At 48.9% G+C, this 279,490-nt stretch overlaps 11 protein-coding genes, 4 non-coding genes and 2 pseudogenes across 66 annotated transcripts in view; 11 read left to right on the top strand and 6 right to left on the bottom strand.

Moving 5' to 3' along the window:
* Nucleotides 1–14,449, top strand: part of LOC113615630 (uncharacterized) — a 37,236-nt gene extending 22,787 nt beyond the window's left edge. The window contains exons 2-5 of one of the 4 annotated variants that reach the window (XR_003431067.1): nt 1,837–2,003; nt 4,744–4,923; nt 12,106–12,200; nt 12,872–14,449. Coding sequence is in view for 1 of the 4 variants with exons in the window: in XM_027098221.1 (XP_026954022.1) it covers nt 5,684–6,589 (906 nt within the window). In the remaining 3 variants the exon portion in view is untranslated. Of the gene's footprint in view, nt 1–1,836; nt 2,004–4,743; nt 7,875–12,105 lie in introns of those variants that run through there. The other 3 variants (XR_003431068.1, XR_003431066.1, XM_027098221.1) reach the window with 3 other exon arrangements.
* A 5,314-nt stretch (nt 14,450–19,763) lies between these two features.
* LOC113615655 (small nucleolar RNA SNORD58) lies at nt 19,764–19,828 on the bottom strand. Its single transcript, XR_003431073.1, has one exon. It is a non-coding gene; the product is annotated as a small nucleolar RNA SNORD58 (small nucleolar RNA).
* A 13,824-nt stretch (nt 19,829–33,652) lies between these two features.
* Nucleotides 33,653–43,255, bottom strand: B4GALT7 (beta-1,4-galactosyltransferase 7). 12 transcript variants are annotated; one of them, XM_027098243.1, is made up of 7 exons: nt 43,126–43,241; nt 40,924–40,974; nt 39,101–39,463; nt 36,004–36,229; nt 35,232–35,315; nt 34,861–34,965; nt 33,653–34,338 (listed from the first exon to the last, which is right to left on the bottom strand). In XM_027098243.1, the coding sequence occupies exons 1-7, from the start codon at nt 43,173–43,175 to the stop codon at nt 34,183–34,185; spliced, it is 1,035 nt and encodes a 344-aa protein (XP_026954044.1). In that variant the 5' UTR covers nt 43,176–43,241; the 3' UTR covers nt 33,653–34,182. The 12 variants fall into 12 exon arrangements, 11 of the variants coding, with proteins under 11 accessions (XP_026954044.1, XP_026954049.1, XP_026954039.1 ...); XM_027098238.1 differs by having other exon boundaries at nt 33,666–34,338; nt 36,004–36,247; nt 43,126–43,244; XM_027098241.1 differs by having other exon boundaries at nt 33,666–34,338; nt 36,004–36,247; nt 39,744–41,003; nt 43,126–43,229.
* A 2,566-nt stretch (nt 43,256–45,821) lies between these two features.
* TMED9 (transmembrane p24 trafficking protein 9) lies at nt 45,822–49,458 on the bottom strand. Of its 2 annotated transcripts, XM_027098249.1 has the most exons (5): nt 49,256–49,455; nt 48,988–49,088; nt 48,115–48,240; nt 47,610–47,756; nt 45,822–46,656 (listed from the first exon to the last, which is right to left on the bottom strand). In XM_027098249.1, the coding sequence occupies exons 1-5, from the start codon at nt 49,437–49,439 to the stop codon at nt 46,507–46,509; spliced, it is 708 nt and encodes a 235-aa protein (XP_026954050.1). In that variant the 5' UTR covers nt 49,440–49,455; the 3' UTR covers nt 45,822–46,506. The 2 variants fall into 2 exon arrangements, with proteins under 2 accessions (XP_026954050.1, XP_026954051.1); XM_027098250.1 differs by lacking the exon at nt 47,610–47,756 and having other exon boundaries at nt 49,256–49,458.
* Nucleotides 49,459–67,530: 18,072 nt separating this feature from the next.
* On the top strand, nt 67,531–70,843 carry LOC113615601 (transmembrane emp24 domain-containing protein 9-like). The gene is made up of 5 exons (XM_027098174.1): nt 67,531–68,509; nt 68,933–69,033; nt 69,367–69,492; nt 70,061–70,207; nt 70,333–70,843. Exons 2-5 carry the CDS (start codon nt 68,965–68,967, stop codon nt 70,480–70,482), a joined length of 492 nt encoding a protein of 163 aa, XP_026953975.1. The 5' UTR covers nt 67,531–68,509; nt 68,933–68,964; the 3' UTR covers nt 70,483–70,843.
* A 12,689-nt stretch (nt 70,844–83,532) lies between these two features.
* LOC113615623 (leucine-rich repeat-containing protein 75B pseudogene) lies at nt 83,533–99,648 on the top strand (annotated as a pseudogene).
* Nucleotides 97,259–97,330, top strand: TRNAK-UUU (transfer RNA lysine (anticodon UUU)). Its single transcript has one exon. It is a non-coding gene; the product is annotated as a tRNA-Lys (tRNA).
* Nucleotides 99,649–110,774: 11,126 nt separating the features above from the next.
* Nucleotides 110,775–134,210, bottom strand: LOC113615622 (40S ribosomal protein S8 pseudogene; annotated as a pseudogene).
* On the top strand, nt 134,192–165,696 carry FAM193B (family with sequence similarity 193 member B). 16 transcript variants are annotated; one of them, XR_003431059.1, is made up of 11 exons: nt 134,212–134,513; nt 148,198–148,440; nt 149,259–149,490; nt 150,696–151,077; nt 153,691–153,892; nt 154,804–155,043; nt 161,303–162,326; nt 162,477–162,552; nt 163,400–163,497; nt 164,374–164,427; nt 165,325–165,696. XR_003431059.1 is itself a non-coding variant. In XM_027098154.1 (11 exons), the coding sequence occupies exons 3-10, from the start codon at nt 148,327–148,329 to the stop codon at nt 163,494–163,496; spliced, it is 2,367 nt and encodes a 788-aa protein (XP_026953955.1). In that variant the 5' UTR covers nt 134,395–135,265; nt 135,403–135,594; nt 140,679–148,326; the 3' UTR covers nt 163,497; nt 165,325–165,696. The 16 variants fall into 16 exon arrangements, 15 of the variants coding, with proteins under 15 accessions (XP_026953950.1, XP_026953948.1, XP_026953946.1 ...); XM_027098154.1 differs by lacking the exon at nt 164,374–164,427 and adding an exon at nt 135,403–135,594 and having other exon boundaries at nt 134,395–135,265; nt 140,679–148,440; XM_027098151.1 differs by lacking the exon at nt 164,374–164,427 and adding an exon at nt 140,679–140,739 and having other exon boundaries at nt 134,395–135,594.
* TRNAA-UGC (transfer RNA alanine (anticodon UGC)) lies at nt 153,057–153,129 on the top strand. Its single transcript has one exon. It is a non-coding gene; the product is annotated as a tRNA-Ala (tRNA).
* DDX41 (DEAD-box helicase 41) lies at nt 165,325–173,584 on the top strand. 3 transcript variants are annotated; one of them, XM_027098162.1, is made up of 18 exons: nt 165,325–165,700; nt 168,244–168,314; nt 168,402–168,512; nt 168,790–168,949; nt 169,030–169,104; nt 169,233–169,293; nt 169,419–169,555; nt 169,986–170,058; nt 170,161–170,314; nt 170,392–170,528; nt 171,368–171,530; nt 171,692–171,823; nt 172,101–172,172; nt 172,277–172,373; nt 172,513–172,662; nt 172,747–172,818; nt 172,935–173,045; nt 173,225–173,584. In XM_027098162.1, exons 2-18 carry the CDS (start codon nt 168,288–168,290, stop codon nt 173,359–173,361), a joined length of 1,869 nt encoding a protein of 622 aa, XP_026953963.1. In that variant the 5' UTR covers nt 165,325–165,700; nt 168,244–168,287; the 3' UTR covers nt 173,362–173,584. The 3 variants fall into 3 exon arrangements, with proteins under 3 accessions (XP_026953963.1, XP_026953964.1, XP_026953965.1); XM_027098163.1 differs by lacking the exon at nt 165,325–165,700 and having other exon boundaries at nt 168,172–168,314; XM_027098164.1 differs by lacking the exons at nt 165,325–165,700; nt 168,244–168,314; nt 168,402–168,512; nt 168,790–168,949 and having other exon boundaries at nt 169,180–169,293.
* Nucleotides 173,585–174,839: 1,255 nt separating this feature from the next.
* On the top strand, nt 174,840–179,992 carry DOK3 (docking protein 3). Its single transcript, XM_027098165.1, has 6 exons — nt 174,840–174,857; nt 175,559–175,657; nt 176,616–176,921; nt 178,599–178,698; nt 178,811–178,983; nt 179,082–179,992. Exons 2-6 carry the CDS (start codon nt 175,586–175,588, stop codon nt 179,778–179,780), a joined length of 1,350 nt encoding a protein of 449 aa, XP_026953966.1. The 5' UTR covers nt 174,840–174,857; nt 175,559–175,585; the 3' UTR covers nt 179,781–179,992.
* An 11,764-nt stretch (nt 179,993–191,756) lies between these two features.
* PDLIM7 (PDZ and LIM domain 7) lies at nt 191,757–207,498 on the top strand. 5 transcript variants are annotated; one of them, XM_027098255.1, is made up of 13 exons: nt 191,757–191,828; nt 192,780–192,885; nt 196,628–196,779; nt 196,860–196,890; nt 197,877–197,893; nt 198,156–198,292; nt 198,454–198,490; nt 199,456–199,517; nt 199,664–199,901; nt 200,898–201,078; nt 206,668–206,788; nt 206,885–207,000; nt 207,156–207,498. In XM_027098255.1, the coding sequence occupies exons 2-13, from the start codon at nt 192,790–192,792 to the stop codon at nt 207,240–207,242; spliced, it is 1,275 nt and encodes a 424-aa protein (XP_026954056.1). In that variant the 5' UTR covers nt 191,757–191,828; nt 192,780–192,789; the 3' UTR covers nt 207,243–207,498. The 5 variants fall into 5 exon arrangements, with proteins under 5 accessions (XP_026954056.1, XP_026954055.1, XP_026954057.1 ...); XM_027098254.1 differs by lacking the exon at nt 197,877–197,893 and adding an exon at nt 197,355–197,473; XM_027098256.1 differs by lacking the exons at nt 197,877–197,893; nt 198,454–198,490.
* A 3,926-nt stretch (nt 207,499–211,424) lies between these two features.
* LOC113615656 (small nucleolar RNA SNORD97) lies at nt 211,425–211,544 on the top strand. Its single transcript, XR_003431074.1, has one exon. It is a non-coding gene; the product is annotated as a small nucleolar RNA SNORD97 (small nucleolar RNA).
* Nucleotides 211,545–213,068: 1,524 nt separating this feature from the next.
* DBN1 (drebrin 1) lies at nt 213,069–229,759 on the top strand. Of its 6 annotated transcripts, XM_027098228.1 has the most exons (15): nt 213,069–215,695; nt 220,239–220,294; nt 220,874–220,986; nt 221,166–221,240; nt 221,320–221,466; nt 221,606–221,683; nt 221,921–222,072; nt 222,158–222,221; nt 225,465–225,524; nt 225,613–225,736; nt 226,528–226,665; nt 227,009–227,179; nt 227,564–228,243; nt 228,556–228,658; nt 228,838–229,759. In XM_027098228.1, exons 1-15 carry the CDS (start codon nt 215,610–215,612, stop codon nt 228,906–228,908), a joined length of 2,118 nt encoding a protein of 705 aa, XP_026954029.1. In that variant the 5' UTR covers nt 213,069–215,609; the 3' UTR covers nt 228,909–229,759. The 6 variants fall into 6 exon arrangements, with proteins under 6 accessions (XP_026954029.1, XP_026954027.1, XP_026954028.1 ...); XM_027098226.1 differs by lacking the exon at nt 226,528–226,665 and having other exon boundaries at nt 213,076–215,695; XM_027098227.1 differs by lacking the exons at nt 213,069–215,695; nt 226,528–226,665 and adding an exon at nt 215,984–216,491.
* A 258-nt stretch (nt 229,760–230,017) lies between these two features.
* PRR7 (proline rich 7, synaptic) lies at nt 230,018–240,538 on the bottom strand. Of its 7 annotated transcripts, none has more exons than XM_027098229.1 (4): nt 238,932–240,538; nt 233,238–236,235; nt 230,815–231,468; nt 230,018–230,591 (listed from the first exon to the last, which is right to left on the bottom strand). In XM_027098229.1, the coding sequence occupies exons 3-4, from the start codon at nt 231,224–231,226 to the stop codon at nt 230,194–230,196; spliced, it is 810 nt and encodes a 269-aa protein (XP_026954030.1). In that variant the 5' UTR covers nt 231,227–231,468; nt 233,238–236,235; nt 238,932–240,538; the 3' UTR covers nt 230,018–230,193. The 7 variants fall into 7 exon arrangements, with proteins under 7 accessions (XP_026954030.1, XP_026954032.1, XP_026954033.1 ...); XM_027098231.1 differs by having other exon boundaries at nt 234,429–236,235; XM_027098232.1 differs by having other exon boundaries at nt 236,174–236,235.
* A 2,498-nt stretch (nt 240,539–243,036) lies between these two features.
* Nucleotides 243,037–259,084, bottom strand: GRK6 (G protein-coupled receptor kinase 6). Of its 5 annotated transcripts, XM_027098134.1 has the most exons (17): nt 258,556–258,738; nt 255,870–256,015; nt 254,796–254,891; nt 253,752–253,864; nt 253,556–253,633; nt 253,107–253,207; nt 252,679–252,771; nt 252,505–252,568; nt 252,225–252,365; nt 251,748–251,938; nt 250,920–250,957; nt 250,739–250,828; nt 249,530–249,738; nt 249,302–249,439; nt 245,042–245,179; nt 244,825–244,959; nt 243,037–244,174 (listed from the first exon to the last, which is right to left on the bottom strand). In XM_027098134.1, the coding sequence occupies exons 3-17, from the start codon at nt 254,845–254,847 to the stop codon at nt 244,064–244,066; spliced, it is 1,692 nt and encodes a 563-aa protein (XP_026953935.1). In that variant the 5' UTR covers nt 254,848–254,891; nt 255,870–256,015; nt 258,556–258,738; the 3' UTR covers nt 243,037–244,063. The 5 variants fall into 5 exon arrangements, with proteins under 5 accessions (XP_026953935.1, XP_026953936.1, XP_026953934.1 ...); XM_027098135.1 differs by lacking the exons at nt 255,870–256,015; nt 258,556–258,738 and adding an exon at nt 258,963–259,084; XM_027098133.1 differs by lacking the exon at nt 255,870–256,015 and having other exon boundaries at nt 243,037–244,172; nt 258,556–258,746.
* Nucleotides 259,085–279,490: the final 20,406 nt, after the last annotated feature.

The following is a 279,490-nucleotide window of genomic DNA, read 5'->3' as shown; positions in this document are numbered from 1 at the left end:
ATTCACAGTGGAACAGAACCAGAATTTCCCATTTCACAAGACAGGATGTGACTCATAACAAAGAAGAGGTCCCACCAGCATCGCCATTTGTTGCAGGAAGGGGCCTAGAGTGGCTCTTGTCTAACACTTGGAAATGAATTGTCTGAGGAGACACACGTGCTCACAAAGCAAGAGACTTTATTGGAAAGGGTCGCCAGGATACAGAGCAGCAGGGTATAAGGGAACCCAGGAGAACTGCTCTGCCACATTGCTCACAGTCTGGGTTTTATGGTAATGGGGTTAGTTTACAGGTTCTCTCTGGCCAATCATTCTGACTCAGGGTCCTTCCTGGTGGTGTGCGCATAGCTCAGCCAAGATGGATTCCAGCGAGAAGGATTCTGGGGGTTTAGTAGGACATATGGACTGGTGTCTCCTCTCTCCTTTTGACCTTTCCTGAATTCTTCCAGTTGGTGGTAACTTGTTAGTTTTGGGTTCCTTACCAGGACCTCCTGTTGTAAGATAACTCATGCAGTTGGTTACCATCGGGCCTGGCCAGGGCAGGTAGTTTGGGTCAGTGGCTCCCCTAACATTTTTATATAGTTTTAACTTCTGAATCATGAAAATGTTTTAGATATTCAAAAAGTAAAGTTAAACTGAAAAAGATTTTAAAAAAACAAACCTGAAACAATACGAATAAAAATTACACCCAATTATGTATCAAATGAATAACATAACCAACCACCACACACTTAAGCAACTTTGAAGCCAATAACAGGACATTTTCTAAGGCTAAAAAGAAGTGACCAGAAACTCTCACCTTTGCTTGGGAGGCTTGTTGAAGGAGTGATTTGGGGTGTATTTCTGAAAGGGTTCTGTGTGTGTGCAGGATACATGTATTATCTTGTGATTTTAAAGGAGTGTTATTTGCTTGAGCTCTCTGGGACTGTTTATAGCAAAGCAAACATTTTAATAAGTAGATACACACCAAATAACGCAGCACTTGGGTTGCCTCAGGCTGTGAAAACAACGCATACCCCACCCTCACCGCCAGCCCCCCACCGCCGGCCGCAAGGCGGTTGCATGTCCCTGAGTGGACAGCGCCTCCTGCAGGATGATGTTTGCTGAGCGCCTGCCTCCCCCACCCCCTCATACAGTTCTTGTGTTATTTATTACAAGTTACAGTTTTACTAACACCAAAACTCGGATCCTCCTCCTTCCCCCAGATTTTGTGGGAGAAAATATCTGTACTCATAAAGTCTTTGTCTTTCTCACGATTCAGTTATGGGCCAATGGAAAGGACAGTTTCCACAGTGGGACAGAATGAGGTTAGAGGGGTAGAGTTGCCTCTTAATAGTTTACAGACAGATGTCTTAACCTGGGAGAGTCCCACCTTCATCCTGTGGAGATAATGGAAAAGTAGCTCTCCAGATGGTGGTGAGGATGAAATCAGATATGGGAAGAGGCTGTCTCAACATGAGTTGGGTTATAAAACCAAGGTGAGAGGGCATGGGGGCCACAAATCTGGAGCAGCCAGGATGAGCCAGGTGGCAGCTCTTTGTTGGGTGTCCTGCTTAATCATTGGGTCAATGGCTGTGATAATCAGACAAGGTGTGTCTAATCCCCATGTGCCAGTGCAGACCTCCACGGCAGAGCGGTCAGTGACTGGCCTGGTCATGATGATGGGCAAGGCAGGGCCATGTGGGTACCCAGGTCTGCCTGACTCCAGATCTTGAGTTCCTTCACCTGCTGGATGCTGGGGGTTAGCAAAGAGGTGGCCCGCTCTCCAGGGACTTCTAACTGGATTGGGCAGAAGGGAGGTCTTCCTCTTCTCTGAACCTTTCTCTGCCTTTTCTTTAGATTTCAGCTTCCCACCTGGGAAGGAAGACTTGAGCAACCACCCAGGATGGCTGGCAGCCTCCCAGCCCACCCACCATGGACCTTCCACCTTTATGTCATAGAGCCTGAAGCCACAGTGATGTCCTTGAGCAGTTAGACGACAGAACAGGCATTGGGGCTGGCATGTGGTAGGTACACAGTTCATATCTGGGGAGAAAGGCTTTCCTTATGAGCCTTATTTTGTTAGCTCAGCAGCAGCAACTCTGCACCAAGTTCCTAAATGCCTGCAATAGCATTTGAACCTAGAGCCAGGCTTGGACTGAGGTGCATGCATGTGAGATGTGTCTGCTTGACGCTGTCCTTTATTTACTACTTTCTACTTGTCACTCACTGCAGGAAGCACTTTACAGGTGTAATGGGGACAAGAGTTTTGAATTGTATCATTGTGATTTTTTTTCTCTTGCATTCCCTTGAATATGAACTGCCAAAGACATTTTTTGCCTTGGTCCTGCTGCTGGAATGCAAAGCTTTAAGTCCAGCCCGGAGCTGAGAGCCAGCAGGTAGAAAGGAAAAAGGATTTTGTAAATTTCTTTAGTTCCCAGGCCAGGTCGACAAGTTCAGAGGTCTTCAAACAAGGTGCACAAAACTCCTGGGGTGCACAGAGTCTTTCCAGGAGGGAGTGTGGGCAGGGAAACCAGAAAATAGTTTTCACTACTTCAACTAATACGTGGAATCTGAAAAAACTCTTGTAAAAGATATATCCATGAGTTTTTAGTCATTGTATCTTGAAAATTTGGGTAGTGCCAGAAAATGTTCCAATCACATCATATTTTATGTACCTAAATTGTATCCCAGGTACATAGATAGTTTCAAGGGAGTCAGTATTCAGAATCTCAGCTTCCATATGACTTCTTTCCTAAAGTTGATCTGCCTGTAAAAGCCTCTGAGGTGACTACTCCTCTCACATGTGACACCCACCCCAGATCTCCCTCTGTGGGGTTGCTCCTCTGATGATTACTCAAGGGTTCTGCAGGGCTTCTTCTCTTACACATACCTCTCTTAAATATAAAGTAAGGAATTTTGGTCATATTGGGAAGTTCTGGAGAAAGATGTATGCGAGCTTGGGGTTCAGGGAGTTGTGGCGATTTTTAATCTCTTTGCTTTTTCCACCTCTCTCTCTCTCTCTTTTTTAAATAGATTTAATTAATTAATTAATTTATTTATTGGCTGCATTGGGTCTTCCGTTGCTGTGAGCAGGCTTTCTCTAGTTGCCGCGAGTGGGGGCTTCTCTTCGTTGCGGTATGAGGGCTTCTCATTGCGGTGGCTTCTCATTGCGGAACACAGGATCTAGGTGCACAGGCTTCAGTAGTTGTGGCACACGGGCTTCAGTAGTTGTGGCTCGTGGGCTCCAGAGCGCAGGCTCAGTAGTTGTGGTGCACAGGCTTAGTTGCTCCGTGGCATGTGGGATCTTCCTGGACCAGGGCTTCAAGCCGTGTCCCCTGCATTGGCAGGCGAATTCTTAACCACTGCGCCACCAGGGAAGCCCCTCTCTCTCTTTTTTTTAATTGAAATATGATTGACATAACATTATATTAGTTTCAGGTGTCAACATTTCAATATTTATATATATTACAAAATGATCACCACAAGTCTAGTTAACATCTGTCACCATACATAGTTACAATTTCTTTTTTCTTATGATGAGAACATTTAAGATCTCTCCATCTCTTATCCACCTCTCCTTTTGCCTAAAAATGCTTTGCACTTGAAGGAATCCCCCAGGAGCGAAGCAAAGAGAGCACAGTAGGAATTACGCCTCCCTGGGAAGCAGCTCCTGTGTTCTCAGTGCTCATCCTTAGAAGCGTCCTCAGCTGGTGGACAAGCCTGTGAACAGCGGGCACAGCAGGGGGCAGTGATGCTGAGCCATGCTCATGTTCTCCGGGAATACCAACATTTTCAGGACATATTGGCTGAAACTCATGGATGATATTTCTATGATATTTCTTTCAGATTCTTTGTGTTATTAAAAAATGGAGTCAACCTGTTTTATCAAATCATATAGAATAGCCTTATTACAGTCTTCATCTTATAAAATGTTTGGTATTTTCTATTTCTATTATAAGAAAGAATTTTAGCACTAGGTCAATTAGTTTTTTGCAGTGTAGTCAGCCCTTTGTATTCGAGGGTTGCACATCTGTAGATTCACCCAGCTACTGATCAAAAATATTCAGGGTAAAAAAAATTCCAGAAAGTTCCAGAAAGCAAAACTTGAATTTGCTGCATTGGCAACTATTTACATAGCCTTTACATTGTATTAGGTAATATAAGTAATCTAGAGATGATTTAAAGTATATGGGAGGGAGGATAGAGGGTGTGCGTAGGTTGTATGCAAATACATTTCATATAAGGGACTTGAGCACTCTCAGGTTTTGGTATCTGTGGGCATCCTAGAACCAATTTCCCACAGATACTGAGGGATGACTGTATATACATCAACAAAAGATGCTTTCTTTTTTTTTTAATAGAGGTATAGTTGATTTACAATATTATATAAGTTTCAGGTGTACAACATAGTGATTCAAAAATTTTAAAGATTATACTCCAAAAAAAAGATTATACTCCATTTATTATAAAATATTGGCTATATTCCCTGTGCTGTACCATATGTCCTTGTAGCTTATTTATTTTACACATAGTTTGTACCTCTTAATCCCCTCCATCTATCTTGCCCCTCCCTGCTAAAAGATGCTTTCTATGTTTAAGAATTATTCATCAAAACTTATATTTATATTGTTTTGGTCAATTTTGTATTAATTCTATTTGTAATAATAATTCAATTCAGAAGATATGTTTAACACTTAGGATTTATGGTTGACAGGGAGTAAAGTAAACTTCAAAATTTCAATTTACATGCCTTTTTTGTTATAGCTAAGTTTGATAAGGTGGTGGATAAAAGACTTTAAAGCCTAAAAATATATTGCCTTATGGTGAAGATATACAGAGGATGTGGAATGGAAACATGAATTCAAGGAGAAGAAGGAAAAAATGTAAAATTTCCAAATGTTGAAGAAGAGCTTGTTCATGGATTTAAACAACTGATGATAGTGGGTAAGAAAGTGTTTCAATATTTAGATTCCATTGGATATTTTAGAAGGCTGATGTAACAGTTTTTATTTAAAATATTAGTATTTACAATAAATGGAAATTATATCCCTTGCAGCCATTTAAATGTTTAGTGAAATTTTTAGATGTCATCTTAAAAGTGTGCAAGAGGGTACACACCGTTTTTAAAAGCTTCTTTTAGGAGCTATATAAGTGTATCAGTCAGGATCATCTAGGCTATGCTATAATAACAATCCCAATGACTTAGTGGCTTGTAACAAAGGTTTCTCACTCACACTTGACATCCATTATGGGTTGGTGGGTGGTTCTGAGTTGTGAGGGGAAGTGACACATGTTTGGTCTTGCTGCTGCCAGAATAGTCACATGGCCTACTCAGCACAGAGGGCAGGAAGTGTGCTCCTGGAAGGCAGAGGGCTGGGAATACTTAGTGAACAGTCTCAGTTTAGAAAACGGTGGGCCAGATCATAGAGGTTCTTCCATGGTGCACAGAGATTCCACTAAGACTCCTGGGCAGAAGGGCCTATAACCAGGGAGGTCCAGGATGTCCTTTCCTCCCGCCCCCACAGAATGAGGGACGAAGAGGGGCAGAGAGAGGCAAGGGACTTAAGAGGCATATGTTTTGTTTAATTCATTTTCAGGGTGAAACCACAATAGGGGAGCCTGATAGTCAGCAAAGTGGGTCAGCAAAGGTCTGGGGTGAGGACAGAAGGGCTGCAAGGCGCATGGCCTTCACTGTCACAGGCAAATGACTGGACACAGAGACTTCAGTAGTGGCCCAAAGATCAGATGGGACCAGTCACCCTATAGTGGTCACTTGTTCACGGCCAGACCAAACCAGATTGACTCTTTACTGCAGGAGTCAGCATGGATCCGGGGACCTCCAGTGGATCCCTGGCCCTTCTCCCACATTCATGTGTACCCAGGTACCATTTTGGAGAGGTGCACAAGGATGGGATACAGTATCGTTTCCATCCAAGTGACAGAAAATTCATTTGAAACAGACTGTTGTTCAAAAGAGACTGTTAAACAATTCCTGATTCAAAGTTGCACTTGGAAAACAAACAAACGAACAAACAAAAAAACCCAAAGTTGTACTTGGAAAGGAACTTGGAAGAGAAGGTTTGGACCAGAGGAGATTGAGATGCCAAACTATAGTCTTGGCACCCCAACCCCCATGACTTGTGTAGAAGATGTACTTGACCACATTCTCTGCATGTCTAAGCAGTGGTGTGAGCAGATCTCAACCATCCTCACGTGTATCACCCCAGCACTCCTTGAGGTGGGTGCTGGTGTCCTGTCTCGTTTAGAGATGATGAAAGAGCCTTCTGAGGTTAAATTGGTTTCCCAAGGACATGGAGTTATGATATGGGACTCTCCAGCTGCCCAGCCTGAGTGTTTCCACTTTACTGGGCTCCCTCTTGAGACTCCAGTCTCTCTAGCTTGGTCTCTCCAAGATTGCTGTGGCAGCAAGAGTCAGAAAGGCAAGCTTTCCTCCAAGTCATGGATAAGCACGGCTTACACGCACACAGTGTTCATAGTGAATATCAGAAGCTTAGAGAGAAGTCACCTTTGGGCAAAGCTATTGTTTTGTGCAGGTCTCTGCTTTCTATCCTTAATGTGGCTGGACCAGCCCTTGTGGTTCTTATTATGAGTGCAAGACGCCCTCAGCCATAACCATCAAGAAACTATGAAACAAGTAAACCAAGTTTATTACTTACAAGTTCTGGAGGGTACACAGCATGCCTGAGGCCACAGAAGGTCGTTGGGGGAGAGAGAGAGAAAGAGAGAGAGAATGGGCTTGTTCTGCTTTTATTGGGGTTGAAGGTGGGGGCCTAGTAGTGACTGTAAAACGTAAGAGCAGGAATTAAAACTCAGGGAGAGAAAAGCAAGTGGCCAAACCAAAGATCTTTAAAACAGAGGAACTTAATGGGGTCAGCCTAGATCTTTATCTAATTGTGTGGCTGGCAATATGTTTGTTCACATGGCAGTCTTTGGAGTGGATGCAATCAAGAGCTTAAGTCAGGCACTTGCATTACAACTTAAAAAGAACCCAGCTGGGGGCCCCGCCCCCTCCAGCCGGGGGTGCTCTAGATGCTGTGCGGAGACCTTCTGCACCCCTGCGAACATGGCGCTGCGAGGGGCGCGGAGCGTGTGGACCGCGGTCTGCGGTCTGCAGCCCGCGCGCCATCTCTGTGCCCAACGCGCCCTGCCCGCCGCGGCCCTGGGGACTGCGGGCGGGCGCCGTCCGGGCGCTGCGCACCGGTCCCGTTCTGCTGTCGGGTCGTAAATTCACAGACAAACATGAATGGGTAACAACAGAAAACGGTGTTGGAACAGTGGGAATCAGCAGTTTTGCACAGGAAGCTTTGGGAGATGTCGTTTACTGTAGTCTGCCTGAAGTTGGGACAAAATTGAACAAACAAGAGGAATTTGGTGCTTTGGAAAGTGTGAAAGCTGCTAGTGAACTCTAGTCTCCTCTATCAGGAGAAGTAACTGAAATTAATGAAGCTCTAGCAGAAAATCCAGGACTTGTCAACAAATCTTGTTATGAAGATGGTTGGCTGATGAAGATGACACTCAGTAACCCTTCAGAACTAGATGAACTAATGAGTGAAAAAGCATGTGAGAAATACATAAAATCTATTGAGGAGTGAAAATGGAACCCCTAAATAAACTAGTTTGAAACAAAAAAATAAAATAAAATAAAAATAAAAAGAACCCAACTATCAGACACTTAAACTTACGGTTATGAAGAAGATGGATGTGTTTCTAGTTGAGGGCCTCTGGGTGTAAATTGGAATACTTCACAATGTTCTGGCACTATCTGCTCAGGCGTAAGACGTATGGAATGGTCGGGGATAGTCCTGCTCTTTGGTGTTCTGAGAACCAGCCCACACAGGACAGAAAGCAGCAAACCATAAACAGGTTTCATCAAATCATTTGTCTGTGTCCTCACCCTGGGGTCTAAAACTGAAACCATGTAACTCACTTTGGGACTTGAACCCACGGTCTTTTAACTGAGATCACACACCTGGTCTCAGGACTTAATGAAGCTCAGGTTCTTGATGTCTTGTCAGAAAGAATTCAGTGAGAGACAAAGTGATGGGTAAGAAGTGAATTTATTTAGAGAGAAACACACTCCACAGACAGAGTGTGGGCCGTCTCAGAAGGTGAGAGTGGCCCCAGGGTATGGGGTTGTCAGTTTTTATAAGGGTGGGTAACTTCATATGCTAATGAGTGGGAGGAGTATTCCAGTTATTTTGGGGAAGAGGTGGGGATTTCCAGAAATTAGGCCATTGCCTACTTTTTTTTTTTTAATTAATTTATTTTTGGCTGCATTGGGTCTTCGTTGCAGTGCATGGGCTTCTCATTGCGGTGGCTTCTCTCTTTGCAGAGCACGGGCTCTAGGCACGCGGGCTTCAGTAGTTGTGATTCGCAGGCTCTAGAGCGTAGGCTTAGTAGTTGTGGTGCACGGACGGCATGTGGGATCTTCCCGGACCAGGGCTCAAACCCGTGTCCCCTGCATTGGCAGGCGAATTCTTAATCACTGTGCCACCAGGGATGTCCCCACTGCCTACTTTTTGACCTTTATGGTTGGCCTTGGAACTGTCATGTTGCCTGTGTGTGTGTCATTTAGCTTGCTGATGTGTTACAATGAGCATATCCTGAGGCTTAAAGTCTAGTGGAAGTTGACTTGTCCGCCATCTTGGACCTATTTGGTTCTAATCAGTTTATGTCATGTCCTCTGGTAATGTCATTCTTTTAAAGGTTGTGTCCTGCCTCCTTCCCTCCTGTTTTAACCTGACATTCACCAAAGACAATCACCAACACCCGCTTGTAGTGAAGGAAAGTTCAGCATTTATTTGTAGGACACCAAGCAGGGAGAAGGGGCAGCTTGTGCTGAAAAGACCCAAACTCCCCAATGGCTTTCAGGGAAGGATTTTTAAAGGCAACATTTGGGGTGAGGGCTCTAGGGTGTATGACTTTCTTCTGATTGGTTGGTGATGAGGTAATAGGGTGATGTTTCTGGAATGTTAATCATCAACCTTCTGGTTCCAACCAGTCTGGAGTCTAGTGCTGGTGGTCAGCAAGTAGTCACTATCCTCCACCTGGGGGAGGGGTCTTAGTTTCTACAGAACAGCTCAAAGGTGTGTGTCAGATTGTTATGTATATCCCTTGAGAAGAAGCTAGGACTCTGCTTTATCACTGAACTATTGTTTCTTTACTGCTTTTCCTTTGTTTCTGCATTCCCTCACTTCCCTAATTAGTAACTGTTTGAGTCTGCTCTTTGGAACTCAGGGAAGGCGTAGGGGACTAAAGCCTTTTTCTACAAACAAGAAACGGGGGACACAGAGGGCCTTTTGTACCTGGGAGGGTCCTGCTGGGTCCTGCTCAGTTTCAGTCTCCCCTTTTCTTTGATACTCTTCAGTCCTGAGAGGAACAGGGGCAGGACAAGAAAGGGAATACTGTTTTGGATAGAGAGGTTAATCATAAACTTGACAGGGAAACTTGGTTTTAGGGGGACTCAGTTTAAGTTAGATCCAGCCACGACCCTGCCAGGAACAAGCACAGTGTCCAGAGGGGCATCATTTTTTTACAGGAATTACAGAGCTTCCTTCACCCATATGGAGGCAGGGAACATTTTCCTGATCCCCTTTCCCTATAGCCACCTCATGAGGTTTCTTTCTCCCCAAATTTTTGTTTTAAAAAATTTCAACTGTTGGGCTTCTCTGGTGGCGCAGTGGTTGAGAGTCCGCCTGTCGGTGCAGGGGACGCGGGTTCGTGCCCCGGTCCGGGAGGATCCCACATGCCGCGGAGCGGCTGGGCCCTTGAGCCATGGCCGCTGAGCCTGCGTGTCCGGAGCCTGTGCTCCGCAGCAGGAGAGGCCACAGCAGTGAGAGGCCCGCGTACCACCAAAAAAAAAAAAAAAAAAAAAAAAAATTTCAACCGTTAACGTTTTTAAAAAGCAAAGAGGGAATTCCCTGGCGGTCCAGTGGTTAAGACTCGGCGCCTTCATTGCCGTGGGCCCACGTTCGATCCCTGGTCAGGTAACAAAGATCCCAGAAGCTGCAGGGCATGGTCCCCCCCAAAAAAGAAGCAAAGAAATTGTCTGCAAGATACTCATGTACTTACTTTCTTTGGAAGAAAGTTTTCTCACTACTGAGCGAAATGTCTGATCTTTAATGAAGACTGCCCCAATGCAAGGTTTGCAGGGGACCAACCGACTTGGCTTTGTGGGTGGGAAATCTGTAATGCAGGATTGTCTATAAGAAGCAAATCACCACAAGGGGGCAGTAAAAGCCAGTGGCTGAGTGAGGAGCTCTTGTTGGGAGGGGGAATGAACAGCCCCCATTCAGCACCTGGAGTCTCCCTGAAAGTTTCCCTTTACTTATAACACAGGGACCCAAGGGCACTTAACTTTTATCCTGGCACGTCTATAGTGAGATGTCTCCTTGTCTGTATTGGTTGGGGGAAGTAGAATAGGGGAGGAACAGGAATTATCAGGAAAAATTATCCCCACCCAGAGTCCACACCATGTCTTTCCCCTTCCCAGGAGGAGGCAGAGGCCTGGGGTTGGGTGTGGGGCGGCCAGGCTCTTGTTCTTAGCTCCAAACTCCTTCTCAAGGGATGTCAGGCTGTGCCAGAAGGAGTGGAATGAAAATGTTTGGTGTTTTTCAAGAGGAGATAGATGGGCCCCAAGCTGAGCAGCTGGAGTTTGTCCCCTGTGGACAGATACTCCAAGATGAAGATAATAGCAGGAGTGAAAGAGGAGCTGAGCCCTGCCCAGAAAAAAGATAGAGAGACCACATATTTCTCATTCTCGAGGTTAAGGAGACCTTCCTGACTACACACGTACAGAAAGGCTCCTCAGGTGGCCAAAAGGGAGGGGGCGCCACCCCATAGTAGGTGATGTCAACCTACCCATAGCCCTCTTCGCTAGAATCCATCTTGGCTAAGGGATGCGCACGCACACAGGGGAGGACCCTGAGATAAACCAAATGTGGACTCAGAGCCAGGCAAAGCAAGGTGATTGGCCAGAGGAAACCCAGAAGAAATGCCCCCATATAAATAGTGATTCAAACTACCACGAGGGTGCGACTGTTTCTCTGAGCCTGCATGTGTGTCTATCCACACGTACCATTTTTCCTCCTAATAAACACTTTACTTGTTTCACTACTTTCCACCTCTTTGTGGGAATTCATTTCTACAAAGCTGACGGACCAGGGCCTTGTCTCTGGCCACTGGCCCTGGTGGTCTGTCCAGGGAACCAAAATCCTGCTTCAAGCCGCTGCAGGTCGAGGCTACCCAAGATCAGAACTGGTTTGATCTTTCAGGAGGTTTAAAAAGGAAAGTGGCCCCACTTCTGGCGCATGGTTTCCTGGGACTGAGAAAGGCCAGGGTTGTGAAATCCACGAGGGATGGATGCCTGGGCCTGCTCAGACCCTGCATTCTTATACAGCAGCCCTTTGGGTAGGTTTTGGCCCCAACAGAATGGTGAAATTGGCATAGTGTGTGAAACCACCCTCCTCTGAAGTTCTCGTTGGCCAGTGATGTTATCTCCTGCAGGAGGGCAGCAGAAACCACTCTCAGAGCTGGACCCTTGCTCTGAGAGATACGAGGCATTATTCCAAGGATCTTCCTTCCTTCCTGCTTCCCTCCCTCCATCCTCCTCTCCCATCTTTCCCTTCTCCCATGGAAAATTTCACACAGAATAAGAGTAGCGCAAAGAGAACAATGCACCCTTGTACCTACCAGTCAGCTATAGTGAGCATCTCAGGACTGCTCTTGTTCCATCTTTATCCCTCCCCTCCTCTCCCACCACTGGGTTATTTTAAAGCAACTTGTGGCTGTTATAACATTTATCCATACATTTTAGGCTTCATGTCTAAAGGATAAGAATTTTTTTAATCCAGTCACAATACCATTATCACACTTTGGCATCTTTTAATACCCAGTCCTTATTCATGTTTTCCTCATTTTCTCAAGAGTATATTTTTATAGTTGATTGGTTCAAATCAGGATCCACCTAAAATCCACACTTTACATTTGGTGGATATGTCTCTTAGGTCTCGCTCTCTCTTTTTTAAAAAACATTTTAGTATTTTAATGTTTGATGAGAACGATGTTTCCAAAGATGTGTTCTTCTTTTTTAAAAAATAAATTTAGCTGGACAATTCAGCCAACTGGCACATTTAGCACTCCAACTACCATGCAAGATACTTGGTTCAGGTCAAAGTGCAGATTTTCTTGATCATCTTTATGTAAGTATTTCCTGTCCATCTGGAGAGAAGGTGAATAAAGATTTATTTTGTTTACAATTAATCTGTGTTTTAATATTCACTCTTCAAATATTTGAATTCAATTGATTTTGAATTCAAATAGTTCAAATATCTTTATTCCCTTTAAGGAATAAAAAAATTGACTGATAGTGACCTATCTAAGCTTATCTTACATAGAACACATCATAATTTGAAGATACAGTTTACCACCACTTCTCCCATAATCCTCCCAACTTCCTATCCATCTTTCCTGCTTTTTCTTATCATTTTCACTATCTGACATACTATAGTATCGTATTTATTTTTCTCTTAGGTCTGTTTAAATCTCATTGCTCATAACTGTGTAAGCCTGGGACAGTCTTAGGATGATGTAGAAACAGGGTGGGGCTCCCCTCCTCCCAGGGTAATAGCAGATTCCCACCAAATGCTGGAGCTCTTCTAATGTAATTTGAAAAAGGAGATTTCCATTCCTTGCATCCTGAGCATAGATAATCTCATTTAATTCTCATGTCAACCTAACAAGGTAACATTTATGCCCATTTTACAGATGATGAAAATAAGTTTGAGGGAGGCTTTCCAAATAAGTAGAAGTGACTATTTAATCGGAAGGTTTTACCTACCTGATTCCACAGACCACGTTTGTTTCTCCTTAGCATTTCTGTTTATCTTGGGATAAGCAATGGTGACAGCAGCCATCACCAAGAGCACAGGGTCCTCTTGCTAGTATATCCCATCTGCAGAACTTCTGAGTGAAAAGCGGGTGCATGTGAGGATGCTGAGACCACAGGCATAAACTGCATGTGTGTTTGCCCTGGCTGTCATGGAGCACTGACAAAAACATCTTCATTGCTCATAACTACTACAGATATCAATAGTCTTCTTTCTGTTTCGATTAAAAATTTTTATTAGGAGATTTTATATTTTGTCAATACAAATCATATGTATGTATAAATGTGTATAAATGTATATATACACATTTATATATGTATAAATGTGTATATATGTATAAGTGTGTATTGTTATATGTATATAAAAATAATAAAATGAGCCCTTATGTGCCCAACATCCAGTCTTAAGAAATGGAACTCTAAGAATATCTTTGAAGCCTCTCCCTCCTCTCCATCCTCACCCTCCACGACAAACCTGCCCTGAATTTTTATCATTCCTTGCTTTCCTTTATATTTTACCACATATGTATGTATGTGTGTTGTTGAAGAATACATTGTTTAGTTTTGCTTGTTTTTGAACTTTATAAAAAGGTGTTATATTTTTTGTATTCTTCTGTGATTTGCCTTTTCACTCAACCTTATGTTTGCAGGATTCATTCATGTTGATGTATGCAGTACGTTTGCACTGCTTATGGCATTTCATTGTGTATCACAGTTTACTAATCCATTGCTCCATTGGACATTTGGCTTGTTTCCAGTTTTTGCTTTTGTTTTCTAAATTACAAACAACTTTACCTTAAGTCTTCTTACTCCCATGACCTGGTGCACACGTGTAAGAGTTTATACTTGGCTAAATGATGCCAAAACACAGTTGATGAATTTACACTCTTACAAGCAGTGCATGAGACTTAACAACACAGCGTATCATTGGCTTTTAATTTGTGTCAATCTGATGAAGATAAACTAGTATCTAATTGTGCTTTTGATTTGCATTTTTCTGATTACTATGAAGTTAGGAATTTTTTCAGGTTTTTTTGCCTTTATATTTCCTTTTCCGAGAAGCAGATTATTTGTCTATTGTTGACATAGAGGGATTTTTTTTCTTTATATATTATGGATTCTAATCCTACATCAGTTATACGCGTAGCACAATTCTTATACTGGTTTGTAGCTTATGTTTTCATTTTCATTATGGTGTGTGTGTGTTTACACTGAAAAAATGCTTATTATGGAGAATTTTGGACATAGGAAAACATAGACTAATACAGCCCATGTACCCATCATCCAGACTTACCAAACTGTAATCCTTGGCTGATCCTGCCTCTTCCACACACATCCTTCACTTCCTGTATTATTTTGAAACAAATCACAGACATCATATGTTTTCATATGTATATTTGAAAGGATGCACCCCCTGTCTGGATGCCTTCCCCACTTGCCTTGTACTCTAACTTGCCTTGTGCTTGCCCATTCCAGGCTTCTGCCCCTGTACAGTTCCCCTGCTTACGCTGTTCAGGCTCTGATACATCTCCTGTGCAGATGCCTCCATGCTGCTTGGACTCTGATGTCCCCTCTGTGCCACGATTGTTCTCCCTTCACCCTCCAATGGGATAAACTATCTGACTTGTCCTCACCTAACTTTTTAGTACTGAATGTTTTACGAAGGGAAGAAGAGGGAAAGGAAGTGGTAAGAAGGAGAAAAGGAATAAAACGAAGAACACATATGGAATCTTTGATGAATTAGATATTTCTAATTTTAATATAGCCAAAGTTATCAAACTTTTCATTTGCAGTTTTTACATTTTGTATCTTGTTTAGTGAATTATTTCCTACCCTAAGATCTTAAAGATATTTCTCCATATTGGCTTTTAAAGTTTTGCCTTTCACTTTAAATCTTTAAGCTATCTGTCATTTATTTTTTATATAGTATGTGAGATACAGATCCACTTTCATTTATTCCATATGAAAACCAGTTGTTCCAAGACTTTTTATTGAATTTTCTTTCTTCATTGAACTGCAGTGCCCTTTCTGTCATATATCATATTTCCATTTATGAGTCTGTTTCTGGGTTTTCTCTTTGGTTCCATCAGTCTGTCTGTCTATCCCTGTGCCAATACTACACTGTAATACCATGGCTTATAATAAATCTTGATATCTGGTAAGCAAACTCCCCACTCTGTACTTTCTCAGGAGTGCCTTGAATATTCTTTGCCTTGTTTTTACCATGTAAATTTTAGAATTAGCTTATCAAGTTCTGTGAAAAGCCCTTTTGGAAATTTGCCTGGAATTGCACTGAATTTATAGATGAGTTTGGGGAGAACCTAATTCATTATCCTGCTGAGTTGTTAACATGGTATTATTTGAGTCATTAACATAGTTTATCTCTCCATTGATTTAGGTTTTCTTAATATTTACAATGAAGTTATATAATTTTTGCTTGTTAGATTTATTTCTTTTTTAAAAAAAATATTTTATTTATTTATTTTTGGCTGAGTTGGGTCTTCACTGCTGCGTACGGGCTTTCTCTAAGTTGCGGTGAGTGGGGGCTACTCTCTGTTGCGGTGCGCAGTCTTCTCATTGCTGTGGCTTCTCTTGTTGCGGAGCACGGGCTCTAGGCGCGTGGGCTTCAGTAGTTGTGGCTCGCGGGCTCTAGAGCGCAGGCTCCGTAGTTGTGGCGAACGGGCTTAGTTGCTCTGCGGCATGTGGGATCTACCCGGACCAGGGATCGAACCCGTGTCCCCTGCATTGGCAGGCAGATTCTCAACCACTGCGCCACCAGGGAAGCCCAGTTTTTTTTAAAAAAAGAAAAGTTCCGTAACAAACTTTTGTCCAACGGTTTCATCCACTGATGGATTTACCTTAATGAACTACTTCATGAAGAGTTGCAAAATGATTTTCTGTCATTCTTTGTAAAGATCACCTCTCCCTCATCAATTAGCATTATTTGATTACTACGTAAGACTGATCATACAAGACACACAGAATAAATGCTTAAATATTTTCCTTTACTTGCCAATTTTTTAAAGATTCAGTGCCTTCTCTGGTTATCTCCAATGGTAACCAATGATCAACTTCTCCTTCTCTCTCTCCTCCCCACTCCTCCCCACCCCCTGCATTGGAGTATGAGTTCACATGTTATGTATACAGATCTTTGACTTACAATGGAGTTATGTTCTGATAAACCCATCACAAGTTGAAAATATCTTAAGTTGAAAATGCATTTAAAACACCTAACCTACTGAACATAATAGCTTAGCCTAGCCTACCTTAAATGTGCTCAGAACACGTACATTAGTCTACAATCAGCTAACACAAGGCCTATCTTATAATGAAGTGTTGAATAGCTCATGTAACTTATTGAACACTGTACTGAATGTGAAAACCAGAAGATCAAAATTCAAAACCTGAAGTACAGTTTCTACTGAATGTGTATCACTTTCACACCATCATAAAGTTGAAAAATCCTAAGTTGAACCATCCTAAGTGTCAGGGATTATCTACTTGATATGTTTTATGCTGTGCATTTTTTTTTTGGATGCTTAAATTGTGCTTTGTTTTCTAGTGGGATTTCCTGTGTCTTTTGGGGTTTTTGTTGTTTGTTTTTGTGTGGTTTTTTTTTTTTTTTTTGGCTGCATTGGGTCTTAGCTGCAGCACACGGGATCTTTGTAGCAGCATGCGGGATCTTTCATTGTGGTATGCGGGCTCCAGAGCATGTGGGCTTTGTAGTTGCAGCACGTGGGCTGTCTCGTTGTGGCTCATGTGCTCAGTAGTTGTGGTGCATGGGCTTAGTTGTTCCGCGGCATGTGGAATCTTCCCGGACCAGGGATCGGACCCGTGTCCCCTGCATTGGTAGGTGGATTCTTAACCACTGCGCCACCAGGGAAGTCCCAACACAAATATGTTTAAAAGAATAAAAGACAAGCTTGAGAATATCTGTAGGGGACAAAAAACTATTAAAATGTCCTGAGAGCCTCATAACAACACTGAGATGGTTATCATCCCAGTTTTAGATATGAGAAACTCAGGCTCAGAGGGGTTAAGTAACTTGCCCAAGGTTGTGCTCTAGTCAGGGGGTGGAGCCAGATTCAAACCCAGGTCTTTCTGACTTCCAAACCCTATTTTCTTTCTGCTGTACCACAGGTAAATAATTATTTTACTTAAGGAGTAGCTAATAATCCTATTAGAAAACACTAAGGGAGGATTTCATCTTCCTCATTGTTTTTTACCATGCTTAAGCTAATATACATCTTGTGATAATCATAAAGTTTATGAAAAATTTTACCCAAGTCAAGGTCAAAGTGAGCAGGTTATCAGTTATGGGAGGGTCTGGGCTTTATGCACAAGGGATTTGAGGTCACCACAGCAGAGATTTCAAAAGCATCCCACATAGCAACCTACATGCTCATCGACAGCTGGTGAATGGATAAAGAAGATGTGGTAGGATATATACACAATGGAATATTACTCAGCCATATAAAAGAGTAAAATCTTGCCATTCGCAGCAACATGGATGGGCCTGGAGTGTATTATACTAAGTGAAATAAGTCAGACAGAGAAAGACAAATACTGTATGTTTTTGCTTATTTGTGGAATCTAAAAAGCAAAACAAACAAATACAACAAAATAGAAACAGTCTCACAGATACAGAGAACAAACTAGTGGTTACCAGAGGGGAAGGGGGGAGGGGCAAAATAAGTGAAGAGGATTAAGAGGTACAAACTGCCAATTATAAAATAATTTAAAATAAGTTACAGGGCTGTGTTGTACAGCACAAGGAATATAGTCAATATTTTATAATAACATTGTATGGCATATAATCTACAAAAATATCAAATTACTATGTTGTACACCTGAAATTAATATAATATTGTAAGTCAACTATAGTTCAATTTTAAAAGAAAGCATCCCGGGACTTCCCTGGTGGTCCAGTGGTTAAGAATCCACCTTCCAATGCAGGGGACATGGGTTCGATCCCTGGGCAGGGAACTAAGATCCCACATGCCGCAGGACAACTAAGCCCTCGCACTCTAGAACCCGTGCGCCACAACTAGAGAGCCTGCGTGCTGCAACCATGAGCCCTCGCGTTCTGGAGCCCACGTGCCACAATGAAAGATCCCCCATGCTGCAACGAAGATCCCACGTGCCACAACTAAGACCTGATGCAGCTAAATAAATAAATAAACAAATATATATTTAAAAATAAAAGCATCCCAACATAAATTATCTAATACATAAATTCATCATCAGTTATTGATTATTGAACATGGACGACAGAGTGTGTTAGAGGCTTTCTCAAATACACTTTCACATTTAACCTCAAAGCAACACTGCCAGGTACATGTCATTAACCTCAATTCACAAATGAGGAAACTGAGGCTCAGAGGGCCAAAGTAACCTGCCTATCCAGGCCTCCTCACTTCCTTTCTGCTGTACCACAGTGTCACCTTTCAAAAAAACATCTCAGAGGACTAAAATCTGAATGAAAGCCACTTTCCCACACTAGGCACTTTTAGATTTCAGCCCCAGACTAATGAATTTAGGACAGAAAAGTTGAGATCAAATAAGAGCTGGGGAAAAAAATAAAAAAAAAAAAAAAAAATAAGAGCTGGGAAGGACACAGACAACCACCTGTCAAATTGTGGTTTGTGTCCTTTGTCCACCTACACTCAGGCCACTGACTTTGAGAAGTCAGTTGTGGTGGCTGCTTCTGGTGCTTCGGGACATACGCTTCCAGGGAGAGGTAAGACCCTCATGAGGAAGAGATGCGTCCCTGCATTGAGATAGGGCCTAAACATTATCTCAGCCGTGGTAGGTCCCCTCAAGCAAGAAAATGAGTCAGAGCTCCTTATCATTTATCAGGAGCTGACTCCCGGCCCAGCATGGCCTTGTCTTCCTCACAACAGCCCTCAGAAGGCGCTGCCATTACTGTCCCCATCTTACAGGCGAAGAAGTTGAGGTTGCTTGCTCCAGGTAACACAGACAGTACATGGAAGAGCCAGTGTGCAAATCCAGTGAGTCTAATCCCAGAGAATGTCATCCCTCACAAAGGAACCTGGCACAATGCCTGGCACTTACATGCTCAGTAAGCCCTTGTGGTGGTGGTGATGATGACAGTGATGACGACAGCATTAAACTTGCGAACAAGAAGATGGATTATGGGTCTTAGTGTAGACCTGTACTATCTAATATGGTAGCCACTAGCTGCAGGTGGCTATTGAGTACTTGAAATGTGACTAGTATGACTGAAGGACCGAATTTTTTTTTTAATTTTTATTTGCATTTATTTTTTGTGGAATTTATTACTGTGCTGTAAGTTTTTGTTTCTGCAGTTTCTTCTGGGATATCTTTTTCTTCTGTGCAACCTCCTCTCTGCTTTAGGAACAATCTGTTCTTTTTCAGTGAGGATCATCTCAACGTGGCAGGGAGAGCTCATGTATGGGTTGATCTGACTGTGAGCTCTCTAAGTCCTGTGGCACATCCTGGGGGCTTTGTTCACCTGGATGTGCTCAGTGACCAGAGGATCTTCATCTAAGCCCTTAAGTTCAGCATTACTCTCTGCATTTTTGAGCATTGTCCAGTAAAAATTCAGCACTTTTTTTGTGCCACCAACCCTGTGTCCAGCACCACTGTTTGGCCTGGGACCACTTACCAACTCTACCATTGTAACGGCGGAATGGCACACATTGCTTCTGTAAAGTGACATCCTTCAGATACTTGGTGGCTTTTTGGAGATGCATACCCTTAATGGCCTGGGCAGTTTCATGAGTGTTCTTGATTTGTATGCTAGGTTCTCAAGCAGTTCTGGTAGTTTTACCCAATTCCACAAATCCTAATGCAGAGTGTTCATTGTATACTGTTGATCACTGACCAAAATGTGGCTGCTCAGAATCGATTTATTTTCACAGAAGATCCAAAGGTGTCCTAAGAAACGCATCACTGCAGTGAATTTTTAATTTTAATATAAAAACTGAAGGAATGTACAGTTTTGGTCGGACTACATTTCACCTTAACATTACATCCTGTTAGGTACTGTTGTATTGTGGTGCATGTGCTGGGCACGTGTGTTATTTCCAATACTGCATTAATGAAATGTATATATTGATTGTATATTGAAATGCTGTATTTTGGGTATATTGAGTTATGTAAAACATATTATTAAAATGAACTTCAACTGTGCCTTTATATATTTTTCAATGTGACTACTAAATTTTTTTTTTAATTACATAAGTGGCTCACACTATATTTCTCTGAGAGCACACTGGCATACATTTTAAGAATTCAATTCAGAATGTTTGAGATTTTCTCAGCAATAGAAGCAATTTGTTACTTAAAAAAAAAAGAAGTGTAGTGATCATTGTAATGATCATTCTGTCCATAATCATTTCCCCCAGAATTGTTGATAACCTCAATAGAAGCTTCCATAGGAAGTAAACACAAACCAAACACTATGATGCAAATTTCTTCTCATAGAAGAAATTTCTTCTCATTGTTCTAGCCCACTCCTTGAATTTTTTTCCTTTTCTGTAGCCAATCAGCATCATTGGTCATAGAGGATTCTGAAAGAGATACTGGAACACCAGAGAAGAAGAGCTCCTTGGATTTCCAACACCCCAGCCAAGTGATATTCCAAGGTTTAAACCAACACCCCGACGACTTCTGCCAGACAACTTGGCTTTCAAAGTCCAACCCAACCTTCCCTCCTTCCCTTGCCCTGCCAACTCCCATGGAACCCCCAGACTTGGTGAGGGGAGTGATCCCATCCCCTACAAGGACCCTAAAGTGTCCAAGGGAGAGGGAAGCCCAGGATTGGAGTTTTTCTGAGACCAAGGCAAGAAGGCAGTCCAACAGAGCATGCTGCCCAGTGCCGCTCTGACCTATTCGCTTCCTCCCTGAGATTCCCTTCTCCAGGACACCCTCTGGGACGTACGGCAGGGCATGAAAGCCACTAAGCGAATGGCAGGGCCCTCCACAATTGCTACCAGTCTTGCCCTCGCTGTTTAGGCTTTTTGTCTAGAGCTGTGACTTTAACTGAACTTGGTCACTCACATTCCTGGTAAAGACTGGCTCTTACGACCACAACTAACTTCCTGTCTTCTGAAATGTGTACTATTTCCATAGAGGAGGAAGCTTGTTCTTTCCCTGTCCAACCTTCTGCAGTCCTTTGTAAATTTATTCCAGGGACAAAGAAATAGAGGCCAAGGACATTCTGGACCTGGGGTTCTCAACCATGGCTGCTCATTGGAATTGCCTGGGAAGCTTTTAAAAATTGGCGGCCCTAGCACTATGCCAAACCAACTCAGTCAGAACCTCTGGAGGTGGAACCAGGCACTATCATTTTTAGTGCTCCATAGGTGATTCTAGTGGGTGGCCAGGGTGAGAACCACTGCTGTAGTTCGGGAATCTAGAATTTGTCCCGCTAGGCCTCCAGCTCCCCTGTGATGATCTCTTTTGGACATTAGTCTCATGTGATTTCTCCACTTTGTGTGATTTTGACTCTAAGTTTTCATACTTCCCAGAAGAACCAACAGGGCCACTGACTAGGCCTTCAGAGCTCAGGCTCTGACAGGAGGAGCTGGGAAGCAGGTGGGCACACTGACCCTCCAGGAGCGGTAGTTCTCAACTTCTACAACATAAAGATGCTCAGAGTTTACCCCCGACTAATTTACCTGGCTGGGGAAGAGTGCATGAAATCACTATTTTTTAGAGTTCTCCAGTACATTCAGATGCACAGCCAAGGTTGAGAAACACTGGCTGGTGAACTGGTAAAGCCCAGGTCATAGTTGAATTAGTTCTCAGACAGAGCTTATTTTCTTAATGCATTATTTAATTCTAAGCCCTACATTCTGCTTTTGTTCAAATCTTGCCATCAACTTTCCTTTGCACCAGAAAGCCATCCCCATGTAGACTACCTAGGAGGAGACAGACCCTGGAATCTGTATGGTTGGAACACAGCCCCCATTCTCTGTGTCACACTTGCAGAGCCCAGAAAATACCCATTTCTTTTTTAGTTGTGGGTGGTTTGTTTTTGTTTTGCTTTTGAATCTAGACCACTACAAATGTTATACAATCTAGCTAATAGCAATTAGGTTTAAAAGTCAGTGAGTTCAAGGTCTGAGGCCAAGTCCCTCATGTGTAGTTGTGGAAATGGCCTGTATCTCTCTGCAAGGTATATCTGTGAGGCCCTCCAAATCCTCAGCAAGCTCCAGTGGACTTTTAGGTTAGAATTGTTGACATGATGAGGTAATGTGATGCTCTCTGAAATAAGATAAAGGTGGCCTCATTCATTGTTTTGAAGCCTTCCAGTGGTAATAAAAGCTACCATTTATTGGGTACTCCTTATGTATCAGATATCAATACCATATACTATACCAGATACTGACATTATCTTGTTTATTCTCAGCAGCTGTGTAAGGCAGGCAGGTATTAAAAGTTCTACCTTAGAGATGTGCAAACCAAGACTCAGAGAGTTCAGTGACTTGCCAGTGGTCACAGTGAATTATTAATGGTGGAGATGGGACTCACACCTCATGTGGCTGAGGCCAAAGTTCCAGTCCTGTCACCCTGGCCGACCTAGCCCCAGCAATTTCTCCTCTTCTGGGTGGAGAAAAAGGGCCGTCTCCTGGGCCCTTTTGTTTCTGCCTCCCCACTTCCCACCTTGGCTTCATTTCCATGAAATGCAAGGTGAATTAATTATATGCTAATGAGTCTTCTGCAGCAGAAAGTGAGAGGGGGATGTGACAATGTGCTAGGACAGTCTGGTCTCCCTGATCTTGGAGAGGCAGCAGTGAGAAGTGGCGTGAAGCGAGATCTTAATTCCCTGCCCAGGAATTGAACCTGGGTAGCCTGGATGAAAACCAGGAATCCTAGCCACCAGACCCCCTGGCTCTTGCCCCCATTGAAAAATACATTTCTCACAGAGGCAAAAACTGTAAAAACAGGTACAAACTTTATTATTAGAGACATAGCACAACAAGTGGGAGAGCACACAGAGAAACAGTTTGTTTAATGAAGATGGAAGCAAGGCAGAGATACCTTCTGCCTTGCAGAAGGCAGAAGGAAGCACCTTCCTTCTAATGAAGATGGAAGCACCTGCAGAGAAAGGGTGTGGGCATCCTCACTAGTGAGGGGGAGCGCAGTAAAGAGGCGGTGAAGTCATTTACATAGGGCAGTTCTTCCGGGTCTTTGTTTACCTTTGGCCAATTATCTCGTTCCTTTTCCACACCTGACCTGCCCTAGGGCCCTCCCCAACATGCATGCACAACTTTTTTCCAAGATGGATTCCAGCCCAGAGGCCTGCGGGGCAGCATCACATATTCTGGGGTGGTGCCCCCTCTTTTTGACCCTCAAGGAGGCTTTCTGCGCATGTGCAGTGTCTCCCTTTCCCCAAGGATGGGAAATATGTGACCTCTTGATCCTTTCCTCAAACAAGGGTTTAGCCCCTCTCTGTTCCTGCCATAAAAGTGTCCCATGTCCAGTTATCTACCCTATTACTGTTGTTTCTTATATCGAAGTGCAGATCCCAAAATATAGAAGTCCGGTCATAAATATGTAGTCCGGAGCCCATTTGTCTCTTGCCTCAGTAAATGTAAACAGGGGGCTGGTAATGAATGTCCGGCCTGGAGCCCATCTTCTCACCCCAAGAAGTGTGAACAGGAGGCCAGTTGTAGATGTCTAGCTTGGGGCCCACCCATCTCCTGCCTCATCCCATGCTGAGGTGAGATTCTAGAACACTACACAGAAAGGGTAGTTCTGGTTGGGCAAAAATTTATGTCAGTGAGGCCTTGTGGTTTTGCCAGCTGTCAGGGTGAAACAAAAATATTCCCTGGGACAGGGACGCTGTTCCCGAACCTCCTTCTCACTCCAATTTCCCGAGAGTAGAACTGACCCTCCTCCTGTGTTGTAGCCCCCAGGACTGTCTAAAGCCCCTGCAGTGAGTATATAGGGTGGGTCATAACTGTGAGGGAGGAAAAGTCACCTCAGGAGGCAGGTCAGCCCCCAAAGCACTTTGGACTTCCCGTCTCCTTACATTCAGAAGTTTCACAGAATGTTCCACCGACTGCAAGCCTCGTAGGAATTGAGCATCTCTGAGTCTCTCTAGGCTTCCTCCTGTCCTGGCAGAGAGGCTTCCCAGGAAATACCTGCTGTTGGGCCTGTGAACTGGGCTCTGCTCCAGCGATCTCCCAGAGGGGAGGGAACCGTCATTTCAGGAGAACCTTCTCTATGAGGCTCTGGGCTAATTAGGAAAAGGGAAATGGGCTGCCCAGAACAGGTGCTGCCCTTCAGGGGGCTGTGATGGTTGTTCTTAAAAAGGAAATTGGTACAAATGAGCTTAAATTAAGCAGAATTAAGGCTGGCAGGGAGCGTGGCAGCTGCTGGCAGACAGGTAAAGAGGGTGGAAAGGGCCAGTGAACAAAGATGGAGCCCAGGCATGGGGAAGGGGTGGTGCCAGTCTTCAGGGCAGGACAGAAGAGCAGGACATCAGCCTTTAGGGCAGAGGAGGCCTGAACAACAGTGGCTGAAGCTGGGGGCTGGAACCTGCACCAGAGAACTTAAATTCCATAAAAACTGAGAGCCTACAAGGCAGCAGGCACCGTCCTAGGCACTGAGGCTATAGCATTGATACCCCAGCTCTGAGCCTGGGGTATCCAATGTTCTAGAGGGATGGGGGAGGAGGGGGAGAGACAATAAATATGATTTCAGTTAATGGTAATAGCTGTGAGGGCAGTAAAACAGGGTGATGTGTATGTGTGTGCACATGTGTGAACTCTGGAATGGGTAGTCAGGGAGGCCCCTATGAAGTGGGGCACACTGGGGATGGTCATCAAGGACAAACTTCTTCCTCCCTTCCTAGGTGAGGAAATACTCAGTGCTGCACTTTCAGACAACAAAATACCTTTCTATTAAATAAAACAATACTTCTTTCTAATCCAGTATCACAGCCTGGGGAGTCCACAACTAAACCTTATTTGTGGGTGAGGGGGCATGGCTCATACAGATACAATAGCAGAGGCAGTTCTCATTTCTGTCAGCCTGAAGGGCAGGGGAGGATTCTATCACTTATTGAGGAACTACTACATTGTTCATTTGTAACTTATCTTTAATTTTTTTTCCTTTGGAAATATTTTAGATTTACAGGAAAATTATAAAGATATTGTAGAAAGTTCCTGTATACCCCTCACCCACCTTCCCCAAAGGTTAACATCTTACATAACCATGGTGCATTTATCAAAACTAAGAAGTTGACAGTAGTACAATACTCATAACTAAATGCTATAGACTGAATGTTTGTGCCCCTCTCCCCGCAAATTCATATATTGAAATCCTAACCCCCAATGTGATGGTATTAGGAGATGAGGGCTTTTGGGAGGTGAATAAGTCATGAGGGTGGAACCCTGAATAATGGGATTAGTGACCTTATAAAAGAGGCCCCAGAGAGCTCCCTTGCCCCTTCTGACATGTGAGGACACAGCAAGAAGATAGCCATCTATGAAACAGGAAGAGGGCCCTCACCAGACACCAAATCTGCTGGCACCTTGATCTTGATCTTCCAGCTTCTAGAACTGTGAGAAATAAATGTTTGTTGGTTAAGCTACCTAGTTTATGATGCTTTTGTTAAAGCAGCCCAAACAGACACTAAGATACTAAATTCCTGAAAGAAATTTGGATTTCATGTTACTTATCTTTTAATATGTTATCTAATCATCCAACAACTGGCCAAACTGAAGTTCAGAGACATTGTGACTTGAAGAAGATGATACAGCAAGTAAGTGGGGGAAATTCAGGTTGCAGTCCAGGTCTGTCTGACTCTGAAATGTGTGCTCTCTAGATGATGCTGTCTCTTTGAAGGAGGAGGTCAGTGTGTTAGTCTAGCTCCTTGGAGAAGTGGACGCCAAGACATGATTAACCATGTGATTAACCATGCAATTATTTTACTGGGGGAAATGCCTGAAATAGGGAGGGAGCCAGAAGAGGTAGGGAGAGTTGTCAGATTTCCATGAGAGTCTGACCCTGAGTGAGAGGGAGAAAGATGTTTGGGTGCCAGCAAAGGAGTCCTTTCTGAGTGGATGACTAGAGCAACCTGTGGGAGGTGGGCTCTCAGTAAACCATGTGATGGATTTTAAGTGTGGCAGCTGGAGCCCTCAGCCAGTTAAGGGTTCTGGTAGTAGGAGTTTGAGCAAAGTACAGTTTAATAGCTGCCACAGCCAGAAATGCAGAGAAATTTTGTATTTCCTTTCAGGTCTCCTCATGGAGGAGATTGCTGATCAGAAGGGTGAGATCCAAGGAGGTGAGTAAGTGAAGGATCCTTGCCCTACTGGATCTACCAGCTCCCTGGCAGAGCTGGTAGCTCAGGAATCCCAAAATGATGGTTAATTTTATGTGTCAACCTGACCTAGGCCACAGGGACCCTAGACATTCTGGTCAAACATTATTCTGGGTGTGTCTGTGAGAGTGTTTTTAGATGAGATTAACAGTTGTATTGGTAGACTGAATCAAGCAGATTGCCCTCCCTAATATGGGTGGGCCACATCCAATCAGTTGAAGGCCTGAATCTAACAAAAATTCTCCCCCTAGTAAGAGAGAATTCCTCCCGCTTGGTTGTTTTTGAATTGGGACACCTGCTTTTTCCTGCCTGCAGACTCGAACTGAAACATTGGTTCTTCCTGGGTCTTGAGTCTGCCAGCCTTTGGACTGGAACTCCAACATTGGCTTTGCTGGTTCTCAGGCCTTCAAACTCAGAATGAAACAAAAGAATTGAATCTCCTGTGTCTCCAACTTGCTGACTCACCCTTCAGATCTTGGGACTTGCCTGTTTCCATAATTACATGAGTCAATTCCACATATATATATCTCCTATTGGTTCTGCGTCTCTGGATTAACCCAGACATTACACCTGGTTATTACACCTGATTTACTCACTGTCAAGGCTGACCACAGTATCTCATAGGGTTCCTTTTCCTCTTCTGCCATCAAACTCCACACTTGAACTGTAGGCTGGATGGAGAAATGTACCCAGAAGAGCATGGGAAGGTCCAGAAGAACCAGTTCAGTCCAGAGCTAAGCCTCCAATTTACCTCTGGGTGTGTAGAAGAACTACTCTCACACAGCCACGGCATGAGGTGATGGGACCTGTGACATGGCATCAGGGAGTCCCTCCAACTGGCAGCTGGCTCTCTAGTGAAAGTAACAACCCCAACCAATACTCAAGAATAGACCCACCATCTCATCTCTGTATGGTTTGTGGGTTCTGGGGGATTCTGCCATCTCAAACTTGCCTGTCTGCTCTTCCTAAAGATTCCTTAACCTCTGGGAGGACTGGTACTGGCCCTGCTCCAGACCCAGTAACAAGATTTCTTCCCAAAGTGGAGTAGGCCTGTCCCGTAGCTGGGGAGCCCTTGGATAACCTGTCAGTGTCTGCAGGGCAGCCATTCCTGCTGGCCCCCAGTACTCCTTGCTTTGTATCTTGTCTGAAGCTTTTGGGCTCTCCTTCTGCAGCTTCTTTCTAGAAGCCTCCTGTGCTTGGTCCTGAAATTCTGGAACTAAACATTCACCCACATGAGTAATCCAATTAGATAGTTCTTGACTTAGCCACCTTCCCTTCCACCCTCAACCCAGGGAGGACCTCTCTGATTCAGAAGTTCCTGCACTGAGGGAGACCAGCATCCCCAGGCACCTGCTAAGGCCTCCTCACACTCATCTCTCCACTGCCTTGCCTGCATCCCAGCATCCTCAGAAGCCCTTTCCTCAACCCAGGGTTTTCAACAGTGGCATTATTGAACTTAAGGTTGGATAATTATTTGTTGTGGGGAGTTTCCTATGACAACATTGCTGGCCTCTTACCAACTAGATTCCAGTTGTAACCTCAGTTGTGATGACAAAAGAGGTCTTCAGACACTGCCAAACACCCCCTGCGCTAAAGTCTCTCTGCTTGAACTCTAGAGCCACAGTAAAACCTGGGCTGGGGCTGGGGGCTGGGCAGACACATAGAGGAAACCAGTGGGAGGAAAGCGTGTGCCTTTGAGACCACCCCTACCCCAACCTCCATGAAACAGGGCTACTTAGACTTTTCAAAAGCTGCCTCCTCTTGGTTCCCACCATACAGTTTTGTTTCCCCCTTTTAAAAAAATAGACTATTTTTGGGACTTCCCTGGTGGTCCAGTGGTTAAGACTCCACACTTTCAATGCAGGGGGACTGGGTTTGATTCCTGGTCAGGGAACTAGATCCCGCATACCGCAACTAAGAGCCCGCATGCTGCAACTAAAAAAGATCCTGCATGCTGCAACTAAAGATCCCGCATGCTGCAAAGAAGGTATTTCATGCAGCAACGAAGATCCCATGTGCTGTAACTAAGACCCGGTGCAGCCAAATAAATAAATAAATATTTTTTAAAAAATTGACTGTTTTTAAGAACATTTTTAGATTTAGAGAAAAATTGCAAAGATATTAATCAGAGTGCCCATCTACCTGCACCTATTATCAACAACTTCAATTAGTAAGGTACATTTACTACAAATAATGAACCAATGCTAACACAGTATTTTTAACTAAAACTATATTTTATTCAGATTTCCTTTGTTTTTAGCTAATGTCCTTTTTCTGCTCCCAGATCTCATTGAAGATACCGTATTATATTTATTGCAATGTCTCTAAGGCTCCCCTTGGCTGTGACAGTTTCTCTGACTTCCCGTGTATGTGATGACCTCAACAGTTTTGAGAAGCACTGGTCAGATGTTTTGTAAGATGCCCTCTATAGGAATTTGGCTGCTGTTTTTCATATGATTAGACTGGAGTTATGGATTTGGGGGAAGAAGACCACAGGCATAAAGTATCATTTTCATCACAACATGTCAAGCATACATACTATCAAGATGATTTATCACTGTTGATGTTGTCCTTGATCACCTGGCTGGGGTAGTGTTTGTCACGTTTTCCCATTGTACAGTTACTCTCCCCACCTCACCCCCTTTCCACACTGTCCTCTTTGGAAGGAAGTCACTATACGCAGTTGACAGGTAAGGAGTGGGGAGTTATGCTCCCCTTCCTTGAGGGCAGAGTATCGACATAAATTATCTGGAATAATTCTGCATAAGACATTTGTCTCTTCTCCTCCACTTATTTATTGATATTTATCAGTATGGATGCATGTATTTTTATTTTATGCATTGGGTTATAACCCAATATTACTTTCTTTTTTCTTTTTTTTTCCTCAAATTGTTCCAGTTTTAGCCATTGAGAGCTCTTTAATTTGGCTCCTGTGTTCCTTTGACAATACCCCCATCACCTTTTTTTTTTTTCTTTTTTGCGGTACGCGGGCCTCTCACTGTTGTGGCCTCTCCTGTCGCGGAGCACAGGCTCCGGATGTGCAGGCTCAGCGCCCATGGCTCACGGGCCCAGCCGCTCCGCGTCATGCAGGATCCTCCCAGACCGGGGCACGAACCCATGTCCCCTGCATCGGTAGGCGGACTCTTAACAACTGTGCCACTAGGGAAGCGCCCCCCATCAACTTTTAAAAAACATTTCCTTACTTTCTGGAACTAAAAGATGCTCCAGACTCATCTTGTATATTTTCCACCCCAGTCCTTGACTCAACCATTTGTCTAAGGAGCCGTGGTTCCTTTCATTGGAGGATGGTATTTGAAACCAAGATCTGGGCACTAGTTGTGCTCATTGCCCTGGAGTGTCATTGCTGCTAGGTCCTCTCAGCTGACAGAACAAGGAAATATATGTGTGTGTGATACGTGTGTATACACACATATGTAAATATTTCTCTGTATAATTAAGCTTAATGTAAACTCATACTGGTTTATCCAACTCTAATCCATCATCACATTCTTCATTCTAGCCTTCTGCCCTTTGCTTATTCATAAATTCCCACTCCAACAGTAAGAAACCTGGCTCCCACCATCCATTCACTTAATTGCTCAATCCTAATATACAGAACTGTTATACCACACCCCATATCCCCATGGGAAACAACTAGAGGATAGTGCATATGTGCACTTCCTTTTGACTTTAGTCTTACAGATTCCACTTGTTTCTAGTGTTACTTAGGTCAGCACCTAATCCCCCATCCCCTTCAGTGAGGTAGTTTTGTACATTGTAATGTAGTTAGATTTTCTTGTCATAGTCTGCATTCCTTCCTGGGATCCCCTTACCTACTAAATGACTTTTTAAAATTTGCATACATTGACTCACTTTTTTTTTTTTTTTTTTTTTTTTTTGGCTGCGCCGTGTGGCTTGCGGGATCTTAGTCCCCCCACTAGGGGTCAAACCTATGCCCTCTGCAGTGGAAGTGCAGAGTCCTAACCACTGGACAGCCAGCGAATTCCCAAGGCTGATTCTTTATGCTAAAAGTTCGGTGGGTTTTAACAAATGCATAATGTCATGCACATCAACTACCCTGTGTGCACCATTACACACAGAATAGTTTCACCACCCTAAATATCTCTTGTGCTTTATCTATTCAACATTCCTTCCCTCTCCCCAAACCTTTGGCAACCACCGTCTCTATAGTTTTACTATCTCTATAGTTTTGCCTTTTCCAGAATGTCCTATAATTGCAATCATATACTATACAGTTTTTAAAGTTTGTTTTAAATTTTCTTGGCCATGTCACACATCTTATGGGATTTAAGTTCCCTGACCAGGGATCGAACCCGGGCCCTTGGCAGTGAGAGCAGAATCCTAACCACTGGACCACCAGGGAATTCCCTATATAGCTTTTTTAGACTGGCGTCTTTCACTCAGCAACATGTATTTAAGGTTCTTCCATGTCTTTTTATGACTTGGTAGCTCATTTCTTCTTAGTGCTGAATAATGTTCCATTGTATAAATGTACCACTAGTTTGTTTATCCATTCACCTATTGAAGGTAATCTTGGTCACTTCTTGTACTTAGTGATTACGAATAAATCTGCTATAAACATTCACATGCAAGTTTTTGTGAGGACAAATTTTCAAATCGATTGGGTAAATACCTAGGAGTGAGATTGCTGAATCATATGTCATGATTATGTTCAGCCTTGTATGAAACTACCATACCATCTTCCAAAGTGGATGTATCATTTTGCATTCTCACTAATGGTGAGAATGCTTCCCTTTGCTCTATATCCTCACCAGCATTTGGTATTGTCATTTTTCAGATTTTAGCCATTCTAGCAGGTATGTAGTGGTGTGTCGTTGTTTTAATTTGCAATTCCCTAGTGACAAATCATGTTGCGCATCTTTTCATATGCTTATTTGCCATCTGTATATTTTCGTTGTTGAAGTGTCTGTTCAGATCTTTTGCGCATTTTTTCACTTGGATTTTTGTTGTCTTGTTGAATTTTAAGATTCTTTGTATATTTTGGGCACAAGTCCTTTATCAGATATATGTTTTACAAAGTTTTTTTTCCTAGTCTGTGGCTTGTCTTTTCATTCTCTTAACCGTTGCTTTCACAGAGTAGAAGTTTTAAGTTTTAATAAAGTCTAACATCAATTATTTCTTTCATGGATCTTATTTTTGGTATTGTATCTAAAAACTTACTGCCAAAGCAAACATCACCTAGATTTTCTCCTATGTTTTCTTCTGCTCAGAAGGCAGATTCTGGGGGTCCAAATCCCAAGCTCCACTACTTATCAGCTTTGTGTCCTTGGGCAAGTTTCTTACCTTTCTGTGCTTCACCGTCTTCATCTATAAAACAGGTTAATAGGACTTCCCTGGTGGTATAGTGGTTAAGAATCTGCCTGCCAATGCAGGGGACACGGGTGCGAGCCATGGTCCGGGAAGATCCCACATGCCGCGGAGCAACTAAGCCTGTGCGCCACAACTACTGTCTGTGCTCTAGAGCCCGCGAGCCACAACTACTGAGCCCACGTGCCTAGAGCCCATGCTCCGCAACAAGAGAAGCCACTTCAATGAGGACCATGCGCACCACAACGAAGAATAGCCCCTGCTCACCGCAGCTAGAGAAAGCCCGTGGGCAGCAACAAAGACCTAACGCAGCCAAAAATAATAAATAAATTTAAAAAACAGGTCAATAAATAAGGCCTAGCTCTTAGGTGAAGGCCTACATGAAATAAAGCAATATATTAAATTTTGTATATGTGAATGATCAACAAGTGCTGGTTGTTATCATTACAACCACATTGGCCAAGCGTGTGCCAGGTGCTTCTAGATCCTGGGTTCTGACCAGCAAGGCAGGGACATTTGTTCCATGCCACAGAGAAGCAGCCAGGGTGCTGAGGAGGCAGAAGGGCTGTCTGCTTCTTCCCATTACTGACCACCTCTCAGCCTTCTCCCACTCTCCCAGAGTGGCTTGGGGGAGGCCCGCGCTGGGGAGTGATGGGGGCTGAAGATTCAAGCTGCATCAGGCCTGGCCTGGGGTGCCTTCTGGTGTTTGGATGATGGAGGTGGTGGCAGCGGCCGTGGGGGAGTGTGAGAGCGTAGGGTTAGAAATGCACCCCAGCCCAGGCTGAGCTGGCTGATCCTGCTTTTCTCCTGCTCATCCCAATTCCCAGTGCACATGGAAAGGAAGGAATCCCCCATCTTTTTGGTCTTCATACCTACCAGGTGAGTACAGAGCTGGAGGCGTTGTCACATCTATTCCCACCATCTCCAAGACGCTTCATGTTTTCTAAGTCCAAGATGACAGTCAGGGTTGTTCAGGAGACCAGCAAACAGAAAGTACACCATTCCCCTCTCCTGGGCCTGAAGTTGAGAAAGTCCCTTGAATACCCTTGCACTGTAATCAAGGTCTGTTTGCCCTTCACCGTAGAGAGTAAAACTGAACTGCTGGGCGAGGTCAATTTAGGATCGCAAGGACCCTCTCTTATAAGTTTGAATAGTTACATGGAACCTGAAGCTCTTCACTCCCTCCACTCATCTTTGCTTAAACCTCTTGGTTTATGCTCAGGTTGTACAGTGCACAACCCACACAACTGCACGCAGCAGCCCTAAGATCATCCTTGGAGGAGTCTTTTTGGAGCAGAGCTGCTGAATTCTACCCTCCTGAAATCGGGGACCTCAGTCCTTCCTCTTGCACTTCAGGTGTCCTATTTATTGTTAAACACACTAACCGTAACTGGTCCCAGTCTCCTCTGACTTCTGCCCCAAATCTTTGGCAGTCAAATGCCCTGAAGGAGTGATTTACCTTTCAGGGCCCATCACTTCCCTCTCTCATTGGCCCTGGGCTTACCTCCAGATGGTTCCTCCAAGATGACTCCCCAGTTCCACCAGCTCCCTTGGCTCCCCTCCCTCACCTCTCTGTGGCATTTGGTGACCACTGGTAGTCTCCCCTCATGCTGTGGGAATACTCGAGGGGTTCTCCTACTTCTCATCTTCCTCCCGCCTCAGAAACATGGTCTTCCCTCCCTGAGCCATGACCCAGTGAGTCTTTGCAGATGCAGCCTGCCTACCGTAAGTCCAGTCCTGCAATCTATTTCTGTCCATCTCAGTGAGGCAGGATGAAGCACCCCTTCCAGTCGGAGCCCACCAGAGCCTGGCAGTGGTCAGACTGTCCAGAAGGGCAGCAAAAGCCTGGAGTGCTGAGGGAGGGAGTAGGGACCTTGTGCCTTGGGGTTCTCTCCCACCTGAGCTTCCCCTGGCCTCGTCTTCCCTAGCCCTGCCCCAACTCCTTGCCAGCTTATAACTAAGAGAAGTGTCATCTTTTGCCCCATCCCCTTCCCCTCAGCCACAGGTGACAAACTGGTGGTTCAAAACACATTTGGTTTGGCTTACCATACTTGTTACAAGTTTGAATTAGTTGCTATCATTTTTAAATTAACCAATTTCACTCAAGAATCCAGAATTCTACTTTCTTTTGAAAAATCAGAAGATCTGGCAACACCAGGCCCACACTCCTTCAGGGTGACAACCAGCTAGAGCTGGTCTCAGTTGCTCCCTTTCTGTGGGGCTTGCACACTGGTCTCTGCAGTTTTAACCCTCCTGATGGCCCTTGCCACCCACATCAGTGGCCTGGCAGTCCAGGAGAAGGAACAAGATCTTGCAGATCTCAGCACACAAAGGAGGGTAGGGCAGGGCAAGCAGGAAGGCAGAGTGGAGAGTCTCAGTTGGAAACCATGTCCCAGCCTCTCTCCATCATTGTTTACTGCTGGCAGCGTCCCAGGCACCCTGCGTGTGTCCTCTCCTGGCTCAAGCCTGCCTCTGGGGGCCGGGCTGCTGCAAACACGTGGCTTGCTGTCCACTGCTTCAGGCCACTCCACGTCCTATTGGAGCTGGGCCCAGGGCCTGAGGCTTTGTCCTGGGCTTGAGTAGCAGTATGGCCTGTAGGCACAGGCTTCCTTGCTGTCCAGCCAACTCAGCTGAATGTGCACCAGGGGGTGGCAGCCTTGTCACAGTCCAACATGATGTTGAGAACAGTGCAGGGGGCCCCGCCCACAGACAGGGCTGTACGGGAATCCACGCGGTACTTCACGGTGCTCAGGCCTCCCTCCCGGTCCACCCTGAACTGCTCCTGGGAAGGAAAGGGGGAGAGCATGTACTCAGGGCTTTGTGGGTGCCAGCTGTCCACTGATCCCCCACGACCTTGTCATCAGAGGTCCTGTGATCCCCACAGAAGAGAGGGAAAAGGGAAGCTCAGAGATGGGAAGTCTCTCGCCCATGGCTACACATCCTCGTCAGCAGGGGTTTTCCAGTTGAACTAATCTGGCTCCTAGAGAAGAGGCTATTGAGGGATGGGGACTCCTGTATCCCAGGTCTGCCTAGGATGCTGGCACCTTCAGCTGAGTCCCATCCCCACTCCCCCCGACACACACAGCCTGCGTGGACCCTGAGGTCTCGGCTGACCCACAGAGCCCAGGGGCCATGGCAGCCACCAGAGGAGGGCATGGTGCCCAAGCAGAATGCCAACGACTGACCTGGGCCAAGCAGGGGAGGATGGGGCCACTTGGGCCCAAGGAGAACTTGATGAAATGCTTGAGCCTGGTGGTTCCCCATATACCACCTATCCATCCCCGATCAAGGGACCAGCCAGTACCTGTTTTTGAGCCGCGATGCGCTTCTGGTCCCTCTTCCTCCAGGCTGGGTCATGCAGGTGGCGAAATGTCTTGTACCCAGTTGTGATTCCCGAGGGGCGGAAAAGCTAAAGAGACCAAAGGAAGTTGGATCAGGCTGCCTCTCCTGGAGCCCTGGCCCTCACCACTAGTCCTCTGGGGTCCCACTGCCTGCCATAGCCCACAGGCAGGGGCCTGCATTCCCATTCTTCAGGAGAGGTGTGCTAGTCGGGGGCAGGGCTGGGATCAGAACCAGGGGTGCCATCTCCCAGCCCCAGGAACTTCATCTGAGGGCAGAGAGGAACCTCAGGGCAGCCATGATGGCTGAAGAGGTGGGGCGGCGGGGGAGCATTACCTGGAGCCCGGCTCCTTTGATGCGCCGGTAGAACTCGTCGTCCTCACGGCCCCAGCCCCAGAAGCGGTTGGACATCCCGTTGCACTGACACAAAGACAAGCAATGTCACTTGCCCCATCCTCCCAGGGTGCTCTTTGGTCTCCTACCACTTGGGAGTCCCTAGCCCAAGCTGGGCCAGGCCAGACCCCCTTTCCTCCTCCTCCCCAGCTTCCCACCCCACCACCCACTCCCACCCCCTACCACAGTGACTGATTCAGGGATAGACCTGTGACTCAAGCCAGGCCAATCAAGAGCCAGCATGGGGCAGCTGCGGGTCTCCTGTCTGGGCTGTTGGAAACGGGCAGCTCCATTTTCCACTGGACTTGGGCCTAGACGGATGCAGGTTGCAGCTACAACCACCACCTTGCATCCTGAACGTCTGAAAATAAAGCCAGTCTAGAGAAGGCAGAGCTGAGAGATGGAAGGTGAAATGGTGTCCTGGTGACATCATCTGAGAGGCTGGGCAAGACAGCCCCACCCAGACTTTTCCATTTTGAGAGGCAACGAACCCCAGGGCTTCTGAAGCCAGTTTGCCCAGGGGTTCTGTTGCTGTGGCAGAACCCTCCCTAACTGGCTTGTTTGGTCCTGCTCCTCTCATGCCTCTGGCTGCTCCTGGGCTCCCCAAGCAGGACCCTCCATCTGCTGGGCCCTAGAAATGCTGCTCCTCTTGCCACTGCCCCCATCCAGGTGGGTGCTCCCTGGCTCTCAGCAGAGTAGGTGCGCCAGGCCTCACCAGCTGGTAGTGCTGCTTGGAAAGCAGCAGGATGCCACCGACGTAGGTCTTGTAGTGGTAGAGTGGGTGGAGCTCCGGGGAGGCCACGTGGAAGGGCCCGGTCTCTGGGAAGCCATAGTCCAGCTCCTCATTGAGAGGGAGCAGGTCCACGTCGTGCATGGCGATGTAGTCTGTGCTGTTGCTGCTCTCCAGAAAGCCCGCGTTGATGAGTGCTGCCCGGTTGAACCTGTGCAGGGCACCGAGGCTGGGCCAGGGGTAGTGAGCTTGCTCTCCCCCAATCTCTGCATGAGAGCCCATCCTTCACAGCACCCACCCCCAGTACCCATGCTGCCCTCCAGCCTGACACTGACTTCATTGTGGGTCTGCCCAGCTGCACATCTGCCCCTCCACTTATCTCACAAATGTTTACTGAGACCCTATTATGTGCCAGAAACTATTCAGAGCACTGGAGATACAGCAGTGAGAAATCAAAGCCCTCAAGGAGCTGACATTCTAATAAGAAGAGACAAAAATAAACAAGTAAGTAAATATGTAACAAGCCAGGGAGTGGTAAGTGCTGAGAAGAATAGTAAAGCAGGGTGACGAGGATAAAGCATGCTGTGGGGTGGGGGTTGTCCTTTTAGAGGAGGTCATCAGGGAGGGCCTGTGTAACAGGGTGACACGTGAGCAGAACCTGAAGGCCTGAGGGAATGAGCCCTATGGAAATCAGGGGAATAGGGCTCCGAGCAGAGAGAAGAGCAACTCCCAGGGCCCGAGGCAGGAGCAGATAGCAAGGTGGTGAAGCAGAGTGAGTGAGAGGTCTCAGGGAATGAGGTCAGAGGGTGACAGGCCCCTGAAGGACTTGAGCTTTGACCCTGGATGAGATGGGGAGCCACTGAAGGGCTTAGAGCAGAGGCATCATGTGCTGTGACTCAGCGTTTAATAGGCTCACTCTAGTTGGGGTGTTGAGAAGAGACTGGAAGGTGAGGGGTGGAAGCAGGGAGACAGGTTGGGAGGCTGTTACAATAATTTAGGCATGAGATGATGATGCCTTAACTCAGGGAGGTGGCCGTGGAGACGGTGAGAAGAGGGCAGATTCTAGATGCATTCTGCTGATGGACTAGACGTGTTGTGTGAGGGAAGAGGAGTTGAGGATGACCTGAAGGCTTTCTGGCCTGAGCAGCTGGGAGTGTGGAGTTTCCATTTCCTGAAATGAGGAAGGGGGCAGGAGAAGGTCAGGGACAGGTGGGAAATCAGGAATTCAGTTTTAATCATGTTAAGCTTGAGATGCCTCTTGAGACCACCAAACAGAGGGCTGCACAGGCAGCTGGCTGGATATATGGGTCTGGAGTTCAGGAGAGAGGTCTGGGCTGGGAATACAGACTTGGGAGTCATCAGGGTAGAAATGAGATTTGATGTCTTGAGACTAGATGAGATCCCCTGGGGAGCGACTGGAGCCAGAAAAGACGGTGCCCAAGCACTGACCCCCAAGGAACACCAAGGCTGAGAGATCAAGGGGATGAGGCAGAACCAGCAAAGGAGGTGGGGAGAGGTGGCCAGAGAGGAAAGAGAAGCAGAGCACTGTCCCAAAGGTCAAACTGAGGTGTTTTAAGAAGGAAGAAGTAATCCACTTGGCAAATGCTGCCAGGAAGTCGATAGGATGAAGATTGGGAACTGGGCTTTGGATTATCAAGGTGGGCTCATTGGTGATGTCAACAACAGCTGTTTCAATGTCATGATGAGGGTAAATGTCTGAGTGGAATAGGTTCAAGAGAGAGCGAGGGGGGAGAAAGGGAAGGAGTTTTGCTAGAAAGGGGAGCAAAGAAAAGAGGCAATAGATGTGGGCGATAGGGGATCAAGCGGGGTTCTCTTTTTTCTGTTTAGATGGGGGCTATTTCAGTATGTTTGTTGATTTGAATACTCCAGGAGGGGGGAAAATTGATCATGCAGGAGAGAAGAGAGCCAATGGCTGGAGTGATGTCCTTGAGTAGAAGAGCAGAAAAGGGACCCAGTGCCCGAGCAGGAGAGCTGGCCCTGGAGGGTCATCCTCGGGAAAGGCGGTGGGAAACTGAGGACACCTGCACAGAAGCTGTGAAAGGAGTCCGGGCGTGGGGACCTGGGTTAGTTCTCTTCCAATTGATTCTGTTTTCTCAAATATGAAGCAAAGTAATTGGCTGAAGGTGAAGATAGGGAGAAGTGAGGAGAGGAGCGGGTGTGCAAGGCTGCCGTGGAGGGGAGAGGCAGCAGACCAGAGGAATGAGAGCCCTCCTGGGCCAGAGCTCATTGTCAGGGAGATGAACAGTGTCTCCAGCTACATCCAGCTGCCAGGTGCAGGTGTGTAGCAGGCAGAGTCGAGTTTCATCCGGTGGGAGTTGTGCCAGGGAGAAAGTGGAAGGGAGTTAAGGTGCATGTGAGGGAGTGACTTTCACCAAGGACCATGGAATCCAAGTTAGATCAGGAGAAAGTAAGGACAAGGAGGATGGAGAACACTGGGAGGATCGTGGACTAAAGGGCCTGGCAGGGTCCAAGAATTGTTGGGTCCACGTCTCCCAGTGGGAGAGAGCTGGAGGGAAAGGAGGTGGGGGTGGAGTGTGAGATGCTTGGATTGTGATCATGGAGGGGAGCAGTTTTTGGTGAGGGCAAGGATTTTAGGTTAATGCCAGAACAAGTTAAGCCGTGGCTTTGACCCTCCCTTTCCCTAATCTCCGCAGCCAATCCACCAGCAAGCCCTGTCTGCGCTTCCTCCACATCACTTCTCTCCACCCCTTCTGCCACGCTGCCCGAGCCCCCATCAGCTCAGGTGACTGCAATGACTGCCCAACAGGTCTCCCTGCTTCCCCTCTTGTCCTGGTATGGCCCAGACACATACAGCAGCCATAGGGACCTTTGTGAAATGGAAACCAGATCAGGGGCCTCCCCAGCCCCAAACCCTCCCCCCAGATTCCTGTCACACCCAGTGAGAGGGGTCTAGCACCTCCCACCCTCTCACTGCTGCCCTGGCTGGCCTTTCATGGGCCTGGGCCACCTGGTACTGGATTGCTGTCGGGAAAGGGAGCAGGCCCCAAGAGACCAGGGCAGGCCCAGGTGAGTGGGTGCTGGCTCAGGAGGTGGTCCTTACCTGAAATGATCCACCTGGTTGAGCACATAGATGTGGTGCTGGATCTTCTTCCTGCTCAGGAAGCGGTGCATGTGGGGCACAAAGACCAGTAGCTCCTCGAAGCGTTCTCGAAAGGGCACCAGCACTGCCAGGCGGTGGGGACCCCATGATTCATCTTCTTCCCAGTGCTCAGGGGGTGGCTCTGGTGGGCAGGCCCGGGATGGGCCCAGGGTCTCCTGTCCTTGTCCCCTGGCTGCCCGGGCCACGTCCCCAGAGCAGCTGAGCTGCAGCCAGAGCAGGGAGAGGAGGCCCAGTAAGAGACAGGCAACAAAGAGGTGGAAGACGGAGCATTTCCGGGGGAGGCCGCTGGGGATCAGCCTGGACCTGGGACAAGAACAGGGAGCAGGTCAGAAGGGCAAGGCTGAGCCGAGGTCCTGCGACAGACCCCTTCTCTGGCTTCCCACAAGTAAGGCGCACGTGGCTGGTCTGCCCCAAGCGCCCGGGAATTAGTGCAGAAGCAACTTTAGTGCTTTTGTTCGTGCTGCCACCATGCATCAGAATTCTGCTTAGAGCCCTAGGCTCAGCCTGAGCCCCCCTACCTCCAGGAGGCCCTCCAAACACTCCCAGGTCTCGGAGCTGCCCCACTTCCTCGATGCTCTCTTACCTTCTGTGCCTGAGTCCCAGCCAGACCAAGAGCTGCTGAAGGGCAGAGACAAGACTCCTTGTCTTTTGCGCTTGCCCCTCCCCAAGACAATGGCTCATGTCCAGAGCTGATGGCAGAAGCCCGCCTTAGAGGCCCCACCCACTGCCTTCCACCTGCTCCCCTGCAGGTTCACCCTCATCAGAAAGCTTGGCTTCATCCTGTTTCTCAGACCAGAAAGCTCCCCAAACAGGGGCATGTGCCTGTTTCAGCCCCAGTGAAAAGACCACTCTTTACTCTGAGAAGATTAGGTCTGCCCCCAAACCAATGTGAGGCCCAAACCAACAAAGGCAGTTTACTGAATGCATGTCAAAGCTTCAGTCCAGGGCAGCCCATGTGACAAGGGATGAGAGACAGAGAGGGAAGGAAAGACGAGGGCTGGGAACAGCACCCAGGCTCACTTCAGAAGCTGGAAAAACAGCGGAATATCTTAGACTTTGAGGTAGTGCTGGGAGAGACTGCCTTTCAGGTTATGAAATACAAAGAAATGGTGGAATTCACTTGGTTTCTTTGCCCCTCTCTCTGGAAGTTCCTGAGGGCAGTGAAGGAGGAACTAAGGAATCCAAGAAAATGGAAGCTTCCTCTATTCTAGAATAATCAGCAAAGCAATCTACTTTATAACCTCTGAGAGTCACCAATTAGCTACAAGGTCATATAGATTCTACCTCCTAAGTGCCCTTTGATCCTTCCTCACCCACTGCCTGTCTTTTAGCCCAAGTCTCATCTGGTCCTTGCCCTGCTCAGACCCCTTCAATCTCATGGATGATCCTCCTGTTTATAAGATAATGGCCAAATTCCTTGGCCTGACAGTCAAACCCCTCTGTGACCTGGTCCCATCTCCAGTTGCTCCCTGCTACTCACCCAGTGCTACACATTGGGCAACTCAGAGTTTCTCCACTCACCATATTCCTTCCTGCTCTAGCCCTCACACAGTCCACTGCTTCTGCCTAAAATGCCTTTCCTTATTTTATCTGCCTGGAAGCACCCCACTGATCCTTCAAGGCCAAACGCCAATGTCATGGCTAGCACTGCCACACCCCACCCCCACGTGCACACAAACAGAGATACATACTCCCTCCCTCCTTTGTGTTCCTATGGTATCTGGTACTGCCCTTTTTGAAGCACTTAAGAGTTTTGTAATCACCTGTGTCCATGCTTGTCTCCTTCACAGGTCATCAGATTCACAGCTGTGGCTCTAGCACAAATCATACAGCAGAGGGCTTGCTAAATGAGTTAAAGGAAGGGTTCAAGCATTCAGGGCATGCTTGTCACACACTAAAGCCAGACCAACTCCTGCCTCTCTCTAGAGGAACAACTGCCAATCTGGTAGCCAGAAGGCCTGAAGCCAGGCTCAGGCCCCACACACAGCAGAGAGGGAGACTGATAGGACACCCTTGCAGGGCTTCTGACTTACCCCCCCTTGTCCTGTGGTGGGGGTTTCCGCGGGGGAGGAGCAGAGGCCAATACTCCTAGTGGCCTGGGAAGGCTGGAACCTCTACAGATTCTCCCTCTGGGTTCTTTCTTGGGGTAGGGTAGAGACTGGGGAGATGGACATGGGGAAACATCCCACCTTCAGGGGAAGAAGCAGTGACAATTATCCAGGGGTATGGCATGGATTGGGCACTCCATGCACTTTCACGTGCTGGTCCCTCGGTCCAGCTTTCCCTTCCTACCAGGATCACGTCCCCATGGGCACTCTCTTCCTGTGCTGCAAGGGCCCAATCACTGAACAACTGAATTCAGAGCTGAAATCCCAGTTCCTCAGGACAGCGGACACTGAGAAGTTGCTTCTGGTGCCACCTGCTGGCAAACTCCAGATCTGCAGTCTCATCTGCTACCAGGCCCAGGCCATCGTTGTTTCTGGGGTGGGGAGGCAGACCAGATGAGGTTTTCTCTCATTCATCAATCTGTGTCCAAGGCTAGTAAGATTCAAACCCAGACAGGCTGTTTCCAGAGCCAGCACTCTTTAATTGCTACATTATCTGCATCTGTTGCATGCATCTCTGTACCCCTGTGTCAAAAGCATGAAATGATACAAGTTTTGTGGGATCATGGTTGTGTTCCAAAAGTTTATGGAAAGGAATTAGGAAATGGAAATTCTCCTCCATAACCTTCCCCTTCTTCCCTCACACAAAGCTTAGTGATACAGGTTTGAATACTCAGCTGCTCTGGTTACAGCACCTCCAAACTGCAAAAGTAACTGGAAGAAAACTGGCACCTTCTTTATGCCAAGCACAGTGTCAACAGTTTTATATATGTGATCTCCTTTAATCCTCATACAGACCTGCAGAGTAGATATTATGATCCCTGTTTCAGAGATGGAAAAGCTGAGGAGAAAGATTAAGTATGCTCCTGGTCACATGGCTATTAAAGAGGATTCCTGTCCAGGCCTAAATCCACAGTCCAGGCTTTCTACTATATTTCTGTCTTCTTACTTCAGCACCAAGTCTGAAAAATTCCCAACGATAAAGAGTTGTGCCCACTATATTCCAAAGCCTTTTGGCACCTGGCAAACTTAACAGAGAAAAGGGAAAGAGGTTTCATTCACTAGGTGTAGATCCACTATCAAGTGTTCTGGGTGAGAAGAGTTTTGGGGGTACATCTCAAGACTGAAGTGTGGGAGCCCTTTCCAATCTAAACGGCCAACTAGCTCTCCCCCACCCCCCACCCCCATTCTGCTCTAGTGGTAATCACTAGCTAAGGTCTGGGTCAACCTCACACCTAACACATGGGGCAGGCCACATTCAAGTACAGCTGCACCGGAAATGAACTAATGTTACGCTGGGAGTACTTAGTCCCGGCGAGGCAGTGGCCAGCCAGGCAGAGCATAGAGCTTCTGTCTGGTGTATTCTTCTGGGCGATCTGCAGAGAAGGGGGAAGCACGAGGGAGGGAGGGAGGGTAGCGTCTGAGGCTACAGGGATGTGATGGGGGAGGCAGAGATCAGAGAGACGGAAGACAGACCCTCTGAAACCAGGGACAGACAGAAAGACAGAGATCCACTGAGAGAGGTCAACGGAGTCAGAGACCGGCATGAAAATAGAGGCCAGTGGAAAAACACAGAGACCCATAATGAGAGAGACTCGCATAGAGGGACAGAAACTCACAAAGGGAAGTCAACGGAGAAATACAGACCTGCTGAGTGACGGAGACTGGTAGAGACAGAGACCCACATAGAGACAAACAGAGACCCAAATACAGAGAGAGACCCACAAGGAGAACCACAGACCCTCAGAGAGCCCCGCAGAGACGAAGACGCGACGGCCTCGGGCTCCTAGATTCCGCGGGGCGGCCCGGAAAGGATCAGCACCCGGGAGGACGGGGCCCGGGCCGGCCGCCGCCGCTCACCTGCCGTCCTCCCAGGGCAGCTGTGCCGTTTTCCTCCGGGAGGGGAACATCGTCGGGGGAGGCGGCGGCTCATGGGGCTCGAGCTCCCAGCCGGGCCGGCCCGGCCTCCCCGGCCTACGCGGCGCCTCCGCCTCCCGCCCCGCCCAAGCCCGTCCGCCCCGCCCCTCGGTCCACAGGGTCCGCTGCTCCGGCCGCGCCGTCTGCTCCCCGGAGCTGCGGCGTCAAAGGTTCCGCATCCACAGGAACACGTGAGCGCTCCAAACGCCTGAAGTGCTAACTGCTTTCCGGGGGCCGCTGAACATCCCGAGAAATTGAGGCCCCGGAGAGGGCTCAAGTCAGTGGGCTTGGACTGGATTTATAGACTCCAGACTTCCAAACCAGCGCTCTGGGATAATCTGCATCTGCCTCCTCTTCCCAAGGGAAGGCGTCCAAGTAGTCCTGCCGTCAACCCAAGTGCATTCTTTCTCCGCAGCGAGCTTGGAGGGCGGCAGGGCCAAGCTCAGGGCTCAGTCTTGCGTTCAGCCTGATACCTCAAGTGACACCCCAAGTAGTAGTTAGGAGACAGGCACTAAAGGCAGATTGGCTGGATTTGAAACCTGACTCTGCCAGTTCGGCTGTGTTTTGGGGAACAGCCTGCTTCTGTTTCCTCATCTGAGTATATAAATGGTTCCTGATTTATATGGTTGCTGTGAGGATTTAAAGGAGAAAATGCAAAAACTTGGTACAGTGATGGGCACAATAGTCAACGCTATACAAATGGCAGCTATCATCCAGGAGAGGAGTACTTTGGTGGAGCTGAGAACTGAAGAAGGGAATAAGATTGACTTCCCATATCTGCCCTGTCACCGTGAGAACTTAGGCCCCAGCTGGGCCAGCTTCCTACCTGGGAAAAGAGAGTGGCAAAGTTATTAGACTTGATCTCCTGTTCTTCCAGGCACATTTTAAGTTTCCTAATAAATAACATCCATTGAGTTCTTACTATGTGCCAGTCATTTTTCTAAATTCTTTACTACTGTTATCTCGATCTGTCCTTATGAGTATTGTACTTATTATGCCCACTTTAAAGATGAGGGAACTGAAGCACAGAGAAGTAATTCAGAATGTAAGCCCAGGTAGTTTGGTTGCACAATCTATGGTCTCAACCACTCTGCTTCTGAGAGGACTTCACTATAGTAGGTAGGAAATTAATCATTCCCAGGAGCCCCCTTTCACCCATCGTACAACCCACCAGTCCCCTTACTGCTAAGCTCTCCCAGGGCAGCGTACCTTATACCAGAACCTCGAAAAATCCAGCCTAGATTTGGCTGATGACAAAGTCAAGGCTGACCCCTGCAGAGACAGTCAGGTAAGGCCAAAGATGGAAAATGGGAGATGGGCCTGACCTGGAAAGCACAAGCCCATCTTAAGGGCATAGCTCCCATTCAGTCCAGCTAATTGTTGTCGCATCAGGATGAAGCCCCACTAGTATCAGATCTAAGTCAGGTTTCATGTAAAAATCCAAATTAACTTATTTTAAACTGTGACATCCACAATCATGTTGATAATTAGTACCCTTAATATGATGGGATGAGAATGGCACTTTCCTTTTGTGGTCTTTCAAAAACCCAGGACCCCAGTCTAATCATGAGAAAAACATCAGACCAATTGCAATTGAGGGAAATCTACAAAATGCCTGACCAGTATCCCTGAAAACTGTCAAGGTAATAAAGGAGGAAAGTCTGAGAAACTGTCACAGCCAAGAGGAGCCCAAGGAGACAACTAAATGTAACAATGGTATCTTCTAGATGGGCTCCTGGAACAAAAAAGACACTATGTAACAACTAAGGAAATCTGCATAAAGCATGGACTATCACTATTGATTCATTCATTTTAACATTAACAAATATACCATACTACTGCATGATGTAAACTATCTTCACAATTTTTCTGCAATTCTAAAGCTGTTCTTAAAAGTTTTTTTTTTTTCCCCTAAATGTGGAGGTCTAAGTGGCAATATGAGCTCAGACTACATTCTCCTGACAGTTCAAGTAGTCCCCAAACTTGCCTCCCCACCCCGTCTCCTTCTCACACACTGTTGGATTAACCTTCCTCAGTTTATATTCAGGGTGTTCTAATACTCAAAACTTTGTTGAACACTGGGTAATATCCAAATCTCTTACCTGGCGTTCAAGGCTCTTCTAACTCTAACCAACTTTTCTTTCCAGCTTTCTCACAACCCCGCCCCCTCAACTCCAGCTGAAACAATGCCCATCTATCTGCATACCAGCTGTTTGCCTGTTTTCCTCAACCACCCCTGTCCTGCCTTCTTTCATCAAAATCCTTCCTCTCCTTCAAGGTCGCTGCTGAGATCCCATGCTATTGGTTAAGTCCATCAGTATCCCCCTCCTGCCCCCAACTCAGGGATTCCTGTCCTTTCCACACCTGCAGCATTCCTCTGTTCAATGTGCAGTACCTTCACTAACTAGGCACTTCCTTGAAGCACCACAACAATTCTGTCCACCTACTTTTCACTTGTTAGATGGTCTTGGGCAAAACCACCACCCACTGTCACTGGAGGGTATGGAGAGGATGAAAAGTATGAAGTTCACAGGTGGGTACACAGAATGTGAAGTGCTTTTCCCATTGGAAAAACTGACACTCCCTCAAGCACATTGCAGTGCTATGCCCACTGACAGTAGAGTAACTTTACACTGGACAAGAAGTTAATTTTTTTTTATTGGGAAACCAATGTAACAAACCTAAACTTATTGAAAATGAAATCAGTAACTAAGACTCTGCAGGCCCCATCCCCAACCAGCACCAAGGCCTCTATTTGGCCTAACCCCAGTTTCTCTAGTCCCCAAAAGAACAACCACGTGAAGAACCTGGGGTCCACCTCAGGGCTACCTTCCCACACTGCAACTCCCTCTACCCCACCCTCAATTGACACACACACCCCGGATCAGCAGGCTGGGTCTAGGCCCAAGGAGGGAATAGTGAGGTTTCCTGGGTGGCAGGGAATCATGCCCCAACTTGGTCAAAATTCCAAGTTAGGAAAGGAAGACAGAAGGAAGACTTGGCTTGCCCACCCACTCCCCTCCCCCCAGTCATCCCAGACAATAGGCTCACATCCCTGATAAGTAACACTGTGATTCTGAGGTGTCAGTAGGGCTCCCAGTGGCTTCAGATTACTGCAAAGGGCCCAGGGGAGGGGGCAGGCATTTACCCTACCACCTGCTCAGTATTAGCCAGCCAAGCTGCTACCCTCAGCTTGTGCTGTGGCCCCTCTCCCCTGCAGACACCCATGGCTGGGGACCAGGCCTCCTGCCGGAGAGAAGTCAGTCCAGGAGGCCCTTGCTTCCCCAGCCAGGGAGGAAGGATGGCCTGGGAAGCCTGGGACGGCTACACCAGCTTCTTGGCTTCAAAGAAGCTCTTGAGGTGTCGCATCTGCCAGACGCCGATGGCTACGAGAATGAGGGTCTGCAGGATAGACCACCACAGCACCCTCTGGTTGGTGCTCTCGCTGGTCTGCCGGAAGCGTTCCTCTCGCCACTGTGGGAGGGGAGAAAGGAAGACGAGCCTGAGTTGGCTGGGCCCCACCTGGGCCCACTAGAACTGCTGGGTTCCCTCCCCAGAGGATGTCCCAGGGCCAACTAACTTTGCCCAGGTTCCAGTCAAGTGCCCGAAAAAAGCCACCCCACCTGGGAACTGTCTTCACCCTCACCAGCCAGATGACCTCAGGCAACCCACTCATTTCTCCTAGGTCTATTTGCTCATCTGTAAGGTACAGCCTTACCTGGTCCTACCCTGATGCCTGTGGGAGTGGTAAAGTGGCTGTGGTATCACCCTATCAGACAGAGCTGTCCTGGAACGCTCAGAAGTGGACTTGCTCTGAGCCCTCTGCCTGGGTCTCCCAAACTGCTCCTTGAATATTGTGTGCACAGGTTGCAAACTGGTGGTCCAGGGGCTGGATGGAGCCCATACACGTTTTTGTTGGCTCACACAGTGTTCTGACAACATTTAAAACCCAGAATTTTTTACATAAAAAACCGAGACCTCTAAGTGCCTCTTAAAACCCTGGGCTAGCAATTCTGCAATGCTGCCCTCAGCTGACCACAGTAGCTGTTTCCATTTAGATAGGTCACTATTCTACCCGTCATTATGGTCACAGATCCATTCATAGTACCTGCCTGCCTCCTGGACACAGGAGAGATTAAAACCCTTGATCCCGGGAGCACTGAGAACCATGGAAATAACACCCAAGGTGTTGGTATCAATTCCTGCTCTGTCATTTTGTGTGTCTCCTAATAAGATAATGACGGCCCCTTAAGAGACTGCCTTCTCAATTAAAAGTAGTTAGTAATACCCATCCCACCTTTTAGACTTGCAATGCGGCACAGACATGTAAATCCCTTGGGTTCATAATAAATCTGACATGTGACTCCTGGCTAAGTCAGTGTGCAGCTTCTGGGAGGAAGCCCACTGCTCCTGGCTCAGCCACTCACCCGCTGGTAGTTCTGCTCTTTCTGGATCTGCTCTACTTGCTCCACCAGCTGTCGCACTCGTAGCTGCAACTCACTCAACTTGTCTTTCGCAGCAATTTCTGCATAGTCGTTGGCATGTTCACCTACCTGGATGTCCAGATGAACTCTCTGGAGACAGACAGACAGGAAGATAGGAGAATCAGGTAGCCCTGCTCTGTCTTCCTGCCAGGGCCTAACAGCTGGTCCTCCCACCTTTCTTCATTTGTTCATTTAGCCAACACTGACTGAGGCCTCCTTAGTGTCTGGCCCTGTGGGGCTCTAGGCCCAAGGGCAAGAATAAGCCTTGGCTGATACTCTAACCAAAGCACATACAAAGAGCTCCGTAACCACACCCTGAATGTTCACTGGAAACCCAGCTGTATTGAGACACAAAATCTGACATAGTCATCTCACACCTACAGTAGCACCAGTCCCCAGTCTTGACCAGGGGCTAGAGGCCGAAAGAGTCCAACATGGGTCCACTTACCAGCATGCCTCCAGCAAAAAGGGAGAACTTGGTGGAATTGGAGTGAAGACAGATCTGGTGCTCACCAGGGGTATGGGAAGTAAAGGTGAACCTGCCTTCAGAGCCATACTGCCGGGCCAGGATGACCTGGAGAGAAGGGACTTCAGTGAGTATTATGGTAGGAATAGGGCTGATGGTGCGTAAGGCTCTAAGTGCCTCAAAAGTTGACAAGCAGAGCCCTAGGCATCCCACAAAACTAAAAGCTCCAATGCTGCTTAGCAGCAGTTGCCAAAAACTTGCCTTCGAACTATCTGGAGAAGGGGCGAAGAGTCTGACATTAGGTTGGCATGTGACCACTCTTGGAAAGGGCTTTACTTTATTCATAGCTCATGCCCTTTCAACTCTTTTGCTGTCATTCTTTCAAATGAAAGGTGACAGTTGAACGGTTTTGAAGTTTTTTTGTTTGTTTTAATATCCTTATTTGTCAAATTAAAAGCTGCTCATTCTTTTTGGAAAGTACCCTGTTCCGTGAAATCCTAAAGTCTATATGTCATGGCTTTAGAGTCGACAAAACTCTTTGGTTTCTAGCACAATTAATCCACTCACCACATGTATAAGACAGATGAATTTCTATTTCACAGACCAAAGAAATGGCTTAGAGAAGGCAGCTGATTTGGCGGGTTCATGCAGCGGTCAGTAACAAGTTAAGAGAAGCAGCCAGCACTGGAAAAGCCCAAGGTTAGCCCGGAGTGAAAACCCAGGATCTTCCCACAACACCAACTGTTTTTACCAGTCTAGCAGATGCGCAAACTAGGAGGGGAAGTACCGGCGCCTGCTTGGTCTGGCGCTCAAGTTCAGAGCGGAGGGCTCAGCGGGGCTAAGGAGCCGACTCACCTTGTCCTCTGGGTCCTTAACCTCCACGAACATGCCAAGCCCGGGGGTGGCCGGTTGGTATTCCTCTCGCTGCTTGTCATACAGCTGCGTCCGGTAGTTTCCTGGAAGCAAGCAGGGCGAGCCCAGTCAAAGGAACGCGAGGTGGCGCTGAGTCCGCTGTCGCCAGGGCACGCCGACGCCGCCTGCTCCCAGCTCTGAGGAGATGACCCTCCCGCAACCCCGCCCCAAGACCGCGGTCTTGTTGAAAACTCTCTCCCTGCCCTCGTACCTATAACCATGGTCTCGTCCGGAATCTCCTCAATAAAGCACTTCTTTTCCGTCTCCCCGATGTGGAAGTAAAGCGCGCCTCCGCGGGCCGCAAACCACAGCAGTAGCAGGAGGGCCCTAACAACCCTACCCAACCGGGCTCCGGGGCAGAGCCCAACAACCCGCACGCCCCGCTGTGCAGCCATCTTACCCCACTTGCCCGCGCAGCAGCAGCCGGCCCTGCCACGTAGCCCTGCCGCCGCCGCGCAGCCTGCCGGGACAGCGAGTTCCGCCGGGCGGACTACAAGTCCCAGATGCCCCGAGGCCGTGGCGCGGCGGTACTTGATTGGGGCGCCGCTTCTACCTAGGAGCGAATTGGGGACGCAGAATTGAGAAATTCTTTCCGTTGACCCTCGTCGCGGCCCAGTGACTGGTGTTGATTATCAATTTTTTACAGATCATGAAACACGCAGTTTGAGTCGCGAAGCGAATTATGATCAGGGACAGGATTCGAACCTAGGATCCTTGACTTCCCTGGGCATAGCATCTGCCCCTCCGTTTGCTTCTGTTTTTAAAAATAGAATTTTGAAAGAAATGACACAAACAATTCATGAATTTATCTTCGAAAATGTTTCAAATACTGAAGAAGAAGAAAAAACAAGAAACAGCAGCGGTAGCAGCCGCCGCCGCCGCCACGGAACCCCTTTGCCATGTCTTTGTCCCCGAAACGCCGTCCACTTGTCTGTGTGCTTACAGGCATCCTACCTCCGCCCCTCGTCCCCCCTCCAACTCCCCCCCGCCGCTACTCATCCACGCCAGCTTTGCTGTCAGATACCAGCCTTGATGGCTCGTCTCTGAACCGGGGTTCAGTGCCCCATTGGCAGGCTGGTAAAGGAGTATTGGTGGGGGTCTTGGGGCGGAACTGCGCGTTTTGGAGAGCTCAGGGTCGGATCAGCAGAGATCTGCCTTTCGTGAATTGTATCCAAATTTCAGTGTATTTTGGCAGCTCTCCTTCGGAGTTAGCAGTTTATGATTGTGCTACCTCAAGACTTAATAGAAGCTTCCGTTTTCTCTTTATTTTGAGTTCTCTTTTGTTTCATTTGTCCCTAGGGAGGGGGGATTAGTGGGAATGTGTTTAGCTTTCTCCCTCATTGGAAAGTCTTTACCTTATTTTTCTTGACAGTAATAAAATTCCATAAAACGAATGTACCTTATTTTTTTAACCATAACTCTGATGAAAGTGGTTAAGATTTCTATCCCCCTAATTATTTGCTCTTACAAATAACGCTGCAGTAAAATTTCTTGTTCATTTTCTAAAAACCATTGCTGTAGGACATAGTTTTGTTGATAAGAGATCACAAAATTGTCCTCCCAAAAACTTTGTACCATATTACAACCTCACCAACAGTGTGTTGGAGTGCTTACTTCCTCACACCCTGGTCAAATGTTCTTAACCTTTTAAATATTTGCAATATCAGTGGATGAAAAATAGTATTTCACTATCCTTTAATTTCTATTTCCTTGAGGACTGAACATTTTTTTATTGGTCATTTGTTTTCTTCTATGAATTGCTGGTTGTGTTTTTCTTTGTGCTATTATAACTACATACTGTATTACTGCTGTTGTAACCACCACTCAGAATTAACAAATGATAACATTTTATGATAATACTTTCAGGTATTTTTAAAAGTAAACATTTTATACTGAGATAATTGTCGTGGTCCAAACGCGGGTTGGAAAAGAATTTCCAGACACAAGGCAGAATGTAAAGAACATAGAATTTATTAGAGGGAAGGGTCACTGCCAGAAGAGTGGGCCGACTTCCTAGTAGTCTGGGAGAGTTGAGCCCGAACATGCTATTGATCAGTTTTTATAGCCAGAAAACAAAGGAATGGTCCGAGGTGAAAATTTCATTTACTGATTGGTCGAGGCACATATACCTTCCATCTATAGAGTGGGAGTGGGACAGGGCATATGCCTTTCCTTATTTGGGACAGGTCCCATTGCCCAGGTGGGCGTCACCCAGGTGGGCTCAGGAATTTCGTAACCATAGCAACATAGTGGGGAGGGCGATTAAGAGTCCGGTAGGGGGTGTAACCCTGAAACTTTTTCAGGCAAGGTTGTCCTTTGTCCTTGAAGCACCATTGTCCTTGGAGCACCACAATAATTATAGATTAACATGAAGCTGTAAGAAATAACTAAAGGAGATCCACAGTGCCCATTATTCAGTTTCCCCCAATGGTACCATCTTGCCCAAGTATAATACAATATCACAACCAGAATATTGACATTGATACAGTTAAGACACAGAACACTTCCATCACCACAAGGATACTTCATGTTGTCCTATTATAGCCACAGCCACTTCCCTACTCCCTTACCCCCTCTGTAACCCCAGACAACCACTAATCTGTGTTTTCCATTTCTATAACTTTGTCATTTCAAGAATGTTATATAAACGGAATCATACAGTATGTAACCTTCTGCAATTGACTTTTTTCACTCAGCATAATTCTCTGGAGATTTATTCATTTTATTGCCTATTCCAACTGTTAGTTTCTTTTTGTAGTAAAAAAATAACCATTACACACAATGTATAAAGATATAATTTTGTAACATCAACAATTGAAAGGGGTGAGAACAAATCTGTGAAAGGAGCAGAGTTTTTATGTGTTATTGAAGGTAAACTGATATAAATTCAAATTAGAGTGTTTCAACTTTAGTATGTTAAATGTAATCTCCATGGTAACCACAAAAAAATTAGGTAAAGAATATACACAAGGGACTACCCTGGCCGTCCAGTGGTTAAGACTCTGTGCTGCCACTGTAGGGGGCACGGGTTCGATCCCTGGTCGGGTAACTAAGATCCTGCATGCCGTGAGGCATGGCTAAAAATAATAATAATATACACAAAAGGAAATGAGAAAGGAATTTAAATGTTTCACTACAAAAACTAATGCAAAAGAAATAAATGCAGGAAATTAGGGACAAAAACCTATAAGGGAAATGGAAAAAAATAGCAAAATGACAGAAGTAAGTTCCTCCTTATAAGTAATTATTTTAAATGTAATTTATTAAATGTAAATAGATTAAATTCTCCAGTCAAAAGACAAAGATTGGGGCTTCCCTGGTGGCGCAGTGGTTGAGAGTCTGCCTGCTGATGCAGGGGACACGGGTTCATGCCCCGGTCCGGGAAGATCCCACATGCCACGGAGTGGCTGGGCCCGTGAGCCATGGCCGTTGAGCCTGCGTGTCCAGAGCCTGTGTGTCCAGAGCCTGTGCTCTGCAACGGGAGAGGCAACAACAGTGAGAGGCCCGCATATCGCAAAAAACCCCAAAAAAGACAAAGATTGGAAAATTGGGTAAAACCCACAATCCAACTATATGCAATCTGCAAGAGACTCATTTTACTTTATTTTATTTTACTTTTTTATTTTATTGGAAACATATTATATTTTGGAAGAACTCACTACTTAAGGTGACAGAATTCCACAATCAAATTACATGAAAATATACGTCGCAATTTCTTTGTACAATAGATGAGAAAAATCTGCAGTATAGAAGAATAGAGGCAAAGAAATACGAAGGGCTAAGGAGAAGGCTATGAGGGTAAACAGCATTTTTAATAGCAAACCCAGAAGTTAAGTAGAAAGCCTGTAGTTGTGCATGCTTTATTCATCCAAACTTCACATTAGGTAACTGAAGGACAAAAATAAAACCAAATTTTGTATTGTTTGGGGTAAATTTCAATAATTTTAATCTGAATTGAATTCAGAACCAATTCTTTTTAGTTCTTGGGGATCATGACTGAATTCAAGAGCTCTCAACAATGAAAAAATGTTATTGCTACATCCAATCCAAGAGATGAATGCAAGTATAATACAAAAGAAACAAAGCACCTAGTGATGACCATTCCTCTGACGTCATCATTAAAAATCAAGTAGTTGCTTATTGAGTATTTTGGTATTTGAACTAAATGATTTGAAAACTTCCTGGCAGACAGAAGAGATAAAAGCAAAGGGGAGGGGACTTCTCTGGTGGCGCAGTGGTTAAGAATCCACCTGCTAATGCAGGAGACACGGGTTCAATCCCTGGTCCAGGAAGATCCCACATATCACAGAGCAACTAAGCCCCTGCACCACAACTACTGAGCCTGCGCTCTAGAGTCGGTGAGTCACAGCTACTGAGCCCACGTGCCACAACTACTGAGCCCATGTGCTGCAACTATTGAAGCCCTCACACCTAGAGTCTGTGCTCTGCAACAAGAGAAGACTGCACAATGAGAAGCCCACACACCACAACGAAGAGTAGCCCCGCTCACCACAACTAGACAAAGCCCATGCACAGCAATGAAGACCCAATGCAGGCAAAAACTAAATTAATTAATTAATAATAAATTCCATTTACAATAGTATTAAAAAAAAGCCTTAGGAATAAACTCAACCGCAGAGGTGAAAGACTTGTACTATGAAAACTGCAAAAAATTTCTGAAAGAAATTGTAGAAGACATAAATAAATAGAAAGACATCCTATGTTCATGGATTGGAAGAATAAATATTTTTATGATGTTGTTACTATGCAAAGCAAGCTACAGATTTAATGCAATTCCTATCAAAATCCCAATGATTTATTTTTGCACAAATAGAGAAACCCATCCTAAAATTCATATGGAATATCAAGGGACCCAAAATAGGCAAAACAATCTTGAAAAAGAAGAATCAAGTTCTTGATTTCAAAACTTAACTACAAAGCTACAGTAATCAAAACAGTGTGGTACTGGCATAAAGTACAGACATGTAGGTCAATGGAACCAAATAGAGAGTGCAGAAATAAACCCTCACATATATGGTCAAATGATTTTCAACAAGGGTGCCAAGACCATTCAGTCTTCAAAAAATGGTGGGAAAATTGGTTATCCACATACAAAAGAATGAAGTTTAACCCTTGCCACCATATACAAAATTAGCTCAAAATGGACTCATGACCTAAATATAAGGCCTAAAACTATAAAACCCTTAGAAGAAAACATAGGGCAAAAACTTCATGACATTAGATTTGGCAATGGTGTTTTGGATATGACACCAAAGGCACAAGAAACAAAAGAAAAAATAGACAAATTGGACTTTATGAATAAATTTTTTAAATGTGCATCAAAAGAAACGATCAGCAAAGTAAAAAGGCAACCCACGGAATGGGAGAAAATATTTGCAAATCATATATTAGACAGGGGATTAATATCTAGAATATATAGAGAACCCCTAAAACTTAACAACAACAAAAAAACAAACAACTCAATTCGAAAATAGTAAAGGACTTGAATAGACATTTCTCCAAAAAGATATACAAACAGTCAATAAGCATATGAAAAGATTCTCAACATAACTAATTAACAAGGAAATGCAAATCAAAACTACAGTGAGATAGTACCTCACATCCATTAGGATGACTAGTACCAAAAAGCAGAAAACGAATGTTGAAAGGATGTAGAGAAATTGGAACCCTTGTGCACTGCTGATGGGAATGTAAAATGGTACAGCTGTTGTGGAGAACAGTATGGTGGTTACTCAAAAAACTAAAAACCAGAACTACCATATGATCCAGCAATTCCACTTCTGGGTATATACTCAAAAGAATTGAAAGCAGGGTCTTAAAAAGATATTTTTTACACTCATATTCATAATAGCAATAGCTTTAATGTGGAAATTCAAGTATCCATTGACAGATGGATGGATAAGCAAAATGTGGTATATACATACAATGAAATAATCAGCCTTTAAGAGGAAGGAAATTCTGACATATGCTACAACATGGACAGACCTTGAGGATGTTATGCTAAGTGAAATAAACCAATCACAAAGACAAATACTGTATTATGTCATTAACATAAGATTCCTAGAGTAGTCAAATTCATAGAGACAGAAAGTAGAATGGAAACCCTGAAGGGTTATGGGGGGCAGGGAATGGAAAGCTGTTATTTAATGGGTATAGGGTTTCAGTTTTGCAAGATGAAAAGAGTTCTGGAGATAGTGGTTATAGTTTCATAACAATATGAATGTACTTAAACACTACTAAACTGTACACCTTGAAATGGGTGAGACTAACTTTTATGTTATGTGTATTTTACCATACTATATTGGGGGAAAAAAGGGGGGCTTCCACTGTCCCTTTCCTCACAGTGAGCCACAGCCACCCCTGGCCTCTGCAGGAGACCCTCCAACACTAGCAGAAGAAATAAATCTTGGATTTTAAAAATCAATGCTGAGCAGAAGCAAGAAAAACTACAATTCTGCAGCTGTGGAACAAAAACCACATTCACAGAAAGATAGACAAGATGAAAAGGCTATGTACCAAATGAAGGAACAAGATAAAACCTGAGTAAAACAACTAAACGAAGTGGAGATAGGCAACCTTCCAGAAAAAGAATTCAGAATAATAATAGTGAAGATGATCCAGGGCCTCGGAAAAAGAATGGAGGCAAAGATCGAGTAGACACAAGAAATGTTTAAAAAAGACCAAGAAGGGTTTCCTTGGTAGCGCAGTGGTTGAGAGTCCACCTGCCGATGCAGGGGACACGGGTTTGTGCCCTGGTCCAGGAAGATCCCACATGCCACGGAGCAGCTGGGCCCATGAGCTATGGCCGCTGAGCCTGCGCGTCCGGAACCTGCGTGTCTGGAGCCTGTGCTCCGCAAAGGGAGAAGGCACAACAGTGCGAGGCCCGCGTACTGCAAAAAAAAAAAAAAAAAAAAAAATTAAAAAAGACCGAGGAGAATTAAAGAACAAACAAACAGAGATGAACAATACAATAACTGAAATTAAAATTACACTAGAAGGAATCAATAGCAGAATAACTGAGGCAGAAGAATGGATAAGTGGCCTGGAAGACAGAATGGTGGAATTCACTGCTGTGAAACAGAATAAAGAAAAAAGAATGGAAAGAAATGAAGACAGCCTAAGAGACCTCTGGGACAACATTAAACACAACAACATTCACATTATAGGGGTCCCAGAAGGAGAAGAGAGAGAGCAAGGACCCAAGAAAATATTTGAAGAGATTATAATCGAAAATTTCCCTAACATGGGAAAGGAAATAGCCACCCAAGTCCAGGAAGCTCAGAGAGTCCCATACAGAATAAAGCCAAGGAGAAACATGCCGAGACACATAGTAATCAAACGGGCAAAAATTAAAGACAAAGAAAAATTATTGAAAGCAGCAAGGGAAAAATGACAAATAATATACAAGGGAACTCCCATAAGGTTAACAGGTTATTTCTCAGCAGAAACTCTACAAGCCAGAAGGGAGTGGCATGATATACTTAAAGTGCTGAAAGGGAAGAACCTACAACCAAGATTATTCTACCTGGCAAAGATCTCATTCAGATTCAGTGGAGAAATCAAAAGCTTTACAGACAAGCAAAAGCTAAGAGAATTCAGTACCACCAAACCAGCTCTACAACAAATGCTAAAGGAACTTCTGTAAGTGGGAAACACAAGAGAAGAAAATGACCTACAAAAACAAACCCCAAACAATTAAGAAAATGGTCATAGGAACATACATATCAATAATTACCTTAAACGTGAATGGATTAAATACTCCAACCAAAAGACACAGGCTTGCTGAATGGATACAAAACAAGACCCATATATATGCTGTCTACAAGAGACCCACTTCAGACCTAGGGACACATGCAGACTGAAAGTGAGGGGATGGAAAAAGATATTCCATGCAAATGGAAATCAAAAGAAATCTGGAGTAGCAATACTCATATCAGATAAAATAGACGTTAAAATAAAGTATGGTACAAGAGACAAGGAAGGACACAATAGAATGATCAAGGGATCAATCCAAGAAGAAGATATAACAATTATAAATATATATGCACCCAACATAGGAACACCTCAATACATAAGGCAACTGCTAACGGCTATAAAACAGGAAATCGACAGTAACACAATAATACTGGAAGAGGTTAACACCTCACTTACAGCAATGAACAGATTATCCAAAATGAAAATAAATAAGGAAACACAAGCTTTAAATGACACAATAGACCAGATAGATTTAACTGATATTTATAGGACATTCCATCCAAAAACTGCAGATTACACTCTCTTCTCAAGTGCGCACGGAACATTCTCCAGGATAGATCACATCTTGGGTCACAAATCAAGGCTCAGTAAATTTAAGAAAATTGAAATCATATCAACCATCTTTTCTGACCACAATGCTATGAGATTAGAAATGAATTAAAGGGAAAAAAATGTAAAATACACAAACACATGGAGGCTAAACAATACATTAGTAAATAACCAAGAGATCACTGAAGAAATCTAAGAGGAAATAAAAAAATACCTAGAGACAAATGACAAAGAAAGCACTACGATCCAAAACCTATGGGATGCAGCAAAAGCTGTTCTAAGAGGGAAGTTTATAGCTATACAAGCCTACCTCAAGAAACAAGAAAAATCTCAAAATAAACAATCTAACCTTACACCTAAAGGAACTAGAGGAAGAAGAACAAACAAAACCCAAAGTTAGCAGAAGGAAAGAAATCATAAAGATCAGAGCAGAAATAAATGAAATAGAAACAAAAAAAAAATAGCAAAGATGAATAAAACTAAAAGCTGGTTCTTTGAGAAGATAAACTAAATTGATAAATCATTAGCCAGACTCATCAAGAAAAAGAGGGAGAGGACTTAAATCAATAAAATTAGAAATGAAAAAGGGGAAGTTACAACAGACACCGCAGAAATACAAAGCATCCTAAGAGACTACTACACGCAGCTCTATGCCAATAAAATGGACAACCTGGAAGAAATGGACAAATTCTTAGAAAGGTATAACCTTCCAAGACTGAACCAGGAAGAAATAGAAAATATGAACAGACAAATCACAAGTAATGAAATTGAAACTGTGATTAAAAATCTTCCAGCAGGGTTTCCCTGGTGGTGCAGTGGTTGAGAGTCCACCTGCCAATGCAGAGGACACGGGTTTGTGCCCCAGTCCGGGAAGATCCCACATGCCGTGGAGTGGCTGGACCCGTAAGCCATGGCCGCTGAGCCTGCGCGTCCGGAGCCTGTGCTCCGCAACTGGAGAGGCCACAGCAGTGAGAGGCCCGCATACCGCTTAAAAAAAAAAAAATGGGCAGAAGACCTAAATAGACATTTCTCCAAAGAAGACATGCAGATGGCCAAAAAGCGCATGAAAAGCTGCTCAACATCACTAATTATTAGAGAAATGCAAATCAAAACTACAATGAGGTATCACCTCACACCAGTTAGAATGGGCATCATCAGAAAATCTACAAACAACAAATGCTGGAGAGGGTGTGGAGAAAAGGGAACCCTTTTGCACTGTTGGTGGGAATGTAAATTGATACAGCCACTATGGAGAACAGTATGGAGGTTCCTTAAAAAACTAAACATAGAATTACCATATGATCCAGCAATCCCACTACTGGGCATATACCCAGAGAAAACCATAATTCAAAAAGACACATGCACCCCAATGTTCATTGCAGCACTATTTACAATAGCCAGGTCACGGAAGCAACCTAAATGCCCATTGACAGATGAATGGATAAAGAAGATGTGGTACATATATAAAATAGAATATTACTCAGCCATAAAAAGGAACAAAATTGGGTCATTTGTTGAGACGTGGATGGATCTAGAGACTGTCATACAGAGTGAAGTAAGTCAGAAAGAGAAAAAAAAATACCATATATTAATGCATACATGTGGAACCTAGAAAAATGGTACAGATGAACCAGTTTGCAGGGCAGAAACTGAGACACAGATGTAGAGAACAAACATATGGACACCAAGGGGGCAAAGTAGCAGGGGCGTTGGTGTGGTGGTGTGATGAATTGGGTGATTGGGATTGACACGTATACACTGATGTGTATAAAATTGATGACTAATAAGAATCTGCTGTATAAAAAAAAAACAAAATAAAATTCAATTTTTTTTCCTAACTTTGATACACAATGTAGGTTGTCTCTCTCTTCTGGAATGTTCTTTTCCCAGATCCTGACATGATGAATTCTTCCTGATGTTCAAAGCTCAGCTTAAATGCCATCTCAGAGAGGCTTTCCCAACCCAGAGACCCCCCATGCCAGTCACTCTCAGTCACAACATTCTGTTTTATTTTTACTAAAGCAAGTATTGCCCCCTGATATTTTCTTATTTTATTCATGTACTTTTATCAGTTATCTTCCCCCACTCTAGCGGTAAAATATAAGTCCATGGAACAGAGTTTGTCTTCTTAGTGCTGTGTATCCTGGTATGAAACAATGTCTAGTACCTAATAGATGATCAATAAGTATTTATTACATGAATGTATGAAAAGTATTCTCATTTCATTATTTTAAAAATAGCATAATGTCATGTTATATGTCAATTATACCCCAATTTGACTTTTAATTAAAAATAATAAATTTTTTTAAAAAAGGGAAGGAAAAAGTAACCATTAAGTAGTAGCCATCCTATGATGTTCCACAGTTTAGCCACTGACGAACATTTGGGTTGTTTCCAGCTTACTTTTATTTCCATTACAAATAAAGACGCAATAAACATTTATGTACAGTTTTTTTTTCTAACTTTATTTATTTGTTTATATTTTATTTTTGGCTGTGTTGGAACTTCGTTGCTGCGGGCGGGTTTCTCTAGTTGGGCGAGCGGGAGCTGCTGTTTGTTGCGGTGAGTAGGCTACTCAGTGCAGCGGCTTCTCTTGTTGCAGAGCACAGGCTCTAGGCCACAAGGGCTTCAGTAGTTGCAGCACATGGCCTCAATAGTTGTGGCTCGTGGGCTCCAGAGCGCAGGCTCAGTAGTTGTGGCGCACTGGCTTAGTTTCTCCACGGCATGTGGGATCTTCCCAGACCTGGGTTCGAACCCGTGTCCCCTGCATTGGCAGGCAGATTCTTAACCACTGCACCACCACAGAAACCTGATGTACAGGTTTTTGTATGAACATAAGTCTTCATTTCTCTGGAACAAATGCCTAGGTGAGCAATTGCTGGGTCTTATGGTAGTTGAATGCTAAGTTTTTAAAGAAACTGATAAACTCTTTTCCAGAGTGACTACTATTTTACATTCCCACCAGCAATGTATAAGTGATCCAGTTTTTCCACATTGTCACCGACATTTGTTGTTGTCACTATTTTTTACTTTAGCCATTCTGATATGTTTGTAATGATACTTTGATAAGGATAGAGTAGGATAATTAAATAGTTTAGAAATTCCACTGGGGGATTAAAGACAGAAAAGGAATTTTAAGGGTGTTTGGGAGACTGTTGTAAGCTAATGAGCACTCAAAAAAAGAATCAAGTAACCCAGTAATAATCTACTCTACTTCAAAGGAAGACCAGATGCATTCAAGCCCCAGACCCACTCAAGCCACAAATACTCATAGTTAAAATACAAGACAATAGTTATGGAGTCTGAATCTTGTTCAATAGTTATGGAGTCTGAATCTTGTTACATGAAGTCAGGGAGTTAATGGTCCTTGAAGAGTAGCATTTCTGCACATAGCTACTACAGCAATATAGGTGAGAGGTGAAAAACTAGGGGAAAGGGAACGTTATGCAGAGACCTGAGATGAATTACCATATTTTAGTATGTCACCACCCTTTTGCTAATATACATAAGATTTAAATAGCACCATGACAGTCCCAGTTAGACGATAGAGGGTTAAAGGAAGAACTCATAATGTAAGCCTTGACGTCTACCCAAAAATGAGGAAGAAGGTGGTCTTCTCCCCTCCCCACTTTTTCTTTCATTATAAAAATGTAGCCCTCTTTGTTCTCAGGGCTGCCTTCCCTTGCCTGCCAGCTTGTAGCTCTCACAAGCATCCTATGCTAATAAACTCACTCTTTGCCTGTTTCTTTGCCTCCTGCTGAATTCTTTCTGTGCCGAGACAAAACAACATGAGCTTCAATAAGTCCTGAGACTAGATGTGTGGTTTCATTTAAAAGACAGTGGGTTTGAGTCCCCTCCTAAGTCAGTGATTGTGGGTTCAAGTCCCAATCTGAGGTGCAGCTGGGTTTGAGTCTCATCTTCATTGTGGTTTTAATTTGCATTTCTCTAATGGCTGATGTTGAAAACCTTTCCATGCATTCATTTGCATCTTTATATCCTCTTTAATTAGATGTCTCTTCATGTCTTTTGCCCATTTTCTTTTTGAATTTTTGCTTTTGTTTGTTTTTTGTTTGTTTGTTTTTTGCGGTACGCGGGCCTCTCACTGTTGTGGCCTCTCCTGTTGCAGAGCACAGGCTCCGGACACGCAGGCTCAGCGGCCATGGCTCACGGGCCTAGCCGCTCCATGGCATGTGGGATCCTTCCGGACCGGGGCACGAACCTGTGTCCCCTGCATTGGCAGGCGGACTCTAACCACTGCGCCACCAGGGAAGCCCAGTTAGATGTTTTTAAATGGTGTCATTGCCTTAAAATTTGGGTTTTGCTAAAGCCCTTTTACAGGAAGTTCTTTGCTTTCCTATATCTTGTGAGATGAGGAAAGGGATATCTCTACATCTCACACATGTCATATTTCCCAAGCTATGCTGACACCAGGCTGTGTGCTTTTTGTCTGACACACTGTCTTGTCTGTTCCATTCGTTTCCTCTGAGTTCTTTAAGTCAGAATCTCCACATTGAGAACTGGAATGGTAAGAAGTAGACAACTGTTGGCCCATTCTCTTTCTGTGGCAGTGGAGAAAAAGAGAATAATTTCTATCTAGACCTTTACCAGTCTTGTTGGAAATCTCCCCCACTGAGCATTGGACATAGTCAAAGCAGAAGATGGGTTCCATGTCCCAAACAGTTTTCCTAAATCCAGGGCCACAGCTTTGAGAACACTCAGAGATCGGAGTCTGAACAGTAATAGGGGAAAAGTTCATGAGGGATTAAATAATACAGGGAAAGGAAAGAAGGCAGCAGTAGGAGAATATGAATGTATACCCAATGTGTGTGTGTTTGTGTGTAATTTGGGACACAGGTATGGAGTTTATTCTTTTTTTAAAATTAATTTATTTATTTTTGTATATTTTTTTGGTTGTGTTGGGTCTTCGTTTCTGTGCGAGGGCTTTCTCTAGTTGCGGCAAGCGGGGGCCACTCTTCATCGCGGTGCGCAGGGCTCTCACTATCGCGGCCACTCTTGTTGCAGAGCACAGGCTCCAGACGCGCAGGATCAGTAGTTGCGGCTCACGGGCCTAGTTGCTCCGCAGCATGTGGGATCTTCCCAGACCAGGGCTCGAACCCGTGTCCCCTGCAATGGCAGGCAGATTCTCAACCACCGTGCCACCAGGGAAGCCCTGGAGTTTATTCTTGACATACATTCAGGGGAACAGGGAAATTGGAGATCAAATAACATCACAGTGTTGATGGTAACTGAAGAACTTACTTCACTTTGATTCCATCCACATATCCTTAAGTCAGAAGCTCCCTCATGAAGAGACTCCAATCTTAGGAAGCAAACACCAGCGCCACCTCTCCCACACTCAGGGAGCAGTCCTGGTGTTCTCTTCCTCCTCTCCAGTGGTGGCAGTGCCCATTCAACCAACAAGTATTCACACAGTTGGCACCTGTAAGCTGGAGTGATTGACACAACCCCCTGAGAGGCAGAGAGTTCAGCAACATGGACCAGGAGCAAGGGGGCTGAGCCCTCATCTGGAGCAGCTGTAGGGGCAGGAAAACATGAGGACCGGAGAAGGGAAGTAAGGTACAAGGTCATACAGTCAACTAATGACAGAGCCAGTACAGAATCCTGAATCTTAGTTTTGGTGATGGGGATGGGGAAGGATGCACATACCTTAGGTCATTTGAACCTGTTCTTCAAAGCCAGAAACATGGCTGGGACTTGCCAGATTGAGTGCAGCAGTATCCTGGCAGTGGCAGCAGTAGAAACCTAATTGTCTTACTTTCCTCTTAACCTTGGCCCCAATCTGCTCTGCCCCAGTCCAAGAGAAGGCAGGGCTGTGACCCACCTTTCTCCTCACCTGCTCCACCCTGTTCCCCAACTCCTGACTTGTAAAACCCTCAGTGTAGGTGGGATGAGAATGCTGCCATGATCTTTTGGAGACCCAGTGGTGCAGACTCTGGTTGAGGAGTGTATTAACTATATTTTCTTATATTCTGTGTTCCTGATGCTCTGGCATCTGGGGCCTCACTACCCCTCCCAGGGTTAGTTCTTAGAGATAGCAAAGGACTCACCTGAGAGGGTACCTTTCATATGTAAACCAACCAATCCAAAGCCCATACCCCCCTGCCCCCAACCACCATCTTTATTGAACTCTCACGCAACAAACCAATATTCCTCCTGCCCTAATCACCTCAGGGTCGGGTACCAGATAACCCATGACAGCCCCAACACCACAGAGCCTGCTGAAATTATTCAAACTAACCAATCACCCACTCCTTCCCATGAACACCATAATAAAGGCTTTTATCCATGCTTTCCCCTCACTCCTCTGCCTCCTGACCAACACTGGTGTTTCCCCATGTGGCCCTGCATGACTTGGTGTACCCAGTCTGCTTGGGAACTGTGAGTAAAAAACTATCTTTTCTTTCTTTCTTTTTCGGCCATGCCCTGCGGCATGTGGGATCTTAGTTCCCCAACCAGGGATCAAACTTGCACCCCCTGCAGTGGAAGTGCAGAGTATTAACCACTGGACCACCAGGGAAGTCCCCAAACTATCTTTTCAATAGTAATCATCTCCTGATCTGTTGGCCTCACCATGCCTGAATAATAGTAAAACTTACTTTTTAAAATCAGAGAGAAAAAAGGGAGGAGGGAGGCGCTATGGAAAAGAAGGGAGGAAATAGTGGAGAGGAAAGGGGAAGAAAGGGGAAGTAAGGAAGTGTCACTGTCTGGATTTGCCATCTTCCTCTTCTCTCTTCCCTCCACCTTGGTCTCCCCATCATGTCCCCTACCCTCCTTTTTCCCTGGGTTCTATCTCATTCTATACAATGAATGATCTTTGAACCAAAAGAATGAGGTTTCCCATTTGCATGGAAGACTGGAGAGAAAGTCTTCATTCAAGGGCAGAAGTGGTTACCAGTTCGGGAACTTGATAGAAAGGGTGATGATAAATAGAAGATGTCTGAGAAAGCTGCATCCCTTATCCAGGTTCATCTATACAACCTCAGGCATGAGGGGAGAGGATTCACCTTTGGTGAAAACTGAGCCCAGAGAGGAGTCCTGGTGCCTCAACCAAGTCTGTGCATTTCTTTACTCATCCAGAAAAGATGTTTGGAAGACAGTGGAGACCTTTGAGGATGCTGCAAACATTTTACTGTGGGAAAGTATAACGGTATTTTGGCTGGGGTAGAGCTGAGTCTTAAGTGCACTGGTATGTTGCATTTGGCCACATTACCCCTAGAGGTCCTCTGAGTCCTGGGATCAATGGCTTCCTGATTCTCAGGGACTGAGGAACAGCCCAGCCATTCCCTTTGATTTGCCCTCCTTATGGGAACCCCTGCAGTGAAGGAGGGTTGGAGGACCAAGCCAGGCACAGACCTGTGGGATGGACTGCCTGAAGCCCTGAAGAGAGATGGACTGGAAAGAGAGACAGTGAGAAAACTCTGAGAAAACTCACCAGGAGTGGAAGAATTCTGTCAGAGGGATAAGTGTGAGCCTGTATGGGGGGTGGGGGGTGGGGGTGGTGCATGAAGCAGGAACAGTGGTTGGTTCCAGGTCCAGCGTGATACTGTTCTTGATATCCCTGGATTCAGCACATACACACTCTTCAGTGCCTAGGTGTTCTGGGAAAGAAAGCACAGGGAAAAGAACTTTCATAGGAAATTCCTTTGTGGAGATGGTCACAAGGAATATTTTTCTACATGCCAGGGAGGAAGAAGAATGCAGAGACCAGTGGACCAGAGGAAGGAACACTGGCATGGTGGTGTCCTGGGGATGATGTGGAGGTCACCAGCACACCAACAGAATCCACCCAGCACCAGAGCAGAATTGCACATGGAAGCTCTGATTTTATGTGCAAGAACATTCTAACCATGAGGTATCTCCACCCCCACCATCCCTAGTTCGAGATGCCTAATGGGAATAATGAGGAGGGGACATCATAAGAAAGGCCAGGCACAAGGTATGGAGATTATGGCTTATGACTCATCATTACTCTTCTTCCTTCTTTCTCTCCAAACTCCTTCATCCTTGCTTTCTTCTTTCTCTCTCTTTTTTCTTCCAACTTCTCTTTCTTTTTCCTCTCTCTGTCCCCCCCTTTCCTTCCATACTCCCCTCTACTTTTTCTCCTTCCTCTCTCTTCCCTTTCTCTAACCAAACATCCACTGCACAATCATACTGTTCCTAGATTTTCGCTAGGCTTTGGGGAGCACAGAGATAAATATATGTGGCAGAAACCTGTCTTAATCTCTTCCAGCTATCAGCCCCAAGAGACTTGCATGTGAATGGACAATTATAATTCAACATGGTTAACGCCAGGTCCCAAGGAGCCCAGGGCAGGAAACACCTAAAAGAGGGATGCTGCACTTGAGTCTTGAGAGGGTGAATAGGAATTAGGCAAGTGGAAAAGAGGGCAGCAATGGGGGCTCAGGACATCCCTTAGAAAGGGAACAGCATGTAGTAGAGGCCTGACAGAGTCTTCGATCTTAGGGGAACCTCAGATAGGGCAAGTAGATGCAGTTCCCCAATGTCTTCTTTAAATCTCACAAATGGCACCCAGGTTCAGTGGTCTTGGCAGACAGTGTGGAATGAGATCACTGTCAAGTGGGAGAATCCCAGAATGATGGGCTCTCTGCTCTTATATTCTCAGCCCTGTCATCACTCAGAATCAGATTTTATCATCAACACAGTAGTTTTTCTACTTGGGAACCATCTCATCCTTCCCAACATCTGGGTTCTTGGCTTTGAAATCTTGCTGTAAAGTCACTGCTGCACTATCTCCTTACATGCATGTCACTGCAGGCCCTAATAATTTTCCACTTTTGTCCCTTTAGGGGATTTCTGTGGGCAGTCTGATCACTGGCTATGAAACAGTGCTACTCACTGTGGGCCGGTGCTTGTCCATGAGTGTTTGTTATAGGTCTGCAATGAGATAAGCACAGAAATTGAGCGCTTAGAAACTTTTATAGAAATTTAACATTGATGTGACATTCAAGCCCATAATCAGTTTCATATTTTATTCTTTTTTACAAAAGTATTAGTTCATGAGGAATTGGAAAATTTATATATAAAACAACAACAAGGGCTTCCCTGGTGGCGCAGTGGTTGAGAGTCCGCCTGCCGATGCAGGGGACGCGGGTTCGTGCCCCGGTCCAGGAAGATCCCACATGCCGCGGAGCGGCTGGGCCCGTGAGCCATGGCTGCTGAGCCTGTGCGTCCGGAGCCTGTGCTCCGCAACGGGAGAGGCCACAACAGTGAGAGGCCCGCGTACCGCAAAACAACAACAAAACCAGTCCCTTATTGCAGGCGGTGGTACAGGCAATCACGATTCAGGACCGTGGACAGCACCTCATCCTGCCTCCCAAACCCTGAGTCATCACCCCTGCTCCCAGCTCCTGGTGAATGCCCTTGATGAACAGCTAGTTCCCAAATCCAACAGATGCTTTTCAGCTGTTGTCTTAATTGACCTTTCTAAAGTGTCTGCCTTTGTTAACACCTGCATCTATCATTTTCGTTTAAAGATCATTCCCAGTGAAGGAATAAAAACGTTCCCCTAGAATTATCAATGGACCACACTGATAAAGTGAGGGGACAATTTCTGGTAGCTAAAACATATTATTAATCTTAAAACACTGTATTGACATTGCTCCTTTGCTTTTCAGTGGGCTCTTAGAGGACAGGAGACAGGTTTTACTCATATTCATGTCCAACATGTATCGTAAAGTCATGCCCAGAGTTTGTGTGAGCAAATGCCTGCCGCTTATCACTGGATGACCTTGGGCAAGTTATTACTCAACCTCTCTTTGCCACTGCTTCCCCAACTGTTTAACTGGAATCCTATTAGAGTCTACCTTATATAGTTTTTAAAATATTAATTTAGTTAATACATTTAAAAGTGCTTAGAACAGTGGCTGGCACAGAAGAATAAAAAGTATTATTATTTTCATCATCATTTTATATTACTGAATAAACCAATGAGCATCTATTATCATCAGGCTCTAGATGGTGGAGGACTTCATCCCACCATCTGGGAAGGGCTACTGCTTTATATTGACGTTTGAGTATACACTGCCCTACTCAGAGCACCGTGAGCTCCGGAATTCCTGAGATTTGCTATTCCTGGGTCCCTGTCTTGTCATGTTGGCCCCACCCTCCCACACCTTTCAGTTGTGTATTCCCTTTCCTTTTCCAGTTGCATTCCTGCCGACTTCTTTCACCCTCCAGGCTCACTCACAGTCTTTTCTTTTGGTCCCACTGGATGAAGAGTCCCACCTGTGCAAGTTGGTCTGGCAGCTCCTGCCCCCTCAGTGATTCGGCCCAACTTACCTCCTCCCTCCATGTGCCCATAAACTTTCTTCCCCTAGTCCCTTAACTGGCCTACTGCTGTTAGGCAATTCTAGGTCTCTCTACCTAATTTGGTCTTGCTCCGTCACTGCTCAGGGAGATTTTAACCATCCTTCAGAGCTTGAGTCAAACTTACCCCTTCCATAAAAGGGACATTTCTCCGTTCCTTTCCTGAATTACTACGTCAGCCTCTGAACCCCACAGGGCTTCTCTGCAGTTCTCATTCTGTCTCACCATCACTTCTAACCTCCTCGAGGTTCAGGTCCAGGTCATGCCTGGACATGCCCACACTCTCAACACCCATCTCAGGCAGCCGCTCCTGCAAGTTTCAGAGGGCTAGTCCCTTCCTTCTCTCTGAGGCTGTTACCACATCAGCAAGATGGGGCTAAGAGCAACCTCCTCCTTGGGTTTCTGCGCGCATTAAGCGAGGCGGGGCAAGGAAACCGCTGGGCAGCGCCTCGCTAGTGGGGTGGGAGCTCGCGTGGCCCCTCCGCAACGCGAGTCCGCGCGGGGACTCCTGGGATTTGTAGTCCGTGCCCGAGTTGCAGTCTCGCAGGCCCAGCAAAGACACCCTCGGGCTCGGCTGGGAAGGTGGCGGGGGCCTGCGGGACGCAAGGCGCTGGGCCCGGGGCCGGCCCCGGGCGGGGATGGGGCCGAGCGAGGGCAGCCGAACTGGCCCTGCCGCTGCTGCTGGGGCAGCTGCTGGCGCTCACAGGCGGCGGAGACGCGTTCTACCTCGAGGTCAGCGAGCTGGAGGAGAAGTGCTTCATCCAGGAGATCCCCGATGGCACAGTGGTCATAGGTGCGCCCGAGCCATGCCCTCCCCGCACCCAGAGTCCCGGCCTTGCCCTCCCCGCACCCAGAGTCCTGAGAGGGAATGGGGATGAGGCCCCGCGGGATCAGCTCAGGCCCATACCTCCCCTCTGCTGCCGGGGGTAGGCACGGGTGGGAAATGGGTGGACAGCAGTGTGGGCAAAGCATGCTCTCCGTTGCCTGTGCCGGAGTTGGGGGGCGCCGAGGAGGCAAGTCTGATCCAGACCCGGATGACAGCAGAAAAGCGGGGCAGGAGAGGGAAGGAGAGAGGCAGAGGGTTGTGGTCAAGCCCCGCAATCAGACACCCGGATCTTCCTGTTCCTCCCCCCGTCCCCCGTGACTCCTGGAGGTCCTGGGCGGGCTCTTGGTCGTGAGTGTGGATGGGGATGCATTCAGGCTGCCTCCCCATTAGGTAACTACAAGACCGAGCTATACGACCCTGCTATGGAAAAGTACCAGCCCTCCCCGCAGTGGATCAATTTGTTCGTGTTTGTGAAGGACCCCGAGAACAAGGTGAGGTAGGCCTTGACTCCCTGCAGCCCTCCCACCCCCACGTCTCCAGCGTCATTGTCTAGTCCTCCCTAGTCCTCCATTTCTCAGAGGAGGGCTCATCTCCTCACAGGCAAGAGGGCTCAAGAAAGGCCATGCTCTTTGCAGTCTGTAGAGTATTGTGTACTAGCAGTGCTGGGATCTGAGATTTTCAAGCCCAAACTGATGCCATTTTCCTCACACCCTCCCTACTGGTCTGGCCTGTGGGGATCAGAACCTGGGATACCCCCAGAGTTCCTCTCCTAGAAGCAGGTTTCTGGTCAGCTTCTCTGTGCTCACAGAGGCTGTTTCCTCTAGAATCTGCTGGCTCGTCAGTATGGCCCTCGGGGCAGCTTTACCTTCACTTCTCAGTCTCCCGGAGAGCACCAGATATGCCTTCACCTCGAGTCCATCCGGTTCGCCCTCTTCTATGATGGCAAGCTGGTGAGTATGGAGGGGAAAGTCACCAACCCTTAACATCTCAGTCCCTTGGGTGAAAAGGGTTCAGTAGGCGGTGCCTCTTGAGGAGGGCTGGGCTTTCCATGAAGTAAGCATACAGAAGACAGGTCCTGAAGAATGAGAGGGGACCCAGGAAGGAGTCACTCTGACTTAAAATCATCGCTCGGCTCCCTGCCATCCCTAGAATAAAGACCAAGCTTCATAATGTAAAATTCAGAGCTGTCCAGCAGCTGAACGCTCCCAGGCTCTTTATTACCACCTCCCACTGACATGGAACTCCTAGGAGCTGCTTGTCTCAAACACTGAGTCATACACATTTTGTTCTGCACATTTTGTTCTGTCCCTTCTGTCTTTTGGACATGGAACTCCATGCAAGCAGGGCCTTGATCTGGTGTTTTGGCACCTGGAGCAGAGCTAGTCCTCACATCAATGAGTGTGAGGCACTGAACTGCTCAGTTCAGTCAGGCCCAGACTGGTGTGTGGAAGCTGGGTTTCTGGCAGGTGCGTGGAGCTGAGCTCCCTGACCCCCACCCTTGGCTCCTCTGCTCCCCAGGCCATTCACTTGGACATGCAGTTGGGTGAACACACCAATGATTATACGGAACTTGCAGCCAATGACAAGCTGACCCTGCTGCATCTGCGCATACAGCAACTGGTGGAGCAAGTGGAGAAGATCCAGAAGGAGCAGGAGTACCAGAGGGTGAGGGGCTGGGCTGGGCCAGTTGGGACAGTGGATGTGTAACCTCCCAGGGAGTGGCTCTTTCAGCTCTTCCCCTGGGGGTCAATTCAGTTCTAGCCACACCTTCCTGTTCTCCCCTCCCACAGTGGCGAGAGGAGCGCTTCCGGCAGACCAGCGAGAGCACCAACCAACGGGTGCTGTGGTGGTTCATTCTGCAGACCTTCATCCTTGTGGCCACTGGCATCTGGCAGATGCAGCACCTCAAGAGCTTCTTTAAAGCCAAGAAGTTGGTGTAGATGAGCCCCAGAGACCAGAGGCTTAGCCCCCACTCATTCCCCTTCTGCTGAATAATGGGAAGTGGCCTGGCCTGGTCTGTCTCCTGGCTTCTCCCACCCCTCCCAACCCTGAGGGACTTCCTTGTTACTGGTGTGTGTGGGGTGGGGGACAGAGGACCTCTTTAAACTGGTTTCTGAGCCAGGACTTGGGAGAGGATGGGTTTCAAGCTGGAGACATATGGGTGGGAGGAGCTGTAGGCTCCTTTGCTGCTCTGTGAGACTGAGCAGGAGCGGGGTGAGTGTTACCCCAACCCCCACATTAAACAGGATGGGTGAACTAAGAGTGAATATAAATTATAACTGTCAAATTTTCTGACCTAAATATTTATTGCCTCCTACTCTGCAATTCATTATATGTGTCCAATCAGATGTTAATATTTGAGGCCCTGCATGCGTTAGTGGGGGACTGATCTCAAAATGGATGAGGTGAAGAATACTTTTACCCCAGAAGCAATATGTGGAACCTTTTCCAGAAAAGTCCAATTTGGGCCCATCTTTTGGGTAACCTGAATGCTGGTGGTGATCCTGTGCCCAACCCGCCTTCTCTCTCTCTGGGCTCTGGTCAGGCTCATGTGCTATCCTATTCCAATCACCTGGACTGCTGGGTTCTTCAAGGAGTCTGATGGGCACCTCTGTCGTCCTGCTATTTTTCAGTTGACCTCTTTCTCTTTTTATGATGCCATTGGCTAATCCTTTCAGGAGACGCCTAAAGATTCCAAGTCAATGTTTCCATTACATTCAGCATCTCCTGTAACTCAACCTTCACAAGTGCACACAGGGGTAGATACCCGCCATTGCTTCTGCCTGATCTAGTCCACATTTTACCAAGCCCTATGTTGGTTGCCCTGTTGGATTATAGCCATCTCTCACATGAATTTGACATTTTCTGTTATAAGGAAATTCACTGGTTGGCACCCTCAATAAAATCAAGTCCAAATCGTCAATGTCAGGAATATCAATGAGGGAGACTCCCCATAGGGTGGGGCAGCTGTGAAAGCCCTGGCCCCTGAGATAGATGCACCCTCCCCTAGGATACTCCTGAGGGATGACTGCAAGCCTCAGGGGTGCTGCTCACTGGTGTGTCTGGCCACAATTAGCCTCAGAAAGTATAAGTGAGACTTAACTGAAGGCTGGGGGCGGGGACCACTGGAGAGTAACCTCTAACCAGAGAATGTGACCTTAGGGTCACTTCCCTTATCTGAAGCTGGGGGTGGGGGTGGGGAGGGTGCTCTGCTCTCTGCTGCAGGAGAAGCACAAGACCCAGGTGGGCACATTCTTGCCCATGGAACCTGCGGTATGACACCAAATGAGGCAGAATGTTGAACAAGACGTAGGGTGATGTATACTTCTGAGGAGAAGGGCATGGGCTAAGGGCAATATGTCAGGAGTCCTGGCCTAATCTAGGTAGTAATGGAAGGCTGCTTTTTAGAACTGAGACAGAGGATAGGAGTTAGCTGGGGGAAGAATGTTCTGGCTAGAGGGAATAGCACATACAGAAGCCCTAAAACAAAAAAGCACATGGCTATTTGGGGAAGCTGAAGGAAGGCCACTATAGCAAAATCCCAACTCCAGAGAGGCTGCCTGCAGCCTGCTTTCTAATTTATGATTTCATGTCTAGGACTTGCCTCTTCCCCAGTGATTAACCCCAGAATGACCATCCTTTTCAGAGGAACCCTGTCCTCTACCCACAGAGGTGAGACCTTATCCTGACACTTCAATAGGGAAACAAGTCACAAAAGAGCAACAGTGAGTATATGGGAGAGCTGCACACACACAGTAGAAGAGAGTTCCCCATCCATTTCCACATGAAACCTTCACAGTCACTCTGTAGAGGAAATGGCATGTGTCCCTAATTTAGAAAAGAGAGCCAGCTAATAATGGATGGGCCATGCTGAAACCTGGTCAATTCAACTCAGTTCTTGGTGTTCTTTTCTCTGTTCTGGCTACTTTTCTCCAGGTAGGGGAAAGACCTCATACAAAGAGGTAAAACACACTGCCTCTGATTTTAAAGAACTGGCCATTTGAATTTCTAGTTTCTTGTGGCTACCATAACAAATTATCATAAAACATGGTAAATTAAAACAACTGAAGTTTATTCTCTCACAGTTCTGGAGGCCAGAAGTACAAAATCAAGGTGTCAGCAGGGCTGCACTCCTTCCAAAGGCTCTTGAAGAGAATCCTTCATCTTCTTCCAGCTACTGGTGGCTCCAGGTATTACTTGGCTTTTGTCTACAACACTCCAATCTCTGCCTCCATTTCCTCCTCTTGTGTCCCCTCTTCTGTGTCATATGACACTTGTCATTTGGATTTAGGACCTAACCAGGTAAGCCAGGATGACCTCATCTCAAGGTCCTTAAATTAATTATATCAACAAAGACCTTTTTTTCCATATAAGTTCATATTCACAGGGTCCAGGGGTTAGGGCATAGGCATGTCTTCTGTGGAGCCATCATTCAACCCACGACAAAGAGCAAGAAGTGTACGCCTGATAAGGTCCCATGTGATCTAACAAATGGGGTACTCAGAGCTCTCAGAATTCGGAATGGGGTGAGACCTGGGTGGATGGATGGATGGATGGATTGATGAATGGGAAAAGGGATGCCAAGGAGGTCTTTATAAAAGAGAGAGTACATGAGTAGAACATTGAAAGATGAAATGGTTTAAATATGAAGAATAGGGAATGAATTCCATTTTGGGGAAATGGAGCCTGTAGAGATGCAAATGTACAAAAGATTTCAATATAATTCAAAATATAATCCAATACCCATGAATATATAACACTGTAAGACAGAGACTTTGAAAAAGAAAGGAATCAGGAAAATAAGTGTAGCATGAGTAAGATGAAGACAGGAGGAAAGTTAGATCAAACAACGGATGGAAGTGAATATACCTACTGCAAGTTGGACAACTAGAAGTAGGCTGTTATCAGAGGCTGAAGACTGGTGACCTGCAAGTATATTGTTTGTCCTTTTTGTGTGTTATTTTTTTTCAAATTATTTGACAACAGTAACAGTGCCACAGTTTCTGTAGTTTAAATTTTGGGATATATTGGATAGGCAAACTGGTTGGATGAAAGAGCTTGGAGCTGTTTTGCAACACTCGACTTGACATAAATGTGAGAAAATGACAGTTGTGCATATCCAGGAGGCATGATAAAGATTATGAGGAAGGAGTGGGCCTCTCTCCCTGGAGAACACTGTCTTAGACAATCACTTATGAATAAGAGAGACTTTGTGGAAATCCAGGTTTCCAGAAGAGAAATTCCAGCACATAGTTGGAGCAGAAAAATACACATTTGGACACATTGGAGAGGGTAAGAGGAACAGTTTGACTTTACCTGCATTACCTGTCCCCCAAACTGGCACAGCTCAATGCTAAGAAATCATTTTCTTGGTCAGTGATTTCTCCTTCAGGGTAAAGTGAGAGTGTGTGAGTGAACACCCAGCTTCTCCAGCAGTGTGAGATCCTGTCAAAGAGGTCATTTCTCTCTTGCTCCATCCAGAGTACTGAGTTGTGAGCTACATGACATGGGGGTGGGAAGAGGCTGGGTGAGAGCACATAGGACCCTCAGAGGACATTAAAGGGACATGGGTCCTACGAACTGTCATGAGCTGCTGGGGACACTTTACCTTTGAATCCTTCCAAATGGCCCACAGGCACTGCCGATGCTCCATGTGCCTCATCTACACACCTCCCTGTGGCTTATCTCCCCGAATGCACTCCTGATGGTGGTGAGAGCAAGCTCTGGCAGACAGTAGTGAACATGTGTAGAAAGCTTGCCTAAATCTGCTGGCCAGGAAGAGACCACAAACTCGAGCTTTAGCTCTATCCTTGCAAAAGCAAAAGAGAGTCTGTCAGCCTCTGGCCTGGTGCATTGCAGGATGGAGAGAAGGCATATAAGCTTAAGAATTCTGTCACAAGAGACAACAAGGAATGTAGAGTAGGCATATCCAGAAACCTCAGAATCCCTAGCAGGGCTGACAGAAAGTATTTCTCTCCCAAAGTCAATGAGTAAAGACTGGAGGAGGTAACTGCTACTTCAAATGTGAAGACAGCATCACAAGACTTCAAGGAACATGAAAAATCAAGGAACTATCACACCACCAAAGGATCACAATAATCTTCTGGTAACCAATACCAAAGACATGAAGATCTATAGTTTTCCTGATAAAAAGTCAAAAGAGTTGGGTTTTTTTGTTTGTTTGTTTGTTTTGCGGTATGCGGGCCTCTCACTGTTGTGGCCTCTCCTGTTGCAGAGCATAGGCTCTGGACACGCAGGCTCAGCGGCCATGGCTCACCAGCCCAGATGCTCCGCGGCATGTGGGATCTTCCCGGACCGGGACACGAACCCGCGTCCCCTGCATCGGCAGGCAGACCCTCAACCACTGCGCCACCAGGGAAGCCCCAAAATAGTTGTTTTAAGGAAGCTCAATGAGCTGCAAGAAAACATAGAAAGACAATTGAACAAAATCAGGAAAATGTTACACAAATAAAATGAGAACGTTAACAAAGAGAAATCATATAAAAGAACCAAATCAAAATTCTGGAGCTGAAGAGTACAATGAGTGAACGAAAAGTGCAATAGAGAGCATCAACATCAGAATGGATCAAGCAGAAGAAGGAATCTGGAATTAGAAGACAGGACCTTTGAAATTATCCAGTCAGGGAGAACAAAGAAAAACTAATGAAAAAGAGTGAAGAAAGCCTATGTGATCCGTGGGATAATATCAAAAGAAACAATCTGCAAATTATTGGAATCTCCGAATGAAAAGGGGGGCGGGAAGCAGAAAACTTACTTAGAGAAATAATGGCTGAGAACTTCCCAAATCTGGGAAGAGATTTGGCTATCCAAGTTCATGAAGCTCATATGGTCACCAAACAATTTAAAGAGATCTTCTCCAGGACGTATTGTAGTAAAATTGTCAAAGGACAAAGACAAAGAGAAAATCTTATAAGGAGCAAGAAAAAAGAAACTTGTAACTTATAAAGGAACCCTCATAAGACTATCAGAGGATTTCTCAGTAGAAACCTAACAGGTCAGGAGAGAGGGGGATGTTATTTTCAAAGTGCTGAAAGGATGAAACTGCCAAGTAAGAATACTCTATATGGCAAAGTTGTCCTTCCGAGATGAAGGAGAGGTAAAGACTTTCCCAGACAAACAAAGCTGAGGGAGTTTATCTGAGGGAGTTTATCACCACTAGACCTGTCTTGAAAGAAATGCTGAAAGGAGTTCTTCAAGCTAAAATGAAAGGACGCTAATTAGCAACATGAAAATACACAACATACTGATAAAGGTAAGTATATAGTCAAACTCAGAATACTCTAATACTGTAATATGGTGGTATATTAACCACTTTACTATACAGGTTAAAGGACAAAAGTATTAAAATAACTGTAGCTATAATAAGTTGTTAATAAGTACACAACATAAAAACAGGTAAATTATGACATCAAAAACATAAAAGGAAGGGAGAAAAAAGAGTAAACTTGTTGTACATGATTTAAGTTGTTATCAGCATAAAACAGACTGTAATATCGATAAGATGTTTTATGTAAGGCTAACGGTAACCACAAAGCAAAACCTATAGTAGATATATGAAAGATAAGCAGAAGGGAATCAAAGCATACCAGCACAGAAATTTAACTCACAAAGGAAGGCAGCAAGAGAGGAATAAAGGAACAACAAAACATCTAGCAAACAATGAGCTGGCATTAGTATGTCCTTACCTATCAATAATTACTCTAAGTGTAAATGGATTAAGTTCTCCAATCAGAAGGCATAGAGTGGCTGGATGGATTAAAAAAACAAGACTCTAATACAGTGGTCCCCAACCTTTTTGGTGCCAGGGACTGATTTCGTGGAAGACAATTTTTCCATGGATGGAGGGGTTTGGTGGGGGAGAATGGTTTAGGCAGTATTGCGAGCGATGGTTCAGGTGGTAATGTGAGCAAGGGGAGTGATGATGAGTGGCAGGTGAAGCTTCGTTCGCTCGCCTGCCCCTCACCTCTTGCTGTGCAGCCTGGTTCCTAACAGGCCATGGACTGGTACCAGTCCATGGCCCAGGGGTTGGGGACCCCTGCTCTAATACAAGCCTCCTACAGGAGACTCATGTCAGCTTTAAGGACACACATAGGCCCAAAGTCAAGGAATGGAAAAAGATACTCCATGCAAGTGGAAATGAAAAGAGAGCAGAAGTAGCTGTACTTATATCAGACAAAATACACTTTAAACCAAAAACTGTACAAAAGACAAAGAAGGTCATTATACAGTGATAAAGGGGTCAGTTCATCAAGAACATATAACAATTGTAAATATATATGCATCCATCACTGAAGCACCTAAATATATTAAGCAAACACTAACAGATCTGAAGGGAGAGATAGACAACAATACAATAATAATAGGGGGCTTCAATACCCCACTTTCAACAATGGATAGATCATCCAGACAAAATCAATAAGGAGACATTGGACTTGAACTACACTTTAGATCATATGAACCTAACAGACATATACAGAACATTCCATCCAACAGAACAGAATACACATTCTTCTCAAGTGAACACAGAACCTTCTTCAAGATAGATCAGTACAGGTCACAAAACAAGTCTTAGCGATTTTAGAAAGAGTGAAATTATACCAAGTATCTTTTTGTACTACAATGGCATGAAACTAGAAATCAATAACAGGAGGAAAACTGGAAAATTCACAAGTATGTAAAAAGGAAACAACACACTCCTGAACAACCAATAGATCAAAGAAGAAATCAAGAGGGAAGGTTAAAAAATTTTTTGAAATAAGCAAAAATGGAAAAACAATATACAGAAACTTTGGGGATGCAGCAAAAGCAGTTCTAAGAGGAATGTCTATAGTGATAAACACCTATATTAAAAAAAAGAAAAATCTCAAATAAACCACCTAACTTTACACCTCAAGGATCTAGAAAAAGAAAAAACTAAGCCTAAAGTTAGCAGAAGTTAGAAATAACAGAGATCAGAGCAGAATTAAATGAAATAGAGACCATAACAACAATAAAAAAGATCAACAAAACTAAGAACTGGTTTTTAAAAGATGAACAAAATTAACAAACTTTAGCTAGACCAAGAAAAAAAGAGAAGATAAAAATAAATGAAATCAATAATGAAAGAGGAGACATTACAACTGATACCATAGAAATACAGAGGATCAAAGAGACTACTATGAACAATTATATGCCAAAAAATTGGACAACCTAGAAGAAATGGATAAACACCTAGAAGCATACAACCTACAAAGATTGAATCATGGAAAAATAGAAAATCTGAACAGACTTATAACAAGTAAGGAGATTGAATCAGTAATCAAAAACCTTCCAATGAAGAAAATCTCAGGACCAGATGGTTTCCCTGGTGAATTCTTCCATACATTTAGGGAAGAATTGACACCAATCCTTCTCAAACTCTTCCAAAAATTTGAAGAGGAAGGAGCATTCCCAAACTCATTTTATGAGGCCAGCATTACCCTCAAACCAAAACCAGATAAGGACACTACAAGAAAACTACAGGCCTATATCTCTGGTGAATATAGATGCAAAAATTACCAATAAAATATTAAAAAATTGAATTCAACAGCTCATTAAAAGGATCATGCATCAAGTTCAAGTGGGATTTATCCCTAGGATGCAAGGTTGGTTCATCATATGCAAATCAATAAATATGATACACCACATTAATAGAGTGAAAGATAAAAAAATCATATGATTACCTCAATAGATGCAGAAAAAATTTGACAAAATACAACATTCTTTCATGATAAAAACTCACAATAAATTGGGTACAGAAGGAACATATCTCAACATAATAAAGGCCATATAGGACAAGCCCATAGCTAACATCACACTCAGTGGTCAAACGCTGAAAGCTTTTCATCTAAGATCAGGAATAAGACAAAGGTGCCCCCCTCACGACTCCTATTCCACATAGTACTGGAAGTCGTAGCCAGAACAATTAGGCAGGAAAAAGAAATAAAAGGCATCCAAACTGAAAAGGAAGAAGTAAAATTGTCTTTGCAGGTGATATGATCGAATATATAGAAAATGCTAAAGATTTCACAAACACACACACACACACACACAAACTGTTAGAACTAATCAATGATTTCAGTGCAGTTGCAGGATACAAAGTCCACATATAGAAATCAGTTGTGTTTCTATACACTAACAATGAAATATATAAAAAGAAATAAAACAATCCCATTCACAATAAAATAAAACATTTAGGAATAAATTTAACCAAGAAGTTAAATATCTATACACTGAAAACTATAACACTTTGGTGAAAGAAATTGAAGAAGACACAAATAAATGGGAAAATGTCCCAAGTTCATTAATCAGAAAAATTAATTTTGTTAAAATTTCCATACTGGGGCTTCCCTGGTGGCGCAGTGGTTGAGAGTCCGCCTGCCAATGCAGGGGACACGGGTTTGTGCCCCGGTCCAGGAAGATCCCACATGCCGCGGAGCGGCTAGGACTGTGAGCCATGGCCACTGAGCCTGTGCGTCCGGAGCCTGTGTTCTGCAACGGGAGAGGCCACAACAGTGAGAGGCCTGCATACCGCAAAAACAAAAAAACAAAAAACCACAAAATTTCCATACTACCCAAAGCCATCTATAGATTCAATACAATGTCTATCAAAATTCCAAAGACATCACAGAAATGGGAAAAAAAATCCTAAAATTCATATGGAACCACACAAGACCCTGAATAATTAAAGCAATCCTAAGAAAGAAGAACAAAGCTAGAGGCATCACACTTCCTGATTTTAAACTATACTATGAAGCTATTGTAATCAAAATGGTATAGTACTGACATACACCAATGAAACATAATCAAGAGCTCAGAAATAAACCTTCACATATACATTCATCTAATATTTGACAAGAGAGCCAAGAATACTCAGTGGGAAAAGGATAGTCTTTTCAATAAATAGTTAGAGAAACTGGACAATCACAAGCAGAAGAATAAAATTGCAACACTGTTTTACACCACACACAAAAATTAAATTGAAATGGATTAAAGATTTAAACATAAGACATGAAACTCTAAAACTCCCAGAAGAAAACATAGGGAAAAACTTCTTGACATTGGTCTTAACAACAAGTTTTTTAAATATGACACCTAAAGCACATGCAACATAAACAAAAATGAATAAGTGGGAGTGTATAAAACTAAAAATCTCCTGCACAGCAAAAGAACCAATCAATAAAATGAAAAGGCAACTTGTGGAATGGGAGAAAGTATTTGTAAGCCATGTATCTGATAAGGAGTTAATATCCAAAATATATAAGGAACTCAAACAACTCAATAGAAAAAACTGGATTTTAAAATGGGCAGAGGACCTGAAAAGACACTTTTCCAAAGACATACAAATAACCAACAGGTACATGAAAAGATGCTCAACATCACTAATTATCATGGAAATGCAAATCAAAACCATGATGATTGGTACATGAAAGATGAAAAGGTACATGAAAAGATGCTCAACATCACTAATTATCATGGAAATGCAAATCAAAACCATGATGAGATATTATCTGATACCTGTTAGAATGACTATAATTAAAAAGATAAGAGATAACAAGTGTTGGAGAGGATGTGGAGAAAAGGGATCCTTATGCATAGTTGGGGGGAATGTAAACTGGCACAGTCACTATTTAAAACAGTATGGAGGGACCTCCCTGGTGGCGCAGTGGTTAAGAATCCTCCTGCCAATGCAGGAGACATGGGTTCCAGCCCTAGTCCAGGAAGATCCCACATGCCGCGGAGCAACTAAGCCTGTGCGCCACAACTACTGAGCCTGCGCCCTAGAGCCCGCAAGCCACAACTACTGAAGCCCGCGTGCCTAGAGCCCATGCTCCGCAAGAAGAGAAGCCACGGCAATGAGAAGCCCGTGCACCACAACAAAAAGTAGCTCCCACTCGCCAGAACTAGAAAAAGCCTGCGCTCAGCAACGAAGACCCAAAGCAGCCAAAAATAAATAATAAATAATTTTTTTTAAAAAAGAAAAACAGTATGGAGTTCCTCAAAAAAATTAAAAATAGAACTACCATATGATCAAGCAATTCCACTTCTGGATACATATTTAAAGGAAATAAAATTACTATCTTGAAAAGATATCTGCAACCCCATGTTCACTGTAGCATTATTCACAATAGCAAACATGTGGAAACAATCTAAGTGTCCGTCTAGAGATGAATGAATAAAGAAGATGATATGGACACACCCACACACACAAATATTATTTAGCCATAAAAAATAAGGGAATCCTGTCATTTGTGACAACATGGATGAACCTTGAGGTGTTATGCTAAGTGAAGTAAGTCAGAGAAAGAAATACTGTATGATCTTACTTATGTGTGGAATCTAAAAAAGCTGAACTTATTGAAACAGAGAGTAGCCAGGGATTTCGGAGTGGGGAGAATGGGGAGATTTGACATGTTGGTCAAATGATACAAATTTGCAATTAGAAGAAGTTCTGGGGACCTAATGTACAGCATGGTGACCATAGTTTACAATACTGTATTGTATACTTGAAATTTGCTAAGAGAATAGACCTTAAATGTTCTCACCAAACACACACACACACACACACACACACACACACACACACAAATGGTAGATATATGAGGTGATGGATGCGTTAACTAACTTTAATATGGTTATCATTTCACAAAATATATGTATATCAAATCACCACATTGTACACCTTAAACTTATACAATGTTACACAATGTTATTTGTCAATATATCTCAATAAATGGGGGGGTTTCAAACTTTTGTACATCAAAGGATAGCATCAAGACAGCAGAAAGCCTAGAGTCTAGTCTGGATAGAACTTATAAAGAATTCTTACAACTCCACAACAAAAGGAGAAACAATCCAATAAAAATTAAAACGGGCAAAGGATTCAAGTAGAAATTTCTCCAAAGATATATAATAGCCTATAAGCACATGAAAAGATGATCAACATTATTAGCATTAGGAACATGCAAGTCATAACCACATGAGATACCACTTGACACTCACCAGAGTGGACATAATTTTTTGTTTGTTTGTTTGTTTTGGTTTTTGCGGTATGCAGGCCTCTCACTGCTGTGGCCTCTTCCGTTGCGGAGCACAGGCTCCGGATGCGCAGGCTCAGTGGCCATGGCTCACGGGCCTAGCCGCTCTGCGGCATGTGGGATCTTCCTGGACCGGGGCACGAACCCGCATCCCCTGCGTCGGCAGGCGGACTCCCAACCACTGCGCCACCAGGGAAGCACTGGACATAAGTTTTTAAATGGTAAGTAATAAGTGTTGATGAAGATGTAGAGAAATTGGGACCCTCACACATAGCTGGTGGGAATGTAAACAGAACAGAGGCTGTGGAGAACAGTTTAGCAGTTCCTTAAAAAGGTAACATAGGGCTTCCCTGGTGGCGCAGTGGTTAAGAATCTGCTTGCCAATGCAGGGAACACAGGTTCAAGCCCTGGTCCGGGAAGATCCCACATGCTGCGGAGCAACTAAGCCTGTGCGCCACAACTACTGAGCCTGCGCTCTAGAACCCGCGAACCACAACTACTGAGCCCACATGCTGCAACTACTGAAGCCTGCACACCTAGAGCCTATGCTCCGAAACAAGAGAAGCCACCACAATGAGAAGCCTGTGCACCACAACAAAGAGTAGCCCCCACTCACCGCAACTAGAGAAAGCCTGCATGCAGCAACAAAGATGCAGCCAAAAAAAAAAAAAAAGGTAACATAGAGTTACCATATGACCAGCAATTCTACCTCTAGCTACTTTAAAAGATATGTTCACACAAAAACTTGTACCTCAATGTTCATAGTAGCATTATTCCTAATAGCCAAAAAATGGAAACAACCCAAATATCCATCAACCAATTAATGGATAAACAAAATGTGGAATATCAGTCAATAGTGAATGAATAATAATGAAGTACCGATACATGTTACAACACGGATGAAACTTGAAAACATTTAGCCAAGGGACAGAAGCCCGACACAAAAAGCCACATATTGTATGATTCCATTTATATGAAATGTTTAGAATAGGCAAAGCCATAGAGACAGGAAGTAGATTAATGGTTTCCAGGGGCTGGGGCTGGGGAGTAATGAGGAGTGACTGCTTAATGGGTGGGGTTGCCTTTTGGGTGATAAAATGTTCTGGAATTAGATAGTGATGATGGTTGCACAATATTGTGATTATACTAAAAACCACTGAATTGTACACTTTTAAAAGGTTAAAATGGTGAATTTTATGTTATATGAGTTTTATCTCAATTTTTATACACATATATTTTGATACTGAAATAAACGATGACATGAGTAATAATGGTAACAGAACCAGGAAGTGAAGGGCATCACCTCTTTACTGAGCATTGTCAATTAACAGGAAAGAAACTAACCTTTCCTGAATAAATTGCATTGCAGGACAACCAAATCGCTTTCATTGATCGGGGAAAATTCTTCCCTATGGAAATATTCCAGGTGATAAATGTGGAAGAAATGATGTTAGAAAAAGAATTAGAAAAATATCCTCCTTCCCACCCTTAGTGCAGTAACTGAGTCAGGGAATAATCAATGGGTGGAGTGTCTAGATGAGAGGTTGATAGAGAACTTCACAACAGAGAGATCAGACTGAATTCATTGATCCCCCATGCCTCCAGATGGCTTACAATATGATGAAGTAATCTTGCTATAAAGAGTTGAACCTGCTTCTGACTAGGCCTCCAGAGTTCATTTCCATTTGTAGGTATTCAAGAAATCAAAGTAAAAGTTAAGTGACACTCTGAGGAAGAAAATAGACTTAGGTCTCCTAGAAGCACAGTTTGATCCTAGGATTCTCATGCAAGTGCTCTCAAAAGAAACCTGCAAGGAACTGAGGGAGGCAGAGTAGGACAGGGGAAGAAGCTGAGGCAATGAGTGCTTTCAGTTGAAGTCTAGGCTCTGCCTAGTCCCCTGGAAAGCTCTGGAGCATGGGCACCACTACAGTATTGTCCCTCCTCAGCTCAAGGAAGCTAGGCTTTAGTACCCCTGTCAATCACTGGCTGCGGGCCATGAAGAGGGTGAGCTCGGGTAGGCTAAGAGCAACTTTCTACAAGCAATTGCCCTGAGTAGAGGGCAGCTGTGAGCCCTTACAGCCAACATTCACTGCAGACAAAAGTTGGGTGTGCCAGGGACTTCTCTGGTGGTCCAGTGGTAAAGAATCCACCTTACAGTGCAGGAGACATGGGTTTGATCTCTGTTCAGGGTATTAAGATCCCACATGCTGTGGGGCAACTAAACCTGTGGGCCACAACTACTGAGCTCGTGCGCCTCAACTAGAGCCTAGAGCCCACGTTCCGCAAAGTACAGAGCCCATGCGCTCTGGAACCTGTGTGCCACAACTAGAGAGAGAAAACCCGCAGGCCACAACTAGAGAGACGCCCACACACCACAACAAAGAGCCCGTATGCTGCAACAGAAGATCCCACATGCCTCAACGAAGATCCCGCATGCCCCAGCTAAGACCCGACGCAGCCAAAAATAAATAAAAATTAATTAATTAATTAATTAATTTTTAAAAAATGTTGGGTGTGCCAGTAAAGGGAATCTGGCAGGGCAGCAACACTATCTACTATACAGATAAACAGATTGAGAGTCTGAGAGCCATTATACAGGATGACCAGTGTCAGCAACATGTCATTGACCCAGAATAAAAGGGAGAATGCTGTCCATCAAAACAGACTTAAGAGCTATCACAACCAAATGTTGGGTCTTACATGACAAACAGTAGTAAAACTACACCAAAGAAATTCAACTATGAACTGATATTAGTTTATACCAAGGAACCATTGTTAATTTTGTTAAGTATGATAATGGCATTACGGTATGAAAGTAGCTGTCATATTTTTGAAAGATGCATAACAAAGTATTTAGAAGTGACATGGCAAAATGTCTGAGCTTTGCCTTAAAATACTTCAGCAAAGAAAAAGTAACAAAGTAAATACAGCACAATCTTGGTAATTATTCAATCTAGAGAATGGGTACATGTGAGTCCATTGTTGTATTTCTTTACTTCTGTATATTTGCAGGGATAAATGGGTGGAAGAATCAGACCTGGTGAAACACAACTCTTTGACTAACCACCCACTCTTTTCTAGTCCCAGGAAAGTTCCCAGACAATCTGCTCCCTCTACCTGTGACCTTGGGACTGGAAGAGCTGACAGCAGGCAACAATGAATACCTGCCTAGAGGGGATCCCAACCTGGGCTCCCAACTCTCCCTCTCGAGCTCTTCCCATGCCCCTGCTTGGCCTCCCTCCTCATTGGCCCCCAAGAGCCTCTCACCAAAGGAGAGGCAAGACACCTCACCACCTCAGGAGCCTCATCCCTTCCTGTCCGCGTGAGGCTTCCTCCGCATGGCAGGTACCCTACTTGAGTCAGTAGTCAAATCCTTCACTGGAGGCTGCGGAGCAGGGCTCAGGGCTCAGCACCAATGCACCCTTACTTAATCTCACCTGAGCCTCCAAAACCGGCGCCAGGCACGGAGGGGAGGCAGCAATCCCCTGCCAGCTGGGAGGGTGCCTGCCCACTACCGGCCACAGGCCGCGCAGGCCTCCAGTCTCCTTCCCTAAGCAGAAAGGAAAACTGGAAGCAGGGCCCCAGGACTTGTCCTGGAAGTTAAGGGCTATGGAGGGAGGAAGGAGGAGCAAGGAAGTGTCCCCTGAGGCTGCCAGATGGAGAAAAGCTTCCAGCCTGGGGAAGGGGCACGCTGAGCCACAGCAGAGGGAAGCAGAGCCTGTGCTTCTTTCTCTACATTCCTAACTTCCAGTCTTGTTTATTCTTAAAACAGATTGTGCTGGTCAATAGGCTGCCCCTAACTTTGACAATGGGATACAGATGACTAAGACTCTATCTTGGGAGAGGAGCTTCCAGGGGGCTTGTAGAGACAATCACATAAAGAGAACTATGCCCAGGAGTCAGGGCCATATTGGGGGTGACCGGTGTGCTGTGGGCAGCCAGGGGAGCCACAGAGGTAACCCTTCACAGCAGGGTGGGCCCTGGAAATCTCCCAGGCATAGAGCAGAAGCTAAGAGCCACAGCCCCAGAACTCCCAAAGTGGTGGTGAGTGGTGCGGAGGAGGGTGATGAGCCCAAACAGGATTTCAGAAGGACAGCAGAGCAGAATTGCAGGGAGGGGCAGCAGCATTTGGACCCTCCAATGCAAGCTCTGCACCAAGAGGCTCAGGGCAAGGGAGGATGAGGGTCAACGGGGGAGGGAAGCCAGATTTCAGTTAAGCTGGGGGGAAGACTGTGAAAAAGCTGCCGTGAGGACTCCAGTAGCCGTTTCAGGGGGTGGGCATAGGTGGAGAACACCAAGCAAAGTGGTGACAGAGTCCAGATGGCCTGGAGAACTGGCTTTAGAGGCTGAGCTGGAAAACACAAGGCTGAGAGCCCTGAGATTGTGACTTCAGGTATTACCAGTCTCTTATCAGCCCTGCAAAGAGCTCTGGGCCCCTCCAGGTCACAGTGCTCCAGAGAGAGAGGCCCAAGCCACAGGCAATTAGACACAGACCTGCTGGTGCCAAAAACAGCACCAGGTGGGAGATGGCTGTCCCAGTGACTGTCCTAAGGGCCCAATCCTGATGGAGAGCTCCATTTCCCTCCAAAACAGTATCTGCCCAGGACCTGGTCCAGCCTGGCCAGGTCCCCATTGTGACTGGGAAGGAGATGAGGCAAAGAGAAAAACCCAATGTTGATTTCAAATGGGAGCAACACTTTGCCAAGTGTTTTACACCCATTGCTCCTTTATATCAAGTAGTATTTCTGCCTTTCTGTAAGATAACTGTTTTCTACCATGTTATGGAGATGGCTGAATTTTCTCCAAATTCAGAAGCAATGTTTGGCATAGTTTGACTTAAAACATGAACTATATAATACAGTTGAAATTTGGTTTTAGAGACATTGGGGCATTTCGTTTATTTTTACTATCATAAACTGGAGTGTGTGGGTGGGGGATATCCCTGTAAAGATTTTTAACGGAATTCAGAAATTTACATGTATTTAATTTGCTTTTCCTCATTCTTTTTATTGGAATTACATGTGAGAAAGGATTCCTAATGACTTCCTGTCTGCCTCTTCTCCCAAACCCATCAAAAGCAGCAAAGAAAATGAGAAACACGTGCTTCCCTGGTGGTGCAGTGGTCAAGAATCCACCTGCCAATGCAGAAGACACGGGTTCGATCCCTGGTCCGGGAAGATCCCACATGCTTCGGAGCCACTCAGCCTGTGCGCCACAACTGCTGAGCCTGCACTCTAGAACCTGCAAGCCACAACTACTGAGCCCACACGCCACAACTACTGAGCCCGCCTGCTGCAATTTCTAAAGCCCTCACTCCTAGAGCCCATGCTCCACAACAAGAGAAGCCACCGCAATAATGAAGCCCACACACTGCAAGGAAGAGTAGCCCCTTCTCACCACAACTAGAGAAAGCCTGCGCACAGCAACGAAGACCCAATACAGCCAAAAATGAAAATAGTAAAAATTTTAAAAATTAAATTAAAAAAGATTTTTTAAGGCACCCATATCCATTAAAAAAGAAAAAGAAAAGAAAAGAAAATGTGAAACAGCAACTCTCTGTCTTTGATTAAATGAGGGAAAACCTCTAACTCCAAACTCTGAAATAAAATGAGAAAAACTGCCAGGGGCAGGAAACACTGGGCCATCCACAGAGACCTTCAAGGCAGGACCAGTGCAGGACAGACCCATGCAAGTGGGTGGCCAACCCGGGGTGGGGGTTGGGACAAAACAAGAACATTTGATACAGTAGAGTGGAAGGAGATAAGGTGCTCAGAGAGATAAGCGGTTACATGCAGGACCTGGCAAACTGCTGCCTGGCTAACATGGGGAGTAGAGAGGGGCTCCAGGGGAAGCAGCTGCCGCTCTTGGTTAGCTCAGCAGAGGAGAGATCAGCAGCCTCAATCACACACACCTGTCTTATGAGGCGTCTCCATGAAATAATGCAAATACCCTGGCTCCTCCCCACACCATCCTTGTGAAAACAGCTCATCCAAGAAGAATTCAACCACAAAATTAATAGGCAAAGAATCTATACTGCAGGAAAAAAAGAAAGAGGAAAAATCAACAAGTGAAGAACATCTCTCCAAAAGATTTTGTCGTAGAAAAGATGAGCATCATAAGCAAAGATACGCCCCCAAGAACTCATAGAGTATACTAAAACTATCACCTCCATCATGCAAGGTCTCAAAGCTGAATCGCAGGTGCTTGGTGAAGCAATGATAGGACAGCAGAAAGAAATGAAAACATTTTTTTTCTGCCAGAGCTCAGGAAAAAGAGGGAGAGGAGAATTTGACTATCCCTGAAATAAAGGCCACATATGAAGCCATGAAGAGGGGATGAGGTATTATGGATAACAATCAGGGACAGAGAGAAAAGGATAGAAAATATTAAGAAAGATGAATTGAAAACGAGCAAATCAGAAAAAAAGATTAGAGAAAAATGGCAGACATAGAACAAAAGAGATCCCACTAGACAAATAGTTGGAATCTCTGAAGAAGATAAGCAAGAGAAAAAAAGAAATATTCAAAAATGATTCAGATAGTGGCAGGAACCCTTGTCCATCAGCTGATAAACAGGTAAACAAAATGTGATCTATCCATACAACAGAACACTGTTCAGCCATAAAAAGGAATGAAATTCTGATATATGCTACAACATGGATGAACCTTGAAGACATTATGCAGACCATAGAAGCCAGACATGAAAGGTCACATCTTATATGATCCCAATTATGTGAAATGTGCAGAATAGGCAAATCCACAGAGACAGAAGTAGATTAGTGCTTGCCAGTGGTGGGGGTGGAGGGAATGGGGAGTGACCAATAAGGAGAATGGGGTTTTTTCTGGGGTGTTGAAAATGTTGTGGAATTAGGTAGTAGTGATGATTTTACAATTTTGTGACTATACTTTAAAACCATTGAATTGTATACTTTAAAAGGATAAATATACTAAAATAGTGTGCGAATTATATCTCAATTTTTTTAAATTTAAGTTTATTTATTTTTTGGTTGCGTTGGGTCTTCGTTGCTGTCCATGGGCTTTCTCTAGTTGCCATGAGCGGGGGTTACTCTTTGTTGAGGTGTGTGGGTTTCTCATTGCGGTGGCTTCTGTTATTGCGGAGCACGGGCTCCAGGTGCACAGGCTTCAGTAGTTGTGGTATGTGGGTTCAGTAGTTGTGGCTTGTGGAATCTAGAGCACAGGCTCAGTAGTTGTGGTACACGGGCTTAGTTGCTCCATGGCATGTGGGATCTTCCCGGATCAGGGCTCGAACTCGTGTCCCCTGCACTGGCAGGCAGGTTCTTAACCACTGTGCCACCAGGGAAGTCCTATATCTCAATTTTTTAAAAAATGATTTAGATGAAAATAAAACAAAAAGATTCAGGTAACTCTTGCAAAACAGAAGAAACTTTGAGTCCACAGATTTAAAAGAGCATCACACCACATCCCAGAAAAGATGCTCACCCATCAGTCAGCACTGAGACATCACCTGCAAAGACACTGAATTTCAAAGATAAAGCAAAGCAAAAATCTTGTGGCTTCCAGGCCAAAAAGAAACAAGCACACAAAAATCAAGCCACCTGCAAGGGGTAGATCAAGCTACCTTCAGAATCTCCAAAAAACTTTCACCATCATCAGATAGTGCAGCAATGTCTGCAAAGTCATTGAGGAAAAAAATGTGACCAAAAATGTCATGCCCAAATTTCACACAAGTATCAAGGCATCAGAGAGATGTTTTCAAAGTTTCAGAACTCATGAAGAGCCTGTTAGAATCTTGCCACTTGCAGTGTGATCTGCAGCATCAGCCTCACCTGGGAGATGTCAGTCAGACACTCAAGACTTTCAGACCCCGTCCCAGACCTACTGAACCAGAGTCTTAAGATCTCCAGGTGAACCTTAAGAACATAAAAGTTGGAAAATCACTGTCCTAGAAGACAATTTTCAGCCAAAATGAACAGAAAAACTAGCAACAACAGCAACAAAGTCAGTAGTGAGCACTGAATACATTCACATGTACAACTGAGCCAAAAATGACTGCAGTGACTTTGGTTCCAGGAAATAGACTTTGAAATAATCAAAGAAACCATCTTCAGTAAAGTCAGTAAAGGAGAGGCAGAAATGGTGGAAGATAGTATAAATATGTTGATTTTCTCATCTTTCCCAGCAGAATAGTAACTAGATACTGTCATTAGCTAATAAGTAATAAAAATATATTTAAAGGAATAAGACAGGGTGGAAATACCAAAAACATACTAAATGCTGAATGCAAGAGTCTGGAGGGCTCCTCACTGGGGAATCTGACCCCAAACAATTGGCCCACATCATTACCCACTGTGAAGCTCCCAGTTGACAAGGCCCACCATGTTTTCAAAAAGTCCCCAATTAGTATCTTAGGCCCCATTCTTAATCATGAGCAGGGAGCCAGGAATTGCTAGATATCTGAGAAAAATGTCGAACACATTTAAACAAAAGAGAAAAGAAGCAACCTGGAGGAAATAGACACTATGCAGGGAGAATATTTTATACATGGGTTAAAACTCTTCAAATTATACACCAAAAATAGTGAATACTACTGTATGTAAATTTTTAATTAAGATTTTAAAAAACTATCATTGAAATCTTTAAAAAATTAAATATTCTTGGGACTTCCCTGGTGGCGCAGTGGTTAAGAATCCCCCTACCAATGCAGGGGACATGGGTTCAAGCCCTCGTCTGGGAGGATCCCACATGCCAGGGGGCACCTGAGCCCGTGCGCCACAATTACTGAGCCTGCACTCTAGAGCCCGCAAGCCACAACTGTTGAAACCCGCACGTCTAGAGCCCGTGCTCCGCAACAAGAGAAGCCACCGCAATGAGAAGCCCTCGCACTGCAACGAAGAGTGGCCCCGGCTCACCGCAACTAGAGAAAGCCCATGCACAGCAACGAAGACCCAATACAGCCAAAAATAACTAACTAAATAAAAATTTTTAAATGTCATGCTTAAAAAAAATAAATATCCTTAAAACAATAACAATGCTATTTTTTTTTCTTGTTTTTGGCGGTACGCGGGCCTCTCACTGTTGTGACCTCTCCCGTTGCGGAGCACAGGCTTCGGACGCGCAGGCTCAGCGGCCATGGCTCACGGGCCCAGGCGCTCCGCGGCATGTGGGATCTTCCCGGACCAGGGTACGAACCCGTGTCCCATGCATCGGCCGGCAGACTCTCAACCACTGCGGCACCAGGGAAGACCAACAATGCTATTTTTAAAAAAAGAAAGGAGGATAGAAGGAAAAGAGGGAGAGAGGGATGGAGGGGGAAAGGAAGGAAGGAATGAAGATTCAGAAAAAGAAAAAAAGGTCTCGGAAATTCAAAATCTGAAAGCATAAATGGAAAATATGCAATGTAAAAGTTGGAAGATAATTTGAGAAACTCTCTCAATAAGGAGGGCAAAAAAAAAAAGGGCTGGAAAAGATGAGAAAAATGAGAGAAACTCTCCAGGAGCTCAACCACCTAAATGAGAAAATGGAGGGGAGAAGATAATCAACAACCACAAAAAATAATAATAATTTTAGAAATGTTGCCAGAACTGAAGATCTTGACTTGAAGGTTGGAAGAAAGCTTCAAAAACCTACAGACCCACACCAAGGAAAGTTACTGTGAAATTCCAGAACACTGGGGACAAATAGAAGATTCCAAAAACTTGAAAAGAGGAAAAAACCAAGTCATACACAAAAACATCAAGAATCACAATGGCTTTAGATTTATCAACAACAACTCTGGAGGGAAGAAGACAAAGGAGTAATCATTTCAAAATATTGAAAGAAAATTATTTCCATCCTAGAATTTCATATCCAAGACAAACCAGCAGTCAAGGGGGAAGGTTGAATAAGGATATTTTCAGGCATTCAAAGTCTAAAAATTGACCTCCCAAGCATCTTTTCTTGAAATGTTACTGTGATGTTCTCCACAAAAACAAAAGAGATAAACAAGAAAGGGGAAGAGATGGGTTAGAAGAACCAGAAGACCCAACATGGAAAGAAGTGATGAAAATCCCCAGGAGAACGTTGAAGGAGAATCTCTTGGTGCTGACTTTCATTGCACCGTCTTTATAACCGGAATACACACGGCCTACTGAGCCTGGTCCTGATTTTCATCTGTACTTGGTTATACAGGAAAAGTTCCTGCTCTGTTCCATGCCCTGCTGCCTGCATCAGCTGAGAACGCTCAGCCCACCACATAGAAATAGCCCCTTCCTCCTATCATAATGCTGCCAGATGTGCAGCACCTGGAAACTCCGGAACCCTGTGGGATTTCCCAACTGTGATGAGACCCTCCAAGACTCACTCACGATCTTGCCCACCACCTTCCCTGAGAGGGAAGTTCTGAGGTATGCCTCAGAACCTCTGTTCAGTGTAACCTCTGGAGCTTCATTTAACAGTGGCCATACTGCCCTTTCCTTACACAGATGGGTTTACTACTCGGGTTTTCAAAGCTATACAGTGCATTCTTTAGGAGTACATACATAGAAGTAAAACCACAAAGAAAAGCAAAGAAGACAAACATAAGTGAGGCTAGTGGTTATCTGGGGGAGGTTAGGGACATTGAGTGGTTTGTGGGGGAGGGACAAATAGATTAGTTATGGTTCTGGTAACAGTCTGTTTCCCAACCTGAGAGATGAGTATGCAGCTATTCACTTTATTATTTCCTCTTTCAACTGTAAATATACATTTTCTCTATGTATGCTATATTTCAGAATAAAGATTGTTTGATTTTTTACATACACGTATGCAGATATTCCATGCATATTTTTTTGCCCCAAAATTCTAACTGAAAAAAAAAGTCACCTGCGTTTCCCTGGTGGCGCAGTGGTTGAGAATCTGCCTGCTAATGCAGGGGACATGGGTTCGAGCCCTGGTCTGGGAGGATCCCACATGCTGCGGAGCAACTAGGCCTGTGAGCCACAACTACTGAGCCTGCACATCTGGAGCCTGTGCTCCGCAACGAGAGGCCACGATTGTGAGAGGCCCACGCAACACAATGAAGACTGGCCCCCGCTTGCCACAACTAGAGAAAGCCCTCGCACAGAAAAAAAGACCCAACACAGCAAAAATAAATAAATAAATTACTAAACTCCTACTCCCAACATCTTCTTTAAAAAACAAAGGTCACCTGGCAGATGGTAGTTGCTGTTTCTTTGCAAAATGCTATGCAAGTAAGCAAACAGACATCACTGTTAACTTTCAAATATAAGTGCCTGTCGCAGTTGATGGGGAGATTGGAGCTCAAAAAGAATAAGAGCCCAAGCCCCTGGATGTTGAGTTTGTATTCCCTGGTGAAATGGCAGCAAGAAACTGGGCCAGGATCAATTCTACCACAACACCTCCCAATACAGATTGGGCCCGTACTCTCATTCTACCTGCCAGCTAGACTCACAGCCCTCAGCTGCTCACCATAAACAATAGAAGAAAGTACACACCTCTCATTCAAAGCCACTCTCATCTCCACACTCAAATCTCATGGGGTTTCTCACTGTATTATTCAAGGAACATCAAATACCCTTTCACACTTTGAACTTTTCACTGGTGATTCCCTCTGACTGCAGAGTTATCCCGCCACGCGCCCCCCCGCCCCCAGCATAACAAAATCCTACACACCCTTGAAGGCTCACCTCAAAGTTCTCTCCCTTATAAAACCTTCCCAGAGCCTCTGGGCTCCCACACCACCGTGCGTCCCTAATGTGAGCCCCTATCACATTGCACTCAATGGCTTGTCACTCTGTGCTCCCTTTTCTAGATCAGGAGCTCCTCAGCCAAGAACAGTATCTTTTTCTTCTAAATGTTTACCCATCACCAAGCTGAGCTGTGACATGGAGGGAGTGCTAACAAAGGCCTACTGAATGAATAAATGGCATTCTTTTGCAATGGGACAAACTGGAAACACACAGACACTCTATCATCTGAATGATCTTTTTAAATCAAAGAAAATCAAGTGGGAGCTAGAAGTAACTTCATGGGAGACCTAAGATCCCTGGTGAAGCCAGTTCTATAGATGAGCCAGGCCCAGGAAGTGTCAAACACTCCTTATGTGATGGTTCTAGGGCTATGGCTTCCTAAAGGGCAATATTATGTTGCCAGGAAGAATATTCTTTCCTCCAGGGAGACAGTTTTGTCATCTGCAAGAAAATGAACGCTTCCTTGGCAAGGCGAGCTTCCTTATGAGGTACATTACTAAAGAAAATAAGGTTTTCTTCACTGGTAGGGGAACAAACACCACACACACACACACACACACACACACACACACAGAGACACACACACACAGTCCCATCTTAGAAAGCAATACATATGAAGGCAGAAAGGAGGAACAGTACCACACCTGGGGTTTTAACCTCATCAGGTCATATTGTCAACAAAAAAATTAATCAGTCAATCTAAGAAAAAAATGGAAAATTTAATTCAAGCTAAATTGACGATTATAATCCAGGAAAAACATCTCAGAAAGCTCTGAGAACTGTTCCTCCTGTTAGAAGTCAAGGCAGAATTATATAAGTTTTTTGAGACAGAGGGTTGTACATTAAATGACAGTTTACACAGTCCAGATCAAAGCATCATCGTGGCCCCTTACAAGATCAGGAAGGAATGTCATCTTTAAGGAGTTGTCTTGTTGATGCTAGGAGAATATTGTTCTTCATTGTTGAGCAGGTATTTCTGCCAATGGGGAAGCTTTGGTTGATGTATAATGCAGATACACAATGCACAGAGTAGGCCAAAGGGCAGATAAAATTTTTATATTTAAATTTTTCTTGTCTTGCCATAAAATATGAATTTTATTTCACAATATCAAGTGTACCCTGAAAACCCATCCTGAGATCAAGCCAGCCCAAGTCCATGGAAGAAACCCACACTACTATGCAAAAGGTGCCAGAAAAAATTTGCAGCCACCAATCCCTGTGCTGTAGAGCTGATCCATTTTACTTGGACTGAAGTTGTAACATCTTAGGCATAGCAGTGTCACTAAGTGGACATCAGCAATTGGACACATGAGCTGTCTTAACATAGCATGACACACAGTTCACTCTGAAAACAAGTGGGATCAATCTGAAGAAGGGAACTTTCATTTGCTTAATTGGGTGTCCTCCCTTGCTAGGGGCCAAGTTGATGTGAAGGCAAGCAAGGGTCCCAGGAAGGTGAACACTTTGATGTAAATGCTGTAGGAGGAAGGAAGAATGATATTGTTCCCCATCCTGGGAGCAGAACTGAAGTATGGGAGAGGGGACTGGCTTTGGGCCAGGCCTTGTTTTGAGTCTCCTTCCTGAGATGGAGGACCTAATGCCAAGCTCCAAAAGGAGTTGATGTCTTGAGATCCAAAAGGTCCCTTGTGGTCTGACAAGTCCTGAAGGAGGAATTCCTTCCGTGAGCCCTGCATAGCTGTGGCCTCCTGCTATTCCAGTAAGCTCCAAATGGCTGACTGGTAGACAGCCTGTCCCATTCTATCGGAAACTGAGAATCCTACATGTGTACGATGTGCAGGCTGACAGTGGGATAGGAAAAATCAAGGTGATCCACAAAAGAGATCTGATAGGTAAAGCCACCTCCAGCACATTCCAAGAAGACAGTTCGCCAAACAGAATCTGACTCCTCAAAGATCAGGGAAAGAGTGTGGAGGACCAACCAATAATGGAATAATGGAGCTGTTTGACACTTCACTCTGAAAGGTCTGTCAGGCCATATCCTTAGGTTGCAACCACTGTGCAATCCACCCAGGGAGATTCATGAAGTCATTCTTTTAACAAATATTTATGGGGCATATATCATGTGCCAGACACTTCTGGGCACTTGGGAAGGATCATGGAACCAAACAAAAATCCCTGTCCTCATGGGTTTACCTTCCAGTAGTACAAATAGACAATGAGCATAAAAAATAAATACATTATATGAGAGCTTGGAAGCGATAAGAAAGATTGAAAAATAAAAAGTAGACCAGAGTAAGGGCAACAAGAGTGCTAGAGGGTTGGCAGGGGTATGAGAAAGCAATTTTAAAAAAATTAAGTCTTGGATTCTTTAAAATGTTTCCTGGAATATTTTATTAACATTCTTGACTTTTATATAAACCATGAATATTATCTAAATTTGTGAGAAAGCAATTTCTAAATAGGGTGCGCCTCAGAACGAGGAAATGACTTTTGAACACATATTTGAAGGCAGTTGAAGGAGATCTCATTCCTTCAGTGAGGAACCTAGCATATTTCACACCTGGAATAGATAATATTTTAACACCCCTCTCCTCCATAAGAAAAATATTTTCAAGAACAATCATGATGAATAATTATGGTAGTTAGAAAAGAAATGCAGAAAGTGAAAACTTTCTTCTATTGAACATTATATATATAATAAAGTTAATAAACAAATGTCACAGTACCCAAAAAGGGTGGAAAACCATGGTTTTTATATCTACCTAAAAAGTGATTTAACTGGAAGACAGTTTGCAGTATCTTACAAACACTAAATGTATTCTTACCATTTCATTCAGCAATGACGCTCCTTGTTGTTTACTGAAATAAGTTGAAAACTTATGTCCACGCAGAAATTTACACATAGATGTTTATAGCAGCTTTATTCATAATAGCCCCAAATTTGGAGGAACATAAGATGTACTTTAATAGGCAAATGGGTAAATGAACTGTGATACTGCCATATAATGAAATATTATTCAGTAATAACAAGAAATGAAATGAAAATGGGGACATTGCTCTTGATAATCAACAAAAGAATTATGAGAATGCTATGAATAGTTGTACCAACAACTAGATAACCTAGATGAAATCTTAGAAACCAAAGATCTACCAAGACAGAATTACAAAGAAATAGAAAATCTGAATAGACTCATAACTAATGAAGAGATTGAATCAGTAATCAAAAATCTCCTGACAAATAAAGATGATAGGCCAGATGGCTTCACTGAAAACTTCTACTGAAAAATTCTATCAAACATTTAAAGAAGAACTAACACCAAAAAAGTGAAGAAGAGGGATTACTTCTTAACGCATAGAATGACAATATAAAGCCAAGACTGCCTTTATATCAAAGCCAGGCACAGATACTACAAGAAAAGAAAACTACAGACCAATATCCCTTATGAACATTAATGCAAAAGTTCTCAACACATACAGGCAGAACTGGAGATAAAGCAAGTTTGGTTCCAGACCACCACAATAAAGCAAATGTCACAATAAATGGAGTCACACAAATTTTTTGGTTTCTTGATACATATAAAAGTTATGTTTATACTATCCTGTAGTCTATTAAGTATGCAATAGCATTCTGTCTAAAAAAAATTGTACACAACTTAATTTTAAAATATGTCATTGCTAAACAATGCTAATCATCATCCAAGCCTTCAGCTGGTTGTAGTAGTAACATCAAATATCACTCATCGGGGCTTCCCTGGTGGCGCAGTGGTTGAGAGTCCGCCTGTTGATGCAGGGGACGCAGGTTCGTGCCCCGGTCCGGGAGGATCCCACATGCTGCAGAGCGGCTGGGCCCGTGAGCCATGGCCGCTGAGCCTGCACGTCCGGAGCCTGTGCTCCACAACGGGAGAGGCCACAGCAGTGAGAGGCCCGCGTACCACAAAAAAAAAAAAAAAAAGATCACTCATCATCAGGAATTCCCTGGCGGTCCAGTGGTTAGGACTCAGGACTTTTACTTCTGGGGCCCAGGTTCAATCCCTGGTTGGGGAACTAAGATCCCACAAGCTGCGCGGAGCAGCCAGAAAAAACAAAACAAAACCACTCCTATAGATCACCATAACAAATATAATAATAATGAAATTTTTGAAATATTGTGAGAATGAGCAAAATGTGACACAGAGACATGAAGTGAGCAAATGCTGTTGGAAAAATGGGGCCAACAGACTTGCCTGATGTAGGGTTGCCACAAACCTTCTATTTGTAAAAAGCACAATATCTGCAAAGCACAATAAAATGAAGCACAGTAAAACGAGGTATGCCTATACTAGCAAAATGAATTCAGCTGCATATTAAAAGATTATACACAATGGCCAAGTGGGATTTATTCCTGGAATAAAGGATAGCTCAACATATGAAAATCAATCAATGTAGAACACATATTAACAAAATGAAGGGGAAAAACACATGATCATCTCAATTGTTGCAGAAAAAGCATTTGACAAAATTCAACACCCTCTCATGATAAAAACACTATAGAAACTAGGAATAGAAAGAAACTCTCTCAACATAATAAAAGTCGTATATGAAAAACCCACAGCTAACATCCTATTCAGTGGTGAGAGACTTTTCCTCTAAGATGGGGAATAAGACAAGGATACCTGGTTTTGCCACTATTCAACATATAATTGGAAGTTCTAACCAGAGCAGTCAATCAAGAAAAAGAAATAAAAGGCATCCCAATTGGGAAAGAGAAAGTAAAATTATCTCCATTCACAGATGACATTATACTATATGTAGAAAACTCCACACACACACCAAAGCGGGGAGTGGGGGGGACCTCTTAGAACTAATAAATGAAATCAGCAAAATTGCAAGGTATAAAATCAACACTAAAAAATTAGTTGCATTTCTATACACTAACAATGAACAACCGCAAAAGGAAATTAATAAACAATTCCATTTACAATAACATCAAAAAGAATAAAATACCTAGGAATTAGCTTATTCAAGGGGGTAAAAGATTTCCACACTGAAAACTACAAAACATTGCTGAAATAAATGAAAGAAAACATAGATAAATGGAGAGACAACCCATGTTCATAGATTAGAAAACAGTATTGTTAAGATTTCCACAATACTCAGTGATCTACATTTTTAACCCAATCTCCATCAAAATCCCAATGGCATTTTATGCACGGCAGAAAAATCCATCCTAAAGTTCATATGGAAGTTCAAGGGAACTTCCAAAAAGACAAAACAATCTTGAAAAAGAAGAACAAGTTGGAGGACTCACTCTTTCTGGTTTCAAAACTTATTACAGGCCGGCTCGGCGCCCGCCGCGCGGCGGCCCTGGGGGCGCGGCTGGGCCGGCGGCCGGGGCCCGAAGCGGGCTCGGAGGCTGGGGCGGAGGCGGGGTGCGGGCCGGCGCCCTATGAGCGCCGGGTGCGCTGGCTCCGCGAGATCCAGTCGACGCTCCGCGAGCGGCGCCCGGCGCGCGCCCGGCAGCTGCTGCGCCTCCTGCGCCAGGACCTGGGCCTCGAGGGGACCCTCCTCACAGACATCCTCTACAGGAATGTGGCCTTCCTCAATCTGGTGGACCCCATCTCCCACGACCTGCTTGTGAACCTGGCCCGGGACCTGCAGTGCCCCAAGTCGCGCTGCCCCCGCAGGACTATGAGCTCTGGAAGTCCTCAGACAAGACCTGCCGGCAGCTCATCTACCACCTCACCCCTCACTCCAAGCGGCAGCAGGGGTCCAGCCTGCCCCGAAGGAAGACCCAGAGCTGCCTCAAGAGCAACCTCCAGAAGACTCTGCTGGCAAGGGAGACCGTGAACCTATCGGGGATACAACTGTCGGTGCGGGACGTGCAGCATATCATGCGCTACCTGGGCAGCCAGGGCGCCAGGCTGGCAGTGCTGGACCTGAGCTTCACGGGGCTGAGTGATGAGCTGCTGCACCGGCTGCTGCCCAGCCTCTGGACGCTGCCTCGCCTCACCCAGCTTCTGCTCAACAGCAACCGGCTGCCGCGGGCTACCGCCCGTGAGCTCACTGAGGCGATCAAGGACACCACCAAGTTCCCGGTGCTGGCCCGGGTGGGCCTGGGCAACAACGTGGATGTGGCCTCCCTGCCCCAGCCCCTGCTGGTTGGCCTTAGCCGTAGGCTAAGCCAGCGCACCTCGCTGCCCACCATCTACGAGAGCCTGGACCCAGAGCCTGAGGGTGGCATGGCCGGGGCCACGGCCCTTGCTTCCAGCTGGGGCTCTGCAGCTGCCGGGCCAGGGCCCGAGCCCCAGGCCTGCTGCACCAGGTGACCCGCCACCCGCCCTGGCTCCTGCTTCCTGACTAGCAACGCACCCGAGCACGTGGGAGGGGGTGATGGAGGCAGAGTTACCCCACAGGACCCAGATCCCCGTGCACAGGAGGATGGGCTCATTGGAGACTGGATGGTCGGTCCAGGCTGGAGTCTCAGCCTTCCCTCAGCAGAAGGGGCCTGGCACCTACTGTGCAGACCCCACAATAAAGGCTGATGCCACCTCCAAAAAACAAAACAAAACAAAAAACACCTTACTACAAAGCTAAACAATGTGGTACTGGCATAAACACAGACATATAGACCAATGGAATAGAATAGAGAGCTCAGAAATAAACTCATGCACATATGGTTAAATGAATTTCAGCTAGGGTGTCAAGACTATTCACTGGGGGAAAGATAGTCCTTAACAAATGGTGCTGGGAAAATTGGATATCCACATGCAAAAGAATAAAGTTGGACCCTTACCTTACACCATATACAAAAATTAACTCAAAATGGATCAAATCAAAGGCCCAAATATACAGTCTAATACTATAAAACTCCTAGAGGCATACATTGGGGAAAATATTCATGACTTTGAATTTGGCAATGATTTCTTGGATGTGACAAGACAGTAAAAGAAAAAATAGATAAATGAGACTATATGAAAATTAAAACTTCTGTACATCAAAAGACACAATCCACAGAGTGAAAAAGAAACTTAAGGAATGGGATAAAATATTTACAAATCTATATAAAATATATAGAATATATATACTCCTACAATTTAACAACAAAAACCCAAATAATCCAATTTTTTAATAGGCAAAGGACTTGAACGGACATTTTTTCAGAGATGATATACAAATGGTGCACAAGCACATGAATAGATGCTCAACACACTAATAATTAGGAAAATGCAAATGAAAATCACAGTGATTCCAGTCTGGCATGTAGGGAGCTTAGAAATCAACACTCCATTCTAAGAATAAGAAAGAAAGAAAAAAACACTGGAATATCAGCAACTTTTCTTAGATCTGTCAAAGAAGCAAGGTCACAGGGCAAACCACAGACCCCAAAATTGGAGAGACAGAAAAGTGGATACAAATAATCACAACTTACTGTAGCAGAAACCCACAAGCAGAAACCTCCTCAGGAACCAGTACCAGGGTAGGAAAGTCTGAACTGTAATTTACAAATTGCTAGATGCTCAGTGTGGATAAGTCTGAAAATTAAAAACTCCAGAGGGGGCCCTCACTTCTGTGAATTTAATCCACAGGAGCTCAACCAGGTTAAGTGTCTATGAATCCCCCTGAATATCAGGGAAAATCTCCTTGGGCTCCCATCAGGGGGAGTGGAAAAGTAACCATTTTGACATATGCCAAAGCATTCTTTTCTTCTTAACAAGGCCTGCCCTCAAGAAAAACTCTTTTACCAGAGCCTAACCTACTGAGATTTTATCAGTGTTTAACACTGGGAGAAGGAAAATACCTAACTTCAACCATTGGGGGGTGGGGGTGGGTGGGTACTAAGAGGCATTTGTAAACTTCACAGCCCAGGAGCACAGGCTCATTGAAAGACTGAGACCAAATCATAGGACTACAGAATGCTTCTCCTACTCTGACACCTTACCACCACATTCCTAAAAGACTATTCACCAGAGTTACTTTCACCCAGTACATTATGTCTGGTTTTCAACAACAAAAAAATTACAATGCATATTACAAGACAAAAAAATGCCATTTGAAGAGACAAAGCAAGCATCAGAGTCAGATATGGCAGGGATGCTGGAATTATCAAATCATGAATTTAAAATAACTATGACTAATATGCTAAGAACTCTAACGGAAAAAGTAGATGACATAAGAGAACACATGCATAAGGTAAGCAGACAGGTGGAAATTCTAAGAAAGAATCAAAGGGAAATACTAGAGATCCAAAACGCTGTAGCAGAATGAAGAATCCCTTTGATGGGTCATTAGTAGACTGGACACATCTGAGGAAAGAATCTCTGAGCTTGAGGATATGTCAATAGAAGCTTCCAAAACTGGAAAGAGAAGAGAGAAAAGACTGAAAAAAATGAAATAGACTATCCAAGAACTGTGGGATAACAACCAAAAGTATAATATAGGTGTAACAGGAATACCAGAAGGAAAAGACAGAAAAGAACAGAAGCAATATTTCAAACATTAATGAATGAGAATTTCCCCCAAATTAATGTCAGACACCAAACCACAGATCCAGGAAGTTCAGAGAACAGCAAGCAGAATAAATGCTGAAAACAAAAACAAAAGAAACAAAAACTATACTTTGTTATATCATAATCAAACTGCAGAATATCAAAGATAAAGAAAAATTTTGAAAAAACTGGGGGAAGGGGGACTTCTTACCTATAGAGAAGCAAAGATAAGAATTATACCCAACTATTCCTCAGAAACTATGTAAGTGAGAAGAGAGTGAAGTGAAATATTTAACGTATTGAGAGAAAATAAACACCAACCTAGAATTCTATATTATATTTTCATAATTCTGTGAAACTATCCTTCAAAAATGAAGCATAAATAGAGACTTCCTCAAACAAACAAAACTTGAAGGAATTTGTGGACAGTAGACCTGCCTTGCAAGAAATGTTAATTGGAACTTCCCTGGCGGTCCAGTAGTTAAGACTACGTGTTTCCATTGTATGGGGCATGGGTTCCATCCCTGGTCAGGGAACTAAGATCTTACACAGCCAAAAACAAACAAAAAAGAGTTAATAGAATTCTTCAGAAAGAGGGAAAGCAACATAGGTCAGAAACTTGGATCTACATAAAGAGATCTCCATTAGAGAAGAAATAAGTGAAGGTAAAATGAAAACCTTAAATTTTTTGTTCTTAATTGATTTAATAGATAACAGTTCATTCAAGATAATAAAGCAACAAGATACTCAATGATTATAGCTTAGAGGTAAGTTAACTGAATGATAGCAGTGATACAGGGATAGGAAAGAGGAATTAGAAATATTTTGTTGTTATAAGATACTTGCACTACCCATGAAGTGATATAGTATTGTTTCTTTGTTTTTTGTTTTTTTTAGAGTCATCAACATTAAGTATGATACTTTTATTGTGCCTAGGTTTAATATAAGCTAAATAAAATCTTGTTATATCTGTTACAAATTTGTCAGCAAGGAATATAACTCAATGTGAAGAAAGGTTTTTTAATTTTTAAATTTTATTTATTATTTTATACAGCAGGTTCTTATTAGTCATCAGTTTTGTTTTGTTTTGTTTTGTTTTTGCGGTACGCGGGCCTCTCACTGTTGTGGCCTCTCCCGTTGCGGAGCACAGGCTCGAGACGTGCAGGCTCAGCGGCCATGGCTCACGGGCCCAGCCGCTCCGCGGCACGTGGGATCTTCCCGGACCAGGGCACGAACTGATGTCCCCTGCATCAGCAGGCGGACTCTTCAACCACTGCGCCACCAGGGAAGCCCTAGTCATCAGTTTTATACACATCAGTGTATACATGTCAATCCCAATCGCCCAATTGATCACACCACCACCCCAACCCCCCCACCGCTTTCCCCCCTTGGTGTCCATACATTTGTTCTCTACATCTGTGTCTCAGTTTCTGCCCAGCAAACTGGTTCATCTGTACCATTTTTCTAGTTTCCACATATACACGTTAATATATGATATTTGTTTTTCTCTTTCTGACTTACTTCACTCTGTATGACAGTCTCTAGATCCATCCATGTCTCAATAAATGACCCAGTTTCGTTCCTTTTTATGGCTAATATTCTATTGTATATATGTACCACATCTTCTTTATCCATTCGTCTGTCAATGGGCATTTAGGCTGCTTCCATGACCTGGCTATTGTAAATAGTGCTGCAATGAACATTGGGGTGCATGTGTCTTTTTGAATTATGGTTTTCTCTGGGTATATGCCCAGTAGTGGGATTGCTGGATCATATGGTAATTCTATGTTTAGTTTTTTAAGGAACCTCCATACTGTTCTCCATAGTGGCTGTATCAATTTACATTCCCACCAACAGTGCAAAAGGGTTCCATTTTCTCCACACCCTCTCCAGCATTTGTTGTTTGTAGACTTTCTGATGATGCCCATTCTAACTGGTGTGAGGTGATACCTCACTGTACTTTTGATTTGCATTTCTCTAATAATTAGTGATGTTGAGCAGCTTCTCATGTGCTTCTTGGCCGTCTGTATGTTTTCTTTGGAGAAATGTCTATTTAGGTCTTCTGCCCATTTTTGGATTCAGTTGTTTGTTTTTTTAATATTGAGCTGCATTGGGGCTTCCCTGGTGGCGCAGTGGTTGAGAGTCCGCCTGCCGATGCAGGGGACATGGGTTTGTGCCCTGGTCCAGGAAGATCCCACATGCCACGGAGCAGCTGGGCCCATGAGCCATGGACGCTGAGCCGGTGTGTCCGGAGCCTGTGCTCCGCAATGGGAGAGGCCACAACAGTGAGAGGCCCATGTACCGTAAAAAACAAACAAATAAACAAACAAAAAATATTGAGCTGCATATATATTTTGAAGATTAATCCTTTGTCCATTGATTCATTTGCAAATATTTTCTCCCATTCTGAGGGTTGTCTTTTCGTCTTGTTTATGGTTTCCTTTGCTGTGCAAAAGCTTTGAAGTTTCATTAGGTCCCAGTTGTTTATTTTTGTTTTTATTTCCATTACTCTAGGAGGTGGATCAAAAAAGATCTTGCTGTGATTTATGTCAAAGAGTGTTCTTCCTATGCTTTCCTCTAAGAGTTTTATAATGTCCGGTCTTACATTTAGGTCTCTAATCCATTTTGAGTTTATTTTTGTATATGGTGTTAGGGAGTGTTATAATTTCATTCTTTTACATGTAGCTGTCCAGTTTTCCCAGCACCACTTATTGAAGAGACTGTCTTTTCTCCATTGTGTATCCTTGCCTCCTTTGTCATAGATTAGTTGACCATAGGTGCGTGGGTTTATCTCTGGGCTTTCTATCTTGTTCCATTGATCTGTGTTTCTGTTTTTGTGCCAGTACAATACTGCCTTGATTACTGTAGCTTTGTAGTATAGTCTGAAGTCAGGGAGGCTGATTCCTCCAGCTCCATTTTTTTCCCTCAAGACTGCTTTGGCTATTCGGGGTCTTTTGTGTTTCCATACAAATTTTAAGATTTTTTGTTCTAGTTCCGTAAAAAATGCCATTGGTAATTTGATAGGGATTGCATTGAATCTGTAGATTGCTTTGGGTAGTATAGTCATTTTCACAATATTGATTCTTCCAATCCAAGAATATGGTATATCTCTCCATCTGTTGGTATCATTTTTAATTTCTTTCATCAGTGTCTTATGGTTTTCTGCATACAGGCCTTTTTTTTCCCTAGGTAGGTTTATTCCTAGGCATTTTATTCTTTTTGTTGCAATGGTAAATGGAAGTGTTTCCTTAATTTCTCTTTCAGATTTTTCATCATTAGTGTATAGGAATGCAAGAGATTTCTGTGCATTAATTTTGTATCCTGCAACTTTACCAATTTCATTGATTAGCTCTAGTCATTTTCTGGTGGCATCTTTAGGCTTCTCTATGTATAGTATCATGTCATCTGCAAACAGTGACAGTTTTACTTCTTCTTTTTCAATTTGCATTCCTTTTATTTATTTTTCTTCTCTGATTGCCACAGCTAGGACTTCCAAAACTATGTTGAATAATAGTGGTGTGAGGGGACATCCATGTCTTGTTCCTGATCTTAGAGGAAGTGCTTTCAGTTTTTCACCATTGAGAATGTTTGCTGTGGGTTGTCATATATGGTCTTTATTATGTTGAGGTAGGTTCCCTCTATGCACAGTTTCTGGAGAGTTTTTATCATAAATGGGTGTTGAATTTTTTCAAAAGCTTTTTCTGGGGCTTCCCTGGTAGCGCAGTGGTTGAGAGTCCACCTGCCGATGCAGGGGACACGGGTTCGTGCCCTGGTCCAGGAAGATCCCACATGCCACAGAGAGGCTGGGCCCGTGAACCATGGCCGCTGAGCCTGCACGTCCGGACCCTGTGCTCCGCAATGAGAGAGGCCACAACAGTGAGAGGCCCGCGTAATGCAAAAAAAAAAAAAAAAAAAAGCTTTTTCTGCATCTATTGAGATGATCATATGGTTTTTCTTCTTCAATTTGTTAATATGGTGTATCATATTGATTGATTTGTGTATATTGAAGAATCCTTGCATCCCTGGGATAAATCCCACTTATTCATGGTGTATGATTCTTTTAATGTGTTGTTGGATTCTGTTTGCTAGTATTTTGTTGAGGATTTTTGCATCTATATTCATCAGTGATATCGGTCTGTAATTTTCTTTTTTTGTAGTATCTTTATCTGCTTTTGGTATCAGGGTGATAGTGGCCTCATAGAATGAGTTTCGGAGTGTTTCTTCCTCTGCAATATTTTGGAAGAGTGTGAGCAGGATGGGTGTTAGCTCTTCTCTAAATGTTTGATAGAATTCACCTGTGAAGCCATCTGGTCCTGGACTTCTGTTTGTTGGAAGATTTTTAATCACAGTTTCAATTTCATTACTTGTGATTTGTCTGTTCATATTTTCTATTTCTTCCTGGTTCAGTCTTGGAAGGTTATATCTTTCTAAGAATTTGTCCATTTCTTCCAGGTTGTCTATTTTATTGGCATAGAGTTGCTTGTAGTAGTCTCTTAGGATGCTTTGTATTTCTGCAGTGTCTGTTGTAACTTCCCCTTTTTCATTTCTAATTTTATTGATTTAAGTCCTCTCCCTCTTTTTCTTGATGCGTCTGGCTAATGGTTTATCAATTTTGTTTATCTTCTCAAAGAACCAGCTTTTAGTTTTATTGATCTTTGCTATTGTTTTCTTTGTTTCTATTTCATTTATTTCTGCTCTGATCTTTATGATTTCTTTCCTTCTGCTAACTTTGGGTTTTGTTTGTTCTTTCTCTAGTTCCTTTAGGTGTAAGGTTAGATTGTTTATTTGAGATTTTTCTTGTTTCTTGAGGTAGGCTTGTATAGCTATAAACTTCCCTCTTAGAACTGCTTTTGCTGCATCCCATAGGTTTTGGATCATGTGTTTTCATTGTCATTTGTCTCTAGGTTTTTTGAAATTTCCTCTTTGATTTCTTCAGTGATCTCTTGGTTATTTACTAACATATTGTTTAGCCTCCATGTGTTTGTGTTTTTACGTTTTTTTCCCTTTAATTCATTTCTAATCTCATAGCATTGTGGTCAGAAAAGACACTTGATACGATTTCAATTTTCTTAAATTTACTGAGGCTTGATTTGTGACCCAAGATGTGATCTATCCTGGAGAATGTTCCGTGCGCACTTGAGAAGAAAGTGTAATCTGCTATTTTTGGATGGAATATCCTATAAATATCAATTAAATCTATCTGGTCTTTTGTGTCATTTAAAGTTTCTGTTTCCTTATTTATTTTCATTTTGGATGATCTGTCCATTGGTGTAAGTGAGCTGTTAAAGTCCCCCAGTATTATTGTGTTACTGTCAATTTCCTGTTTTATAGCTGTTAGCAGTTGCCTTATGTATTGAGGTGCTCCTATGTTGGGTGCATACATATTTATAATTGTTATATCTTCTTCTTGGATTGATCCCTTGATCATTATGTCATTTCCTTCCTTGTCTCTTGTACCATTCTTTATTTTAATGTCTATTTTATCTGATATGAGTATTGCTACTCCAGATTTCTTTTGATTTCCATTTGCATGGAATATCTTTTTCCATCCCCTCACTTTCAGTCTGCATGTGTCCCTAGGTCTGAAGTGGGTCTCTTGTAGACAGCATATATATGGGTCTTGTTTTTGTATCCATTCAGCAAGCCTGTGTCTTTTGGTTGGAGCATATAATCCATTCACGTTTAAGGTAATTATCGATACGTGTGTTCCTATGACCATTTTCTTAATTGTTTGGGGTTTGTTTTTGTAGGTCTTTTTCTTCTCTTGTGTTTCCCACTTAGAGAAGTTCCTTTAGCATTTGTTGTAGAGCTGGTTTGGTGGTGCTGAATTCTCTTAGTTTTTGCTTGTCTGTAAACCTTTTGATTTCTCCATCAAATCTGAAGGAGATCCTTGCCGGGTAGAGTAATCTTGGTTGTAGGTTCTTCCCTTTCATCACTTTAAGTATATTATGACACTCCCTTCTGGCTTGTAGAGTTTCTGCTGAGAAATAACCTGTTAACCTTACGGTAGTTCCCTTGTAAGTTATTTGTTGTTTTTCCCTTGCTGCTTTCAATAACTTTTCTTTGTCTTTAATTTTTGCCAGTTTGATTACTATGTGTATCGGTGTGTTTCTCCTTGGGTTTATCCTGTATGGGACTCTCTGCACTTCCTGGACTTTGGTGGCTATTTCCTTTCCCATGTTAGGGAAGTTTTCGACTATAATCTCTTCAAATATTTTCTTGGGTCCTTGCTCTCTCTCTTCTCCTTCTGGGACCCCTATAATGCAAATGCTTTTGTGTTTAATGTGTTTAAGACCCAGAGGTCTCTTAGGCTGTCTTCATTTCTTTTCATTCTTTTTTCTTTATTCTGTTCCGCTGCAGTGAATTCCACCATTCTGTCTTCCAGGCCACTTATCCGTTCTTCTGCCTCAGTTATTCTGCTATTGATGCCTTCTAGTGTAGTTTTCATTTCAGTTATTGTATTGTTCATCTCTGTTTGTTTGTTCTTTAATTCTTCTAGGTCTTTGTTAAACATTTCTTGTGTCTTCTCCATCTTTGCCTCCATTCTTTTTCCGAGGTCCTGGATCATCTTCACTATCATTATTCTGAATTCTTTTTCTGGAAGGTTGCCTATCTCCATTTCATTTAGTTGTTTTTCTGGGGTTTTATCTTGTTCCTTCATCTGGTACGTAGCCTTTTCATCTTGTCTCTCTTTCTGTGAATGTGGTTTTTGTTCCACAGGCTGCAGGATTGTAGTTCTTCTTGCTTCTGCTGTCTGCCCTCTCTTGTTGATGAAGCTATGTACGAGCCTTGTGCAAGTTTCCTGATGGGAGGGACTGGTGGTGGGTAGAGCTGACTGTTGCTCTGGTGGGCAGAGCTCAGTAAAACTTTAATTCACTTGACTGCTGATGGGTGGAGCTGGGTTCCCTCCCTGTTGGTTGTTTTGCCTGAGGCAACCCAACACTGGAGACTACCTGGGCTCTTTGGTGGGGCTAATGGAGGACTCTGGGAGGGCTCACGCCAAGGAGTTCTTCCCAGAACTTCTGCTGTCAGTGTCCTTGTCCCCATGGTGAGCCACAGCCACCCCCCATCTCTGCAGGAGGCCCTCCAACACTAGCAGGTAGGTCTGGTTCAGTCTCCCCTGGGGTCACTGCTCCTTCCCCTGGGTCCCGATGCACACACTACTTTGTGTGTGACCTCCAAGAGTGGAGTCTCTGTTTCCCCCAGTCCTTTCAAAGTCCTGTAATCAAATCCCATTAACCTTCAAAGTCTGATTCTCTAGGGATTCCTCCTCCCATTGCCGGACCCCCAGGTTTGGAAGCCTGACGTGGGGCTCAGAGCATTCACCCCACTGGGTGGACTTCTGTGGTATAAGTGTTCTCCAGTCTGTGAGTCACCCACCCAGCAGTTATGGGATTTGATTTCACTGTGATTGTGCCCCTCCTACCATCTCATTGTGGCTTCTCCTTTGTCTTTGGATGTGGGGTATCTTTTTTGGTGAGTTCCAGTGTCTTCCTGTCGATGATTGTCCAGCAGCTAGTTGTGATTCTGGTGTTCTCACAAGAGGGAGTGACAGCACGTCCTTCTACTCCGCCATCTGGTTCAGGGCCAGGGAAATGGAGAAACTAGCTCTTCTCACCACTTTTCAGCCATTTTCACTCACTGCATGTGTAGAAAATGAAATAGTTTTCAGCACCCTGGGGTAAATGGATGAGGATGCTTGCTACTGAAGACCAGTGGCCCAGGGGTTCTGGCTGCCTCAGGCTCGACTTCGCCATGGGTGAGAGCTAAGGAGATCAGGATCTCATCAGTCCATAAGCCTTTTGTGGCTGACTGCTGGAGAAACTCAATGTGAGGAAACTTTTAAGGAAAGAAAATGCAAATGAGATAAGAGTTTTGGGTGAACTTTTTAGGAATAATTATGTTTTAGGAATGTCCATCTAAAAATAATCTCTCCAGGGACTTCCCTGGTGGTCCAGTGGTTAAGACTTCACACTTCCACTGCAGTGGTCACAGGCTCGATCCCTGGTCTGGGAACTAAGATCCTTCATGCCGCATGGGGTTGAAGCTAAAAAAAAAATTCTCTCCAGATATTCAACAACATGAAAATTTAGAGTTGTGCTAAATTAAGTTAAATGATGGAAGTTTATTAAATAACTAGGTCATTTCCAAATAAAATAAGATACTGAAACATTAATTACTGAACACTGGCTTCCTTTTACAGAGAAACAAAAGGTTTAGAACTATTAATAAATGTTTGGGGGCTTCCCTGGTGGCGCGGTGGTTGAGAGTCTGCCTGCCGATGCAGGGGACGCGGGTTCGTGCCCCAGTCCAGGAAGATCCCACATGCCGCGGAGCGGCTGGGCCCATGAGCCGTGGCCGCTGAGCCTGCGCGTCCGGAGCCTGTGCTCCACAATGGGAGAGGCCACAACAGTGAGAGGCCCGCGTACCGAAAAAATAAAAAAATAAATAAATGTTTGATGGGCTTCCCTGGTGACCCAGTGGTTAAGAATCTGCTTGCCAATGCAGGGGACATGGGTACGAGCCCTGGTCCAGGAAGATCCCACATGCCGTAGAGCAACTAAGCCTGTGCACCACAACCACAGAGCCCACGTGCCTAGAGCCCATGCTCTGCAACAAGAGAAGCCACCGCAATGAGAAGCCCGTGCATTGCAATGAAGAGTAGCCCCCACTCATCGCAACTAGAGAAAGCCCACGCACAGCAACAAAGACCCAACGCAGCCAAAAATAAATAAATAAATTTATTTTTTAAAAAAACTCTCAGCAAACTAGAATAGAGAGGAAATTTCTCATCTTGATAAAGACGATCTACAAAAAAACCTACAGCTAACATCATACCTAGTGGTGAGAAACTCGAAGATTTCCTGTTAAGATCAGAAATGAGGCAAGGATGTCCCCTCTCACCGCTGTTTTTCAACATCATACTGAAAGCCTAGCTAATATGATAAGACAAGAAAAGGAAATAAAAATATTCAGATTGAGAAGGAAGAAATAAAACTTTCTGTGATCAAACAGTTTTGGGGTTTTTTTTAGAACAATAAACACCTTTATTACATGAGCTAAGATAGGAGGGAAGAGGATTTATTTGCCTTTCCGGGCCTTGATTTTCCTCAGATAGAACTCCAGCTCCTTTCCCTCTAAAACATAACCATCTGCTCTGCCACACTGTCCTGGTCTTGAAGCAATGCATGCAAGAAACTTGCCCTGCTGGAACTGCTCCTCTAGAAGACTGCTGATTTGGGCATTCTTTTTCCTTTCATCATATTTCTTCTGAATTTCTTTTTTGAACGTTTTTTGTTTAAAATCACTTCCTCTTCAGGAGTCAGCCTGGCCCCCTTCTTGCGGCCCAGGGGCAGTGTATAGTGAGACTCGTACCACTGTTGGTACGTGTGCTGTCAATGAGCACGATGCAGTTCTTCACCAGGGTCTTAGTGTGGACCAGTTCATTGTTGGATGCATTATAGACAACATCAATGATCCTTGTCTTGCGTGTACAACACTCTGAGCCCCAGCAGAAGTTCCCAACGTCCAGCCTCAAGGTCCAGTACTTCTTGTCACCTCCTTACACACAGACTGTGTGTATGCGGCGGGGGCCACTCCTGGTGTTGGCAACAGGGTGTCCCAGCTCATACTTCCACTTCTTGTGGTAGGGCTTTCTCTTGCCCCCAGTCTTGCAGCACTTGTGCCAGTTGTCCTGAGAAATGCCTCCGTGTGGATGTGGGGTCAGGAGCCTGAGCCAGGGAGCCCGGGGCCAGCCCACCAGCCCAGCACCCTGCCTCACGCTCAGCTCTCCAAGGTTGGCTCCCCCATGATCAAACAAACTTTGATCATCTATGTAGAAAATCTGAAAGAATCAACAACAACAACAACAAAAAACTCCTGGAACTAATAAGTGATCCTCGTTGCAAGATACAAGTTTGCAGGACACAAGATGGATATTCAAAAGTCAACTGTTTTCTTACAATGAAAAAGTGGAATTTGAAATTAAAAATATAATATCATCGTGGAATCTAAAATATGGCACAAATAAACTTATCTATGAAACAGAAACAGATTCACAGACATAGAGAATAGACTCGTGGTTGCCAAGGGGAGAGGGGTGTGGGGGAGGGAGGGAGTGGAAGTTCCAGGTTAGCAGCTACAAACTAGTATTTATAGAATGGATAAACAACAACGTCTTACTTTATAGCACAGGGCACTATATTCAATATCCTGTGATAAACCATAATGAAAAAGAATATAAAAAAGAATGTATTTATATGTATAACTGAATCACTTTGCCATACAGCAGAAATTAACACAACATTGTAAATCAACTATAGTTCGATAAAAAGAAAAGAAAAAATCTAGTATCATTTACATTAGCACCCCCAAAAATGAAATAGGTATGAATCTAACAAAATATGTATGAGATTTATATGAGAAAAATCTACAAAACTCTGATGAAAGAAATCAAAGAAGAACTAAATAAATGGAAAGATATTCCATATTCATGGGTAGGAAGACACAATACTGTCACAATGTCAGTTCTTCCAAACTGGATTGTGATTCAACACAATCCCAATAAAAATCCCAACAAATTAATTTATGGACTTTAATAAACTGATTCTAAAGTTTCTATGGAAGGGTAAAAGACCCTGTTTGCACCTTGATTTGTCTGCTGAAAATGTGAACTAGTAAAAATGAAGTAACTGGAAGAAAAATAGCCAACACAATATTGAAGGAAGAGAATAAAGTTAGAGGATTGACACTACCCAACTTCAAGATTTACTACAAAGCTACAGTCATCAAGACAGTGTGGTATTGGTGGAAGAATAGACAAATAGAGTAACGGAAGAGAGTAGAAAGCCCAGAAATAGACCCACATAAATGTAGTCAACTGATCTTTGACAAAGGAGCAAAGACAATACAATGGAGAAAAGAGTCTTTTCAACAAATGGTGCTGGAACAGCTGGACATCATATGCAAAATAAATGAATCTAGGGACTTCCTTGGTGGTGCAGTGGTTAAGAATCCACCTGCCAGTGCAGGGTACACAGGTTCGATACCTGGTCCAGGAAGATCCCACATGCTGCGGAGCAACTAAGCCCGTGCGCCACAACTACTGAGTCTGTGCTCTAGACCCCGTGAGCCACAACTACTGAGCCCATGCACCACAACAACTGAAGCCCATGCACCTAGGACCCATGCTCCACAACAAGAGAAGCCACCACAATGAGAAGCCCATGCACTGCAACGAAGAGTAACCCCCGCTTGCTGCAACTAGAGAAAGTCTGCACACAGCAACGAAGACCCAACGCAACCAAAAGTAAAATTAAATTTTAAAAAAATGAATCTAGACACAGACTTTACACCCTCCACAAAAATTTACTCAAAATGGGGGGGGCTTCCCTGGTGGTGCAGTGGTTGAGAGTCCGCCTGCCGATGCAGGGGGCACGGGCTCGTGCCCTGGTCCGGGAAGATCCCACATGCCGTGGAACGGCTGGGCCCATGAGCCATGGCCTCTGAGCCTGAGCGTCCGGAGCCTGTGCTCCACAATGGGAGAGGCCACAACAGTGAGAGGCCCGTGTACTGCAAAAAAAAAAAAAAAAAAAAAAATTTACTCAAAATGGATCACAGACCTAAATGTAAAACAACAAAGCTATAAAACTCCTAGAGGGTAACACAGGAGACAAACTAGATGACCTTGGATATGGCAATGACTTATAAGAAACAACACTAAAGTCATGATCCATGAAATAAATAATAGATAATAATTTCATTTTAATTAATATTAAAAACCTCTGCTCTGCAAAAGACACTGTCAGAATGGAAAGACAGGCCACAGACAGGGAGAGAATATTTGCAAAAGACATATTGATAAAGGATTGTTATCCAAAATATACAAAGAATTCTTAAAAGTCAACAACAGAAGACTAACAATCCAACTTAAAAATGGGCCAAAGACCTGAATAGACAATTTGCCAAAGAAGATATACAGATGGTAAACACACATATGAAAAGATGTTCCACATCATGTCATAGGGAAATGCAAATTAAAGCAACAATGAGATACCACTACACACCTATTAGATTGGCCAAAATCCAGAACACTGACAACACCAAATGCTGGTGAGGATGTAGAGCAACAGGAGTTCTCATTCATTGGTGGTGAAAATTCAAAATGATGCAGTCACTTTGGAAGACTGGCAGCTTCTTACGAAACTAAACATACTCTTAGCATATAATTCAGCAATCATGCTCTTTAATATTTACACAAATGAATTGAAAACTTATGTCCACACAAAAACATGCACATGAATGTTTATAGCAGACTTATTCATAATTACCAAAACTTGGAAGCAATCAAGATGTCCTTCAGTAGGTGAATGAATAAAAAAAACTGCGGTATATCTAAACTATGGAATATTATTCAGCACTAAAAAAAAGAACTATCAAGCCGTGAAAAGACATGGAGGATCCTTAAAAGTATATTACTAAGAGACTTCCCTGGTGGTCCAGTGGGTAAGACTCCGCGCTCCCAATGCAGAGGGCCTGGGTTCAATCCCTGGTTGGGGAACTAGATCCCATGTGCATGCCACAACGAAGATCCTGCATGCCGCAACTAAGACCCAGAGCAACCAAAATAAATAAATAAAATTTTTTTTCTAAAAGTGTATTACTAAGTGAAAGAAGCCAATCTTAAAAGGCTGCATACTGTATTATTCTTTAGGGGAGGAAAACTTTTCCTTTCTTCCCTTCTAGGTTTCGTGGCTGGTTTAATAATTAGACGTAAGACATTAACAGGAGAAAAATTTAATTTGTACATATGAGTGCTTGAAGGAATGTGAGACTCAGAGAAGTTACCAAAGCAGACTGCTTCTTAACCTTTTAGACAAAGAAACAATTACTTGTGAAGATTTGACAAAACAAGGGGGTTTGGACTTGGGGTAGCAAATTAATGAAAAGAAACAAAATTTGTTTATAGAGCCTTCTCAGCCTTGAATTCCCTATCCCTGACAATAAGGATGATTTCTTGGGGTGGCCTAATCTGCTCTCCAATTCCAACTATATGACATTCTAAAAAAGGCAAAACTATGGAAACAGTAAAAAGATTAGTGGCTACAGGGGTTAGGAGGGGAGGGTAGGAGGGATGAATAGGCTGAGCATAGAGGATATTCAGGGCAGTGAAATTATTCTGTATGATAATATAATGATAGATACATGTCATTCTACATTTATCAAAACCCATACAATGTACAACACCAAGAATGAACACTAATGAAACTATAGACTTTGGGTGATAATTATGTAAGATTCATCGATTGTCACAAATGTACCACTTTGGTGCAGAGTGTTGAAAGTGGATGAGGCTGCTCTGTGTGGGGACAGAGGGTTTACAGGAACTCAGTGTATTTTCTGCTCAATTTTGGTGTGAACCTAAAACTCCTCTAAAAAATAAAGTCTGTTTAAAAGGAAAAAAACCCATAATGAGACATCATCTCACACCCACTGGAATGGCTACAATCAAAACAAAACAGAAAACAAGTGTTGACAAGGATGTGGAGAAATTAGAACTCTTGTGCATTGTTGGTGGGAATGTAAAACAGCACAACACTATGGAAAATGGTATGGCAGCTCCTCAAAAACTAAAAATAGAATTACCATATTGATTTGGCAATCCTACTGCTGTATATTAAAAATAATTGAAAGCAGAATCTCAAAGAGATATTTGCATACCCATGTTCAAAATAGCAGCATTATTCACTATAGCCAAGGGGTGGAAGCAACACAAGTGTTCATTGAATGGATGGATAAATAAAATACAATGTATACATACCATGGAATATTATTCAGCCTTAAAAAAGGAAGGAAATCATATCACATGCTACAACATGGGTGAAGCTTAAAGACATTGTGCTAAGTGAAATAAGCCAGTCGCAAAAAGACAAATACTGTGTGATGCCACTTGTGTGAGATATCTAGAGTAGTCAAATTCATAGGCGCAGAAAGTAGAATGGTAGTTGCCAGGGGCTGGTGGGGAGGAGAAAATGGGGAGTTACTGTTTAATGGGTATAGCGCTTCAGTTTTGCAAGATGAAAAATTCTAGAGATCAGTTGCACAGCAATGTGAATACACTGTACTTCACACTACTAAACAGTACACTTAAAAATCATCAAGAGGGACTTCCCTGGTGGTCCAGTGGTAAAGATTCTGCCTTACAATGCAGGGGACGCAGCTTCGATCCCTGGTCAGGGAACTAAGATCCCACATGCCGCTGGGCAGCGAAGCCCACGTGCCACGACTACTGAGCTTGTGCGCCTCAACTAGAAAGCCTGCGAGCCACAAACTACAGAGTCCACATGCCCTGGAGCCTGCGTGCCACAACTAGGGGAGAGAAAACCCACACGCCACAACTAAAGAGAAGCCCGCGCACCAAAACGAAATGCCCATGAGCTGCAACTAAGTCCTGACGCAGCCAAAACTAATAAATTAAATAAATAAATCTTTTTAAAAAAAAATCATTAAGATGGGGAATTCCCTGGCAGTCCCATAGTTAGGACTCCACGCTTTCACTGCTGAAGGCGTGGGTTCAATTCCTGGTGGGGGAACTAAGATCTCACAGCTGCACGGCATGGCCAAAAAAATAAAAAATAAAATAAAATGATATATTTAAAAAAATCATTAAGATGGTAAATTTTATGTTTTTTTATCATGACTAAAAACTAAATAAAGTAAAATTTTAATAACGTAAATTAACGAAGCTAATTATTTTTTAGTGGATCAAAGACCTAAATATAAGAGCTAAAACCATAAAACTCTTAGAACAAAACATTGGGGAAAAGCTTCACAACTTTGGATTTGGCAATGATTTCTTGATGTGACACCAAAAGCACAGTCAACAAAGGAAAAACTATATAAATAGAACTACTTGAAAATTAAAAATTTTTTTTTCATCAATAGACAAAATCAACAGAGTAAAGAGGCAAGTCATGGAATGGGAGAAAATATTTTAAAATTATATATATCTGATAATGGATTAACATCCAGAATATATAAGGAACTCCTACAAATAAATGACAAAAAAACAAACAACCTGATTTTTAAATATACAAAGAACTTGAATATACATTTCTCCAAAGAAGATATACAAATGGCCAATAAGCGGAGAAATTGGAACTATTGTGCTTTGCTGGTGGGAATGTATGCAACTGCTGTGGAAAATGGTATGGCAGTTCTTCAAAAAATTAAATGTAGAATTACCGTTATGACCCAACAATTCTGCTTCTGGGTATATACACAAAAGAAATGAAAGCAGGGACTTGAGCAGATATTTGTACACCAATGTTCATAGCAGCATTGCTCACAATAGCCAAAAGGTGGAAAAAACCCAAATGTCCATCAGTGGATGAATGAATATACAAACTGTAGCATATACATACAATGGAATATTATTCAGCCTCAAAAACAAGAAAATTCTGACATTCACTGCAACATGGATGAACCTTGAGGACATTATGCTCAGTGAAATAAGCCAGACACAAAAGGACAAATATTGTATAATTCCACTTACATGAGGTACCTAGAATAGCCAAATTCATAGAGACAGAAGGTAGGACAATGATTCCCAGGGGCTGGGGGAAGGGGAGAATGATGAGTTAGTGTTTAATGGGTACAGAATTTCAGTTTGGGATGAAGAAAAGTTCTGGAGATGGATGGTGGTGATGATTGCACAACAATGTGAATGTACTAAGTACCACGAAACTGTACACTTAAAAATGGTTACAGTGGTAAAATTTTATGTTATGTATATTTTACCACAATAAAAAAAAGACATCCAACATTATAATTTCATTTAGTGACATAAAACTATATACATATCTTTCATTTTAAACAGGTTATGGGAACAGTGGTAACTTATGTACCTCATAAAATGAATCAGGAAATTTAGAAAGTTTAAATCATGAGAAATTTAACCCTGGTCATGTACAAACCAGAATATTGTGTTGACATTATTTTTATATGGTAAACTACTTTTCCAAGACTCTCAACCATGCCCAAAGCTCTTTTATCTTGGAATTAAAGCTTCTTCTTGTCTTTTAACAAAGGCTATTATGCACATAGACTTTCGAGTGTCTACACACATAAAAAACACAGTTGAATAATTTTGTTTTAGACAACTTTTACTATTTATTTGGACTAGATAGTTCTAGAGTGTGCACATAACAACCGAATGTCTTGTTTTGTTTTCCATTTTAATGGTAATCTTTAAGTTTACTGAGAGCATAAGAGAGAGGAACAGAAAAAGTGAGAAGCAGCTGGCTTTAGACCAATCTGAAATTGTTATTTTAAAAGACTACTTATGTTTCCTCTGCAAGGGAAGGGAAGAACTTTAGAAACAGAAAAACAGAAGAAACCACATTACAGCTGGTTTAGAGAGTAACTTGGGCCTTTGACAAATTTCTCAAGCCTTACAATTAGAAAGCCCACATTTACTAATCCCCGAGGTATGGAAATGGAGGCATGGAGTTCATCCTACATTAAATAAAATGATCTCTCTTTTCAACAAACAAGACAATCTCTTCATGAGAGTTTGTTTTTTGCTTGAAGGTGTCTCTTAAATGAACAATCTTTTCAATGTCAAAAGCCCCCCAAAGTGGGCTTCCCTGGTGGCACAGTGGTTGAGAGTCCGCCTGCCGATGCAGGCGGCACAGGTTCGTGCCCCGGTCCGGGAAGATCCCATATGCCACGGAGCGGCTGGGCCCGTGAGCCATGGCAGCTGAGCCTGCGCGTCCGGAGCCTGTGCTCCGCAACGGGAGAGGCCACAACAGTGAGAGGCCCGCGTACCGCAATAAATAAATAAATAAAATTAAAAATTTTTTTAAAGCCCCCCAAAGTGGCTACTGCAATTCCAAATTGTCACTGGTGAAATTGGAGCAGTCAGAAAACTAAGTACAAGTTGGTGGTGTTGTGGTTAGAAAGCATGCAGCAGGTAAGTGTTCGACCAGGAAGAAGCCCTTTTTTAAAAGAGCCCATGGAACCGAATGGTCCATAAGGATGGTTCATGTGTAACTTTATTTCTCTGAAGCTTGGCCAAAGGCCAATCAATCAGCACCCATCAGAGCCAGATACAACCTCCTAATTCTAGGCAAACTAAGCTAAACAAAATAGTTCTCAGGGATACAAGGACAAGATCAAGGAGGAAATCTTTACAAGGTTTTGAAATGATGACCCAAGACAAAGAATGTCCAACTAGAGAATGAACTTATCAGGGTTATGCCCATCTCTCCCATAGAATTTTCATTCTCAAGAAGCAGCAAATGCTGGAGAGGATGTGGAGAAAAGGAAACCCTTGTGCATTGTTGGTGGGAATGTAAGTTGGTGCACCCACTACAGAAAACATCATGGAGGTTCCTCAGAAAATTAAAAATAGAATTACCATATGATCCAGCAATCCCACTTCTAGGTATTCATCCGAAGCAAACAAGATCACTATCTTAAAGAGATATCTGCACCCCCCATGTTTATTGCAGCATTATTTACAGTAAATCCAGGATATGGTAACAAACACATACACACACACACACACACACACACACACACAGAGGAGCATTTTTCAGCCATAAAAAAGGAGATCCTGCCAATAGTGACAACATGGGTGGACCTAGGGGACATTATGCTAAGTGAAATAAGTCAGAGAAGACAAATACCATATTATCTCATTTACATGTGGATTCTAAACAAACAAACAAACTCATAAATACAGAGAACAGATTCGTGGCTGCCAGAGGCGGCAGGATAGGAGTGGCAAAATGAGTGAAGGTGGTAAAAGGGCATAAACTTCCTGTTACAAGATAAATAAGCTCTGGGGATGTAATGTACAACAATGAGGACTATAGTTAATAATACTGTATTGTATATTTGAAAGTTGCCAAAAGAGTAGATCTTAAAGTTCTCTTCACAAGAAAAACATTATGTAACTATATGTGGTGATGGATGTTTATTAAATTTATCCTGGTGTGTGATGATCATTTCTCAATATATACATATTTCAAATCATTATGTTGTACACCTAAAACTAATACAATGTTGGGACTTCCCTGGTGGCACAGTGGATAAGACTCCACGCTCCCAGTGCAGGGAGCCCGGGTTCAATCTCTGGTCAGGGAACTAGGTCCCACATGCATGCCGCAACTAAGAGCTCACATGCCACAACTAAGGAGCCCACATGCTAAAACTAAGGAGCCAGCAAGCCACAACTAAGGAGCCCGCCTGCCGCAACTAAGACCTGGTGCAACCAAATAAATAAATATTAAAAAAAAACAAATACGATGTTATATGTCAATTACATCTCAATTAAAAAAACACAGTTTTCATCTTATAAAAAAACGCTCAAGACACTGGGCAGGCAGATAGACCATAGAACAAGTGTTAGAAGGCTAGAAACAAGTAACCAAAACAACCTCAAGAGGCCTTATTCCTGGAAAAAAAAAAAAAAGAAACTCAGTGCTGAGGGATTTCAACAAAACATCAGATCTCAGTTCAGCATGAGCTTGTCTCCTGACCATGGACACCTCAAATAGGTAGAGACTGGGAGGAGTATCAGATGCACACAGTATTACTGATTCAAGGGTCCTGGTCCAAGGTTGGGAGGGCTTCTGCTGAATCTTGGTGAACCTCCAATTCTGTCAACATCCTCCAGCCAAAGACCAGCAAGAGCTCACCCGCAACTGAACAAGTGGGGTTTGTTTTTCATTTCAGCAAAGTTGGATGCACATCACAGGGGAACCCTGAGGCAACTCAGCAAGAGGGTGTTGGAAAGAATTTGTTATGGGATTAGGGCTCCTGTAGGCATTTTGGAGGAGGGCTCAAGGCAGTGGGTTTTCCTCTGGATTGGATGCTGTCAAGAAGTGGGGGTAATTTTACGACCAGAGGATGTATAATAAATCCAATCTGTAAGGCAGGAGGAATGAATGAAGGCTAAAGGTGTGATTGGTAAAGAAGCAGCCCTCGTACGTGCCAGGACCAGAGGATGCCTGGTCATTCTGGGAGGTTGGGACAATGGTCAAGTTTTTGTCTGTGGTTAGACCTGATTATTGAGTGGAATCCTGTTTCTTGATCCATCACAGTCACATAGTGACCTCATCTGATGTTGAGGTCCTATGAAATTGGTCATGTTCAACAGAACACCAAGGCCTACTTGTGAGTGCCAGGCCAGCCCTAGATGTCAGGGGCGGTTTTCCTCTTTCTTGTAGTCTGATTTAGTAATATCATATGTAAATAAATGTCTAGTTATTACTATGACTAGTTAGTAAATTAACTGATACATGAATTTGAATAAACCCAAAATCTCTGTTGTACGATTCCACTTATAGCAGTCAAATTCATAGAGACAGAAAGTAGAATGGTGGTTCCCAATGGCTAGGGGGAGAGGGAAGGGGGAGGTTATTGTTTAGTGAGTACAGAGTTTCAGTTTTGCAAGATGAACAGAGTTCTGGAGATGGATAATGGTGATGGTTGCACAACACTATGAACGTACTTTATGCCACTGAACTGTACACTTTAAAGTGGTCTAAATGGTAAATTGTGTTATTTATATTTTGCCACAATTTTAAATATTAAATAAATAAAAACATCTACAAAAGGTTTGAGGCAACTACTAAATCATACCACTGATGAAATATTTTATCTTCTTGATTCATTTTTTAGTAAAAAAATTAACAATTTAAAACAACTATCAATTGTAATGATATGGGTCAAACTTAATAAAATACTTCATATATGAACGAAAATCTAACAAGATTATTACACCTCACAGTTTGCATTTTTTCCTCTCTCACTGTTTTACATGTTAAACAGAAATAAATGTGGTCACATGTAGAATGACAGAAATGAAGTAACTCAAATTCTATTTCTCTGTCTTTAAAATCATTAGGTTATTGGGACTTTCCTGGTGGCGCAGTGGTTAAGAATCCGCCTGCCAATGCAGGGGACACGGGTTGGAGCTCTGGGCTGGGAAGATCCCACATGCCGTGGAGCAACTAAGCCCGTGCGCTACAACTACTGAGACTGCGCCCTACAGCCCGCGAGGCACAACTACTGATCCCATGCACAAGCTCTGTGAAGGGGTATTTTGTATGCAGAAATCTTCAGCCCTGGAGGACCAGGCTAGAAGTACAAGACATCTCTACCACAAGGTGACCTCCAAGAAAGGACTTTTGGAGGGAGGTCATCACCCATGTAACTAACTGCGAAGGTTTACCTGCAGAGGAGAAAATAGCCAGGTTAGTTTCCTCCCATCTCCCCAAGTGATGTCCCTCTTCTGGGATAGGAAATGAGGGTAGGCTTTGGAATAGAGGAAAGGAAGTCTCCTCCCAAATTTAAGGCTACCAGTGTGGTCCAGCCTAACATCAGAGAGTCTCTGGAGGCTCTAAAGCAGCAGAACTGCTTCTTTCTTCGAGAAGATGGCCAGGGTGAGCCAGAACCTGAACCTTCCATCACTTTCTCTCTCCTGGAGCCACTGATGGTGGCAGAAGTGGTAACTGGCAGACCGATGGGAGCAGAGCCCCAGCTTCCTAAGGACACTCCAGCTGCACCAGAACAGGGTACCCCACCCCTGCTGGACCTCTGGCTACAGAGTGGGGCTTGGCAGCAACAGTAGCCAGAGAAAATGGGGTGCTTCTGGAGATGCCCCAAGCTTTCTGGGGTCCTATCCAATAAACATCTGCACGCCAAACTAGCCAGGGCAACTGAGTTGCAGACCTACCACAGGAAGGAGGACATCCTTGGGAATGTGAGTAGGGCCCCAAGCCAATTAATAGGAATATTAAAAGACATGTAACTTTTTTTTTTTTTTGATGAGGGGGAATCCAAGCTGTTCCTGTCAGCATGATATCATCCATGCAGTAGACCAACATGATGTCCTGTAGATCAAGGTTGCTGTGCACTGACTTGCCTAGAGCCAGAGAACCCCAACCCCTAAGGTTTATTCACTCATCATTGGCCACAGGCCTTCAAGGCTCACTCACTGCAATGTTCCTCTTTCTCCTAGCTCTGAAAATGCCTCTTCCTTCTTTTCTAGCTGAACAATGTATCTAAATTTTGTGTAATATTTTATGCTGAGAGTGGGGGGACCTCTCCTCCTCCCCCACGTCTTGGCAACACAAGTATGTCTGAGACAGCATCCCTGTGGTAGTCAGCATCCCAGACAGTCCCTAATGATTTTTCTTTACAGGTATCCATGGTCCTATGTGGTCCCCTCTCACACTGAATGGTGTTGACCTATGTAACCAATAGGATGCTGCAGAAATGACAACATGTGGCTTCTAAGGCTGAGTCATAAAGGCATTATGCTTCCACCTTGCTCTCTTGATTCTCTCACTTGAGGGAAGCCAGCCACCAGTGCACAAGGACACTCCAGTCCCCCTGTGGAGAGGCCCTTGTGGTGAGGAACTGAGGCCTCCTGCCAATAGCCATGTGAGTGAGCCACCTTGGGAAGAGATCCTCCAGTCCCACCAAGCCTTCAGATGATGCAGCCTTGAGTAACATCTTGACTTTGTGAGAGACCCTGAGCCAGAACCACCCACCTAAGCTGCTCCCAAATTCCTGACCCCCAGAAACTAAGGAATATATGTCTATTTTTGTTTTAAGCTACTAAGTTTTGGTATAATTTGTTGCTAAAACAGTCCATCTCCCCAGTTTACTACTCTTCAAGAAGCCACCTCCTCACCTTCGTCCAGAATGCCCCCATCCCCATAATGGCATTCTGGTTGTGAGCAGTGCAAGATCCCCACTGCCCACAGACTTGGGTCCCTGGGTGTGGGCTCCAAGCCCATTGGAGTTCACGTCCTTTGCAGACTACTAGAGCTCTCATCTCCTGGCCCCACTTAAAACCAAGAGATATCAGTGGGACTGGGAAGTGGGGGAGTGGGGTGTCACCAGCAGACTCCCCATCCATACTCTGCCATGACTATATATTCTCAGGGTATACGTGAGACCCTTCCTAATTTCCAGTGATATAGAAGAATTTTTCCTATTACTTCTGTTTGACTATTTTGGGGAAAACTGGAAAAGGGTGTAAGTCTAAGGACAGATCTGGAATGCTATTTTGGAATGGGAAATTACTAAAACCCTGGGTTACAACATTATAACACTTACTAGAAAAGTCACTCTAAGGTGGCAGGGGGCCAAAGGGGACAAAACTGGAGTCAGAGTGCCCTGTGATGGAGCTAATATTGGCCAATGAGCAGTGATGATCTCATTGTTATGATGCCCTCATAGTTATTGTCATGATAAATCATTGTATTAGGTGAATTCTGACAGCATGGGCTCCATTAGATAGCAGAGTGATCTGAGATGCTCTGGCCTTTAACTCTCTCTTGGCCAGGGCCTTGTTTGGGAGCTCTTGTTTATGAACACCCTACTGTATGTGCCAGGCACTGTGCTGAAAAGTGGCAGAATACGCCATCCCAAATATGCCACTTTGGCATAAGAATTATTGAGCTAAAGGCTCTTGAAGAAATAGCAGGTATGTGAAGGGTACTCTGACCTCCGCTTTTCTTCCTGAAAACAGGAGACAAAATTTGTGAAAGATGCTCTCTCTGTACCAGGAGGAAAGATTCTTATCACCAGAGATGGGAAGTCGAGACCAAGAGAAATCTGCACAAACAGACCTTATTAAAATAATTCATCTTTAGTCTCCCCATTTTTTCTTTTTTGGCCACGCCACACGGCATGCAGGATCTTAGTTTCCCAACCAGGGATCAAACCCTTGCCCCCTGCAGTGGAAGTGTGGAGTCTTAACCACTTGACCGCCAGGGAAGTCCCTCTCCATGTATTTTAGTTACTTTTCCACAACTGTCTCTCTTTGTCCAGCCTACTATATAAACACTTAGGCCTGGCCACTTCTCTGGATCTTTGTTTTTCCTGTGGGGGCTCCCATGTAAAGATCTATATGATTTTCTTCTTTTAATCTGTCCCATGTCAATTTAATTCTTGGAACCAGCCAGAGATTCTAAGAGGACAGAGGTTAAGTTTTGCCTCCCTACTGTGCCAAGGTCTCCATTTATGTCTCACAGTCCCATGAGATACTGCTTTCATCCCCATTCTCTAGATGGTGAGACTGAGACCCAAAGCAATCGAGGACATTCCTAAGGTCACATAGCCATAAAGTGGTAGAGCTTAGATGGACACCTGAGTCTATCTGAACCCCCAGCTTTTCTACCACAATGTACATAGGAATGAGTCACAGATGGCTTCCAAGAAGAAGAGACACTGGCCTGGCCCAGCCCTTGAATAATCAGAACACGTTTATTAAACCCTGGAGGGGTAAGGGAGAGAATGCAGTGTTGAGCGCATCAAGGTTGTATGATAGGGCTGAAACCCAGGGTTCAAGGGAGAGAGTGGTGGGGAGCGAGGCTGCTGCACGCAAAGGCCAGCTCTTGAAGGGCCCTAAGTACCAGGCCTTAACCTGGAACTTATCCTGTGTGTCTGGGGGGCCTCCTGGTTGTCCAAAGTGGGGGGTGACATGGTCAGATTTGGTGTTTGAAGACTATCTGGGGACAGCATGGAGGCTAGATTGGGACAGCAGTTCTCAACATCAGTGTGCATCAGAATCATTCTGGGCTCCCTGTAAAAAACATCTGGAACCACACTCAAAAGTCTGATTCAGGGACTTCCCTCATGGCACAGTGGTTGAGAATCCGCCTGCCAATGCAGGGGACACGGGCTCGATCCCTGCTCCAGGAAGATGCCACATGCTGCGGAGCAACTAAGCTCGTGCGCCACAACTACTGACCTGTGCTCTAGAGCCCGTGAGTCACAACTACAGAGCCCACGTGACACAACTACTGAAGCCCACCCGCCTAGAGCCCGTGCTCTGCAACAAGAGAAGCCACCGCAATGAGAAGCCGGCACACCACAAGGAAGAGTAGCCCCCGCTCGCTGCAACTAGAGAAAGCCTGTGCGCAGCAGTGAAGATCCGACACAGCCAAAAATAAATAAATAAAATAAAATAAAATAAAAAAATCTGATTCAGCAGGGCTGGAGAGGGGCCCAGGGTCTGCATTTTAACAAGTTTTCCGAGGGATTCTGATGCAGGTGGTCACATGAAGAAACACTAGTAATCCAGAGGGAGAAAAGCAAGGAAACTAAGAACAAGGTTGTTGCCAGAGACAAATGATAAGTCCTTGAACCTCAACTGTGGCAAGGAAAATGGAAACAGCCTAACTACTATGGCAGGATAATATCTTTATAATGTTACCACTTTTTTTCCCCTAGTAATTCACTCCAACCCCGTTTCCAACAGCTAGTCCATTCTGTGCTCATTGCTCCTCATGGGTGGAATGTGACAGGGCAGAAAATAAGAGTCTTTTCAGTGTGATACGTTGGACTTGTTTCAAACAACACAGGAGTTGGGATGGGGGGGAGAAGGTAAAATTTATAGATAAATCAAGATTGGCCATGAGTTGATTATTGTGGAAGCTGGGTGATGACTGCAAGGGGACTCATTATAGAATTCTGTCTACATTTGTCTATGTTTTAAATTTTTTATTTTAAAAAGATTTTTCTCTTTTTTTTTGCGGTACGTGGGCCTCTCACTGTTGTGGCCTCTCCCATTGCGGAGCACAGGCTCCGGACGCGCAGGCTCAGCAGCCATGGCTCACGGGCCCAGCCGCTCCACAGCATGTGGGATCCTCCCGGACCGGGGCACGAACCCGTGTCCCCTGCATCGGCAGGCGGACTCTCAACCACTGCGCCACCAGGGAAGCCCTAAAAAGATTTTTTTTAAGTATTTCTGGATTCAGTTTCAACAAGGACTCAGGGCAAAAGAGAGAAGTGTCAGCCACAGCTGAAAAGTTTTTTTTTTAATTAATTAATTTATTTATATTTGACTGCATTGGGTCTTCGTTTCTGTGCGCAGGCTTTTCTCTAGTTGCGGTGAGCGGGAAATACTCTTCGTTGTGGTGCGTGGGTTTCTCATGGCGGTGGCTTCTCTTGTTGCGGAGCATGGGCTCTAGGCACACAGGCTTCAGTAGTTGTGGCACATGGGCTCAGTAGTTGTGGCTCGCGGGCTCTAGAGCTCAGGCTCAGTAGTTGTGGCGCATGGGCTTAGTTGCTCCACAGCATGTGGAATCTTCCTGGACCAGGGATCGAACCCGTGTCCCCTGCATTGGCAGGAGGATTCTTAACCACTGCACCACCAGGGAAGTCCCTGAAAAGTTTTAAGAAACTTCATGAGGGAGAGGGGAGGGGAGGGGAGGGGAGGGGAGGGGAGGAAGAACTGGCCCAGGGTGAAGAGGTTCCACTGACAGGAAACTTCTGCTCTTAGGAGAGAGAACTCATCTGATTAGTGTACTTGTGTACTTGGGAAGAACATGGTACATGCTCTGCTCAGTTCTGCCCTTCTTCCTCTTAGGATCTGCCACATCCACCACCCCTCCAGGGGCTCTGGAAGGGAGGTCCACCCATTCTAGCACTGCCATGACTGGGGGCTGGGGGTTCAGGTGCCCACATTGAGCAAATGCTCTGCCCTGGTCTTTGTCAGTAATATGGTAATATTCAGCCTCCACCTGCCTCTCCTTTGCTTCATTTTCCAGTATGTAGAGAACTCTAGTCAAGAAGACAGTGCCATTGGGACTTCCCTGGTGGTGCAGTGGTTAAGACTCCACACTCCCAATGCAGAGGGCCCGGGTTCGATCCCTGGTCAGAGAGCTAGATCCCACATGCATGCCACAACTAAGGAGCCTGTCTGCTGCAATTAAGGAGCCCATGTGCCACAACTAAGGGGCCTGCAAGTCACAACTAAGGAGCCGGAGAGCCGCAACTAAGGAGCCCGCCTGCCACAACTAAGACCCGGTGCAACCAAATAAATAAATAAATACATATTTTAAAAAAAAGAAGAAGACAGTGTTATCTACTGGGGCTTCCTCCAGATACTCCAAAAGGAGGACTTCAGGGGTCTGGAGAAATGGAAGTGTTACCGAGTCCAAGCTCACTCTGCTCGCCGCATGACAGAAGACAGGCCAATAAATCGGGAGACAAGGTGTTGAGGCAAGGAGTACAACTTTATTCGGAAAGCCGGCAGACTGAGAAGATGGCCAACTAAATTCTCCAAAAAACCATCTTATCGGGGTTTGAATGCCCATTTCTTTTATAGAACGAGGTAGGGGTGCGGGGGTGGGGTGGGGCTGGGGGAGGAGATGAGGAAGTAAAGTAAAAACGCTATACGTTTTGTAAATATCCCCTGGAATGGCCAGCCTCTGGGAGGGGATGTGTTAATTTCTTCTTACTTGCAGCCATCCACAGGTGGACAGGGTGAGGATGCTTCCCTGAACAAAGGCACTTCAGTTTAGCATTCAGGCAGAGGGGCAGGGTTCCCCGAGGCATTATTAGGCCATTATGTATAGACAGTATCCTTTTAGTGAACAAAAGCAGTGGAAAGCAAAGGTTAAAGTAAAAGAAACAGATCCAACATGTAGTCAGATTTGGTTCTCCCCTGTCACAGAAGTAAAGAAGAGGAGGATGGAGGGAAGCGATGAGAGCCCAGAGAGAGGCCGGAGGAAAAGCAAAGAATCCAAGAATAGAGGGGAAGGTTGCCTGGGGAAACAGCAAAACCGGGCATGGAGATGGCTCTGGGGCACATCTAGGCAAAAAGAACCTTAGGTAACCTCACCAAGATTCTCATGAGGCAGGAAGAGAGCTGGGGTCTCTAGTAGACATGTGAGTGAGAACAGCCAGTTCTCAGCAGCAGCCACTGGGGACAAATGACATCTCCATGAATGCCTGTGTGGATGGATGACCTTGAGAACTAGATACACCTGTACACACACACACTCACTCTCACTGTCTCTCTCTCACACACACATACACACACACTCACAGTTGAGTACTAGATAAGACTCCAGGGCTTTAAACACAACCCCAGGGAAAGGGTAAAACCCTCAGTTAGCTGTGTGAGGCCCATGGTGCCCAACCTCACCTGTGCAGATGGGACACTATGCTGATCTGGTAATGTGGTTTGCATCACCCTTATAGTTTCCCCTTCCCTCCTCACCACTCAAGCAGTTAGTTCTGTAACTGTTGCCTTGCAGTAGGAGTAAGGTAGATCACAGAGTGGAAGGTAGGAGAACTTGCAAACCATCCTGGATGCTGTGTTTCAAAAGCCCAAGCTCTTACAGACTTGACAGTCAAGGCCAGTGGCCTTCAAACTTTTGCTTCATGCCCCCAAAAAACAGTTTCAAAAACTACACACCCTCTCATTCAGGACCAGCTACATAAACTGGAGTGCCTGGTACAAAATGAGAATGTGAGCCCCTTGTTCAAACATTATTAAGAATTACAAAGGACTTCCCTGGCGGTCCAGTGGTTAAGACTCTGCGCTTCCACTGCAGGGGGCACAGGGTCGATCCTCCATGCTGCACAGCATGGCCAAAAAAAAAAAGAGAGAGAGAATTTCAAGAAGGTGATGGCAGAAAGTTAAGCCAAGCTCAGAGCCCTTCCGAATAAGGGACCCTGAGTGGCTGTGCAGGTTGTACATCCATGAAGCTGGCCCTGCTCTCACACATTTTAAGGTTAGCATATTAAAAAAATATATAAATGTAAGCAGTGGCAAAAGATGTGATTTTAGTACCTTGCATACATGCTTTAAAAATATTTTCTTCCAGTTCTCAGAGCAGTATAATAAGTTAATTAAATGTATGAGAAAGGTCTGTCATGACTATTCATCAATATTGAATGGATAAACAAACTGTGGTACTTCCATACAATGGAATACCACTCGGTACTAAGAAGGAATGAGCTATGGATACACACTACGAAATGGATAAATTGCAAAGTAATTACGCTGAGGGAAAGAAGTCAGGCAAAACAGAGTGCATACTGTATGAAAATATAGAACATTCATAGAGACAGAAAGCAGATCAGTGTTTGCCTGGGGAGAGGGGAAGGAGTGGGAAGGAAAGATTACAGTCAGGTGGAGCCATGTGGCTGAAATCTCCCCAACAGAATGTGAGTGAAAGTGACGTATAGTCATTACTAGGTATTGCTCATAAAAACAGCCCAGGCAACCCTCGCTCTATCTTTACCATCCTCTCGTTGAATGGAGAGAACCTGGATGAGGGCAGAGCCACAAGACAGAGAGGGAGTGGACCCCTGAATGACTGCATTAAGCAAAGTCCCCTTCATCCAGCATTGAATTGTGACATGAACAAGAACTAAACTATTATGGTTTTAACCCCCTGACATGTCGGGGTCAGTTGTTACAGCAGTTAGCCAACCCTGACTAATACAGAGCCCAATGTAATCTCCCTGCCATGAGATAGCTGGCTGTTTCCCTCAAAGTAAGGCTCCACCTGGGGGCTCAGGCTGGTTCCCTGAGGCTTGCAAATTGGGTTCAGCACAAAGAGTAGGCCAGCCGTGGGAGGGAGCAGTCCGTAATACTGGGCCAGTTTTCACATAAACCCACGGAGCAAGTCCTGAGATGGCTAGGGAAGGAGACTGCCTGATAGCCACAGAAGGAGTCAAGCTGCCCACCAGGCTCTTAAGAAGTTCTTCTGTAGTGAGACCCTTTGGTGAATGTTCATCTGGCACACTAATAACTCTATGCTCTGAAGCCATTCTGGGCAGTCTATCCACATTTATCTTCCTCAAAACTTCTTGTCACTAAGCCTTCAGTCTGGTTCCTTCCAAGTCCCTGACCAACAGACTAAACCATTATCCAACGGCTAGGAATCAGTGCATCTTTACTTTGGGGCCTCTGGGCACACTTCCCTTTTCCAGGTCCCTCAGGCCTTCTCGGAGGAAGACTGGAAGACCCCAACAATCCATTTCCGGCTGGAGCCAACATAATGTGCAAAGCCGTTTATAAACAGGGCTTTAGATTATTCTTCCTTAGTCAACCCATCACAAACAACTCTCCAGGAGACCATGATCATCAGTAGGAGAGGAATGTAAACAACTTGCTCAGGCAACCTACTTGTGCTTTTAGGGCCTGCTGGACTGAGGCCATATATGTCACTTCTTCTTCATGATGGAGTACTGCTGGCTACCCCTAATTCTACGACTAGGTAGATCAGATAACATGGTAGCTCGGGTCACGTGGTCACCTGCTATGCCATGGTCAGGCATCCAATTTCCACACACCCGGGAAGCAAGCCAGGAGATGTTTCTCAGAAGGAAAACAACTGCTGAACAAGGTCATAACTTTGCTCCAAAAGCCAATGCCTGAATATAAGGGCCAAAGGCAGAACTACCTACTTTGCAGCCTGATCCAGTAAGAAAACCTTCTCTCCTTGTATGGTCCCCCTTAAAGTTGATAGCTTTCAAGTGACCCAGTAATAGGTAAAAATAATATACCTAAATATGGTATATTTTATAACCAAGTAAAGAAGCCCACCAAGTACAGTACTGCTTTCTTAGTGGTCAGGAGTGTGATGTTCAGCAGCTTGTCCTTTATTTGGTGCAGAATATCAAAACACACCCCAGAACCCTAGATAGTTCACTGAGTAGATAGGCCACTATATATTCGTGGGATTTATTATCTGCTCTCTGGCACACACATCATGCTTACCAAATCATCTAGGGTATCTGCTACTTCTTGTTCTCAAGGTCCTTCAGGATATTGTCATCAGCATCACAGTAGATTAGCCTGATATCCACCGAAATGGTGATTTGGTCAAAAATTCCGATAAACTGAGTATGTCCAGAGAGTGACATACCCCTGAAGCAAGACAGTAAAGGTCTACTGCTGCCCCTGCCAGAGGAACACAAACTTTTTCTGAGGTTTGGTATAGAATAAATAGCATTGACTAGGGTCTTCCCTGGTGGTCCAGTGGTTAAGACTCCATGCTCCCAATGCAGGGTGCCCAGGTTCAATCCCTTGTCAGGGAACTAGATCCCACATGCTGCAACAAAGATCCCATGTGCCGCAGCTAAGACCTGGCATAGCCAAATAAACAAACAAATATATTTTTTTAAAAAAGCATTGATCAGGGCTTTCCTGGTGGAGCAGTGGTTGACAGTCCGCCTGCTGATGCAGGGGACACAGGTTCGTGCCCCGGTCCGGGAAGATGCCACATGCCGCGGAGCGGCTGGGCCTGTGAGCCATGGCCGCTGAGCCTGCGCGTCCGAAGCCTATGCTCTGCAATGGGAGAGGCCACAACAGTGAGAGGCCCACGTACCGTAAAAAAAAAAAAAAAAAAAGCATTGATCAGACCTATAATTGTGGGCCAACAATTGCACTGGCCTACCAGAATGAGTTTATCATAATGCTCGGTCATGATTTAAGACCATCCATCTTCTCTGGTTTTGTTTTTTGGGGTTTTTTTACTATTGCTTTTATAAATTTATTTACTTTATTTATTTATTTTTGGCTGCATTGGGTCTTCGTTGCAGCACGCAGGCTTTCTCTAGTTGCGGCGAGCACGGGCTACTCTTTGTTGCGGTGCACGGGCTTCTCATTGCAGTGTCTTCTCTTGCTGCGAAGCACGGGCTCTAGGCGCGAGGGCTTCAGTAGTTGTTGCACGCGGGCACAGTAGTTGTGGCTTGTGGGCACTAGAACACAGGCTCAGTAGTTGTGGTGCATGGGCTTAGTTGCTACACAGCATGTGGGATCTTCCCGGACCAGGGCTCAAACCTGTGTCCCCTGCATTGGCAGGTGGATTCTTAACCACTGTGCCACCAGGGAAGCCCTATCTTCTCTGTTGATGTATGAATGGATAAAGAAAATGTGATATAGACAGATAGATAGATGGATAGATAGATCTTCTCTGTTGATGTATGAATGGATAAAGAAAATGTGATATAGATGGATAGATATCTGTATATGTGTATATGTATATAAAGGAATATATAAATATCTACAATATATATAGGAATATATATGAGGAATATACAAAAAGTATATATATATAAAATATAAATGAATATTATTCAGCTTTAAAAAAGAAGGAAATCCTGCCATTTGCAACAACATGGATGAAACTAGAGGACATTTTAAGTGAAACAAGCCAGTCGCAAAAAGATAAATATTGCATGATCTCACTTATATGTGGAATATTAAAAAAAAAAAGGTAAACTCATAATAACAGAGAGTAGAATAGTGGCTACCAGAGGCTGGGGTGTAGGGAAAAGGGGGAGGTTTTCTTAAGTAGAATGGTGGTTGCAAAGGGCTGAAGGGACAGGAGAATGGGGAGTTATTATTTAATGAGTACAGAGTTTCAGTTTTACAAGAAGAAAAGTGTTCTGGAGATAGATGGTGGTGATGGTTGCACAACAATATGAATGTACTTAATACCAATGAACTGTACACTTAGAAATGGTTAAGACAGTAAGTTTTATGTTACTCAAATTTTACCACAAAGAAAATAAATGAATGGGAAAAAATACCATCTATCCTCTGTTCTGGACAAACTGAAGAGGTAATGTTGATATAGTGGGAATCACCCTGAATCTTTCAAATCTTTGATGGCGGTGCTAATCCCTGTAATGAGATGAAGTATTATTTTTTCATTTGGCAGTTAGAGAGAGCTCCAGGGCCTTCCATTTAGCCCTTCCTCTCAAAATAGTCCTTGCTCCCTTGGGTTGGGCCAATGTCAGAATTCTGCCCTTGTTGATGGATCAACAGCAACTCTACATATAACCACCATATGGTTTCAGGACACCACTGGCCCTGGCATGACACAAGTTGCACTCAAAACTATTTTTAAAAATTTGTACTATACGCATGTCATATATTCAAAAAAGAAAGGGAGGGAAAATATCCCAGTTTTAACAATGAAATACATAATCATTACATTTTTTAAATGTTCCTTTGTGTACCACTCAAAATCCTCTCGCACACATACCACTTTTTTGGACACTGACCTAGTACATGCCCCAGTCATCTCATCTTTATCACACTTGTAATTGTGTATTTAAGTGTCCACTCTCCCCACCAGACTGAGACGGTGAGTCTCGCTGTCCCAAGCACCAAACGCTAGACCCGCCGTGTACCATACACTGAAAATACGAATCTAGACATTCCCTTTGTCCCTTTCAGCTCAGGCTGTCCACGAGCCCATGAGTTCTGGCTGGCTGATGTTGAGCAACCATTTCGCCTTTTGCAGCCTCGGTTTTCTCCGCTGCAAAATGGGAACTACTGTACCTGCCACTCAGTGTAGGTACAAGGAGTCAGGTCATGGCTGTGAAAGTAGCGTAGCACTACAGAAATTACGAATTCACGCATCCATTTAACAGTTATTAAGCGCCCAGGGCCGTGCAGCACGATTACTACAGTGCACACCCTCCCCTCGCGCAGGTCTCATCCCTTGGATCCTGGGATGGGGAGGGCGTTTCCTCACCAGGTTCACTCTTCCGCGGAACTCCGGGTGGTGACCTTACTCAAAATGGCGCAGGCAGCCTCGGGGGCTAGTGCGGCGGCGCGGACTCCGCGTGCCCTCTGACCTGCTGGCAGCGACAGAGGGGGAGCCGGGCGCCGCCATATTGGCTGTTGTCCTGCGAGGGGAGCGGCGGCTGCGGCGGCGGAGGCGGAGGCGGCGGCGCGAGTGAAGCGAGGGAGCGGCGCGAGCAGCAGCATGACTCGGAGGCGGAGCAGGCCGAGTGGCGGCGCGGGCCGGCGCGAGCGGGCGCGGGCCGCGGGGCCGCAGAAGCCCCAGGCGCCGGAGCCCCCGCCGCCGCCGAGCCTGGAAGCAGGAGCGGGTGCAGGGCCCCCGGAGGCGCCGGCGGAGCCCTACCGCGACGGTCCCAGGGAGGAGGACGACCCCAATCTGGCTCCCGGTCCCCAGGTAGGAGCGAGCGAGGCAAGTCTGGCTGCTCGGGCTCTTTTACCTCCCCGGAGCGGGGCCGGGACGGGTTTGGGGATGGACCATCCTCCCCCGGCTGGGGCCAGAGCCTTACCCCCTGGGCCAGGGCTGAGGCTTTCTCCCCCAAGGCGGGAGTGGAGTCTGGATCCTTTGGTCCAAAGCCGAGGCACGGCACGTCCGGTTCTCCTGAGACCAGGCTTCCTGCCCTCTCCCGCCGCCTCCGGGAAACGTTCTGGTCGCACACCCACACTGGGACCGCGCACCAATCTTGAGGCTACAGCTTAGGTCTGTGCCCTTTACCTCCCCTGGGCCCACCTGCTTCCCCACCCACCCATAGGCCACCTCGGGGCGCTGGGGCCTGGAAGGCTGCAGCCTCTTCTCTCTCCCCCCGGGAGCGGCTCCACCCCTTCCCCTCGCTGCCCCCTCAGCAGCTGTGCCCCCAGCATATGTCTCCCGGGGCCTCCCTCCTCTCCTTGCCCAGCGGAGCAGTTGCAGCAGACAGCCAGGCTGCCCAGAAGACTATTTGGTGGGTCTCCTGCACCGAGGTGGAAACCCAGCAAAGCCTGCTCTTTCTCCCCTGTATACCCCCGACCTACAAGGCGGCCCACCCAGACCCTCAAATCCCTGGGTTTGGCGAATCTTGCTGAGAGTGAGCAGTAGAAGGACTCTCCAAAGCTTCCAGTTTGCCACCTGGGAGAAGGTCACTTTCATTTGAGCAAAGGAGATAATAGGAGGTACCCTGCCGGTGTTCACTGCGAAGCTGGGGTGGCATGAGCCACAGTTGCTCTGGGAGGGTTATGGCACCTGGGGCTGGGTGGCTCGCCCTAAGCTTGCTCTGACAAAAGAGTTTTGAGTTGGTTTTTTGGATGAGCCTGCCAAGGAAGGCAGGCTCCTGCAGGAGTCTTGGAGGGTCGGATGCAGCGCCGGATGAGGATGAGGCGTGGCAGAAGATGCGTTTGGCTCTGCAGACACTGCATCGGGCAGCAGGGGACTCTGGGAGGCTGGTGCAGCCAGAAGGCATGGCTCTTGACAGCCTTCTAGTAGAATCTCTGGAATTGTGCATGTGAGTGGGGATGCTGTTTGGGGTACCATTCCCAGAAAGCCTTCCCTAACCTCCCCAGTTGCGTGAGGTGCCCCCTCTGTCCCACAGCCCCCTGTGCTCCCCTCTGGTAGCACTCCCCATTCTCCAATGAGATAGTCTGTTGATGTGTCTGTGCCCCCCCCCCCCCCCCGAACTTTGAACTCCACCAGGGCACAGATCATGCCATCTATCTCTGGTCCTCCACACCTAGCCCTGGGCCTTGCTGACACAGAGTAGGAATAACTAGGTGAATGAGAGAGAATGAATCCGTTGAGAAGCTGTACTTACTGTAACCCAGTTTTGATACTGGTCTCCTTTGTGTCTCAGATCACAATCAGATTTTTAATTAATGAAGATGTCACCACTTATTGAGTGTCAGAAGCCCCACCTTCATCCCCACCCCTACCCTGGGCTGAGACTGGTTCCAAAGGATTTGACTCCTCAGGTTGGACCCCACCCTTGCCTGGTCTGACATCCCACCCTGAAGCTGCTTTCTCCTCTAGCTTTCTCTTTCCCTTCTCTGGGCCCCCTGGGAGTGCTGTTCTCCAGAAGGGGATAGTGGGGGAGGAGAGAACCAGGGAGCTGTTGTCTTCTCTCTTTCCCATTCAGGGTCCCCTGCCACTTAACCAGCCTATAGTATTCATGGCCAGAAAGTTTGGTTGATGGCTTAACCATTTAGTTTTTATATAGGACACAACTTTAACATGTAGGTTCCTACCTACTGTACTGCTTGACCTGCCAATTCATTCATTTATTCATACTAGGCACTTTACATACCTTCCCACCACCCGTGTTCTCTCAGCATTTAGCACAAATGTGATGAGTTAGCTATTGGTGTAATTATTGGTCTGCTTTTGCTATGTAAACTCTGAGAGTGCAGGAACCAAGTCAGTCACCATTGTACCCCTATGCCTGGTGGTTAACAAATTTTAATGAATGAACTGAAGGATATAAATACTATTAACCCCGTTTTTCAGATGAAGAAACAGAAACTCAGAGAAACTAAATATTTGCCCAAATAACTCCTACTATAAGTGCCCCCACTACCACCAAAAACAGGACACTCTGTGTACTGTGGGGTATTTAACAAGGCATTTTTTTACTCTAGCCACAATAGGTGAAACAAACTGACAAACTCCTCTGATTGTGCCCCATTTTTGTTGGGGAAGGGGGTTCTGTGTGCCAGAAGCAGGCCTTTGTGCCTTGGTGAAAAGCACCTGCTGAAAGAATTGGGATCAGTCATTGCTCTACCCACAGGCATACCTTTGGTGAGGATCACTGGCTCCCACCACCACTTAGAACCCTATCTTAAATACTTAGAGTGGGTAAGTAAGGTGAAATTCAGTGTCACATGCCAAACCGAAGCCAAAGATGGCAAATGAGATCACTTTCAGTCCACATACAGGTTTAAATGCCTCAAGTCACATGTAGTTTTGTTTCTGTTTTTGTTTTGATTTGAGCCAGTATTTTTAAAAATCAAAGGTTTCCTGCAAAACTGGATTTGTGCCATCTCTTAAAATCTGGTGCTCCTGGGCCCACGTTTCCAGGAGGCAGTAATCTGCAGTCTCTGAGAAGTGTCTGCCCTCTTTATCATATGAAGGACACCTGATCTGTGCCAGGCCCTGGACCAGCTGGAAATGCAGAAGTGAATCAGCCGTGGTCCCTCCTCACAAGGGGCTTATTTGGTCTAGAGACCAAATGAGTAAATGAGTTTGGTTTATAGTAGTTTGCGGTAAGGCTTAGAAGATCATTACTTCCTCTGAGTTAAGGCTTATAGGCCACTGGTTGCATCCAGTTTCCTTTGCTCATTTTCATAACCTGTACACATTTAAATGCAGGACTTTGAGCTTAATTGGAATCCCAAAAGTCCTTACTTCTAATTGATTAGGCCACTAAACTACATTGATACATTCACTAAAAACCCAAATCCTCATTTATTTCACAAGAAGACTAAAACAGTTACAGCCTTCTTAGCAAAGAAAAAAAAAACACCCAACTTACAAAGCAGCTGGAGGAGGCAGTGAGACATAGTATTTAATGTTGCAGACTTGGGGTGAGCTTCCTGCTCATTCTCTTAGCTTTGTTGCTGTGGGCATGTTTCTTCCCTTCTTTAAGCCTCTTCTAGAGCTTCACCAGAGAATGTGGAGCAACCCACATAGCACCTAGTGCTCCTCACGCCAGAGCTAGAATTGGACGTGACGTGTGGCAGGGAGCCATTTGGCCATCCAAAGCCTGAGTGTTCTCACCTGCCAGCTCTGCTGGCTGTCTCTAGTTCTCTTGGACCACTCAGCTTGTAGTCCAGGTGCACACTCAGTAAACCCCCAGGAGACTTGCTAGACTGTAAACTGGCATTTGGTGGGGGTTGAGCTCATCCTGCCCTTCCCATTTCTCATCTCTACAGCATCACCTGGGACTTTGCCCAGCCTAGTTTAAAGGAACTCTAGAGACCTGGCTCCCCCACTGCTCAGAGTTAAACCTGCTCCCTCATGGGACTGGAGCAGATGATCAGCCAGTATCTTTATTAAAATCATCTCATTATGTTTAATCCACTCAGCAAGTATTAACGATCTCTGTGCCAAGGCCTTTATTCGGGGCACACAGATGAATGAGATAATCCCTATACCCTGGGACTTCCCCCTTAAAATCACTGCCCACCCAGCCATTTTCATTGCAGGTAGGAAGAAATGGTACTGAGGAGAGATCCTTGTCTCCTCTGGTTCTTTGTAAGCCAGTAGAGATTCACTATGTAGAAATGCCAAAAGTCTTTTGAAGATGAAGACTTACCTACTAAGATTTCAAAATTTTAAATTTCCGGACTTCCCTGGTTGGTCCAGCAGTTAAGATTCCGAGCATGGGTTCAATTCCCGGTCAGGGAACTAAGATCCCACATGCCATGCGGTACAGCGCAAAAAAAAATAATAATAATAATTAAAATTTAAAATTTCCTTAAAATGTCCCAGAGCTATAAGCTTAATAAATGATATCAGATGTACTATTAAGGTCCTAACACCTTTACTTACTAAACCTAGAATTTTTGAGAGCATGGGCTATGTTTTAATTCATTTCTGGTGTATTTATTACGCATGGTCCTTATGTGTTCAATGAATGGCTGTTAAACTAAATTATAATAAAAGAGATGTTAGGTTTCTAGCACTTTTTTCTTATCTGCCCGCACTGCTAGGCCAGGCTGGCAGTCATTCATTTAGGCACATTGCACACACACCATGCCCAGCCTTCCTCTCACCTGACCTGGCGTTCATTTATTCTACCAACACTAATGGACACCTGATCTGTGCCAGGCCCTGGGCTAGCTGGGAATGCAGAAGTGAATCAGACATGGTCCCTGCCCACAGGGGCTCATGGTCTAAAGAACATACATATAATAATTGCAGTTAGGCTAGAAGAGCATCGCTTCCTCTGAGTTGAGTCAAATCCTAGATCCTAGTACATGCTTTTAGAAGTATTTCAGCCTTTTAGGTTTTTTTTATGTATAAAATGACAGTGATGCTGGGCTCACACTAGGGTTCAGCAAGTACTGCATGTCAAGCACTGAGCACAAGTGGTAGCTGTGATTATTATAGATGCTTTGTTCTGAGGATGCACAGACGTGATAGCCTAGAAAAAGCTTCTCAGAGCTGAGGCTTCAAGGTCAAGTAGAAGGTCCTCCAGAGAAGGTGAGAGAAAGTGTCTAACCAAAGCAAACAGCATAGACAAAGACCCAGAGGCCAGAACTGCCCAGCTTATGGAGAGTGGTGAGAGGTCTGGCTGGAGAGTTTAGCAGGTTCTTGAAAACCAAAAGGTTTGGGCTTTATCCTGTAGGCAATGAGGAATCAATGAAAGGTTTTAAGTAGGAAAGTGAATGTGATGTGCTTCATTAAATTCTCTCTGATAGCATGGAAGTCATTCTCAGTGGGAGAGGCAGCTGTGATTGCTTGATTCTACCTCTACCTCTCCCTCACCCCAGCCTAACTAATAATCAGATCCCTTGTGCTTTGCTGGACCGTATCCCAGACCTAGAGTCTTTAGGTCTGAAGCCCAGCATCTATTGTTATTAAATTGCCCCAGGTGATTCTGATGTGTGGCTGGGTCTGGGAATTGCTGAACTGAGGGTGCCATGGGGATCTTTGCGGAGGCCTAGGCTATTCTTTAAAGAATGGGGCTTCCTGGGGGAGGAGAGAGCTTTTCCATAAGCAGGAGAAGAAACAGCCTTAGTTTTTTTAAAAAAACAAACTTTTCCTAGTTCTCCAGTTGTTGCCCATATTCTCCAACTGCTAATCTTTCTTCGTGTATGGAAACACGTGCTGCCACCTCTACTGAGTGATTGGGATGCACTGATTCATGAGACACAGGCCCTGCCCTTGAAAAGCTGTCTTCTGTGGAGAAGACAGATTTTAATAATCATGATACACGTGATAAGCTCTCTACAAGAGACATGTAAAAAAGTGTTAGGGTATCCCAGAGCAAAGCACAGTTTATTTTGCCTGTGGACTTAGGAGAATGTAACACCCAAATTGAGCCTAAAAAGGAAGAGGCAGAGGGAACAGTGTGAGTGAAGATGTGAGTGCTTATGTATTGGAGAAGGGGAATGGATATTGTGGGAAGGAGTGGTTAATGGTTCTTCGTGGCAGAATATGCAGAGCAGAGAAGGACTGAGGAGAGGCATGCTTGTGTCCCGGGAAAGGCCCAGTGTTTGCACCCTTCAGTTCTGTGCCCATGTTCCCACCCTCATCCTTCAGACTCTAGGTGGATGAACATGGTGCAGTCCTATAGGCCACCTGTCCTTTATTTCCTACCCAAGGCTCTTAGCTATCCAGATCCCTTTGTGGTTTCCCCCTCCATTCTGAAGTGAATAGATATAGGGAAACTAAGGCAGAAAGAAGGGCCCGGAAATATTGAAGGTTCTTATTAGGAAGTTGCAGCCAGAGAATGTGGGCTGGGTGGGGGGGGGGGGGGGGGGGTCAAAGAGACCTTGAAGGTCACCTGTCTAGTCTTCTGTCCTGTGCTTCAAGTAATAACTTTGGATTGGGCAAGTCTCACTTAGTAAGTTTCCCTGTCATTTCTTCCAGGACAGAAGAGGAAAGAAACTAACGGGTATTGAGCACCTACTGTGTGCCAGGCCCAGGCCAGGTACTTTATATAATTTATTTCCTTCTGTCCTCACCACTCTGTGAAGTATGGTTTTATTCTCATTTCATAAATGAGGAAATTGAGGCTCAAAGAAATTCAGTAATAATCCAAGATCATACTGAAAATGGCAGAACTGGGATTTGAACTCACAACAGTCTGTCTCCAAAGTTCATACTCTTCCACCCATGAGAACTCTGTGTTGCCATTACAGAGTAGTCGGTAATAAGGTTTGCCCAAGGTTCCAGGTAAATAAGAAGCAGCTTAGGCCTTCCTGTGGCTGATTACACCCAGGAGGCAGGTTTGACAGATGAACTAGCCTTGGCGGGTAGAGGGCCCCTGGGGTCAGAAAGACTCACTGCCCTATCCTTGACTCAGCTTGTACAACCGAAGAGAATTCTCCACAAAATGGCTTTATGTTGTGAAACTATTGTCCTACCTCTTGGAAGGACCTGAGCCAACAGCCTGAGTGGGAGTTCGGGTGAAAGCTCCAGGGCACTGAGGTTGTATCAGCTCCCTAAGAATTAACTACACCTCTGATGGCCAGCAGTAGAATGGTCTGAGATTCTTACCCATTAGTGGCCTGGAGTGACGCAGCCATGCCTTTTCAACATGGTATGTCGGGAAAGGGGCTGGTTTGGCTGTGTTTTAGTTTCTATCCTTTGTGTAGAGCAGCTGAGACATGAGCCAGATGGGCTTTAAGGATTCGTTCATTTATTCAGTGAATGCCTACTATGTGCCAGACCCAAGCCAAGCCTAGTTCCTGGATACACTTAAATGGCCGCAGTCTACTCCCTGCCCCCAAAGAGCTCCCATTCTACCAGGATTTGGAGTAGGCAGAAGATATGTCTATGGCACAATGTGATAGGTGCTATACTGAAATAATTCTACTCAGCCTGGTCCAGCAAAAGCTTCAACGACCTTTGACCAAGATTTTAGGGGATAAGTAGGAATTTCCTGAGGAGTAAAGCTGAGGTGCTGGGGTTTGAAGGGGCAAGGTGTATCTGAGGAACAGTATGAATAGAACCTATGGCTCTCAGGTGTTAAGCGTGGAAATGGAGTATGGAGAGGTCAGCTGGGGCCAAGTTATAAATGCCAGGGGCCAAAGGGTGCCCTGGTAGCGAGCTCCACCAGAAAGGAGCCTAGAGATCAAAGAGAGACTAAGGTAGGAAAGAGGAGGTAAAGGAAAGAGATCCTCAAACTGGATAGGTATGTGAGAAGGCACATAATAAGCTTATATTAAGTAGAGAAGCCCAATGTCCTAATCAGTTTTTAATTTATGTATTATTTTGTTTATTATAATTGTATGTTATTTTAATGTGTTCCTGCCTGATTCTCCAAAATGAATATGAGGCATCCTGGGAGTTTGGGAGCATTGACAACCCCGTGCATGAACCTGCCTGGTTTATGCATGTGTTCTTAAGGCAGGAACTCTATGGCTCACAGCACCTAGCACAATGGTTGGCACCAGGTAGGGGCCCTGAGAATGTTTGTTGAATGAGGGAATGAATGGGTGAACGGAAGAGTGAGTGGTAGTGACTGGGCTGATAAGTTTTTCTAGGCTGGGGATTAATCATTTTCTCTGCTTTTGGAAGGGAATTTTAACTGTTGTCCTCTGCCTGCCTCAGTGACAAGGAGGCTTTTGGAGTTGGGTGACTTGAGAGTAGAGTGCTCTACTGGGCCACTTCAGAATAGAATTTGGAAACTATTGCAGGGCTGCTGGTTAGATACAGCATGTGTCTTGGGGGAATCCTCTCAAACATACACAAACTCTTGGGAGTAAAAAGAATCCATGAAAGGAATGAGAGCAGGTTTGGTTCTGGAAATTAGATCCAGCTTCAAGAGCAGTCCTTGACAGCCATCTGGCCTAGTGACACATAATTCCCAAGTTGTGGCCAGAAAGTCTGAAGTGCAAAGTTTACTCATGCCCCCAAAGAGCTATCCAGATATGCCGTGAACTGCTATATGGTTGTTAATAATCACTATTGCTTATAGTGTACTCACTGGGTGACAGGCACTGTTAGATGCTTTACATCAGCAGTTCTCAAAGGGTTTGGTCTTGGGACCCTTTTACATTTTGAGGACCCGAAAGAGCTTTTGTTGGTTAAACTGTTGATATTTACCAAATTAAGTATTAAAACTGAGAAAGTTTAAAAATATTTAGTTACTAATTCATTGCAGAATAACAATATTAAACCTATCACATTAACATAAATAACAACTTCTAAATTAAAAATAATAATTTTCCAAACAAATTAGAAAAATGGTCTTGTTTTCACTTTTGCAAATTTATGTCTACCTTAATAGAAAGAAGTTAGATTCTCATATATGCGTCTGTATTCAGTCTGTTGCAATACATTTTGATTGAAGTATGTTAAAAAAAAAAATTCAACCTCACACAGATACATAGTTGGAAAGAGAAAAGTATTTTGATAGCCTGTCCAGACGATTGTTGGTATTCTTCTTTGCAATATGGAATCTGAGACCATATCAATAAAGTCTTTATACTCATTTACATTAAAATCTGTTGGTTCAAAAAAAAAAAAAAATCTGTTGGTTCACCTGATACTTTGAGTGGACTTTATACCAGTGCATGATTCTGTAACATTATGCTTTGATCATTTGGAAAGTAGGTTCACTGAGTTATGTAGATCTTCCAAATGTTTTCCTGTTTCATTTTATAATATCAAAAGATAACATTTGTTAATATCACCATCAATTTCATCATAAAGTCTTTAAGTATTGGGAAGCTGTCAAGCTCACTGTTGTGGATACAACTTTTCCAAAATTCTAATTTTCTCCTAAAACTTGAATTTTATCATTGACCATAAATACAGAGTTGTTTTCCTTGAAGTGACAGGCTCGTTTTGGTCATTTTTTGAGAAAATGTCTGCCAGTAACCCAGGTTTGAATAACCATAGTTTGTCAGTCATTCTTTGAAGTAAAAATGGTGTTCCATGAAAAAACTGTCTTCCCCTTTCTTTGATTTTATCTCTTTTTTCACAGGAAAACTAGAATGTCTTAGCATAATGCTTCTCAGACAAAGAAGAAAAGTCTTGGGCCTGGCCAGGCGAGGGAGCAGGCACTGGTTTTAATGGCTGCACATACCAGCCTCCTGGGCTGAGAGTGGCCACAGTCTAGGGTTCCCCTGGCTCATCGACTGCTCTGGGGTTGTGCGTGCTACAACACTGATCCCCTGTGTGAGTAACCCCACACTGTCCAGAGATTTGGGGTTTGCTCAGAGAATGAAGCAGAATTATCTTGGAGCTTTTTTGAGCAGATCCCAAATCTAGAGAACCACTAGAACCTTTCCTTTTTCTCCTCCATGTTTTACCTAAGACTAGACTGGAATCTGGAGAGGCTCTGAATTTAAACTGAGGTAAGAAGTAATAGTTAGCTGTTGCCCAGGGTTTCTGGATTTAAGAATCAGTTCCATCAGCCTTTATGATGAAGAAACATGGTTGGAATTTTCATTCATTCGATAAACATTTATTGATTATGTTATTCATGTGGGAATACTGTGCCAGGTGCTAAAAAGTACAGCTTGAGAACAGCTAGTTGAAAGCCTGAATTGACTACAGAGGATAAGAAGTCATGATTGCCAGGAATTTGGAAAATGGCAGGAGATTGCAGTCAAAGGGAACTGTGAACCAAGAGCTTTTCTCTGCCAAAGCAAAAATTTGAAAAATCTGGTAGTATTAACTGTATATAATATCTCCAGGGATTGGAATTCAAACAACCCTCTTGGCAATTAAAGTAGAGATGAAAATGTCAGAGGGAAAAGTCCCCAGGCTCCACTGGGAGTTTTACCCAGGGGCAGGCACCAAAGATTAGAGTTAAGACAGCTCTGAGGGTGGCCCCCAGAACTACCTGGGCCTAGAAAGAAAGAATCTAGTATACCAAACTCAAGACAGTGGATAAGCTAGTTTCCAGTGTAGACTTATTAAGAACAGACCAGCCAAGGGGCATAGATGATAGATTGAATACCTCCTGTATGGATCCCTTGAGCTAAGTGCTTTGCATCTCTAATGTCACTTAATCCTCTGGGCAACCTTATGCAATGTAGGTGGTATATCCCTGCTTCAGATTGTACTTAATTAGCTTTCCAGGCCCTGTGTTTCTTCCTTTAACCAGAAAGAGCCTGCCCTGTAAATTCACTTCCATTGATGGCTATTCTTATTTATCATGTGTACCATTTTGGCTCTAGGGAAAGTCATGTTATTTCCATGAATGTGGAATCTCATTGTAATCCCCAAGGAATGCAATCTTCCACTCTTCCACACTTGAGATTGTAACCATTTGGGTGGAGGTCCAGGGTGGGGAGATGGCCTTTTTCTGTGGGAAACAGTAATTTCAAGCAATGTCTCACCAAACTGCCTGCCAGCTGTTTTGCCATGGGGACACTTAACAAATCTGATTTAGCCACTATGTGCCCAGCTGAGCCTGTGCCCTGTGCTGTACTGTGAGGGATCCAGACAAGAATCAGATCTGGTACTTGCCTTCTAAGAGCACAATCTAGTAGAAGGGACAGATAAATAAGTTAAGTGGAAGGCACAGATGTTGTAACAAAGGCACAATGTGCTGTGGGGATATGGGAAGGAGAGGTGAATTATAAGAGGGAGTCTCTAGGAAAGCTTGGGTGAGATTGGATCTAAGCTGGGCCTTATTTAAGCCTTGCCCTTCTACTTAGTGGTAAATGTGGGGAGGAAGGGGGTTTTAGGCAGAGGATCCCCTTTAGCAAAGGCATGACATAAGAGTACAGGGAGTATTTGGGGAACTTAAGGAATGACTTCATGGAGTGAGGACAGATTAAGATGCCTAAAAATCACCTTCAGTTCATTGCATGTGAGAGACTCTTGCGTTCTCTTAAAATACAGTGATTGTATATTCTATATTTTCAATCGTAATCCTGATTTTAAATACTGTTTCCCATTGCCCCCATCATGTTCATAATTAGTGCCATATGTTGAGCAACATATATGCCTGGCACTAGGTGCTTTATCACAATGCTCACAGCCAACTCTGCAAGTCAGGACTTAATCCCATTTTATAGATGGAGAGACGTAGAATAAGTAGAACTTGCCCAGCATTATACAGCTGGTAAGTGATGGAGGCCCAGGATTAATGCCAAAGTGAGTGTTGTTTCTGCTACACCCCAGCACCTCCCACAAGTACTTTGGCACTAAGTACAGTCACATTGATTACATATTTAATTTATAAGAATTCTGTTTTCACTTTTAAAAGAAAACAGAAAAAATCACTTATTACACCTTGTCATTTACATTATACATTTGAATTCTTGGTTGTACCTACAAAACCATATATACTGTACCTTACAGGCCATGTAAAAAATTTCGAGAATAATTTTACTCATACAAGATTTTCATCTTATGTAATAACTATAGAACCTAACACTGAAATGAAATGAAACTCCATTGTAGTAAAATTACATGTCCTGGTGTTTGCCTTAAAAATATGGTTACTTTTCTATTTCTCACAGGGAAAGGGACTTGGGCATTGACCTCATCTCCTCCTTCTGGAGTTACTGTGGCATTTTGTAGCTATGGAAAGTTTCCTGGGTACACATCTCAGAAAGGCTTCTCTTGCCATAACTTATCTGAACACCATCCTTCTCCATCAGCCTTCCACTCTTTCCATGAGATACTCATCACCAGTGGGTTCTAGAAGCCTATATTCTTTTGCAACTGCCATTAAGCAGCCGACTTGCTCACTGAAATGTCCCCTTGGCACGGACTGTTTAGGCAGCATCTCACATGAGTTCCATATGTAAGATTCCTTTCTTTCTCTCTCTCTCTGGTACTCTTTTCCAAGGTCCTTGTACTTCTGTAAATGTTTCAGTATGCTTCTGGTACTACTGTTTGATTCCTTTCTTTTTCTAGAAACCAGGGACCCAGGTCAGTGTAATTGTAACATTACAGATTTAAGGATACCCTGATGCCAACTTATTGTGAGAAGGTGATTTTATTCGAAAAACATGATGCCATTTATTTTATTGGTAGGATGAAAATAATACTCTTATTAATTCCTTTGCTTAGGCCTCTGCAAGTACCTGTTACCTAGTGGTGGGTAAGTTTGGAAGGTATATCAGTTAACTACTGTGTGTAACAAACCACCCCAAAACTTAGTGGGTTAAAACAATACTATTTATTATTTGTCATGAGTCTCTGGGTTGACTGGGTGTTTCTGCTGATCGTGGCCTACTTGGCTGATCTCAGCTGTGCTCACTCGTGTATCTGATCTGCTGGCCAATCAGCTGGGAAGACTCAGTTTTCCCCACATGTCTCTCACATCCCTCCAGCAGCTAGCCTGGTCATGCTTACATGGCATGACGGGTGCGAGAGCGAGCAAGCCCAGCCATGCAAGGAGGCAAGTAGAAATGCATACACACTTTTCAAGCTTATGCTGGCAGCATGTTTGCTAACATCCCGTTGGCTGAAGAAAGTGACGTGACTGTCAGAGTGAGAAGGGACTATAATACAAAGTTGCAGGATATAGGAAAGCCATTAATTGGGGTCATTAGACACAATCAGTCTCCCAGTCAGTACCCCTCAATGTGACAGAAAACCTGTAGACTTACATTTCTAGGTAAAGTTTGTCCTAGAAGGGAAAAACAAAATCCAAATAATAATTACCGTGTACTGGGACCATGCTATCGGCACACACAGGGCTAGGCACTTTCCCTATCTAGGCACGAACCCTCACAACTCTGCAAGGTAGGTAGGAAGTCAGAGCTCAGGAAGTTCAATAACTTGCTCAAGGTCACCCAGCTAATTTGTGGTCAGGGAAGGATTAGAATGTGTGTCAGTCTGACCCCCGAAGCCCAGGGTTTTTTCACCATACCTCACTGCCTCTCAGAAGCACCAGGATTTGCCTTACCCTCCAACTCAGTTTTCAACTGAGTTGATAACTCTTTGACTGGCTCCTCCAAAATGCTGCTGTGATCCTAATGGAATTGTGCAGCTCTTCAGGAAACCCACATGTTCCCCCAAACTGCATTAACTGAAACATTTTTTCTTTCAGGTGGGGATTGGTCTGTAGACTTCACAGACTCCCAAGGTTTGTGGCGTCTCCCAGACATGCCAGAGAAGGAAGGGCCATCTTCTCATTAACCTTCAAGATTTGGGGACATCGGGGCATTAGGGCATTTGAGCATGAGCTTTGGAGTCAGCCTCACTAGGGTTCAAATCCTAGTTCAACCACTCACTAACTCTATAACCTTGGGCAACTTATTTAACTTCTTGAAATTTGTTTCTTCTTTTAAAAAAAAGAGAAGAATGATAACACCTAGTTTGCAGAGCTGTTACAAGGACTAAAATTTGGTAAATAAAGTGCCTAACCCAGTGCCTGGCACGTAATAAGTGATGTCATTAGTATTGTTAATATTATTTCTAAGCAGAGCCCTTCCCCTTCTGGGAAACCCTGTTTCTGTCTGTTGGACAGGTTCCCCCCACCTCCAGCCAGTCTGTGCAGACTTGCTGCCTGCTGTGTCACCGGGAACGCAAAGGCTGGGAAGAAGGCCCTTCCCAAAATGGACTGGTGTTGCAGGGTGAGAAGCTGCCCCCTGACTTCATGCCAAAGCTCGTCAAGAATCTCCTAGGCGAGATGCCTCTATGGGTCTGCCAGAGTTGCCGAAAGAGCATGGAGGAAGATGAAAGGCAGACAGGTCGAGAACATGCAGTGGCGGTAGGTAACCGCTGAGAAGGGGTCCCTGAATGCAGGAGCGCTGCCTGCCCAAAGAAGTCAGGCTGCTGAGCCGTTGCTGCCTTGTCCTCTCAGGTGGCTCTCCTCAGGCAGCACCTATGCCCAAGTGCCAAGAGGCTGCTGGGCTGCATCCACACAGCATTAGCAGCTTGGGTTCACATTTGGGGGAAGAAAAGAGAGGTTTCAGGCAGCCCACCAGCCCCTGAGGACAGTGCACAGTGTGAGGGCCGGCTCAGATGTACTGGTAGATTGAGATCCTGACCCTTCCCTGTGACTGTGCTGCCTTCAGCTCTCTGGCAGCTCAAAAGCCAACCAATATGATATGGAGGGCAAAGGTCAGTTTGAGGGTCTGCAATGTGCCTCCATTAGAAGGCTTCCAAGATGCCTAGAAGCTGTCCAAGTGCTATCTCCTGAATCACAGAGGTCCGCCTCCTTGTTTCTTATTCCCCCCAGCCCCTCTCTTTTACCCAGAATCAGTTCAGCTTCAGGACTCCTAATTTAAAGACTGTTCCTCTCCTTGCCAGCTCTCAGGACTCCCCAAAGGCCCACAGTTAACAGGCAGTCTCTGCCATTACCAGAATCTCTCTCATCATATCCACATACTTCACTGGGAGCACCACAGCCCCTCTTGGCAAAGGCCTGGCCCGCATTTGCCCTTGAACCTTTAGTTGTGGGAACTGTGCTTTGGCCATGGCATGGGGGCCTGGAGGAGGAGGTGTCCCTGGGGAAGCTGAGACAGCAGAGGGTTAGCTCTGATGTTTCCCCTTTTACCATGAGCCTTTTTCTTCCCCCTTCCCCAGATCTCCTTGTCACACACATCCTGCGAATCGCAGTCTTGTGGGGGTGACTCTCATTCCTCTTCGTCCTCCTCTTCATCGTCCTCATCCTCGTCGTCCTCCTGCCATGGGAACTCAGGGGACTGGGATCCCAGCTCGTTCCTGTCAGCACATAAGCTCTCGGGCCTCTGGAACTCCCCGCACTCCAGTGGGGCCATGCCAGGCAGCTCTCTCGGGAGTCCTCCTTCCATCCCTGGTGAGTCTTCAAGCTCGGAAGACAGCCAGGCCCCATAAGTGGAGAGAGCTCTGTTTTCCTAACTGCTTGTTCAAACAATCAGAAGATCGGTTATTAAAATATTGAGCTGGCCGAAAAGTTCGTTTGGGTTTTTCCATAACATCTTATGGAAAAACCTGAACAAACTCTTTTGGCCAACCCAATAAGTAAAAGTGGAGCTGTTCTGGTGGAAGCCAAGCAGGGAATCTAGCCCTTGACTGTCTTGGTGGGAATCCTTTCCCCAGGACTGGCTCTGATAGCTGTTCCCATTGGATCCAAGAGGGGACCTGGTAAGCACTGGCTGAACAGAAAGTGAAGTCTGAAAGGGCCTTTAGGGAATTAGGAATCAGATCACCTGACTCCTGCAGCAGCACAGAGGGCCTGGGTGCCTCCTTTTCTCCATCTAGGGCATGGGTGCTTTTATAAAAGCACTGCACTTCCATCCACAAGAGATAGGCAGTGTGAGCTGCCTTGATTATTAGCCAGTTTTGCAGCTATGTAAGCCTTTTCTAGACCCTGAGATAACACTTAGTGACCCAAAGAAAAAATCTTGGGTTTTTGATGTACTGTGTAAATATGAATTACTGTCTGCTTCTAAATGGAGGACCTGAATTCTTCAAAGGGGTGCTGCCCCCAGAATTGTGAGTTGAGTAATGCATAATTCCAGTTATTTTGGTGCATAAGCCAGAGAGAGTCATCAAAGCCTTTTCCCACTTGTCCTCTGAAATCTGGGGCCACCCGGGAGTCTGGCATACCCTGGCTGCCTCAGTCCACATGGCCCAGAGGCAGAGCCTCAACCTGCTGCTCCACTGGCTTCTGTAGATCCTGCCCTGGGCCTGAGGAATGCCTGTTGACAGGCAGGTCCTAAAGAGGCACTGAGAGACAGAACATGTATCCCCTGTTTATGCCAGCAGAGGTGTTGTGGCCTTGCATGGGGCTGGCATTCCTGGTGCCTTCTCTCTCAGGCCTGGACTTCAGCCTGTCCAGCTGCTGCCTAAAGAGAAATCTCTCCAGCCCAAGCTACTGCTGGGCTTTTCCGAAAGCTCACAAGTCCACCATGCTGAAAGGCTGTTCCCAGGCATGTTCCCTATGGTCACAGTAAGCAGGATGCTGCAGCAACGAGTCATTGGGCTTCCTTCCCAAGATCTGGGCTCCCACTGACACCTCTCTCCCCCGTCCGCCCACAGGTGAGGTTTTCCCCATCTCGGAGCACCACCGGCACTCAGACCTCACTGCTCCACCTAACAGCCCCACCGGCCACCACCCCCAGCCAGCGCTGCTGATCCCATCTCACCCCGGATCCTTTGGCTCACCACCCCACCCGCACCTGCTGCCCACCACCCCGGCAGCACCTTTCCCTGCCCAGGTTTCAGAATGCCCTATTGCCATGGCTGCTGCCCCCCACACCCCATGTCAGAGCCCCCACCTTCCCTCCACTAGCATGCCGCTCCTGAAGATGCCTCCACCATTCTCGGGTTGCAGCCACCCCTGTAGTGGGCATTGCAGCGGGCACTGCAGCGGGCCCCTCCTCCCACCGCCCAGCTCTCAGCAGCTCACTAGCACTCACAGGTGAGTGGCGCAAAGAGCAAACTCCCTGACAGCTTGAACTTAAAAGAGTTTTGGGAAACTTTGCAAAGGGTACCTTTGGGATAGAAATTAATGTGTTTATGTTTTTTCCATAGTTTGTTCAATTATAAAAGAAATATGTGTTTATTATTTAAAAACTTGGAAAAATTTAGAAATGTATAAAATTCCTGGCAACCTAAACTTTAACACTGCAGTACATTTTTTCTTGATGTTCTTTTTTTTTTTTTAATTTTTTTTATGTATTTGGCTTTGCTGAGTCTTAGTTGCAGCATGCGAGATCTTTAGTTGTGGCATGCAGGGTCTTTAATTGCAGCATGTGAACTCTTAGTTGTGGCATGTGGGATCTAGTTCCCTGACCAGGATTCGAACCCAGGCCCCCTGCATTGGGAGTGCGGAGTCTTAGCTACTGGACCACTAGGGAAGTCCTGTGATGTTTCTATATATAAATAATATATATAAATAACAAAACGAGGTCCACATTCTATATATTTTTGTGTGTTTATTTTTTAACAGTATACCATGATCATTTCCCCAGTTAAAATTCTTCAGAAAACTTTTCAGTGGCCATATAGTGTCTAATTGTACAGCTCTCGCATAGTTTATCATTCCCCTATTCCTGGATATTTAGGCATTTCTAGTTTTTAACTGTTATAGACTAGGCTGTAATAAGCATCCTTGCACACAAATCTGTTTGAGTCAGGAGTTCTGTCCTTAAGATAGATTCCTAGAAGTAACTCTTAAGTACTGAGAAAGTTTATATTAATATATATATGAAAGATACAATTTTTTGGAGAAGATAGATTTATCTTTTTATATTGTAAATCACATGTGTGTGATTTTTGGCCATGCCTGGTGGCATGTGGGATCTTAATTCCCTTACTAGGGATTGAACCCATGCCCCCTGTAGTGGAAGCTCTGGTCTTAAGCACAGGACTGCCAGGAAAGTCCTCTAAGCACCTTGATAATGATTCCTTCCCCGTGGAACCTCCCTCACCTTCTCCCATCTCAGAAGGTGAGAAAGGCCCCAGAGTATGGGGGTTGTCAGTTTTTATAGGGGTGGGTAATTTCATAGGCTAATGAGTGGGAGGAGTGTTCCAGCTCTTCTGGGAAGGGGCGGGGATTTCCAGGAATTGGGCCGGAGCCCACTTTTTGATCCTTTTGGTCCATCTTGGAACTGTTATGGTGCCTGTGGGTGTGTCATTTAGCTTGCTGATGTGTTACAGTAAGCATATACAGAGGCTCAAGGTCTAGTGGAAGTTAACTAGTGTGCCATCTTGGACCCATTTGATTCTAATCAGTTTATGTCATGTCCTTGGGCTATGTCATTCTTTCAAAGGCTGTGCCCTGCCCCTTTCCCTCCTGTTTCATCCCCCCCCTCAAAGATTTTACTCCCACATTCTTATGGGAAGCAGAAGGGCAATGGTTGGTCCGTCTTCTGTAACTGCTTCAAGGCTGAGTAGGACTGTTGACCCACCCCTGCTCCTTGCCCCACCCTTCCTCCTGCCTCCCTTGGCCCTAGCCCTGGGGCACTCCTACTGCTGATGGCCAACCCAGGGCTCTGACTCTTCTGGCTCCAATTCTGGGACCTTGCAGGCCTGTCTCTTCCTTACCCTGGGAAAATAGTCTATATTACAGGGTGCTTCCAGAAATCCACAGGCAGAGCAGTGCAGTGAGAGAGCATGAGCTGTGTACACAGACTGAGTCCTAGCTGATCCTTGGGCAAAGCAGTGAAGCACTCTGAGCCTCGACCTCCTCCACTGCAATGTGGGGATGGCAGCACCTATTTTGCAGGATTTGGGGGATTGTTAGAAATAATATGCTGTATACAGTATCTGGCGCAAATAGTAGCTCTTAGAGTCTGTGGCCCACAAGGCACATTTGCTTTCTTAATTTCAAGGCCCCATGGCTAAGGCAGCTCTGTCCAGTGATTCAGACTCAATCATAAGAACCTTAGAGGGAATTCCCTGGTGGTCCAGTGGTTAGGACTCGGCACTTGCACTGCCAGGGTCCCAGGTTCAGTTCCTGGTCAGGGAACTAAGATCCCACAAGCTGCGTGGCATGGCCAAAAACAAACAAAATGGGGAAAAAAGGGCCTTAGTAAAAGGACATTGACCTCCTTTGGATGTTCCAGGGAGCCATCAGTCCACTAATCTGTTCAGACACATACTTACTGAGCACCTACTGTGTACAAGGTTGTTATGCTACACACTGGGGCCCAAAAATAGAAGTGGCATAGTCCCTATTCTTGAGGAATACACAATCTGATCTGAAAGAAAGATGGGTAAACAGACCATTGCTATAAAGCGTGATTGTAGGATAGAGGTATACCTGGTGTCCTCAGAGTCCAGGAGGCTCACATGGTAGGCGTGGGCAGGAGGCACAGGGAACCTTTCCAGAATAGCGCCATTGAGCTGGGCCCTGAGGGACAGAGAGAGTGTTTGCCCTGTTTTTGTGAGGTTCTGATTTGGTCTGACTGCCTTGGCTTTTGTGGGATGAGGCAGTTGAAGGTGATGGTGGGGATGCTTCCTGGGCTCCTTGTGGCCTGCTCCTGCCCTTCCCTTCCTCACCTTTGGGCCTGTCTTTCTTCCCCATCAGCAGGGACCCTGGGTGCAAGGGGCACAAGTTTACCCATAGTGGCCTGACCTGCCAGCTACCCCAGCCCTGCGAGGCAGACGAGGGGCTGGGCGAGGAAGAGGACAGCAGCTCAGAGCGTAGCTCCTGCACCTCATCCTCCACCCACCAGAGAGATGGGAAGTTCTGTGACTGCTGCTACTGTGAGTTCTTCGGCCACAATGCGGTGAGTGAGCCCCGCCCAGGCCAGAGCGGGCTTGTGGCCAGCCGAGGGGAGCCAGAGGAGCACCCTGCTCTCCCCAAGGCCCCCTTGCTCATGGGGCTAATAATTGTGCTTGGACCCTGTGCGTCCTCCCACCAGCGTCCACTCGCTTGATCCTCACAGCACATTGGTGAGGTAGAGATTTCTCAACATTTTGCTGCCTTTGCTCTTCTCATGGTTTCTCTTAAGATTCACTTTTGTTCCTTAGGCAAAAAGAAAGGAGGTGGCAGAGGAAAGCTATGATTCTGATGAGTATGTATACGTGTGTAATCACAGAGAAGTGAAGGCTTGTGCATGATGAAGGCAGAGTGGAAGCAAAAGCTCTCAGTCCCCAGTGTGAGAGCCAGCCGAGGGACAGGTAGTGAACACAGGTGGTGCCAGGAAGGAGGCTCAGAGCAGAGTACATGCTGTCTCTGAACGGGGAGAAAGCAGTTCAGAAGTCTCATAAGGTGAAGAGGGAAGGGCTGCTGGCTAAGGGAGAGCAGTTGAGGACAGAAGAAATGAAAGTAATTACATGGCTAGTCACCTTTGAGCTAGCGGTTGTTATCCTCATTTTAGAGATGACAAAATTGAGGCTCACAAAGGCTCAGTGAACCTGCCCAAGGTCATACAGCTTCTGAGTGACAAAGCCTGGGCTCAAACCTGCTTTCTTGGCTCCCAAGTTACTGTGCTCCCAACACTGCTGCGTACCTCTCACTCCCTCCACCCACCACTGCCTTGGCTCCGGGCCTGGCTGAGGGTGAAGCCATTTGGCCTTAGTGGCTGTGGTAGAAAGAACAGTTGTCTCACTTCTCACCACGTTTGGTGCCGGCGGGTGGGAGTGCTACGGGCTTCACAGGCCCAGGGTGTAACGTCAGCACCTCCCCCTCCCCCAGCCACCCGCTGCCCCGACGAGTCGGAATTATACCGAGATCCGAGAGAAGCTCCGCTCAAGGCTGACCAGGCGGAAAGAGGAGCTGCCCATGAAGGGGGGCGCCCTGGGCGGGATCCCTGGGGAGCCTGCCGTGGACCACCGAGATGTGGATGAGCTGCTGGAATTCATCAACAGCACGGAGCCCAAAGTCCCCAACAGCGCCAGGGCCGCCAAGCGGGCCCGGCACAAACTGAAAAAGAAGGTGGGTGTGGCGGGAGCCCAGCTCTACCACCTCTTCTCCCCGAGGAATCCCTCGCCCCAACCCCCAGGACTTTTGGGGCATGAATGGTGCTGGCGGCTCTCTGCTCTGGGAAGGTCTGAATAAGTTTGGGAGGCATCAGGGTGAGGGAGCCTGGGGGCCAGTGATTGGAGGAAAAACAAGTCATAGTGTCAGAAGCCGCTTGCTGGATTCCTCAAAGCCCAGGACTTGCTTCAGTCAGGTATTCATTCAGCAAACACTTCTGCAAATACTGGGCGCTAAAATATGATGCAGTTAAGTTCTCACCCTGGAGAAACTCAGTCCAGTGGAGAGACTGACACAAAACTGGACAAGCACGTTAGTGTGTGACAAGTGCTGGGATGAGGGAAGCCCCCCGTCCTGCCTGGGCGTGCTGGAAATGGCTGTACAACGAGGCTGCCTTGGGAGCTGAGTTGTAGGGGGTGAGTACAGATTCATCAGGAGGGCCCTCCTGGCAGCAGGAATAGCACGTCCACAGCACCTTTGTGAAGCCAGAGCTCAAACCCAAGAGAGGTAGGAGAGATAGTGGAGGTGAGGGAAGGGCCTCTTGGGCTTTGACTTGATCCTGCAGCTGCAGGGGGGTGGGGTGGTCGCTGGAGGGCTTTAATCACAGAATGCACTCGCCAGATCTGCATCCCAAGATTACGGTGTGACAGTATGGAAGGTAGCCTGGAGGGGTAATACTCCAGGCTGGAGAACCAAGAACCAGGAGAGGAATGATTGATAATGGGCCTGGAGCAAGAGAGATGGGTTTTTCAGAGGAGGCAGGTGATCTGATTGCAGGACAAGGAGATGATGGAGTTTGGGATTATCTTCCAGGTGTTTGCTAGGGTGACTGTCAGGATGGCGTACCTTTAATGAGCAAGGGTGGAATTGGCAGAAGACTGGGAATTCAGTTGGGACACGGTGACTCAGAGATTCTCATGAGACGTCCAAGTGGAGATGGAGGTGTGGGTCTGGGAGTTGCTGGCATGGGGATGTAATTGAAGCTATGGGAATGACCCAGCCTGAGGGCTGAGTGAGCTCCTCCCAGAAGGCTGAGGATAGAACCAGGGGAGCTATTCCTGGGCAACCCTGCTGCCAGGCAAGCACCACAGTTTGATGGCTCAACCCCTGCCACCCCATCACCTCTTGGCCTGCCTGCCCTCAGCTTTGTCTGCACAGTGCCACACTCAGGAGCTCAGCCGAAGAGAATGGGTTTGACAACTAGCTAGCTCCAGGTCCTGGGTGGTCAAACAGCCCTGGTGCTCTGGAAAGCAGCAATGATTCTCCATCTTTTTCCAAACCAAAGGACAAACCAGGACCCCTTCCCTGCAGCCTGAAGTAGTAAGCCAAAGGGTCCCACCACTGCCTTCAGAAAATGGTCAGCATTTTCTGTCTCCTGGCCAGCATTGCCTGGCCAGAAGTGTGCAGTGGGCAACAGTGGTCTCTTTGGCCTTTCCTGGCCTCCCAAGGCAGTGGTTCCTGGTTAGGTCCCAGCAAGTACGCTTCACAGTTCCCAGGCCTGGTGTGCTTTTCATAAATCGCTATGCTTGGATATCCTTTCTCCTTCATGTCTGCCCCCTCGTTTTCCTTCTGAAAACCTCCTCCCAAGCCCAATTCACGTGTTTCCTTCTTTGCAGTCTTCCTCAGGTAATATCTTCCGCTGTGCTACGGCTGCACCTCGCACGTCTCTCTAGTCTGCCTTTTATCATTCTCTACTCGTTCAGAAACTTCCTGCACAGCTACTGTCTGCCCTGCCCAGTCTAGAGGCCAAGATACAACACAAACACAGAAGCGGGTAGTTCTGATATCCTATAACTAGCGATCATGGTCATTATCTGTTTATACATCAACCTCCTCCCCAGTATCCCTCCTCCACCTCCCAGACTTAACTACAGTCCATCAAAAATACAGCTTCCACCAAGAGCCATCCACCCACTACCCACCTGGGGAGACAGGTAAAGCTGGGTATTTTTTTGCTCCCTCATACAATTTCTGGACCATGACTCTCTCTCTCTCTCATGTCCTAACCCTTGCTCCTTTGAAACCAACCCCTGGCTGTGTCATCTGCAACCTCCCACCACCACTCCTCTTCATCCACTGAAGACTGTCTCCTGTCCTTCTTCCCTTACCTTGACCATCATTCATTCACTCTCCTACCAGTCCTCTTAGTTCCTTGCGCCGTTGCCCTTCCTTTACATCCGCTCAGAAAAACCAGTCCTGGGTTCGACCCCAGCCTGCCTCTCCCCTTCTACACCTTGAGGAAGGCACTGGATTGAATCTATCTGTGGCACCCAGGCCGAGTGGTCTCCCGAGTGCCTGAGCCCCCACTTTGCTGCTCTCTAGTCTTCTGGCTCCTCGTCACTTCCATTCTCCCCAGTCCCTTTGTCAGACCTCCATTCTGCTCCAACTGCCAGGCTCTCCCCACCCCCACCTTATTTTTTGGCAGATAACCTTACTTACTGTTTCAACAAGGATTAAAAGCCAAGTGGACAGGCACTCTTTCAATGTCTTACCACCCCACCTGCAGACTTCCTTGTCATGAGGGAAGAGTTAGCCCTTTTCCTACCTAAGGCCTGTGCAGTCCTTCCTCCTCCTCAGTCTAACACCGGCTTCCTGCTGTGTGGCTCCAGCCTCTCTGGGCTGTTTCCCGTCAGCAGTTCACTGTGCCCAGTACTCTCTTTTTTGAAAGAAGACTGTCCTTTGAGCATACAACCTCACACTACCCCAGTCTCTTTCCTCTTCACAGAAAAACGTCATCTGCATTTACTCTGCAATTGTCAGCTCACTGCAAATTGTCTTCCACCTCCACTGCTCCACAGAGCCACCAATGAGTTCTTTGTTGCCAAATCATTCTCTCCTGTTCCATCTTCTTTTCCACTAGGCAACATCTCACACTTTGTTCTCCTTTTCAAACACTGTTTTCTTTGGCTCCTCCAACTTCAGCCAAGTGGGGGTGGGGAAAGGGCAACGGGGAGGCCACATTCTCCACATTTCTCTCTTCTCTGCCCTCTGTCCTGTCTCCTTTGTGAGCGCCTCTTCCTCTGCCTGGCCCTCCCCCTTGAGGACAGGTCCCTGGGAAAGAGCCATCTAGATAGTGTTGCCTCCCAGGTCATTATGTCCACCTATTTCCTCCCTGTGCTTCATGGTGACATCTCCTGCTGCTGGGCACCTCCTCACACATGTCCTGCAGGTACCCAAACTCAGCATATACCAAACTGAGCTTGTCATCTTTGTCCAAAGAGCCCGCTTTTCCTTCTCCGTTGTCTGTCTAGTTAACGGCACTACCATCCACCCAGTTGCCTGAACCAGAACCCCAGGTGCCATCTGGGAGGACTACATCATGGTGATGGAGAGCAGTGGGCCTTGGAATTGGACCCCAGTTTGAAACCTGGCTCTGCCATATTTGCTGTATGACCTTGGGCAAATCACTTAACTTCTAAGCCTCAGTTTCTTCCTCCATAAAATGAGAATAACCGTAGAACCTAATTCAAGGCTTTTGCAAGAATAAAATGGGAGTGATGCACAGAAAGGTTGGGCAGAGTGAACGCTTGGTCAGTGTAGCTGCTGCAGCAGCAGTAGTGGTTGTTGATGTTGATTTCATGACTCATCTCATTCTCTCTCCCCGCCCCGTAACCAAAAGTCCTGGCTGTGCTACCTCCCAAGTAGCTCACACCCTACTGCCACTGCTTAAAAAGCCTTCCGTGGCTGAACATTGCCCTTAGGGTCAAATCCAGGCTCAAGCATGGCCTGCAGGGCTCTTGAGGATCCAGCCCCTGCTTAGCTTTCCAGCTTCATCTCTCAGTCTGCCCCTATTGCCTTCCTGCCCACTCCCCCCCACCAGAAGAAATCTGTGTTCCAGCTGTCCCTCTGAATGTTTGCATTCCCTAAATATTTCGCCTGTTCCCATTTCCCAGCCTTTCTATTTCCTTTTGTCTAGAAAGTGCTTGTCTCACACTTCCCAGGATAATCCTGTTCACCCTTCAGTGCTCAGTGAGATCCTGCCTTCTCTGGCAACCACCTCCTGATGGCCCAGTCTGGGTTCCCAGAGCACTCTGTGCTTTTTTCCCTGTACCTCTTGTTACTGGCACTCAGAATTAAACAGCCTGTTTGCATGTCCGTCTCCCCTGGCAGATTCAAGTCAGTGAGCAGAGACTGTCTCACGCATGGCTGAATTCCCAGTGCCTCATAGAATCACAAGTCAAAAAATGATTGTCAAAGGATATTGAAAAACATAAGAACTTCTGAAGATCACCCCTGGGTGTGCTTTCCCAACTCTGCCTCTTAATTAGCATGTAATCTAGGGCCAGTTCCTTATTCTTTCCAAAGATGAGTTTCCTCATCTGTAAATTGAGGATAACGACACAGCAAGGGCAGTTGTGAGGATTAAGTGAGACAACATGGGGAAGTACCAGGCTCATGGTACATAGCAGAAAATGCGTGGTTCTGTGCTTTCTCCTTCTCTCACTACCAAATTATACATGATTCCACGTCACTCCCTCTACACCAGTAGTTTTCAGTCTTTTGTAGAGCAGCAAAACTCTTTTCTGCAATTGAAATCTTCCATGGAACCTCAATTCCTAACAAATAAAAGCAAAGCTGTTCTGGTGCAGAGGAGGAGCAGAGTGAAGGGCCTTCCAGTCCTTTGTCCATCCCCATGGCCTCAGAGCTCTGTAGCATTGAACTCCACGGCACACAGCTGCTCTAGACTGTTTCTCTTCCTCACCTGAGTACCACATTGCCAAGGCACAGCCTTATTAGTGCCCAGGGAAAGGGGCACACACACACTCAGGTGTCCTCATAATGACCCTCTGACGTATATAGGTTGGCAGTTTTTCTCCCAAATTTGCAAATGGAGATTTTAAGGTTCAGGGAGAATAAGTGATTTGTCCAAGGTCCCACAGTTGTGGAGCTAGTATTTTAAGAGAATAAATAACCCTGGGGCACAGGGTCACCTGTTAAGTTGACATTGAGGTGGTCGCAAGACCTCTTTTCTCGCTTCACTCATCCTGTTTCTCCCTCTCCATTCCCAAATCAGCCTGAAATAGGTGAAATGGTGAAATCATCTGGCTCCTAGCACATGACTACCACTTTGTCCCCGTTGGCTTTTTTTTTTTTTTGCGGTACGCAGGCCTCTCACTGTTGTGGCCTCTCCCGTTGCGGAGCACAGGCTCCGGACGCACAGGCTCAGTGGCCATGGCTCACGGGCCCAGCCGCTCCGCGGCAAGTGGGATCTTCCCGGACCGGGACACGAACCCGTGTCCCCTGCATCGGCAGGTGGACTCTCAACCACTGCGCCACCAGGGAAGCCCCCCGTTGGCTTTTGACAACTGTCTCCCATCTCCCTCTAAAGGCCTCCTTAGCCTGCTGGTGCCTTGAGGTTAGGCAGAGGGGTGAGCTGACTCAGAGCCCACAGACATTTTTTCGCTCTCCAGATCTGACTCTGTCAATGCTGAATGGCAGGGTCCAGCCTTCCTCAGCCTCCTGGTCCTCACCTGGGCAAAGGGGCTGCTTTTACATCTTGCTGTGGGGGCCACATGTAGCTGTCTGTTGTATGCCACTGGGCATGCTTTAGGCATGGCCTTGATTGCCCGAGGCCAACTAAGCACTGAGTGGCCTTCCTGTGGGAACTTGGCCCTCTCCAATAGCCTCCCTTATGCGCCATCAGGAGGGCACACACATTCCCAGCCACCCAGAGCAGTCTGATCTACCATGGTAGTCTCACAACCCCACATCTTTCTTCTTGAAAGACCTACCTGATGTCATGGCTTTTTTTCCCCTACCACCTGCAGAATTGGAGAGAATGCCTCTGTAGCAGCCATCTTCCTTAATGCATCCCCACGTTGGTCTTCACTCCAGAATTATTGTCCCCATTTTGCAGATGAGTCCACTGAGACTCAGCAAGTGAGTGAGTTGTTTAAGCTTATGCCTGGGAGGCAGATCCTATCCCTTTTGAGTCCCAGCCGCCTTAGCTTTTTTAGGCCCTAGAACTGCTACTGGGGCCCTGGATGAACAAGATGTAAAAACCCTATCCTCTGTGGGTATAACTGCCTCCATCCCCAGGATATGTACCTATCTGATTGCATTTCATCCTCATTACTGCAGGGTGAGCAGGCCAGGATTGCCAGGCCCTGCCTCTAGCCAGTTAGTGGCAAAGCTGGGCCAGAGGCAGACATGTCAGGTGTCGCATTGTGCCTGGCAGCTGCCAAGGCCCTGCGGAAACTGCCTCTTGTATTGGCAGGAAAAGGAGAAGGCCCAGTTGGCAGCAGAAGCTCTAAAGCAGGCAAATCGTAGTGTTTCTGGAAGCCGGGAGCTGAGGCCTACCAGGGAGAGGCTCTTGGAGTGGCCCGATCAGGAGCTGGATCGGGTCAACAGCTTTCTGAGCAGCCGTCTACAGGAGATCAAGAACACTGTCAAGGACTCCATCTGCGCCAGCTTCAGTGTGTGTGAGCTCAGCATGAACAGCAATGGCTTCACTAAAGAGGGGGCTGCTGAGCCAGAGCCTCAGAGTCTAGCCCCCTCAAACCTCAATGGCTCCTCAGAGCAACGGACTGACGTTAACCTTGACCTGTCCCCTTTGACTTTGGGCTCCCCTCAGAACCATATGTTACATGCTCCAGGCGAGCCAGCCCCACCATGGGCAGAAATGAGAAGTCTCCACCCACCATGGACAGAGGTGAGGGGCCCCCCTCCTGGTATCATCCCTGAGAATGGGCTAGTGAGGAGACTCAACACCGTGCCCAACCTGTCCCGGGTGATCTGGGTCAAGACACCCAAGCCAGGTAACCCTAGCTCTGAGGAGCTAAGTGTAAAGGAGGTCCCTGGTTGCAAGCAGGAGCTGCCTGAGCCTGTGGCCTCAGGTGGCAAGCCACGGAAGGGCAAGAGACAGGGTAGTCAGGCCAAGAAGAGCAAGGTGAGCCCAGCTCCCCAGTCCCCAGCCTGCCTTGAGACTCCCAGTGCCAAGGGCCAGACCCCCAGCCCCAAGCAGCCAAGCAAGGCCCCAGAGCCTCCCAGAGTGGACAGCTGTGCCGAGGCTGGAGAAGGGAGCCAGGGGACCCGACCAGGACCAGGCTGGGCTAGCAGCCCCAAAGCTGACAAGGAGAAGGGCAGCTCCTGGCAAAACTGGCCAGGTGAAGCCAAGGCACAGCCTCTGGAGCAGGAGTCTGTGCAGCCCCCAGGCCCAGCAAGGCCACAGAGCTTGCCACAGGGCAAGGCCCGCAGCCGCCGGAGCCGCAACAAGCAGGAGAAGTCAGCCTCCTCCTTGGGTGAGTGCACCAGGAACTGAGTGGCTGACCCCCCAACCCAGCCAGGCCATGGGGTGGAGGGCAGTCCTCACATGTGAGCAGCATTGCCCCAAAAGCATGACCCAGACGCCTGGCTGTGAGCACTGAGCCCTCCTGGCTGTGTCTTCCTAGACGATGTGTTCCTGCCCAAGGACATGGATGGGGTGGAGATGGATGAGACTGACCGGGAGGTGGAGTATTTCAAGAGGTAGGTATGAGGCTGCCTGCTTTCCTGCTCACGGTGGACTCCAGGGCCCCCCCGACACACATACACACTCAAGCCTCAGAAAGGCCTCACCCTCAGCCATGTGCCCTTGGAGGGAGAACTTGTCCAGCCCCTCCTGGCTCTCTCCCACCAGCCTATCTGCTGGGACACAGGTAGCCAGGATGATTTGGCAGGACAGGTCATCTGGGAAGGTGCAAGGGACAGGGAGCAGGAGGCATGTCAGACCCCAAGAACAAGGGCTTTCTCCAGTTTTATTCACCTGCACTTCCTCTGCTCTGCCGGGGATGAGTTTGAGGGGCAGAGGCAAATCAAACACAGTCCATCTAGGTGGGGAGAGAGAGCCATAAACATACAATCCAGTGATAAGTGCTGTCCGAGGAGTAAGGGCATGGGGCTAGGGCCTAGGAATGGCCAAGCTGAGAGGTGGGGTGGCCAGGGCAGCCCTCCCAAAAAAGGTGGTAACCAGGCTGAAACCTGAGGAATAGGAATGAGTGGGCCAAGTAAAATGAAAAGAGTTTGAGGGCAGAAGAAACACATCATCCTTGCAGGAACAGAAGGCATCTCAGTATAGCTAGAGTAAAATACAGGGTGAGGAGGGAGGCTGTATCCTAAGGCATTGTCACTCTCTTTACACATTGTCCCCTGGGCCTGTGGGCATCTCATCCAGGAAGCCCCATACAGCTAGACCCCAACACCTGGGAGCCAGAGGGGTTGTGCAGAGCTGACCTGGTTTCTTTAGTGACCATGACACACAGGTCTAGAAGAGGGTCCAATGGAGAGAGGAGGGAACCTCTGATTGTGCTTCTCTGGCATCTCCCGAACCTAACAGGTTCTGTTTGGATTCTGCAAAGCAAACGCGTCAGAAAGTTGCCGTGAACTGGACCAACTTCAGCCTCAAGAAAACCACTCCCAGCACAGCTCAGTGAGGTATAGAGACCCCCTTCAAGTGTTGCATGCACCCTCTCTTCCCATGCTGTGCCACCTTTTGTGCCCCTGCCAGGCCATTTCATGCTCTGGGGCATAGAGAGTTGGACTAGGTGCTCGGCTGGCCACATCTCTTCTCCTGAGAGCCCTCCTGCTTGTGTTCCTGAAGGGCCCTTCCAGCCCTGCCATCTCCTGGGGTATCACTGCCAGGCCTCTACTTCCCTCACCAGCTGCCTCCCAAAGTGTCCAGGAGGCCATGGGCCTCAGAGGGCTGCCCCCATGCCTGACATTATCAGCCTGAGGGTTGAATCTCGTTTGCCTGGCCTGGCTTCTCCACGCAGGCTACCAAGGTGCTTCCGAGTTGAAGCCATGCGAAAAGGACACAGCCCCAAGGGAACAGTGACAGGGCAGCCACGCTAGACCAAGGCCTTGGAAGTCATTTAGGCATAGAGGAATAGGTGGGCCCTCTTCCCCAAACAGGACAGATTCCACGAGGAAATTGGTAGTGCAACCGCCTCCTGGAAGAAGAGCTTGGCCCCGACCTGGGCTCTGGCCTCCTCTCCCAGTCACCTGCAAGGGTCCTTTTGTCTGAAATATTGACATATCAGATGATGTTCCAGGCTGAAAACTGAGAAGGCAGTGGTGGGCTGGGAACCAAGGGCAAAAGAGATGGCTGTCTGGCAGGCCTTGGTCCTGGGCTTGGGGCTTAATGGCTATGCAGTGCCATAGTTCACCCTAAGATGCGTCCCTGGGGTCAGGCCTTTTCTGGCTGGCAACCACACAGCTGCCTTCAAGGCAACAGGAAGCTGGGGCAAGTGGGCTGAGCTCAGGAACCCCCCAGGAGGATGTCCTCACCTGTCCTCTTCCTCCTCTTTCCAGTGCCAGGGAAACAGACTTCTGGACCCTGGGCTGAGTCCCCGAGTCCCGTTTTGGGTGAGGATCCCCCCACCCTTGACACTGACCTCAGCTTCCCAGGGGCAGCCTTCAGGGCTGGGCTCCCTGTGGCACCTTTGTACTACCCCAGAGTCAGGACTGTCCTCAGACTCACCTCATCCCCTCTGCTCTGTGGGCCTGGGCTTCCTGATCCTTTGCCAGACTGATACATCCATGCCCCCAGGAGCTTCTGCTAGGGCTGGGTTGCCCTCCTGCCTTTCTTCACCACTTCTACAAGAACCAGGAGCTACAAGGACCCCAGGCACCTTCATCTGTTGCCCTTCATGAGAGAAAACGGGTCACACCTCCTCCTACAGCCCAATGCCCCTGTCATCTAGGAAACCTCATCCAGCCATAATTTTCTCCCACTCCCTCTTGGCTGATCTCTTTCTCAAGACAGGGGATGCTCCCCTCCAGTGAATGCTCTCCTCTGACCTTCTCCACCCTCCTCATAGCGTGATTGTGAGCCCCAAGTGCGTTAAGAAAGCAGTGCTGGCACAGACTCGGGACCCAGCCCGGGCCATGTACCTGGAGCCTGAGGCAGGAGTCTGAGTGCATAGGTGGCCTCTTCACTGTCAACAGGAGCGCAATGCCAGAGGCTGGCCTCTTATTCCACCCTGGCCTACAGCAGAGCATTGTGGGCTCCTCGAGTGTTGTCCACTTTCCTTGAGATTTAGGATGATGTTCACTGGGGCCGGGGCTCTGTCCCCCAACTGTGACTTAACCTTCATCCCCTGCTGGAGGTGATCGTCTGTTCAGTGTTTTCAGCCCAGGGGACAAAAATAGTAGGCAGCTGTTCCTGCCTCCATGGGCACCTGTGGAGACTCAGAGCCAGCATGAGGAGGCTAGGGTGGGAGCCATTGCTCACCGTGTGGCCATGCTCTTCTGTTTTCTCAGCCCCTGCCAGATCAAGCTTCTTCAGGGTGTCCCGAGACCCTGACTGCCAGCTGAAGGTCTACACCTTTTTCCTTCACGTCGCCACCCACCTGCCCAAGACCCTCCCTGCCATCCCGGACCAACCAAAAGCTGAATAGATGCCGTGTGTGCTGGGGCCCCTCAGGACCTCTGCAGAACCGCTTCCTGGTGCTACGCAGCCTCCACATTCAGAGCCCGGGGGCTGGGCTGGCCTTTGGGTTTGGGGGCTGATGGTACTGCTGGCCCAACACTGCTTTCTTTGTGTTTGGTATTTTGTTTTACTTGTTTTTTCAATTCTTTTTGATACTGTGAAGATCTTTCCTGCCGAAAGATAAAGCAACATTTGGACACAGAGTTGGTATGTTGGTGGTTCGCTTGTCTGGGTGGGGAGTGAGGGTGAAGGATGTACTCAGAAGCATTGGAGTCCTTCTTAGTCATTAACCTTCTTGAGCATGTGCTACCTGTCAACAGGTTGGCATCGTTTCTGCTTAATTCTCGAAGCAATGCTAAGTGGGACTGTTATTCCATTTTACAGATGTGGAAATTAAAGCTCAGACAAGAAGGTGACTCTGCTGAGTTCAGTTTGACCAACTAGGATTAGAGCATAGGCCTGTATGCCAGCAGCATCTGTGCCATTTCACCCATTGGGAGGACTCTGGTATGGAAACCCTGAGCAACCCCTTCCCCACACTGTCTTAGTTTCCCTCCCTCCAAGATGGATGAGTTGGAGGGGTGCAACTTGATCTCTGTGCAGCTGATTTGAGAAGGTATCAGGGGAAGCCTTGAGGACTTTGTGAACTGTGCATCTATAGCCTGGACGATTGGAGTTGTCAGGGGAAGTTGGTGGTAAATGGAGTTTTTATAAATTGGATTTGACTTTACAATGGGCATGGACGTGCAGCCTAAGTAGTTGAGAGTTAGGAGAGTAATGAACTATCTCATCCCCCCCTCCCCACCGTGGATCTGGTTAGTGAATTCAGATTTTAATATAATAGTTTGCTAGAAATGCCTCACACACACTTTTGTCCCGAATCCTCTCCATTTTCCTACTATAACCAACTCTTAGCCTGAGCTCAATGTGTGGAGCGACAGTGGTAGTGGCGACGCAGTCACTAAGAGCCCTTTGTGGAGTGTTGGGAGCAGAATCGGAAACCAGTCCCTCCCTCCTCCAAGGTTGGACACATATATTCTCTCTCTCTCTGTCTCTGTCTCTGTCTCTCTCTGTCTCTCTCTCTCTCTCTCTCTCTGTCTCTCTCTCTCTCTCCCCCCCCCCCCCCCCCCCCCCCCCCCCGCCCCAATACAAGCGCTTCCTTTTCCAAAGAGGTAAAACAGCATTAACCATGGGCTCACAGTTCCTGGTCCCTTGGCCAATCCGCAAGGAAGTGTGGACACTTCTGTGAAACTTTTCTCTGTGTATTTATTACCTGTGCTCCTCTCTCCCTTCAGCTCTTACACTAGGCTCCTGCCTTGCAATTGAATTCTCACAACTATCTAAAATTCTGCTTCATCATTTCAAAGTTGCAGGTCTGATCAAGCAGCCACTTTACATACAGAGAAAGAAGACTTTTGAGAATGGCATTGAGGGCCCTCTAAGCCCGGCCCCTGCCTCTGGCACACTCTCTCCACACCTGATGACCTCAGTCTCCAGCTAGGCCTGGCACCCTCGGGGCTTCTGACTTTTGCTCACTTGTTTCCCTCTTCCCAGTTAACACTTTGTTCATGAATTCCACCATAACTTTCACATCCCTTTCTTTCAACTGAGAAGCCACTTTTACTGTGAGAATCAAGTTTGCCCTGCGTTTATGCTAATTCCAAAAGTGGTACCTTTTGTGTCTTAGAGATTTCTTAATCTCAAAACCAGTTATCTGTGTTTGTCTCCTCACCTAATCTGTAAGGTCCTCACAAGCCAGGTTTGTGTCTTGTTCATCTTTTATCTGCTTCGACACTACGCACAATGCCCAGCACATACTCATGTTTAATATATGAAGGAAGAAAACAGCACTGACCCATCACTCGTCTTTAAAAGTTCCCAGTGAAGTTGAAATCACCCTGACAGTCTTGGCCCTGCATGCTCTGGGTCTACCTTAAAGCCTTAGCTCTGACTACCCAACCCCACACGGGCCACGTGATCACTTTGTTCCCTGGGAACTTGCACATGGCCAGAACTTCACTCCTGCTAGACCCTCTATCAGGAAGCCTCTCCCTCTCTTGCATTCCCAGCTCTGAGATTCCACACTTCTTTGTAACTTCAGATGCAGGTCTCCTCGAAGCCTTCTCTGGTTCCCCAGTCACACTCTGAGCTCTGTTACAGCATTTACATTAAATAATCGTTTACATACATATACAGGCCCTCAGTTAAAACCCACCGTCATCATTTTGTTTATCCCTCACCACTCTGAACATAGGCGTCTCACACAGATGAGAACACCAGTCAGAGCGGCAGCGTGTGTTGAGTCACTTTCTCTTCAAGCCCCGCCCTGCCCTCCTTGGCCCGCGCCGGTTAATGGGGGCGGGATCCCAGCTGGCTGGGTCCCACCGCACCCCGGCCACGAGAGGGCGCAGTGTCCGCTGGCGGGGGCGTGCCGGGTGACGTCACGCCCTGGGCGAGGCTGGGGACCCAGCACACCGCCGTCTTCGGGATCAGCGGCCCCCACGACTCAACCCGACTCGCTTTGCGCCTTCAGCGCGTGCTCCAAGTCCTCTAGCGTCCCACAATGCCTTGCCTGACGCTTTCGCCCTCAGCCCTGGCAACAGCTGCGTAGCCGCCCACAGGGGGCGGAGACGCCACACCGCAAGACAGGGGCTCAGGAGAAAATTTGTCCCTCTGCGCGATCCGGCACTTAGAGGTCGTTGCTAGGCGCCGACGTCCGTTTCTTCACATCTGATTGGATCTCATCAAAGGCGAGGCGGGGGTTTTACCGCGGTGCGCATGCGTGCAGCAGAGGATGGAGGAATCGGAACCCGAGCGGAAGGTGGGAGCCAGGTGGGGTTCCGCGCGGGTGGCGAGCGATCGTGAAGTGGGGGGCGGGGGTCCGGGTCTGACTCGTGTGTATCTGCAGCGGGCTCGCACCGACGAGGCGACTGCCACAGGAAGCCGCTCCGAGGCAGACGATGAGGACGACGAGGACTACGTGCCGTACGTGCCGTTGCGACAGCGCCGGCAACTGCTGGTGAGGGCCCCGGCTCGAGGGTGGAACGAGGGCAGGAGATGGGGGTTTGGCGGTGGGATGGGGGGTGGTCCCCGGTCTGCGGAGTAAGGTGTCAAGTACACGGGAGCGTGGTCCCCAGGCAAACGAGGAACTGGCGACCTGATCTGAGGGGTGGGGCAGCTGTGCGCCTCGGGGCACAGAACCCAGTCCCAAAAGCCAGGATCCTGACTCAGGCCCCTGGGCCCGATGCCCCACTGTGCGTTGGGCTCGGCTCTGTGGGGCGCTGGTGGAACCTCAGCTCCAGAAGCTGCTGCAGCGAAGACGCAAGGGAGCTGCGGAAGAGGAGCAGCAGGACAGCGGCAGCGAGGCGCGGGGAGATGAGGACGACATCCCGTTGGGCCCTCAGTCCAACGTCAGCCTCCTGGATCAGCACCAGCACCTCAAAGAGAAGGCTGAAGGTGGGCTGGGCAGCAGGCGGGAGGCTCAGCTTGGTGCACTGCTTTGGTGTCTCTCTGACATCTTCTGCTTGTTTGGTCAGCCCGCAAGGAGTCTGCCAAAGAGAAGCAACTGAAGGAAGAGGAGAAGATCCTGGAGAGTGTGGCTGAGGGTCGAGGTATGGCTGTAGCTAGGGCAGAGAGGAGGTGGACTGAGCCTCCTCCCCCAGTCCTAGGCATGTTATATTTCAAAGGGCCTGGCCTCTGGGAAGCAGGAACCAGCCCTGAGCCACATCTGTTTCCTCAGCCTTGATGTCAGTGAAGGAGATGGCTAAGGGAATCACGTATGACGATCCAATCAAAACTAGGTATGTCTTTCCAGTCTGGAAAGTCAGTCACTCTTACTTCAGACAGTATGTGGTGGAGACTGGCGGGAACACCCCAAAGCCAGCTGTGCCCAGGGGCTCTCTTGACTCTTGCCACCCACCCACAGTTGGACACCACCCCGTTACGTCCTGAGCATGTCTGAAGAGCGGCATGAGCGTGTACGGAAGAAGTACCACATCTTGGTGGAAGGAGATGGTATCCCACCACCCATCAAGAGCTTCAAGGAAATGAAATTTCCTGCAGGTACCTGGGAGCTGGGAGCAACACCACATTTTGATAGGGAAATATCTGCAAGGTTGCAGCCTAGCCCTCACCAAGCCCAGCAACTGCAGCATTGGGTCTAGTCAGTGGGGATGAGGGATTTGAGAAGGAGAGATTTGTCTTTATTCTCCTTTTTCAGTTGTTGCAACTGTTCATATTTACCAATTTCTGTCATTAGGGAGCTTTGGTGGGCAAGTGATGACGGCCTTAAACAGACCTGGGTGTGAATCCTGCCTCTGCTTAACCTAGAGGCCTTGGACAAGTCTGCGTGTTTGTTTTTCTTTCTTTTTTTCTTTCTGGGTCTTAGTTTCATCATTTGTAACGTGAAGGACATAGTGCCAACTTTTTGGCTTTGGGGGCTTGTTGGAGTACCTATGAGACACAAGGATGATGCCAGTGTTGTTTTCTGTAGCCATCCTGAGAGGCCTGAAGAAGAAGGGCATCCACCACCCAACACCCATTCAGATCCAGGGAATTCCCACCATGTGAGTGTGAACCTGGTGGCCCTGGGGAGGAGTGGTTGCTAGATGAGAAGTAGTCCCTGTATTCCAGTGAACCTGACCCTCAGGCCTCTCTTCTCTCACCAGTCTGTCTGGCCGTGACATGATAGGCATAGCCTTCACGGGTTCAGGCAAGACACTGGTGTTCACTTTGCCGGTCATCATGTTCTGCCTGGAGCAAGAGAAGAGGTTACCTTTCTCTAAGCGTGAAGGGCCCTATGGACTCATTATCTGCCCCTCGGTAAGAAAGCCTGGCCTGGAGGACAGGGTGCAGATGGGGCCACCTTCTGGTGCCAGCCACTGCCCCTGTACCTGCAGCGGGAGCTGGCCCGGCAGACCCACGGCATCCTGGAGTATTACTGCCGCCTGCTGCAGGAGGACAGCTCTCCACTCCTGCGCTGTGCTCTCTGCATCGGGGGCATGTCCGTCAAAGAGCAGATGGAGACCATCCGACAGTGAGTATAGGCACCCCCGCCCCAAGGGCTTCCCCAAAGTCGCTGCCTAGACAAGCTAAAGGACCCTTTGCTTTAGCCACTCGACAGATCCTTGCAGAGGCCTCTCATGGGCCCACCCCTCAATGAGCCCCAGTCTAATGGGGAGGTTGGTTGGGGTGGGACAGAGGGATGTGGTGAGGTACTGTGGGAGCACAGCAGATGGAACGGGGGCATCTGGGAGGTCAAAGAGCCGGAGCATTCCAGGCAGAAGGCAAAGAGGTGGGGGCCCCGGGGTGTCCAGGAAGGTCAGGGTTGTTCAGTGTGACCCATTGAGGAGGCTGAGGCTCTGGGGCATGGCTGGACCTGTGCCCTTTCCACACAGTGCAGTTCCCAACAGACATCACTAGATGTCCAGGGTTACAGACAGACCAAACCCAGTTCCTGTTTCATAGGCATTGCTAGTCAGGGAGGTTGCAGACATGGAAAAGATGAGCTCATTGTACTACGAAAGTGAGCCTTTGAGGTCTACAAAGGGAGCTGTGGGAGCACAGGCTGAGCCCTATCTGAAGATTTAGGACCGTCCTCCTGGGGGCAAGAGGAGTGACCTGGGGGAAGGGTGTGTGGGGCCAAGGTGACCACATGGCTCGGGTAGAGCAGTGGAACAGAGTGGTGGTCGAGAAGGTTGCAGCGCTCTCCAGGAGAGCCTTGTGCCGTCCATAGAGCAAGGTGGTGGCAGTGACAAGGAGCGTCAGGTGAGGAGAGATAGGAAAGAGGCTGGAGGGCAGAACAAGGTGGAGTGCCGGCCTCTAGGTAGGGCTTAGCAGGTGGCCCTGCTGTCAGTGTCCCTCCTTGGTCCCCAGTGGTGTGCACATGATGGTGGCCACCCCTGGGCGCCTCATGGATCTGCTACAGAAGAAGATGGTCAGCCTGGATATCTGTCGTTACCTGGCCCTGGACGAGGCTGACCGCATGATCGACATGGGTTTCGAGGGTGACATCCGTACCATCTTCTCCTACTTCAAGGTGCCCTTCCCCACCTGGCCGGGACGCTCCTGCCACCTTCCCCCTACACACCACATTCAACTCTGGAGGGCCCTAAGGCCCTGTGCTGCCCACCCACTGTCCCAGCCCCTCAGGCTCCCCAGGCCCCACGTGCCCTCAGCCCCAGCCTTCTTCTTCCTTAGGGCCAGCGACAGACTCTACTCTTTAGTGCCACCATGCCTAAGAAGATTCAGAACTTTGCCAAGAGCGCCCTGGTAAAACCTGTCACGATCAATGTGGGGCGTGCCGGGGCTGCCAGCCTGGATGTCATCCAGGTGGGCAAGCACTCCTGATGGGCAGTCTCACCTGTGAGGGCTGGATCTGGCGAGGCTCCCTTAGCTGATCGGAGCCGGGTGGGGGGCCACCCTGTGGGCACTAGGGGTTTCATTCACAGCCACAGCCCTTAGCAGGAAGCCTTCTCATGGTACCCAGCCCTTGGCAAGAGGCTCTCTGGTCACCTCCTAGCCAGGACTGGGGGCCCATCCTCTGTGGCAGGGCCATGGCTGGTGAGCCTGTTCTCAGGACCACCTAACCTGATCCTGGTGGTGGCAGGAAGTGGAATATGTGAAGGAGGAAGCCAAGATGGTGTACCTGCTTGAGTGCCTACAGAAGACACCGCCGCCCGTGAGTGCTGCCAGCCAGGCTAGCCCAGGGGCAGCATGCTGGCGGAAGGTTGCGGGGGCGCCCAGGAGTCAGCCCCTGTGACTGGAGTTGGCTTTCCTGGACAGGTGCTCATCTTTGCAGAGAAGAAAGCAGATGTGGACGCCATCCATGAGTACCTGCTCCTCAAGGGGGTTGAGGCTGTGGCCATCCATGGGGGCAAAGGTTAGCGTGGCACGTGCATAGGCATGGACCCCGCTGCCATAGCAGCCCCTCATCTTATCCCTTCCCCTACCTGGCCGGCCTGCCACTACTCCCCAGACTCTTGCTGTCGCTCTAATAGCTCCTACCTGACCCTTCCCAGACCAAGAGGAACGAACCAAGGCCATCGAGGCATTCCGGGAGGGCAAGAAGGATGTCCTAGTGGCCACAGACGTAGCCTCCAAGGGCTTGGACTTCCCTGCCATCCAGCACGTCATCAATTATGACATGCCTGAGGAGATCGAGAACTATGGTGGGCTGTTCGGGGGGCTGGGGTTGCGGCCTAGGTCCCAGCCCCTGGGCAGTGGGCCAGATGCTCTGTTCCCTCTCTCTGCAGTGCACCGTATCGGCCGCACTGGGCGCTCAGGAAACACAGGCATTGCCACTACCTTCATCAACAAGGCCTGTGGTGAGTCTGCCACCAGGGCCACCTTTCGCTGTCCCCTGGGTCCTCCACCTATGACCAGCCAGGTCCTGGCTACAGGGCCCAGGGCTGGACCTGATGGTTCCCCGCCACCCCCACAGATGAGTCGGTGCTGATGGATCTCAAAGCCCTGCTGCTGGAGGCCAAGCAGAAGGTTCCACCCGTGCTGCAAGTACTGCACTGCGGGGACGAGTCCATGCTGGACATTGGAGGTGACACGGGGTGGGAGACACTAGTCCAATGGGGGCGTGACGGGAACACCACGGAACAAGTCCATTCTGCCCCTCAGTGGCCTGGGGGTCTGATGGGGGCCCAGGGTCTGGGGCACAGAGCCTGGCCCCATCACCATGCTGACCCTCCTCCCCCACCCACCGCTACCCCATTCCCCCAGGAGAGCGTGGCTGTGCCTTCTGTGGGGGCCTGGGCCATCGGATCACCGACTGCCCCAAACTCGAGGCTATGCAGACGAAGCAGGTTAGCAACATCGGCCGCAAGGACTACCTGGCCCACAGCTCCATGGACTTCTGAGCTGGCTGTCATCCCTCTTTCTCTCCAAGGGGCCTCCGTCCCTGGGGCTCCAGCCACCTCCCACACACCCCTGCCCCGTGGGCAAGAAGCCAGCATCCTCGGCCCAGCTGGCCTGGGTTGGGCCAGGCTGGACCTGGCTGCCTGTTCCCTGTGCCCCCCAGAATTACTATTTTTGCTCCTCTTTATCCCAGCTGCCATTAAAACACCAGCCTTTTTGGTCTCAGCCTCTGTGTTTTGCCTTCTCTGCCCTGTGCTTCCTGGGCAGGCCTCACCCTCTGACCTCCAGAGCCCCTCTCAGGTAGGGCCTTGGCATCTCCCACCACTACTGCCATACCTGCTGGTACTCAGTTGTGGAAGGAGCTGCCTACCCAGGTTCCCCTCTGGGGGCTTAGGGTATTTCCTCTAGTCTACCTGGATTTATGACTCAGAGAAGAACCACACTGATGGACCAAGGGGAAATGGTTGGTTGGGTCTACTGGTCTTTCTGATTGGCTGTTATAATCTCCAGCCCTGCCCCAGCCTCCCTCTTCCTGTCTGTGTAAAGGTCCTGGGGCTTCTCCTAAGGCCCTTTAGGAGGAGACTTCCTGCCTCAGGCCCCTTGCCCACACAGGCTCCCAGTAGGGAACCCTGTGCTCTGTTTGCCAAGGGGGCAGCAGATGCCACAGGACTGCCACTCAGGCCACAAGCACCCACTGACCCAGCTCTGTGCCCAGGTATCTGCTGGGCTCAGGACACAAATGAGCCAGGCAGTTGCCCTCTGAGGAGTTCACAGGTGAGTGGGACAGACAGATCAGCCATGAATAAATGTGGGCAGCGGTCACGGGACTGCTGGCAAATGGGCCAGGATTTCAGCATCTTGCAAAGGGTAGACAGAAAAAGCATTGGTGATAGCTCCTCTGTCCAGGCACTTCATGTGCAAAGCCACATGCTTATCCCAGCAGGACAGCAGTTGCTCAAGCCATGTTTGTCACTTGGTGTGTGGCCTAGGGCAAGTTACTTAATGTTTCTGAGCCTTGATTTCCTCATCGCTGAAATGGCAATGAGAATGCAAAGGACATGGTGTCTGAGGCTGCCAGAGCTCAGGGCTGCTTGGGCCACAGTGGGCACAAAGCCAGGTGAATGAGGCCCTTGGAAAAGATTTCCTGCCCGAGAAGCTACACACCCCACATGTGCCCACCAAACAGTATTCAGCCTGTTTACACATTCCTTCCCAGAGGTGGCACTGAATAAATGAAATGAGGCTGTTCTCAGGATTCAGATTCATATGCAGAGCTCCCATACTGGCCTCCAGGAAGACAAGACTGAAACAGGACTCTAGCAAGAAGCAGAGCTTAAAAAGCCTGTGAGCTCTCCAGGGAACCCGCTGGGGGCGTGCCACCCATGCTCACGTGGCTGGGGCCGTGCCATGAGGGCTGGGGCCTTTGTGCTCTCAGACAGCGTGGGGTGGTCTGGGGAGGCCTCCCAGAGGAAGAAGTCCCAGAGCCCTGAGCAGCACGGTGAGAGGTGCCCTGAAGGGGCCAGGCTGGGGGAGGTGGAGGCCAGAATACCCAGCACCCTGAATGCTGGGCCAAGGAGTCCAAGCTAAACCTCAGGGCACTTGGGAGCCAGGAAGCATTTAGGGAGGGAAGAGACAGGTTGGTTTGGGGTTAGAGAGGGCCCGGTGGGCCCAGGTGGGGACGTGGTTCAAAGGGGAGATGCCAAAGCTGGCAATGGATAGGGGCTGTGAAGACGGAGAGGAGCAAGTGAACATTAGAACTATTTCCAGAATAAAGACAAGCAGACCAACCAGGACTCCAAGGAGGAAAACAAGGAATTTGCCAGTCTGGCTAGAGAAAGGTCCTGGGGTAGGGACCAGGCTGTGGGAATGACAGGCCCCAGGGTACACAACAGCCCCAGGATGGGGGAGGGGTAGGAGCTCCTGATTCGGGAGCCAGCCTGCGGTCAGAGGCTCACACCCAGCTGACCCAGGCAGGCACGGGTCATCTGGTGGTCCAAGGCCCCTGCCTGGCACTAGTGGGTACCTTGGGCCAGCTGGAACCCCAAGGAAGAAATATGTGATGCCCTTCACCCCCATCCTAGCTCCTTTTCCGAAGACAGGGCTCCCCTCCCCCAACCCTGCAGCTGCCTCTCTGGACAGAAGGAGGGGGAAGTGGCCAGAAGGGGAAGTGTGAGGAGTTCCCCTCCGGCCCGTCACCAGTCTCCTCAGGCCCTCGGAGCGGCGGCCATGGCCATGGAGCCTCTGGAGACACCCATCAAGGACGGCATCCTCTACCAGCAGCACATCAAGTTTGGCAAGGTGGGGACCCTGGCTGCCAGGCAGCTGCCTGGGACAGATGGTGGGCCTCTGCCCCAGCCTTGGACAGCCCACCAGAACCTGGGAGAATGGGGGTAGGAGTCCAGGTGGGGAATCCAACCCAGGTGTGGGGAAGTGGAACAGAGCCCCATTCTCAGCCTGAGCAGGTTGGGCTGAGTGGGCCTTTTCGAGACCCTGCCTCATTTACAGATGGGAAGCCAAGAGTGGGGGGAGCCAAGAATGGAACCCTTGGGGCAGGGCAGAGCTGAGAGGCTGGTTAATCCAACCGCCTTCCATCCCATCTACTAGTGGCACTGTGGCCCCTCGAGAGGGCTGGAGGCTGAGCTGGAGGAGCCCCCAAAAGTGGAGCTCCATCCTGCAGAAGAGGGCTCAGCTCCTCCCAGCCCTGTCCTGGGGTAGCAGGCCCTGCACACACACAGCTCAGCTGCAGCTGCTGCCCAGGCAGATAAACCGTCTGTTTCCTTTGCTCGACGCTATTTGCATGTTTCCTTCCTTGCCATCATGAGACTGAGGCCTCCCTCCCGCCCCAGCCCTTGTTCCGTGGCCCAATTGACCTTTTCTTTACAGGGGGTGGGTGCACCAACAAAGCAGTAGTGTCAGGTGGTCTGCTCTGGCCACTAGATACTTTACAGACATTGCCCAGTAGAAGCCCCAGCCCCGTGTTCTCATAATCTTTTGAGAGACGAGGATCCTAGTGCTTATGGGGGGGTCACAGTTAGGAAAGCGTGGGGTGGATTTGAAGCTAGGGCTGACCGACTCCAAGCACAGACGCTTCCTGCTGCCGGGCTGGCTCTGGCAAGGCATCCTCTGTGGCCTGAAGAGCTGCGAGGCAGAGGCCAGCCTAGGTGGCCAGGAGTGTTTGCTAAGTGGCTTGTGCTAGGCTGAGCTGCAGGGAGAACTGCCACCCGAGGGTCATCTCCCCCATCTTCATCTCCTGCAGAAGTCCTGGAGGAAGGTATGGGGTCTACTGTATGCAGGAGGCCCATCAGGCGTGGCACGGCTAGAGAGCTGGGAGGTCCGGGATGGTGGCCTGGGGCCAACAGGTGACAGGTCTGTGGGGCCTGGCCGGAGAGGAGAGCGGCGGGTCATCCGCCTGGCTGACTGCGTATCCGTGCTGCCGGCTGACGGTGAGAGCTGCCCGCGGGACACTGGTGCCTTCCTGCTCACCACCACGGAGCGAAGCCACCTGCTGGCCGCACAGCACCGCCAGTCTTGGATGGCCCCCATTTGCCAGCTGGCCTTCCCGGTGAGCACAGAGTGGGCGGGTAAGGCATCCAGGGGCCAGCCGGGGAGACCAGTTCACTCACACCTTGTTCATCTCCATGCTCATTCACATCTCATCACTCAGCAAGCACCTGCCAAGCACCTAGAAGCCTGGGAAACAGCCCAGAAGCCCACAGAACAAATCTCAGATGGCCATGCATGCTATGGAGAAAATGAGAGGCTGGGTGGGAGCAGGAGTGAGTAGGGGGATGTTAGGATGGTCCAGGAAGGCTTCTCAGGAGAGGAGAGTGCGCCTGAATCCTTGAGGAAAAATAACCCACCAGGCAAAGATCTGAGGAAAGAGTGTCCTAAACACAAGTCTGAGGAGTCCCCTGAACTAAGGGAGCAGCATGGGCAAGGGCCCAGGGAAAAGCTTGATGTTCAAGCAGCAGAAAGGCCAGTGTGGCTGGAAGGTAAGGAGTGAGAGGGGGCCCAGGAAGAGGCAACAGTGGAGAGTCCGGTGGGAGCCAACTGAAACTGCCTTGGGCCACATGTGGAGTTTGGGATTTTATTCTGAGTGTGAGGAGAAGCCTTTGGGGAGTTGGACACAGAAGCTGAGAGTTTTAAAGCTTTACAGGATCCGTGATGGACCAAAAGGAAATGAGTGGCGGTTCCTCAAAAACTAAACATAGAGTTAACATATGACCCAGCAATTCTCCTAGGTGTATACCCAAGAGAACTGAAACAGGTGTCAAAATAAAACTTGTACGAGAATCTTTAGAGCAGCATTGTTCACAATAGCCCAAAGATGCAAACAACGCAAATGTCCATCAACTGATGAATGGATAAACCAAATGCAGTCTATCCATACAACAGAACATTACTTGGCCATAAAAAGGAATGAAGCACTGATACATGCTACAACATGGATGGACCTTGAAAACACGCTAAGTCAGAGAAGCTAGACACTAAGGGCCACACATTTTATGATTCCATTAATGTGAAATACAGAAGAGACAAATCTATAGTGACAGAAAGCAGCTTAGGGGTTGCCAGGGAATGGGGAGAGGGGGGAATGGGAAGTGACAGTTAATGGGTATGGGGCTTCCATTTGGAATGATGATAAAATTCTGAATCATACACTTTAAAATGGTTAAAATGGTAAATTTTATGTTGTATATTTTACCACAATTCTTATAATTAAAAAAAAAAAAGGGAAATAAACAGGAGCAAGGAGACCAGTGGAAAGCCATCGCATTTGACCCTGGCCATGGTACCATGGGCCAAGGTGGTCATGATGGAGAGCTCAGGGTCAGAGCCCAAAGGACATGGTGGGAGATGGGGAAAGAGGCCAGAGATGGGAGGAACAAGTGGCCATTCACTCGTGGGTCCCACCCTTGAAGCTCCCACCCCTTTACTGCTCCAAGCTGTCAGGGACACACACAGGCCGGCCCAGTCGCTGGCCAACCTCAAGGGCAATGGACAGCCTCGTTTGTGCCCTCTGCTTTATAGCACTCAGCACCCTCAAGGGGGAGCCGGTGGGGATTGCAGGTGGGGAAATAGGCTCAGAAGGGTGTCCAGGGTCTTGCAGTGTGTCAGGGGCAGAACTGGGACTGGCACTCAAGTCTCTGGGTGCCCTTGCTTGTCATGAACCCCAGAGAAAGGATGTGGGAAGAGGAGTGGATGGGACACTAACCTCTGACCTTGTCCCATTCCCCAGGGCACAGGGGAGAGCTCCCAAGGACCAGGGGAAGCAGAGGCTCCCAAGAAGGGCCTGGTCCAGATGGAGGAGAACTCCATCTACTCCTCCTGGCAGGAAGGTGAGTCGGGGAGGTACAGGGGCAGCCTCAGCCCTAGCACAAACAGGGCTGGGATCTTTCCGGGACCCCCCGGGGGGCTGTGCTTGTGGCCCTCACGGCGCCGTGCCTGCAGTGGGCGAGTTTCCAGTGGTGGTACAGAGGACGGAGGCAGCCGCCCGCTGCCAGCTGAAGGGGCCCTACCTCCTGCTGCTGGGCCAGGACTCCATCCAGCTGAACGAGCCCGCCAGCCCCCAGGCGCTCTACACCTGGCCCTACCGATTCCTGCGCAAGTTCGGCTCCGACAAGGTGAGGTGCTGGGCGGCCGCCCCACTGGTCCCGCAGGGAAGGGTAGCGGTTGGCGGGCGGCCCCTCAGCCGCTGACTCCCCGTGCCGCCCGTGCCCAGGGCGTGTTCTCCTTTGAAGCCGGCCGCCGCTGCGACTCGGGCGAGGGCCTCTTCGCCTTCATCAGCCCCCGCTCCCGCGACCTATGCGGGGCCGTAGCCGCCGCCATCGCCCGCCAGCGGGAGCGGCTCCCGGAGACGGCGGGGCCCCAGCCCTGCCCCCTGCCGCGGGCCACCTCCCTGCCCTTGCTGGAGCCTCCGGGGGAGCTGCGGGAGGTGCCCCCGGGGCCCGAGGCGCCCGGCTCCCGGAGGGCGCGCGCGGCCGAGCCCGGGCCCCAGAGCCTGCCCCCTCTGCTGGGCCCCGCAGCCCCGGACGAGCCGGCGCCCGCGCTCTACGCGTCGGTGTGCAAGCGGGCCAGCCGGCTTCCGGACGCCGCCGAGCACCTGTACGAGAACCTGTGCGTGCTGGACGCCGGCCCAGCGCCCGACGTCGGCTGTCCGGAGCAGGAGGGCCCGGGCGGCCGCAGCCCCCTGGCCAGCCACATCTACCACAATAGCCAGGACCTGGGCTGGCCCGGCGCGGCCCATGACAGCAGCCTGGAGGCCCAGTACCGGCGGCTGCTGGAGCTGGAGCTGGCCGACAACGGCGACGAGGCCGGGGGCTGCGCCCGCGCCGGCGCCCACTTGGGCTTCAAGGCCAAGCTGGTGACGCTGCTGAGCCGCGAGCGCAGGAAGGGACCGGCTCCCTGCGACAGGCCCTGACCGAGTATCGTGGCGGCCGGAGGAGAGGAAGGCTCTCTCCCTGGGACAAGAGGGCGGGGGAACAATGGACATCTGCAGACACACCCCCACACTCACTCTAGCCTGGAGGGACAAGGCAGACAGCCTGCGGAGGACCCCTCAGGTGCCCTGCTGGACCCCAGTGTACAGTGTACAGATTTGCTGGTAATAAAGCCTTTTAGTTCTCCTCTCCATCCCACCTTGTGGCCCACAGTCCGTACCTCCTCCCTATGGCTCCTTGCAGTGGCTTGCCCGGGTCCACACAGACCCTCAAACACAGGCATTGCAGCAAACACCAGTGCCCTGTGCTGGGTTCCAGGGACACACGTGACCTGGACCTGACCTCTGCCACCAGTAGGCTCAAGTCTCCTGGAGCAGGAGGGTGAGATGCAGGTAATTACGGCTCCACGTGGTCCTGTTCAGCAGAAATAACTCCGACAGTAGGGCAGAGGGAGAAATAAGGCTTGCTGATGGGAGAGGTGCCCCCTGAATTGAGTGTGAAGGGCAGGCAGGGCTTCACCAGGCTGGCAGTGAGCCCTGGAGCTTTCCAGGATGAAGGTGGGCATGGTGGGTGCAGAGAGCAAGGGAAGACCATGGACCTGGAGGGCTCCAAGGGGCTGAGGGAGAGTTGGCCGCACATGAGAGACCTCACCATCCTACAATGAGCTTGGTCTCATCCTCAGTAGAGGGACATAGTCAGCCAGGGAAGCAGTGTGGAGGCTGATTTTGAGGGACCAGAAAGCCTGGGCTGGGGAGGAGTTGGGGGCGGGGGGGAGACGGGCAGGTGGAAGGGAGTTCAAATGTGCGCACACCCAAAACACTCCCCACTGAGACTCAAAAATGCACAGACACTTCTGTGGAACCCCTGGCCTCAGTCTTCCTCAACTGTCAAGGATAAAGATCAAATTGCATACCAAGCATACATTCATTTGAGTTTGATCAGGTGCCTACTCTGTGCCAGGCACTGAGGTCACGGCCATGTTCATTACAGCCACAGTCCTGTTCTCAAGGAGTCCTCACTCCAGAGGGAAATAAGGAGTCTCTTGAAGACTTTAGTGCCTGCCTTACTGTCCTCCCCTTATTGCTGTTCCTGTCACCAACGCTGGGCCACCATGCACTCAAGGATCGTGCCCCCAAAGATCCGGCCTCCTGGCCCCTTGACCTCAACTCCACCTCAGCTGCTCACACCCTTGGTACATCCCAAGCCTCATCTTTATGACAGTGACACTCCACTGTCACTTCACAATGATACAGTCTTTTTTTTTTTTAATAAATTTATTTATTTATTTTATTTTTGGCTGCGTTGGGTCTTCATTGCTGCACACGCAGGCTTTCTCTAGTTGCAGCGAGCAGGGGCTACTCATTGTGGTGACTTCTCTTGTAGCGGAGCATGAGCTCTAGGCGCGTAGGCTCCAGTAGTTGTGGCACATGGCTCAGTAGTTGTAGCTCTAGGGCTCTAGAGCACAGGCTCAGTAGTTGTGGTACACGGGCTTAGTTGCTCCGCAGCATGTGGGATCTTCCCAGACCAGGGCTCAAACCTGTGTCCCCTGCATTGGCAGGCAGATTCTTAACCACTCTGCCACCAGGGAAGCCCATTTATATTCATTTTTATTTATTTATTTTTTTGCGGTACGCGGGCCTCTCACTGTTGTCACCTCTCCCGTTGCGGAGCACAGGCTCCAGATGTGCAGGCCCAGCGGCCATGGCTCACGGGTCCAACCACTCCGCAGCATGTGGGATCCTCCCAGACTGGGGCACGAACCCGTGTCCCCTGCATCGGCAGGCGGACTCTCAACCACTGCGCCACCAGGGAAACCCTATATTCATTTTTAAATTGAAGTATAGTTGATTTACAATGTTTCAAATGTACAGCAGGAAGATGGCGGAAGAGTAAGACGCGGAGATCACCTTCCTCCCCACAGATACACCAGAAATACATCTACGCGTGGAACAACTCCTACGGAGCACCTACTGAACGCTGGCAGAAGACCTCAGACCTCCCAAAAGGCAAGGATCCCCCCACGTACCTGGTTAGGGCAAAAGAAAAAACTAAACAGAGACAAAAGGATAGGGACGGGTCCTGCACCAGCGGGAGAGAGCTGTGAAGGAGGAAAAGTGTCCACACACTAGGAAGCCCCTTCGCGGGTGGAGACTTCGGGAGGCGGAGTGGGGGAGCTTGGGAGACGCGGAGGAGAGCACAGCAACAGGGGTGCAGAGGGCAAAGCGGACAGATTCCAGCGCAGAGGATGGGGCCGACCGGCACTCACCAGCCGAGAGGCTTGTCTGCTCGCCCGCCGGGGCGGGCGGGACTGGGAGCTGAGGCTCCGGCTTTTGTCGGAGAGCCGGGAGAGGACTGAGGTTGGCGGCGTGAACACAGCCTGCAGGGCGTTAGTGCACCGCGGCTGGCCGGGAGAGAGTCCGGGGGAAAGTCTGGACCTGCCGAAGAGGCAAGAGACTTTTACGTCCCTCTTTGTTTCCTGGTGCGCGAGGAGAGGGGATTAGGAACGCTGCTTGAGAGAGCTCCAGGGACGGTCGCGAGCCGCGGCTAAAAGTGCGGAGCCCAGAGACAGACATGAGACGCTAAGGCCGCTGCTGCCGCCACCAGGAGGCCTGTGTGCGAACACAGGTCACTAGCCACACGCCCTTCCGGGGAGCCTGTGCAGCCCGCCACTGCCAGGGTCCCGGGATCCAGGGACAACTCCCCCAGGAGAACGCACGGCGCGCCTCAGGCTGCAACGTCACGCCGGCCTCTGCCGCCGCAGGCCCGCCCCACACTCCGTGACCCTCCCTACCCCCCGGCCTGAGTGAGCCAGAGCCTCCGAATCAGCGGCTCCTTTAACCCCGTCCTGTCTGAGCAAAGAACAGACGCCCTCCGGCGACCTACACGCACAGGCGGGGCCAAATCCAAAGCTGAGCCCCTGGGAACTGTGAGAACAAAGAAGAGAAAGGGAAATCTCTCCCAGCAGCCTCAGAAGCAGCGGATTAAAGCTCCACAATCAACTTGATATACCCTGCATCTGTGGAATACCTGAATAGACAACGAATCATCCCAAATTAAGGAGCCCTGTGGATGAAAGGCTCTTGGTGCTGCAGCCAGGAGTTAGTGCTGTGCCTCTGAGGTGGGAGAGCCAACTTCAGGACACTGGTCCACAAGAGGCCTCCCAGCTGCACATAATATCAAACAGCAAACATCTCCGAGAGATCTCCATCTCAACGCCAGCACCCAGCTTCACTCAACGACCAGCAACCTACAGTGCTGGACATCCTATGCCAAACAACTAGCAAGACAGGAACACAACCCCACCCATTAGCAGAGAGGCTGCCCAAAATCATAATAAGTCTACAGACACTCCAAAACACACCACCAGACGTGGACCTGCCCACCAGAAAGACAAGATCCAGCCTCATCCACCAGAACACAGGCACTAGTACCCTCCACCAGGAAGCCTACACAACCCACTGAACCAACCTTAGCCACTGGGGACAGACACAAAAAACAACAGGAACTACGAACCTTCAGCCTGCAAAAAAGGAGACCCCAAACACAGTAAGATAAGCAAAATGAGAAGACAGAAAAACACACAGCAGATGAAGGAGCAAGATAAAAACCCACCAGACCTAACAAATGAAGAGGAAATAGGCAGTCTACCTGAAAAAGAATTCAGAATAATGATAGTAAGGTTGATCCGAAATCTTGGAGATAGAATGGACAATAGAATGGACAAAATGCAAGAATCAGTTAACAAGGACCTAGAAGAACTAAAGATGAAACAAGCAACGATGAACAACACAATAAATGAAATTAAAAGTACTCTAGATGGGATCAATAGCAGAATAACTGAGGCAGAAGAACGGATAAGTGACCTGGAAGATAAAATAGTGGAAATAACTACTGCAGAGCAGAATAAAGAAAAAAGAATGAAAAGAACTGAGGACAGTCTCAGAGACCTCTGGGGCAACATTAAACGCACCAACATTCGAATTATAGGGGTTCCAGAAGAAGAAGAGAAAAAGAAAGGGACTGAGAAAATATTTGAAGAGATTATAGTTGAAAACTTCCCTAATATGGGAAAGGAAATAGTTAATCAAGTCCAAGAAGCACAGAGAGTCCCATACAGGATAAATCCAAGGAGAAATACGCCAAGACACATATTAATCAAACTGTCAAAAATTAAATACAAAGAAAACATATTAAAAGCAGCAAGGGAAAAACAACAAATAACACACAAGGGAATACCCATAAGGTTAACAGCTGATCTTTCAGCAGAAACTCTGCAAGCCAGAAGGGAGTGGCAGGACATATTGAAAGTGTTGAAGGAGAAAAACCTGCAACCAAGATTACTCTACCCAGCAAGGATCTCATTCAGATTTGATGGAGAAATTAAAACCTTTACAGACAAGCAAAAGCTGAGAGAGTTCAGCACCACCAAACCAGCTCTACAACAACCGCTAAAGGAACTTCTCTAGGCAAGAAACACAAAAGAAGGAAAAGACCTACAATAACGAACCCAAAACAATTAAGAAAATGGGAATGGGAACACACATATCGATAATTACCTTAAATGTAAATGGACTAAATGCTCCCACCAAAAGACACAGATTGGCTGAATGGATACAAAAACAAGACCCATATATTTGCTGTCTACAAGAGACCCACTTCAGACCTAGAGACACATACAGACTGAAAGTAAGGGGATGGAAAAAGGTATTTCATGCAAATGGAAACCAAAAGAAAGCTGGAATAGCAATTCTCATATCAGACAAAATAGACTTTAAAACAAAGACTATTACAAGAGACAAAGAAGGACACTACATAATGATCAAGGGATCGATCCAAGAGGAAGATATAACAATTGTAAATATTTATGCACCCAACATAGGTGCACCTCAATACATAAGGCAAATACTGACAACCATAAAAGGGGAAATCGACAGTAACACATTCATAGTAGGGGACTTTAACACCCCACTTTCACCAATGGACAGATCATCCAAAATGAAAATAAATAAGGAAACACAAGCTTTAAATGATACATTAAACGAGATGGAGTTAATTGATATTTATAGGACATTCCATCCAAAAACAACAGAATACACATTTTTCTCAAGTGCTCATGGAACATTCTCCAGGATAGATCATATCTTGGGTCACAAATCAAGCCTTGGTAAATTTAAGAAAATTGAAATTGTATCAAGTATCTTTTCTGACCACAACGCTATGAGACTCAATATCAATTACAGGAGAAGATCTGTAAAAAATACAAACACATGGAGGCTAAACAATACACTACTTAATAACGAAGTGATCACTGAAGAAATCAAAGAGGAAATCAAAAAATACCTAGAAACAAATGACAATGGAGACACGACGACTCAAAATCTATGGGTTGCAGCAAAAGCATTTCTAAGAGGGAAGTTTATAGCAATACAATCTTACCTTAAGAAACAGGAAACATCTCGAATAAACAACCTAACCTTGCACCTAAAGCAATTAGAGAAAGAAGAACAAAAAAACCCCAAAGTTAGCAGGAGGAAAGAAATCATAAAAATCAGATCAGAAATAAATGAAAAAGAAATGAAGGAAACGATAGCAAAGATCAATAAAACTAAAAGCTGGTTCTTTGAAAGGATAAACAAAATTGATAAACCATTAGCCAGACTCATCAAGAAAAAAAGGGAGAAGACTCAAATCAATAGAATTAGAAATGAAAAAGGAGAAGTAACAACTGACACTGCAGAAATACAAAAGATGATGAGAGATTACTACAAGCAACTCTATGCCAATAAAATGTACAACCTGGAAGAAATGGACAAATTCTTAGAAAGGCACAACCTGCCAAGACTGAATCAGGAAGAAATAGAAAATATGAACAGACCAATCACAAGCACTGAAATTGAAACTGTGATTAAAAACCTTCCAACAAGCAAAAGCCCAGGACCAGATGGCTTCACAGGCGAATTCTACCAAACATTTAGAGAAGAGCTATCACCTATCCTTCTCAGACTCTTCCAAAATATAGCAGAGGGAGGAACACTCCCCAACTCATTCTACGAGGCCACCATCACCCTGATACCAAAATCAGACAAGGATGTCACAAAGAAAGAAAACTACAGGCCAATATCACTGATGAACATAGATGCAAAGATCCTCAACAAAATACTAGCAAACAGAATCCAACAGCACATTAAACGGATCATACACCATGATCAAGTGGGGTTTATTCCAGGAATGCAAGGATTCTTCAATATACGCAAATCAATCAACGTAATACACCATATTAACAAACTGAATGAGAAAAACCATATGATCATCTCAATAGATGCAGAGAAAGCTTTTGACAAAATTCAACACCAATTTATGATAAAAACCCTGCAGAAAGTAGGCATAGAGGGAACTTTCCTCAACATAATAAAGGCCATATATGACAAACTCACAGCCAACATCGTCCTCAATGGTGAAAAACTGAAAGCATTTCCACTAAGATCAGGAACAAGACAAGGTTGCCCACTCTCACCACTCTTATTCAACATAGTTTTGGAAGTTTTAGCCACAGCAATCAGAGAAGAAAAGGAAATAAAAGGAATCCAAATCGGAAAAGAAGAAGTAAAGCTGTCACTGTTTGCAGATGACATGATACTATACATAGAGAATCCTAAAGATGCTACCAGAAAACTACTAGAGCTAATCAATGAATTTGGTAAAGTAGCAGGATACAAAATTAATGCACAGAAATCTCTGGCATTCCTATACACTAAGGATGAAAAATCTGAAAGTGAAATCAAGAAAACACTCCCATTTACCATTGCAACAAAAAGAATAAAATACCTAGGAATAAACCTACCTAAGGAGACAAAAGACCTGTATGCAGAAAATTATAAGACACTGATGAAAGAAATTAAAGATGATACAAATAGATGGAGAGATATACTATGTTCTTGGATTGGAAGAATCAACATTGTGAAAATGACTCTACTACCCAAAGCAATCTACAGATTCAATGCAATCCCTATGAAACTACCACTGGCATTTTTCACAGAACTAGAACAAAAAATTTCACAATTTGTATGGAAACACAAAAGACCCCGAATAGCCAAAGCAATCTTGAGAACGAAAAATGGAGCTGGAGGATTCAGGCTTCCTGACTTCAGACTATACTACAAAGCTACAGTAATCAAGACAGTATGGTACTGGCACAAAAACAGAAATATAGATCAATGGAACAGGATAGAAAGCCCAGAGATAAACCCATGCACATATGGTCACCTTATCTTTGACAAAGGAGGCAGAAATGTACAGTGGAGAAAGGACAGCATATTCAATAAGTGGTGCTGGGAAAACTGGACAGGTACATGTAAAAGTATGAGATTAGATCACTCCCTAACACCGTACACAAAAATAAGCTCAAAATGGATTAAAGACCTCAATGTAAGGCCAGAAACTATCAAACTCTTAGAGGAAAACATAGGCAGAACACTCTATGACATAAATCACAGCAAGATCCTTTCTGACCCACCTCCTAGAGAAATGGAAATAAAAACAAAAGTAAACAAATGGGACCTAATGAAACTTAAAAGCTTTTGCGCAGCAAAGGAAACCATAAAGAAGACCAAAAGACAACCCTCAGAATGGGAGAAAATATTTGCAAATGAAGCAACTGACAAAGGATTAATCTGCAAAATTTACAAGCAGCTCATGCAGCTTAATAACAAAAAAACAAACAACCCAATCCAAAAATGGGCAGAAGACCTAAATAGACATTTCTCCAAAGAAGATATACAGAGTGCCAACAAACACATGAAAGAATGCTCAACATCACTAATCATTAGAGAAATGCAAATCAAAACTACAGTGAGATATCATCTCACACCAGTCAGAATGGCCATCATCAAAAAATCTAAAAACAATAAATGCTGGAGAGGGTGTGGAGAAAAGGGAACCCTCTTACACTGTTGGTGGGAATGTAAATTGATACAGCCACTGTGGAGAACAGTATGGAGGTTCCTTAAAAAGCTACAAATAGAACTACCATATGACCCAGCAATCCCACTACTGGGCATATACCCTGAGAAAACCATAATTCAAAAAGAGTCATGTACCAAAATGTTCATTGCAGCTCTATTTACAATAGCCCAGAGATGGAAACAACCTAAGTGTCCATCATCGGATGAATGGATAAAGAATATGTGGCACATATATACAATGGAATATTACTCAGCCATAAAAAGAGACGAAATTGAGCTATTTGTAATGAGGTGGATAGACCTAGAGTCTGTCATACAGAGTGAAGTAAGTCAGAAAGAGAGAGACAAATACCGTATGCTAACACATATATATGGAATTTAAGAAAAAAAAATGTCATGAAAAACCTAGGGGTGAAACAGAAATAAAGACACAGACTCACTAGAGAATGGACTTGAGGCTATGGGGAGGGGGAAGGGTAAACGGTGACAAAGCGATAAAGAGGCATGGACATATATACACTACCAAACGTAAGGTAGATAGCTAGTGGGAAGCAGCCGCATAGCACAGGGAGATCAGCTCGGTGCTTTGTGACCGCCTGGAGGGGTGGGATAGGGAGGGTGGGAGGGAGGGAGACGCAAGCGGGAAGAGATATGGGAATATATGTATATATATAACTGATTCATTTTGTTGTGAAGCTGAAACTAACATACCATTGTAAAGCAATTATACTCCAATAAAGATGTTAAAAAAAAAAAAACAAATGTACAGCAAAGTGATTCAGTTACATATATACATTCTTTTTCAAATTATTTTCTATTATAGGTTATTACAAGATATTGAATATAGTTTCCTGTTTTATACAGTAGATTCTTTTTGTTTTGGCATACTTTTTTTTATTACAAATCTAAACCTTTTTGCTTCATGGCTATTTTTGTGAGGTTCCAACCAGACTGTGGAAGAGAAAGTCTTTGGAAACATCTAGGGAACTGGCCCTGGAGCTGCAGGTGTCCTGACCACCAGGGGGCACTGTGTCCTAGCCCAAGGCCTGTTTCTACCCAGGGGCGGTCTGTGCAGGGAGCTCTTAGTGGCACCATCTAGGTCTGAGCCCTGCAGGGACCCAAGGACTGGGATCCCAGGGCCCTCTCTGTTGGAGGACTGCCCAGGGCCCCAGGCTGCCACTTCTTCCTTTGCTCATTTGCTGTTTCACTTTCTCAGTCCTTCCTTCATCTGTTCATTCATATCCACTGTGTGCAGGCACTGGGGAGATGCTGAACAAGACAGACAAGCCCCTGCTCTCATAGGAATGACTTTCTAATGGGGACAAAGGGCAATGAAGAAACAAACACTTAATATAATGTCAAATGGTGGTAAGTGCTATAGGGAAAAATAAAGCAGGATAAGGGACTAGTGCATTATGCAGGTGAGGTGTCAGGGGGCTGCTGTTTTAGATAGGACAATCAAGGAAGGAGGAGGCAACATCTGAGCAAGAGACCTGAACACAATGAGACAGCCTGTTGTTTAGATATCTGGGAGAAGGTGTTTCAAGCAGGAGTCACAAGTGCAAAGGCCCTGAGGCAAGAATACATTTGCTGTGTTGGAGGATTAGTGAGGAGGCCGGAGTGGCTAGAGTGGAGTGAGCGAGGAGCAGAGTGATGGGGGGTGGACCCAGTTTATCAGTGTCATGTATGTCTGAAAGACTTTAGTTTTAAGCACAATGCCAGCCCCCTGGAATGCTAAAAGCTGTGGGTGATGTAGTGTGATTTCTGCTTTAAAAATACCACTTTGGGGACTTCCCTGGTGGTCCAGTGGTAAAGAATCCACCTTACAATGCAGGGGACGCGGGTTTGATCCCTGGTCAGGGAACTGGGATCCCACATGCCGCGGAGCAACTAGGCCCGTGTGCCACAACTACTGAGCTCATGCGCCTCAGCTAGAGAGCCTGTGTGCCACAAATTACAGAGCCCACACGCCCTGGAGCCTCTGCACCACAACTAGAGAGAAGCCCGCGCACTGCAACTAAAGACCCTGCATGCCTCAATGAAGATCCTGCGTGCTGCAACTAAGACCCGATGCAGCCAAAAATAAATAAAATAAATGAATAAAATAATAAACACATCTTTTAAGAAAATAAATAAAAATAAAAATACCACTTTGGCTGCTGCATGGAGAAGACTCTGGACTGGGTAAGGGTAGAAGCAGGGAGCTCTATCAGGAGACTGTTAAGACGTCCAGGCATGAGACAAGTGTCAGGGACAACCATGGAAGCCAGGTGTGGAACAGATTCTGAAGGTGGAATTTGCAGAATCTGATGTATGACACAGAAGATAAAGGAAGGAAAACCATAATTTTTACTGGACCAGGCAGATGAATAGTATTGCGGGGGTTTTTTGTTTTGTTTTTTGTTTTGTTTAACCGAGGTGAGGAAGGAGTTAGGGAGCTGGGGAAATTGCAAGTTTAAATTGGGACATGATGATTTGAGATACCTAGTAGATATCCAAGGTTTGACAAGCTGTTGGATACTAGAGTCTGGGGCTCCTGGGGGAAGGCCAGAGCTGGACAGGTAAGTTGGGAGTTTTTGGCATGTAGGTGTTATTGATAGCCACAGAACAGGATGGGGTCCCAGAGAGTGAATGTAGAGAGGAAACATCTGATGGCCACTTTGGGAAGTAAATGAGACGCTGCCAAAGGAGGTGGAGAAGGAGCAGTCAGTGGGGCAGGAGGAAGGCATGAAGCCATGGGGAAGAGGGAGTGCACCTGGACCAGAGCTGCTCCTAGACAGGGTAAGAGGAAAGCTGAGAAACCACCATTGATTTGATAACCTGGAAACCATTATAGACCTTTTGAAGAGGGAATTAATTCAGAGGACTGGTGGGGACAAGAGCCTGACTGGAGTGGGTTCAAGAGAGAACGGGAGGAAAGCAAGGGTGGCAGGGCGATAGACAACTCAAGAGGAATTTTACTCTCAAGGGAAGTAGAATAAAAGAGAGATAGCTGGAGAGGGATGTGGGATCAAGAGAGAATTTCTTTAAAGATGAGAACGCTTACATCGGTTTCTGTAGTGAGGGGGTGATGCAGAAGATGATGGTGGAGGGGGGAGAATAGCATGGGCCATGCCCTAAAAAGAGTTGAGGGGTGAACGCCTATTCGTCCACCCACACACTTCGGTCCCTGCTCAATTTCCCCCGCCGCCTGCGCTTAGCTGCCGGGGCTGAGCACTGGGGCAAAGTGGGGACGCTGACACCACCATTGGAGGCGCTGCACGCTCTGGAGCGGGATACCAGGACACAGCCCATCGCGACAGTCAGCGCTGAGCCGTGGTTGCAGGGCCACAGGCTGCTGACTGCCGGGGGTCGGGGGTAGGAGTAAGGGCAGGGCCCACAGGTCAGGATCGGGGCCGAGCCAAGGACCCTTCCACCTCCGTCCGCTGCCATTATTTTCTGCCTTCAGTGGAGTGTTCTGCAAACTTAACTTCAAGCTCCCCTGTGTCCTCCTCCACTAACCCCACCTCGAGGTACCCCCCCCACAACTCTCTACCAAATCCGTCCGATTTAGAAATTCTGGAACCGCCAATGGCTGTGCCTTACGCCAAACTGTGCCTATCTTCACGGCGGCCCTGAGAGGCGAGTATTATTGTCCCATTTTTCCGAGTTGGAAACTAAGGTTCAGAGATGACTGAGGTCCAGATCTGTCTGGTTTCCAAGGCGGCTTTCCTTTCATTCCTCCAACGGGAGGCGCAAGGGGCCAGGAAAACGGCGGGTCGGGCTCCGGGGCGAGGAAGGTGTCCAGCAGCCCAGTCCCCGCCCAGGCCCCGTCCAAGCCCCGAGGACCGTGTCTTACAGCTCAAAGCGAGATGGGACTTCGTGATTGGGCGGAGCGGAAGGATTGGGTGGGGCTTCCCACCGCCCGAGAGGCCGTGACTCTGACAGGGGCGTGGTATCTGGCTCCGCCCCCTTACGCGGGCTCAAAGCGGACGACGGCCACGGGGGCGGGGTCAGAACTCGGGCGGCGGATCCCAACGCTGCTCTTTGGAGATCGCCGGCGAGCAGCGCCCCGGCGGGGCCGGGCAGGTACATGCGACAGCGCGGGGCGTCTCGGGCAGGACCAGGCGGATAGCAGAGGCCTACTGGGGACCACAGAGGGTACTGGGGGTCTTAGCCAGCTCTGCGCTTCCTCCGGTGGGCCGGAGCCCCTACCCCCGCCCCCGCCTTCCTGCGGCAAAGCCGGCTGCGGCGGGGCTGATTGGCGCCTGCGCCGCTCCCTACTCCCCGGACTCGGCCAGTGCATGGGGCCCGGGCGGGAGAAACTGAGTCACGTCTGGATGGTAGCAGGCCTGTGTGGGAGGCACCACCCCCACTGAGCTCCACGATGAATCCCCTTCCTGGCCACGCTTTGGAGTCCCAGCCCCCACCAGCCTCCGCAGGGGCCGCGCCCCCGCGCAGTCCCCCCCAGCGCCCAGGGGTCCCGCCCTGGCTCCCAGCAGCTTCGACTGGGCCTGGAATGGCTAGGACCCGCTCCAGCCGCCTCCCTCCCCACCCCTCCCCCTCGCGTCCGAAGCCCCTGTGTGCTCCCTCCGCTGGCTCCGCACAGTGTCAGCTTACATGCCTTATATAGTCCGAGCAGGCTCCAGTCGAGGCCTGCCTGCCGGGACCTGGGGGCGGGGGAGAGGAGCGCCGGCCCCGGACTGGCCTTGCCGTCCAGTCCGAGGCTCTAGGTTGGCTTGGGAGGAGGCCGTGCCAAATTAGCCCTGCGATCCACTCCTGGATGAGAGGAACCTCAAGACTGGATGCGGGCTCCCCTCACCCTCCCAGTTCCTTAGGGAAGGGGGGTTGCCCCTGTCTTTCTAAAGTGAGGTCTGCCAGCTAGTAGCCCAGCCAAACCTAACAAGGTGCCCGCCTACCCTCCCCCTGGGTGTGCTCAGCGTCTGCCCATGCCTGCCTGGCACTAGTCCGAGGCTGGTGTCCTGTGATGGGCCTGCCTGTGCACCCACTATGCATCACTCACCTTTTCTCTCCTCTCAGGAGCGGCACCATGGATTCCTTCAAGGTGGTGCTAGAGGGGCCAGCACCTTGGGGCTTCCGGCTGCAGGGGGGCAAGGACTTCAATGTGCCCCTCTCCATCTCCCGGGTGAGCCTAGGTTGAGGCAGGGGCTCCTTCAGGAATCTTTGGGTGCTCAGATCTCCAGTGAGTGATGGGAGGCGTCTGAGCAGGAGTGAGCTGAGGCCAGTAGGCCAGGAGGTGTCCAGGTCCAGAGATGTGGGCTCCTGCCACAAGGACTGCCAACTAGGCAGATACTAGGAAAGGAGCTCCCACACTTCCACAGCACTGCACTGTACCTGATGCCAGTCCACGAAGCTCCTGGGGCCACCTTCGAGGCTCAGGGAGATGCCATTTCTGGAGGAGGGGAGCCTCAGGTCTCCAGGAAGGGCCTAAGCTGCTTCAGGGAGCAATGCTTGGAGCTGGACCCCAGGCAGGGCACTCTGACTGCAGGATCTCACTCCATCCTCATTGCCACCCAAGGAATAGCAACTGTCATCCTGTTTATCCAGTTGAGATAACTTGGAGAGGTGAAGGGGCTCCTTCAGCGATTCCATGGCAAAGCAGGAATTGGAATTCAGGCACAGGGATGGCCTGTAGTTTTTGTGGGTGGGTGGGTTGCCTCTCCCCAGCCTATGTGAGGACCTTTATCCCAGCCACTGGTCCCATTCAGGATGCAGTGGCCTTTGACCCCAAGCAGGGGTTAGGACCGGGCTCTAGGGCTGTGACTTCAGCTCCCAAGAGCCTGTTCTGGTGGGGGTGGAGCTGAGGGCTGGCTCCTCCCTGTGGCAGGGGGATTGCCTTATAAGCCCAAGAATGCAGTCCCATGCTGGGATGGCCAACTGGTGGCTGGAGTCTGCAGAGCTGGAAAAAAGCTGGCCTAGGCCTGGACCCCTGAACCGCATGAGTGGGCCCCTCAGCTGATCACCACCAGGCTGTGGCTCCAGCTGTGGGGTCAGTTGTGGGACATAGAACAAACTGCCTGCACTGAGAGCACGAGGCCAGCCCTTGGGTTGGTGTCTCTGACTGTGGCCTGGGGGTCAGGAGGGGGTGGGGACTTCCTGTCACCATATCCGCTTGTCCAGAGAGGCCCACCCAGGCTCCTGGTGGGCAGGCAGCTATTGGCAGAAAGCCCAGGGCAAGCACAGCCTGGAGGGGGCCAGAGGGCCCAGCTAGAGGGGGCCCCAAGGCAGTCTGTCAGAGTTGGGCTTGGTGGCCAGGGCAGGCAGGCAGTCACTGTTCCCAGGGACCCTTCCACAGGGTTCCCTGGAAGCTGCCCTACCAGCAACGTAGCCAAGGGCAGTGGTGTCCCTACCACATACACCTATCCCACACCCAGTTCCCAAGCCTTGCCAGCCCTGGAAACCTACCCTATACTCCCCTCCCTGGGAAAGTGCTGGCCAGTGTGGCTGGGGCCTTGGCTGACCTCTGAGCCTCAGTTTCTTCATTGGTGAGGATGGGCAACAAAGTAGCCTAAGGGGTGGACTTTCAGATGTGGCCTGTTGGGGGCAGTCTGAGCCCAGGCTTCCTTGTCAGCAGCCCCAGCATGTGGGTGGGGCCACTAGCCGAGCCCATCCCTGGATTTGGACCTAGGCCCTGGTGGGTGGGTGTGTGGGGTGGTCTTTTCTGAGCTGGGCTGGCACCCTTTCTCTCCCCTGACCCCAGCATGGAGTGGGGCAGGGAGGGGCTAGGGCTGGCTGTAGGCCCGGGCCTGGGAGATGAGGTAATGTCTGGGACTTGGGGGTTGGGCTGCTCAGTGGAGCCCTCAGGCTGACTCACCCCCTACTCCATGCAGTGTCCAGCCCCCTGGCTTTTCCCCTCCTTGGTCCCTTGGGCCCTCTTGCTTCTCTCTCCAGACACACCCCGCCCCCCCTGCCCCCCCCATTCTGCTTCTGTCTCCACCTTTCTGATCACTCCCCTATCCCTCCTGTGCTTCCTAGCCTCCTCACTCGAGAGAAGGAAGTAGTCCCCAGCTCCCCATCTCCTCTCTGGGAGCCAACTGCTCCTGCTCAACCTGAGACCCCCACCTCAGGCTTAGCCCACACCTCCCAGGAGCCAGCCAGTGTGGGTAGGGAGTGGCCAGACCAGGTTTCCCGTCTACTGACTCACCACGACCTTGAGTAAGTCACTTCCTTGCAAGGGCGTCACTTCCCCATGCCCATTATAAGGGGTTGGATTGGACTAGAGGTAAGTAGGGGATCCAAGCCCTAAACCCAGCTAGGAGGTCAGGGGGTCTTTCCAGCCAGAGGGCTGACCTCTGAGTTGGGCCCCAGCTCTCAGCAGAGATGGCCTGGTAGGGTGGGGCCTTAGGGTCAGGGTCCTGGCCTTGCCTCTTGAGTTGCTAGCTGGGTAACTTGAAGCAAGTTACTTAACGTCTCTGTTTTTCCATGTGTAAAATAGGTATATTCCCAGACTCTACTCCACAGGGTTGTTGAAGGATTCAGTGTGTGGCAGTACTAGGTACTCAATAAGCGTAAGCTGCTATTACCATTTAGCAGGTGAAGAAAGGGCCACCCAGCTGTCTTACCCTTCTAACTTCCCAAGCATGAAATAGAGCCATCAAACCCAGTTCTCCCTTCTTTCCCTAGTGCCATTAGTCCCTGCATCTGGTCCCTCTGCCATCTCTCTGGAACCCTTTATCTCCTCTCTCTGCCTCAACTGAGTCTGAGCATCAGCCTACCTGATGAGCCTCATGGGGCCACAGACAGCCTGTACCCCTCAAATCTCACTGTGAATTTGCCTCCCAGCACTTCCCCACAAGCCTGCTCAATGCCAGGCCCCTTGCCAGATGGCCAGGCAGCCCTGTGGGCTTAGACTTATGAACAGCAGTGCCACTCCTGCCTGTGTTGCTGCCACTAGGCTAGAGGGCTGGGAGGGCCCAGTGGGGTTCTTCAGGGTCACCTCTATCTGGACCCTGGCAAATACCCCACCCTGGGCCTTAAAACTGCTGTTGGTTCCTCCCAATCTCAAGGCCAAATCCTGGTTCCTTCCAGCATTTGAGGCCGTCGTGAATAGCTGGACTCTCTCACACCATAGGCAGCCCATCCCACTCTCCTTTCGCCAAAGCCCACCACTTCCCAGAAGTCATCCTGATGGTTTCAGCTCATGTTGGTGGTGACCATTCCTTCCAGCCTAGTATTGCTTCTCATTTGCCATGGGAACCAGGGATTCACAACTCAGAGCCTGAAGGATTGGGGGCAGAGGGTGATGTGGCAGTTGAGGGCTTGGGGGTGACATCCATATTTATTTACAACCTATGAAGCCCCAGCTGACATTTTGGACCCCATTCAGTCACACTGATCACCGGGAACCTAGAGGTGAGGGGGCCTATTCCTGGTGCTTGAAGTGTTCCAGTAGATCCCTGACGATGGCTCCAGGACAGGGTGCTAGGAATGTAAGAGGTCAATGAGAGCACCCAACAGTGCTCAGGGAGGTACATGCCACACGCACAAGCCAGAGGGCATGTCTGGTGGGTGGAATGGCCTGGGCGAGAGGCCAGCAGGGGCCTCAAAAGGCTGCGGCTGGAGCTGAGAAGCTTGGGTTTTAGCCTGAAGGTGGCTGCTTGTTGATGTCAGCAGTTTCTGGACTGTGGGGAGGGTCTCTGGAGGTGAACGAATAAATAAGCAGGGTGATTGGGGCGGTGGTGAAGCTCAGGTGAGCCCCACCCCCTTCCAGATGGCTTTAGTATGCAGCAGCTGCCCAGAAATATGTTGAATGAAGAGGCCTCTGGGTTCTGCACGTGGGGCAGCTAAGGAAAGGCAGGGTTGGCTGCTGTTGGCCTGAGTTTGGCCTGCAGAGCCTTGGGCCTCCACGATCCTCTGTCTCTCCATAGCTCACTCCTGGAGGTAAAGCTGCGCAGGCCGGCGTGGCCGTGGGCGACTGGGTGCTGAGTATCGATGGTGAGAATGCGGGGGGCCTCACACACATCGAAGCCCAGAACAAGATCCGTGCCTGTGGGGAGCGCCTCAGCCTGGGTCTCAGCAGGTATGCGGGCGCTGAGCAGGCCTGGCAGGTGGGCATGCCATTGGGGCTGCCCATCAACACCCCTTTCCCTTCTCTTTTAGGGCCCAGCCGCCTCAGAGCAAACTGCAGAAGGTATGTGAGGGGCTTGGGACATCTGGGTGGCAGGCGGGGTGGGATTGGACGTCCGGGCTGAACTGCCCTCCCTGGTGCAGCCTTGGTACCCCCATCCCTGGCTGGGAGTAGAGGGTGGAGGCCAGAGCTGGGGAGTCTGGGGACTGGGAGTTGGGCCGGGGGCTGCCGCACGGTCAGGGTACCACGCGTATCTGCCTGTCTGTCCGTCTGCCTGTCTGCCTCCCGCCGGCCTGTGCTGCAAGCTGCACTAGTCCGCCCTAGCCCTCGGGCCGCGTGGGCTGAGATCATCGCTCCCAAATGGGCCCCTTGAAACCCTTGAAACCCGAGTCGCCCCTTCCTCGTAGCCTCAGGCCAGATGTGTGGGGGTGGGGCTGGAGCGCCGCAGTCCTCTCCGCGCCAGGGGGGCACCCCACTCTAGCCAGGTCCCCGCCCCTGCCCGCCCTGCCCGCTCTGTCTCCGCCCAGGCCCTGGCCCCAGCCGCGGACCCCCCGCGGTACACCTTTGCACCCAGCGCCTCCCTCAACAAGACGGCCCGGCCCTTCGGGGCCCCCCAGCCCGCTGACAGCGCCCCGCAGCAGAATGGGTACGTCCACCCTGCCCGCCCACATCCCTCCTGCCCGCCCACCGCCCACGCCATCTGTCCACAACCCCACGCCCGCCCGCTGCCCGCTGCTGCTCAGTCTGCGCTGTGCCCCAGCCCGGCCGGAACCGTGCGGCAGCGCCCCCTGGCGGCCAGGGCGGGGACTGCAGGCACAGGGCCCCACCGAGGGTGTGGCTCCTGCCTGGGCACTGTCCTCCTGGAGGCTCTGAACGAGGCAGCGCCCCCTCGCTGGTGGCCTGGGGTTGGGGTTTAGTGTCGGGCCGTCTGAGCCCTAGACGCTCAGTGCAGCCTTGCCTCAAGCTATTCTGACCCCATGCCGTCTTTCTTCCTCCCCTTGTCTATTTCTTTGTCCCTTTATCTGTCCATGTGTCTATTTCCTTCACAGGTGCAGACCCCTGACAAGTCAGTGAGCCCCCTCTGCCTGTCCCTCTCTTTCTTCCTTTTGGCACTCTGGGTGGTGGCCCCTCCCCACCCTGGCTGCCCTACTCTCACCTTGATTGCCCTCCTCCCCTCTCACTTACCTATGCAACCTCCCACCCAGCAGGGCCCTGGCCTTGCCCTTCCCCACTCTGCCATCACCATAGCCCACATGTACCAAATCTGGGGAGGGGCTGCCCCCACTGCCCACCCCAGCATGAGGTTCTGAGCCACACCCTCCCCACAGACAGCCGCTCCGACCGCTGGTCCCAGACGCCAGCAAGCAGCGGCTGATGGAGGACACGGAGGACTGGCGGCCGAGGCCTGGGACAGGCCAGTCCCGTTCCTTCCGCATTCTCGCCCACCTCACGGGCACCGAGTTCAGTAAGTGCCATCCCAGGGCAGGGCAGACTCTCTTCCTGGCCCCCAACCCGGGCCTGGGCTTAGCTGGAGCCTGCTCCGGCACCCCGTGACCCTCTGCCAGGGCTCAGGGCTGGGGTGGCCTTCTGTCTGCTCTTGGTCAATGCCTGCCTCTGCCCTCTCAGTGCAAGACCCGGATGAGGAGCATCTGAAGAAATCAAGGTAACAGGACGAGCTCCAGCCCCTCTTTCTCACTTCCTGCCTCTCCCATTCCACCCACCATCCTGTGTCTGCTCCTGGCCATCCCTAGCCAGGCTTCTCCATTCTCCTTCCTTTCTTCAGTCCTCCTTCCCTTCCTCCCTTCCTCCCTTCCTCCCTTCCATCTCTCCTTCCTTCCACTTTCTCCTCCTTCTCTCTCTGCCCCTCAGGGAAAAGTATGTCCTGGAGCTGCAGAGCCCACGCTACACCCGCCTCCGGGACTGGCACCACCAGCGCTCTGCCCACGTGCTCAACGTGCAGTCGTAGCCTGGCCCTCGCCGGCTGGCTGCCCTCTCTGCCTCTCTCTTTCTGTTCCTCCTCCCAGGCACCCCCCGCCTTGGTGCCTCCAGCTTCTGCCTACCTCACCCCTCCCTTTCCTGCCCCTGGACTGAGCCTCCTACTGGCCTGGCCTCGGCTGCCCTCCTGGCACAGGGCCCGGCTCCATCTGACACTGTCTTCACTCTTTGCCCTATGGTACTGCTGTCTGCCAGGTCTGTGCTGGCTTAGGCATGAAAATAAACATGCTCGGCCCTGCTTTTTCTGCCTCTGTCTTCTATCTTTGTAGGCTTGGTTTGCATTTGGGGTAAGGGGGTGTTAGATGGATAAGATCCAGTATGGGCCCTGCCAGTTTGGGTCTCAGTGGGTGGGGGTACCCAGAAAAGGGGGCCTTGCCATCAGAAGGAGACCCAAGAGTTGCCCCAGAAGTGAGAGCCTTGCTCCACCTCCCAGCCCTGTGCCACAGACCAGCCAGCTGGAACCTGGCTAGGAGAAGCTGCCCTACCCATCCCTACCCCAGTGGGACCTGGAGTCCAACCCAGCAGCTCTCATGCACCCACACATCTCCCATGGGGCCAGCAGGACCAAGGTTGGGGGGTGGAGCCATGCCAGGAGCCTTAGCCGTGCAGGGCCTTGAATGGCAGATCTTACAGCCAGGTGCCCAGGACAGAAGCCCCAGCCCCAGCTTCAGCTACACCCCAGGAACCCTGGCCTGGTGAGAGAGAGTGGGCTCGGGCCTGGGGAAGGGTGGGTAGCCTCCAGAGGCATGGGGGTGGGCCCCTCCAAGCTGCCCCGGGGTCTCCCCACGGTCCTGTGGCGTCCCTGGGCACCCCCCTGGAGTCACTTTCCTGGCCTTGGCAGGCCCTACCACCCCCAGCCCCACCAGCCGCCCGCCCTGGGCTGTGGACCCTGCATTCGCCGAGCGCTACGCCCCGGACAAGACCAGCACGGTGCTGACCCGGCACACCCAGCCAGCCACACCCACGCCCATGCAGAACCGCACCTCCATTGTGCAAGCTGCCGCTGGAGGGGGCCCTGGAGGCGGCGGTGGCAGCAATGGCAAGACTCCCGTGTGCCACCAGTGCCACAAGGTCATCCGGTGGGTGGCCCTGTTCCTTTCCTACCGTGGTCTTTCTTGACCTCAAGTCCAGCCCTGGTGTCTTTCTGATCTCTGCTCCCCATATATCTCCCCACTCATCTCAGCTGCCCCTGCGGGAGGATGAGGATTCGGTTCCCTATTGGAGTGAGGGTAGGGACCTGGGCTGGTTCCTCAGGTTCTGAATCCCGCACTCCTTACCCGCAGCCCACCCGTCATTAGCCTCTGTTCAGCATTTGCCCTGGTGAAATGGAGGAAGTGCCAATGACACAGCCAAGCTGCAGCCCTAGACTTGCTGCTCTCTGGGCAAGGAAGGGCCTCCCCTTCCCAGTCCCTCTGCCTCTCTCCTTCCTGCTCACTCGGTCTCTCTCCGCTAAGCCTCTGAAGTCCCTCCCTCTCTGCACTGCTCCCCGGGGCCCAGCAGAGTCACACAGCCCCCCAGAATCAGTGTGACAGTGTGCCTTCGTAGTTCTCATCCCAGGCCCTGCACTGCTCTAGATTCCTGTCAGCTCTTAGGCTCTGTGAAGCACCCCCTCCTTCAGACATCCCCATTTCTCTGGGACCTGCAGGGCCCTCCCCAGGCCAGATGGAACAGGCAAGCAGGACAGGGTGGGCACCAGGCTCAGCTCAAGTGCCCACTGGTCTTCAGGGCTCACGGGCACTCCAGGCGTCCTGCCCCCCGCCCCAGGGCACCAATTCCCTGGGTTCAACTTATTAGGCCCAAATCAGCAGCTCTCACCCAGTGTAACCTTCCTCCTTTTCCAACACTGCCCCTCTCCCTCATCTCCTGTCATCAAAACAGTGCAGCTTTGTCTCTCTTGCTGTGTGACCTTGGGCAAGTCACCTCCCAAGCCTGTTTCTCCCCTATTTGGAGATGGAGAGAATGAACTTTCCCTTCAAGGCTTCATAGTAGGTTTTGGGTAAACCCCATGGGGTTCTAGCCAGGAACCCCGACTTCGTTTGCATCCATTCCTGCTCACTGCCCTTGCCTCCCGCCAGGGGCCGCTACCTGGTGGCGCTGGGCCACGCATACCACCCCGAGGAGTTTGTGTGCAGTCAGTGTGGGAAGGTCCTGGAAGAGGGTGGCTTCTTCGAGGAAAAGGGCGCCATCTTCTGCCCGCCCTGCTATGACGTGCGCTATGCACCCAGCTGTGCCAAATGCAAGAAGAAGATCACTGGCGTGAGTGGGGCTGGTGGGTGGCTGGGAAGGCAAGTCTGACCCTTGAGTGTTGAGGAGTGTTGTTGAGCAACTCCTGAGCCTGGGAGCTCTCCCTGCAGGAGCCTATTGGAACCTTACCAGCCTAACAGTCGGGCTGCTATATTGACCTTACTTTTCTTTAATCAGGATCCTCTTAAAAATGACCTAAATCCCACTCAAAAGGGCTCAAGCAAGAGAGTGTTGGCGCAAATAATCAGAAAGGCTGAGGGGTGCTAACTTCAGGCCCAGCTGAATGCATATCCCGGGGTCATCAGGAGTCTTTCTACTACTTGCCTCTGGTTTCATCTTTGTTGGCTTAGTTCCCAGCATGCTTTTCCCTAGAAAGCGGCAAAGATGGTGCCACAGTGGCTCCAGGGTTACATCTCCCCAGGTTAGCACCACAAAGTGAAAGAGAGCATCTCGGTGCCAGTTGATGTATAAAGAGTCCCAGTGCTGATACCCATCTCTGAACCAAGCCCCATGACTCTAATTGGCCAGGCCTGGGTGACACCCCCTCCTGGAGTGGGGTTTGGTGGCCTTGCCTGAACCACAGGACTGGTTCCTTGAAAATAAAACCAGGATGACATTACCCAAAGAAGGGAGGTAAGTGCTAGTCAGGCCAAAACAAGAGATGGCTGCTGTGTGGGGATTGCATTCAGCTTCGGTAATAGAAAACCCCACTACAGAGGTTAAAACAGAAGGAGTAATATTTACTTCAATCACAAGAATTCCAGGGGTGGAATAGCAGCTCAAGGATGCCTTTAGGCTTTTCCTCTTTTTAAGTTCCGAAACCCTTAGCATGTAGATCTTTGTCCTCAAGTGTATTGTATCATGGTTGGGGCAGATGCTTTCTTTTAATGAGGTTTTGCCTTTTGACTCTGGAAGAAAAACCAGGAACTTGAATCCTTATCTCAGTTGTTGGAATTGTTATCCTGTGAGCACCTGGACCATGGGGGAAGCTGGCAAATCCAGTATTTTAGCTTCTGTCCTCTGTAAGGGAGAAAGGCAAAAGAGAAGGGGGTTGTGACAGGCTTTTGGGAGGCTAATGCACCGTGTCTGCCGCCCCTAGTACATATGAAAACGGAAACTCTGAAAGATGACTTGATGGGCTTGAAGGACACAGGACTATTGATTTGCAAAGCCAGAAATTTAGGCTCAAAAACTTGTGATTCAAAATCCTGTTCTCCTCGCTGAGGCTAAATATGCAGCATAGCCTGGCCTGGTCTCCGGCAGGGCAACCTAGCTGCCACCCAGAGCTGAGCTTGGGACTTGAGTCAGCACAGGTCATGGGTTAAGAGTGATGCACTATCTACCTTCTCCCATTCGTTCTCTTTACTGAGTGTGGGCAGTATGCCCCACGCTAGGGACACCTCGTGAAGAGACAGGCGTGGCCCTGCCCCCAGGAGCTCACACAGAGGAAGGGGACTCTGAGGGTGTCAGGGGCTCAGCAGCCTGAGGAAAGGGGAGCATAACAGGCAGGGTAACAAGTTGAGGGGGTTTCAGTTGTACCTGTATGGAAACTGAAGTCCAGAGAGAGGCAGAAATTGCCCAAGGCTGCAGAGCATGAGGGCCGAGCCAGAGCAGCCCCAGGCACTGCTGACTTTCAGCTTGGGCTCTTCTTGCCGTTCACGCTTCTCCCCATTTCTGGATTCATAGGCAGAGCTTCCAGATGTGGCTAGAGAGCTCTGTAGTGATGGTCATGTTAGTGATGATTACCTTGACCGCAAGTGATAGAAAAAATAATGGCGGCTATTACTTACCTAAGAAAGTCCAGAGGTGGGCAATCTGGGACTTGTAGGCAGATCCAGGCTCCTGGATCTTGTTTCTCGGACATTCTCAACATTGGCTTACTTACCACTTGTAGTCCAAGATGCCGCTTGAGCTTCAGGCAAAATTTCCACGTTCCAACCAGCAGGATGTTGGAATGAGAAGAAGGCTTTTGGGAGCCATCTTTAGAAGATGCTGCCACCCAACCCTTCCGCTTCCATCCCATTGCCCAGAACTCAATCGCATAACCACACTGAGCTGCAAGGGAGGCTGAGAAATATAGTCTGGTATAGATATGTGCCCAGCAAAAAATGGGGGTTCCATCAGTAGACTGGAAGGGAAGAAAGGATATTATCACAGTCTTGTGTTGTGGGTAATTTACTATGCGTAGGCATCCAACTAATCGTACTACGAAGTCAGTTTGATTATTCTCATCTTACAGATGAGGAAATTTTGCCCAAGATCACAGTAATTTCTCCACCAGCCTAGGCCATACCCTGTTGGACTGTTCTAGCGGAACGGGTTGGATCCCAGGACCTTTCTTAAGCTGGCATCTGGGTTTGTTTCCCACAGATCAAGGCCCTGCTGTTCGCTGATGGCCCTGCCTGTGTTGCACGGCACTCTTGTCCCTCCCTGCCCCAGTTTTGGGTGGGCAGGGTTATCACCCAGGCCACAGATGAGGAGGCAAGGCTCACAGAGCCTGACTGGCTCCTGGGTCCTAGAGTAAGCCCAGAGTAAGGTGGCAAGCCCTGCTCCTGCCCCAGCCCAGGCCAGTGGTTCCACAGTGTGGCCCAAGGGCCCTCAGCTTCCCCTCTTGCAGGGACTCCAGGGCCTGACAGACCCCAGGAAGCTCCTACCTCACCCTCGCATGGGGCAGAAAGCTAACCTTCCCAATTTACCACGCGCTTTGGGCTCTCCCTGTGCCTGGTGCTTGGGACTATGCCTGCTCTCGGAGCTCAGAGTGGAGCGTGGGGAGAGAAACACAGGACAATCAGGTTGTTTCAGCAGAGTTGGAGGGGACACATTAGAGGGGACCTGTCCCCTGGTCTGGGGACCCTCTGGAACACTATGCTCTCAAGGCTCACCACTCACCACCAGCCCCCCTCACTCTATGCTCCAGCCACATGCGCTTCTCCATTTTGCCAGTGTGCTGTTCCCTTCACCACAGGACCTTTGCACAGGCTGTTCTCTGCTAGGAATACTCTTTAGCACTCTCTTTACCTCATTTCTTCTCATCCGGGACTCAAATAGCACTTCCTCAGGGGTACTTTCCCTGATACCCACCCTCCCCACCAGCCCAGGCTCCCCACTGTTTGCTCACTACCTTCCAGTCCTGTTGTCCCATCTCTTCCGCAGGGTGCACTTCATGGGTTGGGACCAGGGCTGTTTTGCTCACACATTATGCTGTGCCCAATATATAGGAAGTGATCAATTAACACTTGAAGGAGTGGATGGAAGTGGCCTCTAAGCTGAACTTAAAACATGAGTAGGAATTAGCTTGGAGAAGGATCAGGGGAAAGTGCTCCAAGAGGAGTGAAGAGCTGTGTCACAAGGCAACACACAGGGAGGGTGTGAGATGAGGCGGAAGAGCGGGGCAGGGGCCGTGTTAGAAGTTCAGAGCTGGGGACTTCTGAGGTCAGGTGTGCCTGGCAAGCTTCCCTGGGGCAGAGGGAGACAGCTAGAGGAGGAGAACTGAGCTGCTGGCCCTGGGTCAGCATGGTGGGATGGGAGAGGCAGATAGATTTAGGAAGCTTTGGGCATGAGACAGGGAACACTGGCTCACGTGTTCTTCTGGATACTGGCAGAGACCTGCCTCCCTGCCCATGTTCCCACTGGGCCCAGCTCTGGGCTCCCCATGCTCCTGCCAAGACCCTGTTCTGTGGGCTCACAGCCAAGTTCCTTCCCCCAACCCTTTGTCTTTTCCTTGCAAAGAGGCAACACCAGGCAGTGGGAAGGGCCAGCTTTGTAGCGAGCCAGACTTGGGCTCAAAACACATTTCCACCATCTATTGGCTGTATGACCTGGGGCAAGTCACTTTCTCTGGGCCTCACTAAAATGGGGGTGGCAGTAACTTCCTGGCCAGGGTGGTTGAGAGGTATATGTGAGATGTGACAAATTTTTTTTTTTTTTTGACCACTCCACACAGCTTGTGGGATTTTAGTTCCCCGACCAGGGATCGAACCTGGGCCCTCAGCAGTGAGAGCATGGAGTCCTAACCACTGGACTGCCAGGGAATTCCTGTGACAGATTTTATAGAGGTCACACGGGCCAGCTGAGAGTTAGGTGCTTCCCACGCTTATGTCTTGTCTTACTTGGTCCACACTTCATTTTTAAATTAATGGCCAACATTGAAAAACTGGATTTGACTTTAACACCTAGATTTCCACCTGAGCCTTCCAGGCGTTCCTGAATGAAGTGGTCAGCACCACCCCCGCAGGGAGAACAGGTGCTCTCCCGCAGCACAGTCCCCACCTGGCCTTGGCAGGTACTGGGTCTGGGACCCCTGGCTTTAGATGTGGGACCATCTTTACAACACCCCTGCAAAGCTGGGATTGGGCTCTCAGTTCAAAAGGGAAGGAGCCAAATGTAAAGAGAAGGTAAAGCTGTTGGGCAAGCCACACAGCTAAGGTCTGGCTGAACTCAAAGATCTGATCCCCCCTCCGGGCTCCACATTGCCTTCTGCCTGCTCCGGATAGGAATGCTGCTGCCCTGGTTGGCCCGGGGGTCCCAGCCCCAGGGAGAGCTCAGCCCACCAGCAGCCTCTGCTTTGGCAGGCCTCCATTGGAGCAGGTTAACTCAACTCACGAGCACTTGTGATGCATACCCATGGACCAGGCACTGTTGGGATATACCTACTAACAGGACAGTTGGTATTTCATGCCCTCCTGGACCTTACACTGGATCAGGAAGAAGAGGGGGGTGGGGAGCAGACAATAAGCAATGACAAAATAGGTAAATTACCTGGTAGTATGTTATGGAAAAAAGGAAAGCGCTATTGGGAGTGTGGCTTTGGGAAGGCGGGTTGGCCTATGAACTGGTGGTGTCAGAGTGGGCCTCATGGAGAAGGTGACCTTTGAGCAGAAACTTGAAGGAGGTGAGGGGTGGGCCTTGCAGGTATCTGGTGCAGAGCAGTCCAGGTAGAGGGGACAGCTGGTGTGAAGCCCCAAGACGGTGTGCCTGGTGTGTCAACCAGGGATGAGAGGCCATATGGGGAGAGCAGAGGGACAGAGGCCAGACTTGCTGGCCTCTGGGCCCTTCCCAGGGCTTTGGCTTTTGCTCAGAGAAATGTGGACTACGCAGGAACTGGGGCAGAGAAGGATGTGGCCTGGCACAGGTTGATATCAGTCTGTAAGGGCAGAGGGAGGAGCACAGAAGCCAGTTTCATGCAGTCATCCAGGTCAGAGGTGCCCAAGGCTCACATCTCACATCAGGGAGGCTGTGAGAAGTGCTCAGAATCTGGACGCATCTTGAAGGTGGACCCAGCAGGATTTCCTGGTGGACCTGAAGTGAGGTGTGGGAGAAAGCAGGGAATTTGGTCCACGTGGATGGAGTTGCCATCAACTGAGATGGAGACAGCTGTGGGAATGCAAGAGGTATGGGGTGCAGAGATGGGGAGCTGAGCTTTAGACGTGGCGTGGTGGACAGCCACGGGGAGACCTCAGGGTTGGAGAAAGAAAGTAGCAGCAATGCGTGTGCAGACGTAACATTTACCCTGAAAGAAAGAGGACCCAAGCCTGCTTTCCTGTGTCCCCGGCTCTGGAGAGGAGGGTGCTGAGCTGCCAAGTGACTGTCGCTTCCTCCCAGGAGATCATGCACGCCCTGAAGATGACCTGGCACGTGCATTGCTTCACCTGTGCGGCCTGCAAGACACCCATTCGGAATAGGGCCTTCTATATGGAGGAGGGGGCCCCCTACTGCGAGCGAGGTATCGGGTGGAACAGGCAAGGAGGCGGGGCTGGGTGAGGGGGCGGGGCGCGGCAGGGGAGAACCCAGGGGCCCCTTCCTCTCTGTGTGTCTCCAGACTATGAGAAGATGTTTGGCACAAAATGCCGAGGCTGTGACTTCAAGATCGATGCCGGGGACCGCTTCCTAGAGGCGCTGGGCTTCAGCTGGCACGATACATGCTTCGTGTGCGCGGTGAGTGCCCCTCCTCCGACTCAGGCCCCGCCCCCAGAGCCCTGTGTTCTTCACCAGCCTCCCTCCCACCCCTGCCTCTGGGATTCCGAAGAGGTTGGGAAGGGGCCTCTCTTGCCACCTCCAACCCCATGTAACTGGACCTTGGCTGTTCCCAGATATGTCAGATCAACCTGGAAGGAAAAACTTTCTACTCCAAGAAGGACAAGCCCCTTTGCAAGAGCCACGCCTTCTCCCACGTGTGAGCCCCTCCCACCCACTGCTGCCACCCTGCCCTGTCCAGCTGGAGGGGTTGCTGGTTCTGGAGTCATCGCCCCAGATTTCTGGGTAGGGCCAGCAAAAGTTGCCCAACCCCGACTCTTGGCCTGAGCCTGCGGTTCCCCGAGCCCCTGCCCACCTGCTTCACCTCCCCCCACTCCCTCCACCACCTCCGCACACTGGTGCTGGCCTCACCGGCCCCTCTTCACGTCCAGTGCCACAATAAACCTATATCCAGCTGTGTCCAGCGTGCACTTCCCCCTACGCATCAAGAAAGGTGGGATCTGAGGCACGTAGCAGGGTGGAGATTAAGTTTTCCAGGGCTTACTGTCCTGGTGGTCCTGTGATGGGGACACGGAGGACGCTCAGTCAGCAGGAGGAGGCAAAGGGGAATCGCATGTGCTGGGCCCAGCACCCGCAGAAGTGGGGGGCACCTGGGCTGGCCTGGCGTGGAGGTCAGAGAAGAGGAGTTGAGGGGCATCCTCAGGGATGGGACATGGAAAACAGTACGCCAGAGTGAGGGCCTAGAGGGACCGCTGCCATCTGTATGCTGCAGGCAAAGAAGGTGGGGCTGGAGAGGGCAGCCCTCTGGTCCTGGGAAGCCACAAGTGCCAGGACAAGGAGCCAGGACTGCTTCCTGAGGGCAAGGTGGCAGTGGGGAGATCAGGGCACAGAAGTGCTCAGATCTGTGTTGTAGAAAAAGCCCCGAGAGCCGTGAGTGGGGTGAACAGAAGGAGAGAGACTGGGAGGAGGGGCAGGACTCAGGGGAAGAGAAGAGCAACAAGCCAAAAGGCAGAGATGGGATCCAGTGACAGGTCCCAGGGAGCCCAGAGTGGAGACCTGGGATGAGAGGTGAGGAGAGGAAGGAAGGCAGGTTTGCTAGACATCTGGAGTATACCAGTCATTCCTCACATCATCTTACATGATCCTCCTGGCAACACTGTGAGGTGCCTGCAGTTATTCTCATTTTATAGATGAAAGCCTAGGAAACCTGACCAAAGTCGCACAGATGCTGAGCCATGAGCCAGACTAGAAGGCAGGCACGAAGCTGGCTGCACTGCCCTGGGACTGGCCGGCACTGAGTGCCATGCTCCAGGGAGGATCCTTCGGAAGCTTACTTCTGTCTGCTGCCTCAAAACCTGGAGGCTATGGTGGTGGCCCCATCTTTCCCTGGGGTCTCTTGCTTCCCACTGGTGCCCTCCACTACCCCAGGGAGACTGTCATTTCTCCTGTTCCAAGTTTGGACTGGAGAAGGACTGAGGAGAGGCCCCAAACTAGGCCAAGACAATTCAGTGCGCCCATGGCCACCTGTCCTCCAGGGCTCCCTTGGCATGAGGAACCTCAGCACATCTAAAGTTGTTGTCATTCTCAACAGATGCTTGGGCCTGTCCTCTTTAAGAGAAGAGAAGGGCCTCTCTGTTGTGTTCTCTCGAGGACCCCTGGAGCATGAGTGCAGGGCTTCCTGTGTTGTTGGGTTGGCCAAAAAGTTCATTCGGGTTTTTCCAATTTCATGATGTCTTGCCAGAGCCTAGAACAGTGCCTAGCACACAGTGGATGCCCAGTGAATGTTTGCTGAATGACTGAATGAGGTGCCTATGGGACATTTAGGAGACCAATTCAGGGAGCAGCAGAATATTCAAGTCTAGATTCACCTTGGATTCAATTTGGGAGTGAGTTTGGGGTAGTTATCACAGATACTTGTGTTTGATGCCCAGAGAGGGGCCCAGGCAGGTCACAACAGGAGTAAGGCAGGTAAGATGTCATTTTCTTTCAACATAGTTATCCCTGGCTCATTTTTTTTTAAGAATTTCTTGTTGCCTTTTTAAAAATATTTATTTTATTTTTTTTGGCTGCGTCGGGTCTTTAGTTGAGGCATGCAGGGTCTTCATTGAGGCATGCGGGATCTTTCATTGCGGCGTGGGCTCTTCGTTGTGGCGCACGGACTTCTCTCTAGTTGTGGCGTGCAGGTTTTTTCTCTCTAGTTGTGGCACGCGGGCTCCAGGGCGCGTGGGCTCTGTAGTTTGCGGCACACGGGCTCTCTCGTTGAGGCACGTGAGCTCAGTAGTTGTGGCACTCAGGCTTAGTTGCCCCGTGGCATGTGGGATTTTAGTTCCCTGACCAGGGATCAAACCCATGTCCCCTGCATTAGAAGGCGGATTCTTTACCACTGGACCACCAGGGAAGTCCCTAGACATCCTTGGCATATTAAATGCAGAGTATCTTTCACTTCCACAAAGAAATATACTCCCTCCCACTTCTCTTGAACCATGAAGCTCTCTCAGTCCATCCTTGGTTTCCATGGAGAGGGGTGGATGGTGAGTGCTGCTGGAAGCCGTCTGTGGGGGGCCTTCTGGGGGCAGCCCTGTGGGAATGCTGAGCTGTAGCCAGATCTGCCAGTTTACCAACAGCGTCCAGAGATTCAGACTTCTATGTGAAATTTGGTTTTTCAATGTTGGCAACTAAGTTAGATTTTTTTAAAATCCTATAAAAAAAAAAAAACGTGGACCAAATCCAGTGTGAGGATGGCCAGGGCCGCAGCATAGAGAAGATATGAGAGATGGGGGAGTAGCAACATCACGGCACAGGGCAGAGAAAGCAGAAGCAGCTGCCAGAAGTGGAGGACCAAAGCCTCTGGAGGGAAGGAGCTTGAGGCAGGGAAGCCCAGGCGGGAAAGGAGTGTTTCCAGAAGTCGCCAAGAGTGTCAACCAGGCAGGTAAGGCCGACGAGTCCCCATGGCCTTTTGCAACAGGGTGAAGTTTGCCAGATCAGTTTAGCAGAGAGCTGGGGCCGATGCCAGGGTTGGAAGATCAAGGGGGAGGGTGTAGATGAGAGTGTAGATGGCTGTCTTAAGAGGCTTGGCTGTGGTGGGCCCAGAGGACCACTAGCAGTCGTGGTCAGCTGAGTAGCCAAGAGGGGTGGAGGAGGCAGCTTGGAGGCTCCTGCCAAGGGAAGGTGGTTGAAGAAATTGGAGGGCAGATGTAAAGGGAGAGTAGAGCAAAGGGCAGAGAGCTGGGGACTGAACCTCAGGAAAGCAGAGCTGGTCTGGATGGAAGTAAAAACAAGCATGGGCACCTGCTCTGAACAGCCACCTCTCTCTCTGCCGGAACCACAGAGCAATCTCTTAGATGTCATTTAATCATCAAAACATGCTTAAGAGAGATATCATTAAAGATGTTCAGATGAGGGACCTGAACATCTGAGGGACTTTTCCCTCAGAGAGGGAAAGTGACCTGTCCAGAGCCACCCAGCCTGAATGGCCCGGGTCTGCTGCTCCATGGATCAAAGGCCAAGGTGCTCCCCCACGGCACCTCCAAGCACCCGCCCTCCCCAACACAGAACTGCAGGGATCACGGTGTTCTCAAGCTTGGGTGTGAGGCTATGCAGGTGGAGGCCAAGGGTACTGGGAAATGTCTTTGTACCGGGCATGGGAGGCCATTAGCACCCTTGGAGAGTGCAGTCCCCCCAGCCGAGGGGGCAGAGCCCTTGGCGGGGGGCTGAGTGGGCAACTGGAGAGACAGCAGGCCAGGGAGGGGCATTTTCCAGCCCTGAGCAGCTTGAGCTCATTGGAAGTCAGCAGGGAGACAGGTGGTGGAGTACAGGGTACACAGGCAGGAACTGATGATTCTGGTGCTGCCTTCTTGGTGCTGGGCCCCACCTGGGCCTTGGAACACTCACAGGGTACACAGAGTCCTGCTATAGGAAGGGAGCTGAGGCTACGGGCTAAAGGCCCCTGCCCCATGGCACACAGGGGCAGCAGCCAGGGCTGGGATTCGAACCTGAGTTGGCCTGAGTCCAAAGCCAAACCTGAGAGTGGAGGAAGGGCTCCTCCCCAACTGGGACCTAAAGTGGAGCAGGGTAGGGCATGTGGGGGTGACCCTAGGGTTCCAGGAGCTATGGTGGGGCAAGAAGAAGCTTGCTGGGAGCCTGCGGAGAACTCAGGAGGCTGGGGTCAGCCCTGGGAGACTGTGCAGTGGGGTCACTACAGAGTGGCCAGGGAGAGTCCCAAGACCAGCCTAGGTTCTCCCACTCAGGGCCCGGGAGCAGTAGAAGGTCAACTCAGCTTTCACCCATGTCCCTTGCCACTGACAAAAATGACTACTACTTGGAGACTAGGTCAACTAGGAAGGACCCTCAGCTGCATTTCAAACTAGTTTAAGCAAAAACAGGGATAGCCCAATGATTATAAAGAGACACGTTATTAAGAGGACTCAATGCTGGAATTCTTTACCTTCTTTCTCTCTTTTCTGTACTTCTATGTTCGCCTGTCAAAGAAAAAAAAAAAAGGGATAATCTGTCTCATTTAACTTAAAAGGTTAATGGCTTCAGACATAGCAGGATCCAGTACCCATGGATGTATATCAGGAGTCTCTGAGCCCCCGGGTCGCTGTCCGCACCCCCCACCCCCAGATCTCCCCCCACCTCCATTTCTCAGTTCTGCTTTTCTCAGTGCTGGCTTTATTCTCAGGCAACTCTCCCCATTATTAGCAAAGACGCCCCTCAGCCAGCTCCAGGCCCACATCCAGTGGGGCCAGCTCAGGGCTGGCTCCCATTGGACTGACTTGGGTCATGTGTCCATTCCTGAAGCAGCCACTGGTTCTGACCCACTGGCCTGAATCACATGCTCCCCTCTGGAGCCTGCAGTGGAAAATCAACTGGAAGACGGGCAGGGATGCCTGACCATGGACATCCACTGCACTGGGCAGACATCCTGCTCTCCACGCCTAGGATCCCTGCCCCCTGACTCCTTCCCTAGACCCCACAGCTGTAGCCTCAGGAGCTACTACCAAATTCCAGGCCAGCCCCTGGATGCAAAAATGGGGGTGCTAGAAGGGGAAGCAGGGAGGGTGTGTGCTATGCTGAAATGATGCAGGACAGACTGGGGTTCCCATACAGATTTTGCCACTCACCAGCTGTGTATTACAGGGCGAGTAACTGCCCCTCTCTGAACCTCGGTTTTCCCAGCCGTGAAATAGTAATAATGGCCAACATGTCAATAGCACCTACTATGTGCAGTTGCCATTTTAAGCATTTTCTAGATACTTTTTAAAAATCCTCAAACAGGGTCTTCCCTGGTGGCGCAGTGGTTGAGAATCCACCTGCCAATGCAGGGACATGGGTTCGAGCCCCGGTCTGGGACGATCCCACATGCCACGGAGCAACTAAGCCCATACTCCACAACTACTGAATCTGCACTCTAGAGCCCGTGAGCCACAACTACTGAGCCTGTGTGCCACAACTACTGAAGCTCGCACGCCTAGAGCCCGTGCTCCACAATGAGAGAAGCCACCACAATGAGAAGCCCGCGCACTGCAACAAAGAGTAGCCCCCCCCCCCACCGCAACTAGAGAAAGCCCATGCGCAGCAACAAAGACCCAGCACATCCAAAAATAAATAAATAAAATAAACAAATTAAAAAAAAACCCTCCTCAAACAGACCTTATGAGGTGGGTACCATCATTATCATCCCCATTTTATAGTGAGACAAGAAAGGCCAAGCAGAGTCTAAAGTCACACGGTAGTCTGTGCAGCTCAGGAGCAGAGCTAAGTGGTGAAAGTGGCTGGCCCCATGCCAGGGGCAAGACCTGGAAAGTGCTGGGAGCATTGTAATGATGAGAGGGCAAATTCTGAAGGTGTGCTTGGTAGGAACTTGCAGAGGGAGGGTGAGGGCAGAGAAGGCTCCACCAGCTGGTGCTGAAAAAGTCCTGAAACCTACATGTCAGCCTTGAAGCCTTCTCTGAGAGGTGTGGGGGAGTGCAGAGCAGGAAGGTGGGCGTGGGAGGGCGGGGCTGCAAGGAGGAAGGGGAAGAGGTTCTTGCTTCCTAAGCCTTCATCCAGTCATATCTTATCCTCACAACATGTTGTCAAAGAGGAAACTCAGAGAGGGAAAGCATTTTCCTCAAGGTCACACAGCAAGTGACCAGCTTCTGGATCTGAATCCTCTCTCTTTCTTGGCTTTTCCACTCTGGGGACCCAGAAGCCATTGGACTAGGCTCCCAGTGCTGAGGGGGTGAGGGGCAGGGAGGAGCTGGAGATCTAGGAGTGGGAGAGACTTGAAGGGTGATCAGTGCTGGGAGTGGTAGACATGAAAGCCTGGTGGGAGGGCCTCCAAGGAGGCACCCAGCACCCACCCACCAAGGCTGAGTGTGTGGGTTTCAGGGGCAGCAGGTAGCTGATGGGAGGCAGATTTGCAGAAGAGGTAGTGATCATTGGTCACCCTGCTCCCACCGGTTGAGGAAACTGAGGACTACAACAGGGCCACTGAACTTGGCAATTTAGTGGTCTCTGGTGACCTTGGCCAGAGCAGTGCCAGGGAAATGCGGGAAGGAGACAGACTACAGATGTACAAATTATAGGATGATAATGATGTGGAGGGGTGAAGGGTAGGCTCCAAGGAGGGTGAGCAGGGAAATTTCTTGCTCCCCTGAAAATAGAGAAAACTGGGCATGGGGCATATGGGGACTCTGTACTATCTTTGTAATTTTTCTGTGAATTTCAAACTGTTCTAAAATTAAGTTTGTTTAAAAATATAGATGGCAAAGAGGTAAGAGTGGGTGTGGCTGGAGTTTGTAGGTGGCTGGGGGGAAGTAGGAATTTGAGGAAGGGAGAGCATGCAGGTAGGGCTTCTGTTTTTTGGATGTGAAATTGAGTGAGCAGGAGGCTGGGGAGGGGGCTTCGGGATGGGGAGATGAAAGGCATTCTGGGCTGGGAAAAGTCAAAGGAAGCAGGAAGGGACGAGGCTGGAGATCCCTCTACCTACCGCTCCCAGGCACCCCTCAGCCCTGCTGTGGGGTCTTCCTCCCTCCCCGGAAATCCTACTGACTCTGCCTGGGACTTGCTCCAAGTGGGGGCCGTGGAGAAACCAGGGGTCCATGGGCATAGTGGACGCAGAGAGTTCCCATGAAATGTATTGAGTTTTAAGAGGTTCTTCCCACCCCAAAGTGCTGGGACCCACTGCTGGAGATCAGTGCACACACTGCTCTCCTCCTCTTGGCCCAGCTGGTTACCCAACTCAGAACTCAGAGGCCCAGCCCCACCACCTCCCAGATTGGACCAGGTAAAGTTTGCTCAGGTTCTGTCACCTCCTCTGGGAAGACAGGGGTGGGAGGCTTTGTAGGTGGTGGTAAAGGCTTCTGAGAGCTGCAGAGGGTTTCAGGATTCCAGCTCGGACAGGAGCAGAGATGCTCCAGGAGGCCCTGGCAGTGGTGTCCACTTCCCCTCGAGGGACTCCTCTTAGGCCCCAGTGTTTTCTGTGTTCAGAGCTTTGGGAAATTAAGGTGCCAGGAAGCTGGCCCTGGAGTGTCCTTGGAGGAGCCCTGCCCTGAGAGTCTGGGGTTAGATTCCTCTGGGAGGCCTGAGGCTTGGGAGAGAAGGCAAAGGATCTCCTAGTCTAGCCCCACCTGAGAGGACTCAGGGGGCAGCTGGTAAGGGAGGGGTGCTCAGCATAGGGTAGGGCAGGGATGGGGTAGAGGTTGGCAATGTTGGGGTAAGGAGCTGAGAATGGTCTAGGAGGCAGGGATGGAGGGGTGTGGTTGGGAACAGGGATCAGAATGGGAATAGGGTAGGTTGGAAAGAGGAGGGTGCAGCTAGGGATGGGGTCTGATGAATGGGTAGTGGGTGTGTGCTAAGCATGGGGTTGGGAGTGGGGCTGGAGCTGGGAGGGGAAAGGAATGGGCTGGATTTGGAGATGAAGACAGCAGTGGACAGTGATGGGGATGGACTAGGAATGGGCCTTTCAGAGGTGGGGATGGGCTGCAGATGGGCCAGGGGTGGCTGGCACGGGAATTGGGTTGGGGCTGGAGGTTGGGATGGACCAGTGATAGGGGTGAAGCTGGGTGGAGATAAATTAAGGACGGAGTGGGGCTGGGCCGGATTGGAATGGAGTGGATTTGGGATTGGGACCGGGAGCTGGGAAGGAGAGGGATGAAGCTGGGCCTGGATAGGGATTGGAGAGGTGGGGACGGGGCTAGGTTTGTGGCTGGGGACACCACAGGTGAGAATTTGGGACACGGGAAGAATGGACCCGTGCAGATGGGTATACCCGCCCGGGCGCGGGGTGCAGGGACTGACGGCGAGGGGCGTGGGGGCGCCCCGGGGCAGGCCGGGAAGGGGGGGCGGGCCTCCCCCCCGGCCGGGTCGGGGCGGCGCTAGGACCGAGCGCGCCGAGTGAGCGAGCCGGGCGGAGCCAGCGCCCCCCGCCCCCCGCCGGCCGGCTCCCCTCCCCCGGCCGCTGGCTCGCTCGGCTCGCAACGCTGCAGAGGCTCCGAGGCGGCGGCGGCGCGGCGACTCCCTCTTTCCCTCCCTCCTTCTCCGTCCGTCCGTGCGTCTGTCCGTTCGGCCTCGGTCCGGCCCGCAGCATGGCCGGCGTCAGCTTCAGCGGCCACCGCCTGGAGCTGCTGGCGGCGTACGAGGAGGTGATTCGGGAGGAGAGCGCGGCCGACTGGTGAGCCCCCGCCCCCGCCCCCCAGCCCCTTTGTCCCCGCGCTGCCGCGCCTTTGTTTCCACCCGGCCCAGTCGCCCCGCAGCCGGGAGGGAGGGGGAGACCCCGAAATGGTGCAGCGGCCCGGGAGGGCCAGGGAGGGGCTGCTTTTGTGCGCGCCGGGGGAGGGGCCGGGCCGGGCCAGGCGGGGCACCGGCGGGCCCCAAGCGCCCGGAGGCGGCCCCAGCCGCGCGGTGGGAACGGTGGCCGGACGCGGGCTGGAGAGACGCAGGGTCCAGATGTGTGGCCCGGGGCCTCCCGGCCTTGTGGAAGCCCATCGCCCGCCCCCTCCCCTTTGCCTCGGGCCGGGCGGACAGGTGTGCATGGGCGGCCAAGGGCACCTTTGCCACCTTTGAGCGGGCGAGGACGGGGCAGGGACCGAGCTAGCAGAGCCAGCGCAGCCTACCCGGCCGAACCCGGCCCCGGCCACAGCACAAAGGAAAGCTAGGGCGGGGGAGGAGCAGAGCGGGCTGGGGGCCGGGGCGCCCCGCCCACCGGGGGGCCTCTCGGAGTTGGGGTGTGATGGAAAGACGTTCATTGCCACAGGGCCACCGCCAAGTGACTCCTGTTCCCCTGAGGGGTCGAGGAGGAGGCAAGGATAAGTGCTCTCCTCGATGCCAAGGGGATTGCAGGGAGTAGGCAGCTGGGCTGGGACATGCCAAAGGAACTGAACTGCCTGCCTAGGGAGCCAGGTGGGGTCCCTGGGAGGAAGCCCCCAGGCGCACCACTCTGCAGGGAGTTCCCAGAGAAGGATGAGGGGGTGAGTGGATCCACTGAGCCCCTAGCCCGGTGGCCCAGGGGCAAGGGGCTCTCAGCTCCTCTGTGGGGGAGGAGCTGGGCTGCCCTCTCCTCCCTCCCCAGCTGTTGTCTCCCCCTAGGCTGTGGGAGGGGTTGGACCACCTGCTCTGGGACTGGAGTCCCCAGGGTGGCAGGAAAGCCAGGGGGTTTCACACTGCCCCATTCAGGAATCATCATCCTCCCAAGATACTCTTCTCCTGGGGCAGATGCCCATTCTGTTCCCTAGGGCTCTTCTCCCCTTGGCAGGCAGGAAACACAAAGTGAAGGCAGGTCTGAGGGACCTCACTTGGGATGGCCTCACCCTCATGCTGGGAGGACACTGACCTGGGGGCTGGAGGAGGGGACAAGATGGCCAGGCATCCATGCCACAGTACTGCAGCACTGGCGGGCGGCCAGGCCTGGAGGGATGGACGCGGGAGACAAGCAAGCTCTCGTGTCCTGCGGGTCAGTCATAGGAGAGGCCAGCACAGGCTAAGCGGGCAAGCGGCCCATCCGTTGTCCCAGCCCTGCCCCATGGGGACTGAGATCATGGGAGGAGTTCAGGGCAAGTGGCCGGCTTGGCCTGGTGGAGGAGCTGGCCTTGGGATATGGGCCATGCCTGGAGAGAGGCACAGCCCACCTTGGAACCCTTGCCCTCCAGTCCGGGGGTGCTGCCTGCCACCACCCCGTTTACCCCTACCTTCCCAAAGGCAGAGCTCCCACAGCCACTGCTGGCCCACATCCTGCTCAGCAGAGGCCTGGGCTCCCACCACCCAGCAGCATCCATGTGGCCAAAGTGAGTTATTCATCACTGGCGTGCCTCACCCCTCCCCCACCCCAATCTGCGTTGTGTGTGGGACACACACAGATGTACACATGCACCGTCATACATACATACATTTGCTTACTCCCAAGGGCCCAGATAAACATTTGGTAGAAAGGATGTGAGGATCAACCTGCAGAAGGGGACATCAGGGCCCCCAGCACCTAGCACAGAACCAGGGGTACAGTGGAGTCTCAAGACTCAGGGGCAGACCCTGTACTCAGAGGCTGGAGGAGGGCGTCTTGGGTAAAATTGCTGTCTGGGCAAACGGGGCTTGGCACTTCCCTCCCTTACCTTGCCTCTGAGTGGGGAGTAGGGGTGGGGGAGTTCACTCCTAGGTGGCTCACTCTGAAATGGACCGCTGCCCTGATGCTGGCAGCAGGGGACCCAGGAAGTCAGACTGTGTAGTGAAAAGAACTAGTGTTGTCCTGGATGTGATCCGACTCGCTATATATAGCCACACCAAGTCTCTGCTCCTCTCTGGTCCTCTTGAAAAGAGGAAAAGGGGATTGGGCTCAACCATACCTGGGATACCCAAGGCCCTTCCAGTTCTGATATCCTGAGAGTGTGATTGTCCTGAAGAATCCACCTGCCCTGAGCCCCCCATCCTCAGCTGACCCCAGGATCTCCCTGGAGCTGCTACATTCAGCTCCCACCTCACCCCAGTCCACTTTCTCTGGCCGAGATGGTCCCACCTTCACGAAGCTTATAGTTCAGGACAGTGTCTGTCTCCAGGGGTTGGAGGTGGTGTAGATTCCTGCCCCCCTCCATCCTGATTCCTTGCAGTTTCACCAGCTCCCACCCACCCAAGGCTCAGGCCACCTCGAATGTGTTTGAGAAGCACTGGTGGTCTAGTGAGATCTGGGGCAGGCTCAGGTGCCTCTTCCTGTCCCTGCTGGAGTGTGGTAAGCGCTTTGGGGAGGTGCAGCGCAGGGCAGGGCTTCATGGGAGCTGGCATTGGGTCCCTGAGAGATTTCAGTCAGGGATGGGCATGGGTGGAGAAACAGGTCTGGCCTCCCTGTGAAGGGAACCACATATGCAGAGGCTCCAGGTTGGGAAATATCCAGAACTGTGCTGGGAATCAGGGAGCCATCCAATGTGACCCGAGTGTATGGTATGGATACGGAGGTCTGGCTGGAAAGGCAGGTGGGCGGAGCTCAGGGTTGAAGGCCTGCTGAAACCTTTGAACTTAGCTATGGTTTCCACCAGGTAAGGGCCAGGGCTGCAGCAGGAAAGGTGGCTGCAGGTGGGTAGGCAAGGAGTAAAGAATGGAAGGGGCAGGTTCCTGGGAGGAGCCAGGGTCCCTCAGAGAGCCTAGGAGAGGCTGACAAGTCACCCCAGGGAGGTGTGATGGCCAGAGCAGTGTCTGGGAACCAGGGTCTTGGAGTTCTGCCTCAGTTTCTCATCTGTGGAATGGAGAAGGGAAGACCCTGCTTCTCTAAGGGCCTTTTGTTCCCAGTGGTGGGTTTAGGGCAGCCAGGCAGGTGGTGGGACAGCTGTGTTGAGAAGCAGCTGCCAGGACTGTAGCCTGGGCAACAGTTGGACCAGGAGCTCCCGGCCCCACAGCCCACCTGTGTCCCTTTCAGGAGGGAGGGATCCCGAGAAGCAGGGGGCTGGGGGCCCATTTGGCTCTGGCAGTGACTTGTGCTGACCTCATGGGGCTGGGCCTGGACCAGGCCCTCCCTGCTCCCTCCTTGCTCCGCCCTCCACTCTCCTCCCTCTCTCCCTTCCTCCCTCTTCTCTCCTCCCTCTTTCCTTCCCTCCCATTTCCCTTGCTCCTTCATTTTCTCTTCATCCCTTCACTTCCCTCCCTTCTCTTGTCTTCTCTGTCTGCCTCCTCTCCCTGCTCGCTTTCTCTTCTGCATCTCCCTGGTGCTCCTGCTTCCTCCCCTCCTAGCCCCCTACCTTGGCAGTAAGGAAAGGGGAGCTTGGGGGAGGGGCTGAGCCTCCTGCACCTCCGGTACATGACCTTTATTCCTGGCCCCAAGCCTGTCCTCCAAGTGGGTCCTGGGGAGGAGCTATCTCTGTCTTCCCTTCTGTGAAATGGATGCTGTGCCACTGCTACCTGTGAAGAAAAAGCTAGGGAGGAGGAGGAAGGAGGAAGGCTGCTAGGTCAGCTTTCTGCCAAAGCTGAGAGGGAAGGCAAGGCCAGCAGTCCCAAGAGGCCAGAGCCTCAGCTAGGGCGGAGGAGGCCTAGGGCTGGAAGGCCAGGAGAGCACATTCACCCAGGGGCCAGAGTCCAGGCAGGAGTGACCATGGTGACCTCATCCCCATTTCAGAGAGACTGAGATTGAGACTGAGGGCGTGTCCCCTTGGGGTCCTTTGTGTTCAGGAGAATGCAGCTGGGGTGGGCCAGTCGCGTGCCAATTGCTGGGTTGCCATAGTTACCAGGGGATGCCCAGAGCTGAACAGCACCAGGTTCTCTCTCCCCATCCCCCTCGGTGTGGGGGGAGGGGCAGTGGGTACCGAGGCACGCGCCAGGTAGGTTCCTGGCAACGGCCAATGGGGATGAGGAGCGGTAGCCAGGGAACGGTAACCAAGGAACCGTCGCCTTGGAATCTCCATCTCACACCGCTGGCTGAGTTGCAGGCTGCTAGGGCCAGGGCTCCGAGGACGCAACACACTGGCTCACTGGAAGCAAGCGACTGGGCAGCGATTTCTTCCCCACTGCCTGCTCCCCACCTGACCCAGGCCTCCGTCCATCAGATCCCAGACTGTCCCCCACTGGGTTCCAGCCTGAAATGGTGCTTAGCCATTGTTGTCATGGTGACAAGGCTTAAGTGCTGGGCTGGAACCCCCCTCCTGTCCTGCCCCCTCTGTATCCCTCCTATCCCCGAGAGCCGTCTCCACCCAAAATTGGCTGCCTGGGCCCTGCCAGTTCTCCCAGCCACCCCTCCCTCTCCCCAGGGCTCTGTACACATATGAGGATGGCTCAGATGACCTCAAGCTTGCAGCGTCAGGAGGTAAGAATTCCAGCCATTCCTTTGCCTTCCTCTCCGCTCGCCCCTCCGGTTGTTTTCTTCCCCACCCGCCTGGCTCCAGGCCACCTCGCTGCCTTCATCCAGCAGACCCACACTTGTCTGGCCAAGTGTCCTTCCTGTGGTTATCCCTAAGATCCCCAGGGTGGGGAGGGAGGGAGACTTGTTTCCTGTTTGATTATGAGAAGACTGAGCCTCAGAGAGGGAGAGTGACTTGCCCGAAGTCACACAGCTAGACGGGAATGGGCCTGGCAGGGATGGCCCAGATCACCCCACTTTCTTGAGAGCCCTAAAAGGTTTTATTTTACCTCAGTGGGTGCCAGCCCCGCGTGAGACTTGATGTGTGAAGAACACTTCCTCAGTTCTTCCCCAAGGTCCTGGGGGATTCAGAGGCAAAGCTCACACCTGCCTGCTGCCTCTTTCACACCAACACAGAACTCTGGGACTTCCAGATCTCTGGCGGTGCCTGCAGAGCCCACAAGAAGAGTCTTTGCTTTGGGTTCCAGGCCCTTTGTGGGGGAGGGATTCAGGAGATGGCGCCTGACACCCTCCTGATTCCCCCAGATGGGGGCTTGCAGGAGCTCTCTGGCCACTTTGAGAACCAGAAGGTGATGTATGGCTTCTGCAGCGTCAAGGACTCCCAGGCTGCTCTGCCGAAATACGTGCTCATCAACTGGGTATGCAGCTATGGGCGGGGAAGGGAGCCGAAGGCCCAAGAACGGTTATCCTCCATCCCACTCCACTCACTGACACTGCTGGAGAGAACCCCACTAGTCCCGGGAAGAGAGCCCTGGGCCTCAGCCTGCCGCCAACTCTTGTCCTTTCCCGACACCCCCTTTCGCTGGGTACTTTGCAGGTTGGCGAAGATGTGCCTGATGCCCGCAAATGTGCTTGTGCCAGCCACGTGGCTAAGGTGGCCGAGTTCTTCCAGGTGCGAGCAGGGTCAGGGCTTATGGGGGCGGTGATGGGAGGGAGCCCTGCCTCCTGAACACGCCTTCTTCCTGCTGCAGGGCGTCGATGTGATCGTGAACGCCAGCAGTGTGGAAGACATAGATGCGGGCGCCATCGGGCAGCGGCTCTCCAACGGGCTGGCACGGCTTTCCAGCCCCGTGCTGCACCGACTGCGGCTGCGTGAGGATGAGAACGCCGAGCCGGTGGTCAGTGTGCGCCCCGGGCAGGCTGGCCCTGCCCAGGGCTCCGCCGTCCGGTTCCTCTCAGTCCTCACCCTTTGCGTGTGGGGGCTCCTGAGCACTCGGCCTGTGGGCTGCGCTCACGCCAGGCCGCTTGACTCTGCAGGGCACCACCTATCAGAAGACCGACGCAGCTGTGGAGATGAAGCGGATTAACCGCGAGCAGTTCTGGGAGCAGGCCAAGGTGTGGACCCTGACCCCGGCCTGCAGGCTGAGCTGCCACTCCCTGTCCTAACCCCATGGGGTAGCTCTGCCTTCTCTCCCTAAGGGCCTCGCTTGCACAGCATGGGCCATCCTACGTGCTTCCCCTACTGAAAGAGCGAGCCCCTGAGTTCTCAGAACCCTGGGTTGGGGATGGGCTGGAGGGCTGGGGCGGGCCCCAGGCTCAGGGCCTGCACTGCCTTGGCACGGGGTGCTGCAGAAGGAGGAAGAGCTGAGGAAGGAGGAGGAGCGGAAGAAGGCTCTGGATGAGAGACTCCGGTTTGAGCAAGAGCGGATGGAGCAGGAGCGGCAGGAGCAGGAGGAGCGGGAGCGGCGCTACCGGGAGCGGGAGCAGCAGATCGAGGAGCACAGGTGCGCCCCGCCCCGCCCCCGGGGTGCTGGGCCGTGGGCCCCACGTGGGCCCATCCTGAAGGCTTGCCTGCACCTCTCATTCCAGGAGGAAACAACAGACTTTAGAAGCAGAGGAGGCCAAGAGGCGGTTGAAGGAGCAGTCTATCTTTGTAAGTTCTTAGTCGGGGTTCCTGTCTCCTGCCCAGGGAAGCGAGGATGGTCCTCGTGTTCCTGCGCCTCTTGCGGGGGGAGTAAGTGTCTTGGGGACAGTGCTGGGCATTCTGGGTACCGCTGCATGGGCATGGGGTAGCATGCAGTGTCAGGCCTGGTACCCGATCATGTGAGGCTCTGTTCCCTGGCTGTGGAAAGAGACCTCCTTGGAGAAGCTAATACTCTAGACCGAAAGAGAAAATCTACCTTGACCCAGACCCTCACTGACCAGGCTCCTCCTGCCCCCGCCCAGCAGGGCCTGAGGGGCTCGAGGTGGATTAGACATGCTTCCTGCACTTATATGGGGCTCGAGGCCTGGTCCCCACGGCAAGAATACTGCAGAGCCATTGAATGGATCTGGGCTGGAGTTCTGAGCATCTACATACAAGTGTGTGTAGTGTCTCTTTGAGAACAGGTACTTGTTCCAGGGGTGCTGGCTGAACCTCCAAACACTGGGATGGCCCATAGGGTCATCATGATTGACCCCTTCAAAATCACAGTGGAGTCAAATCTTCATGCTTTGAATTGAATTTTATACTTGAGAAATAGTTAAGATCATTCAAAGCTGAGCATGGTAGAGTTTAGGACAGGAGGTGGGCAGTAGTCATCTGGACTGGGACTGTGTTGGGTAGCCGTTGGGCCATGGGGACGCAGACAGACTCCAAGGTCACACCCACAGGAGGCTGGGAGGGAGCTGGCAGGACAGCCCTGCCGGCACTGGCATTAATGGCTGTCATAGGTCATTCCACTCACGTTAGCCCCTGGGGGTGGAGAGGACGTGTGGTTAGTAAGCTGCAGCCTCATTCATTCAGCAAACCCTTGCCACCTGCCATGTGCCAGTGTGAGAAACATGGTGGAGAACAAGATGAACAAGGCTTTTTTACAATTAATTGATTAATTAGTTTATTTTTAATTGTGGCAAAGTGTACATAACATAAAACGTACCATCTTTACCATTTTTCAGTGTACAGTTCCGTGGTGTTAAGTGTATTTATATTGTACAGCCATCACCACTGTTTATCTCCGGAATTTTCTTCATCTTCCCATACTGAATCTCTGTACCCATTAAACACTAACTCCCCACTGCCCCCTCCCCCAGCCCCTGGCAACTGCTTTCTGCTTTCTGTGTTTAAGAATGTGACTACTCAAAGTACCTTGTATGAATGGAATCACGCCGTTATTTTACCTTTTGTGACTGGCTTATTTCATTTAGCATAACATCTTCAAGGTTTATCCATGTGTCAGAATGTCTTTTCTTTTGAAAGCTGTTAATATTCCACTGTATATGTATACCAGATTTTGTTCATCCATTCAGAGCAATTTCTTTTCGAAAAAGCTTATTTTTATGGAAAATTTCACATACGTACACAAAAGTAGAAAGAATAGTATAGTGAACCCACTGAACTGATTGCTCATCTTCACCAATTACCAGTGTTTCAGGCAAAGGCTTACAATGTCACATCATTATTTTATAGTCTCATCTGGCCCTTCAAGTGTGGCTCATGTGACAGTGACAGTAGGTGTTTTAGCAGGTCACTGTGGTTACCCTGCAACTTCAGGTCCTCTGAGGGAATTCCCACATGAGAAACTTTGGAATTTAGAAGTGCTTTATATTGGCTTAAGGAGCTATTCTGCTTTCTCTCTTCTGATAAGAATTGCATTCCTTATGTGAGTTCCCTTTTTGCCTGGGATGCCGGGGAGCTTCCATTTATCTGAAGATGCTCAGGCATAGCAATGCTATTGACCTTTATGGTTAGTGCATTGATGTCTCTCTCCAACCCCAAGCTCTAATTTGTTTCAGTGTTTTTTTCACAGTGTTATGTAGTTAAGGTTTTTGTGGTAAGCTGCCTCTGGTCCTTTTTTTGAACAAGGCAGAGGAACCTAGCAAGGTTATACTAGGCAGGGGCAGCGTAACAGCAAAGGCTGGTGGGATGTACATTTTGGGGGGAAGGCAAGGAGCCTTCCCCAATGACTGGAGCCCGCTGGGAAATTTGGGAGGAGAGAGCAAGGTCAGAGGAGGAGTTTAGACTTCATTCTGGAAGACACAAAGTGGCAGTTGGGGTGACAACCCTCTTGAGGCTTTTGGTGTGATGAGTTCAACTGAGGAAACAGGTATGAACTGAACCTTGGGCTGGCCACTCACACACATAAGTGAGTTCTTATCCTGTATTACACACAGAGGGTGGGGAGATGATCCAGAAACAGGAAATTATGACGCAGTGTAATCTGTGGTGTATGCCTGGAACACCTCATGGGGACCCAGGGAAGGAAATGACCTGAATGGGCCAGGGACCCCTTCCCAAGGAGGCAGTGCCCAAGCTGAGGCCGGAAGCAGGAAGAGCTGGACCTGGGGTGGGGGTCGGGTACTTGGGGAGAGAGATTCGTCTCCCATGCCAAGGCATGGAGGTGGGAAGTTGTATGCATGTTCCAGGAACTGCGACTACATCATGCTGAGGACTTTATGCCTACATCTCACAGGGTGTGGGCGAGTCAGGGTGGGAGGGGAGCGTTGTGAGAGGTGATGGACTAGATCAGGCAGGGAGAAGGGAACATGGGCCAAGCAAAGGGGCCCCACCTACCTTTATTCCTGTGGTTGCAATCTCAAAACAGCGAGTGAAGTGGGCATGTGAAGGGCAGTAGGGAGTGGTGGGGACTGTGGTGAACTGGACAACACACACCCTGTGGGCTGCTACAGTGCAGCTCTAGTCGATGGCTGCTTTGGGACACGCTGGCCTGTGTTGCCAGGGCTTCTGGCATTTCAAGAGAAACTGGAGACCCTGATCTCAGTAAGAAAACCTGATTTTTAAGTGATGGCGACTAATTAACATTTTGAAAAGATCCTTTCAGGTCTGTAGAGAAGAAATGGGGGGAAAGAGAACAAGGAGGCAGGGGACTAATGAAGAAACCTCAGTCGTGATACCAAGATCCACGCAGCAGTGATGGAGGTGTGGTTGGCTAGGTGCTGGGGTAGGAGGTTCGAGAAAAGTTAGCTGCAAATCAGGGAGTGCTCCTGGGTGTCCTGGGGTGCCCAGGGGCCTGTCTGGACTGGAGATGAGGTGGCTGAGGACCTTGCAGATAGAAGGTGCTGTGTGACTGGGTCGTGAAAGTGGTTCCAGATAGTGGAGGAAACATAGGGGCTGTAAGAAAGCCAAGAGCTCTTGTGGGAGTGGGGTGCTCTGAACACTTTCCCTTTTGGTTTCCAGGGTGACCAGCGGGATGAGGAGGAAGAGACCCAGATGAAGAAGTCAGAATCGGAGGTAGAGGTGAGAGCCAGGGGGACCAGACATCTGAGTTTGGTAGGGCTGCCTCAGTCGGGCCCCGCCTGGCCTGACCCTTTCCATGTGCCCCCAGGAGGCAGCAGCCATTATTGCCCAGCGACCTGATAACCCACGGGAGTTCTTTAAGCAGCAGGAAAGAGTTGCATCGGCCTCCGCAGGCAGCTGTGATGTGCCCTCACCCTTCAACCACCGACCAGGTAGTCCCAGCTCCCACCCCCACCCAATCCCCACTCCTCAGGTTTTGGCCTTGAGCCTCTTTGGGACCTTTCTTGGAAGGGAAACCTTGCCCAAGGACCCCTTGGAGAAGGCAAGGCCAGTCATTGAGTGTGCGTCCACCCGCCACCTCCAGGTGGCAGGGCTGAGAAGGGCTCGGGCAGGGTCAGTGTTGGGCCTGGGCTGAGCAATGGGCTGTGCTCGAGCCATCTGGGCATTTCACACAAGGGCTAAGGCATCCCCCTGGCTGCAAGGAGTAGCCCTGCTGGGGTTGAACTAGGTCTTATCTGAAGGCCTGTGGGTGCATGGGGAGTGGGCTCTTTCCCTGGTCCTGAGTTTGAGCAGCCTGGAGCCTGTACCCAGGGTTCCCTGTTTGGATTCTCCCTGTGCAGCTTCCACCTCTCCTTGAAGCCCCCTTCCGCTCCCTGTCTGCTGGTCTGTTTGCCCCTTCTGTGTGCTTGGCTCTGGGCTCCACCTCTGGGTTCCACGGGTGGGGCAGGCTGATCCGAGGGGTGGGGCAGGCTGTTCCGAGGCGTGGGCTGCCCTGAGGCTGGTTGCACTGTGGCGTATCAGGCTCTTTGCTGTGTGTGGCTGGTGTGGTGGAGTCATCTGTTGGCTTGAGGCTCTGGCCCAGCTTGGCTGAATGTGCGCCCTGGCTGAAGGCAGCTTGGACATCCAGGGCCAGCTTGGGGGTGGATGAGGCCTCGGGGTGGGGGTGGGGGAGACTGACCCTCTCTTGTCCTCTGTCTCTCTCTCTGTCTGTCTCTCTTGGCAGGTCGTCCGTACTGCCCTTTCATAAAGGCATCGGACAGTGGGCCTTCCTCCTCCTCCTCTTCCTCCTCCTCCCCTCCACGGACTCCCTTTCCCTATATCACCTGTCACCGCACCCCAAACCTCTCTTCCTCCCTCCCATGTAGGTAGCAGACCCCAGGCCTCCGTGGGGGGGGTAAGGAGGGCCCCCCGCTTCCCAGCAGCCCCCCTGCCCTCACTCCCCCAGCCTGACTGCTGACCTCTGGTGTTTGTCCCCAGAGCAGGTACCGCCTGCCTCTTTCCCCTGGCCCTGAAGGGACACTGGCCCTTAGGGGCCTGGCTTATAGGGTCTGGAGCTGTGGTCTGGCCCCTGGGGGGCCTGGGGAGCTCCCAGCCCCGACCCAGACTCTAGAGAGGAGGGGCTGGTCAGGCCCCAAGGTGGACAATCCTGGTTCCACCTGGCTCCCTGGCCCTTACTGACCAGCCTAGGGGTTTTTGTTCCACAGGCAGCCACCTGGACAGCCACCGGAGGATGGTGCCTACCCCCATCCCTGCCCGGAGCCCATCTGACTCCAGCATGGCCTCTACCCCTGTCACTGAGCAGATCGAGCGGGCCCTGGATGAGGTCACGTCCTCGCAGCCTCCACCACTGCCACCACCACCCCCAGCAGCCCAAGGTGTGTGAACGACCCTAGCCCCTGGGCTGGGAACGCCAAATGGCCATGGTAACAACCCCCCAGGGATCTGGGCCAGACTGTACTGCCCTGGAAGTGGCTGGGGCAGCGAGGAGCCCTGGTCAGACCTGCCCTCTCTGAACCTCAGTGTCTCCCTGGAGTGGGGATTGCGCCTTCCTCCCAGGGCTGCTGAGAGGTTGAAAGACACTAGGTAAAGGGGCAGTGGGGACCAGTGGGTGCTAGAAGGCACTCTGCATGGAAGTCTTAGTGGAGGCCTTCTTTCCTGGACTCCTCAGTGGGTGGGCAGGGTACTGTAGGGTGCCTGCCCAGGGCCTGCATCCTTTCCTGGGAGCTGATCACATGTCTCCTCCATCTGTGCTTTGACAGAGACCCAGGAACCCAGCCCCGGCCTGGATAGTGAAGAGACCAGCAAGGAAGCCAGAGCAGCAGACCCTCAGGCCTGGGCCAGCCCCCTGGAGGAGTCCCCTCAGGCACCAGAGCCTCCCCAGGGCCAAGGCAGCCCCACAGAGGACTTGATGTTCATGGCGTCTACAGAGCAGGCAGTCCTGGCTGCCTCTCTAGAGCCTGCCATGGCTGGAGCCTCTGCAGCTGACACCCCAGCAGCTGATGCCATTGAAACCGACGCTGCCGCTGCTGACACCAGTGTTGCCAACACCGTCACCCCTGCCACTGCCAGCCTCATTGACCTATGGCCTGGCAATGGGGAAGGGGCCTCCGTACCCCAGGCTGAGCCTAGGGCCCCCACACCACCCTCAGGTGCCGAAGTCACTCTGGCAGAAGTGCCCCTGCTGGACGAGGTGGCTCAGGAGCCACTGCCGCCGGCTGGTGAAGGCAGTGCCAACCTTCTCAATTTTGATGAGCTGCCTGAGCCACCAGCCACCTTCTGTGACCCAGGGGAGGAAGTAGAAGGGGAGCCCCTGGCTGCCCCCCAGGCTCCAACTCTGCCCTCAGCTCTAGAGGAGCTGGATCAGGAGCCGGAGCCGGAGCTGGAGCCAGAGCCCCAGCTGCTGACCAATGGCGAGACCACCCAGAAGGAGGGGACCCAGGTGGGGCTGGGGCTGCCTAATGGGAGGGGAAGTGGTCAGGGCTGGAGCAGGGGGCTGACCCTGCCTTCCTTAGGCTTGCAGCAGTACCCTGCCCCCTTTCTCTGTGACCCACATTGTTCGGGGGTGGGAGGGAAGCTGTATTTCATTCCCCCTCCCTGGGCCAGCTCTGCTTTTATTCCCAAGGCGGGCATCTGTGTTTGCCTGGCAACCGCTGATAGAATCGCTGGTTGCAGGGGAAACGTGCTCAGGCCTGGTAGGTCAGCCCTAGTCCTGCTGGGTGGGACCCAGTGACATGGACCTTTTCTCCTACAGGCCAGTGAGGGGTATTTCAGCCAATCACAGGAGGAGGAGTTTGCCCAATCGGAAGAGCTGTGTGCAAAGGCTCCACCTCCTATGTTCTACAACAAGCCTCCAGGTAGTACTGGGATGGGTGATGGAGAAGAATTTGGGTGGCGGTGCTGTGTTCAAGTGTGGACAGGCAGCGCCCCCCCTCCCCCCCACACACAGCTGGCACAGCTCCCCAGGGTTGGGAGGGACACAGGCATGGATCTGCTGGGCCATCTCCTTAACTCCCCTCCCTTCCCTACACCATAGAAATCGACATCACCTGCTGGGATGCAGACCCGGTACCAGAAGAGGAGGAGGGCTTCGAGGGTGGCGACTAGCGGTGATGCTTGCCCTCAGGCTGCCCTCGCCAAGGCCGCCCACCTGCGCTGGCCTCTGGCCAGACGGCCCGCAGTGCCTGCACTTGCAGCAGCTCCGCCTGGCACCCACTCTGGATTCCGGCCCTGGCCGGGGACTTGGCCGCTTCCCTACCCACAGGGCCCTACTTTTACAGCTTTTCTCTCTTTTTTAAAGTTGATAGGAGACTTGTACAGTTGACTGGTTTTCCTCCCGTTGGTAGTTGAGATGCTGTTGCAAATTCCACCCCCTTCCCACCCGGTCCAGATTGTAGCTCTTAGTCCTCCCTGCTCACTCAGCTGGCCGGGGTGGAGGCCTCACCCTGCTTGGGGCCTGGCGTGGGGGGAAGTTCTGGTGGGAAAATGTTCCCCCCACCTCTTTTCCTAGTTTTCTGTTTCTTGGAAAAATATCACTTTGTATTCTCTGTCCAGGGCTTCAGATATTTTGCACGAATTTTAAAACATGGCAATAAATGGCTCGTGGGCTCTGGTTCCCTGGGACCCGCCCCCCTCCCCCCTTCTCTTGACCCCTCCCAACCTGGTCCGAAGGAAGTAGCAGGCCCAGCTGGGGCCTCTCAGCTTCCTGGCCCTTTCCTGCCCCCTCCTGCTGGGCAGGTCCCAGGCTGGAGGCCCTAGGCGTGATTCAGGTCAGGGCTATGGGTGGCCCCTTTCCATCTCCTCCCTCTTTGCTTGGGTTCCTTTTTCACGTTCAGTAACTGTTTTTTGGAAAGCACAAACTTCTGTAACAGGTCGTGCTCATGTCTGTTAATAAAGAAATCCAGATCCCTTCGGGCCTGCTGCGCCGGGCCTCCAGGGGCTGATCTGGGGTGGACTGCCTGCCACGACCCCATTCCCAACTCTTCCCACTTCCAAGGCAGCAGGGGGCGCCCTCGCCAAGACCTCAAGGGCAAGGAAGGTGGGGTATGAGGCTCCCTGGGGAACCGGCCAGTGGTTTGAAGCAGGCAGACCTCAGGTTTAGTTCTACACCCTCAGGCCGGTTTGTAGCTGAAAGGCGCAACAAGGTTCGGTCCCGATAAGGCCGGGCACACCTGGCCGCCAGAACCTTGGGTGCAAGCAGTGGGTGCCCCCTCCGCTTGTACCAAACCAGATCACACACCTTTATTATCCTCAAAATGTAACAAACGGGGTAAGAAATCCCTCCCTCCCGCCCCGCCCCCCACCCCCACCTCCGCAGTCCAAGGGAAGCGTTTAAAAAGCCCCGCAATCAGGCCAGGAGTCCGCGGGTGGGGCCCGGGACGCCGGGCGCCCTCTATACGGCTGTAGTCCTCCCGAACAAGGGGATGGAGACCGGCAGGCGCCAAGCTCCGTGCTCCAGTGGCTCTCGGCTGCTGAGCTCTGAGTCGGTCCAGCTGGGGAAGACCCGACGGCTGCGGTCCGCCTGCAGGCAGAGCGCAGGGCAGGGCGGCGCGGGCCGCGGGGCACTGGGCAGGTGCAGCGCCGACGTGTAGCCCCGGTCCAGGAAGAGCGGCTTGTAGCTGGGCGGCGGCTGCTCCTGTTTCTCCGCGCTGTCGCGGCGGCTCAGAAAGGGCGTGACAATCTTCCGATACAGGCCGCGCGTGTCCGTGAGCACCTCGCTGTAGGGCGGCGGCGGCTCGGCCATCAGCACCGCCTCTTCGTAGCACGGTGGCTTGGACGTGTCCGATTCCGCTGCGAAGTGGGAAGCGGTCCGAGGACGTGAGGCTCTCCGTCCTCAGCCTCCCGCAGAGGCCTTGGCCAGCCGCCAACCCCAGACCCAGCCCGCTCCCTCCTCCTAGCTTCTCAAGGAGGCTGTCCTGTGGAAGCCCCGCGGGTAAGCAGCGAGCCCGCCCCCTGACGAGGCCTCGCCCACCCTAGTGACCCAGGCTGCCCTCTGGTGGAGGTCGGTACTTACCTTGGCGCGGGTAGCTCCACGGCCGCGGCGGTACTGATAGGTGCTGCGGCGGTGGGTGCGGAAGCGCGTGGTGGTGTGCGTGCGGGTGCGCGTGCGGCTGCGCGGGCCCGTGGTGCAGCATCGGGTGCACGTGCACGTGCTGGTGGGCGTGCGCCGGCGCCTCGAGACGGCCGCGGTGAGGTGGTGGCGGGGGCGCCAGGCCGGGGGGGCTCCCGGCCTGGCTGCCCTCGAGCTCAAGGGGCTCCAGCTCAAGCGCGCGCAGATTCTGCTCACGCAGCCGCTCCTCCTGGCGCCGTTTGAGGCGGCGGCGCAGGAAGCTGCAGAAGCAGCAGAGTAGGACGATGAGACCCCAGATGAGCCAGAAACCGGCAAAGCACGTGAGGAACGTGTAGGTGCCCTGGGACATAACCATGGCGGCGGCGCGGGCGGCGGGTCCTCGGCTGTTTCACTGGACAATGGGCTCCTCGACGTGGCCCCGGGCCCGCGCCAAGCTCCCAGATACCTCCAGCGTCACTCGGGGACCCGCGGCCGGGGGCTGCCCGCAGCTGGGTTCAAGTCGTGCGCGCGCACGCAGGGGGCAGCAGCAGCGGCGCCCGCTCCTTCCCATGGCGCCGACAGGCACGCTGGCGGGCCTCACCCGGGGCCGCGCGGGACCTGTGGGACAGACACAGGGCGCGGTGAAGGCGTGCTGTAGCCCCGGACGACTTCCCTGCCCGCGCCGGTGCCCTGCGCAATCCCGGGGAAGCCTCCTCTACGGAACCTCCGCACTCCGCGGGGGCCCGGTGACGTCACCTGGATGACGTCACGCTCAGAGGTTTCCCCCGTAGGGCTTTCCCGTATCTGAGACCCGGCCGCCGCCGCCTCCCAGCCGAGGTGACTCCAGGCAGGCCAGCAGGGGGCGCGCGAATGCCAGGTTCGACCTCAGTGCGAACGGAGATTCGCCATCCGCATCCCCGGGGTGCAGGGTACCCCAGCTCCGAAAGGGCTCGAGAGGCCCATAGGCAGACTCCCAGGGCGCCGAAGGGGAGACATGGCGCAGTTGTTTTGCGGCGGAGAAAAGGTGGTCCACCTCCTAGGCCCCACAAGCAGCCCGCCGGTGCCCAGCTTCAGCCCTATGCATACACACCTGGCAGCCCCTGGCGCCCTAGGCCTTGTATCCGCTCCCAACCCTGGATGTCCAAAGCGTGTAACATTCCGGACCGCACCGCGGCTTCCTGCTTGTCTCAGCTCTTGTAGGGGGCGATCGGGCGGGTGGTTCCCGCGGCTACTGCGTGCTACCAGCCTTTGTCTGAGCCCAACGCGCCGCCGAGCGTGGGCCGTTCCCTCTTTTCCTTTACTCTAGGCGCCTCCGCTCGCTGAATCCCAGCTCCGTCTCCGCTTCCTCAGCCTCCTACCCATGCGCAGCCCCACTTGGCCCTGCCCTTCTAGCTCCAGGCCGCCATGTCTCTTCCCCCAATTCCTTTCCCTCTCTGCAGAGGGTAGGAAAATTAGCTCAAGTAATCGGTACCACCTGGTTCCACATCACTCCAGACGGGCACCTCTAGTTCCATTTCCTCTTCACAGCCAGGGTTGAGAGGGGAACCTTGCATCCTAAGAGGTACGTAGGAGGGAGCCCTAACTGAGGAGGGACAGGCGACTGTTCACCACCCCCTCAGAACAGGAATGACCCCTTCCTGACTGCCTTATACCCAGGGGCTTTCACATACAACCCTTTGGGGTAACAAATTATTCCTGTTTTACAGATTTTACACAATTAGCTGTGTGGATGGCAGTTGACGGTTCCATAATTTGAACCCAAGCCTGGCCACAAAACCCTAGCCTGGGGTGGGAAAGTGCTGCTGCTTGAGCTACTTTGTGGGTCTCTTCCAGGAGCCCCATGGACCCCCCATCCTCAGCATGCCCAACCAAGGCACACATGCATTCAGCTCTGGGGGCCACAGTGAGCCTGAGCCCCAAGCTGGGGACCCCACATTAAGTTGACTTAGACTGGTCTGAGAGCAAGTTGGGGGGAAGCCAGGCCACACAGGCCACCCCACACTTCTCCCCCAGATGGCTCCTTTCTGACTCCGTGACTGCTTTGTGCCATGTGCCATTGGTGCCCGTGCCAGTCCCTTTCTCCTGGGCCTGTGTTCCAGAACACACAATGGCAGGAACAATAGCTCCACCCGCCCCCTCGACAACCCCACCATGAGGCTGCCATGGTGACGCAGCCCAGATAAAAACACGATGCTGCCAGTCACTGGGAGTTAATTAAATCTGTTATTCTCCTTTTCCTGAGCCCACAGGAATTTTCAGGAGTGCTCTGAGGAAGCTGGCCCTAACTAGGGGGCTCCTTGGCCTGCAAAGTAGGAACAGCTCTGGGTCAGGAAAGCACTTCTGGGGCTGGAGGTGATGGAGTTTAGCGGAATTAGAAATAAAAATACCTGCCAAGGATTGTCTACTGTGTGAAGCCTCATTCTAGGCCCCTTCCATGCAGAGTAATCTAATGCAATCTTCAACACCACCTTCTCACTGGGGGTCATGCCCATTTGATGGATGAGACAGTCTTAGAGAAGGAAGTGACTTGCCCTGGGTCACACAGCTAATAAGGGGAAGAGCTAGGATTTAGCCTGAGTGTGAATCCAAAGTCTGTGTTGAAACACTTTCCCCTAAGTGATGAGTGAGATGTAAATAAATGCACGTGAGCACTCAGTACAGGAGATTTGGCAGTCGTGGGGACACTGGCCAGGCTGGCCAGCCTGTAGCCAAAACGCGCCTTCCTACTCCTTCCCACCAAAACTTGGTGCTTCTGGCAACCAGTCCTCAGCCCAACAGTGGGAAAGGCTACAGGGTGAAGGAGAGATGGAATGGCAGCTCTAGGGTTAACAAGGAACAAAGGACAGGGACTGTGCCCTGAGGGGTCCAGCTCAGCTCGCTGGGCATTAGGAGGATTGGGACAGGCCACACCCAAGACCCACTGGGTGCCACTGTCGCCTCTCAGCCTGTCTCATCTATCAAATGGGCATGACCCCCAGTGAGAAGGCAGTGTTGAAGATCACATAAGATTCTGTGCGGAAGGGGCCCAGAACAAGGCCTGACACACAGTAGACAAGCCTTGGTGGGTATTTTTATTTCTAATTTAGCTAAACTCCAGCTGAGAGGCAGGAACTATTGCTGAATTTTACAGACTTGGCCTCTGTGGGTCTGAGAGAGGAAGTCTGCTTAAGGTCTCACAGCTGAGCTGGCCCTCTGACCCCCACACAGGGCTGGTCCATAGGAGTTGCTCAGTAATATCTCATCTAATCCACAGTAGTTGCCCAATATATAAATGTCAAGGAATTAATTCAGGCTTTTCCAAGTGCTCTTCCTGACCAAGCCAAGCTTCTCAAAGCCTTTCCAAAGGGCTGTTCCTTTATCCCTTCACACCTGTGCATGCTCCTGTCCGGGTCTGGGGCGCCCTTCAAACTCATTGCTCACAGCCACTCACCTTCCCCATCCCCTTCAGACGCATGCCTGGTCCCTAGTAAATACCAACTCCAACTGTGTGCTGGGAGCGGAGCCTTTGGCCAGACTCATCCTTAAGTCTGCCGTTTTATGATTTGTTTTCTGTTTGTTTCCTTATTCTCTTTTCTTACCTTTTTGCGGGTTATTTGGACGTTTTTCAGGATTCCATCTTGGTTTATTTGTGGAGTTTGTGAGTATATCACTTTGTAGGGTTTTCTTAGGCCACACACTCACTGGGAGCACAGCAGGGGATGGGAGTGAGAGCTGGAGGGTGACATGTTGTCTCAGTTTCCTCGTCAGTGGCCGTGGAGAAGAGTGAGCTAATCCATACAAAGGGCTTGGAGATGCCCAACAAACATGAGCACTGCTGTCCACAGTTTCAGAGCTGGGGGTGCAGAGGTGTGTGCCCACGGGCTGGATGCCACAGAGAGTTCTCAGTCACCCTATAAACTAGGTGAGCATTCTGCCCATTTGACAGATGAGAACACTTGGCTCAGAGAGATTAAATGACCCCCAAGGTCACACAGATCTCTTACTCTAGGGCCTGGTGCACTGCTGTGGGCACCTCCCACATTACTCCTCTGTATGGAGAACCCCGGCCCCCTAACCTTAGACCCCAAAGATCTGCTGCTGGCTCTTTTATCTCAGCAAAGGGCCCACCGTTTTCACCATCTGCCAAATCCTGTTGTTTTTAACCCTCAGTATAGTGTGTCTTCATCTGTCCACTTCCTTTTGTCCCCCCACCGCAGCTGGCTGGGTCAGGTCACTGTCATCTCTCACCTGGGCCCCCATTACCGTGCTTGCCACCACTCTCTCTACTTCCACGCTGTGCTTCTGCCTGGCCTGCCACTCTCCACACTGTCCATTTCCCCCTGGCCTGCTCCTGAACCCAGCTGCTACACAGCCTCGCTGCTCTCGCCCCAGCGCGTGCTCCTCAGCCTCACCTGTTACCTCCCTGGACGTGTCAGCCTCCAGCTACCTCACCCTGCAGGGCTGGATGAGAAGTCCAACGATATCAATCACAGTGTTCTGTAGTGGCCTGTGTCCAACACGAGGGCTGCATCTGCCTTGATCATCTGGCATACGGTAGCTCAAAAACCACTTGTTGAAGGAGTAACTGGAGGTGTCCAGTTACCTGTTTGGTCTTTTAGCTGTCTGACAAGGAATACCTCAAGAGCTAGGTCTGCATCTAGTTCATTCCTGGGAAATGTTGGCCATTCACCAAAATGTCACTGAGAAAGCAGCTCTCAGCCCTCACAGGGAGGTTTGTAAGCAAGCTGAGGATGCATACGTCTATGTGAATAAAAGGAAAAGTCTACGTGGAGATGTGTACCAGGGGCTCTGGAGTGGAAAGAAGGAATCCCAGGCAACAGGGGCTCTGGGTCACAAGGGGAAGCCGTGGATGGACACCAGAGTTGCTGGTCAAGTGAAGGAATAGGCATTCAGGCCGGGGGACAGAGGAGAGAAGGAGGAGAGTATGGTGTGTGGAATGAGGGTGGGGTAGGAAAGGTGACCGCTCACCTGTCCTGCGTGCCCTGCACGTGCCAAGCCCCCTGCTAACCTCTCTAGATTCATTACCTCAGCGAGGAGGGAGCTGCTGCCATCCCCACTCTACAGGCAGGGAGCTGGGGCCAGTACAGGCCCACATAGCCTGTGGGCTTATGAAATCCAGGGGACTGTAAAGCCCACTGTCCTGGCAGGAAGGCCATTTTAGGGAGGCATTGGTGACATTTTTACACTCCTCCCACACCAAGACAAATGAACTGAAACCAGAGAGAGATGATGGCAACTGTCCCAGCTGCCACAGTCGGCCAGGCGCGGAGCTGGCCAGAACCTCATTTCCAGCGAGGCCAAGGTACTGGCTTGACACCCTCACCTGCAGGCAGCATCTCTGTGATCCAACCTCAGCACAATGCCAGGAACCCAGGGCTTGCGAAACTGCAAACAGGACAACAGAGATTGGGGCCCTAGTGGGTTGGTGTCTACTGTACTCAGATCTGCCCCTCCAAGGGAGTTGGCCACACCTCGGGGGTTGTGGGGGGGGGGAGTGGAGGTGATTGTACCCTCTTTTGAGGGGCAGCCTGGTGAACACGCAGAGCACTGAGCAGGGAGCCCTGGGTTCAAATCCTGCTTATACCCTGCCCAGGCTGTGTAATCCCATCCCAGCTATTCCCACGCCTGAGCTGAAGTTTCTTCACCTGTATGACAGAGATGATGAGACCTGCCTGGCAGTGCCAAGGTAGGAGCAGAACTGATGGGGGATGTGAAAATACACCAGCATATACAGCTGCACTTGACAAACCAAATGCCAGCACCTTGCAGCCTCAAGAGGCTCAACTGTGGAAACTGGCCCATGGAACTACATCTACACAAGCCTGGAGATGGTCTAGCAAAAATTGCCATCACTTTCCCTTGGACTAGAGATCTCAGCCTTGTGACTCTCAGCCTTGACACAGTTCATGGACATGTTTTGTTGGCCCATAATCATTTTTTAAAAATATGATTAGTTGCCAAGATTTAAAAACCAGGAGATTTTACATACATTTCTGGGTCAACTTGAAAACTGGACAACCTTGTCATACCAAGTCCACATTCTCAGATGGTGACACAGACTGCAGCTGATTAGTGCCCTAGTCCACCTGGGCCTTGGAGGCATTTGGGTTTCTAACCCCTGAGCTAGACTGAGCACCCACAGGGGCCAGCGATGCATGGGCCCATCATTGCTAAATTCCTTCTGCTACAGCCAGGGCTGCAAGCTGACCAGGCCACAGAGCCCACAAACCAAGGAATAGGGCCTTGGGGGTTTCCCAGGGGACTGAGGTAGCCCTCACTGCTCAGCTTCCCTCAGAGAGAGAAAATGGAAGGAGGGAGGAAAGGAGGCAACCCAGCCATAGCACGGTCCTACAGAGCATCTGGGGGCAAGAATCTGGCTGATTTTGCTGGAAGAAGGAAAGGTGTGCCAAGGCCTAAAAGACATAGGGAATTTCCTCACTGGAGGAATGCAGAAGAAGGTTAAGAATGCTCCTCTAGAAGGCTCTACAGTTCTTTTCTGCCTGGCTCACAAGAGATAGTATGTAGCAATACCATAGCAAAGAGGCGCCATGCCAGCAGAGAAACCTGCACTGGAAACCTAGCTCCACCACTTATTAGTTGTGCAACCTTGGGCAAGTCATTTTACCTCCCTGAGCCTTGGAGTCATCATCTCTAAAATGGGGATAATAAACTTACCTTGCACAATGTTGTAAGGACTAGGAGATCATGGATGCAGAGTGCTCAGCACAGGTCTCACACAGCAGGAACAGAATGAAAGGAGCCTGTGAGTAATTCCAAAGGCACTCCTGCCTGTGGGAGACTCAGGCCTGACTTAGGATACCACCCATCTAAGGGCATCTATGTCAAGGCCTCACATGCCCAGGTAATGGTCACCTCTGGTACCCAGGAGACCTCCCTGGATGGGAAAGGAAACCCAAGGGTGGTTGTGGTCACTGGGATGTTGGGTCCAAGGCCTGCGGTTGGGGCTGGCATCTGCTGAGTCAGGCCCGGGAGAGATGGCAGGAGGGCCATTTCTCTCCCCCAGCAAGCTATCCACTGAGGGGAGGTTGGGAGGGGAGCCAGAGGTCATTTCCTCTGACTCAGCGGCCATTCTCTCAGAGGAGCTCCCCTGGAAGATAGGACATCTCCATGTGGCGCTGGCCTGCCTGCCGGCCAACCTGCATGCCACCCAGCACAGTCTGGGCTTTGTGCTCAGACAAGAAAGGGACACTTGTGATCCAGACAGGGGGTCGGGTGCTTCTATTTGGCCTGGGATTCAGCTTCCCTGGGTCAGCAGTGTCCTTTCCTCTGCTACTGCCCACGCTCCTTCCACCCCTTCCCGGAGAATGGTGGCTTGAGAAGAGGAGCAGAGACCCACCGCGGGCCCAAGCCACGGTTTGGCACATGCTCTGGCCGTGAGGAGGAGGGATGCGAGCGTCTTTCATCTCCCCTGGTAGGGACCATCACCTTTGGGGCACCCAACTCGGGTCAGGCCATTTCGCTGGCGGGTGGTGGTGGTGGTGGGGTTTGGGTTTGGGATGACGGGCACAGACCCCGGACCCATGCCTCCTCCTCCCGTGGCTGGCCCGCCCCCACGTTTGCTGCCACCCCAGGAGCCCTGCTGCGACGACTGCAGCCACGTGGGAGCCAGCTCCTGCCCACGGGGCCGCTCGCCCCCCACCCCCACCCTCGACGGCTGTGGAGGCAGGAACACCCAGACGGGCCAGAGGGTCGAAGTTCCCCCCACCGCGAGAGGGAGAGTCCCCCGGGGCTTCGGCCCCTCGTGGGGGCGGGGATAGGGGGTCGCCGCCCTGCAGCCGCGTTGCCGGGGAGCGCAACCCGGTTGCTGTGGCAACCGTTTCCAAGCGAACCGGCGGCGGCTTGCGCCCTGCTCCCGCTTCTTGGCTCACTGGCGCCTTCCCTCTCTCTCCCTGCCTCCCTCCCTTCCTCCGGTGTGGGCTGGGGGAGGGGCCGGCCAGGGCGAGGGTCCGGGGCGGCGACCCGGGGCCAGGGCGCGGAGCCGCCCGCGGGGAGGGGCTTAGCCCCGGGATCATCTTCCGCCCGCGCTTCGGACCCGACCGGCCCGCCACCGCGGTACTCACGGGCCCAGGCATCCTCCTCGAGCTCGTCCTCCTGGCTCGGGGCGAGCGGCACGGGCCCCGCGGACAGAGCCCGCGACCCGGGGGAGGCGGCGGCGGCCCCAGGGAACGGACTGTGGCAGCGAAGGCGGCTCCGAGAGCTGGGCTGGAGCCGCGGGGCGCGCGCACGGGCGCGTACACGGCGCGTACCGAGCCCGGCGTGCGCGCGCGCGGCCGCCGGCAGAGGGCCCCCACCCCCAGTCAGTCGCCGCCGAGGATGCTGTCCCGGGAGCGAAAGGCTGAGGACCCGGCACCCACCTGCCGCACCGAGACTCGGCAGGCAGGGCGGCGAGTTCACCCTGCACAGGGAATGCCCACGCCACGCCGCACAGCTCCTGGCAACAGGCTGTCCGGACCCGGCAGACGCTAGCAGACCCGGTGCACACCGTCGTCGGCTGAGCACACAGGATGCTCAGCCAAGGAGCTGAGATGGAGAACGAACCTACCTACCTACCTACCTCCACCCGGAGAACGCACACATGTCCAGGCCCTGGCCACATCCTGACGGGCACCGCACACACGCAGTGGGCAGGGGCTGGAGCAGGCAGGCACCCCAATGTGGCTCCAACTCACAAATACATAGCCCACTCCCAACTCACGGCCCTTCCCACTGTGTTCCCAGCACACACTATCACATGTCTAGTAAGAAGTAGCACAGGGAAAACCTAGTGCTGGATCCATAGCCCTGGCTTTCATGGACCCTGCTCATCCCCAGGGAACAGAGGTGAGCTCTAGTGAGGGCCCCGCTACCTAGGCTGAGTCTGAACCTGACTGTCCATCAGCCTCTTAATTGGGTTCTTTGTTTCCAGTCCAAATTCTCCACCATGCTTAGGGTGGTCTTCTAAAACATCCTCCACCATCATGTTGGCTGGGGCATTTTGAGTTCCAAGTGACAGAACCTCAAAACAAATAGGCTTGAGCTCAAAGGCATTTGGCACATGTAACTGCGAAGTCCAGGGGTAGATTTTAGCTGTGATCACAATTGTGTTCCAGCAATGGAATGAGGCATTTATCTGTTCTCTCCACTCGGTTCTCTTCTGTTTGCATTATTTTCAAGCAAATTTGCCGCCAAATGGTGGCGAGGATGACCCCATAGCTGTAGGCACAAGTCACCCATCCCCGGAGGAACTGAGAACCCCAATTCTTCCCCAACAGTTCTAGCAACCCCCTAGGTTCTTTTTGGATTCATTTTGGCCAAGTGCCCATAGGTGATCCAATCGAGGTATGGGGGAAGGGATATGTGTTCAGCCACCCAGTATGTTACCTTTTCTTTGAGCACCCTGATTTCATTGGGGGACTCATTTCACCCCATTAGTTGCCCCCGATGTACAGTGGGCAGGTTCCCAGCCTGGTCATTTGGATTCCTTGGATCTGGAGCTCAGTGGTGCAGAGACATAAACATGGCTGTAGCATATTGCTTCTGGAGGTTGTGCCTTGATGAGCTGCCTCAGTTCTGATTCTTCCCCACTCAGCTCCTCCATATCTTTTTTTTTTAATTAATTAACTTTTGGCTGCATTGGGTCATCGTTGCTGCGCGCGGGCTTTTCTCTAGTTGAGGCGAGCGTGGGCTACTCTTCATTGTGGTGCATGAACTTCTCATTGTGGTGGCTTCTCTTGCTGCGGAGCATGGGCTCTAGGCTCACGGGCTTCAGTAATTGTGGCACGCGGGCTCAGTAGTTGTAGCTTGCGGGCTCTAGAGCACAGGCTCAGTTGCTCTGCGGCATGTGGGATGTTCCCAGACCAGGGCTGGAATCCGTGTTTCCTGCATTGGTAGGCGGATTCTTAACCACTGCACCACCAGGGAAGCCCCTCCATATCCCTTTAACACTTTCTAAGTTAGCTATAGGACAGCTCTGTCACTTGCAACCAAAGATTCCTAACAGCCCAACCTGGGTCACATGCTCTGGGTGTATGTGTATGCAGGGGGTGCAAGCCCAGTCTCATATAAACCAAAAGGACTGAGGGGAGTCTACCCAAAGGAAACATGGGGTGCTTTTGTACATGCTAGGAAGACACCCTGACACAACCACCTACAACCCTTTAGGACTGCCCCACCCTCCAGATGAGACCCCGCATCTTAACACAGCTTTCAAAGCCCAGGATGGCAGAGTCTCGCTGACCTCCGCTCCAGCCACTACCCCACGTTCAGCCATCCTAAACCACTAGAGGCGCTAGACCATCCGTCTCCTCCCCTGGGAACATCTGATTCTGTATCCTGGAGGGTACCACTTGACACCTTTGTGGCAAGGGGCCTCCCCTGTTTGGTGTTGGCCCCCAGTCCCAGCATCATCTCTGCTACAGTGCTGATCACACTGGGTCCCACTGTCCCCACGTCTGCTTGCCTACCAGACAGAGCTCGAAGCTGGCAGGGGCCTCATTTCCATCTGGGTCCCCCAGCTCTTACCATAGGGCTGGATGGAGGAGGTGAACTTGGGCAAGGCTTATTAAGAAGTGAATTCTGGGAGTTTTCTCTGCCAAGCATCCACTGTGGTAAGAACTTTAGGGTGGGTTGAACCCTAACCAAGAAGTTCCTACCTAGCCTAAGGGGAGTCTGGTGGGAGGTCTGGACCCACCCGGCTACCTGGCACTCATTTACCCTCGCACACCTGCCCAGAGCTGGGCTGTGGCTTCTGCACACTAATACCTATCTCCCCCCACCACCCACAAGAAAGCCTGGAGCACCTCAGGCCCCAACCTCTCACCTCCAGCTTCTTCATCTTCAGCTGGCTTCCTCTCCAAACTGCAATGGCCGCTCACCAGCTGGAAGACCTAGGTAAGGCCCTCTCCCTACCCCATTTCCCTCAAGTCAATAGAAGCAGCGGTGTGCACTCCACATACCAACAGCTAGGCCGCCACCAGAGGCCCCTTCAAAGTTGGTACTTGGAACCTTGACTTGTCCTTAAGATAGCCATCAGCCTGACCCCCAGCACCCACATACCCCCAACAGGCAAGAGTCCTGCCAGTGACCCAGGGGCTCAAGGGGGTGACTGGCTACTTAGTTGGATTCTCATAGATGCCCAGTGAGGCGATGGGTATCACACCCAGCTTTCCAGACGAGGGAAGGGCCTATGCAAAGGCAGCTTGGCAAGTGGCCAGGCTGGTACTTGAACCCAGAGCTATCCAACTGCAAAGCTCATGTGGCCTCTGTGGCACTGGGTACCCAGCCCAGAGGCAAGGAACAAACACTTATGGTGGTTACAGAGCATCCCTGGGGGGCTGGGGCCACTGGGATGCTACAGACCAGGAAAAGACTTGTGAAGTCTGGGACAGACTTGTGGTCAACAGGCTGCCACTCCCAAGTCTCTGCACAGGTGGAATGCTCCCCAACTTCCTCTGTCCCCCAGGTGAATGTCTCCTTCAAGACCTGGCTCAACTGCTACCTTCAGAGAATCTTCCCTGATGGCCACATGGCTGGTCTCCACCCACCTCTGCCACAGCCTAACTTCCAGCATCACCAGTGTCTGTCTCTGCCCAGCCACATTTCCTGCTTCAAAGGCAAAGCAGAGGAATGGCTCTAACACATGTGTACTGGCCCTGGGCAAATCACACAGCAGGTGTCCAGGTAAGACAGACTGGGCAGGTGCTCCTAACTGGCAGGTGTCCAGGTAAGACAGACTGGACAGGTGCTCCTAGCTGGCAGGTGTCCAGGTAAGACAGACTGGGCAGGTGTTCCTAACAGCAGCTCCCACCTTACTCCCCAGGCCGCTCCAAACCCACGAGCGGCAGCCAGGCCACCTTGGCCTCGGAGGGGATACTGCCAGCTGAGCCCACCTCTCCAGCACAGGCCCACACCCTAGTGATTCCAGAGCCAGACCCATACCTAGCGGGGACCCAAGGCTTCTTTTCTGAGGCCTCAACCTGCTGAGGAAGCTGCTGGGCCCAGAGGCCACCAAAGCCTGGCTGCCTGGAGAGGCTACCCCAAGATCGGCCCTGGGGGCCCTTAGGCCTTGCTGGAAGGGCAGCCGCCACTATCCCCACTTCCAATCTCTTTCCACTTCCAGCAGGGCCAGGGAAGCAGGAAGACCCCTGGACCACCAGCGGCAAGAAAGAGGCAGGCAGGGGCAGCTGGCCAGGTTTGTGCTCGGACTGTATTCACACAGAGACATGTGGCAGCTTATATTGGACAAAATGGGTAATAAAAATTGGCTTTAAATATGGAAAAACTGGGACCCTGTAATCCCACGCTACCCTAACACTGGGACCAGGATGGCCATCACAGTCCGGGAGGGGCCAGGGCTGGGGCCTAGGGTGCAGGCCCACAGCCTCGCCTGCCCCCTTCTCTCTCTCTCTCTCTCTCTCACACACACACACACACCACAGGCACACACTGGGAGGGGTGGATTATTGCTGGGCACATGTGTCTGTTATGAGGGGAGTCTGGAATGTCTGAGGGTTGGTCAGGGACACCCCCACCCCTACCCTTCCCCTGGCCTGGGCTGGGGTGTTTCTGCATGAGGTGTCTTCAGGACAGGGCCCAGCACAAGGGACGAGGTGACCTGGGAGCTGGAAGGCAGAGGCAGACCCATCTGGGACAGCCTGGGCAGTGGACTGAGGGGTCCCAGGGTCAGCCCAATCTCTGGTCACACTTTGGCACAGGCCTAGGGGACAGAAAGGTCCCAGATCCAGCTCTGACAGGTGCTGAGAAGGGACAGTATTGGGCCCCAGAGGTGGCGGCCTAAGCCCAGGGCGGCAGGGGCAGGCACGAGTCTCACTCGGAGGTCGGCGGTGGCAAGCACAGTGCTGGGGGCCCAGGGGCCTGGCCTGGCCCAACCTCGCCCGTCTGAGTTGGGCCTGAGGTGCCTGGAGTGTGGCAGCAGCCCCTCTGCCGGCTCCAGCGTGGGTCTTAAGAACGCTCTGGTTGCTATATACATTCGTACAAAGACATAAATACAGAAAGCCCCGAGCTCCACAGACAAGAGCTGAAGGGACGCACCTTTGTCCCAGGGACAGTCCAGGCCTTGCCAAACTCAGCCAGACCAGGGGCTGAGGGGCAGAGGGCACTGGGGACAGCTCCGGCTGTGTTCCCCAGGCCACAACTTGAGTGGACAATGGGGAAGACCACTGTGCAAAACTGTAAACAGCGCTTGGAGTAGCTGCTACCGCCAACCGCCCGGCGGGGCCTCAGGTTGGGGGCTAGAGGCGGGTGGGGAGCTCGAGGCGGGCGGGAAGCTCTTCCTCACTGTCGCTGCAGTTCCCACAGCAGTCCTGGAGGGCGGGGAAGACACGGAGGGAGAGAGGCAGAGCAGGCGCAGTTAGCTACCAGGGCCGTCACCTGGGCCGGCCCTGCCAGGGCAGACCAGGAGCTCCGTGCTCCAAGGAGGGGGCTCCCCACGAGGAGCCCAGAGCAGCAGCTCAGGCCAGACATGTGTGGACATCAGTGCAGAGGCTGCTGGCAACAGGCTGAAGTGAGGAGGACCAGGTGGATCCCAGGCTCTGCCAGGGCCCTCTCCCCTGGGGCCAGTGGAGGCAGGGCATGGGGAGACAGATGGCTAAGCAAGGCTAGCAGCTTGCAGGTGCTGGGCACGGAAGCAGTGGGGAGGGGGAGGTAGGGAGCGGGCACCAGACTTCTTTCGCCCACATCTCGCCTCTGCCATGGAAGGGCTGTCTGTGGCTCCCCAAGGCCGGGCAGCAAGGCCAACCCATGGGGAGCCCACACTGCTCACCTCTGGAAAGAGAAAAGAGGCCGTGAGCCCAGCCGGGGGTGGGGGACAGGCGGGAATGAGGCCAGAGACCCTGGGCACCGCTGACATGGCTGGAGGATGCCTACTCCCCGCGCATGCAGGCACCGGCTCTGCCTCCCACCCACCGTCCCCTGGAGCCAGGTGGGGGACCCAGGTAGGACACTGCTGGGGGTTACCTGGCGACTGAAGAGCCTCTGCAGCAGTCCCTTCTTTGGGGGTGCAGGTGGCTGGCCCTTCCAGTCCAGGTCTGGGGGAACCGAGCCATCCAGCCCGAAGACATTCAGCTCCTGGAAGCACTCGGTCTCCACCATCTGCCACAGAACAGGTAGCTGTGAGTACTGATCCCAAGGGTGCCCCTCTGGAGCCCACCCCATCAGCTGGGCAGGTCCCCACCTCATTCTGCCAGGGGATGGACACACTGCCCGTGGCAAATTTCTGGTAGAAGTCCTGGTCAGTGGCTTCCAGCTCCACACCCTTAACTGTGGAGAACTGTTCGATATCCAGAACATCCTTGCAGTAAATGGCCTGGGGCTGGGGGGACAGAGGCAGTGGTTAGACAGGAACACCACACACACCCCTCCTCGACAGGAGGGCAGCTCAACCCTGAGCTGGGGCTGGGTTTGCCCTGACCCTTGCAGCTTCCTGGTTTGCAGGTGCCCCCAGTGTTTACAGCAGCACTATTAACAATGGCCATGACATGGAAGCAACCTAAGTGTCCATCCACAGATGAGTGGGTAAAGAAGATGTGGCATATGTATATAAATAATATACAGTGGAATATTACTCAGACATAAAAAAGAATGAAATAATGCCATGTGCAGCAACATGGATGGACCCAGAGATTATCATACCAAGTGAAGTAAGTCGTACAAAGACAAATATATTGGGCTTCCCTGGTGGCTCAGTGGTTGACAGTCTGCCTGCCGATGCAGGGGACACGGGTCCGTGCCCCGGTCCGGGAGGATCCCACGTGCCGCAGAGCGGCTGGGCCCGTGAGTCATGGCCGCTGAGCCTGTGTGTCCGGAGCCTGTGCTCCACAATGGGAGAGACCACAGCAGTGAGAGGCCCGCGTACCGCCAAAAAAAAAAAAAAAAAAAAAGACCAATATATTTAACATGACATCACTTATATGTATGACATCACTTATATGTGGAATCTAAAAAAATGATACAAATGAACTTATTTACAAAACAGAAACAGACTCACAGACATAGAAAACAAACTCATGGTTATCAAAGAGGAAGGGGGGAGGATAAATAAGGAGTTTGGGATTAGCAGATATATTTTACAATATATAAAATAGATAAACATCACAGTCTTACTGTATAGCGTGGGGAACCATATTCAATCCCTTGTAGTAAACTACAATGGAAAAGAATCTGAAAAAGAATATGTATACACACACATATACACATATATACATCTGTACATATATATATCTGAATCACTTTGCTGTACACCAGAAACTAATACACAACATTGTAAATCTACTACACTTCCAAAACAAAACAAAACACAAGTGCCCCATGCACTTCCTGAGCATGGCAGTCCCTTCTCTCTGAGGCTCAAGTTCCCCTCTAAACTGGGGCTCATTATCCCTCACTGCTCACTGCCTGACAAGGCTGCAGAGCTGACCCACGGTGGCCAAACAGCCCCCACAGTGCCATACGGAATCAGCAACAGGCACCCCCCTCCACCTGTATACAGCTGTCTAGGTGCAACTGGTGAGGGCAGCGCAGACTGAATCTCAGCTGGGTACTCCATGCGGGGCCTGGAGCTGATAGGTCCTCTGTCCTGGGATGTCCAATGGCATATTCCATCCCCTTCTGCTTCACAGCCAACCAAAGGATTAGAACATTCCTCCCACCTCTCTGCGCCCCCAGCCCTCTGCCAGGAGCCCACCTCACTCCAGAAGGCCACTTCTTTTTTCATCGTTACATTTTTTTCTAAGTCCTACTGTTAAGGATGTCAAAATATTATCATGTAAAATCATACAGCCGCTTTTTGGAAAAGTCTGGCAGTTCCCCAAAAGGTTAAACATAGCGTTACCATATGAGCCAGCATTCAACTTCTAGGTGTATGTCCCAGAGAAATGAAAACATATGTCCCCACAAAAACTTGTATGTGAATGCTCAAAACAGCATTATTCATCATAGCCCCAAAGTGGAAACAACCCTAATGTCAATCAACTGATGAACAAACAAAATGTGTCATATTCATACAATGGAATATTATTCAGTCATAAAAAAGGAATGCAGGACCAATAAATGCTACAACATTGGTGAACCCTGAAAACAGTATGCAAAGTGCAAAAAGCCAGTCACAAAGGACCACATATTATATAATCCCATTAATATGAAATGTCCAGAATAGGCAAATATAGAGAGACATAAAGTAGATTAGTAGGGATGTCCCTGGTGGCACCGCAGTTAAGAATCTGCCTGCCAATGCAGGGGACACGGGCTCGAGCCCTGTTCCGGGAAGATCCCACACGCCGTGAAACAACTAAGCCCATGCACCACAACTACTGAGACTACACTCTAGAGTCCGTGAGCCACAACTACTGAAGCTTGCATGCCTAGAGCCTGTGCTCTGCAACAAGAGAAGCCACCACAATGAGAAGCCCGTGCACCACATCAAAGAGTAGCCCCTGCTCGTCGCAACTAGAGAAAGCCCGCGCACAGCAACGAAGACACAACGCAGACACACACACACACACACAAAAGGTCGAAGAGTGGATGCCAAGGGCCAGGGGAGGGGAGAATGGGGAATGACTGCTAATGAGTATGGGGTACTTTGGGGGGAGGGGTGATGAAAACGTTCTAAAATTGATTGCGGTGATGGTTGCACAACCTGACTATGCTAAAAGCCATTTAATTATATCCTTTCAAGGAGTGAGTTGTATGGTATATGAACTCAATAAAGCTGTTAAAAACTATATCATCATCAAGCACATTTTTCATCTGCTGCTTCTAAAAAAAGTTAAACTCCAGGGCACTGATTTTCAAGGTTGGTGTGCAGGGAAGGAGGAGTAAACTCGAGTGGCAGGGCCAGCCCTGAGGCAGGCTGCCGGAAGTCAGGCTCTCAGTTCAACTGCCCACAGCAAGGCTAAAACCGTGGGTTGCTGGTGAGACCCACCTACAAGATGCAGTTCTGCAGAGGCAGCAGCCCACTAGGTGGCCTCCCACTCCCGATCCTGCTCCCCTGCTCTGTGGCCCACACCCCCACCTCACATTCTTGCTCCACGTTCCCTGCACATGCTCATGCCAGCTACACTGGCCTTCACTGCTGTTCCACCTCTCAAGGCTGGTCCCTGTACTAGGATCTTAATGCCTGGCTGCTCCTTCTCCCTGGAATGCTCATGCCCCAAATCCTGGTACAGCTCTGTCCTTCACGTATTTTAGGCTTCTACTTAACCAACAGCTCCTCAGAGACCATCCTGTCTAGAAATACTCCCACCTCCCCACAACTCTTTTTTCACTTACTGGTTTATTTTGCTGTGTCTTCCCACTAGAACATGAAGGGAGGACTGGGTCCTGTTGACTCTATTAATTCTGAGGTCTGGTACATATGGGCACTCAGAATATTTGTTGAATGTGTAAACAATCACGTGCATGGTTGACAGCCACCAACCTGGCCTGCCCATCACCTACCTTCCTCCCCCGTGTTCCTGGTGAACTGTCAATCACAGGTCCCAGTCCTTTTACACATGAGAGGGGGGGCAAGCACGTGATCTAATCTTGGCCAATCAGAACCTTCCCTATAACTTTATACAGAGAAGCCTGAATTCAGTGGGAGAACAGTCAACAGGCTGCAGCAGAGCCAAGAGATGGAGTCCTGACAACATGGTATGAAACCCTGACACTGGCCCTACTCTGGGACTTTCTGGCCAAATGAACCAATAAGCTCCATGTTGGGCGTAAGTTTGAGTTGGGCTTCTGCCACTTAGAATTTGATGACTCGAGGATGTTTCTGCCAGGAGGATGCCTGACCCACTGAGATGCTCAGTAAATGAGTGAGACTCTGCAGAGGAGTGTCCTGCTCCCAGACAGGAGGTCAGCGTTGCCAGGTGTAGTGGGCAGCAGATATTTTGCCAGCCCAATGGGCCTTTCCCCTGCTGGCAAGGCATCTTAGTTTTCCTTTGGGAAACTGATCTCCCACCACTGGCAGTGGCTCAGGTGGGTATAGGATCCAGGTGTGGCTGCTGAGGGGCCTCTGGGCAATCAGGCAATGAGCATCAGCCTCAGGCCTTGTTTTTCCTTTTCGGACTTCTTTTGAAATTATTGGGCAAGAGGCACTCTCTGTCTTCTAGGGTGGCTGAGCTGTTAAGATGTAGGCCTGCCACACCCTGGGGACAGCTGCCTGAAAGAGAAGCCTGCACACTGACCAGTAGTGGTCAGAGAGAGGAAGACGGAATTCCTGCAACATTGTTGGAGCCCTGGATCGGGTGGGCCAAAAGCAAGGCCTCTCCCACAGCTTTTCATTTTTCTGAGCCCGGTGAATTCTGTTTTGCTGGTTAACACACTTGAGTTTTCTAACACTTGCAATGAGGGTGTCCCAACCAATCCTCCAAGAGCCCCCAACCCTTCCCGGTCACCCCTGCCCCCCAGCCAGGGCTTGGCCCTGCCCTCGGCAGGAGGGGGCAGCACTCACATCAGGCTTGAAGGGTGGTTCTAGCATGCCGGCTCCCAGCCGCTTGAAGTTCAGCTTCTTGAAGAGGGGGTGCTCCTTCACCTCGCGGGCACCGCCCCCCCCACACCCCAGGCGCTCAGCAGGGTCCTTGCAGAGGAGCTACAGCAAGGCAGGGTGGTCAGGGTAGCCCCGGGAGAGGCGCCCCCAGCCCCAGCCCTGGCCGGTTGGGCCTCCTGCTGGCTGCTGTACCTGGGAACAGAGCGAGCGGGCCTGCGGGGAAAAGTGCTCTGAGTACTCCTCGGGCACCTCCTTTACCAGCCGCTCCACCTCCTCCCGCTTGATCTTCTTTTTTCTCTGCTGGAAGGGTGACTGGCCTGCGATCATCTCGTACAGGAGGCAGCCTAGCGCCCACCAGTCCGGGCTGAATGTGTACCGTTCGTTCTTCACCACCTCTGGGGCTGGGAGGGACAGCACAGGAGTTAAGACGGGGCAGGAGGCGGAATTGTGCCCCGGGGCCCCAGGAATGCCCAGCATGCATGTCAAGGTGGGGTAACCAGCTCAGACACCCACTGGCACCACCCAGGCAGGCAACATCAGCAGCCCGGTGGGGACTGAGGTGAGTTGGAGAGCACACATCCCATCAAAGTGCGCTGGTATGGCCCTGCAGGGGGCCACGTCTTCTGACTTTTCAAGAGAAGTCAGAAATCCGTATTTTTAACATGAAGCTGTCTGGGTTATCAAATGTTGGCAATCAATTCAGATTGTTTGAAAAACAATTTGATTTAAACACAGATGGAGGCCAAATTAGGCCTAGTGTGGCTGCCAGTTTGCAACCTCTAGATTTAATATCAAAGAGAGGAAAGAAGACAGCAACTGATTTGCTGGATAGCTACTGCCTGCCAGGACAGGCAGGTAGGGATTTTTGCCTCTACTACCTCTTTTCATCTTCAAGGCAACCCTGGGAGTAGGTGATGATCACTTTACAGTCAGGGAAAGTGAGGCTGGGAGAAGCAGAATGTCCGGCCCGAGGACACATAACAAGGAAGAGGTGGAGCCCATAGCTGGAGCTCTGTCTATTGTGTCACATGGTCCCAAGGGGAATTTGGGGCCACATCTTGGCCTCCGCCACAGATGGGCACTCCCACTTCTAGCATGGGCAGGTCTCGGGAGTGGAGAGCCGGGGCCATGGAAACAGGTATGAGGCCCTTGTCTTTCACTGGTAGCCACCTGTAGGCCCGGCCAGTAGGAGTAGCTCAATGAATATGTAGTGAGTGAATGCTGTGGATTCACAGTGTGTGGGGCCCTGGCTGAGTCTTGGTCTCCTCATCTATAAAAGAAGAACATCAGCTCTTTCTATTTCCTGAGGTACAGGAGACTTCCCAACAGGGGTGGTGGGACTGGGCCCAAGACAGATAGAGGACCCAGGAGGCTGGCGGGCCAGGGGGAAGGGAGACTCACCCATGTAGCCCACAGTGCCCACACGGCCTTTGATCGTCTGGCCCTCAGGTACGTGCACTGCCAGCCCCAGGTCGGAGATGCGGATGTGACCTGAATGTGGATGGAGAAGCAGGGAGGCCCGTTAGGCAGGTGGGCCAGACCTCCCCCATGCCTCTCCCACCCTTTGTGGCCCCTCACCCACCGTGGTCATCTAGTAGGATGTTCTCTGGCTTTAGGTCCCTGTGGGGAGAGAAGGGCAGGATCAGATGCTGCTCAGTTTGCCCAGCAGCCAGACAGGGCCACCCCCTCCTAGCTCGCTCACCCCCTAGGATGGGATGTGCAGCAAGGTGTGGGAGCCTTTTGTTGCCAGAAGACAGACAGCCCTGCCTTCCCTGGCAGCAGCCCCAACCTGAGGGAGCAGATGAAGGATCTATGCAGCCAGGACTCCTGGGACTCGCTAGGCAAGTGGAAGGCAGTTCCCACTCAGAGGGAAGCTTCCCAGACATCACCAGCAGCTTTGTTCACCTCTAGTGCTCTCCCTCCACTCTGGTGGCTAACTCTACCTTTTCCATCTGTCAAATGAGGCTACTCATCCATCTCCTCATGGAGCTGTTGTGAGGCTCAAATGAAATCATCACCAGTAATAGTAGTAAGAGGAGCTCTCCACTACCGAGTTCTATGTACTTTACAGCATTATCTCATTCATTCCCTACAACAACCTGAGAAGCAGGAGTTATATATAGTCTTTGCTTCCCAGGAAAGAAAATGGTGTTGTGAGCAGGGAGCTGAGTGGCCAAGGTCACAGAGTGAGAGAGGGGCGACAATGCCGGGATTCACACGTGGTCAACCAGACCCCAGAGCCTGGGTTCTGAGCCTCTCAAGTCTGCCTAGTGTGGGTGAGTGTGGAGTCCCCAGCCAGAGCCCAGACAGACTTGCGCCTGCAGTGACAGCCCCAGCACACCAACATCTCTCTGCAGCCTCCACCCAAGCCCAGTTGCGGCCCCTGGCCAGGAGGGCCACACCCCTGCACCTGTACACGATGCGTTCCCGGTGCAGGTCCTCCAGGCCGCAGCAGATCTCTGCCGCGTAGAAGACGGCCCGAGCCTCGGGGAAGCCAGCCTGGCCCATGTGGTAGATGTGGAACTTGAGGTCGCCTCCGTTCATCAGCGTCAGCACCAGGCACAGCGCGTCCTTGGTCTCATAGGCGTAGGCCAAGCTCACCTGTGACCAAGAGGGTCCGAGCCCTGAAGCAGGGGCCGTGGGCCACCTGGTGGGGGGGGCTGGTGCCAGCCGCCCGAAAAATCCTTCTTAGTACCACTCCCTGGGGCCCAGCCTGCTCCCTAGGCCAGGTGTCAATTCCCCAAACCCACCCTTCCCAGGCATCTCTGAGGACAAGGGAGGCAGTTGTGCCTAGAGGGGGCCTGTGGCAGGGAAGAGATCTTAGTCCAGCGAGTGGGGAGAGCAGGCGTGGCCAGGGGAAAGGGAAGGGTCTCCTGTCTGTACTTACTACAAACCTACTGTTCACTTTCTCCAGGATCTGCTTCTCATTGAGGGCCATGGCCTCCCCTTTCCTCTTCTTGATCCGCTTCTTCTCCAGCTTCTTGCAGGCGTACATCTTGCCTGTTGCCCGCACCTGGCAGGCACATACCTGTAGCCAGGGTAGATGGGGCAAATGGGGACCAGCTGTGCCCTTCCTGGGGGTACAGGGGCTCAAAGGGGGAAGGGGCTTGTCAGGGTCCACCCTACCCCACCTCTGCACTCTGCTGGGCTCTGGCCTGGCCACTCACCTCCCCAAAGCCACCTTTGCCCAGGACTCGGTACTGCCTGAAGGTGTTTTTGGTCACTGGCTGCCTGTGGACAAGGGGTTGGGGATCAAACACTAGCTGATCAGGGGCCTGACGCCCATGAGAGCCCCCACAACCTGGCCTGGCCCAGCCCAGCCCAGCCTTCAAGGAGCTTACCTTTCCAGCCACTTCCACTGCAGGAAACGGTTGAAGTAGATGCTGTCGAGGTAGTCGGTATAAGGGGCCACACTCAGGTACTCGTGGGTCAGCCTATCGAGAAGACCCAGCCCACTGGTCAGCCCCTGACACCCCAAGTTCTTGGCTTGATGGGCCAGGCCCCCTGTTGTGTGTATGCTCAGCCTGAAACGCAGCATCCTCAGCCAGCCCTCTTGCTAACCCACCTAGGTGGGAGACATGCATCCTGGCTGAAGCCCAAGAGGCTACAGAGAGGGGAGGCAACCTGCCCAAGGTCACAGAGCTGGCGCAAGGCTGGGGTGAGGGGCTGAGCTCCCTCACCACCTGCTGAACTGTTCACAGCCTTCTGGGTCCACAGAAACCCACCCGTCAGGACACGATTCTCAGCCTATGGGCAGGGAGAGGCTTACCGGGTGAGCTCCTGGAAGAGGTCTTTGCAGGGCCCCTGCTCCAGCCGCTGGGCACAGTTAGTCACCAGTTGCCGGGGGACGTCAGGGATGAGGTCGGGACCCTAGGGACAAGCCACAGACAGGTCAGTGCAGGGGCTCCCTTGGCCAGCCACCCACTCCCAGGGCAGAGACCTCGGGACTGTGCTGGGGTGGCTATGGGCTGGAGGTGCGCCAGCCTGCCCAGTTGCTGAACTTGGTTTCTGCTGTTCCCCTTGAGGCAGAGTGAAGCAGAGCTGCTGGCAGGCTGCAGGGTCCAGAGCCCCAGCCCACCCTCCTGGGCTCCATGCCTGCAATGCTGCCTGGTGAGCCTGGAGCAGCTCCAGGGCACTCTCTGCCTGAGCTGTGGTCAATCCTCTCCCCATCACTGAGCTCTACCCGCTGCCATCATCCCTCCATCAGTGCTCACTTACTGTGTGGCTCAGAAAATTCTGCATTAGCCGCCACCCACACTCCTTCCGCTTCTCATCAGGGGTCACTTCATAGTCAGCCTGCGGGGTGGGAGGCAGAGAAGCTTGGGGTTTGGGTACAGCAACAGGTGTGGGGAGATGGGGCACATGTGGCCCGGGACCTCTGCCCACCCTTGGTGTTGGGCTGGGCTGCACTCACCACCCCGTCCAGGAAGGCAATGCAGCGGGTCAGCTCGGGCCTTGTGGCGCAGAACTCTCGGAACAGCAGGCGCCCGATGGGCTGCCGCTTGCACAGGCTGTGGTAGTCACACTCTGCAGGCAGGGGTGGGAGCTGTTGGATTTCTGGACCTGGAGCCCACCGGCAGGGCACTCCTGTCCACACCACCAGGCCCGGGGCCCTGACAACAGCTTCCAGCCCTGCAGTATGGCAGCCATTGTCTCCTTTAGAACCCTCACCACAGCAATGAGGTGGCACTACTGTTACTGCCATCATAGCTTGGGACTCCGAGGCCCAGAGAGGATAAGTAATTAGCCCAAGGTCACACAGCCAGGAGTGTGGCTCCAGAGCCGGGGTCCTCACTTCCAGCCGCTGTCTCCTGGTTCACACCACTTGCATACGTCACAGTTGGGGTTGGGTGTGGTCTGTGAGGTTCCGGCCCGGCTTGGGCCCGGCCCACACCTGCTGACTGCCTGGCGAAAGTGTGGGAGGAAGCTGTGGCTTCCGGCGAGCTCGAGGCTAGGCCTCCTTCCCGGCGGTGGAAGCAGCCATGGTGTACTCCTAGCCCACGTGCAGGCCTTCAGAGGGGGCCTGGCCCTTCTCGTTAAGGTTTTGCGGGGCACCTGCAGGGCCAGGCTGGGTGGGGCTGAGCACAGGCCTGGGGCTCCCCGGGCAGTCAGTGAGGGCTGACTCCAGCCCCTGAAGCACCCTCCGCTCCATCCTGCGAGCCCTGCTCGCCTGAGGCCCTCCCTTCCGCTGCTTCCCTCAGATCGCCCCCAATCTGACCCCGTCCTCCTCCCCACGCCTACCCCAACCACCCGCTGCTGTCCTATGTGCTCTCTGCCCTCCACCCAGCCCAAGCCCAGGAACTGAAACTGGGTTGGTGGTGTGGCCTCAATTTCTCTGCTCCCCAAAACCCCCAACCCTGCCCCTCCACCCTGAGGCAAGGTCTTGGGGGAGGCCCCGTGGCACCAGCAAGGCCCTCTCACCTCTTCACCCCAGCCCCCGTCTCTACCCAGGTCTCACCAATGTTGAGCCGCAGCTCTTCGCACTGGCTGATATGAGGGAACTGCAGCATCTGACGCCATTTCTTGCTTTTGCCTTTGCGATTCCCGCCACCACCTGTGGAAGCAAACAGGTGCTGGGTCTCGAGTCCCGCCACTGCCGTGCCTCCCCTCCACCCTCAGTGCAATCCAGAGGCCTTCAGGGCCCAGCCTAGGCCCAGTCCACTCTGGGAGGCACCTCGGGCCTTCCTTCCGTGTGCTGCAACATGCCCTCGCTGGGTTCCAGGACAAACATGGGCCCCTAGGCCCACCTGCTAGGGGCTTCTGGGCTGGAAGAGCCAAGAGGGGCATGAGGCCAGCCACTGGGGGAGAGTGGGGTTTCCAGGTAGCTTTGGCAGGCCTCAGCTTCTTCCTACCAGGTAGGAGTTTCCCAGGTGAAGAAAGAGAAGGACACGATAGTGGTGGGAACTGTGTAAGTCAAGGCCCAGAAGGGAGATGTTCCAGGACATGTGGGACATGCCTGAGAGATGCCAGAGGCAGAGGGCAGCCTGGGTCACCAGGTAGGCTCCAGGCCCCTATTACGAGGCCCTGCATCAGAGCTATCAGAGACGCAAACAAAGTGGTGGCAGGAAGGTTGACACTCAGGATCCCTACCCCTGCTTTCCTGGTCCTGCTACCTGCCTCATTTTACCTAGCTGACCCTTCATCTGTAGCTGCTGAGACCAGGGTAGCAGCTCAAATGCCTACAGAGCCAGACAGGTACAGTAAATGTGGGCCAGATGGTAGACAACAGGGAGTGGTGAGGAGTGTGGGAACTGGACCCGGCATGCCGCTTCAAACAGGGGCAGCTGCAGCACAACCACGGCTGACTGCTTGATTGTTACTAGGCAGGAATGCTGGCCCAGTGTGGCCAGCTCTTTTGACTTTTCAAAATCAGCTGAGACTCTGGACTGTTCCATGAAATATTGGTTCCTATATTTTAAAAAACCCACTGCAGCCCAATAAATAAAACATGTTAGAGATCTAACTAGATGTGGCCTGTGGGCCATGAGGTTGAAAATGGTGGAAGGAGCCTGAGTCTTGGAATCTTACAGACCTGGGTTTGAATCTCCACTTTACACTTCAGGCCCATCACTTGCTCTCTAGGAACCTCAATTTCTCCATGTGTACTTCAGGTCCAGAGCCATCTCCAGAGGTATTGTGATGGTGACCAGGAGAGTCTGTGTCCAGTACCCAGTAGAGCTGTGGCAAGAGGTGGGTCCCAGCTCCAACAACTCAGTGGCAACCTCAGGCCACCACTATCCCTTGCCTGGCCTCAGTTTCCCCAGCCTTGTTTCCATCTGGCCTGGCTGAAGGCAGGTGGTGCAGGAGGAGCCACCGTCTAGGGAGAGGGCAAGGCTGGGTCCTTCAATAGGCTCCCTGACCTAAGCTGCCTGGAAGAGGAAGTGTTGTAGGGTACCCATTGGGAAACCTGCTAGCAGCCCTCCTGCAGCCTGCACCCAGCATACCCCACAGTCATTGCTCCACTGTGAGTGAGCAACAGACCCCCACCCCCCAACCCAGGGCAAGGCCTCCCCAGAAGGGGAACTCCTCCCCCACCTCTCCATCCGCCTGCTACCCCCATCACTTACTTCCTCCTCTCCCTCCTCCCAGCCACATCAAGGCAGCAGCAGAGTCACATGCAAATATCCTGTCCTGGAACTGCCACCAGAGTCAGTGGGGCTCCTCCCCACCCCAGCCTGGTCCCCTCCCCGTGCCTCTGGGGGCCTGGGAAAGGAAGGAGGACTAAGTGAGGGTTCACACCTCCAGTGCTGTCCCACTTCATCCTCATAGCAATCCTTCCAGACCTGGCCCAATTTTATGAGAAAACCGAGGCCCTGAAATGAGGAGTCAATTGGTCCAAGATTACGAAGGCTGGAGGTCCCAGAGTCAGGACTTGAACCCAGCTCCCTAGGACCACAACCCAAGCTCTTCTCCCACCGCAAACATGCCTGGCATCAGGTGTCAACTGAATACATGCAATCCCAAATCACTCAGGGCCTCAGATCACTTGGGAAGCTGGCAAAGGCCTGGGGTCCAAGCTGTCAGCCAGCTCATGAAGTGATTCCAATGCACTCAATCTACAGACCAGGGTTCAAAACTCAGTGACAACTGGGATTTCCTTTAGTTTTCAGGTCCCACCCTCAACCATCCCACAAAAAGAGTTACTGAAGTTCAGAGAGAAGAGACTTGTCTAGAGCCACCCAGGTGAGAGGGACAGAGCCAGGTTGGAGTAAGGATTCTCCAGTGAAGGCATTGGTCTCAGTCTGGCCATAACCCCCTATGCCTCCTGAGGAAGCCTATCAGAAGGTGCCCACACTCTCTAGTTAGGCAAGGCAGTGTTCTCAGCAGGCCTGAGGCCTGAACTGGCTACAGCCCTAGGGAGGGAGGCCTGGCCAGGCTCTCCCCACCCCTCCTCCCTGGATGGCTGGATGACGAGGCAGAACAGAATCGGCAGATGCCCCCAGAGGCTGGGAGGAAGGCCTAGCCCCAGGACTCGATAATGGACAGGAGATAAGGAAGGCTCTGGGCACTGAGGACCCAGACTGCCATGCCCATTTCCAGGCAGCACTTCCCCAGGGTCAACATGCACTGGGCAGGCAGGGGGCACCAGATGCTGTGCCAGCTGGGGGTTCCTCTGGGTTTCCTACAGACTGCATTGGGGACATCCTGTGTCCTAGGCGTGAGTCAACCAGTCTCATTGTGTGTCCTTGGGGCTAGTCACTGATCTAAGCCTCAGTTTCCCACCTGTAAAATAGGTCAGAAAGGCGAAGCACATGTCTTTTTCAGCCTGAAACCCCAGCAAAGAGTCCTGACCTCCCTGCCCTAGAGTTCCAAAAAGAAGTGTCTTCTCTGCTGGTCCCTGGCACCCTGGACAGGACAGGGCACAGAGTAGGTGTTCGGTGATTATGTTACTGAGGTGAACAGTGGCAGGTGAGGGGCAGACTGACCTCAAGGCAATGAGGACCAAGTCTGGTCCCTATGCATCCCCAGGATCCTCATAGAGCAGGTGCCTGGTAATGTCTGAGGAGCTCAGCAACACTAGGTTCACAAGACAGGCTCCCTCTGCCAGGCCTTGCACTTAACAGTCCTACCAGCCTGGCATGCCTCCCTTCCTTCAAAACTCAGCTTCCAGTTTTTTCTGTGCCCATCTGCCCCACTACTCCCGAGGGCAAAAACTGTGACCCATTCACCTCTGTCCCCAGTGTCCTGAGGCACCGAGCAAGTGGCAGTCATGCTGGTAGCATATATGACCAGCAGTTTCCCCACCTCGCAAAGGCTGTGCTACGGCAGAGCCTCGGTTAATTTATTTTCCAAACCTTTTACCCTGCACCAACTTTGTGCCGGCCCAGGCTGGGCGCCGGAGTCTGGGCCCGGGCACGTGGGGTGTGGGCTGCCCCTTTCCCTTCCTGGGGCATCTTCTTACCTCTTACCTGGGAGAGGGCTCAGAGAGACTCTCCCGGGGCTGGGGTCCCACCCTTCCCTCTTCCTTCCTCTCTCCTCCTCTCACTCCCTCACCACGACCCCACCTCCTCGCCGCGCGGGCGGCGGCCTGACCCACCCCTTGCTGGGCTCCAGCTCCCGGGGGGCAGGTGCGGAGAAAGAGGACCACAGGCCGGAAGGGCTCGTGTCTGCGCGAGGTGCGGGGCACGGAGCGAGCTGCCCTAGGGGATCGGGCGGCTGAGGCACCCGGTCGAGCTCTGAGGCCGCGCGCCCGCGTTCTCCTCACCCAACAGCCTCACCTTCCCGGGCCTTGAGTAGCACCGTGTTCGCTACGATGTTCTCGAGCTCCATGGGCTGCGGCGCCGCCGGGCCCGCCGGGCCGCGCCACCGGCCGGGATTGCGCGAGGGAGCCGGGGCCGGATGGCGATCGGCGCGGCGCGGCTCGGCTCGGCTCGCAGTGACCGCGCCGCGGCCTCCCGGGCCTCACCGGCCGCCGCCGCCCGCCGAGCACTCTGCGCCCCCTCCCGGGGGCCACCCCTGCGCCGGCACGCCCCGCCCCGGCCCGCCCACTGTTTACTTTACTCAGCCAATAACCGGGAGAGCGCTCGCCGCGCCGTCTTCCCATTAGACAGCCTCTTCATCATTCCCCGCCCCCAGAGCCAGGAATTCGTTCAAAGGAACAGGGGGGCGGGACTTAAAACGTCACCTCTTCCTGGTTGGTCTGCGGTGGGGTTCAGCCTCTACGTTCGAATTTCTGGGCCTTCGTAGGATACCAAACTGCCAATTAGGGCCGAGCCCTCCGCTGGGACAAAAGAGGTGGGTCCTCTGGGTCACGCCCCGGATCTCTTGTATTTGATTGGATGAAAGAAGCGTCAGTCATTCTCAGCTTTGCACTCTGATTGGGCCATTAGATGTGGGTGTGGGCCAGGTCCTTTTGGCTCGCCTTGGCTTGTCCAGGGTTTGTAGGGGATGCGCTTGGTATCTTGGGCCTCTTGCAGGCCAGCCTCAAGCAAGTTCGGGCCGTGTATCCAGCCGTATTCCTTTGGGCCGGCCCATTCTGGAGGGCGCACATCGTTAGCAGGGAGAGGCCCATAGGAGGGTGCCGGCTTTCCGAGCTGCTCCCAGGCCTCCAGGCCGGCCACCGCGGGCGCCCCAGCCCCGCCCCACCCCGCCCCCACAGCCGGATGTTGTGATTTCTCTCCACCCACACGGCCTTGTCCGCCCTCGGCCTCTGCTGCCTTATAAGGCAGCGCTACCACCCCAAGACGTAGGGAATGAGCTCACACCCATTATATAGGTGGGGAACTGAGGTCCAGTGGAGGGCTGCGGGCCTAGGACTAGGGAAAAAACAACGCCGAAATTTTACAGCTAATCAACACCTTCTAGCTAAACATCCTACTCCCTCCACCCTCACTTCACACACCAGGAAACGGAGGCTTGCCCAAACTTGCGGGTAAGGCAGAGTCCTATTCAACTAGGCTTCTCTGATTCCTATCCATTCATTCATCCAAAAATACAGAGCATGCACTTTGTGCCAGGCACTGGGCCAGGTGCTAGGGAATACAGTGGTGCCAGCAAGATAGTCAATCTCTCTGCCTACCTGCTAGAAGGGGGATAAATATGGTAATCCTATGTGTAAACAAATAAATGGTATGGTCTGAGGGAGTGACAAGTGCTATTAAGACATTAAGACAAAATAGGGGAAATGGTCTCAGGGTGTGACATTTGAGCAGATCCAACCACACAAAGATCTAGGGGAACAGTGTCAAGCAGAGGCAACAGCAAGTGCAAAGCTTTGAGCCTAGAGTAAGTTTGGTATGTTCAAGGAACAGGAAGAAGGCCTGTGTAGCTTCAGGGCCCAAAGTCTGAGATGAGTTGAAGGAGCAGGGATTCTAGGTAGATCCTGAAAGGCTTTGTAAACCATGGAGAGGAGTTTGTTTGTTTTTCTTAAATGAAATGTGGAGCCTTTGAAAGGATGATTTATACTTTTATTTATTTTATTTTTAGGCCATGTGGCATGTGGGATCTTAGTTCCCGACCAGGGATTGAACCCACACCCCCTGCATTGGGAGCACGGAGTCTTAACCACTGGACCGCCAGGGAAGTTCCTGACTTATACTTTTAAAAGATCACTCTAGCTAGTAGACTTTCAGGGGGCCAAGAGTGGAAGCAGAGTGAGCAGTTGGGAGCCTACTGAATTCCAGGAGCGAGAGGATGGTTGCTTGGACTGAGAAGGTGGCAGTGGACATGGAGAAAAGTGCATGGATCTAGGATACTTTGGGGAATAAAGAAAAGTACTTTGAAGGAAGGAAACCCAGTGGTCAGTAGGACAAAGGGCAGGTACCTCACCCAGTGAAGGGTGTTGTGTCTAAGTGAGACCTGAGAGTTAAGTGAGAATGTGCAGGTTTCAGAGGTAACTGGAGTGGGAGGGAAAGAGCCTCTGGCTAGAGGGCTAGCACATGTTCAGAGTTCTGTAGAGGAAGGTGGTTAAGGGCTCATGCATTTGGCACCTGAGGGCAGAGCATTGAACTAGACTTTCAGGTACACATTGTGGTGTGCATGGGGAGGCCTTGAAGAGGCCTGGATCAGGGAGGTCCTTGGAAGCTAGGTAAGGAGTCTGGACTTCATTTTGAGAGTAGTGGGGAGCTGTCCAGGGTGTGCTAAACCAGGGAGTAGTTTGATCATATTTGCTGACTCAGCCACACTGTGCTAGGGGTGAGGTGAAGGGTGGGGAGAGAGGGGCCTAGGCTGACTTGTAAACACCGATTGTTTTGACGCCCAGCATCTGAACACCCCTCCCCTTTGGGAGGAAACTTATAAAATGCAGAGGCAGGCCCTGCTTTCCACTAGGGAAATCAGAGAGGAGGCAGAATTTCCTCTCTAAGGTCCCTGGTACCTGGAGCGTTTCCAACGTTTGCAAGCAGGTCTTTGAAATCCAAAGCAAGTGATTAACATAAGACATCAGAGGACCATTTAGGGTTCATTATGGTGGCAGTGGAAGAAGAGGGGGAGGTGGTCGAGCCAGGCCCTTCCTGGGGTAGGGAAATTCAGCAAGCACCCAAGAGCATCCAATCAGTTCCTTGTCTGCCTAAGTTACCCAGAATCAGCTTCATTGTTTAGAGCCAAGTATCCTGAGTAAGACAGGTGGGAGGCCCTTTTAATAGGAATCACTGGAGAGAGGAATGATGCACTGTGCTGGGGCAGTGGCCAGTGGGTGCAGACAAGTGGCCAGGTTGAGAGCTATCACAGAGCTCGAATGAATAAGACTTGGTGATTGATATGGGGTGAGGAGGGGATGGTATCACACACAACTCTTGGGTTCCGACTCTTCAACCCGTTCTCTAGCTATGACCAAAGTGATCCTTTTTAAAAGGGAAGTCTGCCACCATTCGTCTGACATATGCACTTCTAGGGTTTATCCTGCAAATATAATTGCACTCAAGCAAAATAAGAAATGAATGTTCAAGGTTGTTCACTGCAGCATTGTCCAAAAACACCAAATGTACTAATTGTCCTTAATAGGGACTAGTTAAGTAAAATTTGGTCCTTTCCTGTACAGGAATACTATGTAGCTTTAAAAAAAAACTGTCGGGGTGCTCTTCATGTACTGATATAAACAATCTCCAAGATATATTGTTAAATAAAAAAAGTGGGACTTCCCTGGTGGTCCAGTGGCTAAGACTCCATGCTCCCAATGCAGGGGGCCTGGGTTCAATCCCTGGTCAGGGAACTAGATCCCGCATGCCTCAACTAAAAGATCCTGCATGCCGCAACTAAGACCTGGCACAGCCAAATAAATAAATTAAATAAATATTTAAAAAATCTTAAAAAAATTGAAAAAAGCAAAGTACAGAACAGTGGGTAGGGTTTGCTAGTAGTTGTATACAAAAGGTCAGGATAGGCTAGGTTATGCTGCAGTAACAAACAATCCCCAAATTTCAGTGACTTAAAGCAACAAAAGTTAACTTCTCAGGTACACCTTGTGTCCAGTGCAGGTTGTTGGGAAGTTGGGAGGCTCCACTAGGAGTAGTCACTCAGGGACCCAGGACACTAGAGACTCCCTGTCAATCTGCGCTTCTGCAATGTCAGGCAGTAAAAGGAAATGTGGGGAATCATATGATGGCCCTTAAAGCTTGCATCTGAAAGTGACACAAGTCACTTCTGCTCACATTTCATTGGTTAAGGCAACCACATGGCCACAACTAAGTTGAGAAGGGTGTGGAGGTCCGACACTACTGTGGGAGATTGTATTTTCCAAAGATGAATGTAGCAATACATTCCCATCCCACAGGCATTTCTGCAGTGTGACCTTGCCACCCACACAGCAAGAGGTGGGCTCTCATTTCCCTGTCCTTACTTCTGGCCTGGCTTTAGTGACTCTTGTCATCAGTAGAATATGGTGGAAGTGATACACATGAGATCTGAGGCCAGGTCACAAAAGGCCATGGAGCCTGGGTTTCTTGCAATGCTTGTTCTCTCAGGATGTTCCTTCAGGCTCATCAGCTGTGCTGTGATGTGATAAGCCCACACTGAATAGATTGTTCACGTGTAGATTGGTCATTGCTCTGCTATGGTTGACAGTTCCAGCTGAGCCCAGCCTTCCAGTTGTCCCACCTAGAGCACAAGACAGTTGAGCAAAGAAGCCCCTGGGTGATTCCAGCTCCCGGGCATTCCCATCGGCCCCAGCTGAGGCCCCTGGCATTGTGGTGCAGACAGCCATCCCTGCTGTGTCCTGTCTGAATTCCCAACCCGCAAAATCCATCAGCCTAATAAGTTGGTGTTTTATGCCACTAAGTTGTGAGTGGTTTGCTACAGAGAAATAGATTCTGGAATAAAGACTGTACGCCTGGAAGGAGAATAGAATTGGAAATATTTAGTGAACAACACTAACTCCTACAGATGAATCTGCTTCTGTACGCATGGACCCCACTCTGGAAGGCCACATGAGGTATGGGAACATTGGTTGCCTATAGGAAGGGGGAGTTAAGTGGCTGGGGACAGGGCTGGAGGGAGGCTTTTCATCTTATACCCTTTGTTTCGGTTTTTTGTTTTGTTTTGTTTTTTTAAATGATTTGTATTTATTTATTTATTTTTATTTTTGGCTGTATCAGGTCTTTGTTGTAGCATGCGGGATCTTTTTTCTGTTGTGGTGCGTGGGCTTCTCTCTAGTTGTGGCGTGCGGGCTCCAGGGCAGGTGGGCTCTTTAGTTGTGGCGCGCGTGCTCTCTAGTTGAGGTGCAAGGGCTCAGTAGCCCCGCAGCATGTGGGATCTTAGTTCCCTGACCAGGGATCGAACCCGCGTCCCCTGCATTGGCAGGCAGATTCTTTACCATTGGACCACCAGGGAAGTCCCCTTATAGGCTTTTGGACTTTAATCTTGTATCATGTGACTCTATTGCTTATTTTAGAAACAATCAACCGGGTCCTGTCACTCTCCTGCTCAGAACCCCCCGGTGGCTTCCTGGGGTGGGCAGCCTCTAAGATGACCCCAATGATCCCTCCTCCTGATATTCACCCCCTGATGTGATCCCCTTTCCTCAAGCATGGATTGGACCTAATGACTTACTTCTAGTGAAAAGAATGCAGCCAAAGTGTTGAAATGTCACTTCATAGATCAGGTTACTAAAAGGCTGTGGCTTCTGTTTTAGGTGCCTTCTCACCCCCTTGCTGGCTCACCCTCAAGGGAGTTGCTCTATGCAGAGGCCTACATGGCCAGAACTGAGGTCTCTGGCCAACAGTCAAGAAGGACCTGAGGCCAACAGCCTTGTGAATGAACTTGGAAGTGGACCTTACCCCAGTCGCACTATCTTTGAAGTGAAATAAAATGAGGTATGCCTGTAAATGTTTGTAGTTTAAGCCGCTAAATTTGGGAGCAATTTGTCATCTCTTATTAGCTGTAGTAGATAATTAACTTCCCATTACACTTAAAAATAAAACCCAAACTCTTCCCCTTGGCCTACCAGGGCCCAACTCGATCTGGGCCTGCGTAGCTCTCCAACAGTATTTCATACACCTCTCCCTCTTGTCACACTGTGGAGCTGCACTGTCCAGTACAGTAGCCACTGGCCACGTGTGGCTATTTAAATTAAAATTAAATAAAATGAAAATTCAGTTCCTCAGTCATACTAGCCACTTTTCAAGTGCTTAATAGCCACATGTGACTAATGGCTACTGTATTGGAAAACACAGGTAGAGAATATTTCCATCATTGCCGAAGTTCTGACAGGCAGCACTGGTCTGGAGGAAGGAGTGGCTTCCATTTGTACAAATGTTCCATGGTGGTGGCCTGAATGACTGGGATAAAAATGGTGCCACTGACTGAGAGGAATGAAGGATGATGGGCTGGGTACCTTCTGACCCCCTAAACTTGTCTTTGAATAGGCAGTTCTGCCACCTCTTGAAATGTACGCCCCCAAGTCTCTGCTACAGAGGAGTGGGGTCTGTGTGTGTCTGTGGATCCAGGAACCTGTGAGCAGGAACTTGATGGTTTCTCCCTTCTCATCCCACAGACTGACACCCCAGGTATGGAAAGACAGAAACCAGGGTGAGGAGATGGTGCCTTTCTGCTCTGATCCAAAGCAGTTGATGGAAGGGACCCAGATGTTCAGGGGGAACTGGGCACGCATGTAGAAATTGCTGAGGTGGGGGGGTGTCCACATGGGAAAGTTTCTTTGTAAACTCCTATAGACTGAGCCCCAACCATATGCCAGGCTCTGCCCTTTCACATGCATTCCCATTCAAGCATCTCTACAAGCCTGCCAGATGGTGTGACTGCCATCCCCTCCCTAAAGAGGCGTGGCCTCTTTAGGTTCAGAAAAACTTAGCCCCTGACCCATGGTCACACCAGGGGTTAGTAGTGATTTGAGGTTTTGGTAGTGATTTGAGGTTCAAGACGGGATTTGAAGGTTTCCTGATTGAAGTTCGTTGCTGTTTTTTTCCCTCCAGTCCCTGCTTCTAAGGTCATTGTTTTCCTATTCTTTAAGCTACTGACTTACAGAGCTGATCACTAGCGGTTTTGTTTTGTTTTAGGAACTTCCTGGTAACGATGCATGAATTCTTGCTTGCATCAGTTAAGACTTTTGGTTGCAACTAAAACCGGCTTAAGTAAAAAACCAGAATTTATTGGTTTAAGTAACTGAAAAGTATAGGTGGTGGTTCTGATTTCAAGTGTCATTGCATCCCAGGTCTCAAATGGTGTCACTCAAAATTTGTCTTTCCCATATTCTGACTTGGCTTTTAAAGTGTTGTGTTTATTCTCAGGCAGTTTCTGAGATGCTAAACACGGCTGCCAGCAGCTTCAAGGTCACTTCCTACCAACATGGCAACTTTTATAGAAAGAGAAAGGCTCTATCTTGATTCCAGCAAAAATCCCAGGGTTGCCTCTCATTGGTTTGATTTGGGTCAGGTGTTCATTTTGAACCAGTCACTGAGGACAGAAAGAGGCAGGTTTTTTTTTTTTTCATTGTGAAAAAGTCTCTTTATTTTAAGAAAAAAAATTAGTTAACAAAAAATTTAAGTTTCATTTAGCAAAATACACCCAAAAGGAAATCACAATACAAAGAAAGTTTTAAGTCAAGTCCTCACCAATTCCTACAGTATTAGTAATGTGTTTCAATTTCCAAAACTAACTCTTAAAAAGCTTAAACTTAACCTAAAAGATTTTAAATGAAAATAAACTAGAATAACAAATATGAGAAATGTTCCTCTTTGAATAAGGGATCTAGCACCCTGAGTTTTCCTAAAGAGGCAGTGTTCTAATTGACCAGGTCTGGATCACATGCCCACTCCACCCTCAGCTGAGGGATGGGGTAATCTTTCTTATATCCACTTGATGGAAGGGGGAATGGGCCCCTCCCCAAAGGAACATTGAGGGCTCTTACTAGATAAAGGGAGAATGAATGCTAAAGAAGGGAAATGACAGATGTCCACCAGAGGTTCTCAAATTATGTTCCGCCACTGTATATACCTTTAATTTTACGGAAGTCAAAGAAAGAGGCAGTGCGAATGGAGAGAAGTGGAGGGAATTGAGAAATATGTGGGCAGTGTAATGAACAGAACTTGGAGGCTGGTTAGACTTGAGGGATAAGGGAGAGTGAAAGGCCTTGGCTGCAAGCAACAGAAAATGGCTCTAGCTACTTAAACAAAAGGGAATTTACTTTATGGGAATGCCCTCAGCGGTTCATAGCATCAACTAGAAGGAACAGGCTTGGAAATAAGAAGGAATTAAGGGCCACTAGAGGATAAGGAAGCAGGAATTACAGCAGACACTTTGGTTGTTTACCTAATATCCAATACCACTCCCCTTCCTCTTTTGCAGAGTCCCAATTCTGTTTCTGTGGCTACTTTACCTCACAGCCTGACTTGGCTCCAGGGTTGATTGGCCTAAGACAGGAGATCCCCTTACCCTTGCCAGAGATTGGTTTAGGAGTGTCTGGTAACCCAGTTGTGGCCATTGAGCCATGAGGGGAGGTCTTCTTGGGATTTTGGGGGGAGGAAGGTTTCCTCATTTCTAAGAAAGATCTACTGGAAGGGAAGGTTCCTCTTCACTGGAGTTTAGACGTGATTCTTGGAGCTGTGGCAGCCATCTTGTGACCATGAGGGAATCAGCCTGAAAGTATACACACTGAGGACCATAGTAAACAAAAAGAAGAAGGAACATGGGTTCTTGATGACATTGTTAAACCACTGAAAGCACTGTTCCTGGAGCCCCTCCACTCTAGATCTCTTATGATAAGAAATGATGCATTTGAATTTCCTTGCTACTTAAGCTTGGCTTTTGGAAGGCATCCTGACTTATGCCATGTAGCAGGGACAATCTGGTCGGGGCACAGTTGGTGCAATGGCAGACTTCCAACCCCAGCTCTTTTCACCATCCTTGGGTGGCCTGTTCAGGATTCAGAGTCCTGGGAGAGAGTGCCCATTGGCCACGTTTAGGCCCCTCTGACTATGTTAATATAGGGAGAGGGTGATCTGGTCCATTAGGCTTCCAGAGTGGGAGGTGATCACTAGAAATTTCCCTTCCCCCACACAATGGGGGAGGGGTGACCCCAAATAGAAACTGGGAGACTAGAGGAAGAGGAAGGGGGAATAGATGTTGAACATCCAAATACCCATGAATGTCCATCTCCAGTCCCAACAGACTGGATGCCTCATCTCACATTCCCTACAAAGCACCCTGTGCTCATCACATTCTTCATTTGACATGCTACATTCAGGTTTCTGTGAAGTTGTAGTACTCACTCTGCCTGGAAGCTGTTCTCTCCCTTTCCCACCTACAAAGCCCTATTCATTGTGAAGACCTGTTTAAAAGGCCCCTTCCAGGCTTCCCTGGTGGCGCAGTGGTTAAGAATATGCCTGCCAGTTCAGGGGACACGGGTTCAAGCCCTGGTCTGGGAAGATCCCACATGCCGTGGAGCAAATAAGCCCATGCACCACAACTACTGAGCCTGTGCTCTAGAGCCCGCGAGCCACAACTACTGAAGCCCATGCGCCTAGAGCCCGTGCTCCACAACAAGTGAAGCTGCCACAATGAGAAGCCTGCGCACCGCAATGAAGAGTAGCCCCGCTAACCACAACTAGAGAAAGACCACGTGCAGCAATGAAGACCCAACGCGGCCCAAAATAAATATAAATAAAATAAATTAAAAGGCCCCTTCCATTTGGAGGGAGAGCTGGCTTCTCATCAGGAGGAAGGAGCCAACGTGGGAGCAGCTCTGGGCCATGGACTGTATTCAAGAACTGCAATCAAGAACTGACAAAGGGGGCTTCCCTGGTGGTGCAGTGGTTGAGAATCCGCCTGCCAATGCAGGGGATGCAGGTTCAAGCCCTGGTCTGGGAAGATCCCACATGCCGTGGAGCAACTAGGCCCATGCACCACAGCTACTGAGCCTGTGCTCTGGAGCCCGCGAGCCACAACTACTGAGCCCGCAAGTCACAACTACTGAAGCCCGTGCACCTAGAGCCCCTGCTCCACAACAAGAGAAGCCACCACAACAAGAAGCCCATGCGGGCTTCCGTGGTGGCGCAGTAGTTGAGAGTCTGCCTGCCAATGCAGGGGACACGGGTTCAAGCCCTGGTCTGGGAGGATCCCACATGCCGCGGAGCAACTGGGCCCGTGAGCCACAGCTACTGAGCCTGTGCGTCTGGAGCCTGTGCTCCGCAACGAGAGGCCACGACAATGAGAGGCCCCCGCACTGCGATGAAGAGTGGCCCCTGCTTGCCACAAGTAGAGAAAGCCCTCTCACAGAAACGAAGACCCAACACAGCCAAAAATAAATAAATAAATTTAAAAAAAAAAAAAAAAAAAGAAGCCCATGCACCATAACGAAGAGTAACCCCCACTCACCGCAACTAGAGAAAGCCCATGCGCAGCAACAAAGACCTAACGCAGCCAAAGATAAATGAATAAATTTAAAAATGCTATATAAAAAAAAAAGAACTGACGAAGATGCTTTCATTTTAATGATCTCATCTATACAGCTCACAGTTTCAGTTTCATCACAGTCTTTTTTTTAATATTTATTTATTTATTTGGCTGCACTGGGTCTTAATTGTGGCACACAGGATCTTCATTGCAGCGTGTGGGATCTTTTTTTTTTTTTTAAGTTGCAGCATGCAGGATCTTTTAGTTGTGGCATGTGGGATCTAGTTCCCTGACCAGGGATCGAACCTGGGGCCCCTGCACTGGGAGTGTGGAGTCTTAACCACTGGACCACCAGGGAGGTCCCTTACCATGGCCCTCATCATAGTCTTAGTAGCTGTCTCATCAACTTTTTTTGTTTAATCCGTTTTTTAATTTTTTTTTTTTTTTTTTTTTGGTACGTGGGCCTCTCACTTTTGTGGCCTCTCCCGTTGCAGAGCACAGGATCTGGATGTGCAGGCTCAGCGGCCATGGCTCACGGGCCTAGCCGCTCCGCGGCATGTGGGATCTTCCCGGACGGGGCACGAACCCGTGTCCCCTGCATTGGCAGGCGGACTCTCAACCACTGCGCCACCAGGGAAGCCCAAATCAGTTTTTAAATTTAAAAAATTTTCTTTTTAGCTGTGTCAGTTCTTAGTGACGGCATGCGGGATATTTCCTCGCAGCGAGCAGGCTCTCCGTTGCAGTGTGAAGGCTTCTCTCTAGTGGTGGCGTGTGGGTTTTCACTCCCTAGTTGTGGCATGCAGGCTACAGGGTGTGTGGGCTCTGTAGTTTGCAGCACGCAGGCTCTCTAGTTGAGGCGCGCGAGCTTCAGTTGTTGTGGCGCACGGGCTTAGTTGCCCCGCGGCATGTGGGATCTTAGTTCCCCGACCAGGGGTCGAACCAGTGCCCCCTGCATTGCAAGGCGGATTCTTTACCACTGGACCACCAGGGAAGTCCTAATAGCTGTCACATCAACTTTTGAAAACAATTGTTGAAGTGGTGCCTCTACTCCTGCCGACCTGTTGCTGTGTTTCTGTTCCAGGAAGTCTTCCATGGCCTACCTTTCTTCCAGCAGAATTAAGGAATCGCTGCATTCTGTCTTCACTTCATTTCCCACAAATTACTTTGTATCAGTCAGGACTTCTTTGAAAGCGATGGAAGTCCATTCAAATTGGTTTTAATTGGTGAATGTAACTGAGAATTCTTGAGGGTATCTCTAGTTTTAGGATCCAGGTTCGCAAATAAAAGAATCAGTAATCAATTTATCTGTATTAGTTATCAAATGCTGGGTAACAAATCATCCTAAAATTTATGGCCTAAAACAACAAAAATCAATTAGGATTTTCTCAAATTCAGAGGTTCAAGAATTCAGGAGCAGCTTAGCGGGATGGTCTGGCTTGAGGTCTCTAATGAGGTTTCAGGCCAGATGGTCGGGCCTGCAGTATCCATATCAAAAGTGGTTCATTCACATGGCTGTACAGTTGGTGCTGGCTGTTGGCAGGAGGCTTTACTTTCTTCCCTCATGGGCCTCTCTGCAGGGCTGCTTAAGTGTCCTCACAGCGTGGCAGCTGGCCTCCCCCGGAGTGAGTGATCCATGAGACCAAGGCAAAAATTGCAATGCCTTTTATGATCTGGGCTTGGAAGTCAAACACAATCATTTCTGCTGTATTCTATTGGACACAGAGAGCAGCTCTGAATCAGTTTTAGAAGAGACTATTCAAGGTCATGAATCCCAGGAGGTGAGGATCAATGGGGACCATCTAGGAGGTTGCCTCCTACAGCATTCCTCCATCCTTCCTTCCCTGTTTGCTCTGCTATTCCTATATGTGTGCTTCATTCTCAGGCAGGCCTTCCCCAGGCAGTGACAGAGATGGCCATCAACATCTCCAGGCTTGCATTCTTAGGGACCCCAGTGGGAAGAAAGTACCTTTATACTTTATACTTTATAAAAGTTCTGGTGAAAGTCCCAAGGCTGACTCTGATTGGCCAAACTTGCGTATAGCTTATCCCTGAACCAATCACTGTGGTCTAGAGATACCATGCTCTGATTGGCCAGACCTAGGCCACACCCCCAGCACTAGAACTGAGGGTAGAGTGGGCAGCACTAGAGACTCATGGAGCAGATGAAGGAGGAGTGGTTCCCAAAGGAAAAATCAGGGTGTCCTTACTGAACCAAGGAGGATGGTTGTTGGGCAGGAAAAATAATACATGCCCAACCTATCTCCCTCCTTTGTACTCCAGTTGCATATTTTAGCACCCCTTGGTTTAGTATTTTTAGTATTTTTTCCATGGGATAATTTACTTTCTTTGTAGGTAGAACTCTAAGATGGCCCCCAAGTTCCCTGGTGTAAACATACCTTCTCCTAGTCATTTAATCAAACACTAATCTAGATGCTTCTGTAGAAGAATGCTGCAAATGTAAGTAAGGTCCCAAATCAGTTGACCTTAAGACAGGGAGATGCTCCTTAGTGGGCCTGACCTAATCAGATGCGCCCTTAAAAGTGACAGGGTTCTTCCTGGCAAAAGAAATTCAAAGGGTAAGAGAGTCAACGTGGGGGAGATTCTCTGTTGTTGGCTCGGAAGATCGAAGGGTCTCTATGGCAAGAAATGCAGGTAGCTTCTAGCAGCTGAGGGCAGGCCCTGGCTTGCAAAGAAAAAGGGACCTCAGTCCTACAAACACAAGGAACTGAATTCTGCCAATGACCTGAATGACCTTGGAAGGGAATTTCCCCCAGAGCCTCCAGAAAACTTAGCCTTGATCTCAGTTTTGTGAGACCCTGAGCAGAAAACTGAGTCACGCAGTGCTGGACTTCTGACCCACAGATTTACGAAGTAATTAATGGGTATTATTTTAAGCTGCAAAGTTTGTGGTTAATTTTAGGCAGCAATAGAAAATGAATATACTTCTCCATGGACTCTAAGATTCCTAAAGTAGGGAGCTTCTCTTGGATCTCCTTAAACTCCTCATCCCCAATAGGACCCAAAACAAAGATGGTGCCTCTTCCTGCTTCCAGTTCCACTATCTGGGAAAGAGAGGAGGAGCCCCACTCCTTATTATGCTACTCCCACACACCAGCTCCCAACTTTCCCATCCTTGGGGGCCCACCAAGGAAACTCTCTGCTTGGCTTTCCATAAACAGCCCAGGAGGGCAGCTCGACCAATCTCTGCTTCCCAGGCCTCAGGGACCTTTGACCAGTTCTATTTTTTAAAAAAGTTATTATTTACTTATTTATTTTTGGCTGTGTTGGGTCTTCGTTGCTGCACACAGGCTTTCTCTAGTTGTGGCGAGTGGGGGCTACTCTTGGTTGTGGTGTGTGGGCTTCTCATTGTGGTGGCTTCTCTTGTTGTGGAGCATGGGCTCTAGGCATGCAGACTTCAGTAGTTGTGGCATGTGGGCTCCAGTAGTTGTGGCTCACAGGCTCTAGAGCTCAGGCTCAGTAGTTGTGGCGCACAGGCTTAGTTGCTCCGCAGCATGTGGGATCTTCCTGGATCAGGGCTTGAACCCGTGTCCTCTGCAATGGCAGGCGGATTCTCAACCACTGCGCCACCTGGGAAGCCCGACCAGTTCTATTGATCTGGACTCCTGGACAAGTGGTTGGACCAACAGACAGACCCCATGAGGGCTCTGCTGCTCCTGGAGGTCCTGCTGGTGAGCCTGGAGTCAGCAGTTTTGGTGAAGGCTGTGGGAACCAGGAGGGTTGTACTGGGATGGCCCTGGGGGGTCCCTATCACAGCCTTGGCCTCTGCCCATGACCTTTTAGTCTAGGTGATTGGAAGGCCTGTTTGGAAAGACTAGGCAAGCCTATAAGGCCAAAGTAGAGGAGAGAAAGACAGACAGTGCTGGTGGATATGAGGACATGGCCTGCATTACTGGGGGAGGGGGACCTTGAGGAGACAATGAGAGGAGGAAGGAGGGGTCCAGGCCTTCTGAGGAAATCTCTGCATTTCTGGACTGTGAAAGGAAGCTGGGGACTAGCATGGGATCGGGGCAGGCAACGACTTTCTGGGAAAATTCCCGGCTTTCTTCTCTCTCCCATAGACTCCACCTTGGAAAGCCCCCATGCAGAGCAAACAGGGAAGGAAGGATGGAGGAATGCTGTAGGAGGCAACCTCCTAGATGGTCCCCATTGATCCTCACCTCCTGGGATTCATGACCTTGAATAGTCTCTTCTAAAACTGATTCAGAGCTGCTCTCTGTGTCCAATAGAATACAGCAGAAATGATTGTGTTTGACTTCCAAGCCCAGATCTCCACCTTGGAAAGCCACTCTCTATGAACTCTCTAAGTTCATAGAGAGTGAGCACACAGTGGTTAAGTAGCCTGGATCCACCTCCTGAGAGACCCTTGAACAGGGATGAGTATGGCAGGGAGTGTGCAGATTGTTAGTCTCTGGCCCTTGGGGTGAGGGGAAGGATCCTGGGCACTCTTCACTCTCATCCCCAGAGTTGTCTGGCTGGCATTCAGACCTGAGAGCCTACTATATGCCAGGTCTTGTGCGCATGGGTGCCGGGGATCCAGAGTGATAGTGAACTATGTGCTCCTTGAGGGCAAGGCTGGGGCTGTATCTGAGTGTCTGGTCCAGTACCTGCCAGTCTTCCTCGGTTTCCCCAGCCTCCCCCTTCCTTTCCTCTCCTCAATACATCTCGCAGGCATCAGTCATGCCACACAGAGGCCAGGGCCCTTGACGGACAAGGAAGGATCAAGAGCAGGGCTCTGGAGCCCAAATTCCTCTGAATCCCAGCTTCATCACTTACGTGCTGGATGGCTCTGCACCAATGACTTGACTTCTCCAAGCTTAAATCCCCACCTGTAAAACGAGGCTGGTAATGGTAAAACTCTTAGGGTTGTGGAGAAGGAGAAATGAGTCATTAATCCCAGTGAGGCACTCAGCCCACAGTTTGGTACATGGTAAATGCTTAAAATATATTGGCTTTTGTTATCAAGCTCCCTTTTAGATGGTAGATATCTGCCATCTTCCCCCTGCCATAGCTCCTCATTTCCTGTATTCTTCCAGGCACTAAATATTTACCTAGAATTGTAAACTAGATTGAGCCTGCCCTGGCAAGCCTGCCCTGATGGGATCAGGCCCAGCCCCTTAGCATGACACTGAGGCAATCCTGAGTACCTCACCTCCTCTCCTCAGCACTCCACACCTAGCCAAACTGCTCTCCTCCCTCTAGCCTGACTCAACCTAGCTGCTCTGCCCTTGCCTAATCACCTACTTAGGGTCCTACTCTTCCGTGTCCATTCCATTTGCATCTTAAAGGTCCGTCTCAGACCCCTCTCTCTTCCTTTAATGTCCTGTCCCTGATTTGGCCCTCAGCACAAGCGTCATTGGGCCTCTAATAACAAAATAGCAGCTAATGTACTATGTGCCAGACTCTGTGTAAGTGTTTTATAGACACAATCTCATTTAAGTTTCACAACACTCCTCTGAAATAGAGTCAATTCTCATTATTCGTGGTAGTCATGTTCTATAAAGTCACCATGAACACTGAATTAGCAAAAACTGAACCATTGCTCCTAAAGGAAATATAGGGTTAGGTTTCTGTTAGCTCTGGTCACAACATTTTCATCAACATATAACCTTGTTGTATGTGTGATTCTGTTTAAAGACACCTTACTTAATATATATTGTTGATTCATTGATATTGAATTCATGGCCAGCAGCACTATAGCTCATGCCTGGACGAAGCTTATCTAACCCACAAGTGTTCTACATAATGTACATCACAGCCCTTTTGCACTTCGGAACACTGGACAGCACTTCAGCACTCTATTTGGGGGCCATTTTCAACAGCAAAATCAGGTATCAAAAGCACAAAATTTGAGGGCTTCCCTGGTGGCGCAGTGGTTGAGAGTCCGCCTGCCGATGCAGGGGACATGGGTTCGTGCCCCGGTCCAGGAAGATCCCACATGCCATGGAGCGGCTGGGCCCGTGAGCCATGGCTGCTGAGCCTGCGCATACGCGCCCTGTGCTCCACAATGGGAGAAGCCACAACAGTGAGAGGCCCGCGTACCGCAAAAAAAAAAAAAAAAAAAAAGCACAAAATTTGAAAAACATGGCACTAAATAGAGCATGAAAAGTACACTTCTTGAGAAGTAAGAAGAACTACAGTCCTGCAGCCTGTGGAACAAAAACCACATTCAGAGAAAGATAGATAAGATGAAAAGGCAGAGGGCTATGTACCAGATGAAGGAACAAGATAAACCCCCAGAAAAACAACTAAGTGAAGTGGAGATAGGTAACCTTCCAGAAAAAGAATTCAGGATAATGATAGTGAAAATGATCCAGGACCTCGGAAAAAGAATAGAGGCAAAGATTGAGAAGATGCAAGAAATGTTTAACAAAGATCTAGAAGAATTAAAGAACAAACAGAGATGAACAATATAATAACTGAAATGAAAAATACACTAGAAGGAATCAATACCAGAATAAGTGAGGCAGAAGAACAAATAAGTTACCTGGAAGACAGAATGGTGGAATTCACTGCTGCGGAACAGAATAAAGAAAAAGAATGACAAGAAATGAAGACAGCCTAAGAGACCTCTGGGACAACATTAAACGCAACAACATTCACTTTATAGGGGTCCCAGAAGGAGAAGAGAGAGAGAAAGGACCCAAGAAAATATTTGAAGAGATTATAGTCAAAAAATTCCCTAACATGGGAAAGGAAATAGCCACCCAAGTCCAGGGAGGGCAGAGAGTCCCATACAGGATAAACCCAAGGAGAAACACACTGAGACACATAGTAATCAACTTGGCAAAAATTAAAGACAAAGAAAAATTATTGAAAGCAGCAAGGGAAAAACGACAAATAACATACAAGGGAACTCCCATAAAGTTAACAGCTGATTTCTCAGCAGAAACTCTACAAGCCAGAAGGCAGTGGCATGACATATTTAAAGTGATGAAAGGGAAGAACCTACAACCATGATTACTCTACCTGGCAAGGATCTCATTCAGATTCGTTGGAGAAATCAAAAGCTTTACAGACAAGCAAAAGCTAAGAGAATTCAGCACCACAAAACCAGCTCTACAACAAATGCTAAAGGAACTTCTGTAAGTGGGAAACACAAGAGAGGAAAAGGACCTACAAAAACAAACCCCAGACAATGAAGAAAGTGGTAATAGGAACATACATATCAATAATTACCTTAAACATGAATGGATTAAATGCTCCAACCAAAAGACACAGGATTGCTGAATGGATACAAAAACAAGACCCATATATATGCTGTCTACAAGAGACCCACGTCAGACCTAGGGACACATACAGACTGAAAGTGAGGGTATGGAAAAAGATATTCCATGCAAATGGAAATCAAAAGAAATCTGGAGTAGCAATACTCATATCAGATAAAATAGACGTTAAAATAAAGAATGGTACAAGAGACAAGGAAGGAAACGACATAATGGTCAAGGGATCAATCCAAGAAGATATAACAATTATAAATATATATGCACCCAACATAGGAGCACCTCAATACATAAGGCAACTGCTAACAGCTATAAAAGAGAAAATCAACAGTAACACAACAATAGTGGGGGACTTTAACACCTCACTTATACCAGTGGACAGATCATCCAAACAGCAAATAATAAGGAAACACAAGCTTTAAGTGACACAATAGACCAGAGAGATTTACTTGATATTTATAGGACATTCCATCCAAAAACAGCAGATTACACTTTCTTCTCAAGTGTGCACAGAACATTCTCCAGGATAGATCACATCTTGGGTCACAAATCAAGGCTCAGTAAATTTCAGAAAATTGAAATCATATCAAGCATCTTTTCTGACCACGACTATATGAAATTAGAAATCAATTACAGGGAAAAAATGTAAAAAACACAAACACATGGAGGCTAAACAGTACGTTACTAAATAACCAAGAGATCACTGAAGAAATCTAAGAGGAAATCAAAAAATACCTAGAGACAAATGACAATGAAAACACGATGATCCAAAACCTACGGGATGCAGCAAAAGCAGTTCTAAGAGGGAAGTTTATAGCAATACAATCCTACCTTAAGAAACAACAGACATCTCAAATAAACAATCTAACCTTACACCTAAAGGAACTAGAGAAAGAAGAACAAACAAAACCCAAAGTTAGTAGAAGGAAAGAAATCATAAAGATCAGAGCAAAAATAAATGAAATAGAAACAAAGAAAACAATAGCAAAGATCAATAAAACTAAAAGATGGTTTTTTGAGAAGATAAACAAAATTGATAAACCATTAGCCAGAGTCATCAAGAAAAACAAGCAGAAGACTGAAATCAGTAAAATTAGAAATGAAAAGAAGTTACAACAAACACCGCAGAAATACAAAGCATCCTAAGAGACTACTATGCCAATAAAAGCAACTCTATGCCAATAAAATGGACAACCTGGAAGAAATGGACAAATTCTTAGAAAGGTATAGCCTTTCAAGACTGAAGCAGGAAGAACTAGAAAATATGAACAGACTAATCACAAATAATGAAATTGAAACTGTGATTAAAAATCTTCCAGCAAACAAAAGTCCAGGACCAGATGGCTTCACAGGTGAATTCTATCAAACATTTAGAGAAGAGCTAACACCCATCCTTCTCAAACTCTTCCAAACAATTGCAGAGAAAGGAACACTCCCAAACTCATTCTATGAGGCCACCATCACCCTCATACCAAAACCAGACAAAGACACTACAAGAAAAGAAAATTACAGACCAATATCACTCATGAATATAGATGCAAAAATCCTCAACAAAATACTAGCAAACAGAATCCAACAACACATTAAAAGGATCATACACCATGATCAAGTGGGATTTATCCCAGGGATGCAAGGATTCTTCAATATACACAAGTCAATCAATGTGATACACCATATTAACAAACTGAAGAAGAAAAACCATATGATCATCTCAATAGATGCAGAAAAAGCTTTTGACAAAATTCAACACCCATTTATGATAAAAACTCTCCAGAAAGTGCACATAGAGGGAACCTACCTCAACATAATAAGGCCATATACGACAAACCCACAGCACACATCATTCTCAATGGTGAAAAACTGAAAGATCAGGAACAAGCAAGGGCAAGGATGTCTACTCTCACCACTATTACAACATAGTTTTGGAAGTCCTAGCCACATCAGTCAGAGAAGAAAAAGAAATAGAAGGAATACAAATTGGAAAAGAAGAAGTAAAACTGTCACTATTTGCAGATGACATGATACTATACATAGAGAATCCTAAAGATGCCACCAGAAAACTACTAGAGCTAATCAATGAATTTGATAAAGTTGCAGGATATAAAATTAAGGCACAGAAATCTCTTGCATTCCTATACACTAATGATGAAAAATCTGAAAGAGAAATTAAGGAAACACTTCCATTTACCATTGCAACAAAAAGAATAAAATACCTAGGAATAAACCTACCTAGGGAGACAAAAGACCTGTATGCAGAAAACTATAAGAAACTGATGAAAGAAATTAAAGATGATACAAACAGATGGAGAGATACACCATGTTCTTGCATTGGAAGAATCAATATTGTGAAAATGACTATACTACCCAAAGCAATCTACAGATTCGATGCAATCCCTATCAAATTACCAATGACATTTTTTTACAGAACTAGAACAAAAAATCTTAAAATTTGTTTGGAGACAAAAAAGACCCCGAATAGCCAAAGCAGTCTTGAGGGGAAAAAAACGGAGCTGGAGGAATCAGCCTCCCTGACTTCAGACTATACTACAAAGCTACAGTAATCAAGACAATATGGTACTGGCACAAGAACAGAAATATAGATTAATGGAACAGGATAGAAAGCCCAGAGATAAACCCACGCACATATGGTCACCGTATATTTGACAATGGAGGCAAGGATATACAATGGAGAAAAGACAGTCTCTTCAGTAAGTGGTGCTGGGAAAACTGGACAGCTACATGTAAATGAATGAAATTAGAACATTACCTAACACCATCACAAAAATAAACTCAAAATGGATTAGAGACCTAAATGTAAGACTGGACACTATAAAACTCTTAGAGGAAAACATAGGAAGAACACTCTTTGACATAAATCTCAGCAAGATCTTTTTTGATCCACCTCCTAGAGTAATGGAAATAAAAACAAAAATAAACAAATGGGACATAATGAAACTTAAAAGCGTTTGCACAGCAAAGGAAACTACAAACAAGATGAAAATACAACCCTCAGAATGGGAGAAAATATTTGCAAACGAATCAACGGACAAAGGATCTCCAAATATATCCAAAATATATAGACAGCTCATGGAGCTCAATATTAAAAAAACAAACAACCCAATCCAAAAATGGGCAGAAGACCTAAATAGACATCTCTCCAAAGAAGACATACAGATGGCCAAGAAGCACATGAAAAGCTGCTCAACATCACTAATTATTAGAGAAATGCAAATCAAAACTACAGTGAGGTATCACCTCACACCAGTTAGAATGGGCATCATCAGAAAATCTACAAACAACAAATGCTGGAGAGGGTGTGGAGAAAAGGGAACCCTCTTGCACTGTTGATGGGAATGTAAATTGATACAGCCACTATGGAGAACAGTATGGAGTTTCCTTAACAAACTAAAAATAGAATTACCATATGACCCAGCAATCCCACTACTGGGCATATACCCAGAGGAAACCATAATTCAAAAAGACATATGCACCCCAATGTTCATTGCAGCACTATTTACAATAGCCAGGACATGGAAGCAATGTAAATGCCCATCGACAGACGAATGGATAATGATGTGGTACATATAAACAATGGAATATTACTCAGCCATAAAAAAGGAATGAAATTGGG

Source organism: Aethalodelphis obliquidens, unplaced genomic scaffold (assembly GCF_003676395.1).
Source record: "Aethalodelphis obliquidens isolate GAN/ISIS:26980383/991018 unplaced genomic scaffold, ASM367639v1 scaffold121, whole genome shotgun sequence".
In the NCBI taxonomy this organism is placed as follows: Eukaryota; Metazoa; Chordata; class Mammalia; order Artiodactyla; family Delphinidae; genus Aethalodelphis; species Aethalodelphis obliquidens.
Note: the sequence above shows the minus strand (reverse complement) of the source record. Positions and strands in the feature narration are given on the sequence as shown.

Excerpts from the sequence above, each read along its gene's own strand:
- B4GALT7 (XM_027098238.1), bottom strand. The coding sequence starts at position 43,175 with ATGTTCCCCTCCCGGAGGAAAACGGCACAGCTGCCCTGGGAGGACGGC. Across the intron at positions 40,975-43,125 it reads CTGCCCTGGGAGGACGGCAG|AGCCACAGCTGTGAATCTGA; the intron begins GTGAGCGGCGGC and ends GATTTGTGCTAG. Across the intron at positions 34,966-35,231 it reads TCAAAGGAGCCGGGCTCCAG|CTTTTCCGCCCCTCGGGAAT; the intron begins GTAATGCTCCCC and ends TGGTCTCTTTAG.
- TMED9 (XM_027098249.1), bottom strand. The coding sequence starts at position 49,439 with ATGGCTGCACAGCGGGGCGTGCGGGTTGTTGGGCTCTGCCCCGGAGCC. Across the intron at positions 49,089-49,255 it reads GGACGAGACCATGGTTATAG|GAAACTACCGGACGCAGCTG; the intron begins GTACGAGGGCAG and ends GCTTGCTTCCAG. Across the intron at positions 46,657-47,609 it reads AAGAGCAGAACTACCAGCGG|TGGCGAGAGGAACGCTTCCG; the intron begins GTGAGTGGCTGA and ends CCCCTCCCACAG.
- LOC113615601 (XM_027098174.1), top strand. The coding sequence starts at position 68,965 with ATGGAAAAGTACCAGCCCTCCCCGCAGTGGATCAATTTGTTCGTGTTT. Across the intron at positions 69,493-70,060 it reads TCTTCTATGATGGCAAGCTG|GCCATTCACTTGGACATGCA; the intron begins GTGAGTATGGAG and ends TCTGCTCCCCAG. Across the intron at positions 70,208-70,332 it reads AGGAGCAGGAGTACCAGAGG|TGGCGAGAGGAGCGCTTCCG; the intron begins GTGAGGGGCTGG and ends CCCCTCCCACAG.
- FAM193B (XM_027098145.1), top strand. The coding sequence starts at position 134,304 with ATGACTCGGAGGCGGAGCAGGCCGAGTGGCGGCGCGGGCCGGCGCGAG. Across the intron at positions 155,044-161,302 it reads GGCACAAACTGAAAAAGAAG|GAAAAGGAGAAGGCCCAGTT; the intron begins GTGGGTGTGGCG and ends TTGTATTGGCAG. Across the intron at positions 162,327-162,476 it reads GAAGTCAGCCTCCTCCTTGG|ACGATGTGTTCCTGCCCAAG; the intron begins GTGAGTGCACCA and ends GTGTCTTCCTAG.
- DDX41 (XM_027098162.1), top strand. The coding sequence starts at position 168,288 with ATGGAGGAATCGGAACCCGAGCGGAAG. Across the intron at positions 169,105-169,232 it reads GAGTGTGGCTGAGGGTCGAG|CCTTGATGTCAGTGAAGGAG; the intron begins GTATGGCTGTAG and ends CTGTTTCCTCAG. Across the intron at positions 169,556-169,985 it reads GGAAATGAAATTTCCTGCAG|CCATCCTGAGAGGCCTGAAG; the intron begins GTACCTGGGAGC and ends TGTTTTCTGTAG.
- DOK3 (XM_027098165.1), top strand. The coding sequence starts at position 175,586 with ATGGCCATGGAGCCTCTGGAGACACCCATCAAGGACGGCATCCTCTAC. Across the intron at positions 175,658-176,615 it reads AGCACATCAAGTTTGGCAAG|AAGTCCTGGAGGAAGGTATG; the intron begins GTGGGGACCCTG and ends CATCTCCTGCAG. Across the intron at positions 178,699-178,810 it reads CTACTCCTCCTGGCAGGAAG|TGGGCGAGTTTCCAGTGGTG; the intron begins GTGAGTCGGGGA and ends CCGTGCCTGCAG.
- PDLIM7 (XM_027098254.1), top strand. The coding sequence starts at position 192,790 with ATGGATTCCTTCAAGGTGGTGCTAGAGGGGCCAGCACCTTGGGGCTTC. Across the intron at positions 198,491-199,455 it reads GAGCATCTGAAGAAATCAAG|CCAGGTGCCCAGGACAGAAG; the intron begins GTAACAGGACGA and ends CAGATCTTACAG. Across the intron at positions 206,789-206,884 it reads GGCCCCCTACTGCGAGCGAG|ACTATGAGAAGATGTTTGGC; the intron begins GTATCGGGTGGA and ends GTGTGTCTCCAG.
- DBN1 (XM_027098223.1), top strand. The coding sequence starts at position 218,159 with ATGTGTTTGAGAAGCACTGGTGGTCTAGTGAGATCTGGGGCAGGCTCA. Across the intron at positions 221,241-221,319 it reads AGGTGGCCGAGTTCTTCCAG|GGCGTCGATGTGATCGTGAA; the intron begins GTGCGAGCAGGG and ends TTCCTGCTGCAG. Across the intron at positions 221,684-221,920 it reads AGTTCTGGGAGCAGGCCAAG|AAGGAGGAAGAGCTGAGGAA; the intron begins GTGTGGACCCTG and ends GGGGTGCTGCAG.
- PRR7 (XM_027098229.1), bottom strand. The coding sequence starts at position 231,226 with ATGGTTATGTCCCAGGGCACCTACACGTTCCTCACGTGCTTTGCCGGT. Across the intron at positions 230,592-230,814 it reads GTGGAGCTACCCGCGCCAAG|CGGAATCGGACACGTCCAAG; the intron begins GTAAGTACCGAC and ends CCCACTTCGCAG.
- GRK6 (XM_027098133.1), bottom strand. The coding sequence starts at position 258,607 with ATGGAGCTCGAGAACATCGTAGCGAACACGGTGCTACTCAAGGCCCGG. Across the intron at positions 254,892-258,555 it reads GCTACTCAAGGCCCGGGAAG|GTGGTGGCGGGAATCGCAAA; the intron begins GTGAGGCTGTTG and ends TTGCTTCCACAG. Across the intron at positions 252,772-253,106 it reads CTCTTCCAGGAGCTCACCCG|GCTGACCCACGAGTACCTGA; the intron begins GTAAGCCTCTCC and ends TCTTCTCGATAG.